Below are 285,543 nucleotides of genomic sequence, written 5' to 3' on the forward strand. Positions count from 1 at the left end.
AATTGGCCACCTTCTTCCCAGATTTGGCCATATTCATCTCCAGGACGAAGTCGGCGTGCGTGGTGAAGTCGAGCAGAGAGCACTTCTGAGCCCGGAGCTCCACCAGCTCCTTCAGGATCGCCGAGTTCTCCTGCACACCAACACGAGGGACAGTGAGACCAAACTGTGGTTCTGCACGGCGCTGCCAAGTTTAATATTCATTCTGTAGACTGTCTGATCTCATACATGGTCCAGAATTAATAGCAGCTTTCTTGTGGACATAATTACTGGACAAAATTACTAATTACTGGACATAACACAACCACCCAAAAGTAATAAATTATCTTTTCTAAAAGTATAATTAGGCATGCCGGGCTATACTTGTGCCACACAATATTTAACAAGATTTCCCGGGTTGTGTTTCTCTAACCATTTTTAAGGTTAAAACCTAAAACCTGGGGTCAGGTTAAGGCACTAAAAGCTCCTTTGGGTTAAAGCACGCCCCTTCACACCTGTAACCCTGCACGCTGAAAATGATGAGTTACAGTCGACTCTCACTGCTGCCAGAGGACACGCTTCTCTTGTCTGAACAACAAAATATTAGAAAATACCAGACTTTTGATAATTTGTGTGTTCAAAAAATCCTAAAATTCAAAGATATTCAACTAAATTCAAGAGGAAAAGGGCTCTAGGTTCTCATGGTGGGCACTTACAGGTCTGCATGTCTGTTTGGAGTTTATTGAAATCATTCTGACTGTTAAATGTTGCCTGAAGGTCTCACCTCCTTGCAGCGGGAGTTGAAGGCCACCTCCAGCTTCTTGCGGGTTTCTGGGACAAAGCATTTCTTCATGGCGGGGAAGTAATGAGGATATTTCAGAGTGACCTTCAGCTTGTCTCCGTCCTTCTCCAGAGAGCTCAGGAAGTCCTCAGGAAGGCCGCCTGAAACAATTTCACTGCTTAATGGAAGCAGAAATTAACTGCGCCCAGAGTTTCTGCTGTATTAACAAAATAATGTGATCAATAATGTGCAATCCAGCTTCAACCAATTTTACACCCACTCCAAGTGTCACTAAAGCAAAATCTAGTTTTTGCCAAGGATGATTTTTTTCCAGTGTGATGATCCACCACAGTCTGAATAAACTTTGATATCTGATGTAGAGGAGCAGAAACAAGCATCATGTATTCAGTCTGTTTCTGATATATTTTGTAGTGCCCATACTCTGATATTAGAAATATGTCTATTATTGTTATTTAGGTTAAAATCAATAAGGAAGCTGGATAAATATTAACTAATAACTCCTGAAGAAAGAGTGGGATTAAATGAGTGTGCGCTATGTTGGCACGCCAGAACAGGTGGAGCGATACTGGAGTATATTTTGATTTATTTTTTAGAGTATTTCTTGTCCTGAATGACTTTCTGTATATTGTTTACATGATCAAACTGCACTGAAATTAAAATTCACTGACGGAAACTTCCCAAAGTGCATTCTGGGTAAACTCTGAAGGCTCATATCAGCATGTGGGATAGATGGCTGCTCATAACAAGTTCGAGCAGATGAAAGGTCCCCTTTGAATCTACATTTAGAGGCAAGCTGTGATTCCTTTGCAGATCAAATAATCTTCTGGTTTAGGCAGACACAGCCCTGCTACAGTAAGAATAGAGCTGTCATTACCCAGAGTGCATTCAGAGGGGTTCTTTGTGATCAGCCTGTAGGATAAACTGGAACTGGTCTCCTGTTTTGGAGGGCCAGGTCAGCTTCAGCTAGGCTGCTGTGTTTTTAAAAATTATGCTTGTTGTGGCTGTCTTCTGACATTTCTTCAGGACTTCTCAGAAGTACCCACAGTACAGTAGTAGTATTCTCCAACAAAAACAGTCCTGAAAGTTCTGAGCTGAAAAATGCCCAGCAGGCCTGAGCCCAACTTTATTATAAATTCTTAACATCTCCAGACCCTCCACTGATCTGCAAACAGGACCTTTTAGGACTGAGGCCCTTTTTTTAAAGGAACTCAGTTCAGAGGTCGCTGAGGCCAGCAGAAAGCCTGTGGTCAGAGAATCTGGGCATTCAGGGAGCTGAGGACTCACCCAGCTCGTCTCTGGTGAAGGACAGGCTAGTGGTGTCCTCGTTCAGGTTCTTGTTGAAGTCGATGCACAGGTTGCTCAGCTTCTTCTTGATGGTTTTGATCTCCTGTCACAGCAGAGTGAAGATGGAGGAGAGTGAGACCACAGAGAAGTGCCGTCAGACCTTAAAGCTGTCAAGCTGGAGTTCAGATGATCGATATAATGAGCTAATACACCCAGCATGATGTTACGCTCCTCTCACACACATTTCAGGTCTCAAGCCTCTCACTTTGAATGAGGGGGGTCACCTTCACGGCCCACACAACCAAACTGTGGATGTGCTTGTGTCAAAAAAATGTTTACCAGCTTCAGTGTGTCCACAAACCAATCAAATACTTTGAAAATACCCTGAGGTGACTGATGGTGCAGCTTTTCATTTCCCACTAAATGCAGGTGAAGACTGACAGTGATGGCATAGTTACCTTGAAAAATAATCTGATTACTCCCATAAAAGGTAACTTAGGTGCTTTACTGATTCCTATTTTTAGAAGTAACTAAGTTAGATTACAAGTTACTTTATTAGTTACATTCAACAGCTGTCAGCGTGCCAAAAAGTGATCGTCTGTATTTAAACATCTGTAAATGACTTATTGACCTATAATCCGTGAAACATATGTCAAACATATCTCTAATTAATGATATCAAGTCCTTTTGAGCGAGAAACAGCATTTCTTTTTTTTTTTTTTTCTTCAAAGATGTATTTTTTGGCTTTATTCGACAGAGGTACTCTGAAGATTTTGACCGGAAGGCGGGGGAAAGAGTCGGGGAGAGAAACGGCGGCATGGTCAGGATTCGATCCAGCGCTGGTCGCATCGCCTAGTGGCGTTTGTGGTCGCCTGCTCACACCCTGAGCCACACTGGTGCCCAAGAAACAGCATTTCTATCACAAGGTAAATGGACTAGTTCTTATACAGTGATTTTCTACTCTGAGCACTCAAAGCGCTTATACAACATGTTTACATTTACCCCATTCACACCCATTCATACAAGCACTTCCATGATTAAGTAAGCTAAGTGCTTTTTATTATCTAACAATCACACACATTCACACTCCAACACTAGCAACTTGGGGTTCAGTATCTTGCCCAAGGATACACTGGCATGCAGCCTGGAGTAGACAGGAATCAAACCGCTGACCTCTCGATCGGTAGGTGACCTGCTCTACCTCCTTAGCTACAGCCACCCCAAGATAGAAGCTGCACTCAGTTTTTGGCAAAGTGACTTTAATATTTTTTTTTTATGAAGGTAAAACCTGTCATTGACATTAAAAATGTCTTTTAACAGAAATCTGGCTCAGAAATCACAACAAATATAACATCACAGATCTATAAAGATATTTGAAGTGGCCAAAAAGCTCTGGATTGATTATAATGTAGGTACAATAACACAGACTCCTAAAGATTGTTGCTCCTTTTTATTTTATTAGGTAAATTTCTCCAGTTAGCGCTCCAGTTAAACTTGGTATTATTGTCATCTATTGTCCTCCTGGACATCTAGGTGAATTCATAAATGAACTAGACATGTTACTGTCCTCCATTCCGAAGAATGAGTGTCCCGTGCTCATTCTAGGTGACATGAACATTCACCTTGACAGCCCTGGCTCTACTGACTTTAAATCTCTTATGCACTCTTTTGATTTAGAGCTAGTCCCCAGTCCTCCAACTCATAAAGCCGGTAAAAACCTGGACTTAATTTTCACACGTCATTGTGATACAGAATCACTAAAGGTCACTCCGCTTCATCTCTCAGATCACTTTTTTATTCAGTTCAGTATCCGCATTTCTAGAAAACCTATTGCTGTTCCAGCTATGGTCACCTTCCTCAGAAACCTCTCTGTAGATCAGTACTCATCACTGGTTGCCACTACTATGCCTTCATTAGGCTCATTCTCCTCTCTCAGCATGAACACTGCCACAGATACACTCTGCTCCACACTGAGCTCCTGTTTGGACAGTTTCTGTCCTTTGAGATCTCGTATTATCCACACTAGCAAGCCACAGCCGTGGCTAAAAAACGAGTCCTTCCGGAAGCTACGTTCCAAACTCCGGGCTGCTGAAAGGAAATGGCATAAAAAGGGCATCATGTCCGACTTATCTAACTATCAGCTTCTTTTGGCTTCCTTCTCAGAACACCTCACAATTGCCAAAACTGAATTTTACAAGGAGAAATTCAGCTCGCTGACAGATTCTCGAAGATTATTCACAGCATTCAGATCGCTGTTGAATCCTCCACCTCCTCCTCTGCCTACGTATCTTACAGCTGAAAAATTCACCTCTTTCTTTTCTGGGAAAGTGGCGGCCATCAGCAGTCAGTTCACAGATCTACCCATTGTCTCTGCTCCTCCGTCTTCATCATTCAAGGAAAGTACATTCACTTCATTTACTCCTCTCTCTGAGAAAGAAGCACTGGCCCTCCTAACACGTAGCCGTCCTACTACATGTCCTCTGGATCCGATTCCCACTGACCTTCTACAAACCATCGCACCTACAATTATTCCAGTCATCACGCATGTAATTAATACTTCCCTATCCACCGGTGAATTTCCGCTTACTTTCAAACAGGCCCAGGTGACACCTCTACTTAAAAAACCTTCTCTCGACCCTGCCCTGGTCGACAACTATCGACTGGTCTCGCTACTACCTTTCCTTTCTAAATGCATAGAAAGGGCAGTGTATAACCAGATCTTAGGCTTTCTCTCCCAGAATAACTACCTTGACCAAAACCAATCCGGTTTTAAAAAGGGACAAAAAGGGACAGAGACGGCGCTGCTGTCTGTGACCGAAGCCTTAAAAACTGCCAGAGCTGCTGGACAGTCCTCAGCTCTCATTCTGCTGGACTTGTCAGCAGCCTTTGATACAGTCAATCATGACCGACTCCTAACTACACTCTCCAATATGGGTATCTCAGATACACCACTATCATGGTTCAAATCTTACCTTGCTGAACGCTCCTTCAAAGTGTCATGGCGAGGACAGTTGTCTTCATCATGTCCACTGTCCACTGGAGTGCCCCAAGGCTCAGTACTGGGACCCCTCCTCTTTTCCATCTATACCACCTCTTTGGGCCCAGTTATTTCCTCTCATGGGTTCTCCTACCATTGTTTTGCCGATGATACTCAGCTCTACTTATCATTCCGGCCGGATGACTCTACGATCTCATTGTCTCTCAGATATATCCTCATGGATGAAGTCACACCATCTTCAACTTAATCTTTCCAAGACTGAACTACTGGTGTTCCTGGAAAACACTCGGTCCAACGCAATTTCACCTTAACAATCGATTCTCTCTCACTTTCTCCAGCAAAGGTTGCCAGGAATCTGGGAGTCATGTTTGACGACCAGTTATCTTTTACACACCAAGTGGCCTCTGTTGCTCGATCCTGTCGCTTTGCGCTATATAACAGAAGACAAATTAGACCGTTTCTAACGCAACATGCTGCTCAGCTCTTGGTGCAGGCTGTGGTCATCTCACGCCTTGATTATTGTAATGCAGTGCTAACGGGCCTTCCAGCCTGTGCTATTAAGCCATTACAGATGATCCAGAAAGCAGCAGCACATCTGGTCTTCAATCTTCCAAAACGGGCACATGTCACCCCACTGCTCATTGAGCTTCATTGGCTTCCAGTTGCTGCTCGCATCAAATATAAATCCTGCACGATTGCCTATAAGGTAATGACAGAACAGGCGCCCTACTACTTGCACTTGCTCCTAAAGGCCTATGTTCCATCTCGGCCTTTGCGCTCCTCCACTGAATGTCGCCTTGCTTTACCCAGCATCCACCCAAAGCAATCCAGACTGTTCTGCTCCATAGTTCCCAGATGGTGGAACAAGCTGCCTACCTCCACCAGAGCAGCTGAGTCCCTCGCTGTTTTTAAAAACCTCCTAAAAACTGAGCTTTTTGGAGAATACCTGCACTAACTAAGAAAATTACTTTTGATGTGTATAGACATACATTTTTAATGTGCAATTGTTTTTTTAATGTTTAATTCTTTTAATGTTTAATTTTTGTTTTTGCTTTTGGTATTATTGTGTCATCATTGTAAGTCACTTTGGATAAAGGCGTCTGCTAAATGTAATAAAGTAAAGTAAATAAAGTAAAGATGTCAAAAGCAACCCCATCATTTATGTTATTTGTAATTGAACTCAAACTTTACTTTGAGTCTCTAAAATATGTAGAAAATATGAAAATGGGCCTCCAGTTTTAATCTGAAAACTTTGACTCTGCCTCTTTTATAATTCTACTTACACATTCTTATTATTTCCCATACTTAATTTACCCACGGGTTGTGAGTTGGTAATGTCTGATTGTATATACTATGTTCCTGCTGTTCTTGTTATATTGTTGAAAATAAATAAAAATTACCAAAAAAAAGTCTCCTGCAGATTCGAGGCCTGTGGAGGTCTGAAGGTTACAGAAATGAGAGCCTTCAAACAAAGGTTAGAAATAAGGAAGCAACATCACCTCTTGTGTCTCTTTGGGCAGGTGGAGGCCGTTCCTCCTCCCCAGTTTGAGCAGTCGCTCCATGTATCGCTTGGACTCCGCAGTGAGGCTTTCAGGGTCGATCTTCTTCTGCAGACAGAAACAAAAACACAGAAAAACACAGTAGAAACTTCAGAAACCAGAAGACCGGAGCACAACTGAAGGTGTCAGCGTTTACATCCGCAGGGACCACGGGCCCGTGCTGTGCTCAGTATTCCAAGGATTCAAGTTCAGACACATGAGGCAGGTGGTTCAAATATAGGCAGTTAGTCTCTGATTGGCCAACTCCTGGATGACAGCTCACCTCCAGAGCGACAATCCTCTGGTAGACATCCTCCCTCATGCTCATCTCCACGTCGAACTCGGACAGGCGTTTGTCGGCCTCGGTGCTCGCCATTCGGACCTCCTTACAGGGAGACACGTGCTGCGGGAAGTCCAACATGTTTCTCTGGACTGGGGTGCAGAAGGCGGGGCCAAACAGAGGAAGGTGGGGTCATGTGTGAGAGCGGGCACAGTTAGACACTTGAGTACTGATCAGTTTTCCTGAATGAAAATGTGTGAATCAAACATGGAGGTCCATCTTTAGCTGCTCTAACAGCTAGGTTTCTTTTTAAACCCATTTGTTTATCCATTAAAGGTCTTGTTAAGACAAAAAAACAAGTAGTACGAGTATTTTTTCATTTTCTATTTTCAGAGGTCCTGTTTCAAAATGCATGCATGACAAAAAAAAAAAAACTAAAAAAAAATTAAATGATCAAATGTTTGAAGGTGAAAAAGTGGCATTTTTGACACTTTGGCTTAAAAAAAATTGTTTGATTTGTCAAAATTACTTTTTTTTTATTCCAAATTTAGGTCAAATCTTAAAGGTGGCATATTCAGCTCATTTCCATCTCACATTTTTATTCTCTAACTACTGCATGAATCACAGTTTGGTGCAGCTCCCCAGTTCATCCTGTCGGGGAAGGTCTCATTAATGTTTAGTCTGTTAGATATCGGGAACATGGACACTGTGATGTGCACCACCAGTGCTCAATACAGAAACTAAAGCCAGCTTTAATCCACTTTTCCTTGTAGCATATGTTAAATAATAAGTCAGGAGGGTCCTTTAAACATGAATCAGTGTTTCTGTGCCTCCTCCTGCAGCAGCAGAGCTGGAGGTGTTTTCAGGTTTTCAGCAGCCTCTAAACAAAGCCTCCGTCTCCATTGTTGCAGCAGCAGCTGGTTCAGCTGCTTTCTCTACAAACTGCTGATGAGTCTTTACCATCACAGACCGACTGTGCTGACACAGAGCTTCACCGCAGCGAGCGCTCACAAAGACCTGACAGGTTTACGCTGCACGTTTGACCTCTTTACATTCAGGGTCACCATTTCACTGTGGAAACATCTGGAGGGTCAACTATACCCATCAAGCTCTTTTGGTGGTATGTACTAATGTGGTGTAGCATATAATAAGCAGAGAAAGTTTTGCTGTGAGTGCAGATTTAACACATTTAAGCCCACATGTGAAAAAGAAAATGCTCATTAAAGACATGTGTTCACTGTTTCATGCTCAGAAGAGTCGAAAACTATTAGTAAAAAGTAACTGAAGTCAGAGACGTTCCTCCTTATGTGGTGATGAGTTTTTAAGATTGAGCTGAGCTCCAGTCTGTGGGTCTAAAATCAAAGCTAAACACCACATGAGCCACATTAACCCTCTGGGTTTTCAGTTCTTCAGGTGATGAGAGCACATGAAGGTCTTAAAGTATTCGTAGGTTATATTTAGAGCATTTTTAGTTCTTTACATGCCGTCATGCAGCCCCTTTGTCTCCTTTGACAAAAACACTAATTTTACACTGGCTATGAAACTTTAAGTTTTAACACGCTGCTTTGCTCTAAAGTTTGAGAATGGCTGTAATAAAAGCTTCCAGACAAATGTGTTGATGCATCATCCAGGTAGGGAAATCCTTGAAAGTTTATTCTGCTCACCTGGATGTGGTGTTTTCAGTGGGAGAAACGTTTCGTTATTCATTCAAGTGACTTCCTCAGTCTCAGCTGACCGCATGTTTCCCTGGCTCTGCAAACCGCTGACGAACAAGGAGCTGTGGGGTCAGTTTCATGATTATCAGGCGATCCAGGAGAGAAGAAGGACCTTCAGTGATCCCTTCAGTGATCCCTTCTGTGTCAGGAGTGTCAGAACAGCTCAGACGCATTTCCTCAAAACACAGCGTCTCTGTGGCTTTCAAACCCCAAAACATGCTACGCCAAAGTTTGGTTCACCCCAAAGATCAGATCCCCGGGCACAGAGTAATATAGTGCACATGGTTAACAGGATGGCACAACACAGAAGAGCTACATCAGTGTGTTTGCACCTGCAGGTCAGTGGCTGCTGTTTCAGTGATGAGGATGTGCACATCCTGGACAGGGAGGAACGGTGGTTTGAGCAGGGAGTCAACGAAAGAGAACAACCATCTCTGAACCAATCTTTCACCATTTTAACAGTTATAAAACTGACCTCACAGCCGACTGTTAGTCAGTGGTTTACGTTTACAGAGCTGGGAAACTGAGGAATTCACTTGGATGAGTGAATTCGCTGTTTGGTCTTCTCTTTTGCGCCTTGCTCGGCTCCTGCTTATATACAGTACCAGTGAGTTTGTCCAAACTTTTGACTGGTACCTGCTGAGACCTCCTTCCATCAGCGGTCTCTCTGATCAAGAGATCAGGGCCTTTTAACTGCTCCATGCTCTTATTTTAAATCCAGAGGCGACCGCACTGTGAGGTTGAGATGTCTCAACTTTGGAACAGCCGTCCTCAGCTCATCAGGTCAGCTTAAACTTTCTTAAATATTAGTTCATTACTCATTACTTCTGCCAATGGACCACACCAAAATGTTTGCATCCCAGTATGTACAGTTAGGTTCACAGGTTTTTGGACAGTGACACTTTTTGGTAATTTAGCCTCTGTGCACCACCACAGTGGATTTTAAACCAAACAAACAAGATGTGACTGAAGTGCTTTAATTTAACATGTTTAAAGATTTTGCGTGAACTTTTCCGGAATTATTTTTATACACAGTCCTCATTTTCAGAGGTTCAAAATTCACTGAATAAACTAACAATTTTGATCATTTTTAATGCTTGGATGAAAATCCTTTGCAGTCAGAGAGTGCCTGAAGAACCCTGAAGTCTGGATTCAACCTGGCTTTCGTAGAGCTCATTCTCCTGAAACAGCTCTTCTTATGCCTCTTTTCCACTAGTAGCTAATTGGCTCTATTCCACTCGACTCAACTCTGGTTGGTTTCCATTAAAATTGAGTATTGCCTCACCAAGGTGGCCTGAAAGTCCTGTGACATCATTTGTATGTAAAACAAACGGTCACTCCATCTGGAACGGAGTGTCGGAGTGCAACCTCGGCTGAGTAGGTACTAAAAAAGTACTTGATACCAGATACCAGATACCACCACCTAATGGAAAAAAACCTAAAAACCGAGCCGAGTCGAGCTGAGTAGGTAGGAAAAGAGGCATTAGAGTCTCTAGTAACCTTCTGATGCAGTGATGCAGGTGAATGCTGTGCTGATGTGGGACCTGACCTCTGCTTTTGATACTGTTGACCAACACATTTCGCTTGATAGGCTGAGATACTGGGAGGGTGTATCTGGGTCTGCTTTGGAGTGGCTCTATCATATCTACCTAAACAATGCTTTTCTGTGGCTGTTTCTAAGTATAGGTCCTCTTCCACTTCTCTTAGTTATGGTGTGCCACAAGGTTTTGTTTCGTTTCTGTTATATCTGCTCCCTCTACATTTTGAGCACCTTTAAGGACATTTGCTATCACTGCTATGCAGATGACATTCAGTTATACATCTCTTTTAAGCCCCGAGACCTTTCTAAGCTACAGATCCTGAATAGGTGCTCAGACTTGATGATGGCTGACAACTTTTTACAGTCATACAGTCCCTGTTTGTGCCCCTGACACATTTGTGCCTAAAGTAATGGTAACTCTTGGTCCCTTTGCCACATTTGCTAAATCTCCTATCAAGAACCTTGAGGTAAGTTTTGACTCTGCTTTCACTCTGGGTGTCCATCTCAAATCACTTGCCAAGTTAAGTCCCATTGTGTCACTCTGAATTCGATTGTTTTTTGTGCCTTTATTTCATCGTGTCTGCATTATTGTAATTCATTGTTCACTTATCTTAGCAAAGCTTCCTTGGAACGTCTGTAGATTTTCCAGAACGCCACTGCGAGGCTTCTGACTGAGTCTTCCAAGTATTCACTGTTGCTGACCAGCAGCACTGCCTCCCCATCAACTTCAGAGCCCATTTTAGGATACTGGTTTTGACTTTTAGAGCTCTGCATGGACAAGCACCGACATACATCAGTGAAATTTTACATCCATACATCCCCAGCAGGTCCCTGAGGTCATGTGATCCGGGCATACTGGCTGTGCATCATACGAGGCTGATCACATCAACAATAAACACCAGTGACCCGGCTCCACTGGTAGCCGTACGTGCCCATGCCATAACGCTGCCTTAACAACGTTAAACAGATGATGCTTCTGACCATCAGCTGTTCCTCTCCTTCTCCATACTTTTCTCCTCTCATCATTCTGCTACAGCTTCATCTGACCTGTGCAGGCTCTGTTGATGTTTCCTGGTAAAGTCTAATTTGTCCTTCCTGTACTTTAGTGTAGCCAGTGGTTTGCACCTTGTTGTAAACTCTGTTTCCATCCACGAAGGTGTTTCTTGGTTGTAGACCTTCACAGGGATCCTCCTGCCTCCTCCAGTGCTCCTGATTTGGTTCCATGTTGTGAAGCTATTTTTCTTCACCATGGAAATGATCCTGTCATCGTGCACTTTAGTGGTCTTTCAGGCCTTTTGGTGTTGCGGAGCTGTTCAGTGCAGTCCTTCTTTTTAAGAGCAAATCAGGTTTTTGATTCGGCTTCTCCTAAAGTTTCTGCTCTCTGGTTTACTTTGGTTTTTCAGCCCCCTTTACTAGCATCAGCATCTCTGCAAACCTCTTATTGAGAGCACCGTGTAGAACTAATTCCTAAACTGTTAATGTAACATTCTTCATCAAAGCTGAAAGTCTGCACTCTGGTGGTGTACAGAGGCTAAACTACAAAGAAAATTACACAAACTTGTGGACCTAAAGTTTAAAAGTGCATCTTCAGGTTCAGGGAAACACTGACCAGTGTACTCGACCTCCACGTCAGCGAGCGCCTTCAGCGTGTTCTCAGCGGTGACGCTGTTGAGGTCCAGGGCTCCGACGCGGTCGTACACCTTCTTGGTGTTGGCGATGAGCTCCTCGGAGAGCTGCTGGATCTGCTCGGGGCTCAGGTCCCATCGCAGCCGGTTCTCAGCGCAGACTGGCACTGGGCTGCCAAAGACCACCTCACCTGAGGAGAGGCGAGGGATAGGTGAGGACATCACAAGAGAGGAGGAGGATGGAAAAGAGGAAGCACAGTTCATTAAAATAGCAGCACTGTGCTCTGGCAGAAGCCCTGCAATCAAAATGTTAAACCGTCTGCAGCTCAGCAGGGGTATGTGTCTTTACATACATGTCGGGAGCTTCCTGAGGCTCCGCCCACTTACAGGCACAGGGAACCAGATGAGGCAAAAGAAAAAAATGACTAACAGGTTTTTCTATCTTGAGACTGCAGTTGTCATGAGTGGAACTTCAAACTCGACACAATTTTCAAAACCACAGGGGGAAAATAACATTTTTTAAAGAAAGATCAAAACAATGCAAACAACACCATCAATGACAATATTAATTTTAAAATGCATAGTGCAGTAAAGGTGAGAACCCTACTTTTACATCTTCATACTGTCCCACATCGAAATATATTTACTGTCACGGTGAACTGAATTCAGATATTTGCTAACTGCAGGCTCCACGGGCAGGTTTACACTAAAAGATCATCGCAAGTTTATTAAAAGTCTGCAGCTGCAGGGACGTTTGGCAGGCAGAATAAATAACTTATTATCTATTAATAAAAAATTACTAACAAATAAAAACGTATTAATAAATATTCCCAGTAAAAGCAGTGAGAAAGAGCGAAATTATGACTGAATAAGTCCCGTCTGCCGGCAGCAGCGTTTGGTGATGAAGCTCAGAGGAGGAGCTTACTTCAGTTTAAGGAAGCGGTGCATGTGGCAGCGAGCGCCACTGACGTTAAATTGGCAGATTTTTGAATGGAGTTTGGCGGAGGTTCCCCTCGTGCTGACTACGGAGATCCCCGCTGTGAATAGGGCTGAGGGTACTGCATCTCCGGCAGACAGCGAGCTGTCAGCGGGCTAGCTCCGTGAATAAGCAGGCAGGTTAGCGAACATGCTACAGAAACCTGCGGACAAAATCAAGCCAGAACTACAGAGACACAAGCCTCCGTTATAAAGCTCCGGCTTTCTGCGCTTTATTCTGCTCTGAAAACCGATCGGGACATCATTTATTCTCCAGGTGAGTCTTTATTCTCCAGGTGAGTCTTTATTAGCGATCGGCTGCTAGCGGCTAGCTGCTGTTAGCCGCCGCAGATTCCACAGCTAACGCTGACACACCGTTAGGAAGACGCGACCACAGCCCCCACTTCACCCGAAAATGCTCCGGTCACGCCACAAACACCCCGCCGTCACTCACCTGTCGGCCCCATGCTGCACGGATCGGATAAAGGTGGCTCGGTGTGTGTCGATCACTGACAGGTGGCTCCGCGGCTCCGGGTTAAAGAAGACCCTCACCACTTCCGATCACGCATTTCAAAATAAGAGAGGAGAAACGCATTTCCTTCTGTGCTGTGGTTTTCAGCTCGTCCTGCTTCCCGTGCTGTACGTCCCTGTCTAAGATAAAATTATTATTAACGGATTTTTTTTTTCGAGCTCGTTTGTGAAAATAACAGCAGAACAAAATAAACCCAGCCATTACCATGGCACACAGCTCCATCAAATTATACTCAAAACGCACACGAACCTAAACACTAAAAGTAAATGTGAGAAACATCTTTGTTTACTTAGTGTGTGAGGTTGAGAGATACTGGCTAGAAATAAGTTGGGCTCACCTCGACACATGGCCTGGGCTCTGGAACCAGTCTCCTGGAGAGTGGCTGGACTCTGTTCCAGTCTGGAGTCAGGGGCGGTGGGCCGGGGTGGGTATCCTTGTATCCCTTCGGCCTGCTGCCTGTACATCTGAGTTTTCACTGGTGGACCCATTCCCTGTCCAAAGGCGCAGGGAACAGGTCCTGATTGTTTTTTGTGCTTATGTGCCAAATGACAGTTCAGAGTACCCAGGCTTCTTGGATTCGCTGGGCGGGGTGCTTGAGGGTGCTCCATCCGATCGTCCTACTGAGAGTCTTCAATGATCACGTGATCAATGACAGTGAGACCTGGAGGGGCGTGATTGGGAGGAATGACCTGCACGATCTGAACCCGAGCGGTGCTCTGTTATTGGACTTCTGTACAAACCACAGTTTGTCCATAACAAACACCGTGTTCGAACATAATGATGTCCATAAGTGCACATGGCACCAGGACAACTGTCCTGGTGGTAATCCCCGAACCAGATGGTGGACATCGGAGGAGAAGGAAGCCATCAAGCTGAAGAAGGAGACCTTGGACCTTGGGACTTTGGAGGCAACTGATGGGTACCAGCAGGCCAAGTGGAGTGCAACTCGGGTGGTGGGTGAAGCAAAAACTCGGGTGTGGGAGGAGTTTGGTGAGGCCATGGAAAAAGACGTTCAGATTGCCTCGAAACAGTTCTGACAAACTGTAAGGCAACTCAGTAGGGGAAAGTTCCTATACATTGTGTGCTCTACTCACACAGTGTGTAGTGCAGGTAGGGTGCTGCTGACTTCAACTGAGGCTGTAGAGGAAGCAGATCCTGGGGACGGGCGGGATGACTTGCCCATCACTAGGGATGAAGTCACTGAGGTGGTTAAACAACTCCTTGGTGGCAGGGCCCCTGGAGTGGATGAGATTTGCCCTAAGTTCCTGAAGGCTTTGGATGCTGTAGGGCTGTCTTGGTTGGCACGCCTCCGCAATGTCACGTGGAGATCTGGGCAGATTCCTCTGGACTGGCAGACTGGGGTGGTGGTCCCTATCTTTAAGAAGTTGGACTGGAGGGTGTGCTGCAAAAATCGGGGATCACACTCCTCAGCCTCCCTGGTAAGGCCTATGCCAGGGTGCTGAAAAGGAGTTTCACAATAACTCACCATCTCTGTCATGCCATAAGACACTCACAGAGCAACAAAAACTGTGCAAATGCCTTTCCCCTCAGTAATAGCGCAATATTCTCTTTCTGCAATACCTCAAACCCATGTGCAATACAATTTTCATTATTTATTAATAGATATTTATTTAACAGGTACCCTCCCTGAGTATATGTGAAGTGTAAATATATTGTATTTTTATCTTGTACTTATACACATTCAACTATTCACACACACTCCACATACATACACATACACATACACACACACACACACACACACACATACACATATATATATATATATATATATATATATATATATATATATATATATATATATATATATATATATATATATATATATATATATATACACATATATATATACACACATATATATATATATATATATAATATATATATATATATAGTATATAATATCCATATATATATATATACACACATATATATATTATAATATATATATAATACACATATACATATATATATATATATATATATATATATATATATATATATAGACATATAATATATATATACAATATATATATATATATATATATATACACCATTATATATATACACGTATATATATATATATATATATATATATATATATATATCTATATATATATATATATATATTATATATATATATATATATTATTATATATATATATATATATACACACCATATATATGTATATATGTAATGTATGATGGATATATGATGTTGCTCTGGTATTCAGTGTACTTGTTATTATTGGGGCTGGTACCCAATCTCGGAGTTGGGGGATGATGAAATCTCCCCCCTGACTGTAGTCCTGGCACCCCCCTTGCCGTAGCTTTTGCACTGTTTACCTCATCAGTCTCTAGCTGCAATAGCAGTTGCTTCCTTCGATGTTGGAACACTGAGCACCAATTGTTTCGCCGTCAGTCTGGATGTTGGGTTTCGAAGAATCCATAGGTCCCACATCCTCTTCATGTAACCCCTCTCGCTGGGATTACATATGTAGTAGCATTCCAACAGTTCCCGGTCCTTCTAGTTCCAGTAGCCCAATTATCGTCAGAATGCCCTGGTTCCTCAACCTGAGGCGGACCTTGTTAATCCGGGCGACGTCCTTTTGTCACCGATTCTGTTCATAATTTTTATGGAATCAGCACCTCTAAGTCTGAGGCTATGGTCCTCACCCGGTAAAGGGTGGAGTGCCCACTCCAGGTCAGGGATGAGTTGCTGCCCCAGGTGGAGGAGTCTAAGTATTTTGGGTTCTTGTTCACGAGTGAGGGGAGAAGGGAGCGGGAGATTCACAGACGGATTGGGGCTGCGTCTGCAGTGATGTGGATGCTGCACCGGTCTGTTGTTTACCGGTCAATCTCCATCCCTACCCTCTCATGTTCATGAGCTTTGAGTAGTGACCAAGACCGAGATCACGGATACAAGTGGTGGAAATGAGCTGGCCTCTCCCTTAGAGCCTATCCCAGCTGCCATGGGGCGTGAGAGTGAAACAGCCTAATTTCAATTAGCACCTTTAACTTTTTTTATTGTTGTTTGTGCAGTTTGTGTGGGAAATATGGTTGTGCTGTTGTACTTTTCTATTTAATAATTTGTAACTGATTTTTCAAAGACTCACAGGACCATTAATGTTTAACCAAAATCTTTCATTTAGTTGTGTTTAGACTTTGACTCCTGTGGGTGTGTGATGTGTTTCCAGTGTAAATGTTTAGCTGTTAACAGGCCAACATGAGTCAGACTCTGGTATTGTTGTATTGTTGTTCCAGTAAAACCAGTGTTCCTGTATTAACTGCACTGCATGGGGTGCTGGGTATGGGGCATGCAACAAAAAATTAGATGCGTCTCACTCATAATGTAAATTTTGTATAAATCTGTATAAACAATATGTACAGTGTAAATATGTACACAATGCAGGACATAACGGGACATGAAGATTATATTACAAAATGGATTATTATATTGCACCTGTTTATTGCACTAAATAAATAAATACCAAACCTATTTGAAATGAGGTATATTGTACAGTAACAGTGAGCACAGTAGACCACTTCTATGTCTGGGAGCAGTGCTGGTTAAAAAGTCTGACTGCTGCAGAGAGGAAAGACCTGCGATAGCGCCCCCTCAAACATTTGGGGTGCAGCAGCCTATAACTGATGGAGCTCCTCAAGGCTGTCACAGTGTCACGCATGGGGTCCGAGTCATTTGACAACATGGAGCACAGCCTTGCTGTCATCCTCCTCTCCGTCACCACCTCCACAGTGTCCAGGGATCAGCCCGGGACAGAGCTGGCCTTCTTGATGAGCCTGTTGGGTCTCTTCCTGTCAGCAGCTGTTATACTGCCCCTCCAGCACACCACACTGTAAAAAAGGGCTGATGCCACCACAGAGTCATAAAATGTTTTCAGGAGTGCCCTCTGCACTCCAAAGGACCTAAGTCTCTTGAGCAGGTAGAGTCTGCTCTGGCTTTTCTTATAAAAGGGCAGTGTTGTCTGACCAGTCCAGTTTATTGTTCAGGTGAACACCCAGGCACTTATCTTAGAAGTAACTTATAAGATGTAACCCTATCAATGTTCATTCCCAGGATATTCACCAGTGTGGGGGGAGTGTGCTTGTGCCTACAGAAATCCACCACCACCACCTCTTTGGTTTTTCCTGCATTGACCTTGAGGTGGTTCCTTTGGCACCAGGCTGAGAAACCTTGTAATAGCTCTCTGTATTCCCTGACATCCCCATCATGTATGAGACCGACAATAGAAAAAGATCGTCGAATCATCAGAAAACTTATGCAGATGACAAGTGGGTGCATGGTAGGAGAAGTCAGCGGTGTATATGGTGAAGAAGAACAGGACTAGGACCGTTCCTTGTGGGGCGCCTCTGCTGCAGACAGCTGTTTCAGACACACACCCATGCGACCTCACATACTGCGGATGGTTAGTGAGGTAGCCCAGGATCCGGAATGCTAGGTGGTAGTCAACTCCAGTGTTTTCCAGCTTGTTGTCCAGAAGTGTAGGCTGGATTGTGTTGAAAGCACTGGAGAAATCAAAGAAAATGATTCTCACAGAGCTTCCAGGCTTCTGCGGGTGAGACAGAGCTTGTTGTAGGAGGAAAATGACAGCGTCGTCCACCCCGATGCGTGGCTGGTATACAAACTGAAGTGGGTTCACTGAGGGTACCACTGCCTGGCGCAGATGGACAAGGACCAGACACTCCAGGGTCTTCATGAGGTGGGATGTTAGTGCCACCGGCCTGTAGCTGTTGAGGTCCTTAGGATGGAGAGTCTTTGGCACCGGTACCAAGCAGGACGTTACGTTCATTCTAAGCCACTGATGGTGACATTTTCTGACTTTATTATAAAAATGCTAAACTAATATTTCATGATGTGCATTTAACTTAAAATTAAATTATACTGTCAACAGCCAAAAAAGCAGTGAGGGAAACTTTATGACCTTTGAGAGAAACCCAACTTTACTCTACAGCACAGCCTGGTGGGAAAAGCTGTGTAGGACCCCCCCCCCCCCCCCCCCCCCCCCCCCCTCTGTACTGCAGCTGGAGACTAAATATGACTGCACCGAATGGCTGTGAAAAAAGTCATGTGAACGTTGCCATCCTCAAAGAGTGTCCTTTATCTTTTAGGTGCAGATGTACAGCTGAGTCTTGTCCTGTCGAGGTGGCTCTTCTATGTTGTGCCATGTGTTTGTGAAGAGGCTGTTTCGCCAGTAAATGTATGCTGTCCAGTGGACTGAAGTGGGCACAGGAGATGCCAATGTTCACATTTTGGACCGGGAAGACAGATGCTTTGAAAGAGAGGTAAAAGAAGCATCTGTGTCCGCTGTGAATGACCATCACTGAACAGAGGAGGTGGATTATGTCACTAACTTTCCCCCATTTACAGTGCAGTCCTGAGCTCCCTCCCCAGGCGCCTCAACCCCCCATTCACACCTTTCTTCAGGTGACCTCAACTGGTCACTAGATAGAAAGGGGTGCAGTCCCAAATTAGTTTTACCCCAAACCATTGATTGTGGTGACCCACCCCTTCTTTCACAACTTGGCGGATGTGATTATGCACATGAAAAATAGTGGGTCACGACCCCCCACTGGGGTTTAAATACCTGGGTCTCTCCACCTTCTGGTTGGAGAACTGAAGAAGCCTTTCGGATGAAGCATCTTCAAGAAACTTAAAGAAATCCAGTTGCCTTTTTTCAGGCTCCATAGACTGAGAAACTACACAGACTTAAAGGAAGTGTCAAAAGTTAGAAGAAGAAGCAGATGTCTGCTTAAAGGCTGCTGTTCATTCTTCTCTGTGGAGGTGAGCGGGAGAGGGGGTTCTGGCCCATGTGTTTGCTGGGAAGCAGAAGGTTGCTGGTTTGAGACCAGCGTGGGACAAGAATGAAAGATAAACCCTGCTGCCATTAAAGAATGTTCCTATCGTTCTCTTTCAGACTTTTCTTTTCTTTTTGTGACAGGTGAACACATCAGTCAGTCCATGTCAATCTGCAGTCTTTCCTCCGTGAAGTCCACAGAAGCAGCAACTCAGAGCTCATGTGACCGAAGAACTGAAATGTGTGATGGAGAGTGAAGACGTCCCTCACTGACACTGATTTGTTTGTTTTTTTATCAAAGGACTCATCGTCATCACCTTACAGATGTGAACTCTGCTACTAAATCAGCTTTGTTTGACCTTTGACCCTGAAATGAAATCTGTGTTGTTCACATGCTGTCAGTGTGATGCAAATAAATGATTGGAAACAAAGATGCTAAAGTGTTCTTTATTGTAAAAAAAAAAACCTGAAAGTGAACAGTTATTTTCAAACAAAGTAAGAAAATCAGTCCAAAGTATCAATCTGTGTCCTACAAGCATCCTACAACAACAAGCATCAACATCCAGCACTGAAACTGAGCGCTCCACCATCCGGTCCAATTCACTCCTGCTTTATAAAAACAGGCCTCACGAAATGCTCAGTCACTTCCAGACTCTAAACTTACAAACTGGATGTACAGTTAGTGTAGTTTACACCAATAAAATAGCTTCAAACAGCATGAACTCTACCTGGTTAACACAGTAAACTGACCGACAGTGTGACTGATGAATTACAAGCAGTAACATTATTAAGTGCCTGAGTGCGGACTTTACATCCCCGGCCGGTATATTAGCTAAACAGCGTGCAACAACACATTCACAAAGTCAGCAGGGTTAGCTCAGAGAGCTTCCAGTGAGTCTGAAATAATAGATTAGACTGGTTTTCTCAGTTTTTTCATTAAAATAAAGCAAAGAATGAATGAATCGGCACTTACTGTCTTTCTGAAGCTCTGCTGGTGGGAGGGTCAAATAAGAAACTGGAACACATCCGGCCCTCCCATTGGACGCCAAACATTTAATTCTCGAATGTGATTGTCTGTGATTTGGGCCCTCAGGAGGGAGGGGTGGAGCAATTTGAAATTAATGTGGTCCAGCAATTGGTCACAAGTTGGAACACTGTGATTGGATGGAAGCTGAAACAATTGAACCAGAGAAGAATGGAATGCAAGAGGTGCAAACACTGCCCCCTAGTGGTGAAAACCTGCAGAGGGTAATTACAATTAGCACCTTTAACAGCTGATTACCCCAGCTGAGTTCAGCTATAATGGAAAAAAAAAACCTCACAAGCTCCTCTGACACTGTGAACATGAACGCTGATCAGTCAGTGAATAAAAACACGATTTTCTTAAAAATGCTCATGTTTATTGGAAAAGCTCATCTCCACAGGCACAGCGGTGCAGCATTATTGGAAGTAAAGGCTCAATCTACTGGCTAAAGTCCATTTTTAGCAGAACAGTCGAGGTTGGGTTCATGCAAATAGGTTTTCCATGCAGTTTGCATAAGTTTCACATCTCCTCTACAATCTCAGTGGTTAAATACCAGTATTTTCTTTCACTTACTGCACACACTACATGTATAAAAGTGCCCTATGTTACAGTCACATGTGCTCATTGAATACATTGTGCTTAATCATGTGTCATTTCATAATAAAATCAATCAATGGCTCCCACCCGACCCCCTCGCAATCAGCTGTTTATTTTGTACAATAACTTTAGTTGATTTACTGACGGACATTTTTACTTTTACTGTGAATGTTTTCAGGGTTACAGGCCCTCCAAGAACAGAGGGGGTCCAAATTTGGTGCTTTCTGATTATATTTTCCAGCATTTTTGAACCCTCGTAGTTTCCTAAGTGCAGCAGATATCCATGTGAACCTCTCAGGGCTGAAAAACACATTTAAACTCTGTTAAAAACTGCAGCCAAATCATAGGAGCTTGAAAAAAGAAGGCAACCGGACTTGTAAAGATGTTTCACTTCTCATCCAATAGGCTTCTTTCAGTTCTAAAAACAAATGGTGGAGAGTCCCAGGTAGTGGAGACCATACCTTTTGGAAGTGGCCCTGAGGGTCACTGACCCACTGTTGATCGTGTGAATCAACATTTGCCTGCTTATTTCAAGCTCCTGAGACTACCATGACCGTTATGACTGGGAACCTACACACACATGCAACCAAATCAGTTTTACACCCACTGCAAGAGTAGCAATCTAAACCCAAAACCAGCTGTGAGCATCAGTCTGATGGGATCTATGATAGTCTGAATGACCTGCAGCAGTTTGACATCTGTGACGTAGAGCAGCAGAAACCAGCGCTGGTGTCTGGATGTTTGATCTGTTCCCGGTCATTCGCTGGAGGAAAGGTCAAAGAGCATTCTGGGTAAATCTTGTGGGATACGTGGCTGCTCAGATCTTCTTGCTGTGATTCCTTCAGAGTGAAATGAATTTCTAATATAAGTTTTTTTTTCCTGACTCTTTATGGGGCGACGACACATCTAAGCATGACTGATCCGTTTGACACTGTATAAAGGCTACACACAGGCTACATTTGCATGGTTTCATAAAGTTATTGTAGAGATAAAGCAGCTGATTGACCCTGGTGTAAAATACCTACACGTTAGATCAGTTGTATAATTATTGCTTCGGTCAGCGTAACGTGAATCTGGCCTTGGTGCTGCCTCCATACTGAACATTGCATAAATAATGAACTGAGTGTAAACAAACAAGTGCAGGTCCAAATACCAAAAAGTCTGTTTTGAAGCAGCTTTCAGGCTGAAACGCTGCCGCTTCCAGCAGCGCCGTTTACATCTAAATAAATATTCAAGTACTTTCTGTCACTCTTAACAAAACAAGCCTGTGTGCGTTTCATGCTGTGGTTCGTTTTCTCGCAGAGTCATGCTCGTTACAGTCGCGAGGACTACTTCAGGAGTTTCTCGTTGAGTGCGACGACGATGGGCACAAAGTGGCTCTCTGTGACAAAGTCCCCGGCGATGATGTTGAGGGAGCCGTCGCGGGAGCCGGGAATCTGCTCTGTGACCCAGCTGAGCAGCGTCGGGTACGTGGACATCACCAGGTCCTTCAGGGACTCTGTTGGGTGGGTGCAGATGTATTTCAAGTCCTCTGTCAGATTAATTCCTGCCACAAAGAAACCCCCTGAAACAAAACACACAGGGTGAATACCAGGTGGTAAACGTTTTATCCTCACCTGTCTGACATTATGAGTGATCGGTAGGTTACCTGGTCTTCTGCCTTGTTTCATGCGTTCAAACTCCTCAATCAGAGCCTCAGCTTTGCATTTGTTGGCCCACCAGTAAGGAATGTGGGACCACAGCTCAGTGTGACAGCGCTCCATGCTGTGCTGCTCATAGGACACGATCACCTGGTAGCCCAAAGCCCACAGGTTACGAAGAGTTAACGCCTCCTGAAACCGACAGAATAAAAGCTTCAATCAGTGAAAGTCACACCGTTGTTAAAGCAGGATAATCCAGGTCAATGACTCCTGAAAATGCACCCCCGCTGGGCTCAGGCAGGCAAGAAAAGCTGAAGATCAAAATGTCTTTGGGTATTTTTTCAGTCACGTCCAGGATGTTTAATACAGAGACTGGCTGACTGATTTTTGTGCGACCTCTGCATAATATAAACCATGAAACAGTCTATATCATCCCAAAATATTTGTGGTTATTATTATTGCCCTATCCATCTGCCTGTGCTTCATTCTGCCCTGTTTTTGTGTTGCTTCAACAGGATAACACAGAGTAATGTTTTTCATATCAATAATTACCATGAAGGGACCAAACCAGCACTGTGCTCTTTAATTATCACTCCCCACCCTGTCAGGATAGTGTGCACTGGTTCCTACTGCAGGTGTAATCAGAATCAAACATTACTCAAACACCAACAGCACAACTTCAGGCTGCTGCTCAGTGAGGAATGACACACATCTGGGTTTGGATGGTCCAACAGTTAGAAGGATGTGGCATGTTTTAGGAAACAGGAAGCTTATCCGTACCGTTTTGGGACAGAGTTTGGAGGTGAACGAGCTGCGTATGGTCGCGAGCAGCACCGCGTGGAGCTCCTGGCTCAGGCCGAGGAAGTGGCTGAAGGACAGGATGAGCACCTCTTTGGGATGAACGTCCAGCCAATCTCTGATCTCCTTCAGAACCATCTGTGAGAGAAACACAAGTTAAAGCCCGACAACAGTAACCGTCATCTGACCAACCTGCAGAGAGAGTACATTTATGATATCTCTCAGTCATTTTGTTCCTAATGAAGTCACATCATTGTTTTCTATTTCTGCTTTGATTCTTTAAACTCACAAACGTTTTGGCTCTCAGGACCAAAATCACCTGATTCGGCCTCTGCTGAAATCAAAGGAGGGAAATCAGCTTCTAAGTGTGGATCGAGTTTTAATCAGCGCTGCGGCTGGAATAAAGCAGTTTAGATTTCTTATGAAAAATGCTAATTAATTGTAACTTTGCAATAATAATGATTATGATAAGAATCTTTTTTTTTTTAACTACCAACAAATAAGACTGAGAAGAAATAGGTTTTGCTAGTATTACCCCGTCCCCTGAGGGGGGAAGGGGGTATTGCTTTTTGGTCTGTTTGTTAATAGTATTACAGTAAAACTACGCATCCCATTCAGGCCAAATTTGCACAAAAGATGGCCAGTGACCCCCAAATCACCTGATTCAGTTTTTGCCATAATTGGACCAAGGTCAGAGGTTAAGTTTTTCTGAAAATCTTGAGAATACAATCACTCGAGAACGATGCGAGGCAGGATCTTCAAATTCACACCATAGATGCATCTACTAAAAAGCTCAGATGAGTTCAAATCTTGGGCGACCTTGACCTCAAGGTAAAGGTCAAAGGAAAATGATGAGCATGGACAGCGGGACCTGTGTGTTATTTCAGTAATTCAATGTTTGTGAGACAGACGATGTTGAGCTGAAATGTAAGGCAGGGCGGGCCCAGGTTGGCAGTTCATGTATGTAAAATATATCGGTATGAGGAGGATTAATCAGTGTCACATTAAAGCGGACCTGTTCCTCACTTCCTGTCATGTTTCTCCTGCTCTGTGCTGGGTGTTCATATTAGACATGGCTGAGCTGAGCTCAGTGTATGAACAGTAAACCCTGTGAACCCAAAGCTCAGGCTGCTCTGAATGCTCAGTTTACCACAGGTTTTTCTACTCTTGGGTCTGTATGATGTCATAAATGCCCAGAAACTTTCTGAAGATTCACCAACACCTCCCACCCCTCCACAGTGGCACAATGGAAAAGCATGGATTATGCAAATATTTCTTAATTTATTCTGATATGATGCACAGGATTTGTTTTCATATGTTTGATAAAGCTCTCTTTGGCAGCTGTGCAGGAATTAAAAAGCCTTTGGGGCGGCTGTGGCTCAGGAGGTCGAGTGGGTCATCTTGTATGCACCTGTATGAATGTATGTGTGACTGGGTCAGTGAGGCTTGTGGCAAAAAGCTTGTACATTTGCTTACTTCCAAAAAAAAACCCCCACATTACATTTAAGTTCTAAATTGATTTGTATGTCACTGAGTGAAATAAGTGTCTGATCCCCAAGCAAAACATGACTCAGTACTTGGTGAGAACCCTTGTTGGTGAGCACAGTGGTGAGATGTTTCTTGTCGTTGGGTCTCCAGGTTTGCAGACATCTCAGGAGGGATTTTTAGCCCACTGCTAAGAAACTCTGAAGGAGGTTCTCGTCCAAGATTTTACAGTACATGGCCCCTCGTTCAATTCAATTCAATTCAATTTTATTTATATAGTGCCAAATCATAACAACAATCCCCTCAAGGTGCTTAAGTCCCTCAAGGCGATCACTATCCCTTACGTCAGGGCTCTTCAACTCCAGGCCTCGAGGGCCGGTATCCTGCAGGTTTTAGATATGTCCCTGATCAAATGGCTGAATTACCTCCTCAGTATGCAGTCAAGTTCTCCAGAGTCCTGCTAATGACTTCTATATTTGACTCAGGCGTGTTAAAGCAGAGACACATCTTAAACCTGCAGGACACCGGACCTCGAGGCCTGGAGTTGAAGAGCCCTGCCCTACGTGTTTAATGAGGGGTGCCAATCTTTGCCCCTCATTGTCCCCTCAATGCAATGAAGTTGTCTTGTAGCTTAAAGCATAATGGTTCCACCTCCATGCTTGACTGTGCAGATGGTGTTCTTTGGGTCATATTCAGCATTTCTCTTCCTCCAAACACGGCGGGTACCAAAGAGCCTGATTTTGGTTTCATCTGACCACAGCAGTGTCTCCCAAACCCTCTCTGAATTATTCAGACGTGCCTTCTTGAGCCAGGGGACTCCAAGCTTTTAATCCATTATGATGTAGTGTGTTACCGATGGTGTTCTTGGTGACTGTGGTCCCAGCTGCCTTCAGATCATTAACAAGCTCCTCCTGTGTAGCTTTGGACTGAACCACCACCTTTCTCATGACCATCCTCAACCCATGAGGCAAGATCCTGCATGGCGCTCCAGGCCAAGGGTGACCGGTGCTAATTTTATATTTCTTCCATTTCCCAATAATCACGCCTACAGTTGTCACCTTCTCACCAAGCTTCTGCTCATGGTCTTGTAGCCCATTCTAGTGTGTGTGTATGTGTGTGTGTGTGTGTGTGTGTGTGTGTGTGTGTGTTTGTGTGAGTGTGTGGCTGGGTACTAACTGAGTTGTAGGGAATCAAATACTTATTTCACTCAGTGGCATGTCAATAAGTTTATAACTTTTATGTAACATGTTTTTTTTCTGGATTTTTGGTTCATATTTTGTCTCTTTTCATTAAAATGAATAAAAATTAGAGACTGACTTCTTTGGAAGTGAGCAAACTTATAAAATCAGCAGGGGATCAAATCATTATTTTCTCCATTGTACTTTATTTCCTCGAGAGCCGTGAAGAAAAAAGATAAAAGTCAGATTCAGTAAGTTCAGTGGTGCACAGTGGCCAAAAGAACTACATGGATTCACTGTCTGTGTTTGCTGTCTTTATGATTGAGATGCAAATGAGAACCTAACTCAGGAGCACAAATTTGACTGTGTGCCATCACCTCCACAGTGAGAGTGGTGTAAACGCCGTGGTAGAAGTACAGATCCGTGGAGCTGTCGTTGGGCCTGTGTGCGATCCTCAGGTCACAGTACCTGACCCCACAGTCCAGCTGATGCTTTATAGGATGCTCCTGAAACACAGAGCGTGCACAACTCATCACAGGAGGTCCAGCTTTATACACACAAACAAGGCTTTACAATGATGAGTAACAGACAATTAGTTAGCCCCATTATAGCCCCATACCGTATCACCCCAACAGAGCACTTCACTCTCAGACTGCTGGCTTACTTGTGGTTCCTAGGATACTTAAGAGTAGAATGGGAGGCAGAGCCTTCAGCTTTCAGGCCCCTCTTCTGTGGAACCAGCTCCCAGCTTGGATTCAGGAGACAGACACCCTCTCTATTTTTAAGATTAGGCTTAAAACTTTCCTTTATGATCAAGCTTATAGTTAGGGCTGGATCAGGTGACCCTGAACCCTCCCTTAGTTATGCTGCAAATATGGTTTAAATATCATCAAGTGCTGCTCATAGAAGATTATCTGATTTTTGGGGTTTTCTCTCTAATTTTGCAGGTTTCTTAGCTTACAACGTAAAGCATCTTGAGGTGAGTGCTGTTTTAAACTGGTGCTATATAAATAAAATCTATCTGATTAAAAAAGTGTCAGTGGTCTGAAAAGCATTACCTGGGTTTTTGCCCACTTATACACAAAGGGGCGAATGAGGGGCTTCATGTATTTGTCGAGTTTCTGCAGCATGTCAGGCTGCATGAGGTCAATGGGAGATCTGTCGTCCATATCCAGGCAGTAGGTTATTGCATTGTGGCTGCCTGAAAGGGACAAAAATAATCCAGAATGCACATATGAATGTTTCATGTGGCATGAGAGATCAACATCCTGCAAGTAAGAAAACTGCATCAGGAGCTTCTCTGGCAGCCTGTGTCCTCAGGACCAACACTGAAGCCCAAACGGACCACAGAGCACCCATCAGTGTGTGATAGATAACGAGTGTTCAAGGCCGCAGAATAAATACTGTTCATGAATGTGTTGTAAAAGTGCTTTATCAATACCTCTTCATTTATTAATCAAACTGTTTTAGCACCTAAAAGGACCAAGTGAGGTCATTTATGACCCTTTTAATGGTTCTGTTTGTGTTTCTCATCCCTACACTTTCTTTTATCTATCTATTCTATAATGTTCTAAATTTAATCATTCTGGTCTTTCATCATACAAAAAACACAAATTGTACAAAGAAATCAAAATTTTAGACCATCCTGTTCTTATAAAACAGACTGTTTCAATGAAAATTAGGAAAAAACTACATTTTAAAACTTGAATAATAGGTCAGAGTACGACATAGTCTCCCCTGCGGTCCACACACTTCTTCCATCGATGTTGCAGCGCTTGGATTCCCGCGGTATAAAAGCTCTCATCCTGACCCTCAAAAAAGTCCTCAACAGCAGAGATGACCTCAACATCACTGCTGCTTCCCAACCAAGTGTTTCTTCATGTTGGGAACAGAAAATAGTCAGATGGTGCCAAATCAGGAGAACATGAAGGGTTATCAACCGGCTCAAAGTCACAGTCGCACACAGCATCCATTGGAACCACGGACCCGTGTGCAGGAGTGTCGTCCTGGTGAAACAGGACCCTCTTTGTCAGTTTTCCAGACCGTTTTGATTGATTGCCTTTCACAGCTGCCTCAGCAAGTTGGCATAGCATTCTCCATTGATAGTATGACCTTGTTGAAGGTAGTCAATGAACACAATGCCCTTTGCATCCCAGAAGATAGAGACCACCACCGGAGAAGAGGGGTGTTTCCTTTGTATGGACTGCTGTTTGGTCTCTGGCTCAAAGTGATGAACCCAACATTCATCTTGGGCGAGGAAACATTCAAGAAAACCGGCCTGATTTGCCTCAAAAAGTGCAAAGTTCACCTGCGACGTGACCGGCCCGGTGCACATCTGATCAGGCATCAAAAGCTGCGGCACCCACCGAGCGGAAACCTTTGACATGCCAAGTTCGTCATGCAGAATGTTCTCAACTCAGATATGCTGCATAACAAACAGAAATGCAAACATTGAAATCAGCATTTGGTTACTCTGCATCTTTGCAGCGTGTCTCCTTTACCTCTGTGAGCTTTGCTGTTTGAACTTGGAGTTCTGTGTTTGGTTATTTCTGTTATTACAAGGTAAACAAGGAGCTGAAAAAGTTAAACTCTAAAAGGAATCAAACACTTTATAAAAAGCAGAATATGAAACTGAATTAAATCCTCTGACTGGAAAATCCAACATGTAACCCGTTCCTGCTCCTCTTATGGGCCGGTGCCAGTGCTGAAATGAGGGAAAATGCGCATGTTAAGATTTGACTTTGATCCTTGGCATTGTTTGTCCTGAGAATGAAGGTAAAGGTGTGAGTGAGCGACCCTGATGAAATCATAGTGGAGTAAATAAGGTCAATAAAAGAAACACATTTCATTGAAAAACCTTCAGGCATCGTTTAACGCCATCAGCACCACCTTCCCTGGTGACACGCAGCATACCTGGGATGGCCAGGTGGTACAGCGGGGTGTCCCATAGCGCGCATGGCAGGTGAGACATCCAGCTGTCCATGGGTAGCTTTGCCAGCCTTGGCTCACTCAGTCCGGACATCACCACGCTGACTTCCGCTGCCTGTGGTGAACACACACACACACACACACACACACACACACACACACACACACACACACACACACACACACACACACACACACACACCTGATGACGGTGTGTCCGGTGCCTGCGCGGTGTTAATGTTTAATAAAGTGAAAGTAAACCGGAGGCGCGCGCTCTGCGCTGTTTTAGAGCAGAAAACTTGCGTGTCGGTGAGGTGCAGTCCTGTTATCCTCACACTCACCTGATCGCACTGCTGACGCTGCCGCCTCTGAACGCAGAACCGGCTGGACTGGTCACACCAGCAAACACTGCAAATAAAGGCCACGGACAGCCCGTCTCACAGCGTCGGGACGTGTCATGATCGGAGCGGCACATTAAACATGTATGACGGGATCCGGGGATGAAGCTGCGCCCCTCTGCAGCGGCTCAGCCCGGCGTGCGCAGCGCAGCGGCTCCGGCGCGCATCACTGTCGATTATCGGTGATCCATAACGCGCGTTCGGCGCACTGCTTCACCAACACCGAGGGAGTCCCGGTGAGGCGGCTGTCCGGCGATCCCGGAGGTGCAGCGGGATGTGCGGGGAGGGCGGCTCCGCGCCGGCTCACAGATCAGCAGATGCAAAGCGGCTCTGCTCTTAAAGAGGCCGCAGAAATTATGCTGCCGGAGCTCACAGAGCTGCGGACTCTGGGGCTGCAAACACCCCAAAATCTCTGTGACCCGGTCAGATCTCCACAGACAGGTGAGGGTAACGTACCTGGAGGGACGTCACGGTCTCACTGCAGTTCCTGAAACAGTCACGACTTTGAATCCGCCGATTCTTGTTTCTGGGAACCAGTGAAAAGTTCGCGGTTAGAGAGGCTGGATGGCCATCATTCAGCAGCTCACACCAGAAACTACAGCCTGAGCCCCCACAGGTCGGAGTCACATTTTAACAACAGCACATAAATAACGACACCCTCAGCTCAGACAAACCACAGACTGTATATAAAAGATGGACTTATCTTCTGCGTCTGAAAAGTGCATTCTTTCTAATTTCCCACAGGGGGCGACTCCTTCTGGTTGCAGAAGTTGAAAGGGCCTTGAGCCACCTCCCTCTGGCCCTTTTTCCATTGACGGGGTGCCAGTGCCAGAGCCAGTATTTGAACCGTTCAGCAGTTTTTCCACCGCGAACACACTCGGCTGAAAAATGGGTTCAAGTTGGGCCCCACAAGCTAGCTGGTCTCGAACCAAGAACGCATGACCAAAGCGGCAGAAGGGCGTGACTCTGCCATCTCAATCTAAAGTTTTCTACTGCTATTTTCACGGCTGGGCTCTAAGGCTGAACTTGCTGCTTTGTATCGGTTCATATCACAGATAAAAGGACACAAAGTGCGTACTTGTCGTCTTGCTCTAATTGCTGACTGTGTTTACCTCTGTGCTGCACACAGATGCTGCAGTAGTTGGGTTTGGACCGTAAAACGTATTTGCAGCACAGAAAGGGGAGCGTGTTCTCCCACGTTTGTGCGCTTTGGCTTCGTGTCCAGACGAGGACCCGCCCACACTCATACGTAAAGGATCAATTCACAGAAACGTGGTGGAAATGCAGGCTCATTCTTAAGCATTTCGCCGGTTCATTGAAACCGACACCAGCACTGACACAAGCACCGGCACCTTGGCGGTGGAAACGTAGCATCTGTGACCTCAGCAAACTTTGCTGATGAGTTTATGGTTTCAGAACTTCATAAATAAAAGATGTTTATTCTGGAATTCGCTCTAAAAGCCATAAAGAAGTCCACCTACGCAGGTGATGGACGTGCTGTTACCAAACCTCAGGCTGAGCCTCGTACTGTTGCTGTCTTGGGGTCTTTGAAACCATGTATGATGAGGGAGGGGCAGATCTGTGGTGAAACTGGATGCTCATTGGCTAATCAGAATCAGAATCAGAATCAGAATCAGAAGGTTTTTATTGCCATATGGGTGAACAGGTTCACAGCATTAGGAAATTGCTGCGGTACTTCGTGCTTACAGAAAAAAACAAATAAGTATAAAAACTATAAGACAATATACAAGTATACAAATTGCAAATATACAGAGATATTAGAGCTATAACTATAGCACAATATTACAAAATTACAAAATATACAGTGCAGAGACTAATTAAAAGATAAAAGAATGTAGACTATATTCCACTAATATGTACATCAGTGCAGTCAGACAGGTGCATAGACATAGGGTCATCAGCGTTTGTGGAGGGTGGTGGTAGCAGTCTTAGGGTAATTGTTCATGAGTCCAACAGCAGAGGGGAAGAAACTGTTCTTATGGCGGGAGGTTCTGGTCCGTATGGACCGTAGCCTCCTGCCTGAGGGGAGAGGGTCAAAAAGTCTGTGCCCAGGGTGAGAGTGGTCGGCTGTGATCCGACCTGCACGCCCCAGTGTCCTGGAGGTGTACAGGTCCTGGAGAGATGGGAGGTTACAGCCAATCACCTTCTCAGCAGAGTGCACAACGCGCTGTAGTCTCTGTTTGTCCCTAGTGGTGGCTCCAGCGTACCACACAGTGATGGAGGAGGTGAGGATGGACTCAATGATGGCAGTATAGAACTGCACCATGGTCCTTGCTGGCAAGTTGAATTTCTTCAACTGCCGCAGGAAGTACATCCTCTGCTGGGCCTTTTTGATGACAGAGGTGATGGTGGGCTCCCACTTGAGGTCCTGGGTGATGGTAGTTCCCAGGAAGCGAGAAGAGTCCACTGTGGTGATGGGGGTGTCAGTCAGGATGATGGAGGGTAGAGGGGCTGTGTGCTTCCTAAAGTCCACTATAATCTCCACTGTCTTCTGGGCGTTCAGTACCAGGTTATTGTGGCTGCACCAGGACGCCAGACGTTTGACCTCCATCCTGTAGGCCGACTCGTCCCCGTCTGAGATGAGTCCGATGAGAGTCATGTCGTCTGCAAACTTAATAAGCTTGACAGACTGGTGGTCAGAGGTGCAGCAGTTGGTATACAGGGAGAAGAGCAGAGGAGAGAGGACACAGCCCTGAGGAGTGCCAGTGCTGATGGTCCGGGAGTCCGAGACATTCTTCCCCAGCCTCACGTGCTGCTTCCTGTTCGTCAGGAAGTCAGTGATCCACCTGCAGATGGGATCAGGCACGTTCATCTGGGACAGCTTTTCTTGGAGGAGATCAGGGATGATGGTGTTGAAGGCAGAGCTGAAGTCCACAAACAGGATCCTGGCGTAGGTTCCCTGACAATGACTTGTCAGTTAAAAGATTATTCATTAACATTGAAGTTTCCTGGATAACTCTCGTTTCTAACTCAAATATTAACCAAAATTTACAAAATGGACTCAAAGTCTTGTTCAGTTTGACCCGAGATGAGTGACTGTGTTTGCAGAGGTCATTTCCCTGTTGACTTCTATAAGACTGCAAGTCTTTATGCAACCACAGCTATTGCCCTCTGATGGCCATTAAAGAAGGTTTAAGGCCCAGAAGCCTTAAACCCAGATGTCCGTGTTTTTGTAGTCTACGTTTGGTTCACTGTGTACATCACATGGAGCCTCGTGCTCATCACCTGATGATGAAATTTACATCATCCTACGTCAGCAAGCATAAACTGCGCTGCGGCAGGCAGAAGTCAGTCCTCTTGTACTCCTGCCTGTGGTGCATGCATAGGTGGTGCACTGTAATGTAAATTCTCTGCAGATGAACTGGACAGTCACAAAAATAAAAGGAGGCAGGGTGGAGAGGGGATACATGCTCTGCAAATATGGTTTACTTGCACACACTGGACACTTCATCAGGTACACGTTGCTATAGCAGGCAGGACCCTTTGTCCTTCAGAGCTGCTCAGAGACTGACAGCATCACACAGCTGCTGAGAACCTGGATCGAACCTGCTGATCCAAGGCAGGATGGATCCATTCTGTCATGCTGTTTACACCAAATTCTGACCCCACCATCTGAATGCAGCAGAAACTGAGACTCCTCAGACCAGGAAGTGTTTTTCAGTCTTCTGTGGTCCAGTGTTGGTGAGCCTGTGTGAACTTTAGCCTGTTTCCTGTTCTCAGCTGACAGGAGAGGCACCCTGTGTGGTCTTCTGCTGCTGAGGTCCATCTGCTTCCAGGCTTGATGTGGAAGTGTTCACTGGAATAATTAGATACTTTGAAAAAATATGTGGGAATATTATGAATTTTGCTTGTGTTTTACTGTTCTACATGAATGTTGATGGTGGGACGGGCTTGTTTATGTGGATCACATGTGGAGGAAGAACAGCTGAAGCTAAAGGTGGCGCTAATAAATAGAAATGATCAAATCTAGAAACATTTAGAAATGACATGTGTTTGATCTTTCAGCTTCCTGGGATGGAAGTGCTCAGGCTGAGCTGGAGATTATTTGGTCTATCTCAGCTTCTCCATCTGGTCAAACTCTGAAACAGCCAACCAGAAAAACTGCTTCCAGAGCCGCCTTCATGGCTTCCTGCTCCGCTGTGCCCTAAATCTGGCTTAAATACAGCTGCTGTCAAATTTCTCTCACATAAAGGGAAAACCATTTTAACTTTTCCACAATCATTTCTAAAACCAATCAGCCTCTTCACATCAGCGCGGCCTGCAGTCGATTCAACCCACACAGACTTTTGTTTAAAGACTTTATTTAAAAATGAACTTTCCAAACGAGGAACAAACATGAAAATACATCCATAGCTTCTCTTTTCCAACATGTTAGTGTCAAAATGTGCAGTCTGCTGGTCGCACAGCATCACTAACACAAAAAGGTGTCAAACTGACAAGTGATGAAGGTCAGAGGTTTCTGATTTTTATTTTTTTTAATCACGTAGTGTTTCCTCCAGCAGCTCAAAGAGAAGCTGCATCCGCTGGTGTGAACATCCCTCCTCCTGGTCAGAGCTACAAGTCAGGGTTAAATCGGGTTTTTCTTCCCACAGCTGAAAAGTCCTTTAGTTTGAACAGCGTCTCCTTTAAAATCACACAACAGTCCAGAGCTGGAACTGGAAAACGATGCATGTCCCACCAAATATCAGGCGTGACGCATCAGACCTGATTCGTTTTTATGTTTGTGTTGAGACATTGAACAAAGAGGCACGTGAAAAGCTTTTTGTGTTAAATAAGAAAAGAGCTGTGTAAAATGAGGTAAGAAAATTAAGGTATCAATTGAAAGCACAAACTTGGCATCTGTATAAAAAAAAAGAAAAAGAAATAAGAGGATCCGGCTCTCAGGTTTCTTTATTCTGCAGCTCCTCCCAAAAAAGAAACTCATTTTAAATTCCAATCGCAGTATGATGGCAAGAACGGCTCCTCGGGCTGATGGCTGGTGATGTTCTCATGAAGAATAAAGTTCCATTCAAACTGTCATTTCTAAAGAATATGGATTCAATTGATGCAATAAAGCAAATGTGTCTTTAAAATAAAACGAAATCTGAGCGTCAACTCGCAAAGGAGCTGCAATCACACAGCCGCACAGCGTCGACGTGCAGAGACCGTAGGAACGCAGACACGTTTCTGCATGAACTTTCTAACTGCCTCTCTGCCCTGATGTTCCAGTGTTGATGGTTAGCTCTGCAGGATAACAGGCTTCAGAGTGAAAGGCCACCAGTCTGAGGTAGCCTCACAGAGGCTCTCATTCTTAAGTCATTAAAAGAAGCACCAACTCACTCTTGCTGGAAAGTCCAACGAGGACATCTGAAAGATAGCAAGGCAACGTCTTCAAACTTCAGCATCAGTCCAAAGTTTCGACTGGCAGTGGATTTTTCAACCAACACTCGGAGAACAGACGGTCAGTTGGCAGTGAACAGGCAGGAGTCTGTGCCCGCTCCCCGCCCTAACCCTCTTCCTCAAAACGAAACAAGCTGGCGTGTCGCTGTTTTTAAATCCACTCAGAGGCATCTGCAGAGGAGCTGCACATCACTCACACTGACATTGGAAATTTTAGTAACTACTGAGTAGTAGTTTACTCACTAATGATTAGCTTCTAACCTGAGTGTGGTCAGTCGAGCCCTAAATGTGTTTTCATGATGTTCAAATTAAAGGAAGGTCAAACACGAGGTTTAAACGCCACTTTCTACAAAGAATAACAGAATCGGGCTCCTCGCAGCTCTGAACAATTTAAACGATCCCCGTTTCTCTCACACCGGCCCCGCTGACTGAAACAAGCCATTTAGCTTCTCCCCTTTTAGTTTCTCCTGATTGGCTGCCCCTCTTTAACGGTTTTTATCTCCAGGTGGGCAGGGCTTCTAGCTGCTCTTTGTGACCTCACGGAGGTCCACGAGTAGAAAGAACTGAGATAAACTGAGTGTTGAGAGCAGCTGGAGCTTGGCTCACAGGGATGACTGCACACACACTGACCTCGTTATCAGATAATACTAACATCAGCACAGGAACAGCAGAAATATGACAGGAGATAAGGAGAAGCAGAAGAGGTCCACTTTAACAGAGGAGCTCTGCCAAATAACATTTTTTCTGGACTGAGCAGCAAAACAACAGCTGCAACTCTGCAGCTCTCACCGCTCGATTTCACAATAAAAGTCCATGATGATGAAGGCTGATCGTGATGACTGAAGACCTTGGATTTCTTTGCTTTCCGTGACTCCAGGTTCAGTTTGTGTTGCTAAAGGACGCACCGTGGAATGTTTTTCTATATCTTCCTGTTTCACATCCTGTAACCAGCTAAACTAAAGAGTGCGTGGAGAGTTCCTACACACAAAAGGCATTCGTGTTTTTAGAAACGTAAAAGAGCCACAGCAGCTCAGTGTGACGGAGGAGACGAGGAGCAGAGCTCACCTGGTGTGTCCACACTGACACTGAAGTGCTGATAAACTGGAGCATCTGTGGTTCAGCCGCACAGTATTTACATCCCTAATTGAACATTTGTACAGCAGTTTTAGGCAAATCAAACCTGTGTTTGAGGAACACGACTCATCTGTGCGAACTACAGCCACAAATAAAGACAAACACGAGAATCTCTGACGACATTTGTTCCCCTCGAAGCATCGGGCGCTGCTTCTTCATGAATCCTGTTGTCTTCTTCACAGCAATCTGCTCGTTAAGTCTGACATCACTGACCGTTTCCAGGTCCAATTCCTCCTTCACTTCCCAAAAATCAAACTCAGAGTTAAAAATGGTCCAAATTCTTTCAGCTTTGAATAAGAGCTCATCTTGAGGGTCCCTGATGGGCGGAGACAAACACCATCAAGGGAAAAACAAAACAAAACTATCTTTAAGTGTAACTTTTTTGCGACCACTGCAGAGGGCCTAAGGTCTCAGGAGGACGAGACGGGAAGAGGACGCTGAAAAAGGACCAAAACTGTCCACACGGAGTGATTCGGATATCTGGTGTCTCAGTGGGCTGTAGGTACACCGAGTTTTTAAATATCAGCTTAAAGACGTGCTGCACGTGAATCCCGCTGATAAAAAGCTGACGAAGAGACAAAACTCTGCAGCACGTTAAAAAGACGAGAACTTCATCCAACGCAGGAGACGCTCGAACGGGAAACACGGTCAATACGTCAGCACTTAACGAGCAGACCGCCTTCACGCCGCTCCCGCGTCTGCGTGTAAACAGCACCGTCATGCCTGCGGCGTGTTCTGCTCCCTGATGTGTTTGAAGTGTTGGCCCAAACTGAAGGGCGAGGAGCGAGCGCAGTACACAAACAGCCGTCACCTCTGCATGGAGTGTCTGGAGCCCAGCGACTGCTTCCCTTTCCTCGGAGCGTCCGGCAGCCCGAGCTGCCGCCTGTGCTGACCTTTGGCCTCCGGCTCCGAGTCGCTGAGCTCGAGGTCGGGGCAGTAACCGTCGCTGTCCTGATACGATCGCATGCTCTTCACTTTGTGCTCTGACGCAGGTTTGGCCCACAGCCTCTCCTTGGCTGTGCTCTTTCGGGACAGTTTGTCAGACGCCCGCAGGTCCTCTGTGGTCCGGACCAGGTTAATGGTGGCCTCTTTGAAGGACCTGCCAAAGTGCTCCATGGCAGACTTGCGAAAGCTGCTCTTGTCGCTCGCAGCATGCCGGTCAGCGGGCGTCTGGCACGAACTGTCCCTCTGAGCCACGGCCTTCTCGAGCAGACCGTTAGATTTGGCCACGCACGCTCTGTCTTGGTCCAGTTTGCCGTTCCCGTTGGACGACTGGCCGTGCAGAGCGGCGTGCAGCGTTAGAGGTTTGCCGCTCAGTTTAACGGGTGGCGGCGTGCTGCTCGGGTGGCTCTTGGAAGACGGTCGGCTGTTTGAGCGCTCCTCTCTGAGACTGCGGCTGTGCAACTGTGGCTTCCCCTGACCCGCCCCCTCACCAGCATGTTCACCGACGTTCCCACTATTGTCCGGGCACAGCGGCCCACTCCCAGACTTTGAACTGGGATTTCCATTTCCAAGACCTGAAGCTTTGGGCATTTTCAGCTTTAGGGTAATCCTTGGAGGAGGCCGAAACAGAGTGTTCTCCACCGCGAACGATGCAGGAAGACCTTCAAGAAAACGAAAGTTCATTTTTTAATTAAATTTTAATTTCCAGCTCCATATTTTATTTGTACACTTCATCAGAGAAGCTTCATTCAGTTTAAACAAACCTTACCCATCTTCCACTTAGGCAAGTGTTCTCTAACTTTTTTCTGGCATGTAGCACAAACAATGATTTTACCTTTGTTTGGGCTGAGCTTCATTTACATTTTTGAGCCCTCGTAACTTGATACGTACAGCAGATATCCATATGGAAAACGCATTTAGGCCAAACCAATTTTACACTGTAAGAGTCTAAAGACAAAATCTAATTTTTGTCCTCTGAGCATCAGTGTGAGGATCCATCAGAGTCTGAACGAGCTGCAGCCGTCTGATGAGGCAGAGCAGCAGAAACCAGCACAGGTCCCCGGGATCTTTGTTTCTCATGATTCACTGCAAGAACCTCAACAAAAGTACGGTATCTCAGGCTGACTCAGAGCTTTCAGTTAACCTTTAAAAGTTGTGTTAAAAAATTATCCAACACTGTAAAATTAATTTACTAATATTAGGGTAAAATTTACTTTCTGCGGTTAACTGAATTTATGAAAGAGCACAGAGGGGGCTGTGCTGTCAGTCATGGGAATAAATACTGGAAAAACTCAGAGTCCCACTTTGAAGGCTCAGGATGTAAAGTTTTGCCCAAACCCAGCATGTTTGCATCTTCCATTTTTACACTGAAGTCCATTAGCACGCCCCGACCCTGTTACATAAAGACAAAGAGAGAAAAACAGGAAAAGCACTGAGATCGTGCTGCTTGTGCTCACCAGCAGACACCTCTTGGTTCATGAGCTTCACGTGCAGGTTGAACATTTGCTCCTGAGCTTTACTCTGCAACAGCTTCAGCTTCTCCCGCCGACTCACCATGTAACACAAGTTCCTCACCTGCACAGCGACGGAAATACGTCACGATGGTAAAGACAGCAGGACACACTCAGTCTGTTGGATTAATTTACTGACAGTGAGTTCACTGCTCAAAGACTCCTCAGAAACAGTTTCTACAAACTGATCTGATCAGAATAACAAACCTAAAGCTGGAATCAGTAACAATGTATCTAATATTGTGTGTACCTGCTCAGGAACTGTACATGGAAATTAGCTGGAAGATAAAATCTGGTACGAAGTGTGAGGGTCACACAAACCGACCAGCCAAGTCAGCCCAAACTGATCAGAAATAAAATATTAATTCTAATACAGGCCCTATAAATGTAACCTTATAAAATACAGTTTTACACACACACACACACACACACACACACACACACACACACACACACACACACACACACACACACACACACACACAGAATGAAGATCTGGACTCAGCACTGCAGCATGAAGGAGCACCCACCCTCTCCAGATCCTGCCTCAGGTGCATGAACATGCGCATGCGAGTGTGGATGCTGTCCTCCTGCGGCTGCAGCACCAGGTTCTCCTCCTCCTCTTTAGGGGGCAGCAGAGCTTTGTTAAAGTTGCTTTTCCTCTTCAGCTTCCAGTACTGGTAGATGAAGTCCACCAGGTGCTGGGAGAGCCCGAGGTCCTGAGCCAGCTCCTCCGGCTGGATCAGAGTGTAGAACTCCTCCTCCAGCTCCTGCAGCCTCTGAGCACGCTGGCCCACCTTCCCCGCCTCTCCGGGGGCTTTGGATCGAGCCGGGCTCAGGGCCTCCCCGGCTTTAGGCTGGCTGTGCTTGAGGCAGTAAGACTTGAACTTAACTTCGTCCCCTTCATCCAGGATGGTCTTCATCTCCAGGCTGTGCTTGAAGGCACATGTCACATGGAAGGGGGTGGTGCAGTTCTTTACCGAACACTGTGCAGAAGGAAATGAGTGACATGGACAATAATCGAGTTACCACAGCAGCTTAAACCAACTACAGAGCAACTTAACCCTTCAGTGGTGCTGTGATGATTTTAATAATAAAAATGTTTCCAACCAAGAATGTCTTTACAACTTTTCATGTGGAAGTTATGTGGAAATATGTCTGTTTTAGCATTGCAGGCTCTGTAATTTCCTCTTCTAACCTGCTTTGTGATGTTCTGCAGTGAACCGTGGCTAACAGAGTTCCTGCTGCAGAAGCTCTGATCAGGTCATCTGCAGAGCGGCCATTTGTCTAAAATAATGTGGAATGCATGACGGTGGTATGAAATGGAGATAAAACGGAAAGTCTAACTCACCTGGATGCACGCACCTGTCTTCAGTTTACACAGACTGCAGATCAGAGACCAGCGGCTGGGGGGGATGTGGGAGACTTTGGTGATGGGCTCCATCCTCTCAGGACAGGCAATGCTCACCTGCACGATGAGGGGAAGAAAAATAAGGAGATGAAGCCCAAACAGAGGATTCAGGTAGTTTCACAGAACATCATCATATTAGATTGTTGTTATTAATAATTTCTGTGTAAGTGGTCCTTTATAAAAGGTTTACTCAGACACAGTTTATAGAAGGAAACCTTTTAATTGTCTTTATAAAAAAATTAATCTTTAATAAAATAAATCCACAAACCAAAGCAATAATCCCCGTCAGGCTCTGATAACCCGACTTTAGTGTGAACGAAGCTTTGAAATAAACTTTGTGGCACAGATGATTCAGTCTGCAGACGAAGGCTCTGCCTCCATTCGACCTTTAAATACTCCACTGTTAGGATAATAAGGTACTATGTGTCTGATTATTTGGGACTTTGAGAAGCTTTTTAAATTAAATCCTGGATTTAACAGGAGGAGAAGCTGATATGGGAGAAATATGCTCCGCAGTGTTTTGGTGCATGGGGCTTCAGTTTATCTGCTAAGGCTGTTACTGATTTAGGTTTGTTTTTCTGATCAGATCAGTTAGCTACAGGACTTCAAACACCTTTCAGCCTTCAGTATCTCTGCTCCAGAACCCGGCAGCTCAGCTGCTGACGGTACCATCTTAGCAGATGCTGTGAGGGGGCCGTGTGAAGTCTGACCTCCTCATAGGAGTTACCTCATGAATGCACGGTTTCACTGGCTCAGAGCTTCAATGGGTGACATTAGAACAGCAGCACTGAGATCTAATGTCAATAGATTTATGTGATAATTCACATGATTTTCTGCAGCATTGCTCCATTTACATCACCAGTGTTGCTGCTGCACTTTTAGCCTTTTCTTTATAGATCTGGATGACGTGTAACACCTCTGACTGAAGTAGGCACGACTCAGCTGATGCATTTGTGCAGATGTGTTAAACTTGCCTAAGTATTTTTACTACACATTAAACCTCTTGAAAAATCACACTGGGAGCTGTTTGTTCATCATCCTGTATTCCATCCAGCAGCGTTATTTACCTCTGGGATCCACAGGGCACAGCTCACATGGGCCCACTTGGTGCCGGCTCGCGTCGCCTTCATGGCACCGCCCTTCTGTGGACACAGAAGACACTGCGGGTCGATGCCGAGGACGCACGTCCGACACAGCCAGTTCCCAACAGGCACCTTTACAATGCCGTAGCAGGCCTGTGGAGAGCGCAGCAGGCACAAAGAACGTACAGTAAGCTCATGTGTAACCAGAACATCCATCAACAGAATCTGAAAATGCTTCAAAAACACCACGAAAAAAAAAAAAAGTCATCCAAGCAGAACAAGTTTTGTCTATTTAAGAACAAGCAACAGCTCTGCTGCCCACACAGGCTGAGGTCAGGGCTGAAGATCAGGAGAAGGTCTCCCGAGCATGCTGAGCTTCACCATGCAGCAGACAGATGTTGTGTACCTGGTGCACACAGATGTTGCACTTGTCACAGAACACCATGTCGTTCCCTTCCTCGCTGTCTGGGGAGCGGCACACGTCGCAGATGACGTCCTCGTCGTATTCGATCCCCAGACCCTCCACCGTCTCGATGGCGTGGTTCATGTTGTCGTGGCAATGCCTCTCCAGGGCCTCCATGGCTCGCTCCATCGTCAGCTCACCCATCGGCTCCAAGCCTGGGAGACAGGGCGGGACAACACCCTCACTCAGACAACCAAGCAATAAAATACAGACGTCTGGAGATATTCAGAGGGCGGACAGCTCCCCCTGGTGGGCGATACAGATACTGCAGGTGGACACAATATGTCATTTACAATGAACAGATTAAAGGTTTTTATTTCCAGCTTTAACCAATTGTGAAAATACAGCCAAATATTTAATTAAATATTAATATTCAAAAATCTAAAATACTCAATTATATTAAATCAGATTATTTTAAAAATAATGAAGCCAGTAAAACAAAGCCATGAGACTTCAGTTGCATGTTATCCTTCATTTATTTGCCATCGGTCGATGCAGGAGGGGTCCCGTTCTTCTTTTCATTGGTGGAAAATGATCAAATGCTAATCAGCCTCAAACAGATCATTAAAATATAAAAATGAATGGCTGAAAACAGACAGGAGGAACTCCTCCATCTTAGTTTGGATTTAAGGTTTCAGCGGATGCACCGTTCAACATCGCTGAACGTCATTACGGTGCCGGTCTTACCCATGCGGTCGAGCTCCCGGTTGAGCGCTTGCAGCCAGTGGAGGTCCATGTCATCCAGATCGTAGCGGCACATGGCCTCAGCCAGCTCTTTGATGCTCACGCAGCCCGGCTCCGTGGACTCCTGGCTCGAGCACTGGATGTACTTCCTCTGGTGGGTGTAAAGCACTTCCTTTGGCTTCTCTGTGATTACTCTGAACACAGGAAACACAGCAGACCTGTCAAACTCTCTGAGGAGTTAAGCAACTGGTAGGAAAAGGAAATAATTGTACTGATCGTAACCCAGCTAACAAAGACACATTTAATGGTCAAAGCTGTGCTGATTACTCCTGCACTGAATAAGATGAGAGAAACCAGCTGAAGATCAGGATCAAATTCAAGCACTTTTTAAGCACTTTCACAGTAAATTTTTTAGATTTTCCAGGACATTAAGGGGTCATTCCCAATTATCACTATTTTCCAAAGTGTACAAAGAGTACTCTTTTTCAGACCCCCCCCCCCCAAAAGTGTACAAAGAAAATTTTTATCTTTTTTCATGACATTTAATTTCTCCTGGTTCTTTGGTATTTTAATGTCATAGGAAGTATTAAAAACACATCGTGGTGTTGAAAAATTCTGGAAATCTTGGTATCAAACATACTCTCTTATCTGTTAAAACATTGTACTGCACTGCATGTACGCAAAATGTACACACCGCCACTCTGTACACAGTGGCAGTGGAGTGATTTGTCATCTGAACAGCCGGTCTTGTGCCAAAAAGTGATTTCCAGTATTTGCCAAAAAAATTATTTATATTGTTGTAAATAACTTTTTTGACCTATAATCTGTCAAACATATCTCAGACATCATCTCTTATGAATGATATCAACTCATTTGGAGTCATGAAGAACATTTCTGTCACATGGTAGAAGCTGCAGTCAGTTTTTGTTTGCAACACCGGCAGCCAGTGTTGCCAAGTTAGTGACTTTATTACTAGGCCTTTTCAGCCCCCCCCCCCAACACTAAATTTGTTGCAACTAGCAACAAATTTTGTGACTTTTCTGATGTCATCGGGGACTGTTGGAGATATGGCAGTGTTGTGCCGAAAGTAATTTCCGGAATTGGAAAATGGAAAGAAAGAAAAAAGAAAAAAAAAAAAAAAAGGTAGCACGGTAGCGCAGTGGTTAGCACTGCTGCCTCACAGCATCTGAAAGGTCTGGGTTCGATTCCACCTTGGCCCAGGCCTCTCCCTCTCTCTGTGTGGAGTTTGGAGTATGTTCTCCCTGTGCTTGTGTGGGTTTCCTCCCACAGTCCAAAGACATGCACTTACTGGGGTTAGGTTAATTGGCTACACTAAATTGCCCATAGGTGTGAGTGTGAAAGGTTGTTTGTCTTTCTGTGTTGGCCCTGCGACAGGCTGGCGACCTGTTCAGGGTATACCCTGCCTCTCGCACTATGACAGCTGGGATAGGCTCCCGTGACCCTGAACAGGATGAGCAGAAGTGAATGGATGGATGGGGAAAAAAAAAAAGGCTTTATTTAATTTGCCGTAGATGAATACTGGGTTACATCTTTGTGAGTTCAGTTCATCCACACAGAGCAGTAAACCTCAGAGCAGCAGGTCAGCTGATCACAGCCTGCACACCAACATCATATATCTATATATATAAATCTATTATATTTTTATATATATATATATTTTTATATATATATATATATATATATATATATATATATATATATATATATAGATCACAAACTTCATGAAAATTCTTCATATATATTAATAGTATCTGTATCAGTATCGGCCCTGTATTTACTTGGCGAACACTCATTAAAATGGTGACTCTCAGGCTTTGGGGGAGGGGCGGGGTCACATGCAGCCCAGGTGGAGAGATTTTCATTTTACACTTTCCGACTCATTTCATTTCTCCGTTTCATAAATGAACTATTCAATCAGATTGTTTTTTATAAGCGGTTACAATTTCAAGCAGTTTCAAACACTTTGTCCAAAATTCAAACACTTTTCAAACCTTGAAAGGATAATATTAAAATCCAAGAATTTTCAAGGATTTCCAGCACCCGTACGAACACAGGATTTAACACAGAAGTTTAAATCCTGTGTAAGCAGAGGCTCCCAGTCCTCCCTCTCCCCAGCCTCCTCCTCCTCCTCTTCTGGGGGCCACTGTGGCGTTCCCAATCTAGCCAACAGAAAGTCCCTCCAGCGTCTCCTGGGTCTGCCCAGGACCTCCTCCCAGTGGGAAACACCTCAACTGGTTCCTATTGATGTGGTGGAACAGCACCTCTCCTCTGAGCTCCTCCCAAGTGACTGATCTCTAAGGCTGAGTCAGTCTAACACGTGGTCATCCACTCAGCTACAGGTCATTCATTTTGTAAACTTGCTGCTGTGGTTGCATTGCCTTAGAAACAAGCAACAACTCAACCCTGATGAGCATGCTTATGTATTCAAACTCTCCTGAGAATAAGGTGCCACATTTAGACCTGTGGGAGACGGTCAGACTCACCTGGCGGACGGCTCCGGGATGGTGTCCGGACTCGCCAGTACCTGGACTCCTTTCTCCCACTCCTGCTTCCAGGTGTCTGCCAGCAGGTAGTAGTCCTCTGGGGAGACGTGGTGGGAGTCAGGCAGCTTCATGGCACTGATCAGGTCTTTCCTAAACACCTGCGAGGGAGGGGAGACATACACAGGTAGTCAGATGCCATCCTGACATTAACCAACACTCAGCAGAGTCTGACGGCGAGGATGGAAACTCACCTCGGCCGGCTTCTTCGGGTTGGAGGCCGGCGTTCCAGGTATACTGCCATATTTGTTGGAGGAGCAGAAAGAGGTCGATGGACCTAAAAGGATGAAGAGTTTGAATAAAAGCTGCAGAACTAAATGAAACACAGTTTGGGTGGGTTATGTGTCACTCAGGGAACATCCACAGGAACATAGTTTTGGTTTTGCCCAGCAGCTGCACCATGTGACTGTTTCAGGACCCTGAGCTGGAGACGCCCATTAGATCACTAAATGTTGTGTCCCTCAGCAGTCAGCAACAAGAATAACAATTCCTTCTATTGGCTGGTCCTCGTATGAGAATAAAGGCTCAGGGGTTCAGAGCCCTGCAGCCTGTGGCACCGTCTCCCACTCCCACTACGTTTAGCTGACTCTGTGGACTCCTTCTGAGGCCTGTTCTTGACTGGAACGGTTTCCCGTTTTTAACTCAATTTTGTGTTTCAGCATTTTGTTTTCTTATTTAGTTTATTGTGTTTTACTGTTCAGCACTTTGTGACGGCTCGTCTGTGAAAGCTCTTCATAAATAATCTCTTAGAATTGTGTTCTGTTATAGCGAACCGCTTTAATGTCATCTGACATTTGTTTTATTGAATTTATTACGTTATTTTACTTCAAAAAGTCGCTGTGTATTATTCAACTTTTACTTAATTTATACTTCTTTGTTGAGCCGCGATGCAGCCCACGCGTTGCCCAACGCCAATGCTGGCATTTAATCTTAGTTTATGGTGGTTGCATTGGTTGTTGAATAATCTGGGAATCCCAGTAAAGATCGACATGATGGTACACCTCATCTTCGTCCCTGCATCAAATTGCAAATATCGAGCTCTGCTGGGAGCAACAACGGCGCCCATAAACTAGGCCTTATACCTGTGCGTGGTGTGCCTGTTCTGCTGTGCAATGCCACATCCAAAACACCAGGTGTAGGTGGAGCTTCTCACTCTGATCCATTCTCATCAGTTGATTTGAAAAAACGGCAGCAGAAGTAACCAGAAATGCACGCGAGGAAACAACAGTCCTGAACGGACCAATCAGACGCCGTGAGCAGTGGAACTGTGGATGCAACAGCATTTTTGGAGTTCTTGTGTGAAACCTGCCACCACTAGGGGGCGAAGTGATGCCATCAGTAAGGGTAGCATTGGGTCATCACCTGACAGCTCACAGTTTATGATGATGTCGCGGCACCGTTGGGAGTCTGACTCGATGATTTTTGGTTTATCATTTTATTAGAAAGGTTTTGGACAAGCTGAGTTTTTTTACAGAATTTGGATAAAACCTAAACAGTGCTGTCACAATGTTTTAGTTAGGCTGTTTGATGTTATGTAGCACTGCTCCACATGTTAACTGATAAGAGAGAGAGAGCTCAGTTGGCATTACACAGAAACCTGTGTCGTCACCTGGGCCATTTGGACTAAATGTCTCCTTTCCATGACGTGTTCGGATGTTCTGAGTGTTAAGTAAATGGGGCGTGTGGAGGCTCGGGGCGCGTGGAGGCTCTTTGCACAGTAAAGGCTTTGGGGAAGCTGCACCGATGAGCTTGACTCACTCTCATTGTCTGAACTGTCACTGCTGCTGGAGGACCGGAGACGTTTCATCCTGTAACATCCTGCAGAAGAAGAAGAGATTAAAATATTGATCATTTAAAGGTTGTAGGAAATCAGAAGTTTGTGAACACAAAGAAGAAATTTGTACTCACTGTAAATTTCACAGTGAAAAGCATGCTAGTAGATTCTTCTGTTGGACATTAACTGCTGTATTTCATATCTGCAAATCAGAAATAAATCAAATAAATTACAAACTAACTTTTGCCTTAAAGATTATTTTTACATACTGATTAAAATTTATTGATGTACATCAATTTCATGGTGTTTGTCTTTTTATTGTATCTTTATTTTAACTGTCGTTCATTTGTTTTAAATGCTTTATCATTACATATGACTGGTTTTACTAGTTTTTGTTTTCTCCATCTGTGAAGGAGTGAGCTGTCCCACAGACAGGTTTACTGACCGTTCACACACACACCACAAAGTGGCTCTTTAAAAAGATTTGGTCTAAAACATCTTAAATGTTATCTTTCCAGCAGCTTTTGTGAACAATTACATATTTCAGATATAAACTACCTCATATGGTATATTTTTATAGCATATTTGTGTCAATAAATGGGTAATTAAAGAGGTCAGAGCACCGTTTTTACAGGCAGGCTGTGCCTCACATTCCCCATGAGGACAGAAGGAGGAGCCACGAACCCAGCTCCTCGCCTCAGTAAAAAAACAAAAAAAAACCTCACGCTCAGCTCGTGACGACTTACAGTGATTGAAGCGGTCACTAAATATAACTGCAGGTTCTTTCTGACAACTAAAAGCAGAGCAGAAACTTTTAAATCCTCAGTCTCCAAGTAAAGATGGCATTTTGAGTCCTAATTTGTGACTTTACACTCGACTTTTTTCCAGCATTTTGAACTCTCAAAGCTTCAGAAGTATACGAGATACACATAGGAAGTTCTCATTTCACAATCTAAACCCAAAATCTGGTTTTTGTTCAGCACAAACTGAGCAGCTGTAGCGTGATGCAGTCTGATGTCGTTGACGTGAAGCAGCAGAAACCAGCGTCGGTACCTGCATGTTTAATCGGTTTCTGATCATTCACTGGAGGAAACTTCACAAAGTGCATTATGGGTAAACCTTCAGGGATTATATCACCAAGCAGGACAGGTGGATTGCAAGCATCACAGTCTCCGTGGGCTAAAGACAAGAAGGTGAAGCACCAAAGCTGCAGATCCTCTGCTGACCAGCAGAGGCACCACAGTGAGTCAGTCGCCATAGTCTCCCATGTTAAAGCTTTCCAGCAGAAATCAACATGTTTACAGCCTGATACAGAAACTGCTTTAATCTGTAGCTAATTCCCCCCTTGATAAAAGCTGAGGGGGGGGGGGGGGGGGGGGGGGGGTATGACGTTCCTGTTTGCCCTCCACCCTCTCATCCCAACCGCAGACTGCATATAGAAGATGGACGTGCCATCACCCATCAGTTAGTAAAGTCCCGTTACTAAGCCTTGAGTGTTTTGGACATTGCTATTTCACAACTGTGAAGTGGATGAAAGGAGAAACTGACACCGGCCACAAGCCAATGAGCATGCGTGGATAATTCTCCTTTCTGACCCTAACGATGACCAGAATTTACAAAATAAACTATGTTTTATTTAACAGGACTTCAGGAAACTGTTTACTGAAGTCAGAGTGCGGCAGCTGAGGGGTGTAAATGAAGCGTCGCCCCCTGCTCGTCATCACAAAGCGTGCAGGTTTACTTAAATATAGTATCGGTCTGCGGTCCAAATACGGTCCCGTCTGGCTCCAGAATAAAGCTGAGACCAGCAGCCAAAACTTTAAACTGACCAATGTGTGATGTCACAGTGGCCCCCTCCATCTTTTATATACAGTGTGTGTGGTGGCTGTCCAAAGAGATTATAGTGCGTGAACGGTCTCGTTATTCGATAATAGGCTGTGACAGGTGTTCTCCACCTGACACCTATAACCTGGTGGGGGGGGGGCTGCACGGATATGACGTCAGGTTATTAAAAACGCGCATCTGACAGGAAACAATGAGAAGAGGTTGCCACAATGTTTACCTTTCTTCCAACTCCTGGTTTGCGCTGTTTCTTTGCTCACCTGTAAGTAAGCCTTTCACACACCTTGGTAAAGAGTTGGCGCCAAACTGTAAAAGGCCCGCGTGCTCGGAAATCAAGCACGGGCGCCTCCGTCATACAAACATGTCACTTCCTCAGAGTCGCTGCTGCGGGTGTTTGTGCGCCTCCACCGGGCTCATTACTCACGAATAAGAACCGGGAGCTTCTGAAACACCGAACCCAGCAGCCGCGGACATTTACGGGGCAAAGCAACAGCAGCAGCTGTCCCGGAGAAAGAGCAGGCCCAGGCCCGGAGGGGACGTCCAGGGCCGGTCCCGGAGCTCGGACTGAACACGCGAGTGTACCGTTCACGTTTCTCCCGTCATACCTGCAGTCCGTGCGCCGCTGCTCGACCCAGTCCGCTCCCACGGAGGCCCACGCAGTCCTTAGAGACTCGGTGTTTTGTGTCCCAGAGCCACAGCAGGAGCATCCGGCGCTCCGTCCGATCACCAACACGCCACAACGGACCTATTGTACCGCGCGGCCCGCCGGGTCCTAAACCCCGCCGGCCGCGGCCCGCCTCCTGCTCCTTTCATGTTATCGGTGGCAGGTGGTGCATTACCGCCACCAAGTGGGGGGAGTGTGAACTACACACCGCCAGCAAAACAAAACACAGCGACTCTCAAGATCTTCTTCCTCGGTCGGCTGCTCCCTTTAGGGGGCGCCACAGCGGATCATCTGCCTCCACCTCACCGTATCCCAGCATCCTTCTCTGTCACTTCAACCCTCTGCATGTCCTCCTTCACTACATCCATGAACCTCCTCTGAGCTCTTCCTCTTTTCCTCCCACCTGGCAGCTCCATCTTCAGTATATCCACCATCCCCGCTCTGCACCGTCTCAGCCTGCAGCAGCTGTGATTCTGTCACGTCGTCATGGACCAAAATCTCTGAGATTTCCAGCAGCTTGCTGAATCGGAGCCATGAAGAATTAAAGCAGCTCTGGAGGAGAAACTGGGTCCAACCCAGTACTAGCAAGGTGTACCTAATAAAGTGTCCTGTGAGTGTGCAGAAAGTTTCAAACATGAGGAATCTTACTGAAGCACATCAGAGCGGATAGAGACGGGAGATCCAGGTGAATAATTGAGAATCACGTGCTCATTAATGCAGGTCAAACAAGATATCACGCTGACCTTTGACTTCCTTACACTCACATCTGGAGTGAGAAAAAGAGAACTGAGATGTGACTCAGCAGGAAGTTACTGACAGCCTCAGTTATGCTGTTTTCCTCACATTTCCACCAGAAATGGAAAAATTCACCCGACCGCAGGAAAACGCTCAAAGCCAAATCTGCAAAAGCACAAAGACTACAAACAGATCCTTCAGCCTTTAATGGGACTTTATAAAGACATTTAAGTGTAGAAACAACAAACGACAGAAACTGCGTGCACAAGTACAAAAGGCTGGAGTCGGCGAGGAAGGGAGCACGTGAGCGATCTTCCTGTTAAACACCTACTGAGTGAGAGCTGATCATGACCTCTGAAGGCTTTAAAGTGATCTTTAGAAGCTTTTCGTGCTGAACTTCCAAAGAGGAAGCTGAGAGCTTCCCTTCTTCTTTCTGACATTACGCCCTGTTTGTGTAAAAGTTGACCACAGAGTTCGTGCTGCTGACTCGTCTCTCGTATCCAGATCATCGTTTTTTTTTGTCGGCTCGGCCTGAAACTCATTTTCATGCAGCTTTATCTTTCAGTCATTTAATTCTTGGAGTACAAAAGGACGTAACAGATAATTGATCTTTGACCAGATATCAGGATTTAAACTATTAATTTGTTTCTATACAAAAACATCATGTATAAAACAGTTATTACAAATTTTTAAAAAAAATGATTACGAGGTGCTTACATCAGAAACACAGCCACTGTTCACACATTTGATCGATTGATCGATCGCTCTCACAGTCCAGCTTTGGCCTAACGATTATCATCAGATACACAGCATGTTCCAAATATGCACATTTAAAGAGAGCAGAGACCGTTATCTAAACCACACACACAAATAAATCCTCATCGGAAATAAAAATGGGATTTTTCATATAAAACACTCCCTCAGACATCCTTGTGCTCATATTTTTCCAGTAGGCCTATTTCACTCATTCAGCAAAGCTTTAAATAAAAATGAAACGTTTACAGCATGGAGCTACATTCACAGTGCGATGAAGCAACATGATTACCAGATACATTCATAAGAGCATCAATATTCACAGCACTGAGCGGCTAAAGGGCGAGCCCCGTCTTTCTATCACAGACTTTATCAGACATTTCTTTACATTTTAGCCGCTCTTATTTTTTCAGTACAAAACGAGGCAAATCGATAAGTTCGGTCTGAGCTGGATGGCGTCGAGGGTGGAATCAGCTCAAACCATCTACAAGCCCATCTGCATGTCAGCAAAGTTGAAGAAGTTGTCGACGTCTCGAGATGACGTGTTTTTGTTCTCAGACACAAAAACCTGCAGGGAAAAAGAGACACGTTCACATTTGGACAGAGTTTCTGCGTGAACTCATAATAATCAGCCTGAAACATGGCGCGCTCACCTTGGTCCCGCTGAACACTTCACTGGTGATGTTCTTGCAGGCTTCAACGACTCCGTCACCATTCAGCTCGAGGGCAATGACGGGACCTGTGGTGGTAAAATATGAGAGTCACAATCCTTCAGTACTCCAATGTGTGTGTGTGTGTGTGTGTGTGTGTGTTGGTCCCAAACAGTCTGTGGATGCAGACTGATAACCAGGTGAGCTAGCATTAGCTGATAACTCCACCCTCTTGTATGAATATGGTCACTTCTAGAAACAAAAAAACCAACATGGCAGCAGCCAAACACTAAAACTTAGGCTTTAAAATATGCGGTCCAAAACCAGCAGGTGGCATCATTGAAGCTATGTCCATCTTTTATATGATCTATGATCAGCAGTGGAAAAACTGGCAGCGCAGCACGTTTTTATCGTGATTTAATCTTCTGGAAAACTTCAGGAAGAAGCGAGCTGAGCTGAGGTACATTTTCATTTCAATCACATTTATTTAACAGGACCAGCGTTTTTTCTGTTGTCCAAGAAAAATTCCGTAAAATATCTAAAGAAGGAATGAAAACAAATATTATATATGGCTGCCGATACAGTGTGTGTGTGTGTGTGTGTGTGTGTGTGTGTGTGTGTGTGTGTGTGTGTGTGTGTGTGTGTGTTTTGGGTACCTTTGGTGATCCACTCAGTGAGATCATCTGCATTATTCTGAAACACTCTCTTCACATCTTCAGGCCGCATCGAGACTTCTTTGGTCTGGATCAGCACGAAGCCTTTTGCGGTCGCCTGAGCACATCAGACGGGGAGACAGTTTAAAGTTCGCAGTGAGTCGTGGAGCTTTCAAAGATCTGTCAGTGAGCACGCTCAAAGACTCACCTCATCAATCAGCTTGCGGGCGTTTGCGGTGGTGTACTCTCCAGCGAAGAAGACAAAGAGGCAGGACTCCTCGCTGTCCTTGCGCCTCCCGCCTTTTGTCAGAGGCACGATGCTTCGCTCGGGGTCGCCCAAGACCCGAACCGACTTGAACTCAGACTCGGGATCCGGCACCGGAACAAAATCCAGAACTGCCGAATCCTCTGGCAGCAGGCCCCAGTTGTTCTCCCCGGACACGGGCGTGAAGTCGTGGATGTTGCTCCAGTTGTTGTTGAAGATGCTCAGCCCAGCATCCTTAAAGTGGAAGGCCAGGTCGGGGTAGTAGTACTGGAAGCAGCCGAATTTCATTCCCGTGGATGACTCGATGATGGGCTGGGTGGCGCAGCACAAGAACACCTCCATCTTTTTACAGTCCCGTGTGCGAAACTGCTGACAGGCCACCACGCACTTGATGTCTTTGCAGTCCCTGAAAAACACGCTGCCTTTGACAGGTCCCAGAACGATGCGGCAGTTGACACAGTCATCGATGGTGATGGTCGCCGAGTGGTCGAACACGTAGATGTTGCAGTTCTCGCACTCCTGGATGACGAACTGTTGGCCGTTCAGTTTGCCAGGCAGACGGCCCACCGTCACATCTTTGAGGCCGGTCAGCATGTAGTCCTTAGGGTCCACCTATGCAAAGACAGAGGACAGGATTCAAACCACTGTTTACGCTCAGAGATGCACAGATGCATTTTTTTTTTAATTCATCCATCCATCCATCCATCCATCCATCCATCTTCTTCCACTTATCCAACTCGGTCACAGGGAGCCTATGCCAGCTGCCAGAGGCAGGATACACCTGGACAGGTTACCAGCCTGTCATAGGGCTAACACAGAGAGACAGACAACCATTCACACCTGTGGGCAATTTAGGGTCACCAGTTAACCTAACCACCTCAACTGGACAGCCGCCCTTCCACTGAGACCATTTCTGATGAGGCTTCAGTGAACAGTAGAAGGTCCAGATGCATCTCTCAGGTCCTGTGTCAGGTCTCTGGTGGATTTGGTTGTTTCTTAAGGACGTGACTTTCAGACATTGTTTACCTGCCGTAGCTTTTTAGGTCTCACGCTTCTTTTGTTCTCCACGTGTCCAGTTTTAACAGATTTTTAAAGACACACTGCACACCATGCTGAGATATGCCAAGTTTTCAGCAGCTTTCCCAGGATTACTTCTTATTGGCAGTACCTAAAGTCCGGACAGTTTGCTGCTCCATCTGCATGGAATAAATTACAAATGGATCTAAACCTGAAGGAGCCGGTCTCATTAAATGTTTTTAAGACCATGTTAAAGACTTTGATACACAGATGTCTGGTTGTAAGTGTTTTAATTGATTTTGGATAAATACAGATTTCAAGTCTAACCATTTTAATTCACTTCTATGTAAACTGCTGGTGTACGTGTCTGTTTTTATGTAACTCTCTACATTGCTGCTAGTCCTGGCCAGGTAAAAGAGATTTTAAATCTCAGTGGGATTTGCCTGGTAAAATAAAGGTAAAATAAATACTCGCTGTGAGAAAGTGCTGATCCTCAGCTACACATCGACACCGAGAAGGATTCAAATATTTGATGTCCGGGACTCCGGGAGCCCGTAGGCTGCAGTTACACCGAGCATTTTTAGAAACTACAGACAGATGTCTGTAGGACAATAAACTGTGCTGACTGACAAACTGGAGGCTGTGGGACATGAACCTGTAACAGCTTCTAGAGTGCGTGTTTGAACTCCACTGATAAATGCACACAAAGAATGACGGCTGTAATCTTAATTTTTTTAAATCATATAGTCCCAAAAGTCCTGCATGTAGGTCTTTAGACCTGTTGCTGCAAACATTCAGATTTCTGTATGCCTCTGACGACAGTGCCACATCAATAAAGAATGTGTGTTATGCCCCACTGCAGCTGTGTAAAAGGGGGTCTGCGGTGCGGTGGATAGTTTGGTTTGTCACTTTTAAAGGTGCGACATCCTGAGAGTTGCTGCCTCCCTGGTGCACGGTAAACCACATGGTGTTTGGTAGTAAATCTGATAATGAGATAATGCTGGCTGCGTGGTGGAAGGGGTGGGGGTGCTGTCGGCTGATAACGAGCCTCGCCATCTTAACTCGCTCCTCAGCTCGCAGTTAACACGTGAAGCTGAGTATGTGGCCGGTAGACGGCGTCTGATGACCTTCAGACTCTCTCAGGAAACGTGTTTACACACCAACACAAGGACAGAAGAACAGGGTCAATGGCTAAAAACATCTTTGTCATCATCTACCGATCGCTGATTATTAATGGAGCGCCACAGTCGTGGCGTTACAGGGACGAATCAATAACCGGGTCCCACAGGGTTCAATGCTGGGCCCACAGTTAGAATATAAAATGGTTTTAGTTTTCTTATTGAGTTTGAGTGACTTCATAGAGCCTCTTCATTATATGATATTCAGCTGTTTATGGAGCATTTTACTGTATTTAAGTTTTTATTTACTGAGTGCCTTCATTTAACTTGATGTCTTCTGTTTAACTGAGCTGTTCAGAGCATTTTTACCTGATAGAGCTTTTCGTTATCAGCTGCTGCTTTGGGATAAATCTTACTGTGATCCACTTACTTGATGTTACGGGTATTTTTTTGGGTTTTGGCCTAAAACGGCTGTCTAAGCTGGAGCTTCAGCCTGTTCTGTGTACTTTAAATGACTTATTTATTTTATAAAGCCTCATCATGGCTTCCTATCTAGCTTTTTAGAAAGAATTTTATCTTTCTATTGATTTAATTCATTATATTTTGTGATATATTTATTTGTATGCTTTTTTAAAATTCAGATTTGTACTTAGAGAGTTCCTTTTAAGCTTTCATATCTACAGAGCTCTCACTGAGCTGCTACACTTTGAGCAGGCTTTCTTTAATATTCTGGCCGCTGTAAGCGGATCTTCTGGGATAAATAAAGTCTTAATTTGCTTCTAATATGTATTTATGTGCTTTTATGGGCTGGTTTCTTTGTAAATGTCGACGGAACCTGAAATCACCGCGCCCGGGAGCGTTTCCTGCATCCTCCTGCAGCACACAGGTAAAGGTGTGTTCAGGTGAGCTGAGAAGCTGAGGTGAGCCGGTGCTCCTTACCTTCTCCCTCCGGTCCCAGCTGTACTGCTTCGGTGCCTCCTCCGCGTTGTTGCCAAGGGGAACCGCGTTGCTCGTCGTCGTAGTTTCGACGGTGGTTGTCGTCGGTGCCCGTTCCTCTTTTTCCGGCGACTTTCTTTTGGATTTCTTGGAGAAGAAGCACCCCATCGCGGCCTCGGGCGGCGGAGCGGGCGTGTGCGGGTTTCTGGGCTCGGAGGACGGAGAACCACGGATGAAGCTTCGCTGGTCGGCTCGGTTTCAGCTTCCCGTTTCACGGCTTCGTTTCGCAACCAATCGAAACCCCGAGGATCGCTTTGTTAGCCAATCACAGGCCTGAGCGGAGTGACGGAACCGCGTTGACTTACGGGGCGTTTATGGTCAAGTAGGAAAGAAGAGCTCCACAGCCAAAACGCAGTCTAACGCTCATTTACGTTCGCAAAACAAACACATGCGCAGACGACACATTCAGTCCAAGTACACGTAAAGCTTTAGCTTAACTGTTTATTTGGTTTTATCGTTAAATAAAACGTTTCTTAGAAAACACAATCCCCAAAGATCACAGTATAGGAAACTGTAACATCAGTCTCACCTAAATACCTGCATGAGTAGATTAAGGAGGGTCAGTACCCACCTGCCCAGGTAAAAACGAAAACCCGTTTTTTTTTTGACAGAACACCGCAAACGCCACGGTGGTTACACCCGGGCCACGCCCCCCACGGCTGCTTCCTCCATAACAAACAGTGGGTATGAGAGTTAGAGGCCGATGGGAAATAATGAGCTGAATCCGGAACAGTGTCTGCTATAATCTGACACGCTGATATGTCGGCTGCGCTGCAGCCACCAAACTGTGCATAACAACGACACGCAGCCCCGCAGACACACATAGATTAGCTCGCAGCTTAAGCCACCAGCCGCACTAAAAATAGGTAATCCACCGCCCATGCGGCTGCGCAGCCTGCACCCCCCAGGCCAAAGAAGAGGAAATGTGATGAGTGAGTGTCTGAGGAGGGTTCACCCATTATAAATGATATCCCTAAGGCAGACAGAAGTCTGCTCCTGATTATTTCTCCACACCTCACAGATGTTCACAGCTGGGGAGGACCAGTCCTATCACACACCATCACCACCGTCATCACACACAACATCATCACCATTATCATCACAATCACCATCATCATCATACACCATCATCATCTCTGCTGCAGGCTAGTTGGCTTTAAAATGCATTTCAGGAAGAAGCTGCTGCTTCTAAAAGATCCAGTTTTCCTCCCACTGACAGAATCAATCCAATCAAATTTCATCAAATGTCCAAAAGTGTGAATGTACGCAGAGAGAGATACCACAGCTCAAAAAACACTCAGAGGTGGAGCAGGTGTCCCACTCATCTGTGTAAGGCCTTCAGGGATGCAGATCTGCTCAGATCTCTGCCCCCCCCCCCCCCCGAACTCTGCTGACTTTACAACTAAAAAACAAACAAAAAAAGTTATGTCATGCCGACTCCAACAGTCTGATGTTGTTAATAGCAGCTCAGTGCATCCGCAGAGATGGAGAAAATTCCGCGATGACAGTTCGGAGCGCCCCTCATGGAAGGAGGTGATCCATCTGCTTGTGCAGCTAAAGAAGAAGAGAAAACGCATCTCTTGCTGTCCACACTGCAGCATTTTAGATATCTTTGAACGTTTGTCATTGTGGCACATACATAGTTGTAATTATACATGCCGGTTTGTAATGTGGTTTAAAGTCTTTTGTGTATGATTGAATGTGTTGTGTATCCTGTAAAGGTGACCCAGGTGTATGAGGTGTATGCAGTGGCGCAAAAAGTGCGCCACTGCACTTTTTGCGCCACTGCCCCTACGTATTGCATGCACGAAGGGGGCGCCAAAACGATGTGGAAAAATATTTCTCTTGTTGCATTTTCTGTATTTAAGAGCTGTGCATATGACATGATCAATAACAGAGGCGCTGCGCTGATTAGGCGCCCCTGTGCCCCTTCACCTCCCCTCCTCCTGTCCCATTTAAAGACAGTCGGTAAGTTATGTCATAGAAGTCTTGTATTTTATAAGTCCATGAATAAGTGATCTGCACACATGAACACAGTAAACGTTGAGAGGATGCGGATGGTGCGTTTTGTGTGTGTAGTGTTCTAGCTAGCGGTTGATCGCAAGGCTGGGCTGAGACGCTTCACTTTCGAGCTCTGCTGTCTCTGCATTTAGCAAACAGGAGCCAACCCCGCGGACTCCGCACCGGATAGATCGCTGCTTTTATCGCTACTTGCGCCTGTATTATTTCACTGCAATTTACAATCTACCACAGCGCAGGGAAAGTTCACAGTGTGCACGTTTGGTGTCCCTAAGGTCATGCGCACTTGATTTCACGGCTTCAGAAATCGAAATGACAACCAGCATGAAGAACAGAGAACGTTGTAGCTGCTCCATCCACGCTGTTTGTTTCACGTAGAGTAAGGCTGTCAATCACAGGGCGGGCCAAAATTGAAGACACATTCTTAGTCGTGGGCCGAACAGGATTAAAAATAATTATTTAAATCAGTAAAATAAATTTGAATGGCCAGAATACAGCAGCTTTTTCCTCAACAAATTAAATAAAATAAATAAAAATATTCTTCAAAAATCACATCAGGAAAAATGAATATATTTCAAACTGATGAAAAGTTGCAAATTTTTCAGGTTAAAAACTGTAATGTGAATTTCTGCGCTTCACAGTCGGAAAAACGCTGCATAAACTTCGCAGTGTGTCAGTTTATCGGCAAATAGTGCAGCTGCAAACACAGCGGTGGAGACTCGTAACCACTCGGTCCAGTCCCCAAAGCTGCAGGGACGCATTATGATGCTTCAGGAGAAAAGCCACCTTTCATCCTGGAGCCCTGCTGAGGCTTTTCCTTCACTTTCTATGAACTGACAGATTTCCTCAGGCAGCTCATCGCACCTGTGTAATAAGGCGCGTCACCACATTCAGAAACTATTTACTCCAGAAAAGACTGAAACTGCCGGGATTTAAACCTTTGCCTCTTATAAAGTTACCTGTCTGTATTACGGTGTTTATGACGCGTTCTGTCTTCAGGACTTTGCTGCAGCGTTTCCTGCTGTGTGACGCAGTGATGCACTGTCAGCTCACCTGTGCAGGTCTCCTCTTCATCTTTTCCCGTATCTGTCCCACCAATCCGCTCTATTCCCCGCAGCGCAAGTGAGGAAAAGAGACAGATGGTTTACCTCCTATGTCAGCGTTCAGATCTTTTGCCTCCCACCTGTTTGGAAAATCCCTGTTTTCCACTTTTCGTTGGGTCATTTTTGGGGTGTCAGGCAGCTTAAATGTCACTGTAAAAAGTGCTGACCGATGTTTTATCCGCTGATCACTGATCAATCGGCAATACAGAAAACGGGTTAGCACACAGTTCTTGGCCTGCAAGCAGCTGTTGCAGTGCGTGGAATTTGTAGTATAAGTGGTGGGAGCACATTTAACCGCGGGTTATTAATAATAACTATATGAAATCATCTTGCTGGCCGTATAAAATTAGATCGTGGGCCGGAAGTGGCCCGCAGACCTTGAGTCTGACACATGTGACATAGAGAAAAACAGCAGTATGGAAGTTAAAATGTGCAGATGACAGTATGAAAAATTATTTCTTATCCGATTACTTGATTAATTGATGGAATAATCGATACAATACTCGATTCCTAAAATAATCGATAGTTGTATTCAGAAAGCCATAGTCAAATATTAGGTTTCAGCACCAGCGGAGCTGTGAAAGGCCTTCAAGGAAAAATGACATGAACCTCGAGAAATATAACTACAGGTACACAAAGACTGTTATTAGGCTTTAGATGTGCTTTCTGGTTACATGTGTAGGCCCCTTCACTCAATTAACAAGCGGGAGCAGCTTTTAGCGGTTAGTATTAGCTTGCTAATTAGCATTACCAGCATTAGGCGCCCCCCACCCCCACCCCCCCAGGGGTGGGGGGGGGGGGCGCCTAAAAATGTGTCCTCGTACACCTCAGAAAATATATAGCTGCGCCCCTGGGTGTATGTGTATGTACGCACATCAAGATCGTTCCAGCTTCCCTCCCCTCATTTAGCCTCCTGTTTGCAAACAAAAACACATTCCACAAACAGACTGACTCAGACACGAGGAAACGAGCAAATACTCAATCACGTCCGGAACTGTAAAGAAGCCCCGCCCATCCGCTTTCCAAACCAGCTGTTTTTGAGGGACAGCCAATCAGAAGAAAGTTGGCTTAAAGGGGGAGGAGCTAAAGCAGCCCGTTTCAGCGGAGGCGGAATGGAGGGGCCGCACCGAGGCCCAGTATCAGATGCGGAAGGATTATTTTGAACTATAAATCATGCAGAGCTGGAAATAAGCGGGAGCAGCTCTAACAGGACGAGTACATGAAGCACCCAGTCTGACCAAACTGACTGTGTGCATGAAGAGCAGAGCAGGCAGCATTTTTCAGATATCTTTATTCATATTTTACACTCATAACAATAATAAAATAAAGTCAACATATAAATAAAACATGATCCGGAAGACATTTTTCCTCTTCTTCCCTAATAATCCAAACAACTTTTTTCTTGCTGTGCGATTGTCTGTTGTGCTGTGAAAGGCTCCCAGACTTTTTCAGATTCTTGTTCAATTTCATCACAAGAGATATTCAGCACTGAGCTAAAAAATAAATAAATAAATAAATATTCATGTTCAAGTTGATCAAATATGCAAACAAAGTCTAGAAACTCTCCACTCCCACCCACATTATATATCCCCCGATATATAAGAACAGTATAAAAGCTAGGATATAAAAAACATAAAGAAAATGCTGGATTAGATTAAAAAGACACAGAAACCTGTTTTCAGATTGTTTGGTAGCTCATTCCCATCCTTAAAGGTACTTTTTGTAATCCTGCAGAATTTGACTCAAACTCTGAGCACCAGGGGGCAGCACTTTACCAGTCAGAGGGTGTGTGGAGATGTTTTCAGATGTGTGCACTGTTTAAACTTCTCATGTTTCATTTTAGCCCAGTTTCCTCAGGATGCTTTGCCTTTTCTCGTCATTAAGAGTGTGTTCCTTACCTAGTTAATTAAAGGCGACAATGACTCACTGTACCATCCTATGGCTGAAAATGGTAATACAGAAGAGTGCAGCCGCTCCATTTCAATTTCACTTGAAATCATTTCAACACACTACACAGACGCCTCGGGCATGCTGGTTGCTTCTTCACATTAATAATTAAACAGCTTTATGTCTCACAGGTAGCCAGCGAGGGTGGCAGTGATGAGGTCTTTTCTCAGTTTTAACCTTTCACTCGGTCTAAACATGAAACAGTAAGGCCTCAGTGATTTGTGTCAGAATAAAGCTCAGAGTCAAAAAGTGAAAGCCAGTCTGATGTTCTTAAGGTCTTTTGTTCCAGATTCATAACTCACAGCTCCATATCATCCACTCAACAGGGGAAATGAACACTATATTTTACACTTGTTTACTTAACAGGGAGGGTATGGGTATGGGTATGAAGGGATGTTTGAGCTGGTGATAACAAAATAAGGGGCTGGGTGAAGGCAAAGAATCTCCGATTTCTGAGAATTAAAAGGAAAATTTACCCCTCTTCTGAAATATTATCCTCCTCTGCTCAGCACCCTTAACTTTAATTTAATTTTGTTGCAGGATCAGTGCATGTTAATGAAAATCAGCATAATAAAATATAAACTTGTCAGCTTTGAGCAAAACTCACTTACATGCACAGTGTCCCATGAAGCCTGCAGACACACACACACACACACACACACACACACAGTATAAACTTTAGAAGCAGTGATGTTTGATTCTTGACTGAATGAAGCACTTATTAAAATATTTGGGGGGGGGGCTTTTCATGGGGGCAGGCTACACTTCTGTCGGTTAGGGTGGGTGAGGGGTGCAGGAAAACCCCCCGAAGCTCCCAGCCTCGCTGCTTTCTCTGCAGACCACATTATGGGAGCAGGTTCTTCAGGTCTTCTTTCTCGGTCACACATCGCCTGAGTTTCCTGCCACGAACGGGAAATCGCGCAGCTGCACGATCATCAAAATCCAGACACAGTGACTCAGGAGCTTGAAATCCTCGGACGCGGCTGTGATTTGGTCTCTTCCTGTGGAGGGACCTCCTCGGTGCTTCGTTCGCAGCGCGCTGTGTTCCTTTAAAAGGTTGAGCTCCGGGTGTGCGGGTCTCTGCGCACTGGATCGGTCCTCCTCTCGGCTCAGCTGTGCACCTTCCAGCAGTGACATGGCATAGAGGCGCTGTGCTGTCAGCCAGCAGCAGCAGCAGCAGCATCCTGCGCCATGGACGCTCTCCGGCAGCCGAAGCGGAGCGCGATGATGTCCGCTTGGATTTTACTGAACACTGTGTCGGGGCTGAGGGCGGGGGACGGAGGAATAGAAGAACTTGCCACCGAGAAGGAGGCTGAGGAAAGTCACCGACAGGACAGCTTCAACATGCTGACATTTATTCTCCTGCTGACCTTAACCATCCTCACCATCTGGCTGTTCAAGCACAGGCGGGTTCGGTTCCTCCATGAAACCGGGCTGGCAATGATTTACGGTGAGGCTTATAGATTTATATTTAACGGCAGACACGCACATACTCACAGAGAGATGCGCACGCACTCTCCTTCCCGCAGGCTTTGCATGATTCAGTCTCTCTTGCGGTCGAGCAGCGGCTGCACAGAGGAGAAGAGAAGATGGACCCGAAGACACAAACGTGATTTAAGACGGAGCAAAGCCGCCGACGCGCATCCACGTTTCACATCGCAGCTCACGTTTAAGTGGCTGGGCCAGAGCTCATTTCTAGAAGGTGCATTGAGCTGCTCAGCCTACTCTTCACTAGGCTGCTGCATGTGCAGCTTTACCCCCGTCTGACTGGGAATGAGCACCCTGAATAATGCACTTAAGCAGTCAGGAATTAGATTACACTGATCTCCTGTTATAAAGCAACCTCATGCAGCTGGTCCATAACATCTCTAAAAATATTTCTTAACGCATCTGTCAAGTTCTGAGTGTACTTTCCACGCAGAGGTCGCAGAAAGACACAGAAGTGTTGTATCCAAATTAACCTGCAGCTATCAGGCTGAATCTCACCAACATAATCATCAATCACCTGCACAAAAAGAAATGGTCCCGGTGTTTGGCTGTTAAAGCAGAGTTCAGTACATGCACTGCCTGGATAGCAGTCCTCAGCTGGGCTCTGCTGCCAGTAAATTCTTTCTGTTTATTTCTGCAGGAACTGCATGAGCCTGGATATTCACTGACAGTATAATGTACTGTAACACAGGAGAGCCTCAGGAGTTACGGAAAAAACTGTGTAAAATCAAGAGAGTCTGTTTTCCTATCAGATAAATATGCAAAGCCTCACTGATCAAATGCGGTGATCAGTCAGAAACAGCTGGCAGTGATAAACTGAAATCTGAGGACAACATGAATTTAGCTGTGACGCATCTGCACTGTTTTTCTTCTTATCCAGATGATCCCAGTCAGTCAGTGCACCCCGCGGATGTCACTTATTAACCAAAGAGGTCCTCGTGCAGAGGGCAGACTTTGATTTGTTTGGATCTGATGCTTTAAACCAAACATACCTTTGGTGATTTTCCACCTTAACTGCCTTTGTAGTTTCCATGTGCACCAGCAGGGAGCTGTGACCCGGCACAAGGTCAAAAACAGGAAATGGAGGCTGTTATCAGAGCTGGTGGTGTTTATTTTATTATTATGTTAGGGGATAACATTAGTTGTGCATGTAAACATCATGTCTGTGATTATATTATATGTATCGACCATCCTGTCTTTAAATTAGTAGAGGGCAGAAGTAACCCTGCAGTTATTCATGGAACTTTAAACAGGAGAAGAAGTTAGTGGAGGAACCTCCAAAAGGCCTCAAAAGGGGTTGCTGCAGGAGCCTTGCAAATTTTTCAGAGGAAGCCCTTTTTTAAAAGTATAGGCCTTTATATACAGTGAAGCACAGCAGCCATATTATTGGTCAGATAATTGCATTAAAAATGATCCAAAGGGCTCCAACAGCACAATCGTGAACCAGAGGTCCAGTTCAGAGATGCCAGTTAGCTGAGGTGAAGCCTAGCAGACAGCTAGCAGCTACATCTGCCCCACCATCCATCTGTCAGTCAAAGAGGCCACACCCCTAATAATGTAAACAGGTGACTTTTAGAAACAGCCCATTATGAAGGGGGAAATTAGCTACGGAGACTGTAAACATATTTATTTCTGCTGGAAAGTTTTAAGATGGGAGTCTATGGAGTAGCTGTAGATGTGGCTCAGGTGGTAGAGCAGGTATCTACCAATCAGGTGGGTCAGTGGGTCGGCTACTCCAGTCTACATGTCAAAGTGTCCTTGGGTTAAGATACTGAACCCTAACTCTGATGCCTCCATCAGAGTGTGAGTGTTAGATGGAAGTGCTCAGGTAATGTCTGTGTGACTGGGTGATTGAGACTGATTAGAAAGGTTCTGTGTAAGTACCAGTCCATTTACCATTAACCATGGGAGTCTGTGACCCACTGCTGGAGCCTCTGGTGGTGGTTAGAGGGCCTGCAGGGTTTGGGGCTTCATTTCTAAGGCTGTTGATGTTTGGTTTGTATCAACTCGACTGGTCAAATTCCTATCTATATCGTTATCTTTGTAATAGTGTAAGAAATGCTCTTACAGCTTCATATTGAGGAAGATAAGCCTTTTGATGTAGTTGTTTAGAACAGCCAGCACAGGCACGCTTTGCCTCTGATGACACTTCCTGCGGAAAATCCACGGAAAGAACCTGAAGTTTGAGAGCAGAAATTTGAGAACATTTGGCAGAGAAAGTGAAACAAGCGGTTTAATTCTGTCTCTGAATCAAACCACCTTTTCTCTGTGTGTGTGTGTGTGTGTGTGTGTGTGTGTGTGTGTGTGTGTCACACAGACACACGCATACACGGTTCGTGGTATGGCAGAGAGAAGCAGTGAGTGCAGTTCTGGCAGCTTTTCTGCCTCCTGCAGATCACGGGAGGATTTATGCTCTCGAGCTCTCCTTTCTTCCCGGCTGCAGCTCTCTTCCTGAGATTGTGGTTGTCATCTCCACATTTCTCTGTGTCACTGCCTCATCCTGTGGACTAATGAAGCAGAAGCACCTGGAAAACTGAGTTGTTTTATCACATAATTAATTGAAAAGGTTATCTTCTTTCATCTCCTAGATTCAGAATAAGATGCAAAATAATCCTTTTTTTAACTCATACTGGGCTCTTAGGTCATCCTCTAACCAATGGTTCTCAAATCCAGGCCTCGTGGCCTAGTGTCCTGCAGGTTTAAGATGTGTCGCTGCTTCAACACACCTGAGTCAAATATAGAAGTCATTAGGAGGACTCTGGAGAACTTGACTGCATACTGAGGAGGTAATTCAGCCATTTGATTCAGGTGTGTTGGATCAGGAACACATCTAAAACCTGCAGGACACCGGGCCACGAGGCCTGGATTTGAGAACCACTGCTCTAATCAAAGTAAGCTATTTAAACTCCTCCCTCTTTAAGACAGCTTTCTTCGTGGGGTGGCTGTAGCTCAGTAGGTAGAGCAGGTCACCTACTGATCAGAAGGTCAGCGGTTCGATTCCTGGCTACATGCCAATGTATCCTTGGGCAAGATACTTAACACACATTCACACTCTGACGCAACCGTCGGAGTGTGAATGTGTGTGAACGTTAGATAATTAAAGCACTTAGCTTAGTTAATATGGAAGTGTTTGTATGAATGAGTGTGCATGGGTAAATGTAAACGTGTTGTGTAAGCGCTTCGAGTGCTTAGACTGAGTAGAAAAGCGCTATATAAGAACTAGTCCATTTACCATTCTGATTGGCTGCCTTTTGTGAACAGAAGGTTTGACTCCACAACATAGCCGCAGCATGTCTGCAGCACACATGTCTTCAGAGTGACCAAAACCACAATCTTTCCTTTAAACTGAGTCGTCGCATTAACTGAGTGAAAATATATTGATTATATGATATGATTTTTTTTCCCCTCATTTTAAAGTGGAAAATCTTCACTTCCTGCACACAAATCAGTAGATCTGAAACCAGACTGATCTAAAATCATGTTCGGGTAAAGAAAAACAAGAAGGGGGAAATTTACAATTAGAAGCATATATTAATAGACTGTAGTGTGAGCTTCTACTTGTACATATGCTATTTGAAACGTTGCCCATGTTTGACATGAACATCCAGACAAACTTGAGGTCTCCTTTAATCTTTCATTTTGTGTCTTCTCTCCGTCCTCGGTGCAGGTTTGCTGGTGGGCGTGATTCTGCGTTACGGCATCCCTGCTACCAGCTATCACAACAAGACCCCTGCGAGCTGCTCGCTGAAGGAAGGACCTGCCAGCACCCTGCTGCTGAATGTCAGCGGCAAGTTCTTCGAGTACACCCTCAAAGGGGAGATCAACTCCAGAGAGATTCACAACGTGGAGCAGAATGATATGCTGCGGAAGGTAACGATGAACAGAGCAGAAAGGAAGTCTGCATTTCTCACAGAGTCACCCTGTTAACTTTCAATTTATCATCTTTCCCAGGTGACCTTTGACCCTGAGGTGTTCTTTAACATATTGCTGCCTCCAATCATTTTCCATGCTGGGTACAGCCTAAAGAAGGTAAGCCGTTGCATGTGAAAGTCGAGAATCGAGTTGATGTTGTTGTGCGACAGGTGGAAATATCTGCTGCCACAAACTTCTGTTTCATGGCACAGATGGTGTGCTCAGACACGCTCACGGGCCAGACTGTGCATAAGCGGCCCTTCTGAGGGGAAGTCCAGAGCACATGTCTTTCATTTCCTCTCTGGTGTCTCGTTGGAGAAACAGAAATATGCCTGATGCTGACAATATGAGCAGTTTCTGCTTTGATTGTTGTGAGAGAGTCTGCAGCCTTGAAACAGATTTGTATTTGTTCGTGGGGCCTGCTCGGTCACCGTATTTACAGTGTGTGCATTTGGCGTAGGGCAGGTGGTGCTTTCTATGCATGAAAACATGGGCTTTAATGTGCTGCCCTTGAAACCCTTGACCGAACCGTCAGGATCAGACTCCATGAGGGAGGTGTGAGGTCCCAACATCCTTTAGTGGGAGCTGTGCTCATAGCCCGGCACCGTGCAGCTTGACTGGCATTCACCAGAGAAACCAGAAGTGGCAGGTTCACTGCTGGCACCTCGTTCGCCTCACAGGTGAGAGCAGGTTCACAGTGAGCACTGACAGACGTTAGAGTCCGGAGACGCTGAGCTGAACGCTGCGCTGCCTGCAGCATCATCCAGCGTTTGGAAGCAGGTCAGCGGTGCTCTGGGGAGGCATATCTTTGGCAAATGCTAAGATAAGAAATAAAATGTGAAATCTCAGCCAATGAAGTTACAGTTAACTGAACCATCTTTCCTGCTCATTTAACCTTTTAGCTAAATCTTTTAACCATTTATTCACAACTATCTCTGATTTTTAGGTCAACCCTTTAATAACTTGTAGAATTTTTCTACTTTTTTGCTACGACGAATTTAAGACTTGGACAGTCAAATTGTTGCTCATCCTTCCAAACTGCACCAGTATGAAGGGAATACCCCAGGCTACATATCCTGACCCGGGTGAAACACTTGTGGTATCACGCTGCTTGTTTGTCCACAAAAATGAAAAAAGATTTTCTGGTTCAGAGGCAGGAAAACCTCAGCAGTCCATCTTTACTGTAAATAAATAAAACCCCCTCTGAGATGCTGTGTAGCTAAAGCTAAAGTGCATTTGTGAGGTTTTGTGTTGTTCTTGTGAAACAGTTTTTTCACAGTGGAATTTGCTGAGTCAAACTGCAGTCCTCAGGAAACAGGAAACAGGAGGCCTTAAAGTGAAGTCTTCTGTTGCAGTGGCAGTTTGCTGTGAGTTGGGAGCTTTAGAGAGAAACAGAAATAAGCACAAACTTGTCAGTTCTGTTAATCATCTGATTATCGTTAAAACACCCTGATGTGCAGAAGCTGGTGTGATTCTCAGAGCTGCTGCATGTCCATGTGACAGCCCTGAAGAAGAAATCCGAATCAGCACTTTGTGCTTCTTGTCCTGCACAGAGAGCCGAGCGCGCTCGACAGAGGCCTTTGTGCTTTGCAGGCAGTCAAACAGATGGATGTGCAGCTCACCTGGGCTTCAGTGTGAGAGATGTGTCCTTTTACATGTTTGTCTTAGTCACCTCTTTTCTTTCTTCTTCCTTCTTCTCCCAGAGGCACTTCTTCAGGAACCTCGGCTCCATCATAACCTACGCCTTTCTGGGCACGGCCATCTCATGTTTTGTGATTGGGTGAGTCTGACTCCGAGTCTGAAATCGTCTTTGGTCTCCTGCTGTTTGAGTGAACGTGTCGCACCTTTTTGCTCTGCAGGAACCTGATGTACGGCGTGGTCAAGCTGATGCAGGTGGTCGGTCAGCTGATGGGGAAGTTTTACTACACCGACTGCCTTTTCTTTGGTGCCATCATCTCTGCCACAGACCCAGGCACGACACGGATGCAGAAACCAACGATTCAGTGCATGAGTGTGAACATAAATACGACTTTGGTTGAATTTTTTTTCTTTGTGTCTTTGTGTAGTGACCGTGTTGGCCATCTTTAATGAGCTGCACGCAGACGGGGACCTTTACGCTCTGCTGTTTGGAGAAAGCGTCATGAATGATGCAGTGGCCATCGTGCTTTCCTCGTAAGTCCCGTTCCCACTTTATCCACAGCTGCAACGCTGAGGTTTGTTAGTTTCACACTATTTTTTTATTTATTTTTTTTTTGCTTTTGTGCATTTATTTATTTTTTGTCTTTTTCTGTGTTCCACATTTAGTTGATGTTGGTCAGCAGTTATTTTTTTAAAGCTATATTTTTACAGATGATGGGTGAGAAACTGAGGGAACCTTTGACCCCTACAGGGAGGGACAGCACATTAAACCAGTGCCTGAAAACAGAGTTATGCTTTTTTAAAAGCTGCATTAATCTTACAGTTACAAAACCGCCATAAAAGTCTGATTAGCCTAGCAGACCGCACAACAGACCAGCTGCTGAGAATCTTAACATCAGAACATCTGAATCCTGAGATCTGCGCATAAACAGCAGAAGCAGCTTTTTCATTTCAGAAGCCTAAGAAAATAAAAGCCGTCTTCATTTGCTCCGTTCTAAGCTGCTTATTTGCTCGCTAACAGAAAAAACTCAAATGCTGCCAAAGCGGTGATTAAGCGCCGTGAAACGGGACTGTGCCATGTCCTCTATTCAGTTCTGTTAACACCAGTTATGGACCTTCACATGTGTTTGTGTTATAACATTAATGAGAGGATGAAAAATGAACTGCATCCCGACCGACCACAGCAGCACAATGCTGCCGACACACTAATGTATGAGTGATAATGCAGTTTTTAATTCATATTTGAGCTCATAACCGACTCTAACCACAGTGTAGTTTGACTATTTTTACTTAAATAAATGCTCAGAATATTTCTACTGTACTCTGCTGCAAACTCACACAATAAACTGCTCAGAGGTTTGTAGCTGTGTGGTTTTTGACCCTGTGTAAGCGTCACTGCTGCTGTGCAGGCAGCACTCTGCCTCCCTCTACTGGAAGATCCCAAATCACCTTTGACTGTGCTTTACACTTTTTTGGTAGATGATGAAACAAATCCACAAATAACTGACCAAAGATACGATTCCAGCTCAGAATCATTGCTCAGATTTGTGACACATGCTGAAAACATGTGTGTTTGTGTGTCTGTGTCTGTGTTTCAGGTCCATTGTGGCCTACCAGCCCACCGGTGCCAACACACACCAGTTTGATGCTTCAGCTTTTTTCAAGTCGGTGGGGATTTTCCTCGGTATTTTCAGCGGCTCGTTCGTGATGGGCGCAGCCACCGGCGTGGTCACCGCTCTCATATCCTTTCTCTGCACGCTTTCAAAAAAGAGTAAGCGCCCACCACATGACCCCCACCCCCACCAGAATCAGCTGATTCTGCACATTAGGATATATTTAATGAAGCCCTGCAAACATGAATATTTTCAGACTTACACATTTTTGAGCCCTCCACCCTCTAACCCTCTGACTTAAGTACAGCAGATCTCCACATGAACTTTTCAGGGCTTGAAAACACATTTAAGCTCTGTTAAAAACGATCGTCTCGTCTCTGTGATTCCTTCTGTGTCAAAATCATTTTCTAATAGTCATATTTTAACGCTCTGATTGTAGCTCATGGCTGTGAACTGGAGACAGTGGAAAATAGTTTGGACTTTTGATCAAATAACTTTAGGTCTTGAAGAAGTTTTTCAAAATCCTTGAAGGGCCTTGAAGAACCTCACAGAGGTTCTCAGGATCAGCGGGTGCAGTTTTTAAATGTGTTTCTGAGCCCTGAACATTTCATGTGGATAACTCTGGCACTTATGAAGCTGTGAAGGCTCAAACATGCTGGAAAGAAAGTAAAGTTACTGTACAAAACAAATCAGCTGATTGCGAGGGGGTCAGGTGGGACCCTGTATCAGACTCGGCTGACCCAGCCTGACTTGTTTCTCACTCTCATATTTATGCTCTTTAACTGGACTCTCACGTCACCAAGTTCACCAAGCTGCATTGCTTCCCGCTGCTGGAGACTGCCCTCTTCTTCCTCATGTCCTGGAGCACGTTCCTGCTTGCCGAGGCCTGCGGCTTCACAGGTGAGCTGCTGTTTCAGGACGGTAGCGCTGCTAACACGCCACATGACAGCCGAACAGTTTCATCATCAGGGCTCCCACTTTACATGCAACAGTTTTATCCCTTTTCTCCAGTCTCATTGTACATTCTGTATAATGACAATAAAGGCATTCTATTCTATTCTATTCTATTTAGAAAATGTCCTACATTCTGATTGGCTCTGAGTCAGAACTACTTTTTAAGATGGTTATAGCCAAACTTCAGTCGAGCTCTCAGCGTCACTAAAATGTCAAAGAAAAACTCACTGTTTGCCCCACATTTCATAATTGTATTACTGATAAGGTTTTTTCACAGAGCCCTTATCAGCACCCGACTGCTGTACAGGGATACCTCAGCTGTGAGGATACATCAGAGACACTATATCTGTTTAAAACAGCCCAGCCAAGAAAAACGGTTTGACTCCATCATTAAGAATTCATTAAAAGCATCTGAAATTGTAAAAGTTAGAAAATTTTAAAAAAAGCTCACTGATATAAATTAAAGGAGATGCAAGAAAGATCCATTTATTTCCCATCCAAAAGGCAAAAAATGGGAAAAGGAAAAATGGATCAACTCAACATAAATTCAGCATTCCTTCATTTTACCTTTTTAAATTTTAAAAATTTATTTAAGGAGGACAGTGCATATTAATGAACATTTAAACAATGTAAAATATGCCAGATTATAACCATAGGCTAATTTCCATCTGCAGTCCTCCTGTTAAGTTGGTGTCACCATAGTTTAAAACAAACACAACAAAAACAAAAAAATTATATATATATATATATATATATATATATATATATATATATATATATATATATATATATATATATATATATATATATATATATATATATATATATATATATATATATATATATATATATATATATATATATAAAAAATAAAAATATGCATATACAGCTATGATAACAAAACAGTACAAGAAATACCCAGGGTGCTTCTGTGAATTGCACGCTGCCCAGTCACCTCTGGAGCCTGCTCTTGTAGTCCTGTTATTCCTCTCCACAAAATCTTTCAGGGGGGGTGGAGCTAACCCATTTAGGATTTTGTAAATCAAGACTGAGTCTGCATATTTGATTTGATTTTCCCAATTTTTTAAGCAGTTTTTTTAAGCAATACTTTTAGTGCTTTTTTGTAAAGCGCTTCTATCGTTTTCATTGTTTTATTTGTCAATGTCCATCTAGTCATACAATAGTTGAAATGAGACATAATCACTGAATTTAAATATAGTTTAGCAGAGTCATTTGTTAGGTTACATCTTATCTGTCTAAAATTTTGAAATATTTTTATTTTATTAACATTTTTTTAATATGTTGTTTACAAGATAAGTGTGAGTCCAAGAGAATTCCTAAGTACTTAAATTCGGAAACAATTTTTAGCTTAGTTCCAAATACCGATTCATCTGGATCTATATCCACGCTGCATTTTTGAGAAAAACATACAAACTGACTTTGAGACATTTAGATGTAATTGAGAATCTTGTAGCCAATGTGAAACTTTTCACATAGCAGCTGATAAATTTAGTGCAGCTTCCTGTTTTTTTTGCATGGACATACAGAACGGCATCATCTGCATACATTTGGCAGACCATGTTTGAGGGACACAGTTTTGGTAGATCATTAATGAACATACTGAACAATAATGGGCCCAGGATTGATCCTTGGGGCACACCAAGATTGTTTTCAGCAGTGGTACATTTAACATTCTGTACACATACACTGTTTTCTTTGTGATAAATATGATTCTAACCAATTAATGAATTTTTTGACAGATTGAAGGAAGACAGATTTGTTAGTAAGGTTTAGTGATTTATGGTGTCTTAGGCCTTTGTTAGGTCAATCAACACCGCACCAACAACACCACCAGAATCAATTTCCTATTTAATCATTTCTACAAAATAACATGAAGCTGTATCAGTAGAATGATATTTTCTGAACCCAGACTGCGTTGGGCTTAGTGTATATGGACTAGTATTCAGATGCTCATTAAGCTGCTCTGCAACCCATTTTTCAATTATTTTATAAATGACAGTTTTCACCTTTTTAATTTGTTTATGAGTCTTTGCAGCACAATTACACCGACCGAGCTGGGAATTTTATCCGTGTGATGGACGGTGACCTGTGTGGGTGTGTGCACCGTGTTGGATAAGCAATAAACAAAGTAAACAAACGGAACTGCAGACTGAAAAAACAAACAAACAAACAAACACTGGATCCTCCGTTTTCTATCCATTTTCTACTTTGTTGATAATATGCTTTTTTTTTTTTTTTTGGCCACAGCAGCTTTTAAAAAATTTTTTTTATTGACAGTACAGAGAGACAGGAAATGGGGGAAAGATACAGGGGAAGACACGTGGGCAAATTGGTGACGTGAACCCGCGCCGCCACGCGGTATATGTATGTGGTCACCGGCTTCACCACTAAGCCACCCAGGCGCCCACTTTGTTGATAATTTAATGATCTTTTCTATTCACTGCCCCTTACCCAGATTAAATCTTCTGATTCCAAGCTCGTCTGTTGTTGTGCTGAAAGCCTGTAATTATGAGCAGTTTAAACCATCCTCAGAGGCCTAAATCTGTGTTACACTAACGAACTGTCACAGGGACCTAAATACACACCACACAGCAAATTAAACACACATGATGTCACACATCACGGAAAGCAGTGAAAATTGGTTCAAATATTTCAGTGGGACGGGTGAATTGTGCCTTTGTGTGTTTTAGCTGCAGTGTTGAACCCTGTGTGTGTGTGTGTGTGTGTGTGTGTGTGTGTGTGTGTGTGTGTGTGTGTGTGTGTGTGTGTGTGTGTGTGTGCTTGTTGTCCTTCAGGCGTTGTGGCTGTGCTGTTTTGTGGCATCACGCAGGCTCACTACACCTACAACAACCTCTCTGAAGAGTCCACAAAGCGCACCAAACAGGTATTGTATGACCCCCCCCTCCCCTCGTGCACCCCCGACAGTCCGGGCCGGCGCCTGAGCAGATGGCGCCCGCACGATGAGCCTGCTGTGACCTTAATCGGGGCTGTCTGAGGACATCCCTCCTGACAGGACTGCTCGGTTTCCCACAGCGGGTTCAGTCTTAAGGACAGGGTGCAGATTATCAGGCGACTCGCAGTGTGACACATTCTGGATCATTTGGCGGCTCCGGTTGTGCATTTTCAAAGAAAGCTGCAGTCACATGGTGCAGTAGGACAGTTAATGGACAGAGATGGTGCAAACACTTCCTCATGCTCAGCTTTGCATCATTTGTGTGCTTGTTGGTGTGTTTGCACCACCACAGCATAGGTTAGTCATTGTAATCTGTCAGTGTGAAAAGATACGGAGCTACTCAAGCTTTCAGGATTCTGAGGGAATAAAAGACAAACACGGTTCCCAGCATAGGATTCCTGCTCCATATTCCCAGCCAGGGGTAACCCACTTTGATTTAATGGACCTGAACAGACATGAGCAGAAAATGAAACAGTGAAACCAAAAGTTAATCATGAGCAGCACAAATAAAAGGAGCCAAATTGAACACATTAGTGCTTTTCAGATAGAGAAGCGTTATGTTTATATTATTTCACATATGTTAGTGCACAGTATTGTTTCAGTTAAAGTTAAAGTGCTCTAGGACTCTGACATTCCTTTTAAACTCAGCCCCTCAGGGTTTAGGTACTTGGGAATTAATGTTACACGTACTTTACCTTCATTGTTTCACAAATTGCATCAGATCTCCAGAGGTGGAACTCTCTCCCTCTGTCATTAATTGTCAGGATTAATGTTATTAAAATGATGGTCTCTTCTTTTTTGGTGAAGTGGAAAGGACCCCCCAGACTGAGAGTCTCTCTATTGCAGCAGGTCACGACTAACGGTGGTCTTTCCCTACCCAACTTTTTAATGTATTACTGGTCTTCACATATTCATAAATTGACTTATTGGCTAAATTCACCTAATTTGATGTGGCGTAAACTTGAAATTAAATCAATTTCTCCTTCTTTTTCGCCTGCTTTGATTATCTATTCATCACTACCTATCAAATTATCTTCTGTTAGTTCAAATCCCATAGTCCTCGCTACACCTAAGATTTGGTCACAGTTTAGGTCCAGTTTTAAATTTGTGTCTCCCTCTAACCGAATGCCGTTGTTAAGAAATCCTCTATTTCCCCCTGCTGCTACTAATGCCGCTCATGGAATTTGGCCTGAGAGAGGCTTTATAACCATTAATGTTTTTCAGAGTTGTCCTCAAAATTTAACCTGCCTCCTTCTCATTTGTTTCTCTATTTCCAAATTAGACACTGTATCTCATCACTGTTTCCAAATTTTCCAACTTTCCCTGCTGACCCACCATGGGTTGACCTTCTGGTTCTTAGGCCTAACCAGAAATCATCCCTCTCTAATATATATATATATATATATATATGGAAAACTTATGGCAATGGAGTCTGACTCATCTGGTAAAATCAGAACTGCCTGGGAATGTGAATTAGGTGTTGAACTGTCTGAGGCATGGTGGAATAAGGTGGTTCTCAGTACACCATGTGCTAGGTTACAGCTTGTAGAGTTTAAAGTAATAGTCCATTTTTAAAAAAATCGCATTTATCTAAAATCTTCCCTTCAATTTTAGACCAGTGTGACAGATGTCAGTCTTCACTCTGCAACTTAAGTCATATGTTTTTCTTCTGCCTAAGTTTGCGCAGATTCTGGAGTAATTTCTTCTCTGTACTCTCAGGGTTTTTAGAACCCAGATCCAAAGCCATCCACTAATTGCCATTTTTGGCGTTCCAGTGAACCTATCTCCCCAGCAAAATGAGATTTTGGCTTTCTGTTCTCTTCTCACTGGACGCTGTATCTTACTTTCCTGGAAATCCCCAATACCTCCATCTACATTACAATGGCTTAACACTGTAAGATAAAATATCTGAGACTGTAAGATGTAAAATATCTGAGGATAGCAAAAACTGCATTAACAGTGAAGGGTAGTTCAGCAAAATTTACTCGTAAGTGGACACCCTTTGTGGAGTACTTAAAATCTTATCAATGTGTACAATAATGTAATTAACCCACCATGTCACTAAGTTTAAAGGACGGGTAAAATACTCTTATTACTTTTAGCCCCCCCACCCCAACCTTTTTTTTTTATAAATTATTTCTCTCTTTCTGTTCTTATGTTTGAATGGTGTTTTATATGTTTTTAAAAAAAAGAGTCAGAGAAGTTATGTAATTTATGCAAAATGCATATAATGTGAACAGCTTTGTATAATCTCTTGATAAACAAATAAAAAAAGAAAGTGTTTCAGCACACAGGGATGAATCCTGCACATGATGGATGAACACTGAGCTAAGATTAGGAGTACAGTGATAGAAATCTCTTTGGCCGCAGCAGCTGAAACAACTGAACTAAATAATGACTAAAGATTTCTCAGCTGACAGCACAGCCACCAGTGCAGTATGGATAAATCAGGTAAACATAATGGAAAAATGGCAGAAAGTCATCAATAACTATACTGATTAGCTGTTATATGAGTTATTCAGTAAAATCACTGGGTTACTGATGGATGTTGCAGCAGTTTGTGAACCACGGCAGATAAACATTATCTGGACTCAGAGGTGCAGTCGGTGGAGCTCAGCGATGAAAAGTTTGGTACGACTCAGAGGACCAGAGCCCATGAAAGCCCATCCTGTTTGCTTTAAGATCCTGTATTCATATATTTATCATTTGAAATGATGATTATTTCTTTAATTGCAGCTTTTTGAGGTCCTTCACTTCCTGGCTGAGAATTTCATCTTTTCCTACATGGGCTTGGCTCTTTTCACCTTCCAGAATCATATTTTCAGCCCCATCTTCATCATTGGAGCCTTTGTATCCTTTCTGTGCACAAAACCCCGAAATCGGATTCTTTCACGTTCACAGCAGCTCACAGCTGAGACTGCTGTGACGTTCACGTACGTGCTGGACGAGGACCTCAAAACCTAAGTTTACCTTGAATGATTGTTTGTAAGGTTACACAGCCCAGCAGCAAACTACATCCACGGGATCCAAAGAAGTCATGTGAGCAGGAACAAAACCTTAATGGCAACGCTTCAAGACTAATGCACTGACAAAACACCAAAAGCTACACACAGGCTACTTCACACATGGGTGCCAATAATCAGGGGAACAATACCAGAGGAGTTAAAAGTGACAGAGGGTACCAGCTTCAAACAGGAAACAACTAAAAATGGGAACAACTGAGACTTAATGAGAAGACATGGGACACTCAAGAGAGGCAGAATTAGCTGAAACAGGGACTAATTAGCAAACTGTAACCAAGAACTAAACCAAGCCAAGAAATATAGAAAACTAAGAGGAGCCCGAGGAAGTAAACAGTGAGGCCACTCAGGAATATCTGCTGTATAAAAACAGAAAACCCTAAAGAACGCAATCACATAACGCAGGAATCCCAAAAATGAACACAAAACTCTAAACTTGGGCACAAACCCCAGTGTCCGTGACAGAAAGCATTTGTCTCCATCCTGAGGGTTTTCCAGCGTGAACTTCCTGTTTAAGGTCATACCAAAGCATCTCAGTCAGATAAATTAAAAGTCCCTTTTACTTTGGACTTTCAAAGTAAAAGTCCCTTTTGATCATTTTTGTGTGATTTCCCTCCATAAGTACCATTTGCTTTTGAAATTAAATTAAAACTCTTAACCAGCCCTTCAGATTGCCATTTTCATTGGAAGAGCTCTCAACATTTACCCGCTCTCCTTTCTTCTCAACCTGGGTCGAAGGCACAAGATCAAGGGAAACTTCCAGCACATGATGATGTTTGCAGGTATGGAAAGAGACCTTTCTGTCTTTTTAGTTTTCACTCATCATGTCAGGCTGGGTAATTTCTGGATGTCCCTTTCTGCAGGTCTGCGCGGGGCGATGGCCTTCGCCTTGGCCATCCGTGACACGGCTACGTACGCCCGTCAGATGATGTTCACTACCACGCTGCTCATTGTCTTCTTCACTGTGTGGGTGTTTGGTGGTGGAACCACACCCATGCTGTCCTGGCTGCATATCAGGTCAGAAAATGATTTCTGCTGTAGAGGAAAATCAGGGTACTGCTTTCATTTTGTGTTTGGATCCATTTAAGTCCATTTAAGTCCTCACCTGTGAATATCAAAGAAATGTTGAACAAAAAGTGGTTAACACAAAGCAAACACTTCCACGCTGAATATCCAGCAGCTGGCATTTCTTTTTTCTCCGTTTCTGTCCATGGTTAAAAAAAATAGCTCCAAAATGAAAACCGGTGCCGCAGACGTTACTTCAACGTTGGTTCGACATCAGTTCAAGGTGCTTATTTAACGTTGACTAGATGTCCTTGTTAAACTTTCTAGTAAGAGGAAGTTTGTGTTCAAGAATTGTTTTCCACTGTCTATTTATTGATTAGAATAAAATGAAATAAACAAAAATTAAAAGTAACAAGTTTCTCAAGAAAAGAATGGGACGGGGAAGGGATGGTTGTAAAAGTCCGATGCATTAAATACACTGTGCATCAAATGCAACAGAATTTAGATGTACGAAACAGAAACAGCTTAAAAGTGTTGCTTTTAAAAAGAGAGGCGCCGGTAATGCGAGTCTGTGGATGTCTGTTTTTATTTTAAACAATAACAGCTAATATGGTTAGCACATGATCATGAACAAAGACAAATTATTTAATTCCCTCTTTACAATAATCTGGTCTACATTTATCACTTTGCAAGAGGTGGTCTGAGCCATCCTCTGCTCTGAAGGTGGAAGCAACGCCGACAGCCGTCCGTCTTCGGTTCAGGTTCTTTGTTTGCAACCAGTTTGGAGCAGCGAGTTTGGGGTTTGCTGGGAAACTGTGACTGTGAGTTACTGTAGGAGTGCTAAAGGGAAAAACTGTCACATTTATGAGGAAAACAACTGCAAATTTTGGCCTAAAAACTGTCAGATTAACAAGAAAAAAACAGGGAAATGAAAAACAAACAAATCAGTACCAAAAACCTCCACCATGGCTGCCTGCAGAAGGCACGCTGCATCTGCGCAGAAGGCACGCTTCATCTGCGCAGAAGGCACGCTGCATCTGCGCAGAAGGCACGCTTCATCTGCGCAGAAGGCACGCTGCATCTGCGCAGAAGGCACGCTGCATCTGCGCAGAAGGCACGCTGCATCTGCGCAGAAGGCACGCTGCATCTGCGCAGCAACTGCCTGAACATCTGCCTCAGGAATGTGTTGCAGCTCCATCAAAGCACACACTGCCAGATTAACAACCAGCTTTTAATCCCTGATCCACCATCACACTGAAGTCTGCTGTGAACGCGCACAGACTGTAAATCAACACGTCAACTCTGTTAACACCGGGTGCAATACTAATGATTGTTGTTTTACTCTTTATTACACAATTTATTACACAGTGTTTTTACAGAATTAATGTGGTTCCCCCATTTCAACTCTCTTTAAGCCCCTCCCCTCCAAAAGTCCCAAATATTTGTCCATCCATCCTTTTATCCTGTTCAGGGTTGATGGGGGCTGGAGCCTATCCCAGCTGTCACAGAGCGAGAGGCAGAGTACACCCTGTGCAGGTCACCAGCCCTGCGACAGGGCTGGTGACCAGACAACCATTCACACTAATGGGCAATTTAGAATCACCAATTAACCTAACCCCAGTAACTGCATGTCTTTGGACTGTGGGAGGATAGCAGAGTACCTGGAGCAAACCCAGCTCACAGCTGAGACTGCTGTGACGTTCACGTACGTGAACCCAGACCTTCCAGCTGTGAGGCAACAGCGCTAACCACCACACCACCTCTGCTGCCCCTCCACATATTTGTGTTGAAATATTAAGTCTCAGAGTTTTGGACTGCACAGATTCACGAGGGTTTCACTGCTTTGCAAGTTGTAGTTTTGATTTAGCATTGAGAACAAATCCTGCACTGTAGTCAGGGCTGTTTGGTGTGCAGAGAGGTAGTTAGGAGAGCGGGCATGACCACATCTTCAACATAAAAATGATGGCATTGTCCAGGAGATGGGGCCAGAGGTCTCCAGTGCTGCTTACCTTCCACTTCCCAGATCTGTGGTGCAGAGGGGGACTTTTGTTGTGTCTCGCTGCATTTTCAGCCTCAGAAGTTCATAGAGGTGACACTGGGTCTATTCACCGTGTGAGCCGTCCAAACTGGGATGTTACCAGCTGTGTGTGTGTGTGTGTGTGTGTGTGTGTGTGTGTGTGTGTGTGTGTGTGTGTGTGTGGGGAGCCTCAGCCTCACACACTGCTGACCATGATGCACTGGGAGATTTTATCAGATATGATAAAGCAGATTATCTGTTGATTTTGTGTGTGTGTGTGTGTGTGTGTGTGTGTGTGTGTGTGTGTGTGTGTGTGTGTGTGTGTGTGTGTGTGTGTGTGTGTGGGAGCCCTAAGTGAATAGGCTCTGTTTAATATGTGTAATGCCTCCTTGAGCTGAGCAGGAACTATTGTTTGTTGGAGGTTTAGAGCGCTGCCAAAATCTGCCCTCTTCGCCCCGTGAACCCATTGCCATGGTAACCGGTTCATGCAGAGCACAACAGGCGGAAATCGTCTGTGCTCCTGAGGTCTCAGCATCCTTCTCTCTTTATGTGCATAAATTTACAAGTTTTTCCTCTTTGTGTGTGGGGGGGCTTTCAAACTAAAAAACATGACTGCCAGCTCACTTGGACGGGATTTTTCCCTCTCTGCTCGATGCCATTTATAACTGTCGCTGTGACAACCCCATAGCAGTGAAGATCATTAGCAAGCAGCCCCAGTGAGACGGTGGCGTGATGAGCAGGATGATGGAGGGCTGATGCTGCTGCTGTTACTCAGTTCTGATGGATGGTGTGTAAGCAGGCAGGCGTGCAGCCTATCACAGAGCCCGGCAGTGCAGAGAGCCGTCTGTGCTCCCACTGCCTCCTGAAGAGTTACTAACCTGTGAAACCCCAGCCGGAGGTTTCGGTGCTGAGTTGATTTCAGGTTTTAGGATGATTAGCATTTAGTTTTTGTTAGGATGAACTTTACAAAATCTTAAATCTGCCAGGCGTTGGTGGAGAGAGGCAGAGTTTACAGACTTTATTAGCTGAACAAAAACCCAGAATTAGAAAGAAAAACAGTAACAGGAGCAGAGGATGTGAGGCCGGTTCTACATGACTTATTGAGGCAACTTCAGGGTTAATCCTGTGTTTTCAGTGTTAAGAAGGTGGTTCACTTCTTACTGGGGTACCCCCCCCCCCCCCCCCCCCCCCCCCCCCCCCCCCCCCCCCCCCCCGTTTAATCAGTGGTCCAGAAAACCCTTCCTGTGATCAGAGCCTAAAGCACAGCTCCCCTTTGTGCCTGTTGACCTGATATCAAACTTGCACATAGACTACATATAAATTCAGTCTTTATTGTTCTTCTTTCCTTCAACACACATTTAAACTTTCACATATGACCCCAGCTTGACAAAAGTTGGTACGCTAAACAGAAACAGCTGGAGGAACATTTCAGGGTTCACTGGCAGCAGGTCAGTAACATGATCGGGTCTAAACAGAGCATCTCAGAGAGGCAGAAGTAAAGATGGGCAAAGGTTCACCAATCTGCAGAAAACTGCATCGACAAACTGTGGAACAGTCCAGACCTTTCACCAGCTGAGAACATGTGGAGCATCATGAACCCAAAAACAGGACATAGCAGCCCCGGGACTGCTGAGTAGCTAGGATCCTCTGTCAGACAGAACGGGACAGCATTCCTCTACCAAAGTCCAGCAGCTGCTGTCCTCAGTTCCCAGGTGGTCACAGACTGCTGTTAAAGTGGAGGGGATGCTGCACAGAGACAAACACAGACCTGCCTGTGCCAGTTTCCTGATTAAAGAGAGGTTTTAAAAATCTGACTGCATCCAGTCGTGCTCTGTGACTGAGCGAGCACCCTGATTACCATCACCACAGTGACAGTCTCGGGTACTCGGATTAACAGACCAGCACGCCCAGTGTTACTTCTGCGCAGGTCCCACATGCTTCATCATCTCTGTTCCTCATTTGCATTTAAAGATGTGCATTTTCCACTAATCACAGTGCAGAAGTGAAAGCTCTGCATTGGAGCTTCAGGAAGAGAAGCCAGACTGGCCTTTAAAACCAAAGTGCTGAAATTCAAAAGTGATGGTGAAAGAAGAGGAAGTGGTGGTTAAAATAGTTTCTGTGAAACCATGAAAACAAAATGTTGACAGACTGCTGAAGTGGCTGCACAGCTGGTGAAAAAACGTCAGCGTCTGGAAGTATTTAAAGAACGCTAAGTTTCCACCTTTCAATCCTCTCCTGTCTGCTGCACCAGCTGAGCTTCGTGCTATTTATTAATGCACAGGTAGAGCGCTGCAAACTTCTTTCATGACTGAATTGAAAAAAAAATGCAGGCAAAGCAGAAATTTTCCCTGTGGAATACAAATGAACTTCCTCATCACTGTGGAGACCATCAGTGAGGGAGCAGACTTTCGAGGACAGACTCCAACCACCGTCTGTCTCCAACCACTGCTTTGCTCTGTGACAGGAGAGCAGCAAAGGTGAAAGGATGGTAGTGAGACCTGCTCTGATATGTGGTTTGGAGACGGTAACAGAAAGAAAGGTGGCAGAGCTGAAGATGTTCAGATCTTCATTGGGAGTGACCAGAATGGACAAGATTAGAAATGAGGCCATCAGATGGACAGCTCAGAGTCAGAGTGGCTGAGATGGTTTGGACAGAGGAGGGAGGGTGGATATCCTGGAGCTGCCAGGCAGGAGGAAAAGAGGGAGACTTCAGAGGAGGTTCATGAACGTAGTGAAGGAGGACCTGCAGAGGGTTGGCTGATCCAGATGATCCACTCTGGCACCCCTGGAGGAGGAAGAGGAGGCGGCTTTGATAGACCTGGTTCCTCCCTTTCCTCTTTCTTTATTTCTTCGTGCTGTAGCCTCGACACCGAGCTGAGTTTGTGAGACAGTACTGACCTCCACAGCTTAGGGGATTTGATTAGATCCTTGTGTTGTAATAAAAAATGTCTGTGTCTTGGTAACATGTGTTTTCAAAATGCGGGTGGGCCCCCGGCTGTGCCGATTGGTTAATCCAGCCCAGAGATGAACCTAACGAGCACGTTCAGCAGCATCGTGTTAAAAAGGTCCGACCGGCTTCACTTCAGCAGATCCAGGTTCAGTCTTCCAGGCCCAGACCCTCTTTCCAGAAACATTCGCAGACGGTAACCGAGCGATCGTAAATACACCACAGTCAGTCCTCTCCATAAAGACCGGCCATTATGGATCCATCTACAAGCTGAAATCAGAAAAGGTCAGAGGTCGCTAACAAATCAGAGCTGCAGCCATTTGAATTAAATATACTATAATTTTTGAACAATTAGATATTAGATTCAACTCATTGTCATTGTGCACACAAGGCACACAACGAAATGATCTTTCCAGATCACCCATCCAGAGACGAGCATCTGCGATCATGCAGCCAGAGACCGGCGCTACCGTCAATGTGGTTTAAGTGTCTTGCCCAAGGACACAACGCGGCGCAGGGACAGAGGCTTGAACCTGCAACCTTTCGGCTGCAAGGCAAGCGCCTACCCACTGCGCCACTGCCACAAAATTCTGTGGGTTTCCTTTTGGCTTTGAGGATCACTTGTCAGGCTGCTGTTTTCCTTTGTCCTGTTATTGTCTGCTTATGGTCTCTGTTCGTTTCTAGTTCATCTTCCTGGTTATGTAATATTTAGTTATCGTCTTTTGTGACCTCTTTCTGTTTCCCTAGTAGTGTCCCTGGGAGTGCCTGGTTCCCCTTTCTGTTTCCCTTATCTCATTTCCTTGTTTTACATCTCCGTGTCCAGTTCGTATGTCTTAGGTGTCAGTGTTATATTTCCTGTTTTATTTTGGTAGTCTTTGTCCCGTGTGTTTGGGAGCCTGGTTTGAGGTCCAGCTGTGCTCCCTGGTGTGTCTTCTCTCCCTGATTACCTCATGTATATATTGTGTGAGTCCTCCCCTCTTGCTGTGCGCTCACCTTGTTCCGTGCTTTTCCCTGGAGTCCCAGTTTGTTTTGTTCCTGTCTCTGCACGTCTTCTGTATGCTCCTCCGATTACCAGCAAATAAAGCTGAGCTTTAAGTTCAAGTCCTGTCTGCAGAGTCCTGCTGCCATACAGCTGGTTAATGACAATCTGCTTATGTGTATTTATGTATTTTTCCATCATTAATGTGTATTTAATATAGTTTTCTATGTGTTGTGAATGCCCTTAAAATTGTATTTGTATATTATGGATGTCTCAACTAGAGCAACAGGAAATGAGCGACAGTAGAAACTCTGTGCTGGAAGCATGATGGGCTGCAGACAAAGTTTGACCTTCTTGCTGGGAGGGGGCGGTGCTAACTGTGAGATGAACGCAGATGTGCGCTCTGAAAGCAGCCGAACTGTTCAGGATCTTTGCTTCTGTCGTTTTGTGATGGATGCCTGAACATCTGCTGAGCCTCAGCGCCAGCTCCGAGGATTAGAGGATGTTCCCAGATCAGAGGATCGTATTTGGCTGTGACTGTGGCCGATCGCTGAATGGCGAATGTTGTAGATGTAGTAATGAGATGAGTTCAAAGGTCATTGTTCTACTGTGACTGTCCCAGTAGAAAAGAATCAGTGACTATAAAACCCATGAGCCAAATAATGCAGGAAGGGGGGTGGGGGTGGGGGGGGCGTCAGGTGCTGTGATAGTTTTCAGTGTTGTGTAAAGGTGGTTACCTCAGATGGGAATCTTTCTTTCATTATTAACTTCTGTTTTTCTTTAGCAGTTGGGAACAAATAGAAATATTCAGAGACTGAGGTGGTTGGTTTCAGTTGTGGTCGGCAGTCTGCAAACACTGAGAACTGAAGTGTCTGCTCTGCTTTTCAAGGCTTTTCTCTCAGCTGACTGTCCTCCAGTTGTTTTCACACAGCAGTGCGAATGTGTGTCTCAAAGCTTGTGCACATCATCTGAAGAAGAGAGAAATAAGATGATCCTTTATTAGTCTGAGCAGCAGCAAACAGATAAAAGCACAGCAGTATAAAAATAACACCTAAACAACTGAAGACAGCAACACCGAGATGATAATAAATATTAGAGGTGGTCAGAAGAAAGCGTGATAATAGGTTATTTAAATGAGGTCCATTATTATTTCATAGCATTTTATATAATATTGCACAAGAGTGATTATGTCAGTGCTTGAACAGTGTGAGTGCAGCAGGAAGGAGAGACCTGCAGGCGGCTGTAGCTGCTAGCTGTCTGCTAGGCTTCACCTCAGCTAACTGACCTGGACCTCTGGACCGTGTTGGTGCTGTTTTAATGCAATTATCTGACCAATCATATGGCTGCTGTGGCTTCATTGGACTAACAGACCGTCCAAGAAGGTGGAGCTCCAGTTTGCTGAGTGCTGCTACAGAGGCAGAAACAGACCTACAGGAGAGCCCACACTGCAGCTATTACTAATAGACACAATCTAAACTACCACTACAAACCAAAAAGTAAAAACGGCAAGAAACTCACAAAAATGTCACAAAACTGAAGATCATCAAAAGAATGAGGAAGTTCAACAAGTAGTAAGACTCTCATTTCCTTTATAATAAAGAAGAAAGCAGAAAATCTCAAACTCAACAAATAATCCAAAAAAATAAAACAGCGAAGCCAACCAGGAAACATAATAAACACAAACCTGGGGGCCTTTTTTAAATCAGCTGAAGGCAGCTGGTCCTGGGTCAGAGTGCAGCACCGTGTTTCAGTCAGGACGAGGGGCATCAGCTTCGTGCACTTTGGAAGCTGCGCTCAGATCAGCCTGTTATTATTCCCACAGTATATAATCTGCATCGTGTTTGTCCCAGACGAGCAAATTTATCCCTCAGAGTCACTTGTTTCTAGTATTAAGCAGTGATATTTAAAAAGAGGAATATCATATTAATAACACTAATCATATCCTGTGTAATAGTTTGTATGGCTTCTGTAGAGTTATGGATACAGACTGTGTCTCTTCACTGCTGTTGTCAGTGGAAGAAAATCTGATATTGTGGCAGCTCTAAAACAACAGGATTAAAATGAGCAGCCTGGTGGTTCAGATGGAGTCAAATTCAGTTCCTCCTCCATTTTTACTCCCTTTAAGTCTTTCCCAGAGGACAAAAACTCGCTCGCCAGGAGCAGCTGATGGATTAACAGAAAGGCGGGGATGTTTTCAGGATTATGATGAGAGGTCAGTGGGTGAAGCCAGTGGAGCGGTGCGTTTATGTAAGTGTGAGTATATGAACACAATCGTGTCTCATCAGTGGAAACGTGCGAGGCCTCGCTTCCCTCTTGCGGGGCCCCAGCAGGTCTTTCTTAATCTCCGGCCCATTCCTCACAAATCCTTCCTGATGCAACAAACACCCCTGCAGAGCCTCAGAGCTCAGAGAGGAGAAGACCTGAAAGGTGGTCAGAAACATGTGGCCTGCTCATTCTCAGGCTGCTCAGGGGGAAAGCAGAAAGACAGTGCAGTTATTCACTGAGCACAGAGAGTTCCTCTGTGCGACGGTCGTGGAAAAGTCTAAAAATAACCCACACAGTGGCTGAAAGCCTCGGCTGCACAGTGTCAGCTGCGGTTTAGGATTGGACCGTGGAAGGCCGCGCTCCTCGGCCTCGGCCCGCATGGATTACTGTCAGCTTCACTGAATTAAAAGTGTCACTTTAAAACCTGCTCGTGTTCAGTTTTAATCCTCCTCTGCTGCTAAGAGACACCAGCGGGGAAATATTCATGACCTGCTGTGGAGACTGCAAGTCCGGGGGTGCTGTTTATGATTTGCTTTATTGCAAAGATGAGATGAGAAGGTTGACCATCTGTTATCTCAGTGGAAACAAACTGAATACTCTGACAAATATCGTCCTGTGAGATGATTTTTATGACAATTTTAAACATTGATTTTCAGACAGATAGTCAAACAAGATATAAGAAGTTAGTCATGGAAGCTGAAGCAGCTCCTTATCTGACGAGATGTGAGGCTGCGAGCGAGTTTCACCAACTAAACATGTTTGTGGGCTCAGAGTTGAACTGCTACTCACATCGAAAGGAGCCAGCTGAGGTGTTTGATCTCTCAGATGGTTTGGGAGCGCCTCAGAGATGGAGGTCTGGGAGTCTCTGCTTATATTGATGCCCTGAGACTGGGATAAGCAGCAGAAGATGGATGAACTAGTTAATTATGGAGCGGCTGATTTGTTTTATTTTTTTTATTGCTCCTTGGATTAAGCAGTTGTTCCTCTCATACTTGCTGTACATCTTAAAAATAATTTCAAACCTTCCAAAATATAAACTGTCAGCAGAACCTGAAGTAACAGCTGACACAGCTTCACGTCACAGACATCTGTGTGTTGTGTTGAAGAGATATCCACTGAAGTTAAAACAGGGCCAGGCTCTGCTTTTGTGTAATACCAGTTTGCGCCTCATGATGGCGCAGCATCGTCTGCTGGTTAATTTTCCCATTGATGACCTGGGTGAACTCTGCCTTTGAAACATTTCCTCCACAGACCTTTATAAAATGGATTATTTATTTTTGGGCCCCTTTTAAACTTGGATGTTAATATTTGTTACTGATTATTTATAAAATGTGAATTATTTGCAGTCACTAAAACCTGAGCTTGGCGTGTCTGTCGCTGGTTAAAATAATTGACTCTTTTAGGTTTGCTGAGGTTGTTTTTATTCTATATTTAAAAAAAAAAATCATAGTTTTGACCATGAGATCTTTAGCATGCAGTTATTATTTAAGGCTGCTGGTTTGTGTTTAAGAGAGAAATGCTGCACTGCTGGTTCACCCGCAGGCTCGGGGGACTTTCTGCACAGGTGAAAGTTTAGCTCGTTTTAAAGGTTGTGGTTTTTCGTTTTGGATAACAAACCAGAGACATTTCACCCTCACTGCTTTCATCATCAGCACATGTGAACCGTCCTCTTAGTGCTGCTGGCTGCTGTTTAAGCTGTTCAGTAATTTATTACTTTCAAAGATAAAAAGCATCATGATGAGTTGTTAATATTTTATTTGCACTGTTATTCTGTGTTGCAGAGTCGACGTTGATCCAGACCAGGACCTGCAGCCCTCTGCGGACAGCTTCCAGGTCTTACAGGGGGTGAGCAGCCACTGAAACTTTAATGCTTCTGCTCTGTTGTCTGAATAATGGAAATAGTTCAGTTTATTACTTTTATTAAGTCATTTTATTCTGTTTTTATTTTGCTTTAAAATATTTGACTTTATTAACTTTTCACAGTGCTTTTTTTCCATTTAGATTTTTGTGTATGGAACTCCATTTTACTTTATCTTTTATATTTAATCAGTTCAGTTTTATTTATATAGCGGCAAATCACAACAAACAGTCGCCTCAAGCTCCTGTATATTGTGGGTAAAGACCCTACAATAATACAAAGAAAACCCAACTTTCAAAACGACCCCCTATGAGCAGCACAAGGTATATAATAATATAATAATGTACACTTGGTGACAGTGGGAAGGAAAAACTCCCTTTTAACAGGAAGAAACCTCCTGCTGAGGGGGGGGGGACAGGACAAAAGACATGCTGTGGAAGAGAGACAGAGATTAATGTTCAATTCAAAGATAAAAAGCAGCATGATGAGTTTTTAATATTTTAATTAAGCTCTTTCCTTCTGAGTAATTTTCATCATATTTGAGGTTTTTCCTGCTCGTAGCAGCACCGCTGTCCCGTTAAAGGTTCACGGCTGCACTGGAAAGAGCTTTAGGTGGCCATCTTTCACAGATTATTTCCCACAAGCTCCAAAGCTGGCTTTTCATCTTTTGGAGTCATTCCAAACCTGCAAGTGTTTGCTTACTCACTGCCAGAGCTCATCGTCAGCACTAATATTCACGTCAGTGATTCAGTTTTCCTGCAGCTATGATGGAAAACCTGAAGCAAACTTTTCCGACTGGAAACATCACACTCTGCAAGTTTACAAAGTATAGGTAGATTATTTGATTAAAATGAATTAGAAATGAACAGGCAGTGTTTCATCAGAGTTTTTAGGGTAAATTTAAAGATATTTTAGTTGTCATGAACTCTGTCTCTGCAGTCCCACCTGAGATTATAGATATGATTATCGATCTCCCACTCCCTTCCATTCTGTATGCATTTCAAAGTAAAAGCTCGCTCTCTCAGATCGGCCAGGTGAAAATTAAAAACTAAAACATTTGATCTTTATCACATGTTTTGCCTGCATCTGGAAAATGAAGGTGTGTTATTTTTCCATGTGTTTCTCCAGGACGGGCCCCAGGCTGAAGGTCAAAGTAAAACCAAACAGGAGAGCGCATGGCTCTTCAGACTGTGGTACACGTTTGATCACAAGTATCCTTTCTGAGTCAGAAATAAAGAAGCTGTGGATGGTTTTAGGCCACGCAGTAAACATTAGTCTGAACTGCTGCAGCTCACGTCTGCAGGATCCTCTTGGTTATCAAACCCGAGTCCATAAAATGTGTGCTTTCCCTGCTCGCTGTGGTTGCAAAATCAGACTAAAGTAAATGTGTTTAGCAGTTCATGCTCCTGGTTGCGCCCTCCTTCCCATCTCTGCTGAGCAACAGACTCCCAGATGGCTGATTGTGTTTTCCAGTTGCGACTTTCCCCCCGGTGACTCTCTGGAAGTGAGCAGAGTGTGTTTGTCAATGAGATAAACATGTACGACACACAATTCTTTTCCATGGCAGCAAACTGTGCGACTGACTAACGAAGCCACCTGCCTCTCGCCCTGCAGCGTCCTATCACGTGAGCAGGATGTTGGCTTTTCCCAGAGTGCTCTAATTTAGAAACCACAGACAGAGAAGCCTGCTGGTCCTCTCAGCTGTTCCTGCAGATATAAACCCCAAATACATCCTGTTGGCATGCACCTTCTCTATTATCATTCAGCCATAATTCATCAGCTGTAATGTGTTTGTGTCTGTGGGAAGGAAACGTGTCGCAGGAAGTGACTGAACCTGAGCTGGTTTGTGTGCGCAGCTGCTTTACTCCTGTGAGGTCGCAGTCATCGGGGAGGACTCTAACCCTAAACTATCAGAGAACGGCTGTTTTTCAAAATTGTTCTCTTGGAAATCTGGGCAGAAAACACACATGAAAAAGTGGTTCAGACATAATCAGCCGATTCTCCTTAATAACTGCCCAGTTACCTGAAGCCGATTCTGACCCACAGCGGCCCTCCTCTCACCTCCACTCTGCCCAGTTACTGCGGGCCGCTGGCGAGCTGTCTGACCAGCCCCCAGGCGTACGAGGTGAGTGTCCACGTGCACAGAAACACAGCATGCATGCAGAAAACCGACGGTGCTACATGAGCAGTGATCTGTGAAGAAACCTAATCCTCGCATGCCGTCCGGGGCGAGGCTTGTGCAGAATCAATCAGATTTCATGTTTAGAGGCAGGTGCAAAGACACACGTGGCATAAATGCTTCAACATTAAAGAACAAAATAAACTGTAGGTAAAAAAGAAAAAATGATTTCATAACCTGAAACATGTTCTTTAAAACCCGCACTTTCATGAGTGTCATCCTGAGTCCTGCTGCTCTTTTTTTTTTTCTTTAACCTCATTAAAAGACAAAAAACACAACAACAAAAGAAGGAATGAATGAAACGGTGCCGTCAGTGATCGAGGGAAGGCGTCAGGTATCGGAGACAAAGGAGAAACATTTCCGTATGAAGGCCAGCAGTTCATTACATTCACACTCATCTCCACAAACCTCCGTTCTTACACAGAAAAAAAGGATACATTAAAAAATCTCCAAATAAATTATAAAATGAAAGTATGTCACTTCTAGCATTTTCTACATTTTGGTATTTGAGCCTCAGCGAGAGGGTCAGCTGTTCAGCTGAACTATTTTTATCCGTTCAGATTTTTTGTTCAAGTGTTTTTTTGTTTGTTTTTTTAAATTTGCAGCTTCTCATATTTTTAACGAGCATCTTTTTTTTTTTTTAAATGCAGCAGCACATTTCCTAAAGAGAAACCACAAAAATTCAAATGAATCTGTGGGTTGATTATTGCCCTCATCTCTGTTACCACAAAAAACCACAGTCCCAAAAATATGAATGATAATCAGATATATAACCAGAAATACCCCTCAATCAGCTGATTATTTTTACACATTGTTAGTATATTTGACGAAGCCATTCTAAGTTTTACCTTCATTCTCTCTGTGCTTTCAAAATAATACTCTAAGTGAAGGAAAGGCTGGAAGCTGGCGTGTTTCTGATTTATTAAAAGTCCAAATGTCTGCTGCTGTTTTCAGAGGTGAAAGGTCAGGAAACACGTGGTCATGTAGCGGAGCTGATGTATAAAACAATGTTAGGAGTGTGAGGAATCCCAGCATCAACAAAGCTTCTTTATCAGGCTGTGGATGAAGGACGCTGCTCCTGGAGATGCTTCAGCTCATCAGTTACAGGAAACTGAAGTTTGTCTGCCTAAGCAGGGACATTTATGGTGAAAGCCGTTTTCCTCAGTGGAGAGATGAACATATTGATATATATAATTTATGATCTATGTGGCTTCAGTTTGGGAAGATGCACTTCAGATCTGTGGTCCCTGCTGAAAAAAGGCACAGAGCTGATAAACCAGCCTTTTAGATCATACACTGCCTCTAGATACGGGAAGGATGCTCCAGAATTCACAGATAAAAATCACTAAAATTAGCCAGTACTGATATTTTTGTTCTTTAGTTTTTGGTGTTATATTTTTTTTCCTCCACAGAAACAAAGAAGTCTTTTATGTAAAAAATAAAACGCCCAATTTTCAGCTCTTCATCATAAAATCAAGCTCAGCAGCTGGAATGGATAATATTAGTATTGACCGAACAGCCAGTGGCAGTCAGCATGGCCGGTAAGCCTGATGTTCAGGTGATCAACACGACCGACTGTGAGAAGTGCTACAGTGGATAAAATCTTCTGACCTGCTGCTACAGGAGGTTAGCCAATGAAAAAAGATGAATACATAAAGTCTGAATGCAAAATGAATCCAGAAACACAAGATTAAATGTGGCCAGCTGCAGGATTCACTTCCTGTGAGTTAGCCAGTGATCGTACCCTGAATAATCCTCCTTTTTGGCTCTATTAATGACCATCCATCCATTCATTCTCTTCCGCTTATCCTGTTCAGGGTCCAAGGGGGGCTGAAGCCTATCCCAGCAGTGACCACGCTTTTTAAAAAAAAAAAAAACAACATTGTGTTTTATCCAGAAGGACCTCAAACTCACGACTCAGCCTATAAAGTCAGAACTGTTTACTGAGGCTGCAGAGTGAGGAACCTTTGGGCTGTTCACCCATAGACTTCTAGAATAGAATAGAATAGAATACAATACAATAGAATGCCTTTATTGTCATTGTACAGAATGCACAATGAGCTTGGAGGCCCACTCCTGTTCAGTGCCGTGCTGTAGAAAGTTACACTTTCTAAAATTTAAAATAGAACTTCTAAAAATATACATAAAATAAAACCATGTATAAAAATATATACATTGTAAAAAATAGAGTAAGTGTATACATAGAATAATGAAGATGGTGAGTATTGCACTTGGCGAATGAATAATGCACTGGTGAATGGGGGTGTGTGTTGGGGTGAGCAGCAGGGAAAGATGGTCGGACTGGCCGAGGTGGGAGAGGGGTTTGGCTCTGTAAGTGTGCTGAATGTTGGAGTAAACATGGTCCAGAGTGTCCTCCCCTCTTGCAGAACATTTGACATGTTGGTGGAATTTCGGGAGTACAGTCTTCAAGTTGGCCTTGTTAAAGTCTCCCGTGATAATATGAACACCATCGGGGTGGGCCCGCTGCTGTTCGGTAATGGTGGTCAGCAGGAGAGAGCGCGCCATGCTAACAATAGCCTCGGGACCTATATACACGGCTGTGATGATCACTACTGTTAGCTGTCTAGGCGGAAAAAAAGGCCGACCTCTTACAGACATGTACTCGAGGTCTGGGGAACAATGTTGAAAAAGGCCTCTACAGCCAGAGGCCGTTTTGAACAAGAGGAGTCGCCCCCTGCTGGGCCTTACAGAGAATGCAGCTTCAGCTTCGTGTTTCAGGGCGGTATTTTATGCTCCCTGCAGATATTCGCAGCACGTTCTGCTTCTTCTTTAATGGTGACTTGCAAACCTCGAGGTGCATTACTGCCACCTTCCTGCACTCAGAGCATTGCATCCCACCAGGTTTATATTAAAAAGTTTATATTAAGACAAAAACAGATGCATAAACTACTGATTTTAAACATAATGGCTATTCAGTAAACCTCTTGTTTGTTCAGTGCTTGGTTTGGAAAGTGTGAAAAGGACAGCGAGGGCAGGGGGGTTATTTTTTCCACTTCCAGCATGAAGAGAAAGTAATGCAGACTTTACCAGCGCGAAAACACTGAATGACAGCTCGTCCCATTCATAAACAGTGAAAGCAGCAGTAAAGCTGCTTCAGTAATGGAGTAGATGTGAACTGAGCGTCGTATTGGCAGAGGCCCTGCAGTAAATCCGCCAGCGTATCTGCTTCAGATTAGAAAATCCCAAACATGATTTGATTCTTGTTGTTCCAATTGTTTGGTGTCCCGAAAATGTTTATTTTTAATCATCCTGTCCAGCCTTTCCGCTGTCAGTCAAATGTCATCATATTAGAAAACAAAGTCAGCTGATCTTCTGGCTCTTTGTGGCGCACCGCCAACATCTGTCAGTGCAGCATTTGGTGTCGCACCACGAGCAGTTTTGACTGAAGAGGTAACAGTGCTGTAGCCATGCTTGAGTGGGTATTAGGACGGCTGTGCATGTGTAGTTTTCAGCACAAAGTAAGCCTCTTTAGGAGATATTTTTCCACAGAAGGTGATACTTAAAAATACTTGCACAGTTTTGGTCCTGCTGCAGTGAAGCTCTGTCCTCAGCAGACTGTGGTTAGAAGACATTTTCTCTCCTTTTTTTGAGTTGAGTCCTTGTGAAGGTTTCCTGTGAATACTGAAGGTCTCTCTCAGGAGAATTGTAATATCGTCAAAGCATTCTCAGAGCCTGCCAGTGAACACAGAAAATGGACGGTCAAGAAGCCTTTTTGCATTCAGTGAGCACAAAAGGGCCTTTTCAGCTCCACCTCAATGATGAGCACTGTTCTGAAAGATATTTTACACACTGAAACACCCATTGAAGGGACGGTCACACTCTGATGCACTCTGGCAAATTCTTCTTTTCATTTTATGTGAAACTCCTGCACACGGAGGCGTTTAGCTCACACAGCCTGGCACACATTCAGTAATCTAAACTGTAATTCACTGTTTCTCGTTTCATTTTATTTATCTGAATGCGGCACTCTGTCCTGAGTTCTGCGCTCATGAATGTTTTCCCCTCCCAGTTTGTTGCTGCTGGTTTGCCAGCGAGAGGCTGCCTGCCAGGCTCGTATAATCAGGCCCTGCCAGCCTCAGCGTGGGGAGAAAAGATTAAATAAAGCTCCCGGGCTGGTTTCTCCTTCCATTATGGATTTTATAAAACACAGGGGGAAATGAACAAAACCTATTTTGGGTCATACTGGCCTTAAAATTGTTTGAGTGAAAATATTATGGTTCAAAATGCAGTTCAGAATAGATGGTTTCAAAGTGAACTACCTAAACTTGATTATAGCAGCAGGACTGAAGGGTTCAGACAAACAAAAATGCATTTGTCTGCTTTAATCTTTCAAAATGGGTCAAATACATCGTTCACGTATAGTTCATGTTCTAAGAGGATCATCGGCTAACAGCAGGGCTGTGTTCGCTGTGCTGACAACAGAAAATTCTCTTGTAGGACAAATTATTTGAACTTATGGATGAATTTGTACTGATTAAAATATTTAGCAAAGTAATTAAATACAGTAAAATAAATATTCTGCTTATTTATGCTGAGTTTCTCTAACATTTTCTCCTTTAATGCAAAAATAATCAGTTTCAGTAAACCTGCAGCTCTGTGGAAACAGAAGTATGCGGAGTTTTGATACAATGAATCAAAAATTTCCCTTTCTTTGAGTTTTCCTTTTACAGAAAGTGAATAATGTCAGTGTAAATTATACAACTCCAGCACCCACAGGTGCCGATTCGAGGACCAGTTAAAATGTGAGGAACAAACAGCAAGGTTCCTTTGCATCAGGCTCACTTCTCATAAGCCTTGGTTAAAAGTGTAACAGGGTTCCTGCAGGTCATTTAAAGGTCTGAAAATCATGACAGCTGCAAGATGCATTTTAATTTCAGGACATTTGCTGCAGTTATTAAATCCACGTGTTTAAGGCAGGTAGAAAAAAAAATGAAAACCAGAAAGACTCATTTTGAAAAAAAAAAAAACAGTTTTTAAAGTTTGTGTTTTCATGTCACTTTGTTGCACATGTTTTAAGGTTGTGGTCAGGTGGGCTGAAGCTACGTGGCGCTCGGACACCAGAATAATTGTGGCGTCTGCTGCTGGACTGTTAGCGCATCTCAGTGCAAAGAGCAGAGCCTGTGGGCCACTGCTGCGCTGTAAGGATATTAAAGCTAACGCATAATCTTCAAGAATCGCCTGCAGATTGTTTCATGCAAATAAGTTTAAGCAAAAAATTTAATCCCTGACGTGTCTGAAGGGGAGGGAAAAAAAAAAGCTTCTTCATGTTAGGAAGAAACCTATCAGCACACCGCCTGCCTCAGACCTGCCAGAAAACAGTTTTATCAGCATGTTCCAGATTCCTGAAAGAAATCTGATAACCAAAATACAGCAAAAACTGCTGTAAAGTGTCAGTTATAAGTTGGTTTTAATTTAAAAATCAAAAGTAGCTCTTAAACCATATGACCATTTAAGATTTGTGCATATCATCATATTTATCACTCTCCTCTTCATCTGCCTCCTCCACCACTGGCTCTCCCTCAACCTTGTCACCTCACATCTCCTGAAGTCAGGGCTATAACACAAAAATGTGCTTATTTATTCCTGATATTGTCACAATAACTGACAAAGTTTTTCACAAAGTTTTAAATGTTGTGGATGCTCCCTGCTCGGCATTATGAGGTGATCAGACAGCCTGCACTCACTGGATAAACGCCTGTCAGCACGTTTGAGGCGACTCAGGGGTAAAAAGGTAAAATACTGGTAAATTATCCTATAACAATTTTTATACCTGATTTATTGCCAAGTGTTGATATTATTAAAACATTAAAATAGTGTGTACAAAAATGTTTATGCACAAACAGCAGTAGAAACGCCGGCTGTGGCCATCATGGGGTACACGGGGTTAATGGAGGTGGGCAAACTTGTAGGTGTGCTGCTGCCAGCACACCTCGCGGTAATACAGCATTACAGCCTACCTGTGCAGGCAACAAAGGATACTTTTGACAATAGTTCAATGAACTATTTGAGTATTTTAAAGCCAGCCCTTATCAGAAAGGAGAGACGTGGGGAGTTTATTTCTCACTTCCAGCATGAAGAGAAAGTAATGTAGGCCGTACCAGAGGGAAAACACTGGATCTTGTGGCCCACGGCATGTGGAGGGCACAGTCAGCGGAGTAGGTGCACACAAATGCCCACCTTTTTTTTTTTTTTTTGCGTTTTTGGCCACAGCGGCTTTTGTTGGCAGTGGAGAGAGACAGGAAATGGGGGAAAGATACAGGGGAAGACACGCAGGCAAATTGGCGACAGGCCGGGACGCGAACCCGCGCCGCCCGCACAGCAACGTGGCATATGTATGTGGTCGCCGGCTTCACCACTAAGCCACCCAGGCGCCCACAAATGCCCACCTTACCACCAATTGACTACTGACACTATACCTGACACACACCACTTTAATAAAATAAGCCATAAATACACAGTTCAAAAATAAGCTTTATTTAAAGGAAGTTAAATGCTTAAAAACCAAATAAAGCTGCACCTCAGTGAGCTTTAGTCCAACAATTAAAACAGTATTTGCTGCCGGGAATTAAAAACCACAAAGAAAACCCTGATGGTTATCACATCAAACATACGACAAAAAGTTAAAATGCATGCTAAACAGGTTTTATTCCCGCCACTGCAAAAGTCCACCGCAACACATGGGGTAGCTGTAGGGCAGGAGGTAGAGTAGGTCACCTACTGATCAGAAAGTCAGTGGTTCAATTCCTGGCTACTCCGGGCTACATGCCAATGTATCTTTGGCCAAGATACTTAACCCGAAGTTGCTCTCCAACGCAAGCGTTGGAGTGTGAATGTTAGATAATTAAAGCACTCAGCTTAGTTAATCATGGAAGTGCTTGTGTGAATGGGGTAAATATAAACATGTTGTATAAGCGCTTTGAGTACTCAGACAGAGTAGAAAAGCACTAGAAGAACTAGTCCATTTACCATTTAACACATGTGGTGAGAAAAAGGTCATACAAACCTCCCCACAGTGCTTACACTGTCAAAAGAAACAAAATTAAAACACAGGCTCAGCCATTTAGTTACAGTACCCAAAGTCTGTGTAGACCAGCTCTGGTGGTTAACTAATAACACAGAAACCACTCCACCAGAAGGTCTCCAGGTTAAAACCTTTTAAAGCAAAGTAATGATAAAATAATGGCTTCAGCCTGACCAGCCGAAATCCACACCAGCAAAGCAGCAGCTTGGTGATTTGACAGGTATGAGGAGCGTCAGCAGGGATCACCACAAACTTCAATCTGAGGGGAAGCAAAATCTTCTCCTTGGTTAAAAATGGAAACTAGGCCTTCCAAATCAGTCTCCAGGAAAATCAGGGAATTCCACACAGACATACCACAGCTCCAGGTTCAAACAAAACAGCTGCCATAATGGCCTGCACCTGTGCTTATAAAGGGGAAGACCCTGTCCACAAAGGCTGGCACATAGATCAGGTCCCACCCCCCACATTCCCATTCATACTCAGCCTGCAGTCAAGGGATATCAGCTGAATATCTTATCAGCAGAGGCTCCGGCGCATAAGGCCACTGAAGGTAAAAACAAAAGAATAATACATAAATAAATACATTAAGGGCACCTGGGTGGCTTAGTGGTGAAGCTGGCGATCACATACATACGTTGCGGTGCGGGGGGCACAGGTTCGAGTACCGGCCTGTTGCCACTTTGCCCGCGTATCTTCGCCCCATTTCTTGTCTGTTTCCACTGCTGATAAAAGCTGCTGTGGCCAAAAATGCAAAAATATATTAAATAAATTAAAAACGGCAGGTGCTACAAATAGAGAAAATTTGCTGGATTCATGTTGTGCATAAAATGCAGATTGCAGGCTTTCCCTGGTTCCCTGCCAGGATAATTGCTGGAGAGAAGAAGTTATGTAATTCTTTCTGATCCCTCCATGAGAGTAATCCCTGCACTGACCTCGTATTAACTCATCCCGCTCTCCCCGGGGGGACCTGGGCCAAATATTGATCATCAGTCAGTCAATTATAGCTGTGAGAACCTCGTGTTGTAGTACTAACCTTTACTCAACCACAGCCGCAGGATTTGCTTCTCTTTTAACTCTCAAGTGACCAGAATATTTCAGCACTATTAATGACCTCATTTACATTTTATACCGAAGTGCTTGTTTTAATGGCTCTGTGTGTGTTTCTCATACCTGTGATAGATACTCAGATCATTAATTATGAATTTCAATCATTTTTATCCAAAAAAGAACCAAATTACATTTTGCTGCTTCGGAGCTTTGATTTCAAACTAAATCCAAACAGATGTCCGGTTTCATTGATTTTTGTGCAGAAACACGCAAAACATTCAGATCACTGAAATAAATAAGCACTGTCATAATGAGATTCTTAATTTCAGATTTTATTCAGATAAAAAAAAAAAATGCATGTTTCACACAGCTTTCCATTCTCCTCACCAGAAAATGATGAAAAGTTGTAGCAGAAGCAGATTTATGACAGATTCATGGTAGGAAACGTTCACATGATTAAAAATAGCAGCAGCTCGTGGAAATACAGGACTGGCAGTTGGAGCTTAATCCATCTGAAATCTCGTGTCCTCTATGAGCCTTTGCACCATTGATGTCCGTGTGTTCATGCCACATGTGTCCCACATCTGTTCATGTGTTGCCCCCGTGTTCTCCGTCCTCCCCTCATGTTCCGCTCTGGCTTTGTTTTCAGAACCACGAGCAGCTCAGAGACCCCGAATCTGACCTGATCCGTAATGATGCAGACCTGACCTTCATGTTCGGTGACACTGCCATCACAGCCAACGGGGCATCGGGCGGTGGGGCTGATGCCGCTGGGGGGTCGGGCTGGAGTGCGAATGGGAAAAGGAGTGGCAGCACATCAGAGGAGGCGCTGGAGCATGAGCTGGACTCCCGCGAGCAGGAGCTGCTGAGCCGAGGAACTCGCCTCGTTTTCCCCATCGAGGATAACATCTGACCCTGCCTCCCACCTCCCTGCCCTGACCTCCAGTCCGCCTCGCCCTCAGCTTTCTCCACATCAGGGGGCAGGCAGCCCTTCAGCGATAAGACAGACTTGAGGAATGAGAGTAGACAGGAGTGGGGTGGGGGGGGCTTCAGAGTGACTCTGAGCTCCCTTTGGGATGGGGGGGGCTCAAGCTTTGTTTTTATCCTCATTACAGAAATGGAGTTTCCTATGCAGGAGGCACAGTCCTCCAGAGCATCAGGAGGGCAGAACTGCAAGTTTTCCTCTGAATAAACAGAAGAGAAACTGGTAGGCAGGACAGGGGGGGGGGCTAAAGAAACCCATGCAACATTCAGCCTGCACTTTTCAACATGCAACACTTCAGCTGGAGAAGAAAAAAGTTTTAAAAAGTCATGCTGAAAGGCTTCTGTGCGTTCACCTCCATCTGGACGCTCAAACTTTAAAGATGAAACAAAGCTCTTCATGCATTTGCTGTGTTTGTGACAGATTGAGCTCAGAGGAAGGACGTGGACACGCCCTTCCTCTGAGTGTGCTCCACACAGCATCTGGATCTTCTGGTTAAAGACCTTGTTTTATTTCATTATGTCTTATAAGAAAATACTGATTTCCCAAAAGAGCCCTGAGATGTGCAGTCAAACACAGTTCAGCGAGAATGAGTCTTCATCACATTTTTAAGCCTTTGCAAAAATGCCACCAAATTTAAGGATGTTTTAAAATGATCAGAAGCACCAGTGCAGCTGAAAAATGCTTTCACTGATGATAAAAGTGCTCAAGACTTTGTTGAAGCAGCAAAAAACCTGAGAACCAGTTTGATGCCTGAATGATTAATTTAAGCTCTTAACATCCATCAGGTCACCGGTGACCCATCACAGGGTCAGAGGCAGAGTTTGGTTAACATCCAGCCCTTTTCAACCCTTTCTGTCGTGTTTTGTCAAAAAACATCTGAGACTTTCTGAAAATTTGCTTCTTTAGCATGCTGTTAAAACTAAACTCAGTTCTAACCCTAATCTGAGCTCTGGACAGGTCACCAGTGAGCAGGAAGGTGTTGAAAACTTACCTGATTTACTAACTGATGCATTCATTCATTTTCTTCACAAATAAAATTTTAACCATTAGAGAAAAAAGTTCCATAACCATCTCAAAGATATGTCTTCATGTTGGGCTGCTTTCAGCACCGCTGGTATTTGTTTAGACTCTTTTCTATCTGATTGATCTTTCTGTGTTAACTTCAATAGTTACTTCCTCCAAACCTTCAACATGTCTGTTAGACCCCATTCTTACAAGACTGCTGAAAGTTCTTCCATTAATTAATCTTAAATATGATCAATCTGTCTTTATTAGTTGGCGACATACCACAGGCTTTTAAGGTGGCAATAATTAAAAAAGCCATCACTGACCCAGCTGTCTTAGCTAATTATAGGCCAATCTCCAACCTTCCTTTTCTCTCAAAGATTCTTGAAAGAGTAGTTGTAAAACAGCTAACTGATCATCTGCAGAGGAACGGTTTATTTGAAGAGTTTCAGTCAGGTTTCAGAATTCATCACAGTACAGAAACAGCATTAGTGAAGGTTACAAATGATCTTCTTAGAGCCTCTGACAGTGGACTCATCTCTGTGCTTGTCCTGTTGGACCTCAGTGCAGCTTTGATACTGTTGACCATAACATTTTATTACAGAGATTAGAGCATACTATAGGTATTAAAGGTACTGCACTGCAGTGGTTTGAATCATATTTATCCAATAGTCTTCTTCACACACTAAGGTTAATTATGGAGTTCCACAGGGTTCTGTGCTAGGACCAATTCTATTTACATTATACATGCTTCCCTTAGACAGTATTATTAGAAAGCATTGCACAAATTTTCATTGTTATGCAGATGATACCCAGCTTTATCTATCCATGAAGCCAGATGACACACATCAATTAGTTAAACTGCAGGAATGTCTTAAAGACATTAAGGCCTGGATGACCTCTAATTTCCTGCTTCTAAATTCAGATCAAACTGAAATTCTTGTACTTGGCCCCACAAATCTGAGAAACATGGTGTCTAACCAGATACTTACTCTGGATGGCATTACTTTGGCCTCCAGTAACACTGTGAGAAATCTTGGAGTCATTTTTGACCAGGATATGTCCTTCAATGCACATATTAAACAAATATGTAGGACCACTTTTTTGCATTTGTGCAATATTTCTAAAATTAGAAACATCCTTTCTCAGAGTGATGCTGAAAAGCTAATTCATGCATTTATTACTTCTAGGCTGGACTATTGTAATTCATTATTATCAGGCTGTCCTAAAAGCTCCCTGAAAAGCCTTCAGCTGATCCAAAATGCTGCAGCTAGAGTACTGACAGGGACTAGAAAGAGAGAGCAGATTCCTCCCATATTGGCTTCTCTTCATTGGCTCCCTGTTAAATCTAGAATAGAATTTAAAACCCTTCTTCTCACATACAAGGTCTTGAATAATCAGGCACCATCTTATCTCAAAGACCTCATAGTCCCATATCACCCCAATAGAGCACTTTGCTCTCAGACTGCTGGCTTACTTGTGGTTCCTAGGATACTTAAGAGTAGAATGGGAGGCAGAGCCTTCAGCTTTCAGGCCCCTCTTCTGTGGAACCAGCTCCCAGCTTGGATTCAGGAGACAGACACCCTCTCTATTTTTAAGATTAGGCTTAAAACTTTCCTTTTTGATCAAGCTTATAGTTAGGGCTGGATCAGGTGACCCTGAACCCTCCCTTAGTTATGCTGCTATAGGCCTAGGCTGCTGATGCAGAGTGTTTCTTCTTCATTCACCTCTTTTCAATCTGTTTATACCCCACTCTGCATTTAATCATTAGTTATTATTAAACTTTGTCTCTCTCCCCTGAGCCCCCCCCCCCCCCCCCTCCCCCCTCACAGCAGTTGACCCCCCCTCCCTGAGCCTGGTTCTGCTGGAGGTTTCTTCCTGTTAAAAGGGAGTTTTTCCTTCCCACTGTCACCAAGTGCTGCTCATAGGGGGTCATTTTGACTGTTGGGTTTTCTCTGTATTATTGTAGGGTCTTTACCTACAATATAAAGCACCTTGAGGCGACTGCTTGTTGTTACTTGGTGCTTTATAAATAGAATTGAATTGTTTCTGCTGCAGGCCAGTTGGCAAAATGCCCAAACCAAACAGTGAGGTGGCTGAACTGCAAATTTTCACTGACTTTGTGTTTGGTGTCTGGCTGCTCTTAACATTCAGTTGCTCACAGGCCTATCACAGACCATCTAGGAAGTGGTAGGTGATGACTTGTCAATGGTTGGCAACTGTTTGGAGATCAAACTGGGGGGGGGGGCTCTTCAATGTTCCTTATTGCTGGAGAGCTCACGCCTCTGTATTACCTTCCCTCCCTCTTTCTCCTTGACGAATACACGGGCAGTTTCCCCCTGGATTCGTGGTGAAGTTGACTTGTATCCAGCCTCTCAGCAATTAGTTGAAGAGTGTTTGCTGACAAGTTGACACCTTCCTTGAAGACAACAGGTGACCACACCAACCTGCTGCTGACCAGATCAATCATACAGAGGTTTAGGGTGCAGCTCTGTGTACCTTTTAGCAACTCCCACCCACCAACTCGCCAAACCATCGGCAAATACCCATTTTTCCGTTGGATCGGTGGGTGGCAGGGTGCTGCCTGTCTCTAGGCCTGTGTGACTGTTTTTATTTTAGACAACTTCTGACTGGGGCGCCAGGGTGCCTCAGCAGTTGAGCAGGCAACCACGTATGCCACGTGGGGATGCAGACAGTGCTGGCTCGAGTCCCGACCTGTCGCCATTTACTGCATGTCTTCCCCCGTCTCTCTTCTCCTGATTTCCTGTCTCTCTACACTGAAAAACTGTCAAATAAAGCCGAAAAAGGCCAAAAAAAAAAAAGATAAAAACTTACCTGCATCAGCTGCGTGTGTACACGTACATATCAGAGTCTCTGCTGCTCCATATTGACTTCAGTGTGAACACATAAACATTCATTCACACCCTCCTTTTCTTTCACACAGTCTGACCTCATTCTGAGGAGTGATGCCACCCTTGTTGGCACATGTTTGACACATTTGATGTCACATTTGAGGGTTCATTGTTTCCCACAACAAATCATGCAGGTTACTGTGCAGGATGCAGGTGACTTTGAAGGCTTTCTCCATTTTTTTTCTTCCGACAGCAGAAAATGAAAAACTGTTTTGAAGCTGATTGATTCAGAAGTTTGAAAACTTAAAGCCTGCTCTGCTCGTACATCTCGTACTACTAAACCTTTGAAAAAAGAAAAAAACATGCCAGTATTAAGAATTTCTTATCAAATTTCTGTTTGTGAAAACCAAACTTTGTTAAATGAAGGAGATCTGCACAGAGCTGTTTCTGAACCGTCTTTCCTCTCATTCTGCAGCCACGTCACATCATTTATTCACCTGGTAGTTGCTGCATATAAATGATACTTTAGACTTCCCTGATCTTTGAATGCTACTGAGCCGAGGACTTCCCTGAAAAACAAGAACCTGTTGTTCTTTCTGGAGGTCAGTGGAAGGATGTGAACCTTCCACAGCTTCTGCTCTAGAGTCAAGCGCAACCATGCTGTCTCACTGTGGATTCTTGTATTTTAATGTCATGCTTCCACCAGCTCCACTGACCTGTTTTTACATAAGATAAATGTTAAACATGCAAATCCTCCACACGCAGCACGATGAGCTTTAGGTATCCTCCAGTTTGATTCAGTTATTATTAACTCCATTACTTCCTGTTTTCTTTATTGCACTGCAGCATTACTGACAGCTGGGCTTTGCACACCCCCACACACACACCTTCAGATGAACATTTAGCTGTAATCTGATCAGTGGAAGCAGCAGCATGTTAACTGGGAGCTTTTCTGAGCTGCAGTTTGTCAGTTTTTCCTCTAAAAGGCCACATTTTGTGCAGACAGCTGAAGCACAGCCCTGTTTAAAAATCACCACACAGCACGAATCGCCTCTGTTCCCACCACATTCACCACCGTGCCACTGCACGCTGTGGTGGCCGCATTGATGTTTGTGTGCAGAGGTGTGAAAGGCATGGCTGTTTCAGATTCAGCTGAAGGCTTTCAGCTGCTCTCTGGGGCCTCCAACAGGAAATAAATCTATTTGTGTGAGCTGCTGCAGAGCTCTATCCAGTGTGGGTCATTAAAGTTGAGCTGATGTGAGACTGTGTGATGTTACAGGGAAGCTGTAATCTCTGCTTTAGGACCCCTGATGTCTCCTCTGTGATGTTAAAGATAACACAGCCTCATGAACTTTGTTCTTGTGTGTCCCGAATGTGAAAAAAAACTGATTTTTTTTTTTGCTCTCCATGATTCCTGCTTTATCAGCTAACACGTGCAGAGACAGTCCGAGGAGGAGCCCACGCTGGTCGACATGTTTGGGACTTTTCTTTAGGAATGTGGGAGCACTTTATGGGCGAGTCAAACGGTGGCTGCAGACACATAAACAGGCAGTTTGGCACCTTGGACGGAGCGCAGGATTCTGACCTCCGTGTGCACGCTCAGACTGTTGTCCTGTCAGTTGTCTTGCCGGCTATATTTAAACGCTCTGTGCACCTGAGAAATCTGAGATGTAGCCCAACTGTCAATATGTGCAACTGTTGTTTTTAGTAGCAACTGGCAGCCTGGCTGTATCCACTGTGGTTTGCATGTTAACATGTTAATAAAATCATCGATTTCTTAACCAGCGATGGTGTTATTTTTGCTGAAGAGGCCGTCAAACAACACAAGATGCACCAAAGTGCAAGTTTTCACAGACTGCTCATAATTATATGAGTGATGACATGTAATTGGCAGGTGTTACACTGTTTCTTAATTACTTTGTTTTTAATTTCTCAATATCCGTGAAGTTGAGCAGCTCATACATGAAGCTGAACACCACAGAGAACTTCCTCTGTCAAAATGCATCAATAAAGAAGTCCCTGCGGCTAAAATGAGAAGTTTCTAATGTGAGCAAAGGTGGTGAAAATGTTTCCATATCTGAATCAGAGTGGACTCTAGCTGTGTCTCTCATCTGCTTATTTCCTTAAAATACCATCCAGCATGTTTTCACTGACATCAGATCCCTGCTGTATGAAACTGACTGCTGTTTCCTAATAAAGAGATTTTTTATTTTTGGCTCGTGACAGCGAAGAGCGAGGGAGATGTTAGTTTTAAAGACAGGAGGCCGAGCTGAAGATGCTGAGATTTTCAGGATGGACAGGATTAGAAGAAGACTCACTAAATTCATTACTGCCTATAATTCTAGTGTCTGAAATATCATGTGTATTAGCGTTGTCACTTAAACATACAGAAAGAATCGTCCTATTTCTTTAATGCTTCACCAACCAGCTGGATGTCTGTTTATTTTCAGAGTTAACAAAGAAATGTTGTTCCTCTCTGTGGTGAGAGTCAGATGGCTTTAAAAGCATATTTATGTATATGCATATGTTACAGCTCTCTGATATTCCCCCTGTGAAATGCAGTAATCAGTCTCCACTTTGCTGTGTCCTTGCCAAGGCTGTGTAGCTTTTTAAATCACAGTGTTATTGTTTTTAAGAAATGCTCTGTATGATGATGTATTTCCTTTTCTCTCCCCTCATCAGTAAATGTGGTTGAAACTGCCGCCCTGAAACCATGAAGGATATGCAGCAATCCTGTTAAAACAAACCTATTTCAGTCTTTTGACAGATTGCAGGGATGTTTCTGCAGAGTGATCCTGGGAGGCATCAGCTGTCAGAGGCTGACTCCACACAGACGTCTTGGATCTGTCGCAGACCTTATCGCTGAGCTACAGAGACAGTGCAGTCTTAACTCCAGCTTCAAGCTTTGCTTTATGGATGTACGGTTTGGGCACTAAGAGCCTCTCTTCAGTGGGTGGGGTGCAGAACAAAGGGAACCTGCTCAGGATGCTCGGTGTGCTGCAGTAACTTCCCTTCAGTTACATGAAGCTGGATGAATCAGTATTATTAGTTGAGCGCTGACTTCACTGGACTCTGACACATTCAGCTCATCCAGCTAAAGGACATTTGGGCCCTGCAGCTTACGTGTTCAGTCAGTTTTGATTTGATGCAGAGCTTCTGAGACACGGCTGAGACATTGTACTTATTTCATATCCAAGGATCCACTGAGGAGCCCACAGTGACAATGCTGTGCACTCACACAACACGGAGATGCCTGTGGCAAACCAGAGGACATCAGGCCTGTCCTTTGGTCCTGTCTTATTTGGACTGCTGAACACTGTGTACCTCACACGTCTCCAGGGTTTAAGAGGACTTAAGTATGCTTTTCACTGCTGTGTTGTACCACATTTCAAACAGGTGTGTTCTGTGTGTGTCACAAATCCAGCTTTGTAACTGTGTAATATTGAGAAATATGGATGCTTGGTTAATGCAAAATGTTTTGTTAATTGCTTTACTGCTTTTTAGAAATGTTTAGAATGAATATTGTTGGTAGAATTAGTTAAAGTTGAGCAGTGCACAAAATACTGTATATGTATCACTGACTGAAGTCTTCATGTAAACGTAGCACAAAAAAGTGAGGCATGTGTGTTTGGTGGATGATTTCTTTGTTGCTTCTTGGTAATAAATTGTTGGAAAGCCTGTTTATTCCCCTTAAATGGAGCCATGTTTGTACAGAAAATGCATTTGTGGGTTGAGCAGCAGAGTTGAGCATGTGGGTCGCGCCCGTGATTGTTGGATGATTGCTGGGTGCAGAATGTGATGCCGTCCCACAGCAGTGTGTGAGCAGCATGAGGAGGAGGAGCCAGGCTGCTGTGGCTGTGTGTGGTTCTCCACATGCTGCTGAGGCCTCTGTTTGTTACATTACCAGTCATCCAATGCAACCACACCAAACAGTCGGTGGCCGAATCAGCTGTTTGGCAAGTTTTTCACAGGCGTGACTCACAAATGCATTTTCCTTTAAAAGGGGCTCCGTTTCAGGGGAATAAACAGGCTTTTCATTGGTGGAAGATTTATTAACAAGAACAGCAAAGAAATAACACACATTTCCTCACACCAGAAATGTGTCCTGCTGAAACCTGAGCGGGCAGCTCGGTGGCTCCGTGATGCATCACAGAGACGTTCCTGTTTGGCTGATGCTGCTTATCTGGGCCCAGGACACGCTCACTTCCTGTTTAATGTAAGTGTAAAAAATCTGACTCGTTCCTCTTTGATGACCTGACCAGTTTTGAGTTACATTTTTCAGTCCTGTTGTATATTAATGTGGAAGCAGGATAAACTCCACTCTTTTCCATCCAAACTGCACAGATACTCACAGTGATGAGATGCAGTGATTTTGAGCCGCTGCATGTGAGGGTAGTAATTTAAAGTGGATATATTCTGCTTCTTTCACTTCCTGTCATATATCTTGTTGACTAGAGGGGGTGGGGGGGTGTTCATCTGACCAGAGTTTCTAATGATGAGCTCAGTGTTTGTACAGCAACCTGCAGATTTTTTTCTCCTACTGGATCTGTGTGATGTCAGAGTGGATATCCTGCTCCTGCTCGTGAGCGGCACTCAATCAGAAGAACTCCAATTTGACCCGGACAGCCAAGACATGAGCATGAAGGAAATCCCATGTGCTCCTAAAGTAATCAGTGTGGATCAGCATTAATGTGCACAACAATCACACATGAGTTCTTCAGGGAGTGTTTCTCTAGTTTTTATTCTGTATTTGAGTCAGTTTAAATAGTCTAAAGTTATTTCTCTCTTTACTGAGAACATTGTTACAGAACCAACTCTGAACACGTGGATGTCAGTAAACATTTCACCCCTCGAACCACAGGGGGCACAGCCGGGGAAGGGGAGGCTCTCAGCATTTGATTTACCCCCACCACTTAATCATATATTCAAAGAGTTACCCCGCACATTTCAATTTAGTAGGTTCCTCTGAAAAAGTAAATATATTTATCACTGTCACAGACTCATCCGTGAAATCTGCGCCTGCTGTCCTCGTGTGTTTGTAGTGCTGGGTGTCCTCCGTGCATCACCATATTCACATGCTGATGTTTCCCACATGAGGGGGAACCCTCACACGGACTTCAGGCTGATTCAGAGCTTCCATTATGAAATGACCTGACTTTAAGTGTAGCGCCTCCCATCTGTCTTGACTGTGGTTTACGGTTTTTTCTTTCATTTATGGGCTGCTCCACAGTATCTGCCAGTACAGCCCTCTGAGCAACAACAGATGGAAAAACACGTTTTCTTTAAAATTACACCGTCACAGCTGTAATTTTCACCTTTCTGATGGTCCCTGAATGAACTATGGCTAAATCTAAGCTTACAAACTCTGCATGAACCAGATCCTGGGAGAAAGAAAAAACTGAGCTCTTCAGCTCAACTGAGAAGCCGAGACCACCAGTCACGTAACAACAACTCAGGTTAATATTTTTAAAATGAAAAATCGCAGAAATGTAACTCTTTTTTTGTTTTCCTGATTTCTGGCAGCTGTCTGCTGCCGCGCTGCTTCCCCAGAGCTGCAGGAGTTTATTCTGCAGAGAAACATGTGGAGCAAAAACACCCAGAAGCTGCTTAAGGTTTCCAGGGTTAACCACATGAGCAGTAAAATATTTGCATGTGTGGGAGACCTTTGACGAGGTGATAGGGGTATCTCAAAAACTGAAACCCTTCTGAGGGTGCATATTACAGCATTTTACAACATTTTAGACACAAACTAAACAACGTGGCTCTGTACCCTGTGCTGTTTTTGAGAGGACAGAGGTGCCTCTGCATGAGGAGGGGGAAGGAATCTCACACCCATGTGAGCGTTTTGTCAGAGGGGCGCTGCAGCTGTGTGGATTCCTGAGGGGCCGGGGGTGGAACAGCGGTTCCTCAGAGAGGCCTCTTTTCCAGAAAATACTGTACTTTCTTCTTTTAATGCTCTACATTAGCACTGTTAGTGAGCCAGCTGCCATTTAGTACCAGTAATGCACGAGATTGCTGCCACACCAAGTCACAGGCTGGACGGATAAGTCACACAGGTGAGAGCAAAGCTGACGCTGCCACTCTGGATCCTGGCAGTCACCTCCTGAGAAGGACCCGTCGTGGGCTTTTTATGGAGCTCATATGCAGGGAGGGGGTTTGAGGACGGATTAGTGTGACTAAAAGGACAGAACGTTCAAGGCTGACCGGCGTAACATGCCAGCCTCTTGTTTCATCCCCCTGCTGGTGTCAGACAGAAAACAGGAAAAATGAGCCGCCTTCTCCTCGTTCCAAATCCATCTGTCTGTGATTGGCTGCTCTTTCCACTCGGATTTTCTCCAGTTCATCAGCGTGGCTTGGCCGAAGGAAAACAACCCCTGAGACATGCCTGAGAACTCCTAGAGGACCACATTCCAGCTGCTTGTTTTGTTAAACCATCTTCTGACCTCAGGCTTTAAAACCAGGACCCTGAAACAAAGAAAGAAAAAAACCAGCTGAGGATTAAAAATAAAAATCCTTAAGCTGTGACAGAGCCGCACACTTAAATAGAGACGCATTCATGAGGACTCACAATCCTGGAACGAGGACCCAAATCCCAATGCAAGAAAATGAAGAATAAAAAATGAGCCTTTACAGGCTGATGTCAGAAAATAAAATCCAAAAAGTAAAACAGGAGAACCAGAACCAGAAGACAACGCATTTCACAGATGGGGATATCCTCCCGCGATTACTTAAAGTATAAAATTCAATTCCCACTGTCGCCAAGTGCTCAAAGGGGGTCGTTTTAATTGTTGTGTTTTCTCTGTAATTATTGTACATTATTATTTACCTTACAATATAAATCAGCACGAGGTGACTCGCTGTTGGGATTTGGTGCTATATAAATAAAACTGAATTAAATTCTATTCAGTTCAATTGTATTTATATAGCGCCAAATCACAACAGTCATCTCAAGGTGCTTTATATTGTAAGGTAAATAATAATGTACACTTGGTGACAGTGGAAAGGAAAAACTCCTTTTAACAGGAAGAAACCTCCAGCAGAACCAGGCTCAGGGAGGGGGGGTCATCTGCTGAGGGGAGAGACAGAGATTAATAATAACTAATGATTAAATACAGAGTGGAGTATAAACAAATAAGGTGAATGAAAAGAAACAGTGCATCATGGGAACCCCCCCAGCAGTCTAGGCCTATAGCAGCATAACTAAGGGAGGGTTCAGGGTCACCTGATCCAGCCCTAACTATAAGCTTGATCATAAAGGAAAGTTTTAAGCCTAATCTTAAAAATAGAGAGGGTGTCTGTCTCCTGAATCCAAGCTGGAAGCTGGTTCCACAGAAGAGGGGCCTGAAAGCTGAAGGCTCTGCCTCCCATTCTACTCTTAAGTATCCTAGGAACCACAAGTAAGCCAGCAGTCTGAGAGAGAAGTGCTCTGTTGGGGTGATATGGTACTATGAGGTCTTTGAGATAAGATGGGGCCTGATTATTCAAGACCTTGTATGTGAGGAGAAAGATTTTAAATTCTATTCTAGATTTAACAGGGAGCCAATGAAGAGAAGCCAATATGGGAGAAATCTGCTCTCTCTTTCTAGTCCCTGTCAGTACTCTAGCTGCAGCATTTTGGATCAGCTGAAGGCTTTTCAGGGAGCTTTTAGGACAGCCTGATAATAATGAATTACAGTAGTCCACCCTAGAAGTAATAAATGCATAAAGATGGTTATCATAATTATAGATATAATTCAAACCACTGCAGTGCAGTACCTTTAATACCTATAGCATGCTCTAATCTCTGTAATAAAATGTTATGATCAACAGTATCAAAGCTGCACTGAGGTCCAACAGGACAAGAACAGAGATGAGTCCACTGTCAGAGGCTGTAAGAAGATCATTGGTAACCTTCACTAATGCTGTTTCTGTACTGTGATGAATTCTGAAACCTGACTGAAACTCTTCAAATAAACCGTTCCTCTGCAGATGATCAGTTAGCTGTTTTACAACTACTCTTTCAAGAATCTTTGAGAGAAAAGGAAGGTTGGAGATTGGCCTATCAGACAGCTGGGTCAGTGATGGCTTTTTAAGTACTGCCCCCTGAAAAGCCTGAATATAAAAGTAGAAGTCAGGATAACATTACAGCCCTGTTTCATAACAGGAACCCTTATTCGTCTTATTACCTTCTGCAAACTATTTTTCCCTCATTTGGAGGCCTTGCCTCCTGGTTCGGAGGCCTGAGATGGCAGAACTTTTAGAAAACGTTCCTCTAAATGATTTCTTAACAACAAACATTTTAAAGGTTTTGGAGTGAAAGGGTATGGACAGGGTGCATTGAGGATCTTTTTTTCAGCATTATCCTGTGGGAATGTTTCATAAAAGCACATTTTATTATAACCTGCACCTCAGCGACAAAACGGAGCGAACATTGAGTCTTAGTTCAGCGTTTAGCCTTCCAGGAATGATTTTTAAAATGAGAAACATCCTCAAACGTTCTTTGAACAGTCAAACTTGTGTCAGCGCTGTGGGAACGTTCTCCTTTAGCTGGGGTCGCTCTGAGTGCTGCCGCCTCGCAGGCAGCTCATCCCTAAAGGGCCGTGTCTGTGAGACCCGGTGATGACAGCCTGGCTGTTCCCCCCGGGAGCTCTACCCCATCACGTACGGACACATACAACGACCCCCTTCTTGACAGCAGAGCAGCGACTCGCTCCCAGCCCCCCGCCATCCGTGAGGGGAGCCAGAAATGCCAGGGACAGAACAATGAGGCCTCTGTTGAAGAGGGGGGATATTTCTGGGTGAGACACTGAAATCAGTCACATTGGTGTCAGTTGGTTTGGACGCTGAGGAACGGCTGTCCCGTGCAGACTGAATGTTGTGACGTGATAAACTGAGTGTGAGGAAACTGGGACATATTAACAGATTATGATTGTTAATGGAACATCAGAGCAAAGTACAGTGTGTGAACCGTTAACGAGTGGATTTAACTAAAAAGTGCAGCTGGATTAAAGTTTATTTTAATAATCACAATCAAAACATTTCCAAGGAGTCCCTGAATGCCACACGCTCACACCTATCAGACGGAGAACGTTACAGTCCGGGATTTCTCAGCTTCTTTGGAGCATCTCTCTCAATGTTTCTGATGGTCTCAGCTCAGCTGACACGGTTTGTCGCTTCACCGCCTGTTCAGCTTCAGGCAGGTTTCTTTGTGTAAGATTTTGAAGATTCCTCCAGTTTGCAGTTTCTAACAGAGTGTAACTGTTCAGGTCTGTGTTTCATACAGTACTAATGAAGAAATTTCACCCCCTGCATTTCGTGGGCCTGTTTCTGAAAATATTCATAGTATGAAGGTCAAATTTTGCATGACATCATTAAATAAACTGGAAAATGATTGGCTGATTCTTGGGGGTCAGATGGGAACTTCCCTCCAGTTTATTGGATTTTATTTGGAAGTGAAACCAGCAGATAAATGACAAACGGCTGGAACTCGCCCCAGGCCTTTACCTCTCATCACAGTGAGGTTTGTGCATCAATAATCACCAGAACGCAAAGCGTCATTAACATGTGGCAAACTGAACAGATGTCACACCTTCAGCCATCGTCCGAGGACGAGCCAAAGCGGCTGTGAGCTCCTCGTACCTGCAGACTGTTATCAGACACTCTGAGCGTCAGGTTCTTCATGTCTCTGATTCCTGCTGAATTTAGCATCTTTCTGCATCCAGTTAGGATTGTAATGTCTTTATTTATGTAAAGGAAAACACAAAAATCAGCTTCTGCTGAGCAAGGCCTCTGCTTCCTCCATGTTTTCACGGTGCATGTGTTCTCACATACGGCTGCAGCATCAGAAACCTCCAGAAGCTCAAGCAGGACCCTGTAACTGAACCGTGCAACTGTGAAGCTAAAAACTGTGTTCATTTATCACATATGCTCACACTGTGCATTTCACATCACGCTGTGCAGGCCTCGTGGTGACACCACTTCATCAAAACTCTTACATGTCCTACAAACACAGGACTTCATTGTACCTTTGAGTACGTCGATTTTTGCTCCTCGTGGTTTGCAGCATGTGACACAGGATGCAGGACCTCCCTGTAAAACAATTTCTGCACATTAACAGAAAGTTTCTGTCTTTTCTGCAGCATTCTGCTTGAAGTACTTTTTATGTAACTTTGCAGCTGTGCTGATGTACCACAGGAACATTAGTTTGTAATGACGGAGGCAGATTTGTTTTCTCAGGCTGCTTATCATCAGATTTATAAATGAAAAGGCAGCGTTTGTTTATCCTATCTGTGCTTCTGGCAGCGGTCAGATACTTACAAACAGGAAGGACACAGCTACAGGTAACACAGCGCCCCATAACAGCAGCAACATCACCAACAACCAAAGCACCACCAACTACAAGACACACACCTCATATCGGAGTGGAGGCCGAGGACCCAAATGAGGAAAACTGAAGGCAAACTGAGGTGAAATTAAAGAGAGTCATTTATTGCCTGATAAGGTCCAAAAAACAAAACACCAAATCCAAAAGAGAAAAGTAAAGTAAATACTGAGGCTAGTGGAAACAGACTGGGACGTGGGGAACATAAACAGATGTTCTGATGAGGGACGGCCGGGGAGAACGAGTCACAGGTGACCTAAATCACTGCAGACGAGACAAACGAAGCAAAAGTCCCAAAATAAAACAGGAAGAGTGACAGCTAAGCAGACACATGCATGAAGTTAATACAGAGGGCCTGACCCCAGAGGGAGGAACAACGAAAGCCGTGGGGAACTGGGAACAAACTACAAACGTCCACTTAAAGGAAAACACATGAAACAATATGAAGGTTCAACAAGAATCAAAAGAATATTTGAAACAAGAAAATTCAAAACAAGTTCAACATAACTGACTCGGGGCTCTCACAGCAGCCTCGCGATGCCGTTCACCTGCAACCAGACGCCAGGAAGTGAGACCGACAGAAACGAACCAGGGTTCGTCTGACCTCTGTGACCTTTCCGGTCGTGGTCCTGGTTCTGTCAGCTTGTTTCAAATTCCAGATGCTTCCACAGATTTGTCACAATCAGGAAAATCCAAGCAGCAAACAGCCAAAGCTCTAAACAACAAAAGGCTAAAAATGCTTATGCATAGTTGGGAGAATAATGAGCCTTTTACACTGAGCAAGAATTAAATACATAAAAGTAACATTTAAAACAGGGTTCGAGCTGCTGTTTAACCTGCAAACTGCCCCAAACGGTAAGCCACAGACAAGAAATATGTTTTTCTGCAGATCATCACTGAATACATTCAAGCAGGCGAGTCAGGAGTCTTCCTCCCAACAATGAGCAAATACAGGACGATGAAGGTCTCAGCTCCCACAAAGCTGCAACCTATCAGCACAGAAACGGCTGAGAAACACTGCATGTGTGCTTTCACACAGAGCTGCGCGCAGAGAGGCATCGGCACCGACACAGACCGTCCGTGACCAGAGGAGGGTTGACGTTACTCAGCATCTATCACGCTGACTTGCACCAAAACACGGATGAGAGGATTTCTGAGCTGGAAGTCCATTTAAAGACGCACGTGAACTCACTGCTGCACACAGGATCACCGTCACAGCTTCCATTCTCAGGCTGACGCTCTGCTCAGCGTCCACCTGAACACTTTAAATAAGTCACTGTCAGGAGGGACGTCAGCTACACGGGCGAGTTTCCCGAATCAGTAACAGGTGTTAAACAGCGCAGAGTGAACAGGTGTGTGCAGGTGAACTCAAACACAGGTAGGAGTCCAGTCATGATTTATTCTGTTCATTTTTAACCACCGTGTTGCGTGTTGTTGTCTGAAGAGGACATTGATACAGATCACCTCGTGATGGGAACTTTTTTTTTTTTTTTTTTTTTTGGTGGCGAGAAGGGGGGGGGCATCTTTAATGGAGGTGCAGCTGCTGCTGTTAGTGGGAAATTATGAGTCTTGTGGATGGCACATCTGGAGCACAGAGCGGAACGTGTAACAAACATCAGCAGTTAAACTGGAACGTCGGTTTTCATTATTATCCCCGTGACGATAATTTCTTTGTGACATTATGTTTTTGTTTCCTGTTTTGCTTTTATTCCTGTTTCGGTCTCCTCTGGGTTTCCCTGCTCGCCATCTTGTTCTTTTGTTTTCCTCTGCTTTTCCTTCCTATCTGATTTTCTTTACCTGTGCCTCAGTGTGCACACACCTGACCTCTCCTGCCTCAGCTGTTTGTGTCCTCGGGTTTTCCTGCTTTAGTTTGTGGGCTGCATACGGCTCAGTTTGATCTGAACTCTGACCTTCTAACCCATAAAATAAATGTTCCCCTCTGCATGAGAGAATTCTGAATCAGGTCTTACTCATGAAAACATGAAATGGGTCTGATGTCACCACCAACAAAACAGTTAAACTGCAGCTCAGAATCTGTCTTCAGATTTTCTGCTAATTCACAGAAATTCAGCATTCAGTGTGGGTTTGTTTTGTGTGTCAGCTGATTTGATTAATGGTCTAAGTATGTATTAAATATGAGCATTTTCAGAATGAACTTAAACATGTTTACACCAAAAAGGGTACACTTGGAGGTGTTTTTAATAGGTTACTTGTGGTTTGGCCTACTTTATATTACACTGCGCTCTAACTTCTGCTCAGAGGCCTCAGCTGTGACTTGGAGGCTCAGTGATTATCTGATAAGCGCTGCGCTACTTGTTAACTCTGCGGTTGCAGTTTGCCTCTATCAGTGGGAGGTCAGAGGTCAGGGAGGCAGCGCTCAGCATCAGCAGACTTCCTGTGCTGACGGGCTGAAAACATGGTTGTTTTTTCTCACCTTACCTTAAACTGCTTTCCCTCAGGTCGCTTTGTCCACGCGGTTCTTCTGGTAGCCCAGCTGCCTCATGACCTCACTGCAGTAGGCCTCCACCTGACTGATCTGCTCCACGTTCAGCCGCTCCCTCCACGCGTAGATAGCCTCCTTTGCGTCCCGCGATGAGATGAGGAAGGGCTTGTCTGAGGAGTAGCCCTGTCCGTGCGTCATGTTCAGTGCAAACCTCTCCAAAGCTGGGGACGTGGACAGGTTGGAGAAGCGGAAGAGCCTCTGCAGCTCCTCCATAGGATGCAGGACCAGGTCCTCGTAGCGAACGCGCATGTAGTTCCTCCGCAGCCACGGAGGCGCGTTCTGCACCAGCATCATGTCGCTGAGCCAGTTGTCGCAGATGAGCTCCATGGCACTGGACACGTAGCTCTCCGCGCGGTTCACTCGGTTGCTCGGTGCCAGCAGCCGCTTGTACCTGTCGCTCTGTTTCTTGCTCCTCAGCACCTGGATGCTCTCCTTCACCAGGGCTTGCTTGGACTTGAGGCGCGAGTTATGCACGGCCCTCGGGTCCCTGAAGAGCTGGATGATCTGCAGGTTTATGTTGGGGTCTTTCATCAGAGGAACCAGCGTGCTCAGGTCCAGCACGCGGACTCCTTTGATCACCATCACCGGGTACTTCTTACACTCCCTTTCCAGATCTCGGAGGTCCTTCTTTTGGCACTTTGCGCACCGGTCCTCTTTCACCAGCCCGATTTCGTGGCGCTTGTGCGCGTCGCAGAGCGGCTCGGAGCAGATCACCTTGTTGGTTTTCCAGCCGAAGATGAAGGAGGTGGTGATGTTCTGCGAGCCTGCGTAAAGTTTGAGGACGGAGAAGTCGCAGCGGTACAGGGAGCTCATCATGTCCCGCACTGCGCCCTGCAGGCTGCCCGCGTCCCCGGGGTACAGAGCCTGCCAGATGTGCCACATGGGTTCGTACAGGTAGAACACATCTGGGTGCTGGTTGAACAGCTCCCCCAGAAACGAGGAGCCGGTCCTCCAGGTGGCGTGCAGGTAGATATTGATCCGGGACTGGCTCCGGTTGCCGGCGAGCTCCGCCGCCGCGTCGCTGCCGTTAACTTTCCCGTTATCATCCCACAGCAGAGCCACCGTGTTCTCCAGGTCCGGACACCGAGGCTGCTGCTGCAAGCCGCGTGCCGCGTGCTGAACAGACTTATCCCGGTAATCCAGCACGTACGGGACCAGCAGGAGCAGCCCGGTGTAGGCGAGTATCAGAACCAGGTACTTCTTATTCAGCCTCCTCTTCATCTCCTCTCCGGTGGAGAGCTGCTCCTCCGGCGTCTCCGCAGCTGTCTGTGACGCGCCCGCTCTGCGATCTGAATTTATCTGAGAGAGGGTTAGCCACGCCCCCCTGACAGCAGAATAACCCCGTTCCTCTCCTCTGTCCTCACGCGCTCCTCCGGGAATCATGAAAGCGCAGCGCCGTTTCGCACCCGGACGCGCGCAGTTCTGCGTTTCTTCCTAATAATGCACGCAGCGTGGAGGAGGGGCGCTTATGTCACCAGAGAGCATCGAGGGAAAGAGGCGTCAACAACTGCCGTGTACCGCAACCGTGCCGGAGCGCGCTGAATCATGGGAGGCTGTCAGTCGGATAGCGGCCTGTACGGGTGCTCATGCTCAGGTTCATAGGGGCAGAGCGAAGCTGTGCGTTTTTTACATTTTTTTCTAGAAACGTCCGCCATTGTTTGAGTGGAAAACGGGGCAAATGAAGTCCATTTAAAAGATTTATACAGATTTTTACTGTCGTAAAACACCCGGTCGTAAGGGTTGGTAGCGTCACAGCACCACGACCGCCTTACGGCATCCGACATTTTAATTTCGGGCTTGAAGCGGGCAGCCGCAGCGTCTCTGTAGCCCCAAGTTCAGCCGCCACAACCGGCGAGTTTTCCCACACCCGCGGAGGTGCTGTTGGGCTCCAGCCGTCACGTGACGGCCGTAAAGCCTCAGAAACAGGCGTCAGGGAGCGCGCCCTGCAGGAAACGGGAATTATTGAAGCGTTGAAACTAAAATAAAACATTTTGTCTAGAAGCAGATCGGCATAAAGTTAAATTAAAGAATTAATATTTTTTCATAATTCTTAAACTTTTTCTGAATCAAAACCCTTCAGAATATTTTGTCTTCTCATTACTTTGGGTAACTGCAGTTAGCAACATGTTTCTAGTGACTTTGCACATTTATAATCCATTAAAGTAGAGGAGAGACCTCCGACTGCACCACATCCTCTCTTACTTCGGTACAGCTTTGATCGATTTATTCGAACATTTTACCGCACACTGAAGTCGATATTTGTCACTATAGACGCTTTGTGTTGTAACACATTTCCATTTTCGTCCATAAAATGCTGAAATTCCTTCAGCATGCAAAGAGATTTTTTGCTGCATGGATATATCTGTTATTCCAAACTGGGCTGTAATGTGGTGTAAAGTTATGATTAACTTCTAACAGAGAAGGACCTGCTGATGGACATGAGAAAGCTTAACTGGTAACGAGTTACACCCAAAATCACAACGCAACAAAAATCCTGTTTGAAAAACCACAACAAAGGACAATAAGACAGGACACCATTCATAACAAATCAGTCGCTTTAACGCCCCCTCCTTATAGATTTTAACTGTCAGCTTTCCTCGGTCCTGACATTTGTTGCTCTATATAATGTAAAAATATCAAAACGTCTCTGCAGCCGCTTGTTTAAAATCAGTTTTTCTGTTTCTGGAGACATTTTATTAGTTACTGTTCATTCTTTAGATTTGACCTTTACATTATAGGCTGTTTGTAACGGAAATTTGTGCAATGTTAAAATTTCACATCTATTTAAGTTCAATTGTAAATCAGATGCTTTCGACAGACTCTCGGGCTAAAGGAATTTTATTTTTAAGAAATAAAGTTATATCATCTGCCAATGGACTGATTATTACTTGTCTGTCAAACACTGATCCATTTAGATCAATGTTTTTGATCTAAAACCATTTCTGCCTCTGTTATAAACAGCAGTGGGGAGCTGCTGCACCCTTTGGCCTAGAGAGCCAACATTTTAGCTGTATCTATGAATCTATTGTCAAACCAAAGCACTTCAAAGATTTATTTATTTTTTTTTATTTTTTTTCTATCTCCTTTCTTCCTTTTCTCCCCCCCACCTCTTGTTCTTGCCCCTTCCTTGTTGCCTGTCAGACTTGGCATGAATAACTAAATAAAAAGATAAATAAATAAAAATAAAATTGCAAACATTAACAAGAAGAGCCTATAGGAAACATATAGAGCTGTTCTTGTCAAAGCAAATATGTTTGGTACATCAGTGCATTCGGATCATCATTCCGATTGTGAAAGATGCCAGACATGACAGGCTAAAAAAAAAAAAAAAAAAAAAAAAAAAAAAAAGATTTCAGAATGAAAGGATGTTCAGCCGAGTCGGATCTTTGTTAAATAAAAGGAGCTCGTTTTCCTCCATCACCTGTTCTGAACTGTTCGACCGTGTCTCTGATAATGAAATACCTTCATTCAGTCCAGCAGTGGAGAATCATTTTTAATCAATCTTTAGCACCGTTACTGCTCTCCAGTGATCTAAAATCCTTTGATCTTCAGCAGGTTTGGGGATCAAAGTGATTGATCCATGTTTCACAGCTGATATTCTGCTTACACTCCTCTGAGGCCTTAAATACTGCATTTCAGGAACTGATAGAAGTTACCTGTGAGCCCACCTGATTCATTTAAAGCCACATCCAGTTCCTTAGTTTTCATTTAGGATTCAGCTTCTTAAAGGTTTCTTTAAATGCTCATAAAGATTTCATCAGTGTGGGGAATAATCTTCATTTGACCAAAAAAGCTGTCAGATTAAAATACGGGTAAAATAAAAACACTTCTTTGTTTATCTCTTTAAATCAGGCACTGGGATTAACAGGAAGTTTTGGCTCTCTTTGGTACTAACTCTGAGACACGAACTGTAACGGGCTTAAATTAGTTAAATAAATTGTTTACATTTAAGTAAAAATTCCATGCATCTCAGCTTCTTAAAGATTTCTCTGGGAATGTGGAACCAAAGATTATCAGAATTTAGGAGGGATTTTAACCAGTTCATTTTTAGAGTCCCGTCCATAAAATCAAAGTCTATGGCCTGTAGGCCTCCCTCCTTATATTCTTTGATTAACAGTACTCTTTTAATGTAGTGGACTTTCCTTCTCCAGATATAATCAAAGTTAACCTGATTGATCTTTTTAAGATGCATCTTGAAGTGTTTTCCATTGTGGGTAAGAAAATTCTACCCAAGAGGCTAATATCCCGTGATAACCAAGAGTTGAGTCTAGACCGGCAGTTATCTATTCTTTTCCATATATTCATATTTTCTCTTTCAGCAGAATCACTGGATATATGAGTTCTTAAGTATTTCACTGTTGACTTCATGGGTATACCAAATGCCTCTGTTAAATGAGTTGGATGGATAGACATCAACTCGCACTTATTCAGACTGAGTTTTAAGCCTGAAGCTTTAGAGAATATATCAACTAATTTCAATATCTTTGGGACTTCTATTATATGTTTCATAAAAATCGCTGTATCATCAGCGAGCTGGCTAATAATTACTGGCATCCCAATGACATCCAGTGGAGCAACATTCGAGTTTTTAATAAAAATTGAGAGCATTTCCACAGCTATTATAAAAAGAGGTGACATCGGACAGCCGTGTTTCACCCCTCCTTTAACAGAGAATCGAGGTGAAGTTCGGCCTGGTAGGAAATTGAACTATTTGTATCTTTGTAGAGAGAATCTTTAATTTGACAAACTTTAGAGCCAAAGCATAAAAGTTTTAAACAATGAAAAATAACCTGATGCTCAATTGAGTCAAAGGCTTTGTAGAAGTCGAGGAATAAAATTACACCATCATCCTTTATTAAATGGTTGTAATCTAACAGGTCAAGTACTAAGCGTATATTATTATGAATAGATCTATTCTACATAAAGCCTGATTGAGAATCACTGATAATTTTGTGCAAATTTATTTTGAGCCTGTTTGTATAAATGAGGGCTAAAATGTTATAATCCGTGTTCAATAAGGTAATTGGTCTGAGGTTATCCAAAACTTTAGGGTCTTTAGCGGGTTTAGGGATCAGAGAAATCACACCTTGTTTCATAGTTGGAGGGAAAACCATATTCTCTGTGGTTTCTTTGACCATATAGAAAAGTGGTTCTCTTAAAAGTACTTATAAAAGTTTTATTAAAAATTAGATGTGAGACCATCACAACCAGGGGATTTGTTTAAAGATAGATATTCTACAGCTTTATCTAATTCATTAATTGTAATATCAGCATCACATAGTTTTGCAAAGTCATCATCAGTGCGGTTATGACCAGCTTATGTATATGACTGAAGAAGGCCAAACAATTTTCATTAGAGAAAGATGAGGAATAAAGTTGATTGTAAAAGCCGAGAACTTCCTTAGTGACCCTTCCTTAGCAGCATCAGGAGCTTTTTTCCCATCTTCTATCCATCTTGCTCGAGATCTAACACAGGCCCCTTCAGCTTTTTTAATATAGATTTCTGCTTATCTTCTTCAGAGGGTGTCATCTTACTACAATGAGTGTTTATTTCTTTGATTATCCCACCTTCCTCTGATTTGCTGTTCTTGCTAAGAATTTTCCCAAATTAAATAATTAAATTAAACTCTTGTATTTTAAATTTTAAGAATTCCCATTTGGTGGAATAAGACATTATAGTGTTATCAGATGTTACATTTACAATAATAGATTTAATACCTTCTTCAAATTCTTGAGATTTTAATAACCTGGAGTTAAATTTCCAGTATCCTTTGTTGTTGTTAGAGAGTTTTACAGTTATCTTGATTACTGCGCGATCTGTGAGAGGCGCTGCTGACATACAACAATCTGAAACAAGGCCTGTCATAGAGACACGTATTAACCAAAAATCTATTCTAGATTTGGTTACACTATTTGACTTGAACCAAGAGTATTGCTTACTGTTAGGATCATTGTGGCGCCAAGGATCTAGCAAGTTATGAGATCCGCAAAAGTCCGAAAGAACAGGATTAATGGTACTGGACAGAGACCTGGGAGGGTGCCTATCCAGACCTTCATCATAGACCATATTATAGTCTCCTCCCATAACAACATATGCAGAGGGGTAGGAAAGCTTAAGACTTTCAATATTTCCAGATATATCTAGCAATAAATTTTTATTTTGGCCTGAAGCATTAAATCCGTATATGTTGACTAGGATACAATAATGCTCATCCAGTTTCAAAACACAGATAAGCCAATGACCATTCATACTACATGTAGATTAAGTGGTTACAACATTACCAGGAGAATTACAGAACAGAATAGCTAGGCCGTCTGATTTCCCAGAGCTGTGATCAAAGAGGATTTTATCTCCTCACCGGTTTATCCAAAATTTTTCATCTTCTGGTTTAGAATGAGTTTCTTGCAAGAAAAAAAAAATGAAATTAGCTTCCTCGCCCTTGCAAAACAAATATATAGACTTTCTTTTGGTGATGTCTCTTAAGCCCCTGACATTAAGTGAAATACAACAAGACAAACATTTATAACATAGAAAACTAGAAATCACTAATGGAAATCCTAATAACTAACCAGCAAGAGCAACAAAATAGTGTAAAAAAAAAACTCATGAAAGAAGAAAAAAAAACAAGAAAAGAAATGGAGGTGCGTCCCCTTAAAGTCAAAATTAGAGATTTTAACAATCCAAACTGTTTGAAAAAAAAATTTGCCAAAAAGAATCAAGTGTCTATTTGAATTAGCCATTAGTCATCTCTTACGTGTCCTCTAGGTGATTCTTTTTCCATTGATGTATCCATCTCCTCCTCTGTAGTAGGCTCGCTTGCCCTCCGATCTTGCCTGCTGGATCTTTGGCCAGACACTAGCACGTGCCTCCATTTTTACTTAGATGTGATTTCTCAATCCAGAGACTCCCTATTAAATTATCTCTTTTTCCCAGCAGGTTCTTTTGTACTGGAAACTTCACTATAATCATAATTACACCCCCCACAATACACTGATTTGGAATAACAGATATGTTACTGTCAGAGGCAAATTGCTGTGCAACAAGGAATGGCTAGATAAAGGCATTTGGTCACCAGTGCCCAGACAATTCTGGGTGCATAATGATTCTCCCTTAAATATAATAATCTCTGTAATGCTAAAACATACAGAACTATAACTAAAGCAATCCCTGATGCTGTTTGGAGTTTGATTAGAGGATTGTTAACAGTACCGGTCTCTCCTCAGCTTCCACTAATACTGATTGGAAAGTGCGACTTTACTGAAATTTCAATCCAAAACAAAATAATTAGAAACGTATTCTGTTACACCTTACATCCTACTCAGTCCTATAAGAATTCAGTCTCTCAAATATTTTCAAAAAACGCAATTTACACTTTAAGAACTAAACATTTAAAATTCCCTGTGACTCCAAAGGCAAAAGAAATTCATTTTAAGATTCTGAATGGAATTTATCCGTCCAATGACTTTCTGCACCAGCGATTTGGCTTTGAAACGAACTGTATTCTACTATATTCTGTGACAATGACATTGAATCTACTGATCATCTGTTTGTGCATTGTATGTTCTCTGAAGCCTTGTGCTTTGACATTTACGACTGGCTGTTTCCTAAAGTACCTCGGTTGCAAAAGTTCTGTCAAAAGGACACAATTTATGGTTTAATTATGGACAGTGAAAAAGATGACTTTTTAGTAAACACCATTTTGGTTCTAGAGAAAGGATATTTACATAACTCTAAGTTACCCCTAATTTTTATGTTTTCTTTAATGGCTTCCTATTGTATATAAAAGCCCTTAAAAAGATGAAAAATAAAAAAGCTAAAATGCTATCTGATATTATTGAAGAATACAAATTACAAGAAAAGCCCTGACATTAACGTTTGTTTTTGTTTGTTGTTGTTTTTTGTTTGGTTTGGTTTGTTCTGTTTATTGTTGTTGTTCCATTACACCAGTGCCTTAATTGTGTAATTATCAGTATCACTTCACGCGCCTTAATGTTTGTACAAATTGTAAATAATTGTGTATAAAGTTTTTTTTAAAAATTGTTTACATTATTTTGCGCATGCGCACCAGTCATGTTGGCCCAGAGGCGGAGCTAACTGCGCGGTCCCGGAGCGGTCGGTGGCGAGAGATGGCGACCTCCGTGCTGCTAGAGCGGTGCGTTTGAAACCTTCCCGGTTCCACTGGCGTGTTTCCCGGCAGAGAGAGCGGGCCAGAGTGCACTGATAGTCCGGGCCGAGGGGCGTGTGACCGCGGCCCGCTGTCAGCACCATCATGGCGCACTGGAGCACGTTCGAGAAGGAGACGGAGAGGGAGACGAAGCGGCTGGTCGGCCAGCTCAGCGGGATCCGCGACGAGGAGGACCCGAACTTCCAGCTGGCTCTCAAGTTCGCCTGGTCCAACTTTAAGTGAGTCGGCCGCTTTTGACGGGTGTGTGGGGGCTGCTGCTGCTGCTGCTGCTGCTGCCGCCGTGGGCCGTGGCGCTGACGTGTTCTCCTTGGTCTGCAGGTTTCACCGGTACCTGGACGTGGACGGTCACCGGGTGGAGCGGAGCGTCCGCGGGTGGGTGTCTCTTTGCTGTTCTGTGTCATCATAAACTTTAAACGTGCAGAAACGTTTAGCAGCGGGCCGGTCTGCACCGAACCTTTCCACGTCAAACACCTGAAGGCACAGTGGGGACACATTTTTCTTCGTCCTCACCTGTTCTTCGCCGCAAGACCTGTGGTGTACCTGTCCGTGCAGCTGTCTCCTGTCAGGGACACGCCTCCACCTTCACCTACAGTCTTTTTCTTCTTTCAGCTGCTCGCCTGCCTCCATGTCACCCTCTCCCAGCATCCTCCTCCGTCACTCCAACCCTCTGCATGTCCTGCATCCACGAACCTCCTCTGAGGTCTTTCTCTTTTCCTGCACACACACCTGAACCATCTCAGCCTCTCTACCTTTGTCTGAGCCCCTGATGTCCCGCCTCCTTCTCCGTGGTAACACAGGGCCTAATAGTCTGCTGTGTTTTCCAGAATCTACGAAAAGCTCATGGTGCACTCAGACCTGCAGAAAGCAGAAAGCTGGATGAGACTGACTGAAGAATTCCTGAACTCACCTTTACCAAACACAGATGGAAAAAAGGTACGGCACAGGAAATGATGCGGTTTTACTCAGTCAGCTGAATGCTTGCACCCACAGTGCTGACTGCTTAAACATTATTCGTATTCCTTTGATGTACAGTCAGCTGCCGTTTCTGTTATGATGGCAAAATAAAGGAGGTAGGAGAGGAAACGCATCATAGTGTGAATCTTGTAAACGGCGAGAGACGAGGGAGGTTATATTCAGAGGTGATTGTGAAAAGTTAAAGGCACTAAATGTAAACATTAAACCAATAATCTGATCAGTCTTTGAGCTGAAGGTTGAGGTGCATCTCTCAGGTCCTGTGTCAGATCTTTGCTGGATTTGTTCCTGTTTCTTCAGGACGGGACTTTCAGATCCTGTTCATCTGTAGATAATCTTTAGGCCTCACACTTCTTTTGTCCTCCATGTGTCCACTTTATTTCTTTCTTCTTTTTTTAATGAAACTCTGCACACCGTGCTGAGAGATGCTGAGTTTTCAGCTAGCAGGTCTTTCGAGGCAAAATATAAAGAAATGAGGGGTGGCACAAGACTTTTGCACAGTCCTGTGGTAAAGGAAGGAGATTTAGGTTACTGAGGTTTGACAAACATCACACTGTAGCATCACGGCGACGGCTGCAGAAGTATTTCAGTAAAACGTGTTTTCCTTGTTTGGGCAGACTGATGCTCACTACAGCGTCCTGTCGCTGCTGCTCTGCTTATCGGGATCGCCCTCGAACACCGACTTCACCGAGAGACCCAGACTGAAGGAGGCCGGTGAGCTGCTGCTGTGACTGAAATGTCTCACTGACGACAGTGACAGAGTTACTTCATCATTTATCAAATCTGTGACAGATTAAAATGTTCTCGTGTCATTCGTTCTGGTTTTCAGTCATTTTTATAGAGAATGGAGTTAAAAACAGAAACTATCCAAACAAAATGATATTTTTTAGATCCTCATCTGTTAGTTAACCTTTTTAACTGAAGATATGTGTTAGTGAATTATGTATTACAGATGCTAGAATCATTGTAACACCAAAATCTAGATGAACTTTGACCAGCGGCAAATTCCAGTGATGTCCTCACCGTCGGCCTGTTTGTGTTACTTCATGTTTGTTTCAGACTAAATCTGAGCAAAACTCTCTTTAACTTGTATCTGCAGAACCAGAGGACAAGTTTAACTGGGCTAAATATCTGATGGAGGGTGAGGACGTAAACATCGGGCCGTACCCAGATACACCTGTGAGTGACCAAAGCGAACCTTTATCAGTGTCGGTGATGTTTTTCTGCATTGCTGCGAGTCTCTGTGCGAACATCAGGTGGGACTTTTCCACAGGTTTTAGGACTATTGTAGGTGAATATGCACTGTGGGGAATTACATTCCAAATATGAGCTCATTTTGAATGTTTCCCGCTGTGCACCATCCCCTCTGCTTTAACAACAGTCCATAAACATCTGGGAACTGAGGAGAGCAGCTGCTGGAGTTTGGGAGAGCAATGTTGTCCCGTTCTGTCTGATAGAGGATTCTAGCTGCTCAGCAGTCCCCGGTCTGCTTTGTCCTGTTTTTGTGTTCATGATGCTCCAGATGTTCTCAGCTGGTCAAAGGTCTCAACTGCAGGCCGGCCGGTTCAGGACCCGGACTGTGCTGTGCTGCTGGAGTAGGTGCAATAAGCGGTTTAGCATCTGAAATATGAAGGCCTTCCCTGAAGAAGACAGCATTTGCATGGGAGCACATGCTGATTTAAAACCTGTATATACACAGATCGTGGCTCCTGTTAGTGGGTGGGAGATATCAGGGAGCAGGTGAACATTTTATCCTCAAAGTTGATGTTAGAAGCAGGAAAAATCGACAGCATGAGGATTTGAGCCAAACTGTGATGGCTAGGCGACTGGGTCAGAGCATCTGCAAAACTGCAGCTCCTGTGGGGGTGTTCCCAGCCTGCAGGGGTCAGTATCTATCAAAGGTGGTCCAAGGAAGGAACAGCAGTGAACCAGCGATGGGGTCACGGGCAGCAGAGGCTCACTGATGCACGTGGGGAGTGACGGCTGGTCCGATCTTACAGTCGAGCTTTTGCAGCTCAAAGTGCCGAAAATGTTACTGCTGGTGCTGATAGGAAGGAGTCAGAACACACAGTCCATCACAGTTTGTTGTGTTTGGGGCACAGACCAGTCAGGGTGCCCATGCTGACCCCTGTGACCCCTTTCTGTGCTCTATGATGAATCAAATATTGGTTTATGAGATTTGCAGATCATTGCATTCTGTTTGAGCACGGTACCTACAGATGCAGTTCATAAAAGCTGTGCCCATCGCTGTTTCCTGTTTTGTAGGAGTGGTCTGAGGAGGAGAGCGACGACGATGACAGTCAGCAGCCAATCAGCAGAGAGGACTCTGGGATCCAGTTGGACAGAACACCTCAGGAGGACCAGGACAACCCCAGCAAGACAGTTCCAGTCACCTGGACAGGTGCAGACCGGTCACGTAACAAAATAACACGAGGCTGTTACAGGATAATGAGACGGGACCAAAATAAAAAGCTGGAATATTTCAGCTTGTGGGTCTTAATCTGCTCCAGATGTTCTGTCGTTCTAAAGCACACTGGGAAAAACACATGAAATATTTTCATTGGTGTAAAAATCCTGAATGTTTAACCCACTTTGCAGTAATGCTACCATCATTCTGGGTTGATGTACTCAGGTTTCGTGCTCACAGACTGGAGATTGGGCTGCTGTAACAAGGGAGACAGAGTCTCCACAGCTTTCCTGATAAGGATGGAGGGATGGAGATGATATCCAGTACGTCTCTCCTCACGCATTCGATGCTTTCGATCACAGAATCAGAGATGCTGCGTGTTACAAGTAACAACTAAACGCTGTGCTGACGGTCCTCGGATAGAGAGTGAAAACACTAAGAAACGTGAAAGAGGAAATATCAGAGGTTCTCCCGCTCTGAAAGTGGACCTAAGGTCACGACCCTGAGTACACAGGAAGTGATAACCTTCCCGTTCGCTCAGCTCAGCTGTCTGTTTAGGGCTGATGCTCAGACACAGAGACGAGCATGCAGCCAAACAGCCGCCAGCAGGTGTGCTGAGCCAGCATGACGCAGCGAGTAGAGGATCCTACAAGGGCAGCGGATGCTGATTCCTGAATGAGCAACTTTGTTGGTACCATAAAAGTTTGACCTCTGACAGCTGAGAGCTGCAGCTCTTTATGAGCGCTGTCCCTTTTGGTCGACGTAGAGTCGCCAAACGAGGGAGTAACGTCCGCTTTGTTTCCTCTTCAGTCACAAGCTGCACAGAAAACATTGCATCCTTCTGATGTAACTACCCAGACTGCACTGCAGCGTTAACAACTGCAGGAGGCGTCTTAGTTTATAAAGACTAGGACGTGTTTTTTGGATGTTATTTGAAAGTCATTTTCCTGTGTTCCTTCCCAGTGGGGGAGCCTGACGCTCGGGCCTGGCTGGAACAGCATGTGGTGACCCCGTACTGGGTGCCTCATGCGCCTCGTTTTCCTCACAGCCTGCATTTACACTCCAACTTACTCAATGTTTGGTAAGCCCATCTTCACTTTTTGTTAAAAATTCATTTACAGTGTATAAAATTCATTTCATATAATGACTTTCAGAGGAATAAAAAAGTTCTAACTGCAGGTAAGAATATTAAAGAACCAATTTGCAAAAGAGCCAGCCGAGGGGGTTCAGGCATCTGCCCAGGACACCTGCTAGGTGAGGTGTTCTGGGCATGTCCCACCAGGGGGACGCCCTGGGTCAGACACCGAAGAGATAAAATCTCTCATCTGGCCTGGGAACAGCTCGGTGGTCCCCTGGAAGAGCTGAAGGAGGAGGCTGGGAGATGGAGGTCTGGGTGTTGATGGATGGAAGCTGCAGTTAGAGGAGGAAAAACTGTTTGAAGTGTTTTGAGAATAAAGTTAAATTTATTGTAAGAAAAGCTTGAGGACAGAGTCATAATTTCATTCATGTGTTTGACCTTTTACTTTGGCGTGTTTGTTTGTTGAAGCGGTTTAAAGTCTGGAGGTGCTGATGGGCTGTTTCTATCCTCTCAGGGATCAGCACTTGTATAACACGGATCCGCTGTATCTGCCAGAAGAAAAGGCCTTTGTCACAGAGACTCAAGTAATACGAGAAACATTGTGGTAAGAGAGCGTGCTGCTCATCTCCTGTTTCCCGATCCTGGAGGACACCAAACATTTGGATCATTTTTAGAGAAGATCACGGGCTCATTGACCTGTAATGTTGAGCTGTATGAGTTTCTTCTTGCAGGCTTCTGTCTGGGGTTAAGAAACACTTCATATTCCAGCACCACGATGGAAAAGTGTCAGTAAGAAATAACGTGGTGGTAACTCATCTGACCAGCGTAAGTCCAGATCTCAAAGACGTTAATAACCGTGTGCTGCTGGCTGTGGTGAAACATTCTTTTCTTCTGTGCTCCAGAACTGCCTGCGCTCTGTGCTCGAGCATATCGCCGTCTACGGTCAGTCTGTTTTCAGGCTGCAGAGGTTCATCGACGAGGTGACGGGTTACAGCTCGGAGCCGTGCCCGCCTGGCTCCGGGGCCTCCTACAGCTCCAAGAAGGGCTCCGACCCTCCCTTCAGGACCTACCAGGCCTTTGTGTGGGCGCTCAACAAGTACTTCACAGGCTTCAAAGAGGAGCTGACCACAATTGAGAGAGAGCTCATACGCAATGGCAAGTCCAAGTTTGTTTTACTGAGACTTCCTGATGAATACTGTTCTCTGCATTCAGTTCAGTTCAATTTTATTTATATAGCACCAGATCAATACAGAGAAAACCCAACAATCAGACAACCCCCTATGAGCAAGCACTTGGTGACAGTGGGATAGGTCGTCCAGTGTTTGATTCCTGATATTTGTCATCATTTTAATGAGTTGTGTCTTTTTGCAGATGAGACGGTGACTCTGTCTGCGGTTTTGGAGCGACTCAGCCCTCACCTGGCTAAGCTCAAAGTGCTGCACAGAGTCTTCTGCACGGGCATCGCTGAAGTCCCGCCTGCCACCCCGAACGTGGTGCGGGCATCTCACCTGCTCAACACCCTCTACAAGGCGATCATCGAGTATGACAGCGTCGGCGAAGCATCGGAGCACGCGGTGAGCGCTCGCCTCAGGAACATTACCACGACGTGGATTTTATGGAAGGAAGCAAATGTGTATGCGCTCTCTCTCTTCACCAGGTGGCGCTGTTATTTTCTCTGTGGACGGAGACGGTCCGACCATATTTAGAGATCGTGGATGAATGGATCGTTCACGGACATCTGTTTGATCCCGCCAAAGAATTCATTATCCAAAGGTGCGCTGCAGAGATTGTTCAGCTGAAATTGTGTTTGTAATGTAACATTAGCAGCATTTTATTGGCTGAGCGTCTTCCTTCTGTTGCCCAGAAACAAAGACGTGCCAGTGAATCACAGGGACTTCTGGTACGCCACCTACACGCTGTACAGTGTGTCGGAGACGGTGGAGAACGAGGAGAAGCTGAACGACGCGGCCAGCGGGAGCTCCGGAGGGGATCAGGGCTCCAGCAGCAGGCAGCTCACCATGGTGTCCTTCCTCAAACCTGTCCTCAAGCAGATCATCATGGCCGGGAAGTCCATGCAGCTGCTCAAAAATCTGGACTGCAAGGAGGACGAGAAATCAGAGAGGTCTTCCAGAGGTCGGTGTTTGCCTGCGCGAGTGCTGCTTTTCTCCATCTGTGCCTGTTTGCATTGTTCCAATTAATGAAGGCATGGCACTGGTCAGGTTTACGATTCTGCTGGGTAAATATTTGACCTTATTGACCTGCAGTGGATGTTTCCGTACAGATGCAGAGAGGAAGAGTTTGTACACGCTGTTTCTGGAGTCGGTGCAGTCGCGCCTCTGCAGCCAAGAGGAGTCTCCGTCAGACGCAGTGACGGAGCAGCAGGCCACCAGGAGGAGTCTGATAAAGATGCAGTCCATCATGGCACAACACCTGGAGATCGATGACGTCCATGATCCGCTGCTGGCCATCAACTTTGCCAGGTAACACCAGAGTTCTTCTACAAACAAGTCTTTTGCCACTTGAGGAGTTATGTTGGCAGAGGCTCAGGGCAAATGGTAAATGGTAAATGGACTAGTTCTTATATAGCGCTTTTCTACTCAATCAGAGCACTCAAAGCGCTTATACAACCTGTTTTGCATTCACCCATGCACTCCCATTCATACAAGCACTTCCATCATTAATTAAGCTAAGTGCTTTTTTATTTAACTAGCATTCACACACATTCATACTCCGACAGAACGGTCGGAGAGCAACTTAGGGTTAAGTATCTTGCCCAAGGATACATTGGCATGTAGCCTGGAGTAGCCAGGATTCGAACCGCTGACCTTCCGATCAGTAGGTGACCTGCTCTACCTACTGAGCTACAGCCACCCCTATAAGACCGAAATAAGACCGTGTGCAAAACTGCACGTGCAGAATCACCCAATTTAAAAACAACTCCAGACCACAAATAATAAAAACAGAGTTTTGGCGCAAATCCAAACAGTTTGAGTCTGAGTGAGCTCTGTCCTGGCCTCCTCTTCCTCAGGCTGTACTTGGAGCAGAGTGACTTCCAGGAGTGTTTCTCTGGAGGGGATTTCAGCGTGGACCGCTCGTCTCAGTCTGTCACCTGCCAGACGTTCGAGCTCACGCTGCGTTCCTGCCTCTACCCGCACATCGAGAGGAGGTACATCGAATGCTGCGGAAACCTGATGAAGACTCTGAAGAAGGACTACAAGTAAGCGTTGCTCTTCGGTGTCCTGTTTCGTATTTTTGTTACGAGGGAATGGAAAGCATTTGAACTCTGTGACGTCTCCGCAGGCTGCTGGAATACCTCCAAGCTATGAGGAACTACTTCCTGCTGGAAGCTGGAGACACCATGTACGACTTTTACACGGCCATCTTTGAGAAGGTGCAGGAGAAGGAGAGCTGGCAGCAGCCATCTTTTCTGAACGTGCAGCTGCAGGAGGCGGTCGGACAGCGCTACCCGGAGGATAGCAGCAGGTACTGCACACCTTTGTTGAGCTGTATTATTAAAACTCTGACGGTTACTTATTCCTGTCAGTATTTCCTCAATCACTTCTTGTTATACAGGTTGTCTGTGTTTTTGGAGCCCATTGACCCTTCCAGGAAAAAACACCCTGTGAATAACCTGGAAGTCCTCACCCTGAGTTACAAGGTGACGCTGTGATTGCGTGGCTTTGATTATTGTTGGTGCTTTTTTGAAACCGTCACGCTGACGTTTCCGGGTTGTTGTTTGCGCAGGTCCCCTGGCCCGTCGACATCGTGATCAGCTCCGAGTGTCAGAAGATCTACAACCAAGTGTTCCTCCTCCTGCTGCAGATCAAATGGGCCAAGTACAGTTTGGACACTCTTCGATTCAGCGGTACGAGCTTCAGTTATAGATAAAAATATAGTTTTGAATCATGTTGTTCCAATTGTTTGTTCAGAAAAGAGATTTGAAGACGTTACCTGGAGCTCCGGGAAACTGACCGGAACTTTTCTCACATTTTCAGGCATTTTATAGACCAGAGAAATTAATTAAGACTGGGTTAGTAATTTGACAAGTGTAATAAATATTTGTTTTCTCATAGATTTTACAGACATCACTAAGAAGCTGGAGGGCGCTGTGGCCGAGGAAGTGAAGGTCAAAGAGCCCATAAACCAGCAGATCCACAGAATGTGTCTGCTGAGGGTTAAACTGATGCACTTCGTCAACAGTCTTCACAACTACATCATGACGAGGGTGAGAGGAGCCGCCAAGCTGACCTCTTACAAACAGGAAGTGGCACCAGTGACATCACTCAGGGCCCCACTTCATTCAGGCAGCCCAGCACGTCATTTAACCCGCGAGTGTTGTGATTGTGCCACTGCAAGCACAAAGCTCACAGGATCATTATTTTTATTCCTGACATGATTACTCAGAGCATGAAACAGCTGCACAGAAACTTCTGCACAGCAACACTCGAAACCAACACTCACATGAACTCTGATGATTACCTGACAGTTACCTGTCCTCTCTTGTTCCCAGCAAAACGTTTCATGGACTGAGACTTGCAGATGTTTAAAAGTCTGCAGATTATAAATCCACCGATTCTGATATTCTTTAAATTACCCAGAACATAAATGAACATCTTTAAAAAGTTCCTGTGGCATAAAAAAACAATCTCAAGTCTAACGTCTCTGATTTGAGGCTCAGCGGGAAAGAAAAGGTGAAAACCATCAGACTGATGCAAACTCTGAACCTTAATGTGCTTCGTGTGTCTGCAGATTCTTCACAGCACCGGACTCGAGTTTCAGCACCAAGTACAGGAAGCGAAGGACTTGGATCAGCTCATCAAGATCCATTACCGATACCTGGCCACGATCCACGACCGCTGCCTGCTGAGGGAGAAGGTGAGCAGCAGGCGGCGCTTCATCCAAGATGGTGCCATCAAACCCTGTTTTAGTTTTAGAAAACTAGTAACCTATTAGGAAGCCCCCCCCCTTGTTTTAGTATGCACAAGATTAAATACATTCAACCATCCGTTTGTAAACGTGATGATGAGCCTGAGATGTTCCGTTTCATCGTCGTCTGTTTTCCTGCATTCAGCATAACGACCTGCTGCTGGATTGCGGTGTCAGCACAGCTCTCCGGGCTCCGCCGAGCAAATCTTTGTCTGTAAACTGACACTAATTCAGAGATCCGAGGGCGTGATCTGTTCTCAAGGACAGCGATTCATCCCGTTTATGGAAACCTTCTGCCTCCCTTTGCAGTTTGTGTGCTCTGAAATGTCCTGTGGGCTGACTTTAGTGGACCGTGTGTTTGAAATCCCCGACTTCAGCTCTGATGGAGTGATTTCAGTGGTGTATCCACCGGGTCACAGTGGAGGGGCAGATTGATATGCTTCATGTCCTCCTGTGGTTCCTGCTCAGACTCACGTGTTTCTGACTGTTGTGTTTTCTCAGGTCAGTTTTGTGAAGGAGGCGATAATGAAGGTTCTCAATCTCGTCCTCATCTTCTCGGATCGATGGCAAGCTGGATTTGGAGCCTGGAAGTAAGAGCTCGTAATGACCTCAGCTGTATTTAGTGGTTGTAATGTGACACTAAGGGTGCACACTGTGTGTTTGTGCTGCAGTTACAGAGATGATGCACACGGTCTGCTGCAGGCACCGTCCGTTCCAGCTAAATGTTGTTTTTGTTCCCATTTCAGGATCGAGTCCATCGATAAAATGGAGTCGGATTTCAAAAACTGTCACATGTTCCTCGTGACTATCCTCAATAAGGCGGTGTGTCGGGGCTCCTTCCCTCACTGTGAGTGACTCTTCTGGCTCACTTCATACATGCAGTGATTCTGTGTGGAGGTACGAAGGTGCAAAACACATTTCAGACGGCATTTCACTTTGAGATCAGTCGGTGCCTTCTGCCTGAGCCGGTTTAACGGAGCCGAGCTAAGTGCTGCCTCCGTGCTGTGAATACTGTGAGGATTTCCAGTCGTAACCTCGTAAGTGCATGAGATATCGAGATGACCTTTTGCCATTCTCTCACCTGTTCTGAGCAGCCACCTATCCCACACGCTGATACGAGCCCTGAAGGTTTACCCACAATGCACTTTGCGAGTGATCAGATCAAACATCCAGGTAGCGACGCTGGTTTGTGCAGCTCTGCGTCACAGACGTCAGACTGATGGATCAGCGCACCGATGCTGCAGCTGCTCACAGAAACCTGACATAGTGTTTCGACTGTGACTCGCGGATATCTCCTGCATTTATGAGGTTATGAGGGCTCACATGTTGCTCAGATATGCTGCGTTGGCGTCCATCTCACTCCCATCTTAGAGACTCGGGAGTAGGCCTGCAGTCTGGGAGCGCTTGGGATCAGTTTATCCTGCAAGGTCATTTCAGGATTTAACAAGGAGAGAAAAATGAATCAGAAATTTGATCCCTGTCCTCGCAGTGAAATGTCTGTCTGGCACCTCGGGGCCACCGTAGATTTGTGGTTAACTGCGTGTTGTTTTTACCCTGGGAACAGTGAGGAGGAATGATGAAGTGATGAACTGTGTTTCTTGTGCTCGTGCAGTGGAGTCTCTGGCCCTGTCTCTGATGGCAGGATTCGAGCAGTGCTGAGGAGCCGTGGACTGAAGCCGTCTGCCAGAGATGGACTCGGGCTGGCCTGCAGCTTCTCAACAAACATCAGCTTCTGTATTTAAAAAATGTGAATTTTTGTATTTTTTATGAATTTGATGTCAGTAATGTGTGTGTGTGTATAAGGCAGAATAACTGTCACATGATGATGTAGATCAATGCTGTCATTCAATTTACATTTAGAATTGCTTGATCATATTTAATATTAGCATTGATGGTGCAGTGAGCTGATTAAACTAACAGGTAAACGTGTGACCTGAGGAGGTCCTTGAAGGTCGTGGGGGGTGCTGCACTTCTCTGTGGAGTCAGACTGGGTTTAAATAAATGTCTCCCTCTGGGTGCATCTGCCAGGATGTACCAGAGACTTTATAAAATGCCTGTTTTGATATTCACTGCATGGCAATGTGACCTGATTTGGAACATTAAAAAGACGCCTCGTTATTTATCCTGTATGATGAGTTTATTTGTGTCAGATTAAAACAAGCACTGCTTCTTTTTTGTTTCTGCTTTCATGAATTTTAAGCCCGGGGGGGCACAGGTCAAGAGGAATGCGGCGGGTAGCACAACATATTTAGCAAATCGAATATGCAGACCAACACTGATAGAAAAGCCCTCCAACATCTTATTTTTAATTACACAACTTTGTTTATGATGCAGTTTAATATTTTTTGGACCATCTATAAGTGCTGCATCCAGCATGTAGTCATGAATATAGGTCAATATCCCACTTAATTATGTAATTATGATTAAGTTAGTATTCAAAAATTTGATTTAATACTTGTATGAATCTATAAATACACATGTACAGGATGAGTCTGTGTTATATTAAGCTTTTTTCCGCTGCATTTTTAGTCAGTTTAATTTTGATTTCTGCTTATTGAGCTCTTTGATTGTGTTAAGCTTTTTACAAAGCATTTTATTTAGATTTTGACTTCAGAGCTCATATTTTATCTGATTCAGCTCTTTTAATTAGATTCCAGGCTAAATGAGCATCTTCTAAATTAGTTTGATGCCATTCCCTCTCCAGCTTAAGCTGTGAGTTATACCAGGGAATCAGGCACTTTTTAAATTAAAAAAAATATTTACATGATGTGCAGTGATAATAACAATAATGTTAATCATAACTAACATAATACTGGAGATGGCACAGGGTGATGCTCATCGGGAGTACCATGGTGTGTCAGAGAGGGGGTGGTGTCTTTATTGGCCAGGTCAGCAGCACTTTATTAAGTTCTTTATTCAATAAATTATTCTTTTATCTTTTATGATGCTGTATATGGTGTACAGGTTATTATCTAGACATTTCGGATTGTCCCCAGACCCTGGGAAGGCGGCCTGTTCCAGCTTGTAGTGTTCCTCCAGCCCCGCAGATGGCGCGACCTCGCCTGGGTGACGTCTGAGAGGCTCCCAGGAAACAGCAGTAGAAGAGAAGGTGGCGCTGGGCGCTGATTGGCTGCTGAGAGGGGCGTGCGGCGGACCGCGGACATGGCGGCGGTGACCAGAAGCCCTTTTGTCGCGTTTCGGCGGCTGCTGGTGAGCAAACGAAGCGGTGTATTCCCCTGAGTGCAGTAAACGCTAACCTGCGGCTTGCGCGGACGGAGCGTCACCGCGACGCCACCACGCATAGCGCGTCAGCGTAGTGCACTGATAGGTTAGCTGATGCTAATGCTAGCAGAATTAAAACAGCTGCTAGCATGCTCCAGCTAAGCGCTAACAGCTGTGATTGCTTCCGGGTCAGAAGGCCTGCTCAGTGAGGCTTCAGCATCCACCTGAGCGGACTCACCTTAATGAGGACAGGTGTTTATGTCAGGAGCATGCGCAAACTTCTGAGTGTGAAATCTACAGTTACCTGTCCTGCTCACCTGTACCCTACTTTGAAACCAGAATTAATGCTCACTGCCTGTAACGGCCGCGCTTTGAAATAACATCGTGATATTTCGAGTTAACCTGCGATAAAAACACGCAGAGCAGTGTTTTAGACCTGAAGGTCATTCGCCATCGTCCTCCTGCACTGAACGCACAGTACCTGACTCAGGGCGTGACTCAGCGTCACATACAGTGACGTAAGCACACAGGTGGTCTCGGTGGTGTTTGCCCTAGAAGTGTGAAGCAGAGCAGCAGTAATTGAAGTAAATGACCCCTGAACTCGTCAGCAGCTGCTCAGTGCTGTAGGGCTGCGTCCACTCCTACATGGGGATTATCGTGCAAGTCGTCTGCACATAAACATGTTGTTTACCGTGTTAGAGTTGTGCCCAGCACTTCCTGGTTCAGGTTATATTGACACCTTGTTTTTTGCATTTTCATGTTAACCGTTTTAAAAATTCCCATGTAGGCATGAATGTAGCCTAAAATGGAAAAATATTCCCTATTTGGGGTGTCAGGTCGAGCTCCTCCTCCTGATCTCCAAAGAGCTGAATCAGGAGGAGGAGGAGCAGGTCTGATGTCAGAACGTGCTTTTCTCTGAAAGCTGACAGAGTTGTGAGCTTGTCTTTTATTTTTTGAGTTTCAAAGTGTTGATGTTCAGAACCTGAAGTGCGACGCAAAAGGGTCCTGAATATCAGGGGGCGTGTCTTAGAAGCAACTGTGTTGTGCGACGTCTGTCGGCTGTCCAGATGATCTTTGTTGTCTGATCTCTTCCCGTCAGCAGAGTTGCCGCCAACAATTTCGGCCGCAGACCTTCAGACCTCACAGGACCGGTCAGCCAGTCGCTTTCAGATGTGACAGGAACCTCCAGATTTTCAGCTGCAGAATGCTCCATGCTGCTGTCGGTAAGTCCAGACCAGCAGGGACCTGAGTCCTTACCTCCTCTCAGCCCAAACCTTTGATGGATCATGGACATGTTCTCGAGTCAGCATCTGAAGCTCCTTTAGCAGCTTTCAGACTGGTCTTTTTCTTCCAAACTCATTCTGGGTTATCCAGGTTCAGGTTTTCAGGAGGTCAGGTAGCAGATGTTTAAATGTGCAGAGCACTCAACAGGAAATGCACCTGTTTTTATCCATCCTGGACTGGGTGCTGTTGCCAGGGAGATCTTTATTACTGTGAAAGTTTTGTTGTTTGAGGGACTCGAGGACAGGCATATCAAACATGCTGTTCACTGACCTGCATCGGCACAGTCCAATCTTTCACTCTTTCTCTGGTGATGTCAATTTTTTTTTTTGTCCTGCAGTGAATCGAGGACCCATCGTCCAGTTCAAACTGTCTGACATCGGCGAGGGAATCACAGAGGTGACCGTCAAGGAGTGGTACGTGACAAAAACAGCCCTGCAGCACCCATTTTTATCATGTTAAAAATGTGGGATTATTTTGTTTTTAAGCCAGACAAACCTGAAACCTCAGCTTCTAAATGAGCAAACAGGTGAGGATTACCTCTGAAACCATCAGGATGTAGCACCTGTAACCTGTGATGAGAGGAAAAAACTACCAACATGCAAGGTTTGAGGAGACCACTGCAGCTTCTCACAGCCACAGAAATTACTCCCACTACCCCAGACCGCAAAAATGACCCAACACCATAGGCCTCAGAACCTACCCAGACACCAAAGATTCACACCATGCTAAAAGAACGGAAACTATTCTGGGAGATCTAGTTACCCTTCAAATAGTCAAACCCACATGAACTTCTCACAAGCAATAAACTCTTTTAGACCACAGATCCTAGCTAAGTACAGAAATGAAGTAGAAAATTACCCTAGAGTGCAAATGGCCCACTAAAGACTGACAAGACTTCACAAATCCATCAAACCTACCTAAATATGATCAGTCCGTCTTTATTAATTGACTACATACCACAGGCCTTTCAGGTGGCAGTAATTAAACCTCTACTTAAATCAGTCAGGGGGTGGCTGTAGCTCAGTAGGTAGAGCAGGTCACCTACTGATCGGAAGGTCAGCGGTTCGAATCCTGGCTACTCCGGGCTACATGCCAATGTATCCTTGGGCAAGATACTTAACCCCAAGTTGCTCTCCGACCGTTCTGTCGGAGTATGAATGTGAGTGAATGTTAGGTAATTAAAAGCACTTAGCTTCATAAAAATGGAAGTGCTTGTATGAATGGGAGTGCATGGGTGAATGCAAACAGGTTGTATAAGCGCTTTGAGTGCTCTGACTGAGTAGAAAAGCGCTATATAAGAACTAGTCCATTTACCATTTACTTAAATCACTGACCCAGCTGTCTAATTATAGGCCAATCTCCAACCTTCCTTTTCTCTCAAAGATTCTTGAAAGAGTAGTTGTAAAACAGCTAACTGATCATCTGCAGAGGAACGGTTTATTTGAAGAGTTTCAGTCAGGTTTCAGAATTCATCACAGTACAGAAACAGCATTAGTGAAGGTTACCAATGATCTTCTTACAGCCTCTGACAGTGGACTCATCTCTGTACTTGTCCTGTTGGACCTCAGTGCAGCTTTGATACTGTTGATCATAACATTTTATTACAGAGATTAGAGCTTGCTATAGGTATTAAAGGTACTGCACTGCAGTGGTTTGAATCATATTTATCTCATAGACTCCAATTTGTTCATGTAAATGGGGAGTCTTCTTCACACACTAAGGTTAATTATGGAGTTCCACAGGGTTCTGTGCTAGGACCAATTTTATTTACATTATACATGCTTCCCTTAGGCAGTATTATTAGAAAGCATTGTATACATTTTCATTGCTATGTAGATGATACCCAGCTTTATCTATTACCAGATACTTACTCTGGATGGCATTACTTTGGCCTCCAGTAACACTGTGCGAGATTATTTTTGACCAGGATATGTCCTTCAATGCACAAATTAAACAAATATGTAGGACCGCTTTTTTGAATTGTGCAATATTTCTAAAATTAGAAACATCCTGCCTTAGAGTGATGCTAAAAAGCTAATTCATGCATTTATTACTTCTAGACTATTGTAATTCATTGTTCATTATTATCAGGTGACCCTGAACCCTCCCTTAGTTATGCTGTTATTGGACTAGGCTGCTGGGGGCTTCCCATGATGCACTGGGTGTTTTGTCTTCAATCACCTCTTGGTGAGACTCGCTCTGCGGGAGGTTTCTTCCTGTTAAAAGGAAGTTTTTCTTCCCACAAGTGCTTACTCATAGGGGGTCCTTTTGATTGTGGGGTCTTTACCTTACAATATAAAGCACCTTGAGGTGTTTGTTGTGATTTGGAGTTATATGAATAAAATGAAAGTTGAATTTAAATGAATTTCTCTGACAGGTATGTGAAGGAGGGCGATAAAGTTTCTCAGTTTGACAGCATCTGTGAGGTTCAAAGCGACAAGGCATCAGTCACCATCACTAGCCGCTACGACGGGGTCATCAAAAAACTCTACTATGATACAGACACCACAGCCATTGTAGGGAAACCATTGGTGGATATCGAGACAGAGTCCAGTTCAGGTGAGACATCAACATCCGGTCACCTGTCCCCCTCTCCAAGTCCACGACTGAGAATCTTACTCCTGTTATCATTCAGAGGTGATCCAGGAGGAGGACGTGGTGGAGACGCCCGCCATGGCTCGAGAAGAACACACCCACCAGGAGATCAAAGGTCACAAGACCCAGGCCACGCCTGCAGTCAGACGCCTCGCCATGGAGAATAATGTAAGTCTGTTTCCTGTCTGTCCACTCTGGGCTATCCCAGTCCATTCCCAGTTGTTGGTGTGACACTCTGTCTTCAGATAAAGCTTAGTGAGGTGGTGGGGACGGGCAAAGATGGGCGGATCCTGAAAGAGGACATCCTGAACTTCCTGGCAAAGCAGACGGGAGCCATATTGCCTCCGACCCCATTCCAGGAGATCCAGACTCCACCCCAGGCACCCGCTGCTGCTGTTCCTGTTGCTGCTGCCGCCGGGCCTGTGAGGACTAAGGTAGCTGTGAAACCTCCACCTACTACACCGAAACCTGTCTTCACGGGCAAGGATGTCACAGAGCCCCTCAAAGGTCAGAGGTCACTGTTACACCTGAACATGATGCTGTGGTGTGGGCCCTGTTTGCTCTAGGCTTCATGTATCATCTCCCCTCTCTGTGCACACTCTGATTCGTTCGCCAGGTTTCCAGAAAGTGATGGTGAAGACGATGACGGCGGCGCTGAAGATTCCTCACTTCGGTTACTGTGACGAGGTCGATCTGAGCCGTCTGGTGGCTCTGAGATCAGAACTCAAGCCCATTGCTGACAGTCGCGGTGTCAAACTGAGCTACATGCCCTTCTTCATCAAGGTCAGATGTTAGAGGCGGAGCAGACAAGCTGCTGATTGGTCAGATATTTGTTGCTGATGTTAATAGTGTGCTCTAATTGGCTCAGGCTGCTTCCCTTGGTCTCCTCCACTTCCCGATTCTTAATGCTTCAGTCGACGAAGGTTGCCAGAACATCACCTACAAGGTAAGCACACTCTCAGAACCAGCTTCGGTTCCCCCCAGCTGCTCTGTGATGTTGATGATGCTCACGACAGCCCTTCTTGCGATTTAGGCGTCTCATAACATCGGCCTGGCGATGGACACCGGTCAGGGTCTGCTGGTTCCTAATGTGAAGAACGTTCAGTTTCTCAGCGTGTTCGAGATCGCTCAGGAGTTAAACCGCCTGCAGACACTCGGAGCTTCAGGTCAGCTGGGCACCGCCGACCTGACAGGGGGGACCTTCACGCTGTCCAACATCGGATCGGTGAGTCCAACAACGACACAAAAATAACACAACAGCACCGAGAGAAGCTGCGCTGACCTGACCCTGCTCTCTGTGTTTGAACCAGATCGGAGGGACGTACGCCAAACCGGTGATCCTCCCTCCAGAGGTCGCCATCGGAGCGCTGGGAAAGATCCAGGTGAGTTCCTGTCAGACTGTTCAAAACACGCAGGGTGTGGGTGTGGGTTTCTCTGCGTCCTTTCTTGGTGTTTCCTTTAGTTTTTGTTCAGTATGAAAGCAAGCCAAAAACAGAAGATGACAAAAGCTTTAATGCAGCAGGAATATCAGCGATCACATTAGAAATAAAAACCGAGGCAGCTCAGATTATCTCAGTGTGAAGTAATGAAAGAAGCTCAGAGGCTGATTTATTGTAAACGCTTTAAATTGTTTTCCAGTGATTACAAACAGGTTTAACTTTAAAATATCTTCATTTATGAATGAAAAACTTTACTAGAAAGAAGAAATATTAATCAAAAAGTTGAACAAAATTCCAGATTTAATTTCCTGCAATATAATTGAGAGCAGGTGTTTTTTTTTTCTGCACGTCAGTAACAGTAATAATCTGAATCTCAGAAATCCCAGTCCAATAAATCTCATTCAAGATTTGAAAGTTTTCCTCTTTTACTTTAGGCTGTGAGATTTACCTCCTTCAAACATTAGAAAATAGTCTTTCAGTAACAAAACGCATGGTAACACTGCCATCTGCTGCTGTGGAGGTGTAATAGCTCAGGTGTGAGGTAGGTTTCACACAGCAGCAGCAAAGGTTTACAGTAACCCAGGCTGCTGGGTGACAAAACAAACAGCGCCCATCCTGACTTCCTGTCTGTTTGTTCAGGTGCTGCCGCGGTTTGATGTTGGCGGTCAGGTGGTCCCAGCTCACATCATGAAGGTCAGCTGGTCGGCAGATCACCGCATCATTGACGGCGCCACCATGTGTCGCTTCTCCAACCTGTGGAGGGAGTACCTGGAGAACCCAGCCAGCATGGTGCTGGACCTCAAATAAACAGTTTCCCATCAGCCCCCGGGGAAGACGAGACGCCGCACTGACAGACCTTCGCTGCTCCCCCTCCTCCCTCCGCCTTCAGTTCCTCTTTCAGTTTGAGGCCTTCATGTCCACTCGCTGTCATTTCCTTGTTGCCTTTGAGCAAGGTGCTGGGAGGAGAGGGGGAGGGGTTGACCTGTCAGAGCCCACGCGCACACACACGCGCGCGCACACACACACACACACACACACACACAGAGTGATAATAGGTTAATGGTTTGATGGAGTCTCCCTTCCATCTGAGGTTCACGTCTGAGCAGGAAACATCAGCGAAGAGAAAAATGTCCCCACGGAGTCGGTTTAGTGTCAGTGTTCCTGTTCTGGAGCTCCTGCAGACTGAAGTGTAGGAAAATCATCATGAGAAAACAAACCGAGACGGACTTTAAACGCTGCAGCGTTTTAACGTGTCAAAATCACAGACTGTATGTAAAAGATGGACGTAGCCATCGTGCTGTCACCCACTGTTTGTGACGCCTCAAGCAGAGTGTTTAGATGGTCGCCATCCTGGTGTTTTTGACGTCAGACATGATGAGCGAGGAGTGCTGAATGTTCATACTGTAATGACATATCGATCACAGGAAGCCCCACCCTGAATCCTCTCCTGCTTCCTGTTCCTTGGTGACTCTCAAATGAACATCGTGTTTTCTTCACTAAGACCTGAAACCTGAGACTGAAACCATAAACTCACCAGGAAAGAGTTAGAGCTCAGAGTTATGTTCTCTTTAATGTCCTGCTGGACATTAGAGAGAATGCAGGTTTAACTCCATGTCCATCTGTTATATACAGTCAGAAGGTCCAGAGCAGCCTCTGTCAGACCTCCAGGTGAGATGTTTCAGTCTGACATAAGCTGGAAGCCGAGATGTGCTCCTGTAGTTACACTGTGAACGTCTCAGATCATTTTCAGTCTGAAACTCAATCAGCAGGTAGTTTTGGGCACAGACTGATGCCTGCAGCTCCTGACACATCAGGTCCTTCACTGTCACTGTACAATAACAACGGGCATGCAGTGAAGCTCAGACAGCTGCAGGTTCGGATCTGTTGATGGCTTTTCAGCTTCGTGTGTGACCATCTGAACTTCCTTCAACTACGCCAACTTTAACTCAGACTGCTTCTTGTTCTCCCACATGAAACCCGACCTGCTGGGTTCAGTTTAACCCTGCAGAGATGGACGCACAGACGGACGGCGTTAGAGCCGTCTGTACGTCCGTCTGCACGGTTCAGCTGAAACCCGTATGTCTGTACGTGGACCGAGGAGGAGAACCAGCGGGAGGAGTTTGATGGCTTGTAGCTGGACTAAAACTCTAAAATCCTCTCTGAGCATTAAATTCTCCACGTGCGCACTTTGAAGTCATGTGACCAAAGGAAATGCAGCTGTGGAGCGGATCGCGCTCGTATTGATTGGCTCTGTGAAACTCCTCCTCACTGATCTCCTTGATCCAGGTTTGTCCACACTGAGAGCTGTCAGTAAACCAGATATCGAAGCGTGACGGGTTTTCTCTGCTGCTGAACGACGAGCAGCACGCTCGCATCATCGTGACGATTTTTGACTAAAGCTCATGTTTTTGGTTTTTCTGCTCGCGATCTGTTTACATTTGTTTCTAAAATCCTCATTAATAATCTCGCAGGTTCAGCTCCCTGCCCGTGAGCATTCGCTGCAGCCGTCTGTTTAACGTGGCCTCAGCAACCTGCTGACTGACACACAGGAATCCAAGTTATTGACAGATGAATCGATGATGCAGATTTGAGCTGCCGGCCTGTAATTGGGGAGTCTGTGTCATGTGACCAACATTTTTGGGTGTTTTTGCAGTGAGGATGGAGGTTTGTTTCCTCTCTGAGTTTGGATGAATACGAGCCCGGGCTGACCTCTTTAACCTAGTGAAACTGACAAAGATGAAGATGCTGCTATGGAGGTCTTCCTATCGATCAGAACTCTCTCCGTTAATTTAGCTCCTGTCGTATTTATTAGTGACTGTTACTCCAAACCTTTCTGACAGTCTGCAGTGGCCCCTCCCACAAACACTAACAGCAATTTGTTGTATTCTGTTCAATTAAAAAAGTCTGAAGCAGAAACTGAAAAGTTGATTCTGAAGGTCGTGCGATCGTCCCGTAGATTAACCAGCACGCGCAGAAAGCTGGTCTCAGATAAACCACCGTAAACCCCACAACCCTGAGCTGCTTTCATCTCCAGATGTTCAGTCCTGATGTGGAGCCGCAGGGCTTTCAGTCGGTCCTCCTGGCTGTTCTGGCTGTCCCGGTGGCTGCTGGGTAAAGAGCACACTGCGTTACCTGTTAGTGTCACGTGTCTTTTTTCCTGTTTTGTGTCGTTAGCTTTAGCGACAGATGAAATGTCAAAGTGTACAAAGTGTTTTGTATGTTTGGGAGTTGGTCGGGTTTAAAATGTGTGAAACTGAATAAAATCTGAATGAAGCTGAACACACTGATTCCATCATGAGTCTCTTTGTGTGTGTGTGTGTGTGTGTGTGTGTGTGTGTGAGAGATGCTGACGACTTTGCTAAGCTTAAATGGCTGCAGGTGTAATTTAGGCACCAATGAAAAGGTCAGTAGTTTGAGTTCCAGGGTGCTGAAGTACCGTTGGGCAGGGTCCTGACCTGCTGCATCTATGGGAGGGTGAGGGAGCTGACTGTCCCAGTCAGCTGATGTTATTTTTAGTGAGGGTCTCAAAATAACAGCAGGTCATGTGACTGCGTGCCTGTGTCTGTTGGGGTCATGTGACCTGGAAGCTATAATTATCCAGCAGACCTGAGGTCAGATTTCAGCAGAAGGGACGCAGTGCGGAGGAGAGCTGCTGCTCTGCTACAAGGTGACGAACAATAATTCAGTACTTCAGCAGGTAACGTTTCACATGCTACTGTAGTAATAATACTGCTGTAATACTGGTACTGTGGCTGGTGTAGTACAGTTACTGCAGGACTGAAAGTTACAGGTTGAAACAGTTTCTGGTTCTTTGATTTTTGTCCTTTAAAGTGAATTTCATTTCTTCAGTAATTTAATTATAAATCAGGTGATCTGAAGCGTGAATGTGCTGATTTCTGTTGAAGATCATAAATCAGTGTCACAGGATGGTCAGCGGGGGCATGAGGCTGCAACTCAGAGGTCAGAGGTCATCTGTCTCTGCCTTTGCACTGTGACATCACAAGGCTGAGAGGACGTGGTGATGATGGTGGGCGTGGTGGTGGCGTGCAGCTCAGTGAGCTCCATCAAAGCTCTATGGGAGACCAGGATCAGGAAGCGGAGGGAGGAGCAGGAGGAGGAGCAGAAGAGGAGGCTGACGAGGGGCGGAGCCACAGGCAGGTCAGACCACACCCACTCACCTGAGAACATTTCCTGTTGGTTAAAAGTGCTGGTTGAGCCAGACAGAAAGTCGCTCAGCAAATCAAGGGATTGGCCTGCTGAACCTTCAACAAGTGCACATCCAACGCCTCCACCTAAACCACCCAAAACTTAATGGGCGTTTAGAGGGATTTGGGGACCCTCAGGGGTCCATGACCTGATGACCGAAGGTCCTCAGAAAACCCTTATTAACCCTAAAATGATCCAAGATTTTATATTCAGTCTCTACGCCAGTAAAACAAAGTTATTGGAACCATTAGTCCCTCCCACTTCCTGTTGCTCTCACGTTGCTGTTACCTGACAGTAAATTAAATGACAGCTGGGAAAACATAAACACCTGAAAAATAAAACCTGGAGAGACACGCCTCTATGAGGTCTGACAGACTAATGGCTGACTTTTATGCCGGTCGTTGAGCAGGATATCAGAACGTATTGCTGAGGTGCTGAACCAAGTGGTATGGCCATCTTTTACCTACAGTCTGTGGTTTCAGTATCAATCATTTAATCAATCAAACTGATCAGTACATCGCCTTTTAAAGAGCTTCAGAGATGACTGAAGAAAAGTTATGAGATTTAAAACAAATGGAAAAGACAATACATAAAATTACATTTAAAAAATCTGAAGCAGAAGTACAAATAAAGTAAAAATACAGAAATAAAATACAAAATAAAGTAATAAAGATGAAATTCATTAATAAGACAAACATGATAAAATGTACCAAAATCAGCGAATAAAATCAAATAATGCAATGCCACAAAAAAGTCTTAAACACAACAATGAAGAAGAAATCTCAGTTTTCAAATTAAAATAAAAGAAGTGATGTCACGAGTCAGACTGCAGAGATTTCATCACTTCCTGCTGCTCTTTGTGTCTCTGGTCCAGGCTCTGTGTCGGGGTTTGGGAGGACCGGGTGACTCTGGCACGCCTGAAGCAGAAGCTGCAGACTGAAGACGGTCGACTGGTTCTCCGGATCGAGCAGGAGGAGTGGAAGGTAACGCCCCCTGCAGGATGTGCAGTGAACTGACGGTTCATCTCATTCTGATCTCCTCTCTGGTTTCCAGACTCTGCCGGGCTGTCTGATCCAGCTCAGTCAGGTTCAGGAGTGGCAGATCCACAGGACCGGACTCCTGAAGATCCCTCATTTCATCTCCAGCTTCCAGAACCTTCTGGTCCTCGATCTGTCCCGGAACGGAGTCACTGAGATCCCCAAACAGATTGGTGAGCACACCTCTGGTTTCATCTGCCTCTGATCCAGATTTTCTGGTCACAGAACTGGTTCAGTGTGCTGAGACCTCTCGTGTCCTGGTTCTGGTCTCAGGGAAGCTGACTGGCCTCAGAGAGCTGCTGCTGAGCTACAACAGAATCCAGTTTGTTCCTGAAGAGCTGAGCGGCTGTGACAGTCTGGAAAGGCTGGAGCTGGCCATGAACTGGGACCTGCACGAGCTACCAGACCAGGTGAGGGTCCAAACCAGCCTGCACACCTGGACCCGTATGTACGGGAGCACAGATGTGCAGATGTGGTCATGAGGCTGATTTCCTGACTTCAGCTGTGGAAGCAGGAACTGATTTAGTGTTTTAGGAGAGTGGAGGTAGAGATCAGCTCAGAGCAAAGAGCCCTGCAGACTCTCTGAGGCCTGACTGAGCTCTGGATCTACTGCTGAACCATGGGTCCGCCTGTGCGACCGCCTGATTACACCTGAATGGTAAGGCCTGCTCCCGTACCAACTGATCTCAGGTGTGCTCCTGTCTCTCTGACCTTCAGCTCGGGACACTGTCGAGGTTGCAGCACGTCGATCTCTCCATGAACAACTTCAGCCACCTGCCCGCCTGCCTGCTCGCCCTGCCAGCGCTCGAGTGGCTCGATATGGGAGGAAACTGCCTGCAGGACTTACCTGAAGACATACACAGGTAGGAGCTGAGAGACAACTTAAGCTCCACCTCCTGTCTGTCAACAGACAATGATGAGGGGGTGTGTTTCTCCTCAGGATGGAGATGCTGCACACTCTGTGGCTGCAGAGGAACGAGCTGGAGAAGCTTCCAGAGAACATCACCAGGATGAGGAGCCTGGACACACTCGTGCTCAGCAGCAACAGACTGAGACACATCCCGCCGCTCATGGAGGACATGTCCAACCTCAGGTGAGCCCATCCATCCTCACACACCTGTCCTCTATCTGTCCGTCTGTTCTCACACACTTCTTTGTTTCCTTGGAGCAGGTTTGTGAATTTCAGGGACAATCCTCTGACTCTGGACGTGACGCTCCCAAGCAGGGAGGCAGCGGCTGAGGATGAGGAGGAAGACGACAGGGAGATGTTTGGAAAAGAGTTCATGCTCATGTACATCCAGGAGGCCCGTAAGAGAGCGTACGCCGTGCTCAACATGCACAGCATCAACCGTTAGTACTGAGCACGCTCACTGACCTGTGTACGCTAACACACTAACCTGCGTGTGCCAAGCGTCTCATCTGGACAGTGACCCTGGCCCAGGTCACCTAACAGGAAGCTAAACCCTGACTGACCCCTCTGAACTCAGGTTATTAGTGTGACGTGAATAAAAACGACTAGTTTAATGCTTTGTTGGTCTCAGCTGACACGATTTTCTCTTCTGAATGTTTCAGAGTCCGACGACGAGTCCTCAGAGTAAAACACGCCACCACGCCTCTTCTTCTTCTGGCTTTTCCCATCCTAAGCATGCTTCCATAAGGCCACACCTGTGCTTTTATTTTGAAAGAGTTTGGCTGGATGAGCAGGAAACAACAACAGAGGGCGACTCAACCTCCAAAAGTTTGTCCAGCTGTGAACTGAACCATGTTTGTGCCGCCTGATATCCAGATTTTAGTGAGCATGCTCAGTGCTGCTTGTTTAAAGACTGGACATATATAAATGTACAAAGACTGCACGCGCAAGAGGTGAAAACACTTTAATACAAACATAAAATACCCCAACACTTTCAGTCTGTTGCTTAGAAACTCAAAGCTGCAGGTTACAGTCAATCAGCAATAATCAATCAATCAGGAAGAGGAGGGGGGGTGAGGGGTACGGCGGTCAGCAGGATGTTCTCCAGCGTGACATCACTGCCGATGTAGCGAGTCAGTTTGCTGCTGTATCCTTTCATCTTCAGGAAGTGACATCTGCCGCTGTCAATCAGCTGTTTGCAGAGATGGCCGACCTGTTCACGCTCAGCCGCCGACAGAAACCTGCAACACACACACACACACACACACACACACACACACACACACACACACACACACACACACACACACACACACACGCACACACAGAGTTGAAGTGTTACAGTAGTTCAGTGTGTAAACACAGTCGTGATTCAGGTGTTCCTCCTGAGGTGGATCTTCATGTTAAACATCACCACAGTTTCTAATGAGCTCAGTGTGAGTACAGCACAGTAATCCCTGTGAGCCAGTGCTGCTCTGCACACTCCGTCTGTCTCAGCTTTCAGACAGGCTGACATCAGCTCGTCACAGACGGGGAGCAGCAGGGGGCGCTCTGAGATGAACAGACAAAACCAGTCTTCTGTCCTTCAGTTTTCCCCTCAGTGAAGCTGATTTTTGTCATAAAACACTAACATGCTGCTAATACGTGCTGATTGGTTGGTGAAGGGTTTAGGACAGGACGCCTTCCATTGTTGGCGCCCGTTTTCAAACGATACCTCCAGCAGATGTTAGCAGTGTAGCTGAAGCCCAGCAGAAGCAGCTGGTGTTTGAAGGTGATGTGTATCAATAAAAACTGACGGCAAAGAAAGATTATTCTGAACTGTGGATCATGCAAAGCTACTCCAGACTAAAACCACAGAGGTGGAAATGAGCCCAACAGGTTGGCTTTAAATGGCCGACTGATGTTCTGAGGTTACTGAACAACAAACTTTGTGAGTTTGGACAAATTTAACTCAGATCGTCTCTGCTGGTCCTCAGGTCCATATGAACATCCAGTGACAGCTTTTAGAGTCAAAGGTCAAATATTTACCCGTTCATGGCGTCGTCCTCCTCTGCTGGTTCGTGCTCTTCACCGTCTCCTCTCTGATTGGTCGAATCCTGCTGTGGGCAGTCCTGATTGGTTGGTCTGAGTCCACATGTGGCCCAGCTGGACATCCGACAGAAAGCAGAGAACTCCGGCGCTCCGAGTCCTCTCTGCAGGAAGAACTGCTTCCCAGTGTAGTGACGCCACTCACAACGATGGTGGCAGCACAGCGCCACCGCCAGGCCCAGCACCGGGCCGGGACCGGCGTCAGAGCGCGAGCTCGCTGGTGCTGATTCCAGATCATCTCCTGGCCTCGGCTCAGATGGTTCTGATGGTCTGAAGCATTTGTGGGGTGGTTCATCCTCCTCTGTGAGTCCTGGGGTTTCCAACAAACAGCGCAGCGCCAGATCTGAGGACAGAACCAGAACCAGGTGAGCCCACATCCTTCAGACTGCTGCCTCACCTGTACCTGAAACTCTTTACCTTCAGTTTGGCCCTGATGTGGACTCAGAAGATGTTCACCTTTTATTAGCTGCAATCTTTGAGGCTTGACTGGATGTTTAGATGTGACCGTATGAGGAGCCGGTCTGAATCTTTAGGAGGTAACAGTACACCCCCCCCCCCCCCCCCCCCAAAAGAAATAAGAAATGCTGAAATCATAATAAATATATACCACTGAGTCACGTCTGTGTTTGGGATTATTATGGTAAGAACTATAGTTGGCCATTATGACCATAAAGGTTTCTGACTAATGTTCTACTCAACTACCTCCAACATGCAGCACGGTCTTCTTCATGCTGAATACTGGAGAAATGTTCTGAGGGTGAGAAACGCAGGTTCTTAGCATACGGGAGGTGATGTACAGTGCCTTGTGAAAGTATTCGGCCCCCTTGAACTTTTCAACCTTTTGCCACATTTCAGGCTTCAACCATAAAGATATAAAATTTTAATTTTTTGTGAAGAATCAACAACAAGTGGGACACAATCGTGAAGTGGAACGAAATTTATTGGATGTGTCAAACTTTTTTAACAAATAAAAAACTGAAAAGTGGGGCGTGCAATATTATTCGGCCCCCTAGCGTTAATACTTTGTAGCGCCACCTTTTGCTGCAATTACAGCTGCAAGTCTCTTGGGGTATGTCTCTATCAGTTTTGCACATCGAGAGACTGAAATTCTTGCCCGTTCTTCCTTGCAAAACAGCTCGAGCTCAGTGAGGTTGGATGGAGAGCGTTTGTGAACAGCAGTCTTCAGCTCTTTCCACAGATTCTCAGGTCTGGACTTTGACTTGGCCGTTCCAACACCTGGATACATTTATTTGTGAACCATTCCATTGTAGATTTGGCTTTATGTTTTGGATCATTGTCTTGTTGGAAGATAAATCTCCGTCCCAGTCTCAGGTCTCCTGCAGACTCCAACAGGTTTTCTTCCAGAATGGTCCTGTATTTGGCCCCATCCATCTTCCCATCAATTTTGACCATCTTCCCTGTCCCTGCTGATGAAAAGCAGGCCCAAACCATGATGCTGCCACCACCATGTTTGACAGTGGGGATGGTGTGTTCAGGGTGATGAGCTGTGTTGCTTTTACGCCAAACATATCGTTTTGCATTGTGGCCAAACAGTTGGATTTTGGTTTCATCTGACCAGAGCACCTTCTTCCACATGTTTGGTGTGTCTCCCAGGTGGCTTGTGGCAAACTTTAAACAAGACTTTTTATGGATATCTTTGAGAAATGGCTTTCTTCTTGCCACTCTTCCATAAAGGCCAGATTTGTGCAGTGTACGACTGATTGTTGTCCTATGGACAGACTCTCCCACCTCAGTTGTAGATCTCTGCAGTTCATCCAGAGTGATCATGGGCCTCTTGGCTGCATCTCTGATCAGTCTTCTCCTTGTTTGAGATGAAAGTTTAGAGGGACGGCCGGGTCTTGGTAGATTTGCAGTGGTCTGATACTCCTTCCATTTCAATATGATTGCTTGCACAGTGCTCCTTGAGATGTTTAAAGCTTGGGAAATCTTTTTGTATCCAAATCCGGCTTTGAACTTCTCCACAACAATATCTCGGACCTGCCTGGTGTGTTCCTTGGTCTTCATGATGCTCTCTGCACTTTGAACAGAACCCTGAGACTATCACAGAGCAGGTGCATTTATACGGAGGCTTGATTACACACAGGTGGATTCTATTTATCATCATCAGTCATTTGGGACGACATTGGATCATTCAGAGATCCTCACTGAACTTCTGGAGTGAGTTTGCTGCACTGAAAGTAAAGGGGCCCAATAATATTGCACGCCCCACTTTTCAGTTTTTTATTTGTTAAAAAAGTTTGACACATCCAATAAATTTCATTCCACTTCACGATTATGTCCCACTTGTTGATTCTTCACAAAAAATTAACATTTTATATCTTTGTGTTTGAAGCCTGAAATGTGGCAAAAGGTTGAAAAGTTCAAGGGGCTGAATACTTTCACGAGGCACTGTATGTGCTCAGTCTATGTGCAGTAACTGACCCCACAGTCCTTTTTGTGTTACTGTGTCAATCATATCAAGATTTTAACTGCACTGAGTGCATTCAGGAACATAAAAATATGTCATATAATTATGTTCAGACCCCCCATTGCCAAAACAAAGTAACCTTCACAATCAGTTAAAAATGCAGATTTTACATGTCGCAGCAGCCGCAGGGTCGCCCTGAAACACGGGAGTGACCAGAGGTGAACATAATTTATGAAGCTTTAATGTATGAATGCTCTTAATCACAGTATTCTCACCTGCATTGTCACGACATCACGTGACCATGCAGTGATTATGCTTTATTGTTTACTGTTATATGGAGGGGTGAAAGTAAGCCGGTACGGTCCGGTACTGCGCAGCACTAAAAGATTCTGCGCCGGTACGCAGTACATACATATATATATATATATATATATATATTATATAATATATATTTATATATATATATAAATATATATGTGTGTGTGTGTGTGTGTGTGCTTGTCATAGTACCAGCAATAATTTAAAACTACTTTCACCCCTGGTTATATGTCAAAGGCCTGTCCTTATTGATAATTAGTAAAAAATAAATGAAACCCTTAAATCTGTGCACCATCTGAGTCGGTCCTTTGAACCTCACCATCATTCTGACTGCAAACTGCAACAATGCTGACAGGACGCTCCCGGCTGTGTCAAATCAAAAATTGGTCTCCCTTATTCTGTAGAGCTTTAGTTTCAGAAGATTTCAAATCTAAATGACCGAGGAGTGAATTCAGCCAAAGCTGCTGGACGGAGGCCGGATCAGCGCCGCTCACTGCTGTCTGCTGTCGACAGCGGAGCTAAAAAAAAAAAAGAAGAAGAAACACTGAGCTGGAACAGCTTTTAACAGTTCTGCTATCAAACTGTTCCCTGGCCTGTAAACTCTGACAGTGAAGGGTCCTCATCATGAAAGCAAACTGGGAAAAAGCTTTGAGTGTCGTTTTGTCACAGACTGAAACAGCAGCGCTGGTGTAGCTGCATGTTACGCTGAGAAACCCGCACAATCAAAACTGCACGAACTGTATCGAGGCTGCCAGAGTGTGAGAGACTGTCAGCAGATGCAGCTCAGCGATCAGGGTGAGAGCCTGTACGGTCCTTCCTGAGTAAATACACTGATGGTAAATCAGTGTATTACACACTTACTTCAATGTGTAAGTGTGTCCAAACATCTGACTGGTACTGTACATAAACCTGAAGTGACCTAAAAGTACCCTCAAACTACAGAAATACTACCTTCCAGAGGGGTGTAACTATGAAGCCGGATTAATGGTTAAGCTTAAATTCAGAGTTTTCTGTCACCAAAGTGGTTCTTTTTACCTGCTAAATCACCATGGTAACTGATGCTAAACACCTCACCTGGGTGGCAGCAGGTGATAATCTGAGTTTCAGTTTAAAATCAGCTGGAAGCGCCACGCTTTCACTGATTCTTTTATTTCCAGCACGTTTGGGTGTGACGCAGACTCTGCAGAACGACTTCAGTTTAGAGTTTGGAGGAGGTGTGAGACTGAAGTTTCATCTGCCATTGCTCACCACCAATCAGAGCTCAGAGATTTTTGGCTGTTCTCACCTGTTGCTGCTCCACACAGATGCTTCCCAACTCCGACCAGCGGGAGCTTCTTCTCCTGGAGCAGAGGGACTTTACCTGAAAACATCCACAGACTCGGGTCAGGGCATGTAAACCCTCAGAGAGGTCAGACCATCACAGCTTCCAGATGCCCGTGTCTTACTCAGATCCAGATGCTGAATGTCCACCTGCAGCCTCTCAAACTGAACTCCGACATCCTGATGTTTCCCGTCCACCTGCAACAGAACAGTTCAGACCTGCTTCATTTATCAATCGATCAAACTGATCACCTGCTCTGGGGTCCGATCAGAGTCGGTACATAAAAGATGGACTCAGACACCATGAGTCAGTTTGTGGGGTCTGAAGCCTCAGGCACCAAGAGCGAGGCATGAATCTGAGGAAAGCTGCACACAGGGTAACAACATTTCAATTTTTCTTTAATTTCAAAAATAGAAAACAGAAATAAGGAAACCTGGAGGTTGGCAGGTTGGTTTCTGGCCCTCTGAAGTTCTGGGATCTGGATTTTTAAGTCTGTTGGGATTTTGAAGTTCTGGATTTGAGAGTTTGGGTTTCTGGGAACGCTTCGACACCGAGCCCCAAACCTCTGTGGCGATGCTGGCAGAGTTCACTCTGGACCTTTAATACCAGAACTAATCTCACCACTCCAGCCTCTGGAAGTCACGGAGATAATCTTTTATTTACTGTTTAATGGTGACCAGCAACCAGCATCTGGATGCATTACTGCCGCTTTCAGGTAGTGTGCTACATCTGACCAGCTACTGCTAAAAACAAAGTGGAGCAGATATCGAAATGTAAAATTTAAAGCGTTGCCATTATTATAGTCAGATTATGGTGAACGGCGTCAGTACTGTCAGCAAGCATGAACTTTTGAGGCTGAAACCTAAGCTGGAGATGGGAACCACCATCCCAGTCTGCCAATCCAGAGGCACCACCATAGATCTCCAGATGCATATCAACCAAGAGAGCCCTACAACATCCAGAGCCTTCAGGAACTCAGGGTGGAGCTCATCCATCCCTAGGGGCCCTGCCAAGGAGGCTGTTCAACCACCTCAGTGACATCACCCCCAGTGATGGGCGAGTCGTCCCCCTCGTCCTCAGACTCTGCTTTCAGAAGATGTGTCAGTGGGATTCAATTCAATTCAATTTTATTTATATAGCGCCAAATCACAACAAACTGTCGCCTCAAGGCGCTTTGTATTGTGGGTAAAGACCCTACAATAATACAGAGAAAACCCAACAGTCAAAACGACCCCCTATGAGCAGCACTTGGTGACAGTGGAAAGGAAAAACTCCCTTTTAACAGGAAGAAACCTCCAGCAGAACCAGGCTCAGGGAGGGGCAGTCATCTGCCGCGACCGGTTGGGCTGAGGGGAGAGAAAGACATGCTGTGGAAGAGAGCCAGAGATTAATATCAATTAATGATTAAATGCAGAGTGGAGTATAAACAAAGTAAATAAGGTGAATGAGAAACAGTGCATTATGTGAACCCCCCAGCAGACTAGGCCTATAGCAGCATAACTAAGGGATGGTTCAGGGTCACCTGATCCAGCCCTAACTATAAGCTTTATCATAAAGGAAAGTTTTAAGCCTAATCTTAAAAATAGAGAGGGTGTCTGTCTCCTGAATCCAAGCTGGAAGCTGGTTCCACAGAAGAGGCGCCTGAAAGCTGAAGGCTCTGCCTCCCATTCTACTCTTAAGTATCCTAGGAACCACAAGTAAGCCAGCAGTCTGAGAGCGAAGTGCTCTATTGGGGTGATATGGTACTATGAGGTCTTTGATTACGGAGGTCTTTGAAGTATTCCTTCCACCACCCGACCATATCCTCAGCGCTCCACCCACACCATACACCATGTGGGTAGAGAAAGTAAGTACAATGTTATTTATATAGCACCTCTCAAGACAAACATCACAGAGTGCTTCAAAACATAACCAACAACTTAACCAAACCCAAGTCTAAAAAAGGTGAGTTTTAGTTTTTTTTTTAAAGACACGACTGAATCCACGGCTGTCAAGCTCAGCCTCATATGATGTAAAGCCAGTAGTCCCTGATCACATGACCTTGGGGACCTGATGGGGACGTATGGTTGTAAAAGTCCAATGGTGTAAGCTGGTGCTTGTCCATGAAGAGCTCTAAAAGTCAGAACCAGAATCTTAAACTGGACTCTGACTTTAATGGGGAACCACTGCAGGATCAGCAACATGAGAGTACTTAGAGCACCGCTTTCCCCTCCTGACATGCCTGACAGTTTGCCAGAATCACTTTGAGGCACCTCGAAAGTCTTTTTCCACTGGCTCACAAAATCCCTCCCACTGCCTGAGCTCCATTCTGCTCGGCCTGCTGGCACCCATCAGCTTCCTCCGAAGTCCCACAGGCTAACTAAGCCAGACAGGACTCCTTCTTCAGCTTGATGGCTTCCTTCACCTCCTGTGACCACCATCTGGTTCGGGGATTACCACCTCCACAGGCTGTTGGGGGTGTTTGATGGGGCTAGTTTGAACAGTATGCATCCATGGTGTGAATTTGGGCATCCTAGGTCACACTGTTCTCAGGTCATTGCCAACGTTAAAGTTTTTTGTGGAGCAGACGGCGATGCAAAGGATATGACTACACCTTGAGCTAAAAAAAAATAAATAATAATAATAATCTGCTCCAAAAACAAAACCAAACACACACAAAAAAACAAAGAAAGATAGTGACAACCACAAAGCTGAAGTCGACTCGTAAATGTGGACGTCACTGAGGAAGTGATGACATCACAGTGGTTATGTTTCATACACAGTCTGTAGTCTGTGATTGGCTGACATACTGAGTATACAGGTACTGTGTGGAGGTTTGGAGGGTCTGGACTTTGAGTTTGGGTCTGGTGTTTACTGTGAGGTGGATTTCAGCAGGTAGAGTCAGGATTTCAGAATCAGGGCTGAACAGGTTTCTGTACCTTGAACCGGGTGCTGCAGCGCTCCACCAGCAGTAGCTGCAGGTCCTCGTTCCTCTTCAGGTCCTCGCAGGTCTTCAGGGCCTCGTGGATCCAGTGGGACAGCTTACCTCGACCCGCTCCAAACTCCACAAAGCACCGCCCCCTTCCCAGCAGCCCCAGCTCCTCCAGGTGACCTAAGATGGAGGACTGAACACACCCAGCATGTCAGTGAGACGGGGATCAGGTTTCAGGCTTATTTATTGGTTTGACTCTTCACCATGGAAACGAGATGAATATGCAGACCAAGTGTTCTGTCAGGTGTGTCTGAGTCTACCTGCTGCTTCAGGTGTTTGTGGGCGGAGCCTCCATTCTTTGGGTTGTTGAGCTCGTCCTGGAGGGCAGGATGAGACAGAACGCTGTCCTCTATGTCACACTGCAGTCCTACAACAACAGCACAGACAGAAATCCGCAGAGATCAGCAGGTATGGAATCACCACTGACTGACCAATCAGATCTCCAGAAAATAGCATCACTATTCCTGGAAGGTAGTCCAGACTTCTGTGTGTGGACAGTAGGAGGGGCTAAAGTTTCTTCAGTGGCATCCAAAGTCTTTGTTTTTCCCTGATGAGCATTAATATTGAACATAGATTCTTATACTCAACTTTATTTCTCGATTCCTGTTAACTACAAACAGTTTTATTGTTCTATAAGAGTTGATATTTGATCCTAATACAGAGCAGCCGTTTGTACTGATGAGAGAAGACAGAGAGGGTCTGCTGCTGCTCACACTTTTATTCACGAGATCATCTAAAAAGAAAAAACTCATCCAACAGTGAACTCTCTGCTGTGTGGATGATCCAGAAACAATGAGTGTATCTCCCAAAACCATTAGCTGATGTCAGTGTGTGTGTGTGTGTGTGTGTCCGTGTCCCAAAACAAAGATGAAGATGAGCAGCTCACCTTTGATGGCTGTCTTCAGTTTGTCCAGTAGAGACTCCAACTCAGTCCTGCTGCGCTCAGACAAACTCACCTTAAACATAAGAACATCACCCTCATCATCATCATCACCGTGGCCATCGTCATCACCACCAGCACATCATCAGCATCCATCGATCATCCTCACCATCACCAACATCATCATCATCATGTTCAAAACTAGGCCATATGTAATGACCTAGTGCATTTCTTGTATGTGATCCAAGAGGAAACATCGTGAAGCACAGAGATATGTATCGAATGTGCGTTTGTAGAATGTGTGTATATGAAATATTCTTCTGTTTGCCTGGAGGAGGCGCTGTGGACCAAAGTGTCTGGAGCTCTTTAATGTTTTGTGTCTTTAGCCAATCAGCATCCTACACAAAAAGCAGCGCAACCATAAATCCATATGACTTTGTATGACTCAGCCTTTAATAACCACACCCCCTTCCATGCAGGTGAGCTGTTACCTGTTTAAGCATCTCGTGTCCATCGGCTGATCCAGCGTTGATGTTCTCCACAAAGTAAACCTGCAGGAGATCAAACGTTCATCTCTGCTGGAAACACTCGGATAAACCCACTGACACAGACTACCCCCTGGATCGATCGATAGATGGATCAATCGAGCATCTCACCGGCTTGGGTTTCTCTCTGGAGTTGCACTTCTTCAGGTGTTTCTGGAGTCTGTCTTCAGTCACAGTGCTGAAACACAAAACAAGCAGAGCACCACCTGCAGAATAACTACCAGCAGCAGTCAGTAATCAGCTTTTTCTCAGCTGATCAATAACCTGATCGATGACTGATGCCTGGTCACTTACTGTTTGGGGTCCAGAGGACAGACGATCCTCCTGCTGCCACCCCCGTCCTCCTCCTGGAGACAGGAAACACATCACAGGCTCGTGACATCACAGCTGATCAATATCATTGATCCTGATCAAACCTGACCAGGTGAAACATTCTTCAAATGATGGAGACACAGCATCCACACAGCAGGGGGTGCTGCAGGATGAGTTTCTTTTAGATGATCTCATGAATAAAAGTGAGACCCTCTCTGGGTCAGTCATTGTGATTGATGAACCCTCTGCGAGCACCTGTGATTAACGCTTACAGGTGTTACAGCTGTGCTCATGTTGGAAGAACACACTGTGTGTCTGTAGCAGAAGATCAGGTAAAAGTTTGAAGCCTAATCTTAAAAATAGAGAGGATGTCTGTCTCCTGAATCCAAGCTGGGAGCTGGTTCCACAGAAGAGGCGCCTGAAAGCTGAAGGCTCTGCCTCCCATTCTACTCTTAAGTATCCGAGGAACCACAAGTAAGCCAGCAGTCTGAGAGTGAAGTGCTCTATTGGGGTGATATGGTACTATGAGGTCTTTGAGATAAGATGGGGCCTGATTATTCAAGACCTTGTAGGTGAGGAGAAGGATTTTAAATTCTATTCTAGATTTAACAGGGAGCCAATGAAGAGAAGCCAATATGGGAGAAATCTGCTCTCTCTTTCTAGTCCCTGTCAGTACTCTAGCTGCAGCTTTTGGATCAGCTGAAGGCTTTTCAGGGAGCTTTTAGGACAGCCTGATAATAATGAATTACAATAATCCAGCCTAGAAGTAATAAATGCATGAATTAGCTTTTTAGCATCACTCTGAGACAGCACCGAAGGACATATCCTGAAAAAAAAAAAAAAAGTCACTCCAAGATTTCTCACAGTGTTACTGCAGGCCAAGGTAATGTCATCCAGAGTAAGTATTTGGTTTGACACCATGTTTCTAAGATTGAAAGCTGCACATCCTTCAGTGTCACACTAAAGGATGTGAAAGCAAACGCTGTTCTCAGATTTTAACAGACGCTAGAATATTCTGACAATGCCGTTAAAATGTTCAGCATCAGCCGCCTTCAGCCTTCCTCATATTCTCAAACCAAATGACCGGTTACAGTTTTCCTTCTCCTGATTTATGTTCTATGTTCTATAATCCTGCCTCTGAGGAGCCTCTGATCAGGACTTCAGACTCATGCTGACTGAAACATTGAGATGCCCTCGTGCATCTTTGGCAGCGTGTGTTTAACCGCTGGTTTATCGGGGCGTGGTGAGCAGGTAACAACTCATCTGTTCACATTTAACTTTAAACCTGGATCCTGAGAAAAGAATTGAGGCATTCCATGTCTACCTCATCAGCCGCTGACGGACGGTTGTCACTCTTCCACCTGTACATCCAGAGCCGGCCCAAGGCATAGGCGACATATGCGGCTGCATGGGGCCCCTTGACCACCAGAGGGCCCCCAAGCTCACCTACATTTGTGATGAAACTTTATTCTTTTTTAACATGCCAGCATCCTAAAGAAAGAAAAAACCATCCCACCTCCTCATATTTGTACAATTGTAACAACACTAATTTAGTGAGTAGGACACTTGCTGACTGACTGCGTGTGTCAGTGTGAATTCAGGTAGTTTGGGCAGGCATGCGCATCAGCAGTGCTCCAGGTGACCCGATGGTCCATCAGTTTCGGTCATTTGTGGATGAAGCTACGAAACAGAAATGTGACAGAAAGGAGCTGTCCCTCTGAGGGAGAGGAGGGAAAGGAGATGATTAGAGGAAGAAAAAGACAAAGGTATGTTTCCATGAGCAGTTACAATAGTTTAGTTTGTAACCAGCTCCAAACGTACTTAGCTATCGCTAGCTGGCTAAGTATGGTACTTATATCACTGTGTCTGTCAAAAACAACCTGTCAGCCTGTGTCACCTTCCTTACTCTGTTACTAGTTAATATACTTTTTGCTTGGATCTTATCATCATGGTCGTGGGTTTATGACCCAGCATTTATAATTCATTTTTCAATTTATATTGTTAATGTTACTGTTTGATTCCTAGTTTGTGTTGTTGCAGTTTTGAATTTTTGTCTTTTTCTGCTAATTCCTGGTTGGTTTCATTGTTTCTATCCTCAGGCTTCTTAGTTTTCTGAGTTCTGTTCTTGGCTGTTGTTCACTTTCTATTTAATCCTGTTTCAGTTCTCAGCCTTCCTGTGTTCTCAGCTCTGTTTGGTGTTTCATTGTTTCTGGTTTGTTCTCCTGTTAAGTGGATTTTAGTCCTGTCTCTGTTCCTTGTGCTGTAGTTTCAGTCCTCCTCTTGTGTCTAGTTATGATCTTGTTGCTCTAATGTAGGCGTTGCAGTCCCTCTGTGTGTCTGCTGCCCTGTGTTGTGTCAAGTCAGTATTTGTTTCCATGTCTACTTCCTGTTTTACTTTGTATCATATTCAGTTTTACTCCTCTTCTCTTGTTCTGCTGTGCTCCCTGCTGTGTCCTCTCTCCCTGATCACCTCGTGTGTGTATCGTCTGTGTCCTCCTGTTCTTTGTCACATCGTGTCACTCAGGCAGTGTGTTTCCTGGTTTAGAGTTTCCCTGAGTATTACTAGTTGTTGACCTATTAGCGCCAGGTGAGCTTTCTAGCTTCCTTGTACCTGATGTGCATCCAGAAACAAAGTTGTGTATTTCTGAGTTCACACTTTTTTCTCCTGAGTCCTGTGTTTGGGTCCTTATCCTGCCTGCCACACTGCAGACTCTTATATGTCAGGGCTGTTCAATAGTTACAAGGTGCAGTGGATGGGACATGCTAGCTTTGTATATCTTAGTTTTATTCATGCATGTTCAGACAGAACTGCATTTGTGAGCTGTGGTGGTTTATCCTGCTTCAATCACTGTTCCTGTGGTGACAGTGTTTTGTTGTTCTCACGCTGTGGTCAGGTTGCATGGATAGACTAGTGGACCTCACTTTTATGTCCCATTTGTGCTCTTGGAGTGCCACCATGCCATTTTGTGGTATAGCAGCGTAATAACATTTACAGTACTGGACCCAATTGTTGACCACTTGTGTTTGATATTATTCTATTGATGCTCGGCAATTCTGTATGCTGCATAATTATTATTTATATATTAAAATGGCATATTTACTAGTCTGTAATTAGGTGCATTTGCACAGTTATGCACAAATCTCCATCTTTTGGATGAAAAGAGCATGTCCAACATGCCCAAAAGCAGGTCAAACACCCTAAATTACATATTTCCTAAAAAGTCTATGCCCTCTAGATCGGATATGGAATGCATTCAACTATGCAAAAATTAAAAATTAATATTCAACTTCAACTTTTCTGTATTAATAACGAATAGGCTCAGGAGACAATGACATGGTATGAGGGGGGCCCCCCAAACCAAATTTCGCTTAGGGCCCCTTCAAGTCTTGGGCCGGCTCTGTGTACATGACACCTTTATGAGTTACCTGCACTTCACACTTTTATGAACAATAACAGTAGTAATTGAGTAGTAACAGTACTGTTAGTAATGCATTACTGTTAATACTTTGTGAAGCCGCCCAGCTACATTTAAACAGGTGTGGAACAAACGCCCGTGATGGATGACGCGACCGGCGCAGCTGCGCACCTGGCCCCTCGGGCTCACACCTGCGCACGTGCTGGACGTTACCGTGTCCATTAACTCACCATGGTCGCGTGCTCGCCGCAGTACTTCTTGCCCTTTCCCGCCACCATCTTGCAGAAACGCTTCTTCTTCTGCACAAAGAAAGCGCAGCGGCCGCGCTCCGGGGTCGCCATGTTGGAGGACACGGAGGCAGTTTCCTTCAGGGGCTCGGTAAAGTGTGTGAAATGCCACCATTGCAGGAACACCACGTGGTTTCCTGCCCACATCACGTGACCGCCGCCAGCAACATGATTCCATTTTCCATTAGTCACTGAAACAGCTTTAGTTTTTCCTGAAGCGTTTTGTTTGTGTGTTTTATCGTGGCCTCTAATCTCTCTTTCAGTTTAAAGCGGCAAACCAAAGCAAAAACAGCGAACCCGGTGATTCAGCTCTTTCCTGTTGAAGTTCATAGCTAAAGTTTATCTACAGAAATGCGTTCTTATACTTCGGTGTGGATAAAAATATTAAATTTCATGACGTTTTGATCTTTACTTTTTTTTTTTTTAACTAACATTTTGGTGTTCGTTTTTGTCGAGCTGCTCCTGAACGCCCCTCTAATCTGTGATTGGACAGTTACACGGTTGTCCATTCTGATTGGCTGCTTGATGTGCCATCTAAACGGTTTTCCCGCCTCCGGCAGCGGCGGCGGGGCGGGACTGTGTTTGAGGATGCGGTGACGTCAGCAGTGGACAGTCCATGCCATGATGGCGGCGGAGCGGGGCGGCGGTCCCGGCTCTCCTCCTGGCTCTCCCGCCGGCGCCTCCCGGCCTGCGGCGGCGGATCACTCGGTGCTGGTGGTGGTGGGAGCGCTGCGGCCCGCGGGGCTGCTGGAGCGGCTCCTGCGGCAAGTAGAAACAGGTGAGTTTTGGAAGTCCAGTAAAACTGAGCCACTGGACCGGAAGTCTCCATAGCCCTTCGCAGTAAAAGCACGGGAGGGCTGCAGTTCGAACGGGTCCAAACTTCGCATTTTTCCGCCGACTGTGGGATGCACCCTCCGTGGGGAGTTTCAGAGGCTTGGTCGCTTTACAGCTTTAAAGCATTAAACAGTTTAAAGGGAAATGCTTACTAGTCTAGCTCCTTGTTTTAGTTCACATTTATTAAACTTTTTCCGATCTGGCTGGCTCGTTGGTAATCTGGTCTATAGGCGGATAGCCGAGGGAGAGTTTATGCCATCTGACAACCACCGGTGGACAGAAACTTCAGAGTGTCCGACTGACGGGAGATCACGTGGCTTTATTTCCGGATTTTAGCCAAAACCTGGGCAGAGGGCGTTTATTTTGAAAACGCGGCCCACCGGATGTGGGTTATTGTACCTGTTTTTATTTTCGTGACTGACTCACAACCGTTACAGAGCAGCTGATCGAGAGTTTTATCCGTTTACCGATAATGAGCAAATCACATCTGCAGCTCATGATCAATATGATCAGTGCGGCTTCTGTTTGATCTGAGAGTGATTTAGAGAGACACTCACAGAACTCAGTCTGCACGCGCACACACACACACACACAGATACAGCATTGCGTGTTGCAGCTGCACCTCAGCACCAATGAGCTCGTCACACACACTCATCTCTCAGCCTGGTTTACACCCACTGTATGATGTTTGTGTCCAGCCTCGCGCTCTGCCCATTCGCATACAGAGAGGAAGTGGTGTTAATAAATATCACTGACTTCCTGCTTGCAGAGGAAATAGTCGATCTGACAGCGAAGGGAGGAGGGGTGCCTTAGGTTTAACAGTATGCTAACAACAAGCTGTATATAAAAGATGGGCATAACACTATGACATCATCCACTGGTTTGTGGGCTCTCCATTCACACAGATACCTCCTGATCAGTAACATCCAATCAGAGTCCCAGAATTTCATGCAGGAAACTGGAGCGCTGCCTTCTTGAATGCTGTTATTCCAATGAAGCGCACAGCAGCCATATAATTGGTCAGATAATTGCATTAAAATGCTCCAAAAGGCTCCAAAAACAGCACAAACACGGTCCAGATGTCCAATTCAGGGACTCCAGTAAGTGAAGACTTGCAGATGGCTAGCAGCTACAGCCACCTGTCTCACTATCCACCTGTCAGTCAAAGAGGCCAGGCCCCTAATAATGTAAACTTTATTTAAACAGGTGAGTTATAAAAACATCCTCCCCCTGTACAGCTGTTATGAAGGGGGAAATTATCTACAGAGACCAAAGCAGTTTCTGTATCAGGCTGTCAACATGTTTATTTCTGCTGGAAAGTTTTAACATGGGAGTCTGACGACTGACTCACTGTTGTCTCTGCTGGACGCCAGAGGAACTGCAGCTTCGGTGCAGCTTTGTGTCTCCATGTTTACTTTTTGTTGTTCCTGTGTTCAGGTTATCATCTGATAAATAAAAAGTGTTCTTTTTATTCTTATTAATGTAACACGTGTGGTGTGTGTGTGTGTGTGTGTGTGTGCTCAGGTGTGCGCTGCTGGTCTGTGGATCTGGACGTCTCGGTTCTGGATCAGCAGTTGAAGCTCTTTGTGTCGAGACATTCAGCCTTCCTGTCAGAAGAAGTGCGAGGTAAGAAACAGCTGCAGTGCATTACCTTACACAGATAATCAGCTTCAGGTGCAGGTGTTTGTATCCATGAAAAACAGGGACAGAGCATTCAGCTTGGACTGCAATGTGATTAAACTTAACTGGGATCTGTTGTACACATGTAAGCCTACAGTACTGTGATGCTCAGAGACCAGCAGACGGTGAGGAGAGCGCCACGTGCAGTGCGTTGGTGTCGACTTAAACAAATCAGTGTTCCTCCTAAAGTTCAGAGCGAAGCTGCAGAAGTGAAGCTGTGTTCAGCGTTATTTCAGTGAAAGTTTGTTACATTCAAACCTTTATCACTTCCTCATTTGCACGTTGGAGATGATTGACAAGAAAATATTTGTATCATCATCATCACGCTGTGCAGAATAGAGGAATCAACAAAATCATTAACACATAAAATTAGATGAGCGGTCCTGATGTTGATCCCTGTGGGAGAGAGAGGGGAGAGCTGGGCGAAGCAGCAGGGGGCAGCACTCAAACCCAGGCCTCTGCTTCAGAGCAGACGCCCTGTGGGACTCCATCTTTTATGGATTTGCTGTTGCCCTCCTCCTTTGAGGTTCTGAAGCAGCTGAGCGTGGTGCCCCGACATCAGCCTTGTAATGATTGGCCTGAGATGCTCCCGGTGAGTGGAGGAAAGTCCCGCTCTGCCAGTGATGCCGGTATCAACAGCATCATTGATTTTAGTTCAGTGGGATGAAGCTGCACTGTGATGGGACTTTTTAGATAACATGAAAAGTGGTTTTGTCCTGTGACTCACCCTCGTGATGTAACATGACCTCTGACTGAGCCACGGGTGGGCGGATCTACAGAAACCTTCAGCAGCTCGTTAACAACCACATCTCCTCAGATGTGTTCCATCACAAGTATGTTTAGATATGTTAAGATTTCACGATGGTTCACACCCATTTCAGGCAGTGTGTGTGTGTGTGCGTGTGCGTGTGCGTGTGCTTGCTGACTAATGAGTGTTAGCCAGTTTGAAAGAAACAGGCTCCTGTCTTCTTCCATCCTCCTGAAGCAGGGAAAGCTCGGCCCCCGCTCCCTGGAGCTCTTTAACGGGACGCTGATCAGGAGGAGCTGAGTTTAAAATATGCATGTTCAGGGGGGATGTGGGTCATTCCATCTCAGTTCATCATGTTTAAAAAAAAAAAAAAAAAAGTCTCACATTATGAATGATGCAAAGTTTCCTGTCCCTGCGGTTTTTCCAGCATCATTTTTTGATGGGTCAGTGAAACGTTCTTTAGAAAGCGCTTCTGTTGTGGTTCTCTCATGTTTGTGATGTCCTGAAATGAACGAGCAGCTTCTCACCTCTGACGGAGCTCGGTGTCTGCGTCACTGACACGTGCCGGTCGAACCCTCCACGACCCCAGCATCCACCTGCAGGCTGCGGGGAGATGTTTCACGCCTTCATTTCATTTGTGTGTGTCGTATTCGTGGGTACGATGAACTCCTGGACGTTAAACTGTCAGCTGTGTGTCAGACTGAACGGCAGCTGCAGTCAGCTCGTAGATGGTCGTTTTCCAGGAGTGACTGAGCTCCTCCAGCCGACTGAAACTGAGCAGCTGAGTGTGAAATCAGAGGTTTCTATAGCACTTTGCCTCATTCTTCACTCTAACCACACTGCAAAAAGAGGAAGTCTTCTCTCAGATCACTCAAGTACTTCCTCTTTATCAAAACCTCCAAACTGTCAGGCTGCATATAAAAGATGGACGTAGCTTCAGTCTGAGCCTGTTCCTCAGAGTGGAGGGTGGAGGGCCAGAGACACTTCATGCTTGTTGGCTAATAACTTGCCAATCACAAGGAAGCCCCATCCCAAATTACCCCCCTGCTTTATGAATGCAGTCATGTTTTACACACACACACACACACACACACACACACACACACACACACACACACACACAGAGTGTTGTGTTCTCGGTCAGCGTGTGCTCCTCTGACCTGTGAAGGTTGTGATTGACAGCCCTGCTTCCTGCTCCTCTGTGGCTCTAATGGGATCATCATTCCCAAAATAAGCATCGCAGTTGAAGTGATTTCCAAAGTTTGGGCCACAGTCCCCTGGTGGGCTCTGAAGGTACTGCAGGAGGTAATTTCCCTTAACTGAAATTCTTATAAGATGCTGAAAATGTAAATATAAAATTATAATTGTAAATGATGCACGCTTTAAACTCTTAAACAAGCCTACAGGTTAAACTTGGATGAATCAAATGATCAGCCTTTCGGTTTTCTCAGCAGATTCTGGGGGAGAAAAACCTCTGAGCGGTCCCTAAATCACAGATTTTTCTGTTTGAAAGCTGAAGGACTTTCTGGCTCTGGTTTCCTAACTCATTTTAAAATTTCCATGAACTATTTAGATCCAGTTCAACCAGTAAATCATCAGAAGATCTAACTAGAACCCTGGGGTGGGTCAGCAACTCCAAGGCAACATCATCAGCTGATTTAATGTGATGAAGACATGAAGTCATCAGTCTGAGGGCGAAGCGAGAAGTGAATTCCTTCTGTGAGGTTCTTTAAACTGAGACAGACAACTGATTGTTTGATCCAAACACAAACACAGTCAGCTGAGACTCTGCTGAGCTGCCCACAGACACACACACACACACACACACACACACAGAGGAAGCAGAAACCACTGGTATTGGATGTATTTTCAGTGGAAGCTGATGGACAGTATGGTGGGTGGGTGCGGTCCTGAGAGATGTCCCACCTCTGGTCTCTGGGCACCTGCAGAATAACAGTGAAATGAGCTGCTGCAGCGCTCAGGTGCTTAAAGGAAGCAGAAGAGGAAAGAAAGCGTAAATGACTGTGAACCTGAGGGAAGAACAGGACAATAGAAGAGCCGGAGTTAAGCTCACAGCCCGGCCCTCACCCGTTTATGCTGTACGTGGAAAATGTGAAGCCCTGACTTGTTGACTGGTTTTCCTGTTTGTTTGTTTCAGGTCAGCGGACTCTCCAGCACAGCGGAAACATACTGGACACGCAGGTCGTGGTGAATCCAGCCTTTGAGTTTGTTTGCTCAGAGGTGAGAGCAGAAATGAAGCAGAAGTGAAACTTTTAGAGATTTTTACAGTTTTCAGCTGTTCAAACTCACATCGAGATAAGCTCATACATCAGAGAACACTTCCTGTTTGCACTGCATACTCTGGTATTTTTAATCTGTCGGTCAGATTCTCTGTATCACTGATCATATGTCTGAATGTGCATTTATTTCCTCTGAGCTGCTCTGCTTGATCATGTCCTGCAGCCCTGATTAAGCGTTTCCTGTTTCAGGTGCGGCGGCTCATCTGCGACTCGTCCCGTCATAAGCTGCTGATTCTGGCTGGTCAGTGCGTCGAGGGCAGCGGGGACATCGTGTTGCAGAAAGGCCGCTTCTCCCTCAGTGACTTCATCCAGATATTTTCTGATGAGGAGGTAAGAAAACTGTTTATTGTTTTTTGGAAACGCAGCACATTCAAATACTCGGTGATATATGAGCTGTTCCTCTCTGTGTTGACAGGTTGGTGAACTGCTGAGCTCCGCAAACCCAGCGGTGAAGCCCAGCCTCACCCTCAGCTGTCCAAATGTCGGTCTTTGGAAGGACCCGGCACTGGAGAAACACAACCTGCAAGACTTCATAAACATCCAGATTAACCCTCCCCCCATCCTCCCTGAGATGGAGGGTCTGCAGGAATTCATGGAATATCTCTCTGAGTCTCTGGAGCCTGAATCTCCCTTCGACCTCCTGGAGCCCCCCAGCACTGTGGGTTTCCTGAAGCTGTCTCGACCCTGCTGCTACATCTTCCCTGGTGGGAGGGGGGACTCTGCATTCTTTGCTGTTAACGGTTTCAACATCTTGGTGAACGGCGGTTCTGACCCACGCTCCAGCTTTTGGAAACTGGTCCGACATCTGGACAGGATTGACGCAGTACTGTTGACCCACATCGGGGTGGACAATCTGCCGGGCATCAATAGTCTGCTGCTGAGGAAAGTAACTGAGCAGGACGATGAGTCTGCCAGATCTCAGACTGAAGAAGATTGGATGAAAAACCTCATCTCTCCTGAGATTGGGGTGGTTTTCCTCAATGTTCCCAACAGGCTGAAGTCCATCCAGGGAGATCTGAGCGAGCTGCGGAGTTGTGATCAGGCAGCGCTCACTCTGCAGCACCTGCAAAGACTGGCAATCAGACCTGAACCCCTGAGCCGGCCCAATGGACCAAGCATAGAACCAGTTATCTTGTTCCAAAAGATGGGAGTCGGCCGTCTGGAGCTGTACACGCTGAATCCGGTCAGTGGCAGCAAGGAGCTCGAAGCTCTGATGCAGACTTGGCCAAACAGTGGATCAAATGTTAAGGGCTCAGATCTTCCGCTGCCAACCCTTGTTTCCATTTGTGCTTTGCTGGTCTGGCACCCGTCCAGCCCTCAGGAGAAAATCATCCGCGTTCTCTTTCCAGGGTGCACGCCTCAGACCAAAATTCTGGATGGACTAGAAAAACTCAAATATTTGGATTTTTTGAAACTTCCATCAGTGTGTTTGAAGGACTTAGAAGCATCCAAAACAGAGAAGCAACCAAAACGAGCAGACAGTCGAGAAAGCCTTAAGTCCCAGTCTAAGGACTTCAGACCCAGTAGTGCCTTACAGAAAGACAAACTTGGACGAATGGATGTCAAAAAGCAAGAGACAAAAACCAAGCCTTGGGCAGCTGCTGACTCTGTACCTAAAGATAGAAAGGATGCAGAAGAAAAGCCCAAAACCAAGGAAGCAGATGCTAAATCAAAGCCAGCTAAATCTCCTGAAAAGCTCATTCCAAAGAAAGAGGTTTTAAAAGATGAGAAGAAGGATGTGAAAAAGAAGGATAAGAAGGAAGAGGTTGGAGAGAAAAAGAAAGAAGCAGCAAAGAGAGAAATCCCAAGTACAAAGCCAAAGAAAGACCTCAAATCCGAACCAAAAAAAGACTTGAAGAGGGATGTAAAGAGTGATGAGAAGAAGACAGCAAAGCCAGCTGTTAAAGAAGTGAAGAAAGCAACAAGTGGAGCTTCAAGTGCAGCTTCAACAGCAAGTGCAGAAGTAAGAAAAGCTTCCGGAAAGAGTGGAGCTCTAAAGAAGGATGGGACTCTTCCAAAGAAAGACACTTTGAACAAAGGGATGAGAGGTAAGCCAGCCTTGAAGGAGCAGGAGAACCAGGAGGCGGATCGCTCCAAGGTGTCAACACCTGAGGACATGACGGCTGAATTTGAAAGACTTAGACTGGAAGATGATAATGGAAACAGCAGTAAAAGTGCCAAGTCAACGGGGGTGAATCCTGATGAAACCAAGGCCAATGGGAACCTGAACTCGACAGTAGAGAGTCCAGAGAAGTTCCGCTGCATGGAGACCGACCGTGTCACGGTTACTGCCTCCTCACCGCTCGTTAAAACACCAAAAGGCGATCTCAGTGTTAACTTCAATCTTACGCAGACCACATACGAGCTGGTGGACGGAGCCTTGAAAAATGGACCAGATGTCTGCACAAGCTCAGAGGAGAAAACTCTGGAGCTGGTCTCTCCTGCAGATTCTGCCCCAAACAGTGCTGGACATACCCCTTTCCAACAGTCCCTTGAAGAGGACATTAGGGGTTTGGGTGAGGACAGTGGCCTTGAAGCGAGAGGGTCCAGTCTGGGATTTGAGGACTACAATCAGGGAAGTTCATGTAGGACCTCTGACCTCAGTTCCCTGCGGGAAGGTCTGGAGAACTCAACGTCTTCTCAGGATAAACAGTCCAGCCTTCTGACCCTTAGTCCTTTTAAGGACATCATGCCAGACTCCTCCCCCACCATGACCTCTATGCCGGCTGAGGTTGGCTCACCTCACTCTACAGAGGTTGATGAATCACTTTCGGTATCTTTAGAGCAAGTTCTGCCACCCACTGCTGCATCCCCCAAAGTCTGCTCCAACGGCCACGTTAGTGATTCAGACCCCAATGCAGGGATGAGGTTGGTCCAAAATGGGCGCTGTGGAAACGGATCCGAGGATCACATCCATGGGATGTCAGAGCTCATCTCGGACATCCCTCATGACGTTGACCTCTGCTTAGTTTCCCCTTGTGAGTTCCAGCATCCCAGAACCTCAGAGAACCACCAGCAGCACGTGAGCCCCGGCCTCACCACAGGACCCTCTCCAGACCTCTCGGATAACAACAACCGCTCCCAGGATCCGAGCAGCAGCGACTGCCCCTCAGCCTACAGTCAGGAGACGCCACCCACATCAGTAAGCGACACTCTCCCCACAACTACAGATTCGGATATCCCCCCCAGTACAGAGGACTGTCCTTCCATCACAGCAGACATTGATTCGGATGATGATTCCAGCGGCTTCTTCCCACCTGCTCACCCACAAGATCATCCAAATTCACGCTTCGCCCACAGGGGTGGGCAGCACGACCCGCCACCAGCTCCGGTCAAAGACCTGCCTCCTTTACCACCACAGCCTGGAGCCTGTATGGCCGACTCAGAAGCTGACAGGAAGAGCTTAGCTGCCAGGACCAAGAAACCGACAGGAGCACTGCAGAAGACATCAGGAACTACAATGGCCCAGAATGGAAGGTCGAAGGCCGGCAGCTCCACAGGATCCATAAAGATGGCCTCCAGCCTTGACACCAAGCCCTCATCCCGAAGTTCACTGGGTGGATCCAGAATTGGCGCTGTAAAACCTGCTTCCTCAGGTAGGCCTTGAATTGTAAGCTGCTTTGTAATCTGTTTTATGCGTTATGGGGTTGTGTCCCGGTGTTTTTAAATGCGGTGCCGGCCAACATAAGCATGTAAAATGCCGAGAAGTTTTCCCTCCTGGGTCCTCGGTCTGTGTGCTCAGCTTTATTTCAGGTGCGAACATATTTGTCCCTCTAGTTTTTCCATTTTGTTTGTTGCTCATGTCCTTGCCGGTAGTTTTAGCAGTCTCCCTCCAGGAATTTGCTGATATTTGTGAGTACTTATGTTGATGCTGTGATTATTATTCCTTATACTGAGATGATGATTATTGTTCTCTCACTGATAAATTCAAAAACTGTGACAAAAAGTAGCTGAAAATGCACGGGAAGATTCGGTGATTCTGAAAAGGCCAATCAGAATCGTTGCGTCGACCCGACCTGTAGTTACATTTCTGGGGAGGCGCACGTCAGGTTACGTCATAGTTTCTGCTCAGTAATTAATACAGAAAACACCTCGCACAAGTGCTGGCAACCCCACTGGCCACTTACACTGGTTATGTTGTTGGCCCTGCAAAGACTCGACGCTGCAGCATAAATCAGGAATAAGAGGATACTTGAAGAGCTTAATGTGACAAAGTAATTTTAATAGTGGTTTTTTGTCAATTACGCTGTTTTTGTGATAGTTGGGAGTCAAAATCAAAATTCAGTAAATTGCACAGCATGAGGAGAAGGTGCCAGGCTGCTGTGGCAGTGTGCGGTTCTTCCACATGCTGCTGACGTTTGTTACATGAATAAACTGTTATAGTGCAGATCAGTCAGACTAAATGCTGACCCATTTTGCTCATTTCAGCTCTAAACTTTGATTCTTGGGCTCTGAGGGCAGCTTTGGATTCACAGTTCTGAATAATCCTTTACGTTATTATATTGGAACTGTTCCAACCTGAAGGTGTTCTGCTGTGTTGGAAATGCTCCTTTATGCTTCTGTTCTCCTGTCTTTGTTCTGATTGGCATCCAGGTTCCAGGGTTTTGGGTTCTGAGGGTGCTGCAGTCTACGTGGACCTAGCATACCTGCCGTCTGGCTGTGCCTCCTCCACCATGGACCCAGACTTCTTCAGACGCCTTCGCTCTTCTTATTACATTGTAAGTGGAGACGACCCAGTGAAGGAGGCAGCGATGAGGAGCATCCTGGATGCTCTGCTGGAGGGAAAGAGCAGCTGGCCGGACGTCCAGGTTTGTGATGGCTTCCTCACGTTCTCAGTCAGCTTATGATCTGCTCTCTGATTCCTGTGTTTGCTGCACTCAGGTGACGCTGATCCCAACGTTTGATTCGCTGGCGATGCATGAGTGGTACCAGGAGACTCACGACAGGCAGCGGGAGCTTTCGGTCACCGTGCTGGGCAGCAACAGCACCGTGGCCATGCAGGAGGAGACCTTCCCCGCCTGCAAGGTCGAGTTCTGAGCCTGAAGCTCCGCCCCCTTCTCTTCTGGCCTTATGATTATCTTTGCCACGGTTGCACCCAGACCAGCCCGAGAAGGAGTCTGGCTGTGAGCATGCTCAGTTAGAAACACTTTTTCTCACCTGTGTGACATCATTTCCTTCTCACCTGCTGGGTCAGCACCTTCAGCTCACCTTAGAGCAAACATTAGCATGGTAGCATGTTGGCACGTTAGCAGGTTCTGAAAGTTCAAACACCACACAACCAAAACTAGTAACCACGTACTGTACGCAGCGGCGACTTTTAAATGACATCACTGTTTTTAAGAAGTGAATCATGTGACAGGATTTCAGTGTTCATGTCTTCTCTCGAGGTTCTCCTGCAGCATGGAGGAGACATACCACCGGCCCAATAATAACTCGCCCTTTTCAGAGCCGTCAGATGCCATCACCAATTTTTACCTCACAGGAAACACTTTTGGCGACATTTACGTTTTACCTTGTGAGCTCAGATCAACACAAACCCGTTAAGAGGCAAGATCGAGGGCGCAGCAGCGGATGTCCTTCTCACATGTTCTGTGAGGTAAACTTCCTGATCTTGTGAAGGAGTCTGGTGCAGAGTCATGGCTCCACTTCCTGTGTAACAGCTGGTAAAGCAGAGAAATTTTTCTGAATATAGGATTGATTTAAACCCACACTGAAACCCAAGGCTTTAGGGGGCGTGGCCTTCTGCCACCTGCTGCAGGTAACATGACTGTGGATCAGAAGCTCGTACAGGTCAGAGAGGCTGAACCGTCCCCATCTGAGGAGACTTTTGTTTTACTCAGTCTCTGATCATAAATTTTAAACTTATTGTTTTGTAGATTTTAATAAAGTTGTGCGCGCTGCAGGTCGTATAAACACCTGACCGTGTCTCCAGATTGTCTGGTCCTGAAACTGCAGTTTTATTTGTCTGTGCTGGTTAGCATGGGTTAGCCTGACAGCTTTTATTTTGAAAGTCTGCCCAGGATGGAGACGTTCTCTGACCCGAGCTGTGTGGGTAAATCCGATCACGAGCCTCTCAGAAGGATGGTGAGGGCGGTTTACGGTGTGTGTTTATAACGCCACTCGTCATCTCGATCATCTGCGGTCATCTGAGTGACTTTGCTGTAACTCTGAGGTCTGCCCGATAAAGCTCAGTGAACATTCTACAGTGAGGGTGGATGGTGGTCAGTCAGAGAACGTCTGAACGTTTAACCACGAGATGCAGAGATTCATTCTCACAGTACTGAGGCCCACACGTGACGGATATCTGACAAAGTCAAAGTTAAGATGACGTCACTGCTGACAAACTGCTGTAAGAGTGAGATCAGTGAGGCTGATGTCACTGAAGCGTGCATCACCTGCACGCTGTCATAGTTGTCAGGGTAACAAACTATAATCAGGTAACAGACACGGAGATAACCCTCAGATATTTCACATGAAACGGTCCTTTCGAACTTCCAGGATCCTCTTTGCTCTCAGCACAGAGTTATGAAGGTCACATAGTGGACTTACACCGCCTCCTCGCCACATCTGTTGTCATTTGAAATGATGTCATTTATAGCTGGATTTCACTGTAGGCTCAGTGAGACTCAGCCTGAGTTCTGTCTTTGGGTTTGTTTTTTAAATTTTCCTTAGCAGAGCAGAGCAGCTGGAAGAATAAGCACCAAAAATCATCCATCTAGCTTCATCCATCCATTTACTTACCACAGGGGCGCTGGAGCTATCCCAGCTGCCATAGGGATGCAAGAGGTGGGGTACACCTAGACAGGTCGCTAGCAGGGCTAATGCAGAGAGACGGACAACCATTCACACTCACATTCACACCTATGGGCAATTTAGAATAACCAGGTAACCTAATACCACTAACTGCATGACTGTGGGAGGAAGCTGGAGAACCCATAGAGACACAGGGAGAACATGCAAACTCCACACAGAAAGGTCAGGTGGTGATTCGAACCCAGGACCATCTTGTGTGTCCCATTCACACCTTTATCATCTTCCCACACCTTCTTCATCTTAAGCATGGACAGTAGTTTATCTCAGCAGGTACTCTGTGGTCATGTGACTGACCTCCTGTCCCTCAGAGTTACAGTAAATTAAACAGGAATCACCTGAGTGTGATTTTTGATTAAACTGTGAACTTCTTGATTGTTCGGTGGTGTTTCGTTCCTGATAATCATCAGAAGAACCCGGAGCGGTTCTGGGCCGGTTTTGATTTCCTCCTTTGCTCCTCTTTGCTGCAGGACCTCAGTGCAGATCTTCCTCCATTTTTAATCACTGTGCTCAAAGTACTACATTACCCATGAACCTCAGGGTGTCTCTATCAGCACAGTGTGTTAAGTTTGACCGTTGACCCCCTTGCTCAGATGTTTCCCCCACCATGCAGAGGATTGTGGGTCAGACTGCTGTCAGCTGACTGGCTGCTTCCTGCTGCAGTGCACACTGGGAAATGTAGTACTTTGAGAATCAATTCCTTTAATTTACTCTGAATGAATTTTGGAACTCAAAACATTTCATCAGTAACTTATTTATTTAATTTAACATTTTTACAAAGTAAATCCTTGACCGTGACGTTTGGTACGAGCTGCTCGCTGTCCACCTCCACCAACTAGCATGGAGAGTCGATCGTTAAAGGAGCAGTCCGCTGCGTTCGTCTCGTTAGAGGAGCTGCAGTGTTAAAGGCGACTGAAGTAAAAAATCAGATTGATCTCTGTTTAATCATATTTTAACTTTGAATTTTTTTTACCCAGTAAATGTTTTTTGAGTGGTTTCTTCAAATTTTCAATCCAACTGATCAATGAGCTGGAAATCAGAGCTGAAATAAACACACACACACACACGCGCACACACACACACACACACACACACACACACACACACACACACTCTCTGTGCATTGCAACACTAATGTTCAAAATAAAAGTGTCCCTTTCACAGAGTGTCTGCAGTGTGTTTTATTGTGAAGAGTCACTAAAGAACGTTTAGTCCGTGAAACTGATTTGAATGAAGCAATCGGATCACTGAATGTTTAATGTTAAACATTAAACTCAGTAAAAACATCAGCTTTCTGTAAACCGTTACACACCACAGTCTGTATTACTATATTCACATTCACTATAAAGTCAGGTTAATTTCTTCATATTTGCTTCACTTTACTCATTTTGCACCAGTTCACAGCCTCAGGCAGCTTAGAGAGGAACTCCCAGTAATTAGACAGCCCCCAATCAGCATCAGATGGTGGCAGTGGAGGGGGGGGGGTAATTCCGTTATGACAGAAAGAAATTTCAGTCAGAACCCGGATCAGGGAGGGGAAGAAAGGAAAGGGGAGATGAGAAAACAAACTGGGAGAGAGAAGAAAATTAAAGATGCAGCAGTGGTGAGGGAGCAGAGACGCTCGGTGCAAAACCACAGGAGGAAGGCAGGATCTCCCTCTTCAAGCCTCTGAAGCACAGACACAGCTTCACCTCCGTGAGGAACTGAAGCTAGAAGAAGCTGGTTTTAATGACAGCATTTATCAGAGGTTACAGAGCTGTCAAAGATCACTCCTAGGTTCCTCAAAGCGCCTTAAAGCGCTGAGGTCATGGAGGTCAGGAGTTCCAAACACAGTGACTTCAGTTTTCTGTTCCTTTAAGAACATCTAGAGCAGTCCACATCTTTTTTTTATTGATTTTTAAATCAGTTGCATGGCATAGGAACACAAAAGCAAAAACGGGGGAAAAAAACCTCCCCTAACAAACCCAGTGCTGCTTCATACACACAAAAGGAAGAAGAACAATCTCAGGGATTAAGCAGGAAAGACTCGAGTGGTCCCCAGAGTTTCAAAAATATATCTGATTTGTGGTTGAGATCGTAGGTCAGCTTTTCCAAAGGAAAGATGGCAGAAATCTGAGTAATCCACATATTTGCTGTAGGGACATGTGGAGAAGTCCATCGTAACAGAAGACTACACAGAATTGTGAACAAACATTTAGAGTGTACATCCAAATGAGTCGGGGTGACATTTAAAAGATAAAACAAAGGAGTCAATATAAAACGTGCACCCACAATATCTTGAGTTACAGAATGAATATCTTTCTGATCACATGACCAGAATAGATGGAAAAAGGTACCTCTATGTTTCAAACATTTACAACAAAGATTTGAATGATTGGGGAACATTCTCTGGAGCCGACAGGAGTAAAGTAAGATATATAGAAGAATTTGAAATTTTGTTCATGTAAAGAAGTGTACTGGGGGAAGGTCCCATTAAAAATCCTGAATTTCATCTCCAGATCACACTCCCACAGTCGCTTAACAGAGTCAGAACTTGATGTTTCAGAACAAAGTAGAGAGGCATAGAATTTGGAAAGTAAATCTTTGGGACATTTGGTTGAAACCAAGGTCTCTTCTAAATCTGTCAGTTTCAAACGGAGTGTGTTAGACCTTAACACTGATTGAATAAAATGCCGAATTTGAAGATACTTATAAAAATCTTTTTGAGGAATGTTGCTATTGTCCCTGATTTGATCAAATGATTTAATAGAACCTGAGAAATCCAACAGAGCATAAATGGTTGGCCAGTGAAGTAGGTTGTGTACAGGTGCCGCAAAGCTACGTGTTCTGCACTGATGCTGAAGTTTGTTGTAGAGTTTATTCAGTTTTGGAGTTCATGTTTTTCTTTGTTTCACCTTGTTGATGTTCATGTGTTTCCTTAATATTACACACATTAAACACGTAATGCTGCTATTTTGTGAACAGTTGGTTGTTGAATGCAATTTTTTAAACGGTATCTTTTGTTGAGTTATTATTACACAATAGTCACTCTTGCACCTGACAAAGTATGAAAAAGTAAAATTTTATTTGAATACCTCTGATCTAGACTGTACTCTCAGCTACAAGAGAACAATAATATGAGGGCAGACTCACCCAGAGCTGAAACTGAGCAATACTGGAAGAACATCTGGGAGAAAAAAGAATCATACAACACCAAGTGGCTGGTGGACCTAAGAGCAACCTCCCAGAACAAGAGCCAGTCACAAAGGCAGTCATCCAACAACAATTCTCCAGGCATAAAGAACTGGACAGCACTAGGACCCGACATGAGCTGAAGATGCTAACAGCACCCCATGATTGTCTGGCAAAGCAGATAAGGGGGCTGCAAACAGGAGGTACTCATCCAAACTGTAACACAGGGCAGAACAATCCTGATCATGCACAATCCCCACAAGGGTATGACAACATCATCAGGCATCATAGCAACCAAGCTGAGAAGACACATGACTCAATACATGAGCACAGCTCAGAAAGGCAAGGAAAAAAACACCAGAGGCTGGCCCCATACTCGGTGCTCATCCGAAAAATGGGTTCAACTCTGGCCTCGCAAGCTAGTTGGTCTCGATCCAAGAATGCGTGACGAAAGCCCCAGGCTGTTTTTCCACCGCGAATGCACTCAGTGCTCGGGCGAAAAACGGGTTCAACTCGGACCATGCAAACTAGCTGGTCTCGAACCAAGAACATGTGATAAAATGGCACAAGGGCCGTCTCTGCCGTCTCAACATCAGGTTTTCTACCATATTACATGTGTATTACATGAGAAAAGCGAAGTGATTTTCACGGCTGTGAATTAGGTTGGGCGCAGCAACAGACACCTGTGCTGGAACTCATTCTCAGAGCTGTGCAGTCCATCACTGTAAAACTGAAATTTCTTAAATGATCAGAAAAGGTGGGATGCACAATGAAACAGTTCTATGTCAGGATTAAAACCACGAGTCGGCTCAGTTACATTTTGAGAGAAGCCACTAGAAGGGGATGGAGGTAAATGCTGTAACCCCCCCTCTCCCTGAGGTACTGAGTAATACACTGTATTATGAGTTTGTATTCTTAGTGTATCTTCATATGGAATATATGAGCACTGTCATCTATTAGTTCATTATCATTTATGAGTGGGTTTCTGTATTTTTTAAGTACTAAGTTGTACATTAGTGTATAAAACACTTTGAGGCGACTGTTCTTGTAAGTCAAAGCTATATAAATAAAACAGAATTGAACCAGATGTGATTGTGAGTGACTGTCTCTCTCTGTGAGGCCTGTGACGGACTGGTGAACTGTCCAAGGTGAACCCCGGCTCTGCAGCAGGCCCCGGCCGGTCTGGTTAGAGAAGCTGTAGAAATGCATGGAGGAGCCACCGGAGTCTGATAATGAATTACAGCAGGCCCGACACCCTGCTGACACACATCTGTCTGCACCTGTCTGCTGCTGACCTGCTACATATCAGGATGTGGCTGCGCTGTTACGCGCTGCAGCGCCTCATTTTGTAAAGGCATGATGTGTTGATGGAGATTAAATGACAAATGAAATAGAAACTATTCACCAACAGAACTTCACAAGTGAGCACACTTGTTAGATGATCTACTTGGAAAACACAAACATGAATAACAAATGGTGTGATACCAAGTATAGTAAGTACTTCTTTAGCTTTTGTACTCAATTACAGCCAATATCCTTTTGTGTAATTGGAGTCAGGCTGAAAACATTCAGGACTGTCTCAAGCTTCTCAGTATTTTTAGTTTTCTAGCCATCCATTTTCAGACTGTATCATTGATTCAGGAAGTCACCCTTTAATGTCCCTGATGGAATCTTCCTAAAGTGATTAATAAAGTTTAATCTGATCATAGATTTGTGGATTTATAGTGTGTGGGTTCACAGCACAAAGACATGAGTCCAGACAATCAGGAGAAGGAAAGGTGGAGCAGAGACAGAGAGAATAAATCAGGGAACGTTAAAGAGCTAAATACTGAGAAATAAGTGTCTGTCAGTCAAACACACACAGGCTGTCTGTAGTTTGGCTCTCATAAAGTGTTTGTTGCTCCTCCTCCTGCATTTCCTTCTCTTCTTCCTCTGTCTTAGTTCTCTGTCTTGTCTTCACTTCCTGTTATATTTTGGTCACAGCTCTTCCTTCGTCGTCTCCTATGGATTAAGCTTTTCTCATTTCTCTAATTTGTGCCTCATTGTCTCCTCCTGCCTCTGAGCAGGAAATCAGTCTTTCCCCTGGTATAAAAAATTATTTTTATTTAAATTCCAGCAGAAGGTTCAGTGGAGTTTCTGTAGAAATCATTTCCTCTCCGGTCTTTCTGAGCTCCTGAAATGTGTGAATCTTTGTGACAAACTCAGTGAAGCAGCTTCTTCAGCCTCTGATCATCGTCTCCACATTTCTGCTGGATTTTTATTCTAACAAGTGGGAAAATATATCTTAATAAAAATGAATAAAGTCTCCATACCTCAGTATTCATAACACCAACACTGTGGCAGTTTTAACAAACATTTTATGTCCTGTTCGATTTATTTAAACACTGACTGAAATCATACTGATGGGTATTTTGAGATCGATAGACCTCAATCACCATCCCCCAAACATTAATCAAAAAGATTAGATGAATGAAGGTATTTTTATTTTTTGGCAGTGGTTATTGCCATGCTGACACTGTTGAGACCATCACAAATAGCTGAAATGACAGTAAAGATTGTGGCCAGCAGGGGGGGACTGTGCACATGAAGCCTTGAGAAATGAACTAACTGAATGAAACCTTCAAGGATTCATCGGATCATCAATAACTTGTGTCAATCATGAGAGATGCGTATGATTCAAGTTTCCGTAGTTATTAATAACAAGTTGTCGTGGTGGTAACCCCCGAACCAGATGGTGGTCACCGGAGGTGAAGGGAGCCATCAAGCTGAAGGAGTCCTATCGGGCTTGGTTAGCCTGTGGGACTCCAGAGGCAGCTGACAGGTATCGGCAGGCCAAGCAGAATGCAGCTCGGGCAGTGGGGGAAGCAAAAACTCGGGTGTGGGAGGAGTTCGGTGAGGCTATGGAAAAAGACTTTCGGACGGCATTGAAGTGATTCTGGCAAACCGTCAGGCGACTCAGGAGGGGAAAGCAGTGCTTCATTCACACGGTTTATAGTGCGGGTGGGGTGCTGCTGACTTCAACTGAGGCTTTAGTTGGACGGTGGAAGGAATACTTCGAGGACCTCCTGAATCCCACTGACACGCCTTCTGTAGTGGAAGCAGAGTCTGGGGACGAGGGAGATGACTTGACCATCACTGGGGTGAGGTCACTGAGGTAGTTAAACAACTCCTTGGTGGCAGGGCCCCTGGGGTGGACGAGATTCGCCCTGAGTTCCTGAAGGCTCTGGATGTTGTAGGGCTGTCTTGGTTGACACGACTCTGCAACATCATATGGAGATCTGGGGCAGTGCCATTGGATTGGCAGACCGGGGTGGTGGTCCCCATCTTTAAGAAGGGAGACCGGAGGGTGTGCTCCAACTTTCGGGGGATCACACTCCTCAGCCTCCCTGGTAAGGTCTATGCCAGGGTGCTGGAAAGGAGGGTGCGTCCGTTAGTCGAACCTCGGATTCAGGAGGAACAATGCGGTTTTCGTTCTGGTTGCGGAACGCTGGACCAGCTCTTTATCCTCTCAAGGATATTCGAGTGTGCGTGGGAGTTTGCCCAACCAGTCTACATGTGCTTTGTGGACTTGGAGAAGGCATTCGACCGTGTCCCTCGGGATATCCTTTGGGAGGTCCTGTGGGAGTATGGGGTGTCTGGCCTGTTGTTACGGGCCATTCAATCTCTTTACAACCGCAGTGAGAGCTTCCTCCATATAGCCAGTAATAAGTCGGATTCGTTTCCTGTGGGTGTTGGACTCCATCAGGGCTGCCCTTTGTCACTGATTCTGTTCATAATTTTTATGGACAGAATTTCTAGGCATAGCCAGGTGGCGGAAGGCTTTTTCTTTGGTGGCCTCAGAGTCTCAACTCTGCTCTTTGCAGATGATGCGGTCCTGCTGGCTTCACCAGGGGGTGGCCTCGCAGCCGAGTGTGAAGCGGCCGGCATGAGAATCAGCACCTCTAAGTCTGAGGCCATGGTCCTCAGCTGGAAAAGGGTGGAGTGCCCTCTCAGGCTCAGGAACGAGTTCTTGCCCCAAGTGGAGGAGTTCAAGTATCTCGGGGTCTTGTTCCCGAGTGATGGGAGAAGGGAGCAGGAGATCGACAGACGGATCGGGGCTGCTTCTGCAGTGATGCGCACGCTGCACCGGTCTGTCGTGGTGAGGAGGGAGCTTAGTGTAAAAGCGAAGCTCTCGATTTACCGGTCGATCTACGTTCCTACCCTCACCAATGGTCACGAGCTTTGGGTAGTGACCGAAAGAATAAGATCGCTAATACAAGCGGCAGAAATGAGTTTCCTTCGAAGGGTGGCTGGCCTCTCCCTTAGAAATAAGGTGAGGAGTGCGGCCATCCGGGAGGGGCTCAGAGTAGAGCCGCTGCTCCTCCACATCGAAAGGAGCCAGTTGAGGTGGCTCGGGCATCTGATTAGGATGCCTCCTGGCCGCCTCTTGGGTGAGGTGTTCTGGGCATGTCCCACCGGGAGGAGGCCCCGTAGTAGACCCAGGACACGCCGGAGAGATTATATCTCTCGGCTGGCCTGGGAACGCCTTGGGGTCCCTCCAGATGAGCTGGAGGAGGTGGCTGGGGAGAGGGAAGCCTGGGCTTCTCTGCTTAGGCTCCTGCCCCTGCGACCCGGCCCTGGATAAGCGGAAGAGAATGGATGGATGGATGGAAGTTGCCGGGAGACCATCAATACATTTCATGGGGGAATGCATAGCATACACGTCAATGAGAAAAAACCTCGTGCTCCACTGCACAAAAAGAGGGATTTTCGTCCCCGTATACTGATGCGGGCGCCGCTAGTAAACGGCAGCTTTCGACAGCATACGGGGAAGCGCATTTGCGTTCGCCTGAGACGGACGGGTACCACCAGAAGCAGCGGGGGGTAAAGGTACGGGGAAGCCGGCCGGCGGGAGGTGTTAACGACTCTACTTTACATATGAATTGCAGCGCTGGAAGCCAGTGTTGCCAGATCTTGCGACAGAAACAAGCAACCAGCTCTATGAAAACAAGCCCAACTGTCAACTCACAACACTGTGTAAACCTGAGGCCGCTTTTAAACAGTATAGCTCTATAGTAGTATAGCTCTATAGTAGTATAGCTCTATAGTAGTATAGCTCACTTCTTTGTTTTGTCTCATTGTGTTTTGGAGCAGTAAAACCCATGGTTCTTAGCCTCATAGAAGAGAAGGGTGCACAGTTTTTTGTGTGTGTGCTTCTCTGTATCAGCGTGTTGAACTAAATTGTAGTGTCTGATCGATCTGTGTGTTAAATTGTGTGTTAAACTGCATCTATGTATAGGTTTTCTTCTTTAGGATTATGGCCTTGAGTCAGGGCTGCTTTAGGAGTGAATGGTATGAGAGTGTAACCTTTTGTTGCTCTCTCTAAAAAAGGAATGACCTCACATACATGCAGGAAACAAGCTATACCTGGTTATTCAGAAAATACTTTATGTAGTGTCTGTATTGTTCTGTTAAACTTTCTATGTGTGTTTGTGCAGAAGGGTAACCTGAGCTTTAAGTTCTGGCCTCAAGCCAGAAGGAATGCACAAAGAGGCCCCCTCTTCTACCTCTCTGGCTTGCCATATAAGGAGATGTCCAGATGTTTAGCTATAGGTTAGGAGGCTGAAGTTTGTTTTCTTAACCATGTATGGAAGGCGGGATGTGGGGGTTGCCAACACTACACTATATAACCTTTGTCTTTTCTTATGTTCTGAGAGCTAGGGCGATTAGAGACATACCCTCTCCCAGGTCGCAAAGGAAAGCGCCTGTTTTGACATTGTCTTTTTTGTAAATAAACTTTATGTTATACATTAAGACTGTCGGCGAAGGATTTCTTCAACCACATCATGAAACTACAATTTTGCCCTCATAAACTACAAAATCAGCATGGTGAGCACATATTTCACACTTGCAAAATCTGCAGAATGCCTTTGGTACATCTCCCATTAGGACCTCAGCTACTTTCAGAGGTGTATGCGGACACAATTTATTTATTTATTTATTTGGGGGTGGGGGTGAAGGAGCACAGGGGGTGCCTAATCAGCGCCGTTCCTCTGTTATTGAAGATTTCATATGCACAGCTGTTAAATACAGAAAATGCGACTAGAGAAATAATTTCGTCGCATCGTTTTGGCGCAGCCCTCTTGTGCGGTGCCCCAATGCATTGCATATAGTGCATACCCACTTTTAGTGCCACTGTCTCCATTCTGAGCTTGGATCCATTCTGTAGTTGCACTCTCTTTCTCACACTCTTTATTATATTTTTTTCCATATTTTCCCCGCTTACTGGAGCTCATTCTTGTGCTGCCTCCTCACTCTGGGCTGTTATGAGTGTATGTTTCGGTGTGCGCCCGGTCAACTTGTGCAGGAGCGATAAACAGGAAACGGGGGCTTGGAAGGGACAAACTACCTACCACTCGTCTTCTGCTTTATTATAGGGCGCCGAGAGATAATCAATGAGTTTCACTATAAAAGAAAGTCAAGCCCAAATAAGCAACTCCGCGTTCAAAAACAAGCCCAAAAAACCGCAACCCGCGACTCACGAGATTTGCAAGCGACTTTAGAAAAAAACAAGCCCAAAGTCGCTTATAATAAGCAGACTTGGCAACACTGCAGGAAGCTGAAGTAGCAGCAACAGACCAACGTGGATTCTCAGTCATTGGATGAAAAAAATGACATCACAATTCATCATTCACATGTGATTGGTTGGTAGATCTGTCCTCCATTGGCCTTTATAAAGTGAGGCTTGGGTAAGCCCCTCCCTTATTAATAATAACCCAGTAATACATTTTTAAAAAAATTATTACTATTTCTGTGATATACCTTGTATGTTATGTTGTATTCATGCCATGCTAATAACCTCAACTAAAGGGAATTCAATTAAGAGAAACAAATTGTGAGGCACAAGTTTGAATTTTTTTTATTTGCAAAGCAATATGCACATGCACACACATCATATAATCTCTCTCTCTATATATATATATAAAATGCTACTTCTGGGCCATGTGGTGGTGGCTTTCTCTCAGAGCATGGTCCAGCATACAAACACTTATGGTGCACAGTGTTGTATTTAGGGTGAGCTTCTAGTCTGTCTTGCAGTTTGGCTCAGAGGTCACTGAGCTCCTGGCTGCAGAAGCTTGGGGGTCTTAATCCAGCCCGATACGCCTTCTGAGACGCCATCCTCCTCATCCAACATGAGGTCAGTGGTGACACCGTCCCAGAAGGCAACCTCCTTCACTGCCAGGACACTCGCCCTCGCCTCCAGCAGCTGTTGACACAGAGCACACATTAAGTCATTATGAAACTATATGAAATATTGTGAAAAATCAGGAAACTACACTGAAAGTTTGAGTCTCTTGACTTTGAATGCACACATAGCAGATAAGACCCTGAATGCAAAAAAAAATTTAATCAGCCCATCTTTGTCATCAAAAACAATGGTTATGTGACAAAGTACCAACTCCTGCATCCTGTGAATAAAAGACAAATGAACAAGTACTTTGAAAAAATGTAACATTGATAAAAGTACTTCAGTGATTTTGGTCATTAACCCTTGAGGCACCTTCAATATGTGCATCGAAGGACATATCCTGGAAAAAATTACTCAAATATTCCTCACAGTGTTACTGAAGGCCAAGGTAATGCCATCCAGAGTAAGTATCTGGTTTGACACCATTTTTCGAAGATTTGTGGGGCCGAGCACAAGTTTTTTAGTTTTATCTGAATTTAGAAGCAGGAAATTAGAGGTCATCCAGGCCTTAATGTCTTTAAGACATTCCTGCAGTTTAACTAATTGATGTGTGTCATTTGGCTTCTTGGATCGATAAAGCTGCATTTCTATATGATACACATTGTAAAACTATGTCATGTCCATGACATTAAGGAGGGTGGGATAAGTATCAGTGCATGCCATTTCCAGTTTAGACGGCTTTTTAGGAAATATGTGATTTAGGGTGTTTGACCTGCTTTTGGACATGTTGGACTGTTTTCATCCAAAAGATGTATATTTGTGCGTAACTATGCAAATAAAAGTGAGGTCCACTAAGCTATCCATGCAACCTGACCACAGTGTGAAAACAGCACAACGCTGTCACCACAGGAATAGCAATTAAACCACCACAGCTGACAAATGCAGCTATGTCTGAACATGCATGCATGAATAAAGCCAAGATTTGCCCAGCTAGCATGTCCCGTCTCCTGAACCACTACCTGAGTGAGACTACATGACAAAAAACAGGAGGACACAGAAAATATATACACACAAGGTAATTAGGGAGATAGGACAGAGCAGGGAGCACAGCTGAACAAGACCAGGGGAGTAAAACTGAATACGATGATACAAAGGACTGCCAAAATAAAACTTTTTTTTGAGCTTTATTAAACAAAAATGTACAAATCAACAAATTAAATAACAAACATGGCTTAACTTTTAATTAAGATCTTACACAACTTCAAATAGAAACCTATCTGCAAAAGTAACAAATCACCACAGAACAGAAAGAAAGAAAAGCATACACTCAGAGAGACACCCCCCCGCCCAAAAAAAAAAAAAACACAGCAAGGGGTGCACAATATGTGGTTAACTCGATGAATCATTGTAAGTATCATTCATAAAAGAGTACAAGTTTTGGCTTTTGGGAGATTTTGTAAGTTTTAAGGACTTCTCAATAAATCAAATTTGTTCTTAAAAACATAAAAAATGGGGGGACACTTTTGTGGTCTGTTTTTATGTGTGAAGAACTTGGTCAGATTTCAGATTTCACAGATTTCATCTTTTTTGTTTCCTAACATTAAATCAAAGGTTAAATCATCTCTTGACTGCTGATGATGGAAATTTTCCTTTCAGCCATGCTTGAATTTCCATCCAAAAACAATGAACTTCATCACATGAGCAGAATAAATGGTCAGTGGTTTCAATATCTTTGTCGCAAAATGTACAATTATTATCATCAATATTAAAGCGTAACCTGAGTAATTCACTGCCAAAGTAAAACAAGAAGTAGAATCTCACCACTAGATGTCAGTAGATTGCAGCTTGCAGTCAACTGAATTCTGTTTTCTTATCCCTCCCAATTCAAGTGGATAATCCTAGCTACGGTGGCCGCTGTAGGACAAACACCTCTGGCCGCTGTTCACCTTTAGTGAGTGTAGGCTGTGAGCCCACTGTTTGCCTCAGCTGGGTGTCCATGTCTATTTACTTTGGAGGAGGTTGTAAAATTTTGTGAAAGGAGTCTTATATGAGTCAATGAGTCAGTGAAGCTCACTTCAGTCTGATGAAAACGATACTGAGGGAAACTGTCGAGGATATCTTAAACTTTCCTGTCAGTAAGTGCTGCTGTTTTTACTGCTACTAGTTGGCTTTAGGCAGCATGGTGGCGCGGTGGTTAGCACTACCACCTCGAAGGCCTGGGTTTGGTTCCACCTTGGCCCACCCCCCCGTTTTTCGGCCGAGCACCGATTGCTTCCGCGGTGGAACACCCGCCTAACGGTTCAAATAAAGGCACCGGCTCTGGAACCCTGTTGGTGGGAAAGAGGCCTGTGTGGAGTTTGCATGTTCTCCCCGTGTCTGTATGGGTTTCCTCCCACTGTCCAAATACATGCACTTGCTGAGCTTAGGTTAATTAGCTACTCTAAATTTCCCCTAGGTGTGAATGTGAGTGTGGATGGTTGTGTGTCTCTCTGTGTTGGCCCTGCGACAGGCTGGTGGCCTTTATAGGGTGTACCCTGCCTCTCGTCCCATGTCAGCTGGGATAGGCCCCAGCCCCCCGTAACCCTGAACAGGATAAGCGGAAATAGATGTATGGATAGTCGGCGTTAGTGAAAGTTTCTTTGAAGTGGATCTAACATTGTTGGACTTGGACACTTAGTGAATAAACTCACACGTGACTGCTGGGATTTTTAAAAGATTGAGACTGATTGAAAAGTGCATCTGAATTTCTGACTTTTCCACATTGTTTTCTCTGCCTGGAATGTGGGACAGAATGATTACTATCAGCCATGCAGGAAAGACATTTAGTGTTACTGGATGAAAGGTAAATCCTCTTCTCTGTTATTTAACAGTCACTTATTTAACCACATATTTAACATTTGTATCTTCTAGCTTGGTTGGTCTATTGGACCTGAGCACTTGATAAAGCATCTTCAGACTTTCATGCAGAATTCTCTGTACACCTGTCCCACACCTTTACAGGCAAGTCCACCAAACTTTTTAATCATTCAGGCTCTTCAGTTCTGAGCATCTCTTTCTTGGCAGGAGGCAGTGGCACAAGGTTTGCTCCTAAACTATGAACTTCAAGAAACCTGCTACCAGCTTATTCCTCCCATCGGACAGGAATTACACAACACAATGGAATAAGGAGACAATTATTAAATTTAATTAGCCATTTTCACACAGTTTACAGATTAATCCGGGTAAGAACTGCATACCATGCCCAGTGTGGTACTGGACATGAAATGAAGTACCGGCCCTCTCTTCTTCAGCTCAGGTTTTCATATAGTCAAAGCTTATCAATCTTGGTTACATCATATACAAAACAAGAAATGTGCAAGACAAAGGATCCAACAGCGGTGTCTTCACATGACCTCGGAGTTTCTCTTTATCGTTTGTTTGGTCTCCGTCAGTGGCTGACCATCGCCACCCGACAGAGTCCTGGCGTCTGTTATTGATAATCTGTTAGTGATAGAGACATACCCAGAACGAACACACTGTTCTTGGCTGACACCAAACATCATGTGCTTCTGTGTCATTAATCAATTATGTTTATTTTCCAGTCTAAGACAGATTTCTCAGGTAAATAAATGTAAAGATGATGAGAGCAAACATACCATCAGTATATTTGAAACGTCATAAAAACTCATTTACTTCAAGCTGATGGATCAGCATCGGTGTCACTGCACTGAAGATGAACTGAAATTTTGCAGCATTTTTCTCTCTGGCCTGTAACTTCACTGTTTTGGTTCAGTCTCTGTTCTCGCTGCAGTGCTTCTGAACAGATCAGGTTCCTGTTTCATAAGAGAAGCAGCACTGAACAGCCTTCATTTGCCACCTGCTCAGCCCCAAATGTCAGACAGACAAAGCTGGCGACAGACTTGTGAGCGTGGCGGAACATTAAGCAGCCAAACATCTGTACACTTTCACTGAAAAGGAGTTGGTAGAAACCAGCGGGTGGGGGGATTTCTTGCCTTAAAACGGGCCTTTGAGGCCTGAATAGGCAAGACTGGTCCATGCAATATGTATGCATTTTCCTGTTATTACCTCCACCAAGGAGGTTATGTTTTCGGTCGTGTTGGTTCGTTTGTCTGTCTGTTTGTCAGCAGGATTACTCCAAAAGTTTTCACCGGATTTCACTGAAATTTTGTGGAGTGGTTGGAAATGACAAGAGGAAGAAGTGATTAAATTTTGGCGGTGATCTGGATCACGATCTGGATCCAGGAATTTTTTTAAGGATTCTTCACTATTGCGGGATGGGGGTTATTGTTGCCTTGGCGGAGGTTTGCGCTCTCTGAGTGCTTCTAGTTTCAAGATGTTTACATAAACAAAAGTACATTTTATACTTGAGAAAAATAAACCTTTCTTAAAACAACAACAACAAAAAATTGTGGTGATTTTCCTTTTGGGGAAGGCCAAAATCTCTGGTGGGTTTTCCATGTGCAGGGAAATCCTGGCTCAGTGAGTGACTTAAACAGAACTCCACATAATGAATACCATGTGTCCAGCTTGTTTTTGGTGCCCCGATGTGACCAGAAAATCCTTTAATGCAGGTTTAATAAATTGTGATTATCAACTAGATAAATTATGATAACTAGATCATCAAACAGATTGCCAGGTCTATGGGACAAAACCAGCCCAAATGGTGTCCCACAAACAAGCCCAAAACACAGACTGTAATGCCAGGCGGGTAGCAGGGGTTGTTGAGTATTACAGCACGTTGCGTGTGCGTCTGTGTATGTGGCTTGTATATTGGTGTTTGTGTGTGTGTGTGTGTGATCAGCTGGAGTTGGTTTGGAGAGATTTGAGCCGACACACAAAAGTAGGCGAAATCAATGGGAAAACTGCAGACCCCCCCTTCCCTGTCTGTGACCTTCACATATGACTGAGGATGAAGCCTGTGACCACAAGTTTGTGAAGTGGATGATTAAAGAAAAGGTAAATGCTTCTTTTCATTTTAACACATTGGACCAACATATTTCTATAAAGCTTTTTTAATGATTATTTATGTAATATAGAAACAAGCAGCCATTCCAGCTACTGTATCTGTTGAAGAGTCAATGAAGGATCTATTGGCCTTTGCTTCATTAAGGCAAACAAAGTGTCCATAAACGCAACAAATCTAAAATCTAGTGAAGATGAATCTCGAGTTTGTGAAAAATGTGTTGTGATCAAAATGTTTTGTACAAGACATTTATATCAGGTATCAATCTCCTTTTAAAAATAACAGTAAATGCACTGATAATGCTTGGTGTTGTTTTTGTGTTTCGCTGCTTAAATCATTTTCTTTGTCCTCATTGGTGCAGCTGGTTTTGCAGCAGAGGCATGCTCACTGACGAAAACACAGAGCACATGAAGACGTCACTAAAAATCAAAGAGTAAATACATAAGCAAAATACAGCTAGAAGCTCTATTGAGGAAATAGAATCCAGTTAAACTGCAGTAAAATCACTCAGAAGAAAAAACAGTTCAACATTTGAACCTTTATGTCACCGAGTCATCTTAAAAATGTTGCCTACCATGATTTTGTCGAACTACTTTTCCCATAATTTTTTCTTTATTTACAGGAAGTGATCCACTGGTGTGGCAAGAATGACGGAAAGGTTTTTTAAATACTGCATGTGTGTGTTTTTTATTATAGTGTAGGGTTTGATGATCAGACTAACAGAGTATGCTAGGGTCATGTGGGTGTCGTGTCTTGTTGTTAGTCTGTGTCCTGATCTTTGTCTGTTTGTGTGTGATTTTTTTGTTTAGCCTGTATGTGCCGTGGCATATGCTCTGAGGTTTTTGTGTTTTGTTGAACCCGTATGTCTAATAAACAGCCTGCTTTAAAAAAAACAAAACCAAAAAAAACCCTTTGGTTTTAACTGAGTTTTATAAAGGATTGAATCCATACCACTTGAGCCAGCGGAAAACTCGGGAGCCCTTGAAATTACGACCCAACACAACTTAGAATGAGATTCAGCGACATCCTGAAGTCTACAGCAGGCAGGCTGTGGACGGGCTTGGATGATGCTTGTAGCTCAGTTTGCTCTCTGTGGATGAACAGTTGGTAGCTTTCAGCAGCATTTTGATTTCAGGCGTCACATCCCTTCTAAACCAGCCAAGTGTGGCGTAACGATCTGACAGCACAACAATGCCAACACTTGTTTCTGCATAAAAATGATTGCAAACCATAAATAAGCCTTTTAGAGCATTTAAATTTTCAGGAGGTCCAGTTAGAGAACATTTCCTCCAGAATATCATAAAGTTCCACATGCATTATAATTCAGTGCAATATAATATGAAGTAGCCCAAGTATCAGTATCAGCACAGACACAGTTGTTTCGGTGTGTGTAGTAAAAACTGGCTGTCAAATAAAAGAATGAAAGTACAGTTCATGAGTATTTCTAATGATTATTATTGACTTTCACAATGAACTGGAGGGGGTTCAAAATCAAATCTTCTTGTTTCAAGTAAAATAAGGTTAAAAAAAGTTTTTGAGAAAGTTCTCTTCAAATAAAGCGCTTAATTAAAACAAAAAGGTCATTTTAGTTTCTCCTTTTCTTCTTTTCCTTAACTGTGTTTCACGTGGAAACCATCTCAGTAAAGGATGCATTCCTGCAGACGTCAGACACCTTTGTCAGCATTTTCTGTTTAACCTTCAGCGATTGCTACCAGCACATAAAGTGATATTTGTCTTGTTTTTCTTGCTTTATATTCATACTGCACTTGTGCAGGAACTTTATAAACTTTCCTGTACCTCACTTTGTCAAAGTTGTTGGGTGTAAATATAGGTGTGTGTGTCTGTGTGTGTGTGTGAGTTAAAATACTACATGAGTCCTTAAAGGTTTCTTAAAGGATATATGGACTCAGGCAAATAGAAAAGACATCTGAGAATGAAATCGCGTTTCCATATGTAATATTAAAGGAGTGCAAACTGCCTGATAGATGGAAACGGTACAAACTGCTGCAGAATAATTCACCAGACTGCAGGAAATTTAGTGTCACAGCTCCCACGCCCCCCTGTGCTCAAACCTGTGCACACGGTGTGAGTGTTCGTTACCTCTGATTTTATTGTAACCATGGCTAACAAACCCATGATGGGCAGATTTACCTGCAGAAGCTGCCTTTAACCTTTTTTACATTTGGTTTTCGTTCTACTGAAACAAAGCGAAGCTGTTTTGGTCGCCTGAGGGTGAATTAAGCTGCTCGTGTTTAACATAGTTCATTAAAAACTGAAAATAACCGAAATGATGTTTTTCAATCACGTCACGTGACTGAAGGTGGAGTTGCGTTACCTGCATGCTCCGCTGTAAGTTCAGCGCTCTACCGACAGAAGTTACCTGCGTGTCAGCTTCAGTACTTACTGTTTAAAGATGTTCATGCAGCGGTTGTATAGTCAAATCAACACGACTTGTGCTAAAGTGTTTCCGGGGTCTCCAGGTGCGCACAAACCGACTGAAACAGGTGAGCACGCATGTTTGGACAGCTGCGCGCACACTGTGCCGAAATTAAGGGAAGGGAACATTAAATATCGCGGCAACTGCTATGTGAAGCTCCCATACAAAAATACGGTTCATCTGCTTTTCACTCAGACAGACTCAGTAAGAGCTGCTTCAGGTTCGAGGGTGGTTTTTGTAACCGTGTTTGAAATGCAGGGTCCGAGTTATAAAGAAGTCCTCAGACAGGACTTTATAGAAATGCGGCTGCACAGCGCAGAATCCTACCATATAAATATGGTTTATGTTCTGTGGTGGAAACCAAGATGCTCCTGAGGTCACGTCAGAACCTCAAGTCAGCGTTCCAGTTGAATCCTGTTCAGCCTGACTTTTTTTTCTTAGTTTCATGGTTAGTTTCCGTTTTTGTTTATGATAATTATGAAGTTAGAGCAGATGTTAGAACACAAACAGGCTCAGAGTTCAGCAGTAAACTAAACAGATTTCTGCTTATTTCTTTAATGTTAGTTTTATAAGTACTCTGTATTCTTCCATCTGTTTTGGTTTTCTCCTTCGTCTTCACTCATAGTTTTCTTTGTAATTGTACATGTACACACTGTAATTACCCAGTTTTTGCAAAACTGTTCCTTTCTCCATGCAGAGATGCTGGTTAAGTATGTACTGAGTGCCAGTGCAGTGGCTTTAGATGTATCTGTTAAATGCAGTTGATGGGGGAGGGGGGGAGGGGGGGGGGTTATTTATAGTAATTAATATAGCTACACAAATAAAGTCCTACAGGTGGTTTTTATAGAATTAATAGTTTAATATTAATTTCATCATATTAAAATCTGTATTTGGAACATGACAAAAAGAAGCACTGCTTTGAGCCACTTGGGGGAGACAAAGTACACCAGACTGAGAAAAAAAGTTTCTACTTCATATTTAGTGTGTTGTCTTCACTCATAGCAGCAGAGACGAGCTCAGTGAAACAAATAAATGTGTCTTTAAGTTTTAGTTGAATGTTCTTAAAAATGGGTGCTGCTTCTGCAGGGTGGCCACAGGAAGTTTAAAATGACCCATGAACCTAAAATATAGAGTGTTAGTATTTTTATGCATATACACATATTCAGGGTGTTCCTGACTCAGTGTGGGCTTTTGGGGGTGACAGTGCATGTTAGCGTTCACGTAAATGAAACCCTACTTGAAAAATGTTCTGTGATCACAGTCCTGGGAGTTTTCCTTTGGGGGAAGGTGAGATGTTCTCTGGGGGCTGCATGGTTCTTTATGCAGGAGAAATATTGATGCTAATAATGTGAGCCCCCTTCTAAGAAGTCCAACTGTACCTAAATGACTGAATTTACCTAAATTACTGACTAACATATAACAGTATGTTTCATCATTCTGGATGCTAAAAACATTAGCTGCATAACCAAAACATCTGCTTATAACAGGGCGCTGTGGCTCGTTCCTTTATATATTTAGAGTGGCATGATGGTACCTGGACAAATGATGGCATTCCATGCTTAAAGCATGTCTCTGTGTGCTCTGCAAATTGTGCACCATAAACACTGAACTTAAAGCCATTTCCAGCCGTCGGAGCCAACAGGGCTGTGCCTGCACTTAATGTGGTGGAGGAAGCATTATCTGATGAAATGCATTTAATTGTAGCCTCAGAGTTAATAGTTAACGTTCCAAGCTACTTGGCATGAAATTGTGCTGTTGGTAGGGATGAAGGTGCTCTGTTCTGATAGACAAACAAGAGGACTACGATGAGGACCCCCCCCCCCCCCCCCCCTTCCCCCTTCCCCCTCACCACCTCTAGATAACATCAACACACCGTGACTGTGTGAACCTTTCAGTGGATGCAGGCTGATGATGTTATGGAAACTAGCAGCCAGGTTTTTTTTACATAACCACACAAAAAATTACACCTGCCTCTTAGACAAAAGATCCCTTTCCTGTGCTCATACCCACCTGTCACTGGGGCCTGCTCCGTGTCACTGAGGCCTGCTCCGTGTCACTGAGGCCTGCTCCGTGTCCACAGCCTCATGGTTATAAAATGTCAGCAGTAATTTGATCCCCTGGTCTGTGCTGCTTTAACCATGTCAAAAATCATGAGGTTGTTCTTAATAACTTGCTGTAATTTGATTACAGTGGATGAAAACTAAACTGATTAAATGTGTTTGAAACTTTGCAACAGATGGCACATGTTTATTGGGAATGTTAACACGCCAGCCTTAAAGCTGATGCCTTTTTAAGTAATTTCTTTGGTGCATATAAATTTATAATCATGACTGGTTTCGTTAAACTAAAGTGGGCATTCCCATCATCTCGATCATGTGCTGTACGGTGTGCGTCTGTCTGTCTGTAGCAATATGACTCAAAAGGTTTTGAACCAAAATTGATGAAACTTTGTGGAACTATTCCTTACTGGCCCAAGATCATATATGATTTCATTTTCAGGGTCAAAGGTCAAGTGTGGCTCCTCTGTGTGGCTCCTCTCTGTGACTCCCCTCTGTGGCTCTTGTCCGTGACTCCTCTCCGTGACTCCCTCCGTGACTACCCTCCGTGACTCCCCTCCATGACTCCCCTCCGTGACTCCCCTCTGTGACTCCCCTCTGTGACTCCCCTCTGTGACTCGCGTGCGTGACTCCTCTCCGTGACTCCCCTCTGTGGCTCCTCTCTGTGGCTCCCCTCTGTGACTCCCCTCTGTGACTCCTCTCTGTGACTCCCCTCCGTGACTCCCCTCCGTGACTCCGCTGTGTGGCTCCCCTCCGTGACTCCCCTCCGTGACTCCCGTCTGTGACTCCTCTCCGTGACTCCCCTCTGTGGCTCCCCTCTGTGGCTCCCCTCTGTGACTCCTCTCTGTGGCTCTTCTCCGTGACTCCTCTCCGTGACTCCCTCCGTGACTACCCTCTGTGACTCCTCTCTGTTGCTCCTCTCTGTGGCTCTTGTCCGTGACTCCCCTCCGTGACTCCCCTCTGTGACTCCCCTCTGTGACTCCCGTCCGTGACTCCTCTCCGTGACTCCTCTCCGTGACTCCCCTCTGTGGCTCCTCTCTGTGACTCCCCTCTGTGACTCCCCTCTGTGACTCCTCTCTGTGACTCCTCTCTGTGACTCCCTTCTGTGGCTCCTCTCTGTGACTCCCCTCTGTGGCTCCTCTCTGTGACTCCCCTCTGTGACTCCCCTCTGTGACTCCTCTCCGTGACTCCCCTCCGTGGCTCTTGTCCGTGACTCCTCTCCGTGACTCCCTCCGTGACTCCCCTCCGTGACTTCCCTCTGTGACTCCCGTCCGTGACTCCCGTCCGTGACTCCTCTCCGTGACTCCCCACCGTGGCTCCTCTCTGTGGCTCCCCTCTGTGACTCCCCTCTGTGACTCCTCTCTGTGACTCCCCTCTGTGACTCCTCTCTGTGGCTCCCCTCTGTGACTCCCCTCTGTGACTCCTCTCTGTGACTCCCCTCTGTGACTCCTCTCTGTGACTCCCCTCCGTGACTCCCCTCCGTGACTCCCCTCCGTGACTCCTCTCCGTGACTCCTCTCCGTGGCTCCTCTTTGTGGCTCCCCTCTGTGACTCCTGTCCGAGACTCCTCTCCGTGACTCCTCTCCGTGACTCCCCTTCGTGGCTCCCCTCCGTGGCTCCTCTCCGTGACTCCTCTCTGTGGCTCCTCTCTGTGGCTCCTCTCTGTGACTCCTGTCCGTGACTCCCCTCTGTGACTCCCCTCTGTGACTCCTCTCTGTGACTCCTCAGTTTCGTCCACTCCCTTTATGTTTGGTCACAGCGACACTGAGTACGATGCTGGAAGGATGCTGGTTCCAACACTGGTTGGGAAGCTTTTCTGGCACTTACAGCAGCATAACGTGTTAGCTTCACACACCGTGCATGTGTGTGAGGAGGTGCAGGGAAAGAAGAAACTAGTGCAACTGTACAGTAGCCTGGTGACTCCGTGTGAACTGAACTGAGACTAGTGCACGTAAATGAGACGAGTAACGCCAATATAATTTATTTATTCTTCATTTTGTTCATCTTGGCCCTGTGGGCAGTTATTTTTCTAATAAGTGCTGTTTCATCAAGTTTGTATTCTGGGATGGATTTATTAGTTACATTTTAACTAGCTGCTCCTGTTTGTCAAGACGTTTTCCCCCAAAGGAAGATCAGTAGGGTTATAATAGAAATAACAGGAGAATTTTCAGACTTCTATTATTTAACAGTCTCATTGTCTTAAATATATGTGCACCAGCTGTGCTTACTTGCATCTCCACTCATCAAAGACTCATTTTGAACCAGGAGAAATGCTGTATTGAAGTGCAGTTATGTGAACATGGACATAAATCTCAAAAGAAATCTAATTATTGTGTTGGAAATAGTAACAAGATCCCATGACTTTGTAAAATCTTAATCTACAACTTTGTGTAGACCGCAGCCCCCTGGTGCGCTGTGAAGGTATTGAAGGAGGACCGCAAGATGTCACTGACAGTAAATGTGACTCGAATAAGGATCCCTTTGTTTCATTTCTTCTAAGATTCTGCAGGGATTTTAAACTTTAGTCTAAAATTGCCCTGAAATTTTATCCTTTTTAAAAAAGACACTGAACTGATGAATCAAACAAAGGCACTGGGTTTAAAAATGGCTTCCTATTATTTCTCATTTTCTGAACTCATCTCATATCTCCTCACGAGTCCACAGATTTTCACATTTCAAACTGTTCCGCGTCAGTCTGGCTGGCCCATCACCACAAACTCAGTGTCTTTAGAGCAGAATAGGTCACGTGAGGTCACATTGTTTTCACTTCACCTCAGCCTTTTGTTATCGTATTTTCCATGCATAGGTATATGCAGCTGTATGAATGCATTAAGCGTCACAGCACTGATGCACTGTGAGAACCAGTGCTGGGAACACAACAACTGCCATTAAAACCTGAATAGGATTATAATGCAGCCTGCTGTTGTCAGATATATTTAAAGTGCAGTCACCAGATCTCAGTGGATTAGATGTCTGTTGGTATAATAACATCATAATTTATGTTAATTATGATTATTGTGTCAATAATCTAATGTCACAATCCCGTTATGGAGGAGGATTTGGGTTACTGCTGCCCTTAAAATGAGACCAGATGTTTGTGGTTTTCTGTGCTACCTCTAGGTGGCCACGTTGCTCATGTAGTTGGAGGTTGCAGGTTTGCCTGCTTCTCTTCCTGCAGCGATGAGGGTCTGATTTTAGCCCGTGCAGGTGATCGTATTAATTTGAATTGTGTGCCAAACACTTCACGTGGATCAGGTCAGTGGTCAGACTGTAATAGCAGGATGGAGATCCTGACTGATTCCTTTGTTTCAGGATTTGGGTGAAGTGCCAAAAATGCTGGATCCTACATATCCCATAATGCAACTCACGGGCATCTTTTTAGATCCACTCCTTCCAGCCAATTCATGTCCCACCTTTCTAGTTTATAATACAGGCAGTTTGTTTATTATAAATGCCAAGCCAAGGTCATCATGGTGGCATCAGTGTAGCATCATCAGGAGAAACAAAAAGGTTCACAAGCATAAGTGTGTCAATTTGGGGGAGTGTCACTTTAATAATTCTTGCTGCAACAGTAGTTTGCTGAGTTCCAGGGAACAAAAGCTTTTATTTGGAGCAGCATGGAGAAGCAATTTTCTGCATAAATCCATCTCACAGTAGAATTAAGCTTCCAACAGAAAGCAAAAAAATGGCTCAAGAGATCACAGATGGATCAAAATAAAGCACCCATCATCCAAACAACAGTCATCAAAACATTTATATTGGACTAATTCTGCAGAATTTTCCCAGCATATGTCATATATCCATTATGGCCGAGACATAAATATCTGTGAGAATTTAAAGGGTGTACCACGGCACCCTCCAAATGATGTCCGCTCTCTCACAGGCCATATGGCAGTGTGTGCCCGGCTCTTAATGCCAGCCCCTGCTCTCTGCACACGGGCTAACAGCTTGGTGGACACATAATTAATTTGCTCAGGCGTCTGCCATTTATTTTCCAACCTACATTTTGTTAATTGGACAGAGGAGGTTAAAATCAAATGAATGTTTCTGGGTATGTTAAGGCTACTAATTGCATGGAATTTACAAGATAACGCTTGCTTGTGGGAATACAGAGCCAGAGGGTGTGTGTGTGTGTGTGTCTGTGGGGGGGGGGGGGGGTTATTGAGGAGGAATGCGGTGGAAACGTCATATGTTTTTACTAATGTGCTCAGCAGCGCTCGGGCAAAAGTCCGCAGAGGACACAGGATCAAAATGAGAATTATAATTTGGAAAACTGATGAGAGAAACTTGAGACAGACATGCCCTACATGGCTTATATTATTGTAATGTGTGTTTTTTGTTGTCCTGTGTTGTTTAAGCCTAACAGGACCTGACACAGCCTCCTCCCGCCTTTTCTCTGTTGCGTCATTTTGCCCATGCTGCTTTTTTTAATTCGCTAAGCAATAACTGTCTGTGCAAGCAAAGTTGAATCAGACTTGGAATATGAATTTAATCAAGTTAATTGACTAGTAAATGCAAATGTTATTAGGAGGCGAATGTGCGGCATAAATCTCAGCGACGTCTGTTTTTTGTATTTTGTAAACATCAAAAGATGATGATGAAAGTTGTTATCTAAATGATCAGAGAGATAGAAAATGTGTATAAAGAGAAACCGTTAATTAGAAATCTTGAATATAAAATAGGTCTCTCATTGTGTTACGCTCTCATTCAATACAGTTCCTCCATACTGAATAATTAATACTGGCAGTATACTCGGATAGCAAATAATTAGCTGAGAAAGATTAGAAACATTTAGGAATGTCTCATTAAATGATATCATGCTCAATATATCAGCTGCTTTTTCATTTACCGGAACTTTTTTAAGTCAACATATCTTCTGTCTCAGAAGACAGGGTAGGTGGTGGTGGGGGGGTAATTATGGCTTTTTAAGTGCTGAGGCATGGAGACTGTGCAGGATGGGTTCATGACAATACAAAAGACTGCATTCATTCAGACTTTGGGGGATGATCCAGTTAGCCAGTTCCTGCAGCAGCTGTGTGGAAGGGGTGTTCATATGGTGCCCCTGGAGCCGAGCAAAACAGGGCACGTTGTCCACGGCGGCAGTCCCTGCTGTTGTTAATCACCCGGCTCCCCCCCCCCCGGTTCTTTCTCCCTCTCTTTCCCCTGCACTGATTTTCAAGCGCAGATTAATCAGAGCATGGGGGCCTTGATGAAATTTTGCAGTTATTGTTCCCAATTTTAGCAACATCTTTTATTGTCTTCATCATTCATTTACAGAGGAAGTAAAGGGGGGGGGGGTGCTGTGTCAATTATGCAAATGATGTTGCACACTTTTGCAGATTACTTCATTCGGTTGCCGTTGTTTGTTAGAATTTAATTATTAAATATTATTATGCTCGTGTTTCCTTCAATTTTCGGAAGCTTTGTTTCAGTTTGATCCCTCCTCCAGCTGCTCATCCCTCCGTTCTGAGCCAGAATCAAAGGAGTCTGGCACAGCAAAGCCAAACAAACTCCTCCATTTAATGATTTTGAAGTTAGTACCTTGCTCTCATCTGTGGGCTCAAAAGTATGATTGGGAAAAAGGCAGACCACATCCAGTTTAATGACCAGGAATTGAATTCAAGTTTATTCAAAATTGACATTCAATTATGTAGCACCTAATGATATTTTAATCTCTTTTCTTTAATTCCCAGGAATTGGCTTTTCAAAGGCTTTGTCTGGCAGCAACACAGACGGCCTGAATAAAGAATACAGATTGGTATTAGATCCCAGTGATGATAGGGAAATTAAAGCTTTTATAGTTCACACACTCTGAGAAAAGGAAGTGTTCCCTTATTACACATTTCAACCTGCTTTTCTCGAAGGCATCGCCGCCATCTTCCCTCTGTAGTGATAAGGTGGAAATTTAAATATTGCAATAGATTCAAGAAAGCATTAATCAATTTCTGCTTGGTCTTATTTGATACTAAATGATTATTTTAGATAGCAGATGGGCTGATTGAGATTCATTCAGGCTGATTGATCCCTACAAGTTTTATCATTTGTCTTATTAAATCATAGTTTAAAGTATATTGTGGTATGCACTCCAGCAGGATTTAAATAAAAACATCTCCTGTAGACAGTGACGGAAATAAGACTAAGAGTCAGAAACCTCTGCATGTGCCTCCTACTGACAGGCATCATGGCCAGAGTTTGGTCCAACCACCTGGCTGTGTGACTGAGTAATTCAATTCAATTTTATTTATATAGCACCAAATCACAACAAACAGTCGCCTCAAGGCGCTTTGTATTGTGGGTAAAGACCCTACAATAATACAGAGAAAACCCAACAGTCAAAACGACCCCCTATGAGCAGCACTTGGCGACAGTGGGAAGGAAAAACTCCCTTTAACAGGAAGAAACCTCCATCAGAACCAGGCTCAGGGAGGGGGGGGGGGGGGCATCTGCTGTGAGGGGGCTGAGGGGAGAGATTAATAATAAAAGCCTAGGCCTATAGCAGCTTAACTAAAGGGAGGGTTCAGGGTCACCTGATCCAGCCCTAACTATAAGCTTGATCATAAAGGAAAGTTTTAAGCCTAATCTTAAAATAGAGAGGGTGTCTGTCTCCTGAATCCAAGCTGGGAGCTGGTTCCACAGAAGAGGGGCCTGAAAGCTGAAGGCTCTGCCTCCCATTCTACTCTTAAGTATCCTAGGAACCACAAGTAAGCCAGCAGTCTGAGAGTGAAGTGCTCTGTTGGGGTGATATGGGACTATGAGGTCTTTGAGATAAGATGGGGCCTGATTATTCAAGACCTTGTATGTGAGGAGAAGGATTTTAAATTCTATTCTAGATTTAACAGGGAGCCAATGAAGAGAAGCCAATATGGGAGAAATCTGCTCTCTCTTTCTAGTCCCTGTCAGTACTCTAGCTGCAGCATTTTGGATCAGCTGAAGGCTTTTCAGGGAGCTTTTAGGACAGCCTGATAATATAACCTGTGTATAAATATAAAGCACCTTGAGGTGACTGTTGCTGTGATTTGGTGCTATATAAAATTATGTTTTCTATAAATAAAATTGATAAAAATAGTTTTTTTCTTTGACTTTAGTTATTATAAAGATGGTCTTATATTTCATTCAGTGGCATTAGAAAAGAGAATGGATGGATTTGCATTCAGACAGTCCCCTCGCTCTTATTTTGGAACTTCAGTCGTCGCTAACCAGCTAGCTTTGGGCAGCACGGTGTTGTGGTTAGCACTGTTGCCTCACAGTATGAAGTTCCCATCCTCTGGTCTCACCTGTAATTTAAGACCATCTCCTGGTGCCCCCCCACCCACACCCCCAGTTTTGCCATTTCTCTGGGAACACTTGCATCCTTTGCCTGACCCTCAACCTTCATTTTGAGTAATTGGAACACACATATCAGTAAGTTTTGTGTGTTTGTGTTACCGAAGTTGCCAGAGTGTGTGAAATGCAGTTCAAACACAGTCCACACACTAAATAGAATTTCTCTGCATTTGTCGGTGCAACCTGGCAACACCGCCGGACTCCAGAGGTCTCTGCAGCTAATCTGTGAGCAAACACATCAGCTGAACAAATGAGCTGTTATAGGGACTTTAAGGGGGAAAAAAAAGGCACAAACACAACACTCCTCAGCTTATTTCATCTTTGCATGACCTTTTTTACATAGTATTATAATGTGTGTGTAAAAATGTTTAACCACAACAGTAGGCCACAAAGATAAACTGGCTAACTTAAAGGGTTGTAGCGTTTGTCTAAAAAAAATGCATAAAAATTAAAGCCGTGTGTGCAGAGGGCGAGGGGGCCGAGCTCGGCATGCGCTGGCCCTTCCTCAGAGGAGATCCTGCCCTGCAATGATGCTCTTGATCACAGCAAAACATAAATACATAAATATCTGTGCTAGATTTATTCTCATCCAGTATGTGAGAACTACATCAGTTCATATGAAACGTGTTGCTGATTATATTTTATCTGTGTAACATGTTTCAGACGGTCGGTTCTCCTCTCTGCTTCTGCCCTGGATTCATCTAGAATTTATTTCTAAATAATTTAGTTAAGTTAGGGAGCAGGAGTGAAAATGAAACTTTTATTCTCCACTTAACACTAAAAAGTATTTCATTTTGAACTTGACAAATTTGGACCTACAATTTACTCTTTGGTTTCTCACTCTGGTTGAGAAGTCCTGAAGGATTCTTGCAGTTTGTCTCATCCACATGCCTTTCCTCACCATAGGTTACTGGTGCATATTTGACTGGACCAGTTTAAAGGGCAAGGATGGGATTATGGCCAGCCTTATGAAGGGGATCGCCTAAGTTCATGGGGGTCTGGCTGGGCCTGAAAAACATAACCGGAGGAGCGCTTTCTCACTGATTACTCATTGAGTTTTCCTGCCTTGTGGGATACTTCTATTTCTGACAGTCGCTCCAGCAGTGGGTGTGTTCGGCAGCGTGTCCGGCGCCACTCGTCATGGTCGGCCGTGGCCGTGGCTGGGAGGAACAGCTGTCTGTGTAACGAGGCCGTAGCCGTGCAGCCCGGCGAGGCGGTGGTTGCTCGAGCACACCAGAGCACCGCTCGGGCTCCAGAAGGCCCCGGGATACGTAAACAACGACTTAATGAGAATGCGTGCCATTACTGTAATTAACACAGCTCACGTCAAGCACTGTCAGCTTTCAAGAGTTTCAGGAAGGTCTTGCATTACATTAAAAAGGCTGGCATGCAGTGACCAGAGGCCCTTACAGCAACATTCACAACCCTCCCTGTACAGGATATAAATACTCAGTAAAACAGTACATAAAAAGATTATGGTCCACCATCTGTAATTAAAAGACCAAGTATAAATATCATTATTCACAACATTTAACTTTATGATCTATAATTGTGATTCTATTCTTCTGTTCTGTTACCACAAGAAATGCCTGTTTTATTGAAGTTCAGGGTTCAGTATTTGCCTTTATTGTTTTTTGGAAATGCATCAAATTATGGAAGATAAATTGATTTTAGTATGCTGGCTCTCTGATCCGCCATACAGACACATTTCACGGCTGTAGTTTAATCTACCTGTTCAGAGCAGCTGGAATCAGCACCAGTTTCCTCAGAGTCAGTGCAGTGTGGCTGTGTTTAGCTCCGCCTCTTCCTCAGCTCAGTAACCTTGCTTACCTGAGGTCCAGACTTCATCGTATCATCACGATGCCATCTCAGATGTTGTCAGACCCTGTGGCTGCTGTGGGGGGATTTGGGGGGGGTGGTGGTTGGTATAGTTTAGTAATGCAGTGCTGTGGGCTGCTAACATTATTAAATATTAAATTATTAAATAAAGATCCCCCACTGCATAGGCCGGACTTCTCTCTGTTTGCAGTAATGCTTTGCCTTTCAGATCGAGTCGCAGAACATGTGGCAGCTTCAGTCCAGATCACAGGTCATTTGAATGACACCTGTCTTTTTATTGAAATATAATAAGCTATTTTTCTGAAGTCTCTGAAGAATGGTGATGTAAAAACATCGACTACAACAGTTCTGATTTTGGTTTGTTGCCACAATGGAGCAGCCGTCAACCAAAACCTTCCACAATATGTTGTGTTACTTTGTGTACTCTCAATATACTACAATACCCATAATCATCGGGTGCTGTTGCTATGGAGAAGAAACTGGTTGGAGGCAATGAGTTGGGAGTTCAAAAGGTTTTGCCCCTGCAGTTAACAACACACAATGCTGATTGATTCAACCTGATCTGAATATTTGATACACACAACTTATGCATTTGACCTTTTTCTCGAAGATATTTTGAACACAGCTGCAGGTCACAAACCTGTTCAGTACCTGTTTATTTCATATTGTTGGAGAGTCGGACGTAGATGATGATAACCCCTCCTGCACTTATTTTATCCAGAGCCTCGGTTTACCTGGGCTAATCCCAGTGATGTCAGTGGTTTGATGTGGAAATGAAAAACATACAGTATGTGTCTGTCTGGTCTAACCCTCGGTGGCTGCTTCTGTCTGTGTGCAGCCATCTGAACCGGCTCTGGATGCGGCGCAGTAGCTTGAAATGGTTTTCGCAGGGAAGCGGCATTATTAACAGTTAATCACAGAGTGAAGTTGTCAGCGGGGGTGGCTGCAGTTTTCATAATGGCCTAATTTCTAGCAATCGCAGACTAATTATCTGCATTTTCAATTGTTGTTATATCTCTTTGTGACTGCGCAGCAACTTTTAATGTAGATTTTATAGTGCAGGGATGAGTTGTTGGGTTGTGTCTCAGGAAAACTCCATAGGGCATAACTGCCCCATAAAGCTGTGACATAATTGCAGCATAATTAAGAAGGTAAATTCTTAATAGGTGCCTGTTTTATAATGTGTTATAAGGCGCTTTGTATCATCAGGAATTTTGTAGTTGGACAAATACAGCTGAACATATACAGTATTTTTTTTTTTTTTAAATAAAAGACGCAGATAATTTGACTGAAAACCCATAAAAATACACATGAAAACAGGAATATGCAGAAGTTGGTGCATGTTCTCTAAATCTGAACAGACTTGCAGGAGCTCATTAGTGTGTTTGGTAATATATTCAGCATTATAAGCCCTGTTACCTCGCAAATGCATAATTTAAATGTGGTATTCTGTTATATTGGTCTGCCTCCGTTTTGAATTACTTTCTGGTTTTAATTTCAGTTTTGCTGTGCTCTAATTAATATGGCTAAACTCTGTCAGTGGGTGTATGTTAATAGTTATGTCACAGGCTTGTGTATGTTAATAAGTTAGAAGTGTGCACTATCTTTCCTGAGGTTCGCACTATAATGGTGGTCTAATGACAGTTTGTGATACTTTTGTGTGGGTAAACAAATGAAAGCACAAACCGAGCCTGTCTGCGAGACGAGGGCCGAGAGGGTAAAGAGACAGGAGAGGCAGGAGTACATTATATCATCAATGAAAGGTGAGCAGCAATTACAGTAATTTGAAGTCAAAAGGAGGAAGCTTCTTGTATCCAGACGCAGGGAGGAACCATCTCTATAATGGTCTCAGGTTACTGTGTGGACAGAAGGTTGTTGGGGTCAGCGGTTTTGACGGTGTTCCCCTGCAGGCCCCGTTTTCTGTCGGAGAAGCAGATTATGTTGTGGAGGGTTTTTCACATTAACTGACTGAACTGTGACAGCTAGCAAATGTGTTCAAATCTGTGGTTATTTGTAGAGATTTTTAAGGAATGGGACAGATTTATTTCCTCTCCTTGGATCATGTGACTTCTTCCATTTAAAGAATGTCAAAGAATCTTCTTATCAGACTCGAAGCATGTACTTCAGATTAAAAATCCAGCAAATCAGGTAATATTTTTTTACCATAATGCACTGCAGATACTTTCCTTCCTTTACCGGCCTCTCCGAACTTATGCCACTGATGCAGCATTTATTTTTAATCAGGTTGAAGGAGGTTATTGTTCTTTCCATGGTGCAGTTGTCACAGACACGAACCATCTGAGAGACTTTGAAAGAGAGGATCAGAAATAGAAATGCAGCATGTAAAGAGTTTAGCCATCCATGATAACAATTTAATTACTGAAGTGGACGTGTTTACATATGTGTTTATGCTCCTACACAAGTATTTCCAAGGATGAGGAGAATGAAACTTTCAACTTCATTTAATGAGTTTTGAACACAATTATAAACTAGAATTTGAAGCTATGAATAAACAGTACCATGCATTTCTTTGAATTCATTTTTCACCAGTTAGATCTGATTCACAGGAACAAGGTGCTCAAATATCTTAAATGTACTTTTATGAATCTTATATTTCATAGAAATGTACAAAGTAACTTAATTCCTCCTTTAATGGATTCGCTCTGGCTTAAAGACCTTAGCTGATTGGATTTATATTGATTAAGAAAAAGGACATGAGTTAAGAACGTCCTTGTGTATGCTTGCTAATGCAATAGTAGGTGTAACAGTTATTATATAGAATCATCACAGTGTAACGCAGAGTCAGTTAAAGCTCAGGGATATCAATCTGTCCGGTTAGGAAGCATAAACCATTGTGAATCCATTTCACCTGCTTGGTGCAAATTAAAGTGACAACAGGTGCACTGGAGAGGCAGCAAGAAGACAATCCCCAAAAAGGGAACGGTTAGCAGATGGTGGCCACAGACCGCCGCTCTCTCCTCATCCCTCCTGACTGATTTTTCTATAGTTTTACTTTTGCCAGTGTCCTCGTCTCTGCTGGCAGCATGAGACGGTACCTGCCGCCCATTTCAGGTTGCAGAGGTAGTCCAGCTCCTCCAGGATAGCACATCCATGCGTGCTGTGCCTCTCAGCGTGGTCTCCAGAGTGCTGATAAATAACACCAGCTGGCTGCCTGTTTCGAAGCCCCTTAAATCCCAAAGCTCTCTCCATTGTGTAAATCCTCATCCCAGGTTAAGTCTTGCTTCGTCCCGTCTTCTGGCACTCTCCCTTTTTGCAGCTTGTTTTCTGTTGGATGGTCGCATTTCCAGAGGTGCTCATGTATGTGCCACGCCAGCCAAAGATATCCATCCTCTGAAGAGAAATCTCTCTTCCAGGTTCAGTTGTGCAGTTGCTGATGTACTTTCTCTTTGCCAGAAAGCAAATCTGATTTAGTGTTGGAGAATTCCAGACATGGAGGCATGAAGGAAAGATTTATAGGCTGATGGTGTCATTTTTCGATGGATTTTACAGACAACAAACAAACACATTAGATTTCATGATTAAAAAAAAAAAGTCCAGCAAAAAATGCTAAGTGCCACATTAATGTGTGCTGGGTTCCAACATGGCTGACGGGCTCATGCTTTCTGTTGGCTCAGCTGAGAAGATGAGCGTGCTCTGTGATCCAGAGTTGCAGAAGCCTGTAAAACATCTGGAACGTCAAGGAGGAAACAGCGTGTGGCTTATCGAGCAGTTTCCTTCTAATGAATGAGGCACCGCCTTGTAATGCAGTATCATGTCTCATTATCAGTTCATGATAGAACTGCAGAAACAAACATCAGACCTGGAATGTACACATCAGGTGCCCTTAAAAAGGCTAGCAGAACCCTGTAAAAGCACACGGGCACTGCTGCGTGGGGGAGGAGCGATGAATCAGCTCAGTGTGGGTATCAGTGATCACATGACTGTGCAGCATTCACTATCTTGCTTTTACATCCCAGTGTTGTTTAATTAGTGTTTAATTATGAGGCTTTCACAGCCACTGTTTGCTTTAGGGTCTGAGCTGTGATTGAGCCGCAGAGGGAGGCGGCCTCAATTGGCAAGTTTTGGTCAGCGAGCGTTTGCTTCATTTTGCACTTATGTTGTTGTTTTAAAAATGTTGCACTAAAAAGCTTTGAGTGCAGAGTGCAGCAGCAGGAGTGACCACTGTCTCACTTGTTGAAAGTGTGTTTGCTAACAAAGAGTTGAATGGGTGAAAAATGTGTAGCTCCAGTTTTTGTGTGATGGGGCTACAGCACCCCCCCCCCCCCCCCCCCCCCCCCCCCCCCCCCCCCCCCCCCCCCCCCCCCCCCCCCCCCACCCCCCCCCCCCCCCCCCCCCCCCCCCCCCCCCCCCCCCTCCACACACACACACACACACACACACACACACACACACACACACACATTCTTTCCTTCGGAGAAAAGAAGGCTACGCATTAATGAGTCAATGCAGAGCTGTATTATGTTTAATTAGGTAGTTTATATAATGAGGTGTTCATTTCTAATGGAGGGACATGCTGTGAGCAGCACATCTGCAAGAATAACTCAGGCAATCAGCAGCATGAGGACCCATGGAACTGCAAATGAGACTTACTCAGAAATGAATTATGTCTCAGTGCCTTTCCAAAGCCCATTAATTAAATCCACTGGCATCAAGGTCTTTTTCTTAATTTCATGTACCATTAGCATAATAAACACAATTTGAGTTAGCACAATGTGATCAGTTTAATGGATGCTATTTATTTTGCTTATTATTTAAAGCTCTAGTAATGGGGGGAAGAAACATAAATATATCTCAATGACTCCCTCTATTAAAAAAAAAAAAAAAACCCTCCCATCAGGGCCTGGCGTCGACACAGATGCTCGTTTCAGTGGCCCCCATACATTTGGAGAGCTGCTGCTGCCCCTTCTGAGTGTGCGGAAGTGGAAAGGTGGTGCACGGCTATAATTTTCCAGCAGTAGACTGCGGTTCAGTTTCACATTTATTAAAATTGGCCTGTGGTCTTGCATGTCACAGTCTCCTTCCTCATAATGTTTAGTGTTTCGAGCCGTTCCAGCATATCAGGGTATTTTTTTTCTGTTAAGCGAATGGTGCATTTGGAGGCATTTATGCACACGGGACATTTGAGGTGGAAGTGCGATCCGTAGCGGCAGGAATCCGTGCACCTTCATTAAAACAATACAAGGACTTAATGTATGGTAGCGAATTTGTTCTGACCTTAAAGTGAAACCCTAGAGGTGAGATATGATTAGCGTTATTGTTGAGGACAGGTACATCATTATCTCAATGTACCTCGACCATTGCCAAGTTCCACAGCCATGCTCCATCCTCTGACTCGGGCACCGGCACAAGACATTAATCTCTCCTCAGGAGCAGAAATGCACTTAATCATCTACTCAAGTTTCAGGGACTGCCCCCGAGTGCTCCCTGTCTAGCAGAACTACCACGACTGCTCGGCAGATATCTGCAGCAGTGTTTTAAGTTCCCAAATTAATTGCCTAATGGATTAGGAGGTATGAAGTGTCCTACTTTACCAGGCTGGAGCAATAATTTAAATGTGCCAGGTAAGGACAAGGAGAAGTTGTTTTTTTGTTTTTTTTTTTCCTCCTTTTGGATAGAATACATCTTTTATTGCCCCAAATTCTGTGAAGGCTCCTCCCCCACCCTCATTGGCATTCAGGAGTCGAGTCAGTCTGGTGCCTTGAAAAAAGAATTACAACCAGTAGCTTCTTGTTACTTTTGTTACACACAGAAACTACTCAGGCAGTCTGACATTGGCTCGTACACCCTGTACACTAAAGAATGGTGACACCACACACACACACACACACACCACACACACCACACACACACACACACACACACACACACACACACAGAGTACGGATACAGTAAGGCTGCGTGTTACCAAGACAACTTAGTGTGTAAGATGCAAAGAAAGGCTGGTATTTTAAAGGAAAGACTTTAAAATAGACGCTCATTTTGGACAATCAAAGTGACCAAAAGTCAGCCCGTTACTGTGGCATACCTCATCGTAATGGGCATTAAAGTGGAGTGATTGAAGGGGAATGGCTCCATGTGTCAAGTGTTGAGTGAAAAACACATGACACCAAAACCCATTAGTGTCCTCCAGAGAGACAATGCCCAGAACGCTCCCTCCTCCTCCTCCTCCTCTCTCCAGACTCAGGGTGCTGTTCTGACAAAAGACACTCTTTCTGCTGTAGATAAAAGGCCCCACGATTAGCCCAGGGGTTGAACTGTGCTCCATTCCAGTCTCACTTTCTTTCTTTCTTTTTTTTTTTTTTAAGTAAAATGAGAACTTGAAATTATGTCAAAGTCTGGTGTAATGAAAGTGAGTGTTTTTCTATAATAGATCTCAGGAAATCATCCAATTATCTTTTTTGCTGAAAGAAAATTTTATTGGAAATGCTGATGCTCGGAGATGGTTATTCTTGATGTTTATTACATGAACGCAGATAGGCGCTTCTTTTAACGCTAAGCTCGGTTTGGATTATCATACTGCTCGTGGTGATCATTCTGTTTTTTCAGGCTGTCAGACTGTGTGCGGTTGTGTTCCTTTTGTGTGGGGAAACTATGTCAAAAATAATCATTGCCAGCGTTTTTTTTCCACAGCGACAAGAAGACGTACTGAAACATGGTTTGGGGTTTAGACTGTGACACTTGGAGTGGATGAAAAATGTGTTTGGTTGTAGTTTTTTAACAGAGCTGGAAGAAGGTCCTGGGTTCATCCACCGACCGGCTGCAGCCCTTCTGTGTGGAGTTTGGACATTCTCCTCATGCATATGTGGCGTCCTACCACAGTCCAGAGACATGCATGGATCAGGTTTCGTTGTTATTATATATTCTAAATTGACTGTTGGTGTGAATATGAGCAGTGGAGCTGTACCTCTGCATTAGCACTGCGATTAGACTGGCGACCTGTCCAGGGTGTACTCTGTAACAGCTGCGATAGGCTCCAGGACCCCCACCAGTAAAAGAAGATGGATGGGTTTTACTAGAACAAAAATCAGCTGATTCTGAGAAGGTCAGATGGAAACTTTTTCTAATCTGGTTGGCCAGCTTCTCTTTTACACAGTCCAGTTTTTCTATGAGCTCGTGTGTGACAATAATGATCCCAAATTATACTGGCAATAATATAAATTTGATGAAAAGTGGTAATTAAGTGGTAATTGTAATTAATTAGAAGTCAGGTTCAGGCCCATCAGAGGAAATTTTGTTTATGGCAGCGGCACCATAAAAAAGTCAGACTGTGTGCTGCAGGCTGGTGTGGTTTAAAGACCGATTTCTGTGCTCGTGTCAGGCCATAAAAACTCTAAACACTTTTCTCATTACAATTTTAATTTCTTGAAAGATCGGGTTTGTGAACTGAGCCAGAATTTTGACCTCAGTTTAACACATTCAGCATTATTGTTGGAAGCCACATGATCACATGACCTATTTTAGATTTAAAAAATAGTTATATCATTTAAATAAAGTCACGCAGTGTTTAATTTTAATGATTAAAACCAGCACTGATATAAAGACTAAGTTAAAATAAGGTGCTTTATCAGGAAATATAAAGGAAGAAACCTGCTGTAAAAGCAGAGGCTGCTGTCTCGGTGAGTCTGTCTTCCTGGTTTGGCTGCAGTGTTCTTTGACACCCTTTGTTAAGACTGTTTGACACAAGGATGGACGTATTAGGATCAATAGTGGGGTTGTGTGCTTATATTACCCTGAGAGTCCTGCTGGTCATTGAGTGGCGCCATGAGCTCATAGCTAATGACTGAAGATCGATGGCTAGAAACTTGACTGTGGTTTGTTTCAGTGTTATGTTTACCATACAGTGGCTGATGGCTGCACCACTGACACTCCTCACCCAGGGGAGAAAAAACAGGCTCTGGAAATATATTAGCTGATCGTGGTTTTAGTTGCTCCGTAGGTTTTTCTGCTACGTGACAAATCTCTGATTGTCATGTTCACCAGGTTTCTAAAGCATTTTATTCCTCATATTAATAACATTTACTTTTTTGAAAAACTGCTCTGCTCTAAACACAAATACACCGCTCAAAAAGAAATGAAAGGAACACTTTTAATCAGAGTTTAGCATCAACTTAGTCAAACCTCTGATACTGATGTGGTCAGTAAGTATCAGAGGGAGGGGCCTGGCAGGAATGTGACAGTTTCCTGAAGATGTTTGTGTGTGTGCTGGCTCTTGAAGCACTGACACCAGCCTCAGTCCACTCCTTGTGACGCTCTCTCAAGTTCTTGAATAAGCGAAGCACCATAGCAGCCCACAAGCCAGTTCTGCACATGCTTCTGGTGGTCCTACCAGAATATAAATCATTGCTACAGCAACACCATGCCTATTCCATTCTCCATTCTGTAGTGTGTGCAACAATGAAACAACCCGGGCATGTCAGAGAGCCTCCGACAGTTTAATTCCTATAAAGGAGATACTTCAGCAACGTCCAACGAAGCACAATGCTTTGCAAAATATGCAACAAAACTGTTCCTGCTAAAGGTGGAAACAACAAACCTGCTTCACCACTTGAGGCAAAAGCACACCACTGAGCACAGCCAGGCTGCGATGGAGGGATGCCAGCAGCACCTTTCTACTCTACTTTGAGCACTCGATGCGATTTATACAACATGCCACATTCATGCATTCACACACATTTCTACAGCTAAGTGCTTTCTGTCTAACATTCACACTCCCACAGTTGCGTCGGAGAGCAACTTGGGGTTCAGTATCTTGCCCAAGGATACTTTGACATGCAGACCGGAGCAGGGATCAAGCCACCAACCTTCCGATTAGCAGGTGACCTGCTCGACCTCCTGAGCTACAGTTCCACCGAGCATTGCTGGAGCACTCACTAGTTACACTCCACATGACAGGAAAAGTAGATGGAAATGACTGTTCGGGGCTTTTCCACAGAGATGAGCAGTTCCACCATTGCTGTCTTGGTTGCAAAAAAAAAGGGGCGTCTGTGTGAAACTACACACTCATTGGTTACTGACATGTAATTGACAAGTCATTTGCCACTGACCATGCTGTTATATAAAACCTCAGGAAACTGTTCAGAGGTGGTGACAGAAGGCTGTTTTCCCCTCAGACCTCCACAGGACTGGAAGTCTTTGTGCAGCCGCAGCTATTGTCTTCTGGTGGCCTTCAGGTTCAGGTTTAAGGCACTTCTGCGCTGGCTTCACTTTTCCGACCTGAAAACATCGTCAGTGTTTGAATCACAACAGAGCTCCACTCCATCAGAGGCCACAGAGCTGCTGTCCTTGTGTGACTTCTTCTGTGGGTGTAAAATCTCTTTATATAGCTGGAATATTCATTATTTTGTTGTTTTGGGAGACAAGCTGAGCTTCAGGCAAAATTATATAAGAAATCTAATCCCAGTCACATTTGTGCAGATTTTAACGGAGTGAATAAAAATACTTTAAAAATGATGTCAGTGCAGATTTTAACAAAATGTTCTGCAGCTTGTTTTTAAATTGCTCTCTTACAGTCAGTGATGCCCACCCTCTCTGAAGAGAGATTGAAAATGACTCCCTGCGCCACCATGAGCCGCTGTGGTTTCAGGCTCAGAGCCCACATTCAGACACGCGCTCATCTAGTCCATTTTTTCAAATATAGACTTATTATTACCTTCCCACAATAAATTGCTCTAGAGGGCTGGGGAAATGCTGCTCTCCGTTTCTGTAACAGTGGCATCTCAGATATCATTAGGGAAGTACTATGCAAGGGGACAGCAGATCAATGGATTCCGCCACAAGAAGCATTAGTACACTCCGTGTATGATCAGTTTACTGAACAACAACACCGCCTGCCTCTGCGGCTCTTACTGGAAACAATTGATGCATTGTTGCAGTGAAATTAATCCCCTGAATTCATAAGCCCAATCAGATATTCAATTGGCACTACCCAAAATAATTGTGTGGATGCCTACAAATGAAAAAAACACTTTCTGCACCAAGGCAGAGGCAAGACTCGGGCAATTCTGCCCGTTCAGTATCACATTCTGATTTTTACATCTCAATAAAGTAATCTTAGCATGTGACTTAAATTTGCTTTCACTTCTTTCTGTTTTATTAGTGACAGTCCAGAAACACACTGACTATTCCAACAGCAAAGAGTGTTGCTTCTGGAAAATACTTTTGGATGGAAGATCACGACTCTGTCATTATCATAATGATTTCTTGGATGAATATTGAATTCTTTGCAATCCAAACATGATCGACATGTTGGTCCTCAACCATCCACAGATGAAAACACTGAAATTTAACCCTGATATAATCCAGTAAATATATATCCAAATGTCTTTAGAGAGCACTTTGATTTGATACTTTGTCTTGAAGAATTTAATGTAACAGAAATACTCAGTACACGAGTGGAAGTTTTAGGATTTTTTTTTAGGATTGTCTAATAGTCCATCGCTGACTGGATGGTTTATAAGTTGGAGATTTTGTATCTCGCTGTGTGTGTTGCTCAAGTTTATTCCTAAAATGTTCCTTCAAACATTTGAATGTAACTAATATTCATGTTCAATGCAGTGACATTTTCTAAATGAAATGTTGGCCTTGTTACTGCCCAATGTGTAAAAATTAGATCAATATTTTACAGTCAGATGAACCAACTTTAATCATTTGCTTTTTTAAAGTTTAAAGCACCGGCTAAAGTTTTAGCACAACAATGATGAAACGTGAGGAAACTGATGGTTTCATCATGTTTGTTTTGAATGTGTTTTACCTGTTTTGAAGCATCTGAACTGTGTTTGCACACATGAGTTTTTTTTACTAGTTTTTAGACGTTTTATCAGATTTGAATGCCATCGCTCTGACTTTAAAAGTTCAGACACTGCTAAGCAGCTTGCCCCAGCACATCCCGTGTTATGTTTCTCGACCTGCAGGCTGACCACGTTGCTGTTGCCATGCCGCTGCTCTCCAGAGAGTCTCTCTTATTGCAGTTGGATGGCCTCCAATAACACCATTGTGTTCTGTAGTGTGAAAATCATACGTCCAGTGAGCTCATAAGTCCTGTAATGTAGGTCACCCAATCAATAGTTTTTTTTTTTTTTTTTTTCCTCACATGCCCTCAAACTTGGAAGTCACATCTTCTGTTAGGGACAATAAATATTGCAGAGAGGCTGTATCAGTTAAGTGACATGGTCACAATGAGAGAAGCTTGCAGTCTGAATTAAAGATGTACTCTGTACAAATGCTGTGGCTGCATTAGATTAGCCACAACCTGTAATCTGTCACTTAGCTGCAGCATGCCTTGCTGTTTGGACTGATGTAAACTGCTGCTGTCTGGGCACAGAGCTGGGGAGTGTAATGGGGATTCATTGATCCACTGGTCTTTAGCTGATTGAGTTAGATAATTAAAAAGCCTCTTGTATCAGTTCCATTAAGGATTGTTTGTGTTGCTTTTTTCTTTGTGCTCTTGTTCTTGAACAGCAAAACTTAGAGCTCCAGAGAGTTGCTGGAAAACAAACTGTGTCTTTTTTGGCCCATTATTTGATGTATTATTTAGCCAGTTTGATAATGAGTTGACTGATTTTGGGAGCTAGTTGAAACACAAACCTACTGGCAGTTCTAACCCAGATTACATGGAGATATTTTTATGATTTGATATCTCCATGCACCAAGTGGAAGAAAAAAGAAAAATTGGCCACGTAAATCAGAATAGTAAGCAGCCAGTACGATATGCTGGGATCACGTGTATCCCTCCAAATAGGATCTGGAGTGACTGTGCTGTCCTGAAGCGTGCAGACTGAGGTCTGCTTTGTACCTCCTCCAATAGGCCAACTGTCCTCTGCTGTCACTGGAAGCCGCGCCAGGCCTCCTCAGCAATGGCTATGATGTCTGCGGCAATGCTGAAAATAGCCATGCTGAGCTCATTAGCAGATTAGGTGTTGCAATGAATCTGTGTGGTTAGAGCTCCACGGCCTGATATTGTTCCTCCAGGATGGCAGTTACTGCTGATTGACGTGTTGGCACATGGGGACGGAGGGGTGGAGCCCGTAGCTTGTGCCTGTGGAGGAGTGCCACATGAAGGGCAAAAAAATCTCTATATCATGTACAGTATGTTAATAAACAGTCTCTGTGTGACTGGCATCAAATGGGAGACCTGTAGCTGTGATGAAAGTAAAAACGGACCCCTCAGAAGCCAGCTTCTTTTTGGACAATAACCTTATAAGTATATTTAATCAGTATATTTATTTATAGTATATTTAATGAAGGCATGCAGAGTTTTACTGTCATGAATATGTCCAGAGCTCTAAGTCCTTGAAGTCCACAGGGGTCAGTGGAAATGTGGTACTTTTTAACTTGGATAATTTTTTCCCAGCATTTCCAAATAGTCATCTCAAATTACAGAAGAGAGCCACATTTTCAGGGCTGAGAAACACACTGGAGCTCTGTTAAAAACTGCAACCAAATCAGTCTGAACCCGATCAAAGTGTCACAATCTAAAGCCAACCATCAGTATCCATCCATCCACAGGGTGTACCCCGCCTCTCGCCCTATGACAGCTGGGATAGCTCCAGCCCCCCTGTGACCATCAGTATCATTTTTACTAATTTATTACCTCTGACGTAGCAGAAGAGGAACAAGCATCTGTATTTTTGATACTTCAAAAAAGTGAATTGTGGACTAAATTTTCAAAGGTCATATCACCATGTGGGATAGGTGACAACGTAGCATATGATCCGATTTATGCAGAGGTGCTGTCATAAAATTAGAATATCATGAAAAAGTTGATTTATTTCAGTAATTCCATTCAAAAAGTGAAACTTGTACATTATGTTCATTCATTACACACAGACTGATATATTTCAAATGTTTATTTCTTTTAATTTTGATGAATAACTGACAACTAATGAAAACCCCAAATTAAGTATCTCAGAAAATTTGAATATTACTTAAGACCAATACAAAAAAAGGATTTTTAGAAATGTTGGCCAACTGAAAAGTATAAACATGAAAAGTATGAGTATGTACTGCACTCAGTACTTAGCTGGGGCTCCTTTTGCCTGGATTACTGCAGTAATGCAGCGTGGCATGGAGTCGATCAGTCTGCTGCACTGCTCAGGGTTATGAGGTGCTCTGATAGTGGCCTTAAGCTCTTCTGAATTGTTGGGTCTGGCGTATCACATCTTCCTCTTCACAGTAGCCCATAGATTTTCTATGGGGTTAAAGGTCAGGTGAGTTGCTGGCCAATGAAGAACAGGGATACCACTGGTCCTTAAAGCAGGTTACTGGTAGCTTTGGCACTGTGTGCAGGTGCCAAGTCCTGTTGGAAAATGAAATCTGCATCTCCATAAAGTTGGTCAGCAGCAGGAAGCATGAAGTGCTCTAAAACTTCCTGGTAGACGGCCGCGTTGACCTCAAAACACAGTGGACCAACACCAGCAGATGACACGGCACCCCAAACCATCACTGACTGTGGAACTTTACACTGGACCTCAGCCAGCGTGGACTCTGTGCCTCTCCTCTCTTCCTCCAGACTCTGGGACCTTGATTTCCAAAGGAAATGCAACATTGACTTTGATCAGAGAACATAACTTTGGAGCACTCAGCAGCAGTCCAGTCCTTTTTGTCTTCAGTCCAGGCGAGACGCTTCTGATGCCGTCTCTGTTCAAGAGTCCTCGACACGAGGACTGCGACAGCTGAAACCATGTCTGCATACGTCTGTGCTGGTGGTTCTTGAAGCTCTAACTCCAGCTGCAGTCCACTCTTTGTGAATCTCCCCCACATTTTTGAAGGGTGCAGTTATCCCTGTTGTTGTACACTTCTTTCTACCACATCTGTTCCTTCCCTTCGCCTCTCTATTAATGTGCTTGGACACAGAGCTCTGTGAAAAGCCAGCCTCTTTACCAAAGATCTTTGGTGTCTTGCCCTCCTTGTGCAAAGTGTCAAAGGTCGTCTTTTGGACAACTGTCAAGTCAGCAGTCTTCCCCATGATTGTGTAGCCTACAGAACTAGACTGAGAGACCATTTAAAGGCCTTTGCAGGTGTTTGGAGTTAATTAGCTGATTGGAGTGTAGCACCAGGTGTCTTCAATATTGAACCTTTTCACAATATTCTAATTTTCTGAGATACTGAATTTGGGCTTTTCATTAGTTGTCAGTTATAATCATCAAAATTAAAATAAATAGACATTTGAAATATATCACTGGAGTGATGGCCTAGGGGAGAAGAAGAGGGTTCGTCACTGAGAGGACCCTGGTTCAAATCCTCCGGCTGGCATCACTTGGGGTCCCTGAGCAAGCCCACCCCCCAGGTTGCTCCCCGGGCGCCCTTTGGCTGCCCCCTGCTCCATGGCTGTGCTGTGTGTACTACATACTCCATGTGTGTGATGGTTAAATGCAGAGAATGAATTTCACTGCATGTAAATGTATGTGACAAATAAAGCTCTTTCTTCTTTCTTCTAGTCTGTGTGTAATGAATGAATAAAATATACAAGTTTCACTTTTTGGTGGAATTACTGAAATAAATCAACTTTTTCATGATATTCTAATTTTATGACCAGCACCTGCACATTTAGAGACCAGGCTTATCTTCTAATCATGATTCCCTGTGTCAAAATAATTTTGACTGGGTGAAAAATTGATTTGGTTGCAGTTTTTCATAGTTTGAAGGTAAAATTTTTCATTAATTAAACTAAAGTTGGGCGGTGTGGTGGTGCAGTGGTTAGCACTGTTACCTCACAGCAATAAGGGTTTGATTCCATCTTGGCTGGGGCCTGTCTGTGTGGAGTTTGCATGTTCTCCCCTGTAACAGGCTGGTGACCTGTCCAGGGTGTACCCTGCCTCCCACCCTATGACAGCTGGGATAGGCTCCAGCCCCCTGCAACCCTGAACAGGATAAGCAGCAGAAAATGCATGGATGGATGGATGGATGGATGCATGCATGCATGGATGGATGGATGGATGGATGGATGGATGGATGGATGGATGGATGCATGCATGGATGGATGGATGGATGGATGCATGCATGGATGGATGGACGGATGGATGCATGGATGCATGGACGGATGGATGCATGCATGGACGGATGGATGCATGGATGCATGGACGGATGCATGGATGGATGGATGGATGCATGCATGCATGGATGGATGGACGGATGGATGCATACATGGATGGATGGATGCATGCATGGATGGATGGACGGATGGATGCATGCATGGATGGATGGATGGATGGATGCATGGATGGATGGATGGATGCATGCATGGATGGATGGATAAACCGAAGTTAATATAGAAATAGAAAAATCAGCTGAGAGCTGAGGCTGGGCCGTAGATACCATCTGACTGAGATGCAGAATTGATGGGGATTGTAACTTAGCAGTTCTTTGTGTGTGTGTGTTTGTAGCCTGCTTACACAGTGTAACACCAGCGTGGAGGATTTACTTACTTACAGTTATTTCAGCCATTTTCCCTTTTTAGATCAAAGATCTCATGCCCACTGCGGGACTTCCCAACATGGCTGCAAATCAAATAAGCGTGGCCTTTTTAAAAAACTGGATCTTGTGTGTGATTCCAAATGACACTCCCCACCCCTCCATTTGAAAGAGAATCATTGTGGGCTGCCAGTGACTGACTGCCCCCTTGTCCTTTAAATTATAGAGTCTGGTCTGTGCTGTGTTGGTTAATCTGTAAATTTCAAAATGAATATTTAACTTGATCTCACCACATCAGTGTGATGTTAGTAGTGGCAACAGAATATTTGATTCTTTGCAGAATGCAGCAAACTGCCAAGTGGCACAGGGGTCTCTGATCATGTTGTTTTTTAATCAAATGGGCCAAATCAGAAAATTTGAGTATGTTGTTGCCCATGTTGACAGATATGAACTTTGTATGATATGCATGATTTAAGATGAGGGAATGGATGAAGGGGGAGGAGAAGGAGGGTTGGCTGCATATGTGAGTAGTAGAGTACAGATTTAAAGCTCCTCAGTGATATTTTGAGTGCGGTTACATACACCAACGTCAGAGCTCGAGTAAAGGTGCCTATGGAAAAAGGTTGACTGTAAACATATCATTGTGGTATCTCTGACATTGATATGATTAGCCCCCTCAGATGTGCCTGGGATATTGTGAGGATTTCCACCATTTTTCCCACAGAAATGCCAATCTCTTCCCACTTTGACATGGAGTAACTGACCGGTTCTTCTGTGCATGACCTTCACAAAAAGGCCTGAAAGGCCTCTGCTAATACAACCATCCAGGCCCACCTTTGCTCTACGGACCATAAAATCTCTGCTGAGTCCAAATAGTTCTTCTCAGTCAAACAGTGTATCCATCAAAAAGCAGGAAATGACCGGGCACTTAATGACCCGTTGCTGAATAAAGGAGCTCGGCTATCACTGACTGGTCTCACATGTTCAAATAGTTGAGAAGATGAACGATTTTTCCAAAAAGATGAGAAGTCCGCAAATCAAAATGATTTCCAAAAATAAATGTAAGATCTGAAGAACAAAGGAAGTATCAACAAATGGGAAAAATTACACCAATTCAGGGAACTGAGGATAAAAATGTCACTGATACCCCCCAAAAAACTCTTGCCAAGGCGTGGGCCAATACCGTCCTCTCCATTTACTGCCTCCTCAGCCCCTTAAACTGAGTCGTCTCAGTAGCAGAGATCAAATGAAACAGGCTTTTAGAAGTCTTGGTTCACAAAAAAAAAAAAAAATGGACCGCCATCAGATTCAAGCCAGGTCACTGAAGGAGAATGCTGAGGATCCAGCCCACGCCATCGCATCACACATACTTATTAAATGACTGATAACTCGGGATCAGTAGAGGCTACTTATACTCTAAGCCAGCACCTGTGAGGGTTTTGTTGGATGGCGGCTGTATTTGAATCTGGTTAATGATAAATATCCTATACAGGAAGCAGTTCATTTCTCAGGTGGGGGAAAAAAAATCATGTATTGATAAAAGCAAAGTGCAACAACAGGAAAACCAGTAAATCCTGACATTTAAATGTCAGTCAGGCTCTCGTTGAAGAAATGAAAGATGATTTGAAACTTTTTGAGAAGAAGAGGCCAAAAGACCACCAGCTGCTTGTTTGGAGGCACCAAAGTCTCATGTTCACATCCAAACAAGCTGCATTAGGAAATTAGTTTAACAGGATAAGTCAATGAGTTGCATCTTAAAACTGTTATTTTCCCTTAAAGTCCCCAACTGGTGCTGACAAAAAAGTCTACCAGCAAATCAAGTTTGAAGTTCTAATATTATGACAACTTCAGTATCAATTACAGCCGTTTTCTATCTTTGAGAAGTCCAAATTTCTCCTGTGGAAAAAGCTCTGTTGTTGTTTTAGAGGGGAACATATGGTGAAAACATGAACGGATTAGGATCAGAAACCATAAAGTGACCTGACTTCATAGCATATCTTTCTGTTTTCAGACATGCCTTTTAAGAGCTAGCATCATGTCTATAATTTATTTTCTTTGTCTGAATTCCATAATTTGATGTCACTGTATGATGTTTGTGTTTTTCCTTATCAAATGAGGTTTTATTTTATGGGCCTTCATTTAAATTCTGTTGAGATTTTGTGGGAGATATCAAGCATGAATTTATAAATTAAAGTCCCCTTTCTCATGTAGAGACTGCTATGTATACATACTATATACTTTTCATGCTTATACTGGAACACACTCTACTCTCTGGTGTTGTGGAGGACATCGTCAGGAATTATTTACAGCTGTTAATGATGGTAAAATGTTGCAGTACAAACTGGTGTTTGAGAGTGAAAGGAAGGAAGTTTTTAACATTTGTATTATAAAAATATGGGTTGGTTATGCCTGTATTACCAGTGCTCACATTGTTTAATTCAGACTAAAAAAAAAAACATCCAAAAACTAAACATAAAAAGATGCACAAAGGTAAATATAAATATAAATATTTTGTCAGTAGATGAGGGATGAGGTTATTAAAAAATGAATAATAATGATCTCCATAGAATATACACTGTATTGCCAAAAAATATTCACTCATTCAGTGGAGAGTGTTTATGGGAATTTCTGACCATTCTTCCAGAAGCACATCTGTGAGGTCAGACACTGATGTTGGAGAGAAGGCCTGGCTCACAGTCTCTAATCCATCCCAAAGGTGTTCTATCAGGCTGAGGTCAGGACTCTGTGCAGGCCAGTCAAGTTCTTCCACACCAAACTGGTTCATCCATGTCTTTATGGAGCTGCTTTGTGCACTGGTGTGCAGTCATGTTGGAACAGGAAGGGGCCATCCCCAAACTGTTCCACAGAGTTGGAGCATCAAATTGTCCCAAATGTCTTGGTCTGCTGAAGCATTAAGAGTTCCTTTCACTGGAACTAAGGGGCCGAGCCCAACTCCTGAAAAACACCCCACACCATAACCCCCCCCTCCACCAAACTTTACACTTAGCACAATGCAGTCAGACAGGTACCGTTCCCCTGGCAACCACCAAACCCAGAATCCTCCATCTGATTGGCAGATGGAGAAGTGTGGTTCATCCCTCCAGAGAACACGTCTCCACTGCTCTAGAGTCCAGTGGCGGCGTGCTTTACACCATCCAACACTTTGCATTGAGCTTGGTGATGGAAGGCTTGGATGCAGCTGCCATGGAAACCCATTCATGAAGCTCTCACTGTTCTTGAGCTGATCTGAAGGCCACATGAAGGTTGGAGGTCTGCAGTGATTGATTCTGCAGGAAGTTGGTGACCTCTGTGCACTATGACCCTCAGCATCCACTGACCCCACTCTGTGATTTTACGTGACCTACCACTTCATGGCTGAGCTGCTGTCGTTCACAATCACTTCCACTTTGTTATAATCCCACTAATACCACAGCTGACTGTGGAATATTTAGCAGTGAAGAAATTTCCGGGCTGGACTTGTTGCACAGGTATCATCCTATCACGGTACCACGCTGGAATTCACTGAGCTCCTGAGGGCGACCCATTCTTTCACTGATGTTGGTAGAAGCAGTCTGCATGCCTAGGTGCTGGTTTATACACCTGTGGAAGAGACTGGAACCTCTGGATTCAATGATCTGGATGCTGAGTGAAGACTTTTGGCAGGATCGTGTAGAAAAAAAAACAAAAAAAAAAAAAAAAAAAAACCCCCCCCACCCCCCACCCCCCCCCCCCCCCCCACCCCCCCCCCCCCCCCCCCCCCCCCCCCCCCCCCCCCCACCCCCCCCCCCCCCCCCCCCCCCCCCCCCCCCCCCCCCCCCCCCCCCCACACACACACACACACACACACACACAGAGGTTCAGTGGCACGAGTCAACAGTTTATTTAATACAAGGTAAACAGGTAACATTTAATCACCAGGATCAGGAAATGCTCCAAAGACCCAAAGATTGTAAACTTCTAAATATTCCTGTAAGCAGAGCAAAGATGATCAAGATTGGATTAATGAGATAGATCAATATGTTGAAGCAGTACTGTTAATATCTTACGCTCCACGGCCCCGTAGTTTTATTTAACCATTTCACGTCTTTTGTTGCTTGTTCTTTTTGCATTTTCACAGGTTGTGAAATTTAACTAGCTTATCAAATTTGTTGCTTGCTTTGATTTACTCTGCTTGCTAGGGTGTCGTTGGTATGTGGTTCAATAAATGATTTCTATTCATCTGGGTTTGACAGGTGGATTTGATCATGGATTCAGATTCGGTGTAATGGTGTCAAACTCCCTGCCTTAACACTAACAGCTTGGCTCTTTTGTAACCCTCCTCTGACCCGTCATAGCAGGGTATCGATGCAGAGTTGCAGATTAAGGCTGACAATGTCACAACACATTTTTCTTTCAAAGGGCATTACTTGACCCCCCGTTGTCAAGGAGTGCAGAGGGGTTCCTCTGTGGCCTTTAGTAAAAATAAAATCCTCCTCTATCTCAGCCTCTATCTTTTCACCTCTAATTTCACCTGCAAATGAAGGCACAAAGGAAAACACGAAACTCTGACAACAATTTTCTAGAATATTATTTGTGTATTTCCTTATTATAATATGTATGTACCAAAGTTTTTGCCTACTGTATGAAGGATTAATGGAATGAGGGGATGGCCAATGTCCAGCATCACAACACTGTAAGTACAAGTAACACACCAGGATTAGAAAGACGCACAGCAGCCCGTCAGGGAGAGCTGCGCTATCTGATCTGATCCAAAACAAGGTGACAATGTCAAAACCTGTTAGAGCTGGAAAATGGAAAAGCCAAGGTTATAGTTTTTTACTATGTGATGCTGTATGACTCCAGTGTGTTAAATCCCATACTTTGTATGCTATAGCAAATGTTGTGTATTTGCTTGTATTTATAGATGTGTAGAGACACACTTTCTGTATATCATTACGGTCGCTTACAGATTAAGTAAAAATGTAAAAAATACATCACAGATGTAGAAGGAAAGAGCTCTGTGTGACACCGACTGCAGCCAGGTCATTATGACTGAATTAGAAGTATGACTGAAGTATAGAACAATAAGAATGCCGACCCGGTCAGCAGTGGTCTAGTCTACGGTGGTCCAAAGAGGGCCGAAACACGAACCTGCGATAGTGCGTTAGGTCAATGAAACTCATCTGACCTGCAGTTTCTCAGCTCACAGCTTCCAGCAATTACTGCTCAGGTCTCCGGACTCTTTCAGAGCTCTTGATCTGAAGCTGTTTGGTACCAGTAGAATATTAGGCAGGTGGTTATATGGTTTTATAGTTTTTAGTGTATGCAGCAGGGTCAAGGGTCGGTCAAGTCTGAGACTTCTTTAAAATTTGTTTAGCTACATAGATGCCATGAGGCTCAGGGCTCATTTCAACCATAGATGTTGTGGTTTTGGTCAGGTGACTGTCCTGCGCTCTATGGCCTTGCTTTGGTGCTCATCATCCTGCTGCAGTATGAATTCTCCACCAGAGGGTGGAGCATGTTTCCGAATATCTGATTTCTCCTTCCTTTGGTCAGGGTGGAGTCGATCCGGTGTTTGTCCAATCCCAGAGAGATTCTCCACCAGACTTTTTCTTTTTTTTTGGGGGCATTTTTGGCCACAGCGGCTGTTATCCACAGTGGAGAGAGACAGGAAATGGGGGAAAGATACGGGGGAAGACACGCGGGCAAATTGGTGATGGGCCGGGACGCGAGCCCATGCCGCAGCGCGGTGTGTGTATGTGGTCGCCGGCTTGACCACTAAGCCACCCAGGCACCCCCACCAGACTTGAGTACTCCTACAGCCTTGTTTCGCGTTCTCTCTCCCCCTCACGTGCACCCTGTGCTCATGCTCATTTCCATCTCTGGGTTTTTGTTCTTGGATTCTATTAGAGGAGCTTTACTTGATTCACAGTTCAAAATAATCCTCCTTAGTCTTATGCTGGGTCTTGGTGCAGCCCATCAGTTTCTCCTCTGTGAGAAACTAACCATTTTAGCTCCTCTGCCTTTAGGACCACCTTTCTTTAATCCATAGTTTTTTTCTGTTTGGTGTCAATGACAGAAGATGCCCAGTGACAGCACTGTGTAGAAAAACTTTCTGAAAATGAGCAGTTTGAAGCCCGAGCGTGTGGCTTTCTGGGATTACTTTTGCCACATTAAACAAGAACATATTAAATATGTTATATACTAATATAACAGTAACACAAGGAAAAGCATAAAGGGTCCCCTTTAACTCTTCTCTGAAATGTCTTAGCCCAGTTTGAATGTGTTTGACTCTCATATTTAGTAAACCATGTACAGCACGGCTATATTTTTCTGCTGCCCAAGCTTAGAGTTGTTGAGGTTAATCAAAACCGGGCAGCACGGTGGTGTGATGGTTACTGCTGCCTCACAGCAAGAAGGTCCTGGGTTCGAATCCACCATCTTTGTGTGGTGTTTCTGTGGGTTATCTCCGGCTTCCTCCCACAGTCCAAAGACATGCAGTTAGTGGGGTTAGGTTACCTGGTGACTCTAAATTGCCCACAGGTGTGAATGGTTGTCTGTCTGTCTGTGTTAGCCCTGCGGCAGGCTGGTGACCTGAAAAGGAAACAGAAGGAAAAGGATGGATGGAAGTCTGAGCCCGGGTCAGCGACAGGATGTGACACAAGGAAACTTGAGCTTTTATTCTGTAACCCCTCCTTTCAATCAGTGTCACTAATTTAATTGCTGAACTATTCTTAAATATTCCTACTTCATTTTCAGATGTATGTAAATGTTCAAACTTAGATTTTTTTTATTTATATGAAAGTTGGATTGTGTTTGTATTTGATGCCACTGTTATAAACATCTGATGGCTGATGAAAGGTTATGTTTTGTTAGCATGTTCAGTACATTTTAAAACTTGTGTTTTGGTTAATTCCTGAGTTTGATTTATGTGCATTAAAGCGTTTATGACAGATGCAGTGATGTATGCGTGAAGACTGCATGCAAGCCTCACTACATGACAATTTGAAGACAAAATGTCTTCAAATTGGAGTAAAATGGAGTTAAAGTGTTTCATTATGCATTTTGTACATTATGATAAATATGCTCTCACTTTGCTCCGTTAAAAGTCTCGTCCAGACGTGCAGAATAGCCGCAATCTGCGCTCTCTAAAGCTACATTTCTTCATTTGACTTTTATTGATGTAGATTTTGTGTGGCATCTACTCTATAACTGCTTAAGTTCGAATGTGCCTCGGCCTCCGCTTTTATCATTTGATAAATGTTTTTCCTCTGAGTGCACGTCGTGTCTCCTTACAAGAATTCCACAGCTTTTACCAAAAGCCATCGCACCGGGAAGTAATCTAATAATGAATACAACAACACTTTACACACTGCCTGCCTTTGTACCCGTAATACAAACAATGGATCTGCGAGCATCCAGACCTCCTCTAATGGAGTACCAGAGCAAACACATTCATTTAATCACAGGCCTTTATTTCAAAGCAAACTGGCCAAGCAGCCGAGGATGAGAGGCTAATGACCCATGAGCAATAAGCAAGTGTTAGACTGAATGCAGTCCTGCTAAAAGGAAAAAAAAAAGAAGCTTTTACGGAATAGCCTATCAATATTTTAAAGCAAAGCCTCTATGGTATCCCCTCTAACTGGATTAGCAGTGTGATGTGTTCTGACAGTATGTTGTTAGTGATACTCCATTTGCTTTGTCTATCATCTGATTTTCCCTTGGTAATCCACACAGCACCGTTATATTTCATAATTTGTTTTGCTATCAGGGCTGATTTGTAAATGTGCAAATTCTAATTAGCCATAGCTACTGTTTCTAATTTATTAAATATTAAATGATTCCTGTAGTGGCGTCTTTCTTCACTTCCCCCCAGATGAAAGTTTGCGGTATGCAAATTCAAAAGGCTTTTAGATGTCAGCAGTTTTTTAAAAAAATGTCCTATTTTGTGACTGAAGCCATTTTGCCTTGTAGTTTGTTTGTCTGTCCACCGATGCTCTTTAAGTTCATATTTATTCATCTCTGATCTCCAGTTCTCGTTGGCTGTTCAGTATAAGTTACCCACTCTGTCAGGCTCCAGTAGCGCCGCTTTGTTTAACGTCATTACTCTGAACAATCTGCTTTGGTCACCTACATGAAAGAGGGCTTCGCTAACTCCGCTCCTTATTAATGCTTGCTGTTTTGGAACTTCTAAACCCAGTTTTTTGATAACAATGATCAAAAGTCAGACATTTTTAGATGCATTTCACACAGCAGGCAGGTGAAGTTGTGAGTGCGCTCTTAAACAGAAATATGGGACTGAAGTGATGAGAGCCTCACGGATGCTGGAGCTCCAAGCTTTTTTTTTTTGTTTTGTCTGATTTATTATTTGGGTTTTGAAAACATTTGGTGGTATTTTTTTAACACGCACACAGGAAATTAAACTGAAACAAAGAGTTTGATGTGTAATACCTGAGAAGGTGGATGATCCAGATTATAAAGAACATCACAATATTTTATTTTTTGTGATAACAATACATTATGATATAGGAGTACATGCCCATGCTACAGTCCCAATTATAGTCAGCTTCACTTCATAGGTCAATGTGTCAAATTATGTAGTGTAATAATGATAGGGTCAACATCACAATTTGGAAGTATCAAAATTAGATGTTGTAGTGAAATGAAAAGTGTTTTAGTTGTGTAACTGTGGGTCATTTGAGCCAGTTGGTAGGTGGTTGCTAGGCAGCATGATGATGTCATAATATCTGGTATAGACGAGAACCTTCGGGGCCTCGAACCTGTGGGGCCTCGAACCTGCGTGCCAAGTTTGGTTGCTTACCTGCTGATTGTGTAGGAGGAGTTTGTGGCAAACAGTTTTATAGTAAGATTGTTTGAATGGTTCCATTTTTATATTTTGGTCACAAACCACATCTGTGCAGAAACAGTTATCCAAAAATGGCATGCTTTTTTTTTTTTTTGATCACTGGTTTGGATCACCGTTATTCTTACACTGACACATTTCTACCCAAATGGGAGGGATTTGTGTCAGAAAGGCTCCCATTCACAGGTCATCGGGGTCACTGAGTATTTTAATCACTGTGTAAACATGCATCATATGTCACGGCCTTCTTTTTATTGTTTTATGTCATGTTATGAAACCCCACCAGTTATTTTAGCTGTAAATTCATCCAGGGGAACGCTAACCTTACTCTTTATTTGGTCTCTGTTTTTTCACCCGTAGCAGTGTTATTGCAGTAAGTAAGGAGCATTTGGGATTGGGAAGTGGAGTGGTTTGGGAATCGGGCATGAGACATGCACTGGAATGCATTATTATGCTGCTATGTGTAACAAATACATCACAGGGGCAAGATTTTTAGTAGTGGAAGCTTTCCTTTAGGTCCTTTAGTTGACCTTCATGTTTCAGTAGGCTTATGTTGCATGCAGTCAGTGTGGAGGGAAAAGGATTGATTGCATTTGCTCTCGAAACATTAAATATTGTCTGATGAACACTTTTAGCTTTTAAAAATTGCTCGTGACCAGTAAATGGTTGTCTTGGCTGCTGGTCAGCGTGGAAGCCCAGTCAAAACTGTTCACTGTCTCTACTGAGTTCTATTCAATTGTGTTTATATAGTGCCAACTGACAACAGCAGCTGCCTCAAGGAGCTTAATATTACAAGGAAAGACCTACAATATCAGAGGGAGAATAACATCCATCAGATGATCCAGCAACACTTGGAGGGAAGGAAGAACTCCTTAAAGGAAAGAGAAGAGAAAAAAGTAGATGTCATGAAGACATTATTGACAAAACCCAAACTGGGAGCAGGTTTCACAGCAGAGTGGCCTGAAAGCTGAAGGCTCTGCCTCCCATTCTACTGTTAGAAACTGTAGGACCCAGGAGTGAACCTGTGGCCTGAGAGCAAAGTGCTCGATAAGGATAATATGATACTATGTGGTATTTAAGATGTGATGGGGCCTGATAGTTCAGGACTTTGTACATTCAATTCTGGACCTAACAGGGAAACAATGAAGAGACACTAATACGGGGGAAATATGATCTGTCTTTGCAGTCATTATTGTTCCTGTTGTTTGAAATCAGCTGAAGGCTCAGTCAGAGGCTGAATCCACTGATGATGGGATCTCAGATTAACAACCAAAAAAAGAGAGTTTTTTTATTTTTTACTGACTTTTTTTTTTTTTTTTTTACCAACTGAGACACCTTTTTTAGTTCCTGTAACTCTTAAAAGACTCGACTTTCTATGCGTGGATGCGATTTGCGTGTTAATCTGCAGTCCTTTAAGTTGCAAAGATTTCAGGAAACGGGATCCTGGACTCTTTCATGCACCCCTATAAACACTGATGATAATCTAGATGTCCTTTGCATTCACTGCTCTTGCTTCTCTGCGGCTCCTCTCCTGCTGTTCCCTCTCAGTTTTACGTGATTTGAAATGTTTTTGAATGCCACTTGTATTCAACTGCTAGACATTTATTGAACGCCCACTTATCCCAAGTGAACTTCACACTAATTAAGTTTTAAGAAACACATCCATCAAGCTATTGAGGCAGTTAATTTACTATTGCCGTGGAAATCTGATGCACATATTTCACATCACACTGTGTGCAGTTCTTACTAAAATCTATGGTTACTGGCTTGCAGTGTTTTAGATATAAAAGCAATGTTAAAATATATCAAAGAGATGCATATTTAGAGAATATTGTTGCCACACAATTCGATGCACTTGCAGTAAAATCTTCATAATTTCCCCCTGTTTGTTTATTCTAAATACCACAATGTGGACTTTAAATATAGACACAGTAGTTAGCATGCAAGCTAAATTTCATTACATTACATTTTCTACCTTTGCTAACTACAGCTCCCTGCCACCCCCTTTATTTTAGCTCCTTGCTGCCTCTGTTCTCCCTTCTCCTTTGCATAATAAACCTCCACCCAATTTGTCATGAAATCCCTCATTTGCTGGATACTCAGAAAGGCAGATTATGCTTATTTTTCATTTGGACAGTGGGAGATGGAGCCAGGTGTTTGGCAGCAGCAGAGTGTTCAGGTGTAACTGTGCTGGTGACGGGACATGACGAGCAGCCGCAGATGAAGGATGAGGCGTGGAGGATTTTGGGGAAGAGCGGCACCCCACGACCTGCTCCCTCAAGAATACCCCCGCCGATGCAGAGAAGGTAAAACTTTCTTTTTAGCCACTTCTTGCTAGAATCAGCTCCTCTTTCTTAATTAGCCAGTTAACGCCATATTGGAAATCCAGCTGTTAATCTGCGAGAACAGAGAGGTGATTCTGCTTTGCTCAACAAGATTAATTTATGCCTCCTCAGACAGCAGTGGGCTGATCTATAACAAGTCCATTAAATCAGTCGCCTTTGGTTATTGTCATATTAAGAGTGACCGGCGCTGACATTAAAGCTTTTGTATTAGGGCTTTCAGGATTGTCACTCCTATTATTAGCAGTGGATCACAGAGCTTGATTACATGCTCTCTCTGTAACCCAGTGAGTCAGCCCATCAGAAATCTGATCACAAATGTGTGCATACATGGATGGTTTAGTTAAAACTAGCTTTAACTGCAGCACATTTACATTCTCTGCAGGAGTGCATTGAGCCAAATGAGACCAAATCATGAACACCTCCAGTCACATGCTTTCACATGGGTGTAATGTAATAATAATAACAGATACAGGATTTTTCCTGCATTCCAACAATTTTGGCAGCCCCGAAGACCTTTTGGCCTTCCACTGAAAGGAAATCACCAGCATTGGTACCTGTAGAGGTAAGTTGTGGCACAAGCTGGACTGTGTATAAAAATGTCTGTAATTCCTGAATTAATGCAGTCTTTTTGCTGCACTCTTTGCATTTCAAAGACACCTTGATCACTTGATTTGAAATCCACTGTACGGAGTCAAAATTACCAAAATGTTGTTCCTGACAGTCTGTTAATAACTCACTCAGGCTAAAATGCCAGCAGATGCACTCAGACAGTATTAAAAACAGATGTAGCCTCTGAAACATCGCCTGTTGGTCCCATTAGGATGCCTTTATGAGCATTTTCTCCGGTCTTGGTGTTTTTGAAGCAGATGTGATGAGCGAAGGGTGGATACGGCACTGAAACCGCACACTCATTGGCTAACAGCTGCCAGTCACAAGTCATTAGTCGATGAACACACCCTGAGTAACCCTCCTTACTGGCTTAGAATTGCCAAAATGTATGAAGTGGACTTTATGTTTTATTCGTATGAACCAAAATGAGTGACTGATCCCATGAATTGATCAGGAAAGCGTTTACAGAGGTCAGAGCTGAGAGACATTTTCCCAAAGACTTCTGTAGAATTTGAAGTGTTTTTGCAACTGCAGTCATTACCCCATTAAAAAAAAGATGCAGTTTTAAGATGCTTTTTAAAAAAAAAAATAAAAAAAAATAAATTTTTTTTTAAAATTAGTTTTAGTTTTAAGATGCTTTAAGAAACTACATCCTTATTTTATATGGTCCAGCCAAAAGTCAAAGGTAGAAGCTTCATTTATTGCACTGCATGTGGATCATCGTTTTCAGTTGGACTAACAATTTTAGTTTAAAATAACAAGTTTAAAGTTATGTGGTTGAAGTCCAAGCCTTGTATGGCTTGATGATTAAAAGGCTAGCTGATAGGGTGCATTCCTCACACCATAGTAGAATAAGTTAATATATGAAATGCTGCCACCCCCTCTGTGTTTAAGGTTTCAGCATCCTTCTAAATGAGCTGCTGTTTAACTTACACTCAGTTAAATTCAATTCAATTCAATTCAATTTAATTTAATTTTATTTATATAGCACTAAATCACAACAAACAGTCGCCTCAAGGTGCTTTGTATTGTGGGTAAAGACCCTACAATAATACAGCAGTTAAACCCAACAGTCTAAACGACCCCCTATGAGCAGCACTTGGTGACAGTGGGAAGGAAAAACTCCCTTTAACAGGAAGAAACCTCCATCAGAACCAGGCTCAGGGAGGGGGGGTCATCTGCTGTGACTGGTTCACCAACCACTTCATTAAGTACACCTTGCTAGTACCCATTTGGACCCCCTTTTGCCTTCAGAACTGCCTTCATGGTTCAACAAGGTGCTGGAAACATTCCTCAGAGAGTTTGGTCCATACAGACATGATAGCATCACACAGTTGCATCCATGACATGACTCTCCCATTCCACGGCATCCCAAAGGTGCTTATTGGATTGAGTTCTGGTGGCTGTAGAGGCCATTTGGGTACAGCAAACTCATTGTCATGTTCAGGAAACCAGTTTGGGATGATTTGATGGAAGCAGCCATCAGAAGATAGGTACACTGTGATCAGAAAGGGATGAAAATGGTCAGCAACGACACTCAGATATGCTGTGGTGTTTAAATGGTGCTCAGTTGGTACCAAGGGGCCCAAAGTGTGCCAGGAAAATATCCCCCACACCACTACACACCACCAGCAGCCTGAACTGTTGATACAAATCAGGATGGATCCATGCTTTCATGTTGTTTATGCCAAATTTTGACCTATCAGAAATCAAGACTCAGGAGAGCAGAGCCCTGTCCTACAGAGCGAGTTTAAGGTAGCTGCATCTAATCATTAGTTATTATTAATCTGGTTTGATGTGTTGTGCATTTGGAGATGCTCTTCTGCATGCTTTGGCTGTAATGAGGGGCTTTTTGAGTTACTGTTGCTTTCCTATCAGGTCAAAGCACTTTGACCGTTCTCCTCTGACCTCTGGCATCACCAAGACATTTTTACAGACCTAGACTTGGTTATGTGGGAAAATCCCAGCAGATCAGCAGTTTTTGAAATACTCAGACCTGCCCATCTGTCGCCAACAACAACGTCACCTTCAAAGTCACTTAAACCCCTTTCCTTCCCCATTCTGATGCTCGGTTTGAACTTCTGCAGGTCGTCTTGGATCATGTCTACATGCCGGAATGCACTGATTTGCTGCCCCGTGGTTGGCTGATAACATATTTGTGTTAATGAGCAGTTGAACAGGTGCGTCTAATAAAGTTTCCAGTGAGAAATTGATCTCGTTATCTGATATCAAATTTGAATTGTTGAGAGAAGTACACATTCTCTAAATTCTAAGAGCACTGAATTAGACATGAATTTGGATGGATTTTATGCACGAATTGGATTGCATGAATTTTAGGATAATGATCCCAAACAGCAGTGGTTAAGCCCATCATACACTTCTACCAAACCCACCCATCATGATCCTAATCAAATGTTTTACAGCGGATGCTGTTTAATAATATTAATCATATAAAAGTGGATATTGTTAATAGTCACTGTGTGCTTGACACTAATTGCATTCTCTGTTGCAGCATGTGTTATTAAAATTTCACAACTGCATTATCTCTATGGAGCTCACTAATTGCTGCTCAGGTTTATGTGTCCTAATCTAAGAAAAGAAAAACTTTTTTTCATATCCCAGAGTGACCTCTGGGATATGAACACCACCGTTAGGAAGAATCAGTGGCTACATTTAGTGTAAGTGCACTATACTGCCAAAAGTATTCACTCAGCATCCAAATCATTGAATTTAGGTGTTTGAATCACTTCTGTGGCCACAGGTGTATAAACCAGCACCTAGGCATGCAGACTGCTTCTACAAACATTAGTGAAAGAATGGGTCGCTCTCAGGAGCTCAGTGAATCCCAATTTCAGTGGTAGGTCACTAAATCACAGAGTGGGGTCAGTGGATGCTGAGGGTCAAAGTGCACAGAGGTCATCAACTTTCTGCAGAGTCAATCACTGCAGACCTCCAACCTTCATGTGGCCTTCAGATCAGCTCAAGAACAGTGAGAGCTTCATGAATGGGTTTCCATGGCAGCTGCATCCAAGCCTTCCATCACCAAGCTCAATGCAAAGTGTTGGATGGTGTAAAGCACGCTGCCACTGGACTCTAGAGCAGTGGAGACGTGTTCTCTGGAGGGATGGATCACATTTCTCCATCTGCCAATCAGATGGAGGAGTCTGGGTTTGGTGGTTGCCAGGGGAACGGTACCTGTCTGACTGCATTGTGTAAAGTTTGGTGGAGGGGGGGTTATGGTGTGGGGGTGTTTTTCAGGAGTTGGGCTCGGCCCCTTAGTTCCAGTGAAAGGAACTCTTAATGCTTCAGCATACCAAGACATTTGGGACAGTTTGATGCTCCAACTCTGTGGAACAGTTTGGGGATGGCCCCTTCCTGTTCCAACATGACTGCACACCAGTGCACAAAGCAGCTCCATAAAGACATGGATGAGCCAGTTTGGTGTGGAAGAACTTGACTGGTCTCTGGAGCTTGAAAAAGGCGACTGGACTTCTTTTTGTTTCCTCACTTTTTCAAGCTCCAAAGTCCAGTCGCCTTTTTCAAGCTCCAGAGACTACTATGACCTGGATGACTGAGAATCTACACAGACATAAGAACTTGACTGGCCTGCACAGAGTCCTGACCTCAGCCTGATAGAACACCTTTGGGATGGATTAGAGACTGTGAGCCAGGCCTTCTCTCCAACATCAGTGTCTGACCTCACAGATGTGCTTCTGGAAGAATGGTCAGAAATTCCCATAAACACTCCTAAACCTGTGGAAAGACTTCCCAGAAGAGTTGAAGCTGTTATAGCTGTAAAGGGTGGGCCCACATCAAATTAGACCCTCTGGATTAAGAATGGCCATTACTCAGGTTCATGTGTGTGTGACGGCAGAAGAGTGAATCCTTTTGGCAGTATAGTGTATCTTTTAGAGCCACGAGCTAAAGCTCCGAGCACTGTGTTGAGCATACTTCATAGTACAGCCTTATTAGTGTAGTCAGACTCAGGCTCATTACATTTGCAGAACAAAACCAGAGATCAAGACGATAATGTTTGCAGTCCAGCAGCCTTTTGTTTGTGTACTTATTAGTTTACATATTTTAATTAAGTAGGACATTTAGCAGAGTAAGTAAAGCAGACAGTAAAAGCTGTCCTGCAGTGTGTTAATATACCCATTTGTTTTTAGCTGGCTAGCTGTTCCCTCTGAGGGGAGCAGCTTTGAACATCTCTGTATTTCCTGCCATGTTTGACATTAAAATCCATGGGTTAGACTTTTCCTAGTGAGTTAATTTTGTGGCACATCTGTAGCCGTGCCTGCAAGCCAGCTCTTCTTAGCACACAGCCTCTATCATGTAAGCCCCCGAATTGAAATATCCTCTGCTTGAAATATTGACTTTAATATCTCATTTGAAAAATTCCTGTAACCTTTTGATGTTAAATCCATACTCAATTTTGCAGAATGTTATAGGAATATGCAGAAAGGGATAGGAAGCATTATTGTGTTTTCTTCTGGAGAGAAATTACATTTTATGGCTGTAACACCAACCTCCCCTGTGTTCTTTTTAGTCCATGAGGGGAAAAAAAGACGAGGCCATTAAGGCAAAATGAAAAGAGCTATTGATTGGGCTCTTATGCCTTTTCTATTTGCCTCATTTCCTAAATGCATGATAATAAGGGCTCAGCCACTGAAACTAACAATACTCCTTAATGAATCGAACTCTAAAGAATTAGCCTAAGTTTGCATAATGATTCACAGATGTTTCCATCAATGGATGATATGCTTTTGGTTTGTTGTTTTGTGCATTCATGTTCCGTTTACCCAATACACGCTCATCTCCTTATAGCATTATAATGCAATCAAGACATTATTTGATGATTTCTGTCTGGAAAAATGCATTGCTTGTCGTCAGAGATGTCTGGGCTGACTTTTGTAAAAGCTATCATATTAGAGCAATATTAGTGTTGATGGATTGGAGCTAATAATAGTCAAATAGGGAACATTAAGTTATAACAAGTGCAGAAAAACATGCTTTTAGCTAATGGAGTTGCTCTTTTAATAGAGATATGGGCATGAAAGCATCACAAAGGAGAAGCGTGAGAAATAAAAAGATATACCATTGTCAAATCCACAGTTTGCCAAGACTAATATCCAGTGCATACAAATATTGTATTTCCAAACATTTTTCCTCAACTTCCTGAAGTCCATTAGCAGAATGGCTTGACTTTGTGTCAGCACGTGCAAAATGTAAAGGAGGTTCATTCTGTACAGTCGTACAGTATATAACTGCAGTTCTTTTACTTTTCTTCTTCTCCAGCTGAGCACAAAAATGAGGCAGTAACTGTGTTACAGTGAACACGTTTGAAACATGTCCATGTCCACCTGTACACCTGTACACATGTACACCTGTACACATGCTGTTGGTATGGACCCTTTGATTAGTCCAAAAACATTTGGCCGTGCATCAAGTGAAGCCTCAACAGAAATCTTTGCTCCTTCTTCAGAAGTGTGTGTTGTGCATGTTGACTCACACTGCGTGTTTTAATGGGGCTACTTAGGTGCTCGGCAGTTGCTCCATTTCTGACCAAACGGGAGGACGGTCATGTTGCCTTGTGGAAACGTGCCTTAGTGACCTTGAGAGTAAACATTTTTGTCCCCTCCCCACTGACAGCATGTGTTAGCTGCAGTGCATTCACTGTTAAACGAAGACGGCCCTTCACAAAAATTCCAACTCACTTCCTGCTGTGCTGTGGCAAAAACAATTTAGCTCAGTCCACGATGGTGGAAAGACGGCCTTTAGTCCAGGGTTACAAACAGCTGGAATCATGTACAGTTTTCCTTTTAGGGATGAACGAATGCGTGATGTTTTTAAAAATTATTTGTGTTAAATAATCTCAGTATTTTTCAGCAGCCTGCTTTGGTCAGATACATGTCATTTGTATTGTTTAGTATAAAACTGGTTTGTTCTAGATTATGATGAAAAACTCATCTCTGGCTACAACACAAGCATGCTAAATTGCTGTTAGTCCTTATCAGCAACGTTTGCTGCAACTTGAATGTAAGGTAAGTTATTTTCCTCGGGGCAAATTACATGTTATGTGTCCAAGCAGCATATCTAAACATGAAAGCAAAGCGAGGTTATCTCAACCTTCACTCCGTTAATCCAAAATACAGTAACGTGCTTTAGAAGGATGTTAATTGTAGTGTCTCCACAGAATTGTATCGTCTAATTTGCTCTGGCTGTTGGCTTTGCATTACCTCAGGCTACATATTTGCATAATGAGCATTTGGAGTTGGAGCTTTATATCGTTGAGTGAAGTGCACGGAGGTGAGGCCAACATGGCTTTTTAAGCCTTTTATTGATATAGGACAGTGGAGAGACGGCAGACAGCGCGGGGGGGGGGGGGCATGCAGTAAATGGCCTCGGGGTGGATTCAAACTCAGGCCTCTGCAACAGCCTTATGGCACGTGGGTCACCTGCTCAGCCTGATGAGATAGACCGTTGCTTAACATAATGTTCTGGTATTGTTCCACAGACTTTTTGTTTTTTAGATTTTTTTTTTCAGTATTTATTTATTTAACATTTAGTTGAAGTTGTTGCTCTTTCAGTTTCTGTTGATTAAATTTCCACTAAACTGGGTTTGGCCTTTCACCACGACGATTCAGTCCCTCACTCCTTTCTGTGGGTCACCATCATCTTTACAGCGCCGAGTGGACGAACACTTTCTTATTTAAGAAATGAATTAAAATGAATTTCACTGCGTCGCCTGCTCTCATCTCTATGAAACGGGCCCACTTTAGGTAGTTTGCGGTGTTTATGGTGTTTTAATGGAACTCCAGTTATCGCTCAGAGGTTAAATGAACTCTAAAGATCTTCCGAAGTTTAAAATGCTGCTGTGTCTTTAGCCTCGCTCGTTAGCTGCTAACCTTTACTGTTCTGCAGTGCTGAGTGGGAGGCAGAGAGAAACCAACACATGAAGACAGGAATCAGAGCTGAATCAGGGACGTCTGACTGAATGATTCTCACGAGTGAAAACCATGAAGCAGGCAGTAGTTTGTTTTTTGCTCTTTGACCTTTATATTAAAACTCCATGACCACAGTGTCATTGGAGGGGGGGGGGGGGGGGGGGGGGGGGGGGGGTTCAGCTCTGAAAGCATTGCCTTTCTGGCTAAGCTCTCATTGCTTCTAAGTGAAATGTATCAGCTGAACAGTCTAGAAACAGGCTTGAGGAAACTGGTGGCAGCTGTAAGGTGGCTAATAGCAGGCTGATTACAGTCCTTTGCCTGCTACAGCAGCTCTGTATCAGGGCATTTTACCCTGCAGCTCTCTTTCGCTGTCTCAGCTTAACTCCATCCTCTATCTGGGGACAGTCACCTGCAGAGGGGCAGATGGTCTCATTTCTCCCACTGGGATGGTCTCTCTCACATGCAGCAGTGTCGCAGTGCTTTCTTTTGCAAAATCTTCTTTAGAACAAATAATTGAACTTACAGTTTCGATGCTGCTTGGCTGAATTCCCTGGACTGTGCATCATCCGTGAATATGCCTGTGAACATGGACATGGGAGCAGTTGGTGCAAAGGCTGACCTATTTTGGCAAGCGTAAAAAGTAGGCTGCTGGTCAAGTCAGCTAATGTTGTAGATGTGTGCCAGCAACATGAGCTGCAATGCAAGTATATGCACCTCAGCGAGCTCACGTATGTTCCCCAGCAGTGAAGAAGCACGCCGCTGTGACATTTTGTTTTTCAGCTTCCTGTCTGCACCATCATCTAGGAGGTTTTATTAGGTTAGTATTTGTTGCCTGTGACCTCTTTATGCTTACATTTGATTTAGCATTGTAATACTATTTAATACCCAGTAGAAATATCAGACTTCTTCTTTTTTACAAACAGCATCCAGTGTAAGCTGCAGGATTGTGGACTGGCCTGAGACCAGCTCATTTATTCTGACCAGGTCACTCATCACCTGTTAACTGCTGTTTGTGTGTTTCCCAGTGTTTCAGTGTGTTAACGCAGTCTTTCATATGAACTTTATTTTTTTTTCATTTTTTATCATTTTTGTTTCCCTTAAATGTATCTGAGCTTCAGTAAATAAAACATGAACATGATCTGTTCCATCTCCCATCACTTATGACCTGTATAATTATTTTATTATTAACCCATACAACGACACGTGCATCGAGCAAAAAGGCACATACTGATATAATTGTTTCTTTATGTTTAATCTCACCAGAACAAAACATTAATGGTAATAAGCATTTTATGTTTTGGGGAAATCCAGAGGTTATGCCACCGTTTTCATCTGAAACAACAGACTTTGTTCCTCACTTGCTTTCTTTTTCCACTGAGCAGCAATTATTTGTATAGTTCATTCAGATTACATGAGCAGGATGATGAATTTCAAAGGAAAAGAAAAGTCAAATAAATAAAACAGAAGTTTGAAGCAGTAGAAAAATGACAGCCTGGTGTGTGCGCCTGAATAAAGTCGTATAGCTAACTTTTAAACACTCCCCAGAGTCACACTTTAGTGGTGCAGGTAGAGCAGCTCCACAGCCCGGATGAGTTAGTGCTCGGTGTAGTTCTTGTAGTGCCTTCTCGGCAAATACGAATACATAAAAAGTCTATACAGTGAGAGAAATGGATCCAAATTCAGGCGGCACGATGCGAATGGAGGTGAATCCGTGCGTGAGGACGCTAAAATATTCCACCGTTGGCAAAAAATTAGCTTCTTGCTGCGTTGAGAAAACTCAGAAGCTATGATTCTCCTGTAGCCTGTGGATTCTCTCCTGATGCCACCAACAGGCACAAATGGAGAACCGACGGCTGCTTTCAGTACAGGTGAAAAAAGAGGGAGCTGGGAGACAAGGGAGCGAAATCGTAGGACTTAGTTTTAAAAAGCTGTTTCTGTAACCTGATTCCAGCTGTCGGTTTTGCTGCTCCTCGGCCTGTTTAATTATGAGAGGCAAATATTCAGATGTGGCAGAAATCATGAAATTAGCACGAGGTGAAATTTAGCTTCATGTCTGCTGTGAATTCACCTCATTTAGAACTAGCTTAAAGCTTTACCTGCAGTTCGGCATTGCCTCGTTATTCCCAGTTATTCTGGGTCGAGGTGCAAAAATATTCCTGCTGTTTGCAAGCTGGATAAAAGCAGGCTCGACTCCCCCCCCTCCAAAAAAACCCAAACATTTTTGAGTCCAAAATAAAAATAAAAGCTTATTTTGTCCCGATATATTTGACCTCTCTCTCTGTTATTTCAGTTTACTCCGTTTTAGAAATGTGAAATCCTAATTTTTGTTTAAAATCTGATTTTGCTGCATATCCAGCAGCCAATTTGCTTTGCATGTCCTACATCTCAACACCTCATTAATATTGCATGATCTTGTTAGTGTCTTCTACCTCTACTTTTCCCCTCGACACCACCCCCTCCAACCTCATCAACTGCAGAAACTGGAGGGTACATCTGAAAGTCAGCTTGCATCTCCTGCTTTTACCAGACTTGCAGACATGGGATAGGCTCATATCCATCCAAGGATTATCCTCCACTGTCTCCCTTCCAAAAAAAATTATTATATGGAAGTGTCAAAAAAAATGAGATTAGTTCCTACTTCTTTCCTCTCTGCGGTGGAAAAATACATTTTATGTATGATTTTCACCCAAATAAGCCGGGGGTACAGATGAGTAGCTTCTTGACAGCTATGAATGAGAACCGTGCTGCATTAAGGCGAGGGCAGAAAAAGGAGCAATTACAGGTTTCAAAGAGCACTGGAATGAGTCACCATCATCTGTGTTGTGGGCTAAACACCCAGTCACTTGATCCTGAGTTACCTTTGTCACTATAGATGGAGGCATTCCTTACTAACATTTTTCCCTGAGCTGCTGTCCATGTGAGAAGCCTCTGCCTCATTACAGCAGGCAGCGAGGGCAGCAGCATCTAAATGACCACACGGAGGCTGCAGGAGAAACAGGCGGAGTGCTGAGAGAAGAAGGTCAATACTTAAAGTGGAATAATGAAAAGAAGTAATGTCTGGGTTATTAAATAACATCCGCTCAGCAGCTTCAAATGCACAATGACTGTTGGGCCCTTTTCAAGTACCCTGAACATTAGCACGCATCTGTGTGAGTAATAATCAGTGCCTAGCCAATCATCTGCCTACGATAATGTGGATTCCTAAAAATAAGATTAAGCTGAAAGCTATATGCTAATTGTAGTTGTTAGCATCAGACTCAGTGCGTTTGGCAGGTTCCTGCGGTTCCTGGGCAGTTAATTAGTTTCACACTTCAGCCAAAGGAAGGTTTCTGACAAGTGAAAGTCCTTTAAGAGCAGCTCTTCAGAACCAACAGATACGTGTGCTGATATTAGTTTTGATAAAAGACGAATCAGAGTTTGCAGGCAGAAAAAACTGCAACAGATTAATAAATGAGGGGTGGTTTCAAACTACGGTTTTGGCAGTGATGTCTCGTTTTGTTGGACCAAACTAGGAAAAACCCAGGAAATATTCTATTTGCAGTCACGTAAAACTAATAAAGCCTCAAATACTCCATAGAAAAGAAATAAGAGTCTGATATCAGAGAATAAAGGACAGAACTTGAAACTGGGCACTGAGGATTAAGCTGCTTTTTACCCTGCAGCTACAGAACATGTACAGGAATCCAAACCCTTTGCAGACATGTAGAATTGACTTTAGTGGTTTCTTATAGTTTACTTTCACTTTGACAAACAGAGTTGTTTTTAATGTATATATTTTTATATATATAAAGGGTGCATTTGTGAGGACAGGGAGAGAAAAGATGAACAAACAAACTGATGTGAACTATGGCCTGCTCAAAAACACCTGTCCAATCGAGCCATGACAGCCAGAAGATATTTATATATTTAGTGTCTCGCTGTTCAAAACAACAATTTTATTTTATTCTGAAGGCCTCACCTTCCTGCTGCTGCCACACTGGACTCTGAAATAACCTGCAACACTTCAGCTGTGGACTCCCACAAAGTGATCAGACGTCACCAAAAGTCTCTGAATGGGGGAGTTTCCGATCCTGCGAGCTGTCACTTCACTGAGAAGAAATCCTGCAGTATGGGCTCTTCCTGCACCCGTGACCCTGCAGCAGTCTCAATGCAGGACCTCGTATTTTTGGGGGGGGCGATTTCAGCCCCGTGAACACCAATAAGGCCACAGGTTCCTGGCAGTAAATGGCTGTTTAAAGGCTGTGAACCCTTCATCAGTTAATGGATGACTCTATAATGTTTAATCTGACAAAAAAAGAACATTTATGTTAAATGTGAATCTGTTACAGTAACTCAACCATCAGGGCTCTGATCTGTCCAATGGGTGGAAAACCTTCATATTCTTCCACCACTGTTCAAAAAAAGGGTCTGGTTACATTTGCAGTGCATGTTGTGTATCAGGCTGTGACGCAGGCTTTGTGTTGTCTTCAGCCTCTGTTGGATGAAGGTAAAGCTTGAAGGTGTACCGGCTGGTACCGGCTGAATGCTGATGCTGACTTATTTCATTTATAGCGGTGGTTCCTTTGAACAATAAGAGCTTTTCAGGAGCCATTTCTGTGTAAAATGACCTCACACAGTGAACAGCTGAAACTAGGAGGCCAGTCAAACCCAGAAGCTGACTGCTGTGGTACACACAGCTACATGTTGCTCTACCACCCGGTGTGATCGTAATGTTGCTCATAATGTTGTTATTAAGAGACCAGAACTGATGTTGGGATCAAATTTGCATCTGCAGCACAAACTTCTGCTGCTGTGATCTCGCTGCCATTTTTGAATACCTTTGTTACGTCTTGCTGTGGAGGAAGATGATGCCCTCCAATTATTAAATACCATAAAGAATGTAATAGACTGGTGATCTAGCCAGGGTCCACGCTGAACCGTGGATAAAAAAAATGGATGGTTGAATGGATCAAAAGTTGGGTAGAATTTGGAGATGCCATTAATCTTTAACAACAAAAAAAATGCATATACACTGTTAGAGTCTGCACCTTTAGTATTGAACATAATTAAGTGTTTTTGTATAGTGTGTGTTGATTAATGACTGAGCACCAGTAGTGTCTTTGCACACATGCTGCACGAGTGTCTGAAGGAGCTTCTGACTGAGATGGAAACTGTTTTCACTGGCACGTGAGACCGCTTCATTAACTGCAGCTAATTTCTAACTTTGGCTCGTACAAATATCTGGCTTCAGCAAAAAAAACTGGGTTCAGGTAATATTTAAAAATGACTCTCACAGCACAGTAATTCTTTCAGAATTATCGAAGCATCAGTGAAACGATAAGCACTGAAGGACAGCACACCAAACAAGGTATTACCTTTTCCATGAGCGCATGCTTAAATGTGGGGGGAGAATTCGGAGAACTCTTTGGAGATTAAATTTTGTTAATTGCCATCATCCATCAAGTATAACATTCATAAATGGAATAGCCATTGGACATTTAAGATAATGCTCAACTATTATGATGGATCACGGTTTCAGTGCTCGTGTTCAATCTGGTTAATGTCTGAGATAATCATTTGGCTTTAATCAGTCTCATTTTGTATATTTGAAATCCCCACCACCTCCTGAGGCACTCACGGCTTCTTGTGCTCCACAACTAATAACCAAACAGCTTAAAGCACACATAATGGACTTTGGCATTTGCTGTAAAAATGTGCCCACCACAGGCAGATAAATAACAATAATATATGTTAGTATAGACAGTCCAGTTGCTGGTATATGACACAGAATCAGGCATTTTGCCTTTATAGTGAGAATATTTACACTCATATGTAAACTTAAGGATCCCCTCCAGACAAGATCGTTTGTATTTGAGGTTTTCCCACATTTAATTACATATACTGATACTTCCTCACTGGAATAATCTAATAGTTTAATATGCAAAAATTGTTCATTTCAAATGTTGGTTGCACAGTGTCTGCCTCACTGATGTGCTTCAGTTATACTGGGGTGAGTTGCATATTGGAGCAGGACTGGCTCCAGATTTGTCGTGAAATCTCACACTCATGTTGGTGGTTATACATTTTAAATATTTAATTTGGCTTTGGTCCAGTGTTAGAGTTACGTTTTAGTCAACAAAACCTTGATGCATTAGTATTAGCTTTCCTTATAAACAGGTGTCTTATTTTTATTTATTCATTTTCTTTCAGGTAACATCTGGCATCATCTTTTGTCATCAGTTGTCATTTTGCACAGTCAGTGGAAGCGGCTCTGTGTGCGCTGTGCTGTAAAGGAGTGTGTGTTGGTCTGCTAGCATTAGCAGCGGGAGTAGCACAGGTATCTGATCTGAGCAGCGGCTCATTTAGAGTCGATTCACCTGCTCGTTAAGTAAAATCTTTATGAATTTGTTGTTAAAACAAATGGCAGCAGCTGAGAACTTCACTTTTCTTTATGTTTAAGCTTCTTAATCAGGTGATTAAACGACTCTTATTGGCTTTAAAAATATATGATTATAGTAAAGAAAAGATGATGTTTACTAACAGTTATTCGCTTCAGGCAGTTTGCCTAACAGGTGAACTCAAAGTGACATCACTCGCCACAACATGCCAGCAGGGCCAATCAACTCGGCCTGCTCACTGTTTCACTGGTTATATCGAACCCTGGAACATGAACAGCATTAATACAGTGACATTTGTTTCGCAGACGTCTTCAGGACAGTTTCTGTGGAGCGTTATGATTAATCCTGGAAGTGACTCATTCCTTCTGTTCTAACATGAAAGCTTTGAAAGTAAGGTTAACTTTCCCTGATAGTCTTACATTAACTTTCTCTTCAGTAAATGCCTTCTGCTGCCTACGTGCTCGAAGCTCGTCTCGGTTATTTTGTAGCTGCTTTTTGTCCAGTTCTCTGTTTAGTTCATAAATCATAAATGAATAATATCAGACAGTTTCACAGACATAAGATGCTTTGATGAGTGGGTAAGCAGAAGAAATTACTTCCACAGATGCTGTTAAGTTATTGAATAAGACACTAATCGACTTAACGTCCGTTCATCCACCTTAAACGTTTGGTTTGTGTTAAGAAACAGTTCATCACAGCTCTCACCATTAAATATTAATAAACTAATGTTTTTTCTATTTTTGAAAATAACACAGTGAACGCAGAGAAAATTTCAGCTGATTATTTCTTCAATTTCAAAATCAAAACAAGCAAAAACACATTTGTACTGTGTTGTGTGTCGAGGTGTTATATGTATCTGTATTCATGTGAAGGATCAGTGCGTACTACATTAGTGAGGTTCAGTGTGTATGTGATGGAGCTGTGAGCGCCTCCCTTCTTGTGTCTGATTTATGTGTCAAGTATCAAAGGTGAGCCTCTGAGGCATCAAACCTCAGAGAATACATAAATCCATCATTTACCTCTTTGCATTTTCTTCGTTTGCATCTATGCTGATATTTCCCTCTTTGACTTCTTTGTCATGGGAGCATAATGCACCGTGTGTGCTTTATATAACAGCGTGTCAGAGGTTACACATACAGACATACACCATTCCAGTTTGACTTTCAGAAGATGTCAGTGTCGATAAATGACAAGCAGGTGGAGCTGTGAGCAAAGTAAAGCTCAAAAAACCTCCGGCAACAGGAATTTGAGTTTTTTTTTTTTCCTCTGAAGAGAGATGTGTTGATGCTTTATTCCTGAGAAGGTTCCTCAGAGAGAGGTTATTACTGTGCAGTCTTCTTCCACATAGATAGGTCTGTGCAACATCAAGACTTCCAGTCTCTACACTTACTCCATATCTGTAACTAGAGGCTAATAGTCTCATTTTAATTGATGTTACTTCCACATCTCTGCTTCTTCCTGTGTATTCTGCTGCTGCTGCTGGTTGGTAGTGTAAGTGACAGCGTGGAAAGGCACTTCTAATCCAGAGGTGGCAAATAATCAGAATAATTTGGACCCCGTGTGTGTGTGTGTGTGTGTGTGTGTGTGTTTGTGTGGGGCAATGGCCTGTATGTACTGCTTGTCATTTTTTCAATTACTCGAGCTGTGGTTAAATGTTCATTTTCAGCAGTCAGCCCGGAGCGAAAAACTACTGAGCCCCATTAGGTTTTACCCACAGCCTCGCACTCATTAGTTTTCTCCGGTCAGACGAGAGTGCGGGAGAAGCTGGGCCGGCCTCTCTAAAGAGGTCAGGGTGGAGTCCTGTGCAGCCACAGTGGAGATTGTTAAGGAGTTTCCAGCCAGTATGCTACAATGGGAAGATTGCTGTGAAGACTTGGGTGACCTTTTTAAGGCCAATCACACACACACACACACACACACACACACACACACACACACACACACACACACACACACACACACACACACACACACACACACACACACACACACACACACACAGAGCCATATCTCTTTTTGCTTCTCTCTCTTTCTTCTTCCCTCTCATACATGCAAGAAACTACTGACCTATGAGAGAACCTGATAAACATGACAGCACAAACATGAGTATTATGCTCATGTTTAAATCTAGATTCTGGGAAATGTGCAGCGTCTTCACTGCTAATAGTTACAGGGCTTTTATCGTCCCTGTTGCATCTCGGATGGCGCTTTCAGACCAATACAGGCATCATTAACCAGCGTCCTCTGTTTCCATTGACCTGAGGGATCCTGTCTTGATTTTGTGCCGCAACGGCTCTGCCAGCTAAATGGAGGTTGCAGGGAGATGGCATCCATTATTGAGGTATTCAATTCAAATGTCACCCGTTTCCACTTGGCACTGTTTTCTCTTCCCTAATGTTTGCTCGGGGCATGTAGGAGGGAGGAGGGGCGCTGGTTTTTCTGTGTTCTCTCAGCACTTGGGAAGGACTTTTCGGCAGACATTAGCAGGGAAAAGATGCAAGGTGACACCGTTGTAAGTCCCGCCACTTCACCTTGCACTCTGACACCTGGACCGTCTCTGCCTGCATTGTTGGTATCCTCCTGAGCACAGGCCTAAAACAAGACTGATTGTAACTATTCATCATCCAGCCTCTGCTTAATTGGACCAAAAGTAGATTGCATGTAGGGCGGCACGAGCCTCTCAGGTGGGTGTGTATGGACTACGGTTCAGATAAGAGCTGAAAATACTTCAGGTGCTCACATGGAATAAACCCAGTTTCTCTCTAAGTGCAGGTTACTTATTTGGCCACTACAGACTCGACTTTCATTACCCGGTTACCCTCCTGTCAGTGTAATTCACTCCTATCATCCCTCAACCCAGTTGAAATTAACAGGTAATTTGTAAATGTCACTTTGGGTTAGACACCTCATTTTCTCCCTTTTCCAACAATCCGGCACCCACGAGCTATTTTTTTCTTGTCTTCTGAATAAGGTTTTCATTCACAAATAGAGTTATGGTCCACTAAATAAATGAGAGTAATTGATGGGGGGAAAAAAACGTGATTTACCGTAACCTATTAGAGTCAATCAGTGACATACCACCCAGGATTCCTTTAGTTACCCTAATGCTGCGTGTCAGCTGAAATTCTGAAGAAGTTCATTTAAGGAGTGAAATGAACTGTGATGAGATTTTAAAAGTGCTGTTTGATGCATGTTTTTCCACACAATCCCACAAAAACACTCAGAGATAATTTATGAAATCACAGGTACAAAAATGTAACCTAAAAGAGACAATGCTGTCACTTTTTATATAATATTTAAATCCACTCATATTTAATGGAAAAACAAGATTATTTACAGTGCATGTTTCAAAGTTGTTCAGATTATTAAAAAAAGGAACAAATCTTGTTTTCAAAACCAGAATCTAGTTTGCAAATCATTTCTAATGCATATATTTCTGAAAATGATACAAAGATACCGCGTCAGTCATTTTTATGAGCCTCGTCTTTGGGCGCCCTGCAGGTGTTTGACTGTAGCTTTGAACAAACATGTTATAGACTGCAGGCGGGACAGTTTAGTGCTCTGACTCGTTAGCACAGAGCAGAGCTGTAGTGCAGAGTGTGGTTTGGCTTCATCCTGCTAAAAACATGCCAGATCCAGATATATCCTTTAGCATTAATGGTGCCTTCACAGATGTGCAGGTTTCTGCTGCCATGCTGTACTGTAAGACATTACTGTACCTAGTATCACGCATTAGGCAACAGAAACAAACCCAACACTGCTCGACAATTTTTCAAAAATTTCTGCTTCGGAAATAAAATATGCTATTTCTTATCCACCGCGATTGATCCAAACACAACAATGAAAAATAGCTGATTAGCTTTAAAGCTATTTAAATTTGTTACATTTTATACTTTTGTACATGTAAGCGTATGTTTTATCATATTGTCACCCTCTTAAAATTGGATTATATTAAGAGGGTGACGATGTGCCACTTTGTTTGATAGTGTTTCACTTTTCTTCATTACGTAATAATGTAACAATTTCGAAATGAGAAGGAGACTTGCAGTAATATGAAACATTGTAGCAGGATTGATCCACCTCAGTTCCCAAATGTACTGAATTTATTTAGAGTCCAGGACCGGTCGGCCTGTGGTGCCGAGGCGGTCCGCTGTGACACGGAGAAACTTTATTCATTGATTACCCAGATTATTAGGACACCTGGATAAGTTGGTTCATCACTTGGCTGCATGTTCATCTATGACTGTCACCACAATTATTTAATTATTTGACTGTGACGTGTGCATTTCACTGCTTCTGTGAGTCATTCAACAGCCAACTGTGAAAGAAAATGAATTATATTATTTTGGGATTCATTAATATGGTTTGAAAGCATTTTGACCTACTAGGAAGGTCAAATCCATGTCAAAGTAGAGGTCAAAAGGTCAAGAGATAAGATTTGAAACCTGACCCTTGCTTTTTTTTTTTTTTTTTGCCAAAATTCACAGTAAAAATAAAAAAAAGTTTAAAAGAAAAAAAAATAGAATTTCTACTTTTTGTGCCAAGTTTGTGGTCAGAGAGTATTCTGCATTTATGTCTGCGTGATTGTGGTTTTAAACCCAAACAGAGGCTTTCTGATCAAGAGAAGCTATTTTGCCGGCATATGGGCAAAATATATTATTACCACTTTCACATAATTAATGTGACTATGTTTGGAGGACAGATGTTATTGCTTTAGTAAGATATTAAAGGTTTTTGAACTGATCGTTAGGAAAATGGAATTGAAATGATGGCCGAGCAGGTGGAGGGATTCGTGTTTCATTTCACTCAGCTAGAGGAGTCTAATAAGGAAAATTGTTCCATTAACTGTGATGCAGCCTTTAGTACCAGGAAAAGGCAACATTTGGGCTACATCGCAATATTACAACAGCCAAAATCCCTGATAATATCTACTTTCATTTTAGGCTATTATATTGCTGCGTTGCCCAGCTCCAGGTGGCGTGAGCACAAAAAAATTGTTAGTAGCAATAACTCTATTAAGACAAAGCATCACTGGCTTTCATACATAATTTATTAGTTATTGAGGGATAAAAAAAAATAATTGGGAAGGATTCACATTAAAAAGCATGCAGGTAAAGTCTGGACAGGCATGCAGTGTATGTATACAGTACACAGTTTCATTTATAAATAGGATCCACTTTTCATATAGTCGTCTGAGCTGTTACGATGCCATCACTCAAAATAGCATTCGAGCTAATTCCTCAATCAGTGAGAGCACCGGCTAAGTGGAATTCAAGACTGATTTCGCCCTGTGATAGCCGTGTGCCTCCAGCCTAAAAGCCTCTGTGTGATTGATAAAAAGGAGAATTGAGGAGACATTTGGACTGGGGAAAAGGCCCCTCTCATTAAAAATATGGTGTTCGTAATGAAGAGGAAATAGAATTAGCACTGAAAAGGATGGAGGGGAGCAAATTGCTGTAAATATTGTAAAGACTGATTGGCAACCTCCTCTTCCAGCCACAGCAGAAAGTCATTATGTGGGTTTTGGGTATAGGTTCCCCATGACCGCATATTTATTATCTATCTAAATAGAATCACTTACCTCTGATGCTGCCTCTGATAGCCAGTCACCACAAATATCAGTTCCCCTGGTGCCTCTGCCGGCAGTTTTACATAAGGCCAAATGATTATACGTGAAACCAGACAGGATTGCATTTTGTTGTTAACTTGATTCCTGTTTTCCTGTGAGAAATAACCATTTGTGGGGGAGATTTTTTTTTCCTTTTAAGAGTGTAAATTCAACACTGTTTGACATCCTCCATGGAGGAAAATGAGGTCAGTGGTAGAAAGGCAGGATACGATGTAAAAGCAGAGGCAAAAAAAATTCTTTCTCATAGTGTGGCCAAAATCCTTATCTGTGGTCTGATATCTTTATTCACCGCAGCGTGTTTGTCAGGACGCTGTAATTTAGCAGTGTTGTTTTTCTGCGCTGCCATTGTTCAGGCGTTAAGGCAGTAAATATATGTATTATGACCGGGGATGCGGCACAATGCCTATTCATGAAGGCGACATATGCAGTGCTCTAAAGCATGTATGCACATAGGTATTGGCCCATTTGTCAAGCCAGGAGAGCTAATTATCTCGTACTGTGTGATATTGTTTTCAAGCCATGCATTTCATTTTGCAACATTAAAACATACGTGGTGGAGGCAGCAGAAATGGCTTCCATGAGTATGAATGCATTAGAAAATTTTGGGAAGGGATGTTGTATTAGAACTCCACAGGGATATCAGCATGCTACACCTCTTTTGGTTTGTCATTCATCTTCCTGCGCGAGGGCGGAGAAAGAACCAGTGGGTAGTGACGCCTTCAGCCAACTTGGCAGGTTAATGAAGGTAATTTGATTTCATGCATAATGGCTGCCCGTGCCACGTTGGGCTTAATTGCGCGCAGTGTCTGGCCGTCATTTCGTGGTACCGGCCGAGGCCCTCCGTATTTCCTGAAGGTTGTGCAGAGGCAAACAAGTTCCTGATTCAAGTGAGATGGAACCGATAGCTCTGTTTCATCTGCTAATAGTTTATCTTATTTCCCAGGCAGCTGTGAGCTCTGCTGTCACAGTGTGACGGCGGCGCCTCGGTTTTAGTGAATCAAGCAAGTTCATTACTACATGGCAAACAAACACCATAGTAGGTCGTACAGTTCCAGGACGACTCTAAAGGAACATGCTGCTGGTAACTCCGTCCTATTTGTTACACCTTGATATGATATGATGTCATCCATGAGGAATCTGTTCCTGTGTGATTGTTCACGTTTTGGCTCTTTCTCAGAGCTGTGTCAGCTGTACGGTGCTGCACTGTACTGTAAGGTAAGGCCATTCTAATGTTTATGAACCCATCATATTTATATGGGAATACTTTTGGCTTTATCTAGGGAAGATAGTCCAAAATGGACTAATGTCATTAATCATGGTTTTTAATAATTGTTCTTTTAAAACTTGTAACAAAGAAACTAAGAATTATTTAGATAACCCTCATCTGTTAGTTCCTACAAAATATTCTTTTTTAACTTTAGAGTGAATGTATTTTAGTATGCTAGTATCATTTTAACACTGAAATATACACCGACTGCCACTTTATTAGGTACAACTCGTCTTTTATACAAATATCTAATCAGCCAATCACATGGCACCAGCTCAGTGCATTTAGACATGATGAAGACAACGTGCTGAAGTTTAAACTGAGCATCAGAATGTGAAAGATTTAAGTGGCTTTAAATGTAGCCTGGTTTCTGGTGCCAGACGAGCTGGTCTGAGTATTTCAGGAACTGCTGATCTGGTTTTCCCTCACAACCATTTTTAGGGTTTGCCAAAGCTGATAGGAAGGCAGCTGTGACTTAAATAACCACTCATTGCAGAAGAGCATCTCTGAAGCAGATGGACTACAGCAGCAGAAGACCACATTGGGTGGCAGCTAAAACAGGAGACTGAAGCTGCGGTTCACACAGGCTCACCAAAATTGGAAAAAACATTGCCTGATCTGATGAGTCTTGATTTCTGCTGCAACATTCAGATGGTAGGGTGAGAAACATGAAAGCATGGATCCAGCAGTTCATGTCATGGTGTCTGGAATATTTTCTTGGCACACACTGGGCCCCTCAGTACAGATGAGCAGCATTTAAACACCACATGCTGACCATGCTCACCCCTTTATGAGCACCTTCATGTCATATAACTCAGATCATCCCAAACTGGTTTCTTGAAGATAACGGTGAGTTCACTGCACTCAGATGGCCTCCACAGGCACCGGATCTCGATCCTGTAGAGCACCTTCAGGATGTGGTGGAGTGGGAGCTTCACTCATGGATGTGCAGCTGACACATCTGCAGACAAGTGTATAGTTCAAATCAGGGTTATTATAGTTAACGAAAACGAACGAAATAACGAAAACTGAAATTGAAAAAACATTGTCGTTAACTGAAATAAATAAAAACTATAATTAAAAGGAAAAAACGATAACTAATTAAAACTGAATTGTGAGTTTACAAAACTAACTAAAACTAACTGAAATTATCGATAAACTGACTTTCATTTACTTGTTTTTTTGGGGGGGTTTTTTAAGCCTTGTGGATTGATATGAAATCATTGTTTCCGCTCTCCGAGTTTAAGCTGGGAGCGCCACAGGACAACTGTGTGAGTGCGCATGTGCGTGCGCTCGCCGCGCTGGTCCGCAAAGTAATGGCTGCGGTCTGCCGAGAAAGCGGCAGAGTCCCGTATGGAGGTTCTTTGAGTACAAACACCTGCACACGACCACAAGGTAATTAACACACACAATCCAGCTACACAAGCATAAATGCGGACATGAGGTCGGGAACTTCTGTAGCTTGTGTACAGAGGCCGCAAAGACCCTGCAGGTTTAATTAGCGAGCATCTAACCAAGCTAGCTCCAAAACAGAAGCAGCTTCAGGCGGTGAGAACATCAGGATGCAGCTGGATTTGACCTTTGACTCCTTCAAAGAGTTTGTTTTTGTTTAACACCACATGTAGGCGTTATTAATCTGCTGCACTGATGCTGAAGTTTATTGTGGAGTTTATTGTAGAATTTATTGAGTTTGGGAGTTCATGTTTTTCTTTGTTTCTCCCTGTTGATGTTCATGTGTGTCCTTAATATTACACAAATTTAGCATGTCTTGTGAACAGTTGGTTGTTGACTATATTTCTTTAAACTGTATCTTTTGTCAAGTTTTCATTACACAATAGTCACTTTTGCGCCTTGAATCTTGCACCTGATCAGGTATGAAAATACTAAAACTAATACTGAAACTAACTGAAACTAACTAAAACTAAGCATGAAACCAAAAATAAAAACTAATAAAAACGAGCAAAACCTCTCTGAAAACTAATTAAAACTAACTGAATTAGAGAAATAAAAGTAAAAACTAACTAAAACTAAACTATAATGTAAAATCCAAAACTATTATAACCCTGGTTCAAATACAACCTGAAGTATTTCATTTTTAATATTTTTCTAACAAGCATTTAATTTTTAAGTTGTTGCTCGTTATCAGAACCTTGTTTTTACCATCACAGTGTGTGGGACATTTTATACAGACATATTTTTTCCACTTACTTTGTCATAATTCTTTCTACCTCCAAATGTTTTTACTGAAGGATTAAACGTTACCTAAAGGACAGAAAACAGTTTGGAGAAGTTAATAATAGAAAATCCACTGTATACAATATTACTTGTGGAGTACCACAAGGAGTGGTCCTTGGACCTATACTTTTTCTGATGTATATTAATGATATTACCATGGTTTCTTAGGTGCATCTTATTTGCAGGTGATACAACTTTATTTTATTCAGGAGAAAAATATTATACAAATGTTAGATGTGGTTGGAAATGAATTTATAAAAATGGTTTTATAGTAACAGATTATCCTTAAATATTGGTACAACAGGTTTATGATATTTTGTAGCAGTAAAAACTGTGTGGAAGTGTGGGGTAGTACTTGTAAAACATATATTCGATTTTTCTTTTACAGAAGAGAGCTGTTAGAATCATAAGTGGAAGTGGATACAGAGATCTCACAAACCCAATATTTATACAGTTAAACTTATTGAAATTTAATGAATTGATTGAATACAGTATTTTAAAATTTATGTACAGAGTGCATAAATATTCAGCACAGATTTGTAAAAAAGAGAAAGCAAATACAATTTAAAAGGAACTGAGATTTTTGAAAAATTGAGGTTCAGAACGGCGTTGATGGAAAGATGCATTTTAATTAAAGGTGTTAGTTTATGGAACAATCTTGACAGTGAGATAAACAATCTAAAACTCTTTCTGCATTTAAAAGAAATCTGAAAATTATTATGATGAAGCGATATGGCATTGAATAAGCTGATGTTTTGTTGTGTATTTATTGTGTATTTGAAATGTGTCTGAATAGCTGAATAGCTAATTTTCTTCTTATGTGAACAGGGGGCAGATATGTTTATACTTCTTTCTGCTTCTTTTCATTCGTGACTTATTTTAGTTGTTACATGAACTATTCACATTTATTATTGAGTGAATGAAATAAAAAACAAAAAGAAAAGAAAGGAAAAAAGAACCTTCTTATAAGTGGAGTTATAAAAGTTCAGAAAAACAACATTTTAAAAAGTCACTGCAGTAAATAAATAAATGTAAAGCTTCAGCAACTGTTTTCATTTAATGTACTGTAAACACACACACACACACACACACACACACACACACACACACACACACACACACACACACACACACACACACACACACACACACACACACACACAGTATGTGTATATTTTGGCTGTTTTTCTTCATATTATTCCCACCATTAGTTTTTAGAGTGTCCAAATAAGAAATCTGCCTCTTTTGTTTTTGGCTTGAATTTTTTTATCCTGCCAAATGAATGAGAGAAATTATGAGTTTCAGTAATTTGGGAACAAAATAAAATGATAAAGTTGTTTTTTTTTTTTTTTTTGCTGTTTTTTTTTTTGGCAGCTGGCCTTAATCAGGTTTTACAAAAAACCCAAAATAAATCTGAAATAAAAAAAAAAAACTGCTTCTCTCATGTGAACCAGTTTAAATCACAAACAATGGGAAGCACAGACCATCCAGAAATTAATTTTTTTACTCTGTAATTGGATCCTAATTAGAATTGGGGTTCAATCTATTTTCCTAAGACCTCTTCATTTGATTATTATCTACAAAGCCGGTGTCGACATTATAGGCCATATTCCTTTATTCTGCCATACAATCTAAATGGATCTTGTTTCAAAGCCTCAAGGACAGTCTGAGATGAGTTTGACTAGATTGCACTTTCCTCTTTATCTTCATCTACAGAGATGTCTGTAAACATCATAATACAGAGCTCAAAATAATGTTGTGTTGCACAAAATGGTTCTCATGAAATTCAAAAATTATTCAAGTACATTACCAAGCACACATCCATGGTCCATATAAGATATGTAACTGCTTGTGTATATATAAGCCTTTTATTTTGTTTTTGGAGTTATGAAGGAAATTCTGCCTCTTCGGTTTGGACTTATGAAAACTGCTTTTCAGTGACAAACAGTGAAGCTGTGAAGTGACAGAAACAGCAGAGGAACACGCAAAGAAAGGATTTGGGTCTGCGTCGTCTGACGGGCGGGTCAAACAAGCCCACCAGTATTTTGTCTAAGGAACAAGGTAGTAACCACATTACCTGATATTTCTTTGTATTTTTGTAATAATCATATCCAGCCTGTGAGACTCAATTAGCAGGTAACAGCCAACCATGAAATGTTGTCTCTCTCTTTGTATTTTTGTTGTGACGTTTATGGCTCGTATTTGGGCATTTTCACGGATATGCAAATAATCCCTTTTAAATAGGCTTTTTACATATCTTTTAATTGGGGGGGTGGGGGTGGCAGCATTATTATTGTAGAGAGTTGGGTATAAAATAATCTTTGTGGTCATTGGTAATTATGTTACACGTGGGATTTTAAACTTTCTGAAATGAAAGGGTTTGGCCCTTCATAGACGTTCACAGGAGGAACCAAAACAGGAAGCAAATAAATCTAAATAAAAGCCAAAATGTTAGAAATGCCTGTCATGATCACCCAGCACAACTGTTATTGCAGTAATTCAGATAGTTTGGATTGTTACCAACAGGATGCTTAAGTAGATTATTCAGCATACTTTAATGCCAGCTTTATTACCCCCCCAAAAAAATACAGGTTCAGTGGACAAAAGCATTACCCACCGTACATCTACCCATCAGTGGGCTCGTAGGCTGTAGTTCCTGATTTCTGTCTACATGTTCCTGTTTGACTGTTTATGTTTGATTGGAAAAAAAGTGTGTGATAATGATTTTCTCCATTTTCACCCAAATGCCCAAAAAAGCCATCACACTGAGGTGATAAAATGAGGAGATGCAAAAAGGCTCTTGCTGCTGGAATGCCTCACTTTAACACAAAGAAGTGGCTTCACACAGTTTTCAAATTACAGGAGGAACACACTGAAAAACAGTAGGTAATTTCTCTTGTAATTATCGCCGGGGAGGGAGTGAAAAATTACTTGCATTCACGTTCTAGACGGGATTGCAATCACTGACCAGGGTGATATTAAAATCACCCCATTAAGTCTTGTCCGAATGGGGCTTTCAAGTAGCAGTGATAAGGAGCCCTGAAACAGAAAAAAAGTACTAAAGTATGGTACATACAGCTGAATTGAGTGAATATGGACCAAAATGTGCAGTCACTTTATATAGTAGCTTCTGAAATTGGTTGAAAGTCCATGCTAGAGAGATTTGATGTTGTATTGGGCTAACACTGAGGCACGGTTGTCTTGGATTGCTGAATTTTTCGGCATACAGGAGTTTAGAGCCAGTGTATAGCTGCATGTTACCTTTGACCTCATCAGCCATGCACAGAAATGCTTCAAAGTATTGTTTGCATTGGTCAGTCTCACTCTCCTCTTTCTGTATAACAATTTTCATTCAGTGCCAGGCATGAAATAGAAATCTGGACTCAGAGCACTGAGTGGAGAAGCACTCCTACAGATGCTCATAATATGGAGCTAAAAGCCTGGTTCTTCCTCAGCTCACTCCTAGCCTTTACTAGTGGCTGCGCAATTAGCAATAATGGTCCCTCACATAAAGTGTGTGCCTGCCAGGATGAACACTGAACACCCACATTTTATAGGTGGGTGTTTAACTGTTATAGACTAAGAGGGATTCTCAACCAACATTACAAGAATGAAGACATGATACAAATTGAGCGCCTTCAAATTTCCCAGTAATTGTAGAATGACTGTGTAAGAGAGAATGCAATACATGAAGACAAATGTGTATGTGTGTGTGTGTTTGTACAGACTGCAGTGTTTCCCATACATGCACTTGGTGGGGCTTCCAAAGCACATTATGCAGTACAGTATGTATTTAATTTTTTTCATCTGTTTGAGGAAACAAACAGACACATCCTGTCCCTCTTATTTTGTAAGTTCAGTTCTTGCTAAATAGTCAGCGCCAGTCCTTCCTGTCTTGTTTTTCCTTATCAGCACCCTCTTACTGTAGTGGCAGTCCTCAGTGTCTGCAGCAGGTGACGGTCCAACCAGAACCTGAATCAGATGGAGACCAGGCACTGCTATATTATTGTAGGGTCTTTAATATAAAGCACCTTGATGTGACTGTTTGTGGTTATTTGGTGCTACAGTATATGAATTTAATTGAATTGCTAGGCCTTTAGCTCACCAAGGCTGAAGAGCAGGAATACTGTGGTCCAAGATGCTGGAGTTGAAGTCCATCCATGAGATGAAGAATTTACTTGGGCAGCAGCTGATTGTCTCCATTATTTATTGTCTCAAATGTATATATACACACAAATACATATATACATACACAGATCAAGCATAACATGACTAATATTATGTTGGCCCCATTTTGCTGCCAAAGCCGCCCTGACCCATCGAAGCATGGACTCCACTGAAGCTGTGCTGTGGTATCTGCACCAAGATGTTACCAGCAGATCCTTTAAGTCCTGGAAACTGTGAGGTGGGGCCTCCATGGATTGGACCTGTTTGTCCAGCACATCCCACAGATGCTCAATTGGATTGAGATCTGGGGAATTTGGAGGCCAAATCAACACCTCAAACTCATTGTTGTGCTCCTCAAACCATTCCTGAACTTTGTGGCAGGGGCATTATCCTGCTGACAGAGGCCACAGCCATCAGGGAATACTGTTTCCCATGAAAGGGTCCACATCAGTGACATGCAGTCAGGGAAAGCATGTGAGGCAGGTCATACTTATCAAAATAACAGCCACATGGATGGCAGGACCCAATGTTTCCCAGCAGAACATTACCCAAAGCTTCACTCTGCCTCTGCCAGCTCGCCTTCTTCCCATAGTGCATCCTGGTGCCAGGTAAGTGATGCACACACATCCGGCCATCCACCTGATGTAAAAGAAAATGTTTCACCAGACCAGGCCACCTTCTTCCATTGCTGCATGGTCTGGTTCTGATGCTCACATGACCATTGTTGGTGCTTTCAGTGGTGGACCGGGGTCAGCATGGGCACCCTGACTGGTTTGCAGCTATGCAGCCCCAACAGCACCAAAGTGTGATACACTGTATATTCTGACAGCTTTCTATCAGAACCAGCAATAACTTTTTCAGTAGTTTGAGCTACATCAGCTCATCTGTTGGATCGGACCACACAGGCCAGCCTTTCCATCCATCCATCCATCCATCCATCCATCCATCCATCCATCCATCCATCCATCAGAAGAGTGAATCAAGGGTTCGAATCACAGCCAAGGGCATGCATCCAGTAAGGGTCCCCCAGGCTAAGCCCCCCATGATGCTGGAATACGAGCGAGACACACATAACTGAAGCCATGTTGGCTTGGATTAACAGGGTCAGGACGTCAGGTCGGGGGGGAGTATACACATCCCTAAACTGTGATATTTGGTACATAACTGATACGCTGAATGCCACAGCAGCTGACTTGAAAGAGAAGTTCATGGCTAAGCTGGAAACCTGGACCCTCCTTGGCTGATTACTAAGACTACGTGAAGTACCCCCTGAAAGTCTACTAGAATTACTGAATTACTACTAGAACTACTATAATTGACCATAGTGCAATCATTGAAACCAGCCAGCTGATCTATATCTTGAGATCCTAATCCTTGAGATGCTTGGCTATAAGTTTAACCGTCACAAGGAGCAGTACCCACCATGGAAAAGAAGACTAGAGCAATACAGGAACAGCATATGGGAGATGGATGCAACACACAACAATAGTCTCAAATATGAAGAGCTGGACAGCACCAGGCCCTAACATGATTCACACCTACTGGCTAACGAAGCTAACTGCACTCCATGAGATGAACCTAGAATGGCTGATTGAATGCTGGACAGTCCCGATCCTCAAGGCTCCCCAGAAAGGACCGTTCCCATCTAACTATTGGCTGATAACATCATAATAGCTAAGACAAACAGGCACTGGCCTCAATACATAAGCAGGATCCAGAAAGAAATTGGCAGAAATACCAGAGGAGCAAAACACCGGCTACTGGTAGATAAAGCAGTCACTTGAGACTGTAAGATCAGACTGACCAACCTGTGAACTGCATGGATTGATTTGAAGAAAGCATATGACTCGGAGAGCCTTCATCAGGAACTCAGTGAGGATGTGGAGAACACATCAGCCAACTCCTGTACATGGATGACATCAAGCTGTATGCCAGGAGTGAACGAGCCATCAATCCACTGATCCAAACCACACGAATCTACAGCAACATCAGAATGTCATTTGAACTGTAGAAGTGTAGTCGGATGGTAACATAGAGTAGTAGTCAGAATTGAAAGGGATTGCACTACCAGAAGGCAACATTGCGGACAGCTGCAAGTACCTTGGAATCCCACAGGCAAATGGGAACCATGAAGAGACAGTGAGGAAAGCTGCAACCGCCAGATACCTGAAGAGAGTAAGGCAAGTCCTGAGGAGTCAGCTGAATGGGAAGAGCAAGCTCTGCATAATCAACACCTATGCCCTGCTAGTAGTCAGATACCCTGCTGGGATAATAAGCTGGCCAAAGGAGGAGATAGAAGCCACTGACATCAAGACAAGAAAGCTCCTTAAAATACATGGAGGTTTCACCCAAAATCCAGCACCCTGAGACTGTACGCTAAGTGGAAGGAAGGAGGCCGAGGACTAGTGAGTGTCAGAACCACTGTCCTAGATGAAACAAAGATCCACGAGTACCTCAGGAAAATGGCGACAACTGATCATGTGCTTAGTGAGTACCTCAGGCAGCAGAAACCTGAGGAGGAAGAACAGGAACCATCATGGAAGGACAGGTCCCTACATGCCATGTACCACTGGCAGATAGAAGAAGTTACCAATATCGGAAAAATCCGATATTGTGGCAGCACAGGAACAAGCTCTGAGCACAAGATGGATAGAGGCTGGAGTCTACCACACCAGGCAAGACCCCAGGTGCAGACTGTGCAGATATGCCCCTGAGACAATCCAACACATAACAGCAGGGTGCAAGATGGTAGCAGGCAGGGCATACAAGGAACCTCCTTTCATGCCATAGACAGTATTAAACGATAGGGAAAGGTATCTTTTAATACTTTCTTTCTGTAGCTGCAGAAAGACCTCAGTTTGTGTAGCAGTGTTGAAAAACGGTCCTCTGCACACTTACTTTTTGACCTTACTAAATACTTTATTGATGAGTTTATGGACTCATTCTAAAAGTCAGAAAAATGGGTTCGTCACAGTGACTACAGCCATCTGTTTCACAGGTACATACACTAGTGCACATGTGCAGGGTTTTGTGCATGAGCGTATGTCTCTTTTTCTACTCTACTATTATCTCCTATTTTGGGGAGCTAAGTCAAGTTGAACATGGCACTACATGTGTTGAGTGGTTTGCAATGGACTTTCTTCGCCTTTCTCTTAGTAATACAAGTCTTTGCTTTGTTTATACAAAAATCTTTCATGGTTTTCACTCTCACTTTGAAATGTGTTGCACTCTGAACTCAGACATTATCTCCATGTTGTTTGAAGAGGCTGGGATGATCCACTTCAGCTTGGCATTAACTGAGATTGAGGCTATCCAGCAACAGGCTGCTGGCCAGCTCAGATCACTCTGGGAAATTTAGGTGCTCTGTTTAGATGGATATTATGCAACATAATATTAGAGACAAGAATACAACAAATCGACACAGATCAGCATCAAAGATCACAATTTAAAATGAAGTACTTAACAAAGTACTGCGCGCTGACATGTTTGTCTCTGTGTTTTGTGTATACGGTGTGTGGGCTCTATTTACAGTTGCTATCTTACCGGTTTATTTTTTATTTTTTTGCCTTCGTACTTGGCCCTGTTACTGGGTAGTCATGTCAGGCTGCCTGCTTTTCAAATATAAAAACTTTCCTTTTTATAAGGTCAACATTTATGATTGTTTGGCTCCATAATCTACCATAAAGCCAAAGCCAAAGTCCACTTCTGAAAATGGCTCATTAAGATTTTGATCAATCTTGTGCTTTCGGTGAGACAGACTTAGGAAATGCCATCAGAAAATTGCATTTCCCAATGACATTAGGCGCCCAGTTGACCATCCAATTCCATGTGTTTCTATTGAGATGTTAAGATCTGATATCATTTGGGTCAGAAAACCTGCTTTTTTCTCTAAGTGAGGCAATTAAATTTCCTTGATGGTCTCTGAGAGCACTTAGCTTAAGAGAATACACTTCTAAATCAAAAAGCTTTCAATCATCTCAAATCATATTTGGGAGAAATCTGCCCCCGAGTGTAGTGTCACATGCAATGCTATTGAGCATGTGACAGACTTGTGCTGAGATAGGCGATGTTGGGAAAGGTTATTGTGCATGTCTCTGCAGGCTGTGCATTGGTTGCGACATGTTGTTTGTTGGAGATCCGATGTAACTTCATATCAAAGACAGGACGGGACAAGAGAGCCTAACCTTAACTGAGGACAGGCCTGCCAAACTGAGACAGAAGATATCAAACGATATAAATGAGAAGAGAAATACTTGCAGCCTGCTGAATTTATTACATTTTTTCTCTCACACTGAAAGTAAATTTGGCAGTTGATATATTAAGAGTAGCATTAAGACTGACTGCAAGTTTTAAACAGTCATCTGATTAAAGAATTAGATTGATTTGGCTTTAAAAGTTCGCTGCAACACCTGCCATGGATGAAAGCAGATAAAGGCCATAACATTTAAGGATTAATTTTGCCAAACTCCTCACCCCAAAACACCATCACAAATACATCCATATGGACTCAGTTTATTTAAGACCTGCAAACACTTCTAACCTGTACACATACAACCACTGATGTGAAAATTCAAGTGAAGGAATGGATAAGCAAACAGATCCTGAACAGACTCATCAGACCTGCCATTAATAAATTAAGTCATTTCTTACACATTGAAGCTACTTTTAGGCGACACGGTTCTTGGATTTGCAGAGTTGGAGGGTTATTATAGTTTGGTTTGTTTTAAGCTTTTTATTTCATTTAGTCTTTCAGCTTGTTTCAGTGCAGTTATTATTGTTTAAAAATGTGTTAGTGTAGGGTTTATTAGTGTTACTGTCGGTTTAGTCTTTTTAACCGTCCCAATATAGGAAATATCTGTCAGAATTAAGACGTACAGATGAGATATTACAGCACAAACACTTGATTCACAGTCATTTGGACACCTCCTCATGCTTAATGTGTAGTCAGACTTGACTGAAACTAAAGGCCTGTATTTTTATTTTCAAGTACAAAATATTGTTTCACTTAGTTTTTGCTTTTTTCAGAAGTCTTCTTTAGAGTTTTATAACCTTGGTAGCCCTGATTGTACAGTGCAGTTACAACCACATTAACTTCCAGCTGGGTTATAAACTGAGCAAAGCAGGTGACTGTCCAGGTTTTTCTGGAGCTGTCAACATTTTTGCTTTGTGTGATCAAAACCTTGGTGGCTTTCTAAATGACAGCTTCCCTGGCGCCGTGTTGGCACATCTGGCACATCTGTAGCTGCCCACTAATTGGGAGATTATTATGTGGCAACTAGAATCTTGCTGGTATTAGTAGATTTCCAGATTCGTAACAGTCCCACATGCTGCCTTTTCTTTTTTCTTAGAAACATTTTACTACATTTTCCTAACAACTTCTAAATATTCTCAACATCAAAAATCTTAATTTTCATGGATGCCTGGACACCCGGAGAGCAGCCACGCTCCTGAAAGAATCTCCAGTGTTGAGTTTGGACAAATGTAAAAGCACTGCTTAAACTCTGGAAATAAACAAAGACAGAAAACTAAATACCAACAAAGTTTGGAGGGTTATAATTATCTGCTATGGTTCGTATGAACTCATTAGTACAGGGAAGATTTGGGACGAGGGTTCAATTGGAGGGCGTATCCAAGACAGATGGTAACTTTTTCATTGACTCTGTCAGACTAACATAAAATTAAGACAGCAGCCTCTTTGTAAAAATCGGTGGTTGTTTGGTTGGTTATTTTTTGCCTTTGCTGACTGATTATAGGCAATTGCAGTGACCGCTCGATCACGAGGCAGTCGCACAGGTCGGGGCAGAGGAGGTCTCTAAACAATCACAGTCCAACTCAGATGAGTTGGTGCTCTGGACAATGAGCACAACTGGTCTGTGTCGTGTCTCTTTGCAGGAGGGGACTCGACTGAACCGGTTGTGTTCTGGTTATATTCCTGTATAAAGGCTCATGTGACCAATACTCTGATGCTTTTATTTATTTTTGAGGGAGGACAGACTTTGAGTGTTGGTTAAATACTGGCTGCATGAATTCATAAACCACAGTGGCTCCATTCTCTGAGGTGTTCAATACATTTCAACATTTAGTCTGATTTTGAAAATAATTAATGAGTGAATTCTGTAATTGGGTTGAAAAGAAAAGATTAAAATATTTGTTTGTTACAATAGAAAAAAACATGATTTTTTTTTTTTTTTTACTGCACAGTTGAACATGATATCAAACAAATGTAACACAAATAGCTTAAGTTAATAAAAGTGAAAAATATGTGAGGAGGCCACCTGGAGAGTGAGAAATAAGATCCTTAATTCTCTGGAACTACCTGCTCGCTGGTTTACCATTCAGCTCGGTTTCACCACAGCTAATTAGGCTGGTTTTATAACCAGGTTTACTTAACTCTGTCATGCAAGGATAAATTACCATTTTGCACTTCTCACTTAATCATTTTAATTACCACAGGCAATTTATCAGGCTGTCTTCAGGGTATGAATAATTAGAAATATTATTAGATGAGAATATATACTGGATATATCAGAGTATGCTGCATATGTATGAAGAAGAATATATGGTGCACTTTAAGGAAATGCAGTGCATGAATAAAACAGAGTACAGGCAGTCAGGTAACAGGTTCTAACCCATGCTCTTATGTAGCTGTTACGTAGTCATTCATGGGCTGTGTGTCTGGAAGAGGCTGACCCTTTGCTGACTTTGTCCACCTTCATTCTCACGCTATATCAGCAGCAAAAGTGGGCTGCAGCAGCTGCCCCTTCCACACAGATCAAAGAGGGGTGTGCCGTGCTGCTGTGGGCTTACTTGAGAGACTACAAACATGAAAATACCACATCCCCGCGCTCAGCAGGGGGCTGGTCTGTAATTGTGTCTTGTCAGACCTCCAGAGTCGCTCTCACAGCTTCGTACCTGACATTTTACCTCCAATGAATTTATTTTTCATTCTCTGGTATTTTGGCAGTTGTGCCACTTGTGACCAAATTTAGCTCACCCCCCGCCCCCCCCATCACCATGTGCACTGTGAGCCAGTGATAAAACTGTGTGTGAAAATGGCACTTTTTATGAAAAGAGAGCATTACCCTCATCAAGAAAAGGTCACATCATGTAACTGATGAGCGGCCAAATACACCAGTGTTGTATGAGATTGTAATTCATCACTTTAGATTTGTGTGTGTGTGTGTGTGTGTGTATTTTTGTAAAGATAGAAATAGCCATAAAATTCTGAACACTCAGTTTGAAGCAGATTTCCCATGGAGCCGCTTCATGTAACCAACCAAGAGCACACATATGAAGCCTGATCTGTTCTGCTGCAGTTACATAAACTGTGCCATGATTATAACAGAAGGCATTGTCCACAACACAGATCCCAGTCTGTAACCACCATAACGGACAATTAAGGGTCTTTAGGAGGCACCCGGCAGGTGATGATGTATAAAGATGTGCTGTTCCTGGTTTGGTTAAACTCACTCTCTTGGCATCATCCTGAAGAAGGCTGGATCAAACACCTGCATCACCAGCATCCAGCTCCACCTGGAAAAATCTAGTGGGTAGAAGAGCTTTGTGTGCTCTGTTGTGGCTTTGCATGGTGTTATTCTATTGTTTAGGCTCCACATTAATGCATAATTTTGTTTGCTGCTCTTGTGTTGCGTTAACCTTGCCAGAGAGAGCTTGTAGGGAGAGTGGCTGATGTCTTCCTCTATTTTTCCTCCAGTTTTCTGGGTGTAGTTTAGCTAGTTGGTGCAGATTTGGTTTTGGCTTCGGGTTTGTTTGCTGCTGTGGCCGCGGTTTGTCTGTCATCAGCTTCAGATCAGCTTAGGTCCAATAAACACGTTCAGACTGACCCAAACAGTCTCCTCATGTTTTCCACCCAGACCACCCGAGCTAGGCTGGGATAGAACAGTTACAACTATACAAACTTTATTTCACTTCCATAAAAGCAGCTGTAAAAAAAGATGTTTATATATACCGGTATATATTTTTAATAATAAAGAAAAAAGTAATTGTTTTGCATATTTCCTCCAACCTTATATATCAGTTTTGTGAAATTCAGGGCACTGCTCATACCAATTACTAATCAGTCATGCCTGCCTGAGGATGGGCAAAGATGCTCAGAAAGCTGATGAAAAAGCACAGAGACTCAATCAAATCAAATAATTGCATGTATGAAGACTAAAACATGTGAAGGTCTGGATTAAAAGCAGCAGTACCAGTTTTGCAGTCAGTCTGCGGCTTTGTTAGCTCTAACTAAGGGTGCACCAATGTACTGGTAGGGCCAGTGTTGGTCCTGTTGCCTGATAATGGCATTTATGATGTGAATGCTTGATTTTTGCCTGTTGTCTCACATTAATTTGGTGCTAGCTAAATGTTGTGTGAAAATTAGAATAGAATGCCTTTATTGTGATTATACAGAATGTACAATGACATTGGGTCAGTCGTAGCGCTCTAATGTGCCAGTCTGTGGTTAAGAAAACCTGAGCAACAAGCTACAAGCTGTGTGTAGTGACCAAAAGAATAAGACTGAAGATACAAGCTGTGGAAATGAGCTTCATCTGAAGGGTGTCTGAGCTCAGCCTCTGTGATTCAGAGGAGGCTCAGAGTGCTGCTACTCCTCCACATTAAAAGCAGGTGATGGAGGCGGTATTGGCATCTGACCAGGATGCTTCCTGTGTGAGGTGTTTCAGGAGACCCTGGGACAGACCCAGAACTTTCTGGAGAGATTATTGTCTCAGCTGGTATAGGAATGCCTCCACCCCACCCCACCCCATCCCACCCTTTAGAGCTGGAGGAGGTGGCTGGAGACCGGGAGGTCTGGGTATCTCTGGCTAGCCTGCTGCCCTCGTCCTCCCGACCCGGCTCCGGACAGAAAAATGGAGAGATGGCTCTTTGATTTTTACAGTGAAGGTAAAAATCTGAATACTGGGGTACCGATACTAACACTGAAGTGATGTAACACAAAAAAATATTGAAAGCATGTGTATAATACACATAAAATAATAAACAGCACAGTGAAGAGCAGAGCTGTACATTGTTAAGTATGAAATTTTAGGTAAATTTAACTTATTTACATTGATTATTTTTCTCCTTTTGTAGCATCATTGTTGTGTTCTTTAGTCCTCAGTCGTGCGATGCATCGACAGGCCTGGCTGCAGGCCACAATCATTTCTAGGAGAACACAAACACGCTGCAGGCCGTGTCACAGCACACCTCTGACTTACTGCAGTGCTCCTTGAAAGCTCCCCGTGCTAACATGCTGCATGTTACTGAGAGGACTGAAGATTAGCATATGACATGACAGATTACATTAAATCATGTCTGCGCCGTACTTTATGACATTAGCCTCTTAGCCCGAGCATACAGATGCATGCAAATGCTCCCTCAAACCCTCTTATTTAAATCTGCTGCATGACATGGCACCTTTGATATGATTATTAGTCATCTAAGCGACTTGACTTCACCCTCATCAGATTGGAGGTGTCAGCAAAGGTGAGGAATGATGGCCACTTTGAACACGAACCTTGATGAGCTGCAGAAAAATGGAGAAAATCAGATGATCGACTGAAGGCGTTATTTAACAAAGGACCGGCCGCGCGGGGCGGTTTTTCCAACCGCGCGCTCTCACATTATTTTCTGTTCTTAAAACGTTGAGCAGAACGTGTCACCACCTCCTCAAATATCACAAAAGGAGAAAGTTGTTGAAAATGTGGTTGTTCATTTCGTGCCGGCCAACTCATTAGCAACAGAAGTCAGTCTGTCTCAGTCAGAACTGCTGCCCAGATGGCTCTGCAATCTGCCCCGTGTAAAGAGCGAATTGTCATAATAATACATAATCTTCTGTTTAACACATGCCTTTGCTTCATTTTTCTGAGAACTAGTACAGTAATACATAAAAGAAGCTCCCCCCTGTTTTACATCCTGAAGCGACACAGAGATCGTGAGTTATCATGCAGTCTGAAAGGCGTCGCTGATCGCGGTATTTCAACCTCATTCCAATTGTCAGTCACACCCAGTGTTTGCATATAGTGATACCCACATTCGCCTGCTCTTTGGGGAGGTAGGGATTGTAGATACTTCTCTCCAATTATTCCCAGTATCATCAGAGAAGCCCCCAACACCACTCGAGTGTCTTGTCTGTGCTCTGTGGTCTTTAATCTTAATTATAAAGCTATCATTACAGCATGAACCCTGGGCTGCCAACAGTGGAGCCCTGGGCTCATCTGCTCTGAATCAATCAAACTAAGTTCTGCACTGGAGGACTTTTACTCTTTTTTTCAATCAGGTCATTTTGATTCTCCCTTATCTCATTTTCATAATTATGCTTGTCCCTTCTCTAATGGAGTGAAAATGCTCTACCTCCTGAAGCTTTACATGGTCAAGTCTGAATATTAAAACTGTGCTGCAACCTTGAACATCTGACCTTGCTTTTAGAACTTTGCGACAATAAAATGTTTTTTGTTTTTCAGTGCGAGCAAAGCCTCCGCGAGCAATCCAAAAGATTAGAATTTGTTCCCTGCTGCGCTTGTTAATAACGCCTCGTTAATAGAGAAGGATGAGACAAGAACAAAATAACTTCGGCAATTTATTGTTTATGAGAAGGTGTTAGATGTGGAGTTATGTGTCTGCGAAACACCCTCATTCACACTTAAATTGCTGGCGTCTGCTGTAAATCAAGGCAGTGAAATTGGATGACGGAGAGAAAGCTGGCTGCAGCCAATGACAAATTCTCCCTATCTCAAACACAGCTGACATCTTCGAGCTGTGATCAAGTGGAATGATCAAAGGCATTCAGTACTCCATTTAGAGGTACTGTGTGTGTGTGTGTGTGTGTGTGTGTGAGGGGTGACAGTGTCAGGAGGTTTATTTAAAGTCAAACTGAAATTTTAGACTCATTTCAGACGTACTCGTTGTGTTTGCGCACTTGTGGTCAAAACTGCGACTGCCACGAAGAGGATGTTTGGATTTATTTGTCACTTCTGCTTGAATTTACAGTTCATATGACAATGTTGGTCCTGGTAATTGGTACTTTTATTGATGTGATGTCTGTGTGGGCAAGCACTAAAAATAGTTTGACAGCAATTTCAAGAACACACAGGCTGTTAATCAGCTCGAGGGGTGATGCTGTTAGCAGCTGCTTAGTCCCATCTGTGATAGGAACACTTTGTATGGATTTGAATAAAAAAAAAATCCTTTATGCACTTTTCCTAATTATCATACAGAGTGTTGTGACAACAATGCAGCACTGTTAGAATTTGTTGAACTTTGAACCTTTGCCAATCACCCGTGACAACAGTTTGAAGTGAAAACTAATTAGACTTATTTTACAGCTCCCAGGTGTGCTGCAGACACAGCGCTCACTGATGACTGTAGTCTTGGCATTAATGAGAATACGTCTGCAAACGCAGTTAATCTCCTACCATACACTACAGAATGTTTTAACATTTACATGAAGCTATCACCACAGTGTCACTGATCACAGGATGTTTGCTTACAAAAACCTTACAATGGGTGAAACTGTAAGAAACAACCAGACTTTCCAATATTCCCAATGTTTGATGTCCTAACATCAGTGGCTGCAGGCTCGCTCAAAGCTGTGTCTAAACACTGTAGTTTATTGAACAGTTTCTGATGCATAAACTGCAAATAAATGCTCAGTGCAGCCACACATGCCTGGAGGTGCAGCCGGACCAGGCAGCCAGTGAAATTTGCCCCCTTAGTGATGCCTTCCCTCTTTAGCCTGCGGTGATAGCGCAGCGTGGACTGTGAGGTTTAATCATTTATGAGCGTGCTAACAATCTCTGTTTGCATCATTGCTAAATCACAATCATTGGGAGAACGCGCGCATCTTTACACGTTCAAGTTAAAAACTTCATAGAAAATACACAAAGAGAGACAAACGGCATCGTTTTTTAATCTAGAAGTTTTGAAGTTTTAAGAAAAACACAAAAAATAAAATTGTTTGCAAAAATGTTTTATAATTTTTTTCTTGGATAAGAATTATTTTATTTTAATCCTGAAATATGCCATAATTTGCTTATTTTATTGAGTTTCTTATAAGAGTTTCCTCTAATACTCCAAAATAACAGCAGTCATGCAGTGTATTGATCTGGGGCTTTTACTGTGAAAGGAAGGAGCTCTTTTGGGGTATAGCTAAGCTCTGAGTTGCAGTGCAACATAAAAAAAGAAATCTTTTTTGCACCACTGTTGGGAAAGCTCGCTCAAATGGCCGAGGCTGGAGACATTGTCTCTGGAGATGTATCACTCCCTTCAGAATTGTCATAAGATGAAGGTGATCATTAAGAACAATTACATATTGATTTGCTGGGAGGCCTCCCTCTGAGGGGACCAGTGGATCATCTCACTGTAGCAGTTCAGAGTTCGAGTTTTTCCTTTAATTTGTTGCCCATCCAACACAATTTTATGATTTTTAAAAACTGAAAAATATGCACAATACATGAACTACTGTTACATTTCCTTCAGATAAAACAGTGAGGAGAATTACGATTTCAGTTGAGCTGGAGTGCAGCATGCATAATTGTGCATCAGCGGCACCGATCAGCCTGTCAAAATTCTTAAAAGTTTCAGTTTCCAGATCGAAGTCTAACTGAGAGTGAACTTTTTGTCTCCAGTGGAGAAACTCAGACACAAAGACAAACCTGTGAGTCTCTTTCTTCATCTTTAAAGACGATAAAACAGATCAAAGGCTGGATGAATTGAGCTTTTCAGCTTTTAACAGGCGGAGCAGGTACGGTACCGCTTCCCACTGTCCGTGCCACCCGGTCCTCGCACCGGGGGAAAAGAGCCTGACAAGTGAGCATAAGGCAGAGAAGATTATGTGGAGTTCATAGGTCACACTTCTTTAATGCGCAAACCCTCCAGAATACCTTTTTATTGCCGTCTGGGAGAAAGCGAAAGCTTCGGTTTAATGCGATAGAACTGAGGTCCTCACTGGTGTTAAAATATGCAAAGCAGTACATGCTAACATTACCAGTGCCTACATTATTTATCCTCCTGAAAAGTGTTTTATCAGCACTAGGCCTGCTTTACTTCGCTTTAAAATATTCAAATTAGAGCGGAACTAAAACATCCACCTTGCAAAAAGCAGAGCTTTTTAACATTGGATTTTAAAATTAAGCTCACAATTCTCATATATTTGGTTAAATACGGTTTGGTTTATTGTAAATTCTGTAGCACTGCAGTTATTAAAGGAATTGCCAAAGGCTCAGCGATCCACAATAATCAATATTTTTCCCTCTGAAATACAGTCAAGAACCGACAACTGTCCAAGTTTTGCACAAAGTTAAAGGAGAGTTTCGCTTCACACTGGAGCCGCCGCTCACAGGAAAAACGTCTTTATGCTCACTCTGGTGAACTACGTGGACTCCAGCATGACTTCGAGAAACGAGGCCGGCGCTTCTTGAATTATGTTCCACTTTCAGAGTGTTTATTAGGTAAGAGAGCTGTGTGAGAAACATAACAAATGAACATATTAATTTCTCAAAAGTTACTTAGTGTTCATTTCTTGGACTTTGGTGTTTGATTCTTTCCCTGATGTGGTCTTTATTTACATGGCAGGGGGCTTTAGAGGGAGAGGGAAAAGCTTTTACTGTGGTTTACGTTGGCCATGTATCACTGGGCTTACTAAAAACTAAAGAGCTGTTCCTTGCTTTTTAGCACTCACGCTCCCCCTCCACGCTCTTTATTCCCTAACACCCATCACAAATTTGGTCTGGTATGTGACTGCTAATTTATCCTTTCACTGTATGATATCCTGTCATCTCCTCATTTGTCCCTGAGTGTTTCTAATCTGAGATAATCCCAGTCAAATCCTTTGATTGTGTGTTTGGACCCGATCCATCTCTAAAGAAGCAATTTAATGGGCTTCATGGCACTTGGTGTAAAGTCATTTATCTAGTGGATTGGATGTGAATGCTTGTTTTAATAAGTGCTCTTCATGAATAGTAGGAGACGTGCCATTTAATTAGGCAGAGTGTGGACCTATCTCATCCTCACAACTTCTCCAATGTGGCTTTTTTAAAATTATTATTATTATTATTTCTGAAGTTGAGTGTTTGTTAGAGAAGATATGGGACTCCAGATTTCTTTATAAAGAAATTAACTGTGTGATCTGGTAGTTTAAAACAGGGCTGCACTCTATAAATGATATAAACACAGCTAGTGATGGAAATGTTTCATTACCATTGATAACGTATTAACAACTAATAATCTCCATCCATTCATCCACATGAGCAAAATCTTTTTCAGCCACACACAGTTCACAGGGAATTATGGGGGTATTGTCTCTGTATTTGTTAACAATTTTACAGCAAAACTACCAGCTCCATTCATACCAAATTTGCACGAAAGGGTGGCCGTGACGCACGGATCACCTGATTGCATTTGTGCCATAATTGGGTCAAGTTCAGAGGTCAAGTTTTTCTGAAACACTTGTGAACGTAGTAACTCAAGAGTGATGCTAGGTAGGATGTTCAAATTCACACCATAGATGCATCTACTAAATGCATCTGCACAGGTCCAGCAGACAACGCTCAAAGCAGCTAAAATGTCTGCTGGGGGCGGGGTTTGCTGTGACCAGCACCACTTCTTTCTGATGGGTTTATGGTCACAGTCACTGGTTTCAAAACTTCGATGTTCATTTTGCAAATTTAGGTCCCACTGAGAGTGAGAAAGGAGGCTGAAACTCAGCTCGAGGCTTCTCAGACGGGACCTCATTTACGAATGGCTACTTCATCCTGTACGTACATGTGCAGTCAATCATTCCACAAGTGACTTTTATAAAAGAAAATCCTTCAAAATTAAGGTTTAAACACAATACAAACGTTCCCCACCCAAATTTAAGAAATGAAGGCGATCTGCTCTTACTTTAAAACTCCAGCTTCCATACACACTAACACTGGTTGTTCACGTTCTAAGCAAAGATTTTCCTGATGTAACAGGTGAATTTAGCATGTTTGGGTGTGATTTTCCAGAGTAAGGACCAGATGTTAAAGAATATTACAGAAAGCTGTTGTTGGTAATTAGCTCCACACTTTTAGAACCTTTTAGACTTTTAGTGATTTTGGTTTTGGAAAGATTAAATAAGAAAACGACCCCTGAAGCTCTTCTAATGTGACTTTATCTCCGGCACAGCACACTCTCTGAGAGGAGAGCTTAAATCGAAGAGTTTCACTTCCTGGTTAAATAAATAAAATAAATGTGAGTGTACAAAAACAAAACAGTCGTTTTGGGCATCGCTGATCATCAGTTTCACAGAGACAGCTCACATCAGCTGTCAATAATTAACTTAAAATCTATGAGGAATTTGATGGCAAAGGCAGGTTTGTGTCTCTGCAAAGATTCTTATTGCTGTAAAATATGCTTATTATGCTTAATAAAGCTGTAAAGTTTGAATGCTTCTGATTTTTGTAGAGCTGCTATTTTTACTCCGCCTGCACGCTCGTAGATCGTAGTGTTAACGCCACAATAGTTTTAGATCCGGACAGATTCTACTTTACTGATAACCGGACAGATGTGAGCTGGTGGTAAGACGCTGTTTATCCATTAAATTTGCCTCGTTCAGTCCAAGAAACTTTGGTAAAGCTCAGCTTCACCCTAGCAGTGTTCTCAAAGTACTTTTTATTCTACCTACAGTACTCTTTCAGGCTGTTTTTATGCGCAAAAATGGTTAAAGGTGAATGTAAGCCAAACTAATAGTCAACAAACATCTTAAAAATACAGAAAAAAATCCCTGATGTTTAGGACCAGCAGGGAGGTCACTTTAGGCCCCACATGCAGCCGGGTTTGCAGAACTCCTCGTGGAAACCCTGAGGAGGGGGATGATGAAGAAGAAGGGCTAGCCAGCCTCTCATTGGCTCATAAAACTGGGAAGATTGATGGGTAAAGCTGGTGCCTGGTTGTATGCATGTAGGTGTTTCAAACGGGAGATTATGCAGGATGTATTGTTTGATATTTTATCATCTTTACAATATAAAGCACCTTGAGTTGTAAACTATATAAATAAAAATTTAATTAAATTCATAAGAATAAATTTTTCCTCTTGTTTTACATTAATGAACATATTTGAACAATGTTTTTAACTCAGCCAAAAACTTAAATTTTCTGCTAAGTTTGAACTGACATTTATATGATTATATTAGAGTGGCAGTAAAAAGGTTTAAAGCCAACATCATTTCTTCCTGAGGACACTCTCACATATGATGAAGAGTCTGTGTGCTGGCCCCGCTTAACCAAGCAAACAGGAAGCAGCAGCCGCAGAGCTTTTAAAACTGGCTGGTAAAGGGACACGTAAACTTTCCATCCATGAGTTCAGACACATTTCAGAAAGATGTGTGGGGAAATTCCAGAAGCTGTTAATCATTTCCCAGCAGGGAGTGTACGTGATGGTTTGTTGCAACACTGTTGTTTTGTGGAAAAGTCTCATTTATTACATGCTTCTCCCTCACCATGAAACAATGCCAACCATAAACCGTTCTACCCTAAACAAGCAAACAGAAAAGCACGTTTGTGATGTGTGAGTCACGACTTTATGGCAACAACATCTGTTTTTTTTAGACATTTGTGAAAGTATCAAAATAAAGGCTAGTGGACAGCTGCTCTCCCTCTCTCTCTTCCTCTCTGTTTTTTTTCTTCCTGTGGCTTCCTGTCCTGACGCACTGCAGCTCACAGCTGCAATTGGCTGCTCACTTTCACAACTTCCGTTCAAACGAAAACACAGAGCTATCAGCTGACTGAGGGCTGCAGTAGAAAGTGGAGATATGCGGCGGTAAAGTTCTGTTTTGACATGTCAATCCGTCTTTTAACTTTTGTCCGTCTGCAGTGAGGGAAAACTGAGGAATGTTAAAAGGAAGTAGAGGAACCCGCTGGGATCTGGACACAGTCAGACGAGGGTGGAAGAAGTTGTTTCTCAGCAGAGAGTGAGACATGGGCACTGAGTACCAGCCACTGTCTCCTGCAGACTCATGCAGAAGTTTGTTTATAGGTATGTGCTTGACATTTGATGATATGTTACAATTTTCAGTTTATTTGCTCAAACAGAAATGATAGATTGTCCTCTTTTCCTGGAAATGTGTCTGACAGCCAGATGTTTCAAAGTGAAACCACAGCGTGTGTCGTCAGGCTGTGGTTTCTTTCTGTGAGGGCGTGTATGTGCTGTTTTCAACACTCACTGATGCAAAACACAGATTTGAACACATTCATACAAATGTTGGTAACCAGGTTATCCAAGTCACCTTTAAAAAAAATGGTCAGACTGTTCCTTTTAAAAGCCTCAGATGCATTACAAACAGGTCTAATAAATCTGCAGCGTGTACAGAGCTTGGGTTTGTGGTTTGAGGGTTAGAAGAACTCAGTCAGCACTTTGTTTTATAGGTTTTTAAGAGGCTTCCAAATAAATGTTTGTGAGTGATCTTCTAATTGGAATTTAAAAATACTGTTAACCTACTTTTGGAAAAGCATATATGCACCGATCAACCATAACATGATGACCACCTGCCTGGTGCTGCGTTGGTCCCCTTTGCTGTGAAAACAGCCCTGACCCATCGAGGCACAGACTCCACTGGAGCCCTGAAGCTGTGCTGTGGTATCTGCACCAAGATGTTACCAGCAGATCCTTTTAAGTCCTGGAAGCTGTGAGGTGGGGCCTCCATGGATTGGACTTGTTTGTCCAGCACATCCCACAGATGCTCTGTTGGATTGAGATCTGGGGAATTTGGAGGCCAAGTCAACACCTCAAACTCATCGTTGAGTTCCTCAAACCATTCCTGAACCATGTTTGCTTTGTGGCAGGGAGCATTATCCTGCTGATAGAGGCCACAGCCTTCAGGGAATACTGGTTCCCATGAAACGGTCCACATGGTCTGTAACAATGCTTAGGCAGGTCATACATGTCAAAGTAACATCCACATGGATGGCAGGACCCGAGGTTTTCCAGCAGCCCAAAGCGTCACTCTGCCTCTGCCGGCCTGATTTCTTCCCATAGTGCATCCTGGTGTCACTTGTTCCACAGGTAAGTGACACACATTCAGTTCAATTCAATTTTATTTATATAGCGCCAAATCACAACAGTCACCTCAAGGCACTTTGTGTTGTAGTTAAAGACCCAACAATAACAGTCACAGTGACCCCCTGTGACATGCACCCGGCCATCCCACTCATGTAAAAGGAAACGTAATTCCTCAGACCGGACCACCTTCTTCTTCTGTGGTCCAGTTCTGATGCCCATTGTTGGTGCTTTCAGCAGGTCACAGGGGTCAGCATGGGCACCCTGACTGGTCTGTGCCCCAAACACAACAAACTGTGATGGACTGTGTGTTCTGACTCCTTCCTATCAGAACCAGCAGTAACATTTTCAGCACTTTGAGCTGCAGTAGCTCGTCTGTTGGATCGGACCAGCCGTCACTCCCCACGTGCATCAGTGAGCCTCTGCTGCCCGTGACCCCGTCGCTGGTTCACTGCTGTTCCTTCCTTGGACCACCTTTGATAGATACTGACCCCTGCAGACTGGGAACACCCCCACAGGAGCTGCAGGTTTGGAGATGCTCTGACCCAGTCGCCTAGCCATCACAGTTGCTTGTCAAAGTCGCTCACATGCTCACGCTGCCCATTTTTCCTGCTTCTAACATCAACTTTGAGGATAAAATGTTCACCTGCTCCCTGATATCTCCCACCCACTAACAGGAGCCACGATGAAGAGATAATCAGTGTGATTCACTTCACCTGTCAGTGGTCATAATGCTAAGCCTGATTGGTGTATAATATGCTGTTTGCATATAAAAGCTGAAGTCAGTCCGTGCCTGTGTGTCTGTCCTGTTTTGACATCAGATTCAAACGTTTAAAGCAGCAAAAACATGAATTTCCCTCTTCAGTTATCAGACTTCTGGAGGTAAGTTTTCTAATTTGCCAGAAAAAGCAAATGAAAAACAAATAAAGAGCTTAAATATCATTGACATTTAATAATAAGCTATTGGCACAGAGAGCTATAAGTAAACACTGGGCAGCTTCTTAAGGTCACAGTGAGGAGATTTAAATCAGGTCCTTCACATCAGTTTGATTGCTCAAAAGTCTTTGTCAGTTAGCATTTATATGGCAGCGTAGAGGTGTGGTGGGTATATTCACTGAAGAGGCAGCTACTACCAATATGACTACAATGGATGGAAAATTGTTGTGCTTGATTTCCTCCCTGTACGAATCCGAGCCGCAGTTTCATGTTTTTTTTTACATTCATTTATCGTCCTATTTCACAATTCTCCTATGCGTCTCTCATCTCAGAGTTATGATCTTTTAAATTATTAGTTTTTATTTCTCTTGACTTTTGTTTTCACATCAGTTTAGTTTCCTGAGTGGGTTTGCTTGTTTCAGTTTAGTTTTTACTTTTTGAACATGTTTAGTGTCACTTTCACTTTTTAAAATTTTTATTAAGGAAATTTGTTTGGAGCATATTTTCCAGAAGTTCAGCACTTTTTAAAGGCATTTGACTCGGTCGGGTCAACATCTCAGGAAACAAATGTTCCGCAGCCTCTTCGCACCGGTTGTGCTCGCCAATCTGTCTGAATTTTACAATTAAAATAGTTTTATTGTAGTTTTGGGTTTAGTTTAAATTGACTGTGTTTTCAGGCAGAAATTTAAAGTGTGTGCAAACCTCACGCTAACAATGCGATTAACGAGGTTAGCCGGTTGTCCAAAACAGCACCCAGTCTTCTATCAGTGAACTATTATTATCCTTATTATCAGAGTCCATCAACTTATAATGATGCAGTTTGTCAAAATAGAGAAATTTATGAATGATACGGTGTGAGGTGGTGCTGTATTAACATTGCAGGGATTTGAGCTTCACCTGTCTCAGGTCAGGTCCTGCTTTTTACGGTGTTTAGGTGTATCTAAATGCACTGTGTGATTTGATGTATAACCTATATTATTCTGTATGTATGGAGTGCCTACAGTAGACCTAAATGCACTGTAGGTGTGTGATCTCGTTTATAGAGAGACGTCTTCATCGAGCTCTTGTCCCTTTTTTGCTTGTTTTGCCTTGTGTCCATATTACTTAAATGATCGGTGTATGTGTTGCAGTTTGACGAGCAAAGGTGCACGTGGGTACGAGGCTCTGTGTGAAACATCCGGTAATTAAAGAGAAACAAGTCAAATTTACATTTGGTGAGTGAAACAGTAATCCTAGCCTCCATCTAGAGGTGCTCTAGGCCTGCACTTGGAAGTTGTGATGCTCGTGGTGTTAGCTTACAAGTCCCCCAACCCCCACCCAACCCCACCCCCCCGTTGTAGCCAGATGGCTGTCACACAGGCGGTTCCTCACCCAGACCATGCTGATTTCCCATCATTCTTTTGTTAATGAGGTCGTTAGCAATGCAATGGACAATTAAATTATCCCAATCTGGCATTTTCCTCATTTGTTTACTTTGTAGTGCAGTGTGCAGCGTTTGGACCTCGGGTAACACTGCTCAGTTTGCTTCTGTGCAGATTATGGCTTCTGTCCTTATGTTGTTTTCTCTCAAGTTTCATGTGTGATACTGAGCAGCGGTGAATTAAAACATCACTGACACGCCTGCAACTGAAGCTCCTTTCAGACAGTCGAGTAGCATAAACAGAGCTTCTGACAGAGTGTCGGTGCTTTGTGATAAAATCCTCACCCTGTATGGAAGCACACAGCTGAGAGGAGCTGCTGCTGTACAGAGCAAGTTTTGTTGGCTGTTAAATCGTGCAGAGAGGAGGACTTGAGCCAGTTAGTGGAGCACCCACCTTCATGTGAAACTCTGCTGAACGCTGACACCACTGACAGTTAATTATGGGAGTCACAGATCACGCAGACGTGTCAGCTCGACTACGATTGACACACTGCATGTTTACATCTCTGTTGTAATGTTGTTTTCTAGTTATTTTCCCAGCAGTAGTGCTGTTATTTAGCTCCAGAAGTGCCCCAGGGCTTGCCATAATGATCGTAAAAGCAGCACAGATTCGGGGGAGTGAAATGTTAAAAAGGACTTGTGCGTATAATTGGTGAACCTGCCATCACAGTAACTTTGGCAATATTTTGGGTCAGGCTGTTGAATCGCTCAGACTGCCTGTTAGCTAGAGTGTCATACTCTATAGGTATGTCTGTACATGGCTCCATTATTTTCCACAAACTCTTCCCCCACATACAAACTTATTTTGACAGTGACTGAAAACCAACTAAACCTGATATACTGTTAGGCAGGCAGACTAAAGAGGAGCAAACAGATGAATTTTGACAAACTGTAGTGTGTGCAAAGTGTGTCAGTAGAAGCAGTAGGCCAGGAGGGTGGTGTCAATAACAGGGAGGTGAGGCAAGCAGCTAAACACCACAGATTTGTCTCCAGATGCTGGCTCTAGAACGGAGTCAGAAGTAAAAGTTTAGGGTGTCCTGCTTTATCTGAGATATTAATGCCAAGTGAAATATGTGCATGGTCAGTAATAAAATCTGCTTACACAGATTATGATGGGTTGCATTAAAGACTCTTCCTTTGATTAAAAGATTTTTCATCTGAGGGTAGAGTTTCACCTGAAGCACTGCAGATCAGCGAGAGGCCCAAAAGAGACAGGAGCTTCTGAGGCAGCAGTTCATCCTCCTATCAGACGGGTGCACGGATGACAGCTACCCTCACTGCCGCGGCTCTGTGTTTCTCTGAAACCAGCAGATGTGGCTCCTAGCTACTGTCCAGTATTTAGCTTCAAAGCTGCTGCTCGGGAATCATCACTGACGACGATATTGGCAACGCGTGCTGTTAAATCGGAGGCGCTGGTTGCAGCACAGTGGAGCATAAAGCGGTGGATGGATGTTGTGGCTAACCCCAGCCTGGGGCCAGGACCACATGTCTGGCAGCTCACACATGATGTATTCCTCTCCAGTTTCATATGCTATAACTTGTTTTGAGAGGTCACCTATCCACATGGCTGAAGGTTTACCCAAAATGAATATTTTTTTAGTTTTCTCCAGTGAATTATGAGGACGCGGCTCAAACATGAAGGATCCTGTGTATTACACGACACTGATGCTCAAAGCCGGTCAGAAAAAACTAGATTGTGTCTTTAGATTGTGACAGTGGCTGCAGAACTGATCTGGTTGCAGTTTTTAACAGAACTTAATTGTGTTTTCAGCCCTGAAACTTTCATGTGGAACAAAACAGGAATGAGGAAAAATACAGGAAAAATCATGTGAATTTTAAAAATGCTAAATTTTGACCCACCTCTGCGTATTTTTGAGGGCTTGGAAAATATTCATAGTATTACAGTAAAATTATTTGTGGCTTCATTTAATATAGTAAAGTTATTGCACAAAGACAGCATCAGCTGATTCTGAGAGGGTCAGGTGGGAGTCACCTGACCGATTTATTTTTATGAAACGACCCCATTTTACATGGTTCAATCACAGGTCCAGCTGCACCAACAGTATTTTTACAGTAGCAGCAGGTTATGCTGCTGCAGAGAGTTGTCACCTGACTGCAGCTAATGGAAGAGTTTTTAGGATGTTTGAACTCATTATGTTGGTTTTATGTCTCTCTGCTGCTCCCGAGCGTACGCTAACTGCACATCAATGCAGACACATTTGGCAACTCTCTGGTGGATGTTGTGGAACATTTAGGTGCTAAAATATTTCTCAGTTATTGTTTAAGTACTGTTTGAAACTCCAGCCAGGTGTTCCTAACGCTGCTGCTGCTTCTGAAGCTGTTTGCTGGTCGCGTTTTTAGGCTAAACGCAGCTTTAAGGTTTGTTAGTCGTGTTCGGCTCAGAAGTGTTTTTGTTTTGTAAATTTTCACCTGTCACATGACCGGATCTCTGCTTTTTTCCCTTTTTTATTTGGGACTGCCGTCATCTCACTGTGAACTCATGGACGCAGTTTTGTAGAAGCTGCTCTGACTGAATAACTGAACACTGTATTATCCACATGCTAAACTCAGTGAACCCATGAAATCTGAATTCAAGCTTACAAATACAGATTTAAATATATTTGCCCTTTAACGTTTTCTGAATGAATAAATGGGAAACAATATTATTTTTATTTTTTTCATGTCTTTATTGAGTTGGATTTGATGTATTTTTCTGTATCTTCTATATTGCCTCTAGCTTATCAAATATAACCCACAGTTTAGTTGTAAGCCACCAGGACATTTGATAAAAGCCTGTCAATTGAATCTCCCACCGCGTCACATACACATATTGCTGTGGAAATGTCTTATGTCCTGAGCTTTCTCAAAGTTGAAAATGTACAGACTGCTAACTATGGAGCAGCCCATCTGCAGAATAACCCTGTGAAGCTTTTATTGTCATTTTTCTTCCAACTCCAAATGTTAAACTCTGATAGTGTAGGAGCTTTGCATGGTGCACAGCTCAAACTCACCCATGTTCACCTCATCGAGCCACTGTCTGAAAGTTTAGGTTCCTGTCCTGTACCCTCCTTCCTCTAAGCAGACTTTCTCCTGATTGGCTGTCGCGGGCCCTTCTGCCCAGCGTCGTGTTTTTTCCCCTGAGGTTCTCTTATTGTATTTCTTCTGTGTTCCGAGTTTCTCGTGGTTCTGATCCTGAGCTTGTTCTTGTATTTGCTCTCCTTATCATCTGGTCCCTCTGTGTGTTTGTCCCGTTCCTCCTGCGTGTTGTGTTCAGTTTTATTCCCAGTGTTGTGTCACGTCTCCGTCCAGTTGTTTCCTGTTTTGCTTTCACTGTCTCCTGTGCTCTGTGTGTAGTTGTCCTTGTCTTGTCTGCTGTGATTACTTGCAGCTGTGCTCCCCACCTGTTCCCTGACTATCCCTGTGCGTTTATTGTCTCAGTCTTCCCCTGGTCTTCCTGTGCTCTCCGTTCTCCCAGTGTTTCCTGGCGCCTCCTTCAGTTTAGGTTTGCTTTAGTTTCGCCGCGGTTCGTTTAGTTGCTCTTAGCTGCAATAAAAGCTCGCTATTTACTAATCACGACTGCCTCTGAGTCCTGCGTTTGGGCCCTCACCTTTTTCACAGTCTGACCATATTAGGATATCTGCTCCCACTGACATCATACAGATCCAAGAGGAGAAAAAAGCGTTCTGACACAGTGTATTTAGAAGGCTGAGCTTTTGGATAACAGGGATCACTTGTAAATAGTCTGACATCATTTTTTTGGAAACTCTGACCGTGTTTAATATGAGCGTTTGTTATTTTAACAGGTTATATGTGGCAGAAAATAATGAAAAAGCATCATAAGCTCAGATTTCCTTCTCCACATTCCCACAGGGAATACCACGAATGTCTAATGCTCCATGGAGCTGTACTGTGTGTGTGTTGAATGCTGTAATAGGAAATAAGTATCATATACATGGGTGAGTGTTTGATATGAATCTTAACGTGAATCAGGGATTAGCCTTTGATCCAATGTGAAACCATTCATAATCTCCATCTTCTGCTCTTCTTCCACAGAGACATCAGAGTGCTTTATATGCAGGGATGGTGAACTTAAAGCCAGTGACCCGCTGAGGAATTTCTGTGACTGCAAGAATTTACTTGCCCATCACGTGTGCCTGTCCACATGGATCCAGAGGGTAAGAGAGACTTTCCACGTAGGGAACTGTGATATTTAGAATTTCAGTCTGGTTGTTTTCAGCCGTTTGTCAGATTGTGAGCAGAGAAACGTCTGTGCCGCCTTTCCAAAAGTGACTAAATGCATTCGCCGTCTTGCCTTATTGAGACAAAACATTGCTGCCTAATGAGCTAGCTTTCAAATAGAAATACCAATTAGTTTTAATGAGGGTTGCTAACAATGGTGACACGTCATCGTTATACAGTTGAAACACGGAGGCCAAGACAGTGAGAAGTACCTCTTAATGGACTGGACGAAATCCAGGAAGCTATCAAGAGCCCGGCACCGGTCACCTACACAGAGGAGCTCATTAACATCTGTAGTCCTTCTTGAACCAGCAGTTGTGCTAACACAGCGCAGGGATGTGGTGCTTTTGCACTGCACCTCCCAAAAGCTCCCTTTACACTCTTCTCAGTTGATAAAATCGAAGTTTCCGTAGGTGGCATGCATTTCTTTTTCTGTTCAGTCATGGAGCTTCTTTCTGCTCATGCTAATTACTCTTCCACCATTAATTCCCAACAAACTGCTGCTGCTGTCGCTGCCAGAAATTGGATTGCCAGAATGTATAATTACCGCTGTGTACCAAGTATTTTCCCAGAAATAAAAGCTAAAAGCTAAAAAGTGAGTGAAGAGGTGTGTTGATGTGAAAATGTAAATTCAGCAGTGGACTTTAACACCTCAGCTGCAGTCTTTCACAGAAGTAATAAACCTTCTCTGTATGCAAATTCGTTTTTATGTCGCAGGACATGAAAGTGCACTTTACGAGCTTGTTCCTTTGCTTGGACAGATGCACTGATGCACTGTTCAGTTTTACATAATGTGATCACTGTACAACTGCATCATACAGCAGTAATCACAATATGACTCTAAAGTACTGTTTTTTAGCTCTGAGAGTCGTAGCAGACAGCGCTGTGGACGTGAAAAAGATTGAACGATTGTTATGTGAATGGGTCCTTTTAGGCCCGGAGCCTCCCGTCTCACCTACCTTGTGTCTGCAGCAGCAGGTAGCTCTGATAAACCGCCGCTAACGCCAACCTGCAGACTGACGGCGCTCGGAAAAAGCTGCTAAATATAACAGCCACATATTTGCCTAAACAGTGGGCGCCAACTCGGGCTGCTTTTTCCAGTCGGCTTTGGAAATACTGGTCAGTTAAACAAAGCATTATTTTATTATTCTAAGACGTTATGATACCACTCACCATTAACAGGTCTGCGGCCCCCACAGAGCGCTCCAACAGGAAGTCATAAATGAGTGTGGTGGAAAGTAAGCAGGTGACAGCTGTGCTGATCAGCTGATTTTCTAAATGAACATATGAAACGTTGCATAAACTACATTCAGCGCAGGCGCGTGGATGCTAGTCTGCAATTAAAGGGAGGTTACTAGTGCTAGCTCTGCTAAAATTAGCTGCACTCAGAATAATCTAATAATCTAACAGTAATTAGATTAAAAATTTTGCGTGTGCAATGTTACACAATAGCTGTTTCACTGCAGTTCAGGCGTGAACAAGCAGTCCGTTTCTTCACTTTGATTGACACTAGCTGTAACATGTTTTTTGCCAGTGTGCACAAATTTGTAGGAAACACATTTAAACAGGAAGTGTGTTTCCTGTCAGAGAAAATGGGGATGCATCGCCATAACAACCATGGACACAAAGATGTGGCGACTGGTGTTTAACCTAAACCTACCCGAGCTGCTGTTAATGCCTAAACTGATTCAAGCTGAATATTTTTATTTAATAATGTTCTTAAAAATTCTGCAAATAGAGCTCGACGAGCTCCAACCTCCTCGTTTATTTTTTTTTCGTTTAAAAGTGGAAAATATTAATTTTGTGTGCATGGCATGAATCCTGAGGGCGGACTGACCGAAGTCATGTTCAGGGAGATGTTTGTACTGAGTGAACTGCCTGAGGCTGGAGTGCATCCAGCACACGGTTCATCTTTCAACAACATTTAAACAAAATGATCTGATTATTATTATTATTATTTTAAGCAGTATTTGTATAATTTGTCTTTTAGCTCTTGCTCAGGTTTGAAGGTTTTCGGAGTGTTTTCAGACTTGTTTGCTAGTTTTTTTTCTTCTTTCATTTGAACGACTTATTTTCCTTGTTTTTCTCAGTCCTCCTCTATAACTCCATCACACCCAGACTGCTTGTGAATTAAATGCTGTTACGTTCTGTCCCCATTTGGGATGTTCTTGGCAAATGAACAAATAAATAAATACATTTCAATACATGAAAAAATAAAATTGAGGGAAAAGCTTGTTGTCCTTTAATGATCCACTTTGTTTGCTTCGTTTTCACTCAGTACTCGAGCTGACAAACTCCACCCAGACAGCTATAAAGACTTTAAAGTTGCACGGTGGGAAATGTAGTCTCCGGTCTTTGGGGAGCTAAAGCCCTTCTAATGGGAGGACGTGTCAGTACAAATCCCAACCATCTGATTTTGGATCTGACTGTAGAGCCAAAGAGCAAATAAAGAGTAATTTCATCTGTGTCACTAATGCACGATTCTATTTGAGGTATAAACAGATTCCAGCTGTATGTAATAACATCGAGATCTAATAATAATGTATGCGCTGCGCAGCACACCGATCCTTGTAGATTAATCAAAGAGAAAATGTGCGTCTGCTTGTTGTGTCGTCCACTCCTGAGAGCTTTGGGTCTCTTTGGATACTCCACAAGTGGTAGACAACATGCTACAGCAGACCTTTCATCTGCACTACCCAGCTGTCAGAGTGAAGAGCCTCTTCCATTAAGTGTGTGTCTTCCCACTATACAATTATATACAGACATACACAGGCTTATGAAGCAGGCACGCTGCACACTCTCGGATGAGCGTGTGTGCTGATGCTACCAGAGTACTTTTTGTGTTTGTGTGTGTGTGTGTGAGAGAGAGAGAGAGAGAGAGAGAGAGAGAGAGAGAGAGACAGAGAGAGAGATGCTGCCATTTAGAGTGCTCGGGGTTGGGAGCCCCTTTCCCTTTTTACGGAACAGAAATCAGCAATTGACCTGTCACTTTTGCTCTGATAGCCATCTCTGGAAAGCAGGTCATGCACATATGTCTAAAGTGCCTCTTAACCGCATTTTATGAAGCCAGAAAATGTAATCCAATAATGATTTGACTTGAGAGAGAGACAGAGCCAGCCAGCTGGGAGCGATACCATGCACAGTTACCACTCCTCTAAAAGCAGCTTGTACAGGAGGGGGGGGGAATCCACATCCTTATTTAATTTCAGCCACAACAGTATCACACAGATGTTGTCACTAAAGAGTGGGCACGCACAATTCAAACACAGTGAAACACCGCTGGCATTCATTTCAGCTGTTGATACATACTTCAGCATGTTTGCAGCAGAGGACTGTCTGAGTGATTATTGTCTGCACTGAGGCAAAACATACGCTCTCTTTTTTTAGACTGCCTCATTTGGCCCCCTCCCCCTCCTCCCCACTCAGGTTCCTAAAGACAAATAGCATGGCACAGAACTAATTAGTAACCAGGAACTAGTTAGGAGATGCCCTTTGAAAAACACGTCCTGAGGCGGGATTTAAATATATGGAGAGAGTCAGTGACTGAGTGTGCCTGGGAGATCCCGGCCTCCAGGCGCGGCAGCACTTTGACCTCTGACCCTCATTATAGGGAGTGCATTCCTAGAGGGGTGAAACCCCTCGCAGCACGAAGTACAAGGGCATGAGAGGACTGTATAGCACCAGCTGAGAGTGGACTGGTGTGAGCACTGCCTGCCCACTCACTGACAGCTTGAGTACTTGGATCTCTGCAGATAAATTCAGTTTTTGTCCATCTGGTTTCATTATATTGAGGTTCATAAAAAAAAAAAAAAAAAAAAAAAAGGCTTTCTAGAATTTGTAATTCGAAGCGTTTGAAAAAAAACACAAAGAAGAAAAAGAAGTCACGCTGAAGCGCTAAATATAGCAGAGATTCAGCGGCGAATGTGTGAAGAGATGAAAAACATAATGAGATGCAGAGAAGATGAGTTTAGATGCTGACATGCATTAGATATGTTTCTCATTTGTGATAAATTTGTTTGGGTGCACGACTATGTCTCCCTTTAATTGCGAGTTAAGTGTCTAACCCTCTCCTCTCTCTCTCGCTCTCATTGGCTGACATCTCTGCAAACAGACCTGGTTTACATTCATCAAACCAACACTTGCAGCAATCAGGCCACAGTGCCAGGGGCAATGGTCCTCTTTATAAAATCACATTGCCTAATAGCAGTGTTCTATAATTATATGCCATTAACATCTATCAAAATGTGCTCCTGCATGCCGTGCATGTTAGCAGTTTGTGTACGCACAAATGCTTTTCTTGTCATTGGCCTCTTTGGGAAGCTTAAAGATTGTTCTTCGATGTGTTTCTGTCACGTGAGGTGAGCGTGCGTGCAGCTTGTACCTGTTTTTATTATTTACTGCAGTCACACAGAAT

At 43.8% G+C, this 285,543-nt stretch overlaps 12 protein-coding genes across 19 annotated transcripts in view; 6 read left to right on the forward strand and 6 right to left on the reverse strand.

The window, feature by feature from the left end:
* thop1 (thimet oligopeptidase 1) overlaps positions 1–13,309 on the reverse strand; it is a 24,141-nt gene extending 10,832 nt beyond the window's left edge. Inside the window, exons 1-7 of the mRNA XM_030728027.1 lie at positions 13,188–13,309; positions 11,743–11,949; positions 6,882–7,030; positions 6,560–6,667; positions 2,063–2,165; positions 761–918; positions 1–130 (exon numbers count right to left, since the gene is read on the reverse strand). The exon at positions 1–130 is cut by the window's left edge and continues 6 nt beyond it. Coding sequence (XP_030583887.1) covers positions 1–130; positions 761–918; positions 2,063–2,165; positions 6,560–6,667; positions 6,882–7,030; positions 11,743–11,949; positions 13,188–13,200 — 868 coding nt within the window. The 5' untranslated portion in view covers positions 13,201–13,309. The remainder of the gene's footprint in view (positions 131–760; positions 919–2,062; positions 2,166–6,559; positions 6,668–6,881; positions 7,031–11,742; positions 11,950–13,187) is intronic.
* A 7,196-nt stretch (positions 13,310–20,505) lies between these two features.
* Positions 20,506–29,399, reverse strand: plcxd1.1 (phosphatidylinositol-specific phospholipase C, X domain containing 1, tandem duplicate 1). The gene is made up of 7 exons (XM_030727770.1): positions 29,094–29,399; positions 28,738–28,867; positions 26,883–27,025; positions 26,202–26,330; positions 23,144–23,299; positions 22,372–22,555; positions 20,506–22,287 (listed from the first exon to the last, which is right to left on the reverse strand). The coding sequence occupies exons 2-7, from the start codon at positions 28,844–28,846 to the stop codon at positions 22,052–22,054; spliced, it is 957 nt and encodes a 318-aa protein (XP_030583630.1). The 5' UTR covers positions 28,847–28,867; positions 29,094–29,399; the 3' UTR covers positions 20,506–22,051.
* Positions 29,400–33,451: 4,052 nt separating this feature from the next.
* jade3 (jade family PHD finger 3) lies at positions 33,452–48,736 on the reverse strand. Its single transcript, XM_030727751.1, has 12 exons — positions 48,560–48,736; positions 46,247–46,314; positions 46,097–46,156; positions 44,533–44,615; positions 44,282–44,439; positions 41,781–41,971; positions 41,037–41,248; positions 40,616–40,783; positions 39,489–39,605; positions 38,668–39,123; positions 38,084–38,201; positions 33,452–37,288 (listed from the first exon to the last, which is right to left on the reverse strand). The coding sequence occupies exons 3-12, from the start codon at positions 46,143–46,145 to the stop codon at positions 36,492–36,494; spliced, it is 2,349 nt and encodes a 782-aa protein (XP_030583611.1). The 5' UTR covers positions 46,146–46,156; positions 46,247–46,314; positions 48,560–48,736; the 3' UTR covers positions 33,452–36,491.
* An 808-nt stretch (positions 48,737–49,544) lies between these two features.
* rp2 (RP2 activator of ARL3 GTPase) lies at positions 49,545–55,270 on the reverse strand. The gene is made up of 5 exons (XM_030727989.1): positions 54,749–55,270; positions 51,618–52,286; positions 51,413–51,527; positions 50,760–50,845; positions 49,545–50,674 (listed from the first exon to the last, which is right to left on the reverse strand). The coding sequence occupies exons 1-5, from the start codon at positions 54,911–54,913 to the stop codon at positions 50,591–50,593; spliced, it is 1,119 nt and encodes a 372-aa protein (XP_030583849.1). The 5' UTR covers positions 54,914–55,270; the 3' UTR covers positions 49,545–50,590.
* A 5,614-nt stretch (positions 55,271–60,884) lies between these two features.
* On the forward strand, positions 60,885–99,158 carry slc9a7 (solute carrier family 9 member 7). Of its 2 annotated transcripts, XM_030728175.1 has the most exons (16): positions 60,894–61,324; positions 65,030–65,232; positions 65,314–65,391; positions 66,978–67,054; positions 67,134–67,246; positions 67,341–67,446; positions 68,511–68,652; positions 69,320–69,425; positions 72,296–72,384; positions 75,190–75,303; positions 76,144–76,255; positions 76,337–76,490; positions 86,468–86,531; positions 87,673–87,755; positions 88,564–88,669; positions 97,462–99,158. In XM_030728175.1, the coding sequence occupies exons 1-16, from the start codon at positions 61,066–61,068 to the stop codon at positions 97,723–97,725; spliced, it is 2,070 nt and encodes a 689-aa protein (XP_030584035.1). In that variant the 5' UTR covers positions 60,894–61,065; the 3' UTR covers positions 97,726–99,158. The 2 variants fall into 2 exon arrangements, with proteins under 2 accessions (XP_030584034.1, XP_030584035.1); XM_030728174.1 differs by having other exon boundaries at positions 60,885–61,324; positions 76,144–76,490.
* A 7,218-nt stretch (positions 99,159–106,376) lies between these two features.
* On the reverse strand, positions 106,377–115,932 carry chst7 (carbohydrate (N-acetylglucosamine 6-O) sulfotransferase 7). Of its 4 annotated transcripts, none has more exons than XR_004019870.1 (3): positions 114,454–115,932; positions 111,659–111,722; positions 106,377–108,119 (listed from the first exon to the last, which is right to left on the reverse strand). XR_004019870.1 is itself a non-coding variant. In XM_030727204.1 (2 exons), the coding sequence occupies exon 1, from the start codon at positions 115,898–115,900 to the stop codon at positions 114,470–114,472; it is 1,431 nt and encodes a 476-aa protein (XP_030583064.1). In that variant the 5' UTR covers positions 115,901–115,932; the 3' UTR covers positions 106,377–108,119; positions 114,454–114,469. The 4 variants fall into 4 exon arrangements, 2 of the variants coding, with proteins under 2 accessions (XP_030583064.1, XP_030583065.1); XR_004019871.1 differs by lacking the exon at positions 114,454–115,932 and adding an exon at positions 112,044–112,554; XM_030727204.1 differs by lacking the exon at positions 111,659–111,722.
* Positions 115,933–122,609: 6,677 nt separating this feature from the next.
* tubgcp5 (tubulin gamma complex component 5) lies at positions 122,610–134,208 on the forward strand. The gene is made up of 23 exons (XM_030728194.1): positions 122,610–122,921; positions 123,022–123,075; positions 123,528–123,636; positions 124,293–124,389; positions 124,775–124,854; positions 125,941–126,076; positions 127,046–127,163; positions 127,675–127,764; positions 127,892–127,985; positions 128,063–128,315; positions 128,532–128,734; positions 128,818–128,933; positions 129,025–129,293; positions 129,442–129,640; positions 130,189–130,377; positions 130,461–130,643; positions 130,734–130,818; positions 130,905–131,025; positions 131,234–131,385; positions 131,910–132,035; positions 132,588–132,676; positions 132,833–132,933; positions 133,699–134,208. The coding sequence occupies exons 1-23, from the start codon at positions 122,788–122,790 to the stop codon at positions 133,743–133,745; spliced, it is 3,045 nt and encodes a 1,014-aa protein (XP_030584054.1). The 5' UTR covers positions 122,610–122,787; the 3' UTR covers positions 133,746–134,208.
* Positions 134,209–135,185: 977 nt separating this feature from the next.
* dbt (dihydrolipoamide branched chain transacylase E2) lies at positions 135,186–143,905 on the forward strand. 2 transcript variants are annotated; one of them, XM_030727069.1, is made up of 11 exons: positions 135,186–135,296; positions 136,411–136,531; positions 136,930–137,005; positions 138,970–139,151; positions 139,228–139,355; positions 139,433–139,694; positions 139,804–139,970; positions 140,056–140,133; positions 140,221–140,412; positions 140,498–140,569; positions 141,266–143,905. In XM_030727069.1, exons 1-11 carry the CDS (start codon positions 135,249–135,251, stop codon positions 141,431–141,433), a joined length of 1,494 nt encoding a protein of 497 aa, XP_030582929.1. In that variant the 5' UTR covers positions 135,186–135,248; the 3' UTR covers positions 141,434–143,905. The 2 variants fall into 2 exon arrangements, with proteins under 2 accessions (XP_030582929.1, XP_030582928.1); XM_030727068.1 differs by having other exon boundaries at positions 135,229–135,296; positions 136,408–136,531.
* Positions 143,906–144,253: 348 nt separating this feature from the next.
* On the forward strand, positions 144,254–147,770 carry lrrc39 (leucine rich repeat containing 39). Of its 3 annotated transcripts, none has more exons than XR_004019910.1 (9): positions 144,254–144,323; positions 144,532–144,784; positions 145,707–145,815; positions 145,886–146,042; positions 146,143–146,279; positions 146,587–146,732; positions 146,810–146,962; positions 147,041–147,356; positions 147,442–147,770. XR_004019910.1 is itself a non-coding variant. In XM_030728413.1 (9 exons), exons 2-9 carry the CDS (start codon positions 144,648–144,650, stop codon positions 147,465–147,467), a joined length of 1,044 nt encoding a protein of 347 aa, XP_030584273.1. In that variant the 5' UTR covers positions 144,254–144,323; positions 144,532–144,647; the 3' UTR covers positions 147,468–147,770. The 3 variants fall into 3 exon arrangements, 2 of the variants coding, with proteins under 2 accessions (XP_030584273.1, XP_030584274.1); XM_030728413.1 differs by having other exon boundaries at positions 147,041–147,219; XM_030728414.1 differs by having other exon boundaries at positions 144,256–144,293; positions 147,041–147,219.
* trmt13 (tRNA methyltransferase 13) lies at positions 147,733–161,469 on the reverse strand. The gene is made up of 11 exons (XM_030728412.1): positions 161,289–161,469; positions 157,625–157,677; positions 157,442–157,508; positions 157,277–157,336; positions 156,792–156,861; positions 156,166–156,272; positions 155,853–156,038; positions 153,059–153,131; positions 152,899–152,973; positions 148,808–149,210; positions 147,733–148,020 (listed from the first exon to the last, which is right to left on the reverse strand). Exons 1-11 carry the CDS (start codon positions 161,397–161,399, stop codon positions 147,831–147,833), a joined length of 1,395 nt encoding a protein of 464 aa, XP_030584272.1. The 5' UTR covers positions 161,400–161,469; the 3' UTR covers positions 147,733–147,830.
* A 497-nt stretch (positions 161,470–161,966) lies between these two features.
* map1sa (microtubule-associated protein 1Sa) lies at positions 161,967–174,844 on the forward strand. The gene is made up of 7 exons (XM_030727085.1): positions 161,967–162,123; positions 163,704–163,805; positions 166,766–166,848; positions 167,097–167,237; positions 167,323–170,503; positions 171,501–171,715; positions 171,789–174,844. The coding sequence occupies exons 1-7, from the start codon at positions 161,967–161,969 to the stop codon at positions 171,942–171,944; spliced, it is 4,035 nt and encodes a 1,344-aa protein (XP_030582945.1). The 3' UTR covers positions 171,945–174,844.
* Positions 174,845–273,245: 98,401 nt separating this feature from the next.
* Positions 273,246–285,543, forward strand: part of LOC115779445 (uncharacterized) — a 95,850-nt gene continuing 83,552 nt past the window's right edge. Inside the window, exons 1-2 of the mRNA XM_030728119.1 lie at positions 273,246–273,514; positions 280,944–281,065. Coding sequence (XP_030583979.1) covers positions 273,457–273,514; positions 280,944–281,065 — 180 coding nt within the window. The 5' untranslated portion in view covers positions 273,246–273,456. The remainder of the gene's footprint in view (positions 273,515–280,943; positions 281,066–285,543) is intronic.

Source organism: Archocentrus centrarchus, chromosome 4 (genome assembly GCF_007364275.1).
Source record: "Archocentrus centrarchus isolate MPI-CPG fArcCen1 chromosome 4, fArcCen1, whole genome shotgun sequence".
Taxonomy (NCBI): domain Eukaryota; kingdom Metazoa; phylum Chordata; class Actinopteri; order Cichliformes; family Cichlidae; genus Archocentrus; species Archocentrus centrarchus.

What these genes read in the sequence shown, in the direction of transcription:
- slc9a7 (XM_030728174.1), top strand. Translation starts at nt 61,066, where the DNA reads ATGGACGCTCTCCGGCAGCCGAAGCGGAGCGCGATGATGTCCGCTTGG. An exon ending in CTGGGTACAGCCTAAAGAAG is followed by an intron (nt 65,392 to 66,977) that starts GTAAGCCGTTGC and finishes TTCTTCTCCCAG; the next exon opens with AGGCACTTCTTCAGGAACCT. An exon ending in GCTTCCAGGTCTTACAGGGG is followed by an intron (nt 86,532 to 87,672) that starts GTGAGCAGCCAC and finishes GTGTTTCTCCAG; the next exon opens with GACGGGCCCCAGGCTGAAGG.
- plcxd1.1 (XM_030727770.1), bottom strand. Translation starts at nt 28,846, where the DNA reads ATGTCCGGACTGAGTGAGCCAAGGCTGGCAAAGCTACCCATGGACAGC. An exon ending in GTACCACCTGGCCATCCCAG is followed by an intron (nt 27,026 to 28,737) that starts GTATGCTGCGTG and finishes TGTCCCTTTCAG; the next exon opens with GCAGCCACAATGCAATAACC. An exon ending in CCAAACTCTGTCCCAAAACG is followed by an intron (nt 22,556 to 23,143) that starts GTACGGATAAGC and finishes TGTCGGTTTCAG; the next exon opens with GAGGCGTTAACTCTTCGTAA.
- chst7 (XM_030727204.1), bottom strand. Translation starts at nt 115,900, where the DNA reads ATGATTCCCGGAGGAGCGCGTGAGGACAGAGGAGAGGAACGGGGTTAT.
- lrrc39 (XM_030728413.1), top strand. Translation starts at nt 144,648, where the DNA reads ATGATGGTGGGCGTGGTGGTGGCGTGCAGCTCAGTGAGCTCCATCAAA. An exon ending in TGCACGAGCTACCAGACCAG is followed by an intron (nt 146,280 to 146,586) that starts GTGAGGGTCCAA and finishes TCTGACCTTCAG; the next exon opens with CTCGGGACACTGTCGAGGTT. An exon ending in GAGGACATGTCCAACCTCAG is followed by an intron (nt 146,963 to 147,040) that starts GTGAGCCCATCC and finishes TCCTTGGAGCAG; the next exon opens with GTTTGTGAATTTCAGGGACA.
- jade3 (XM_030727751.1), bottom strand. Translation starts at nt 46,145, where the DNA reads ATGAAACGTCTCCGGTCCTCCAGCAGCAGTGACAGTTCAGACAATGAG. An exon ending in CCGGGAGCTCGACCGCATGG is followed by an intron (nt 41,249 to 41,780) that starts GTAAGACCGGCA and finishes CCTGTCTCCCAG; the next exon opens with GCTTGGAGCCGATGGGTGAG. An exon ending in GTGCCCTGTGGATCCCAGAG is followed by an intron (nt 39,606 to 40,615) that starts GTAAATAACGCT and finishes CTCATCGTGCAG; the next exon opens with GTGAGCATTGCCTGTCCTGA.
- trmt13 (XM_030728412.1), bottom strand. Translation starts at nt 161,399, where the DNA reads ATGGCGACCCCGGAGCGCGGCCGCTGCGCTTTCTTTGTGCAGAAGAAG. An exon ending in CCAGAGAGAAACCCAAGCCG is followed by an intron (nt 157,337 to 157,441) that starts GTGAGATGCTCG and finishes GATCTCCTGCAG; the next exon opens with GTTTACTTTGTGGAGAACAT. An exon ending in GCTGCAGCACCCGGTTCAAG is followed by an intron (nt 153,132 to 155,852) that starts GTACAGAAACCT and finishes GTTCTGTTGCAG; the next exon opens with GTGGACGGGAAACATCAGGA.
- dbt (XM_030727068.1), top strand. Translation starts at nt 135,249, where the DNA reads ATGGCGGCGGTGACCAGAAGCCCTTTTGTCGCGTTTCGGCGGCTGCTG. An exon ending in GCCTCGCCATGGAGAATAAT is followed by an intron (nt 139,356 to 139,432) that starts GTAAGTCTGTTT and finishes CTCTGTCTTCAG; the next exon opens with ATAAAGCTTAGTGAGGTGGT. An exon ending in ACATGCCCTTCTTCATCAAG is followed by an intron (nt 139,971 to 140,055) that starts GTCAGATGTTAG and finishes TAATTGGCTCAG; the next exon opens with GCTGCTTCCCTTGGTCTCCT.
- tubgcp5 (XM_030728194.1), top strand. Translation starts at nt 122,788, where the DNA reads ATGGCGCACTGGAGCACGTTCGAGAAGGAGACGGAGAGGGAGACGAAG. An exon ending in TCCAACTTACTCAATGTTTG is followed by an intron (nt 127,164 to 127,674) that starts GTAAGCCCATCT and finishes CTATCCTCTCAG; the next exon opens with GGATCAGCACTTGTATAACA. An exon ending in AAAGAATTCATTATCCAAAG is followed by an intron (nt 128,934 to 129,024) that starts GTGCGCTGCAGA and finishes TCTGTTGCCCAG; the next exon opens with AAACAAAGACGTGCCAGTGA.
- rp2 (XM_030727989.1), bottom strand. Translation starts at nt 54,913, where the DNA reads ATGGGGTGCTTCTTCTCCAAGAAATCCAAAAGAAAGTCGCCGGAAAAA. An exon ending in GCTGGGACCGGAGGGAGAAG is followed by an intron (nt 52,287 to 54,748) that starts GTAAGGAGCACC and finishes GTCTTTGCATAG; the next exon opens with GTGGACCCTAAGGACTACAT. An exon ending in CCCGCAAGCTGATTGATGAG is followed by an intron (nt 51,528 to 51,617) that starts GTGAGTCTTTGA and finishes TGATGTGCTCAG; the next exon opens with GCGACCGCAAAAGGCTTCGT.
- map1sa (XM_030727085.1), top strand. Translation starts at nt 161,967, where the DNA reads ATGATGGCGGCGGAGCGGGGCGGCGGTCCCGGCTCTCCTCCTGGCTCT. An exon ending in AGATATTTTCTGATGAGGAG is followed by an intron (nt 167,238 to 167,322) that starts GTAAGAAAACTG and finishes CTGTGTTGACAG; the next exon opens with GTTGGTGAACTGCTGAGCTC. An exon ending in GCAGCTGGCCGGACGTCCAG is followed by an intron (nt 171,716 to 171,788) that starts GTTTGTGATGGC and finishes TGCTGCACTCAG; the next exon opens with GTGACGCTGATCCCAACGTT.